The following is a 288,358-nucleotide window of genomic DNA, read 5'->3' as shown; positions in this document are numbered from 1 at the left end:
CTTGTAGCTTATTATTGGACCTCCCAGGTCCTTGCAGAGACTAGGAGACCGCAAATTAACAGGCGTGATTAATTAATCACATGCAAGCTGCTGGACTCAATCTGGGGGATCGGAGAGGATGACAATCCACGAGGTCAGAATTGAGCCTTAATGAGCCTTTCTGGTCTCAGACCCTGTGACTATTCAATTAGGCATGAGACCTTGTTGTGCGCCAAAAGGCCTTTTGCCACAGTCTCCAGTGCTGTAGCTTGGCGCGGCTCTGTGCAGCACCTCATGCCAAGCCACAGACCTTGCCCTGGAAGCCTGGGCCTTCATTAAACGCCGGGCAGTTGGGCTGCTCTGGATCTCAGCCCTGAAATGAGGGCAAGCAAGTGACAGCCCAGCACAACTGCAGCCGCTCTTCACTTCAGTCTCGCCTTTAAGGGCATTTTGGTTTGTCGTCTTAAATTACAATAAAATTGCAGTCAGCTGGGTAAACCCAAAGGTCTGTGTTGTTCTTCGCTGGCTTCCTCCATTCACAGTTTTCTCTCATTGATTCTCATACACACCTATTCAAAAAATGTTTAAACACTATAATGTTCAAGTGAAGGGGGGGAATTTTGCATTTTAACAAAAATAGCCATTTTTTTTATATCCCTTTGCTCATGAACCCGCCTCATTAATCTCCTTCAAAATGATCCCTTTTTAAGTGATTAATTTTCCATGAGAAGATGCTAACACCAGGACAGTGTAAAAATAAATATCAGAAAAGAGCAAGCAAAAGGGAACGTGTCACATACTGACTACAGGGAAACAGTGCAAAACATCTAATCACGGCTGTGCCAGGAAACTTGAACCTGTCCAAAAGGATCCAGTGCTCTCAATGTTTAATTGCTGTTGATGGCTGCTGGTCAGTCATGCATGACAATGTGTGTGTCACGCTGCTTCCTGCCTATGTTCATTCCTGTCAGCCTTCACTCCAGGTGATGAGTACTGCTTCTCTGACCAGGGGAGAGAGAGAGAGAGAGAGAGGAGGAAAAAAAAAAGGAGCCCTCACAGACACAAAGCAACATGTACCTAAATAACCCAAGCCACAGGAACAGAGCACCAAAAATGGACAGCAAAGGCCAGCTTTTATGAACCTCTCTACTCCTCTTCATTTATGCTAAAAAAAAAAAAAAAGCATAGCATCTGTGGCTGACAGTATTCCAACTGGCAAGACTCAAGTCTCCTGTTTGCTTGATTATATGTTTGAACACATGCTTGGGGCTGCACAGAGCAATCTGAATTGCAATCGGGTAGCAATGAACATTATCGTTTTTGGTGAACTGGAGCTTTAAAAATCTCCTCCTTGAGCTAATAAGAAAGAGATAGTGGGAAATGTAGGAGATACGACTTAAAAGGTCTAGAAATTGTGTAACAGCTTTCCACCATTTTCTTAAAGTGACTGTTTAATGGTTTATGTATCTGGGCCCAGATTCAGCAAAGCACTTAAGCATGCATTTAACTTTAAGTACGTGAATGATCTCATCCTTATTCAGCAAAACCCTTAAATAAGTGCTTAATTTTAAGCTCGTGCTTAGCTGCTTTGCTGTCGCAGGGCCTCATCACACACTTCTGCATCCTGTTATGTCTGTAGTATAATGAGAAGGAGTGCTCCTCTTTTACCTCCCTCATCACTGTCTTCTTTTCAAAACAAAGGACATTATTCCACCATTGTTTAAATTCATTCTGCTTTGGGCAAAACTGATGCCTGAGAGTCAATGTATTTCTTAAAAATCCAGGACTTGTGTGCTCATTCATGTTCCGCTTCTGATCCATCTGCAGTCGAAGTAAAGGGGAGTCTTGCCATTGTCTTCAGTGGGACCAAGGTCGGGCTCTTGGTTGATATTGTGCTTTGAATCTGTTGCAGTAATACATGAACTGAGTTGTGCAAGAACGGGAAAGCCAATGCAGTGGGGAGATTTTTCTGCAACAAAAGCACAGTGGCAAGGCTTTAGCTGTTTCAAAATTGATCTGACTTTAGCTGCAGTCAGGCTATTTTGAGGAAGGAACTAAAGCATCATTTCTGGACCACCACATTTTAAGTAATTAGGACATAGAATATGACATTAGTTTCGGTGATTTAATTCTTTTATGGCTGTTTTGTTATTCTGTCTATGTACTGCCTTCATTCATCTCTCCAGTAAGTTGAAAATGAAGGTAGAATACAAAGAAGGGAAAAGAGATTGTTTCACATGACATTTCTGGCTCATTTGAAGATGTTCCTATTGCAATTGTCACCCTTTCCCCTCTCCATATACAGACACATCCCAGTGAGAGTCAGGAAGGCAGTTCAATTTCATTGATGCGAAGGATGACAATGAGAATCGTATTTAAGCAATAATACACAGATACACATTGAGAAATGTTGTCTGGGGGCTCAGTCCACTTTATCTTTCCTGAATCAGCTTTTGCTAGCTTTAATACATGGAAGAACTTGACTTCCTCTTACATCACTGAGGAGAGTCTATGAGTTTTTAAATTACTATTACTACTACTACTACTACTACTACAGAGATGATATGTACTAAGACAGTAATAGGTGCACAAGGAAGAATAACTCTACCTGATTTATGTTATTTAACATATGTGCTCATTCTTTTTTACCACAGATTGAAAAGCAGTAGCTGTCCTGAGGTACATTCAAGTGTCACATTATCTATGTTCGAAAGTGCCGTGGAAGGAAAATAAAACTGTAAATAAATAGTTTTGCAAGAACAGAACTAATGAAGCCCTGTTTCCAACTGCTTTGTGTCTCATAATTAATTGTGAACTACAGTTGAAGCTTTTCCCATGGGTGGGGCACATATGGTCAACCTCTCACACTCTCTTGGAAATGTATAGATATATATACTGTGTGGATTCTTTATGGTTAATAATGCATGAACTCACTCTGCAGTCTTGTCATTAGGCAGGGTCCTTATCAGGTGTCTCTTCTTCACCATCCTCCTCCATCCATCTATCCATCCATCCTTCCACAAAAAGCAAAGGATATATTTTTTTTTTATCTTAAAGATTTCTGTTCTGTCAAATTTGTCTGAAATCATCAAATACATTAAAACCTGATAAGGTTAAAATACACACATGCATATATAAAAAAATGCAAATTGTGTGATTAAATAAACCTTACATGTTTACAGAAAGTGGCTCCAAACTGTATACAATACCTGTAGGCATGTCTTTTCATACCACTTAAAAGCAAAGGGAAAATACTATTATTTAATACCTTGCCCTTTTTAGGTATCTACTGATATAAAAAAGAAGTCACCAAAACTCATGAGAACTGCAATATGGATAAGCCAAATGTGCTCCCAAAGGGCTGACAAGCTCACTGACAGTGTGGGAACATATCATGGAAGTTTAGACTATGAAGTTCAGGTTTTGAATGCATTATGGATTCTGAAGAAAAGCTCAGATCACAGTGGTGTACATGCTGGTACTGAAGAACTTTGTTGTAGATGCGTCCTTTTCTTTCTCTTCCGCAGGGATATTAATGATTTAAAGCATTATAAGGCATTGTTCCTAGTTATGGTGATTTTTAGAAAACTGAGACTGTGAAAACAGGATTATCAAAGCATTTGAAACTTAGAACCAGTTCTGAAGTTCAGGCTATGTAATGACTGGGTGAAGAGAAGGATGCAGCAAATCGTCTGGAACTTGGCTCCAAATAAGATAGCCAAAAAAAGCTCATGAAAAATTAATAAGCAGCCTTTCTTTTAATTTTAAACACAACTAAAGCCTGACTGCTGGAATAAATACATTCAGTGTACAGACAGAATTTTCATAAATCAGCCATGCTCATCCATATCCTTTGTACTTTGTAACCATTAGCCATACACTGTATTGAACATAATGTTTCCTAAGATCCCCGGGTGGCTTCAGTATTAATCTGAATTCTCTGATTCTACTGTCAAGTTTAAATTACAGATCTGACCACAAACTCATTTGAAAACGTACTGCTCTATTCCATGCTTTGTCTTTCTTGATTTCATATTTTTACAAAAAATTTGCTGTTTGCTCTAGCAAAAGACTGACCTCTATGATGTGGCAACGTGCCAAATTTGTTTTAGGAAGTGTTAAAAAAAAAGGAAATATCTTCATCTAATCCATAAGTCTAAAGTAAATTGGATGTTTGATGTTATAGATTTATAACAATTACATCCCTCATTTATTTATTTATATATGTTTTATGTAAAGGATGAAAGCTTAATTCTCTTTAAATACCAGGGGGCAACTATAATCTGTCCAGAGGAAAGCATGGTACGGCCAGACAAAATGATAACTCTCTCACACTGCTCTGTCATTGCAACTAAGCCCTGACATGAAAGCCTTAAGGGGGTGGGAAAAAGGACTGCCCTCCAGTGTGCTGAAAGGAAACTTCAGCATCCTTCCTCATTCGTTTTTTGTATAAAAACTGACAGATGTGTCAAAGGTGTGATAGTTTTGTGAATAAGTAATAAGTCCTGACAAGTTGGACCTTCTCATTCCCTTCAGCCTAAGGTGAGGAAGGAGCCTGGGGTAATAGTGGGGGCAACTGAAAAGCCCTGGATGGGACTTGTGGGATGGCTTGCCTTGTTTGTCTGTGCTCCTGCTGGTACAAAATGGATTTGACGACAAATCTGATCAAGTTCATCCCTGGTGTAATTTCAGAGAGGTCAGTGATGTTATACCAGGGAAAGCATCGGTCCCTGGTGTTTATTTAGGGAAGATGACAGAGGCTTGGGAATAAGAGCAGTGCACTGAGCCATAAGCTTTCTTACTCTCAGCAGAGTGGTATGGATACTTTACAAGAAGGGCAGTGGTTATCAGAATAATGTATAAGTATTTTGTCAAAACCCCGTGTTTCAGCATGGCTCACAGAGACAGGAAGGTGCAATCAGTGCACTCAGCCACCGTGACCCTTAGATGCCTTGCACAACACTGCCAGATCCAGCCGAAATCTCTTTCCAAACAAAACCAGACCAAGATTCTTCTCTTTGCAAAGGGATATCAGGGTCATGTTAGAGGAGATTTACCTTCAAGTGGAAGAAAAAAAAAAGATTGTAATATCTTTTATTGTAGTATGTGTGAAGCAAAAGGTTTGCCTTTCTGCAGGGATAGCAAAGCTTAAATTTAAAATACATACATACATGCAAAGATCATCAGTGCAATAAGAAACATGCATGAGACATTTTGGAAAGCAGGAATTCTACACGGAAAGGAGCATATCCAAATGGGAACACAGAAATATTTTCACATTTGTACCAATAAATACTTGTGCCCTCAGTATATGATTTTCATAAAAAACTTTCACCAGAAGGAAATAAAACAATATGGAAATGACAACAGCTGAGATACTTAAGAACACGATTATCTCTCAAACTTGGAAAAAAAAACACGTTTGGGAAATTACGATGTTATTTAGTAGATTCACTTATCTTTATATTTTCCACTCAGATATGCAATAAATGAGGAAAATCTAGTGTAACATTCCAGATAATGGGAAAAAGAAAAAAAGAAGATCAGGTTAACGTGTTTTTATTACACCTACAACCTATGTAGGCCATATAGACAAAGTGTGAGAGAAAAGGATACGGCGTAAGCCATGTGCTGTGCAATGGCAGGTAAATGGCATTGACGTTGCAGGTGATGGACAGAAGGAAGACACAGAACCTCAGGGACAGAGGGAAACTGGGATATGTGGAAAGCAAAAACCACAGAAGCATGAGGAGGGACTGCAAGAATGGCATGGCAGTGAAGGACATCTGTGACAGAAGGCAGAAGAAGGTCAGAGGCAAGAGCCAGACATCAAAGGGAAAAACATTTTCCTGAATTCAGGACAGCTGGAAACGGGGCCTGGCGAGGGGGTGGGGATACAGAAGAGATGCGATGGGGAACAGAGATCTGAAATACCCTTCAATGAGGCCAGACGAGCGTTGGCACACAGGTTTGGGCTGGGGATAACTGTCTGTTCCGCATTTCCCAGAGTTGCTCTAACTACTGGACCTCTCCTTTCTTTATTTTTTAAATTGATTCAGTTCTGTCTTCCCTCGTTTTCTTCTCCTAAGGCCTGAAATGTGATGCCTGCTATGAACACTGTCTTTTTTTGACATTCTCACTCCCTGATAATGCTGCAAGCTAGCCTTGAATTTTAAAGAGTGGCATGCATGCACACACTCAAGCACTCCCACTCTGAGGCTGTCATTCTCATCAAACATCTGGAAGTCTGTTTGCCAGAGTGCTGCCGCCAAATGCTACTGCCTCATCCAGGCAGGATTTTGCTTCCCCTACAGGGTAAGCAAGAAGAGCTCAAGAGCAGATTTACAGCTGTTGATGTGGCAGAGCTGAAGTCTTGCACTGCAGCTCAGAGCTCCTTATTTATGGTTTTAGCCCTCAGAGGAGTTTGGTTAGAGAACAGATTGGATGTGGACATCCAAAGCCTTCTTGCAGCCTGAAGAATCCTTCCTTTTCCTTTTATTTCTAACATCTTTAATATCCAGCCCTTCATAACTCTGGCCAAACACAGATGGCGGCTGTAATTCCCTCAGAGTCTTGCTACCGAGACCTTGCTATGTGAAGTGCCACAAGATTTTATCTTTTCAGCCCAGGGGAAGATGAGATGGAGGATCAGACTTGAAGGCATCTAAGCACCTAAATCCTATCCCCTCTCTAGAGAACTCTGTGACCTGAAGGAAATCATGTGTACTTCAGGCAGGACACATGAAACACTCATAATAAATACTGTCTTGCCTTAGTTCAGGTCATAAGAAGAAGCGATTCCTCTATCTTGTTTCCCTGCCCTTCTTCCCCCCACCAAAAAATTCACTAGGGAAATGGAGGGCAGGGTGGTAAAGAGGAGGCATTAAGGTTCTGAGGTAAAAGAATGAGGAAAGATATGTGTGGAGAAGAGAGAGAAATGGATTTTATTCAGTTCCAAAAGATGTTTCTATTCAGTTCCGGATAGTGAGAGGAAAAGAGAGGAAGAGCAATGGGAAACGAACAGAACCAAGGCAAGATAATGACAAGCCACATGCAGAGGCAGAGAACAGTAAACAAAAAGAAAAAAGCCTTTCATGAACTCCCCACAACATCAGGGTCACCATCCAGGAATCCCAATTCAAAACCCAGTCACAGCTGTTACCTTCCTAGCCTAAATAACTTAATAGAAAATTTACATCCTGAATAAGACATTCAGCATACTAGTCTGCAAATGTATCTCAGAAATACCTGATTTCTAAAGGATTTTTCCCCAAGGGAGCAAAGCTTGCACACCAGGACACAGGTAAGCATTTGATAGCACAGCACGGAAGAAGGAACTGACTATTCAGTCCCTATTAGGACAGCTGGACGTCACATTAAGTGGGCCATTGAGAACAAAGGGTTGGAGCCAATGGAAAGGCAACTTCCAAACATTTCAATTTAAAGGTCTGTCAGCTATGGAAAATGGGACTTTGTTTTAGGTCAGGGCACTAGGGAAAGAGCACTTAGAAAGCATGACAGTCCATTCAGCAAGCATCCCTCAGCCACAGGCACAGATTCCTTCAATAAATGCTCAGTTACGCATGTGTGTAATCTTCATCCAACTTGTAGGAAAAACACTACTAAAAGGTGAGGAATTTTTTGGTCATGTATGAATGGAAAAGCTCCACACAGGCATCTTCTGGAAGGAAAAAAGGCTCAGAATAAGGAGGAGCTATTGGTAACTGCTGTGTTATATTATGGCTGATAGGTCAGCCTTTCTGAACACACTATTGAGAACTACAGTGCCTTCAGCCTTGATGACAGAAAAAATGAAACACAGTACATTAACAGTATTATGTCAATTGCTGAACAGCTAGAATAAAATGAAGGCATTTAGACTGTTTTTCTCCAAACTTTTATAAACTCCTTTAGTACTCCAGTTATGCTTTTCTCTCTAAGAAAGAGCATGAATAAAACCAGCCACACAAATGACCCTAAATAAATTGAAAAAGCACAGAATATGTCAATATCTTGCTTGAATTTGGACAGTCCCATGGTCTGCCTTAGGAATCAACACCTAAACAGAAGGAAGCTAAAGCTTTTATTTTTTGTATGGCCCAAGAAAAATGCAGCCCTGATTACTGTTCACTATGGTTCACTTGAATGGAGGCATCATTTCAAGGAAGGCTGAATAACTCATTGCAGGTGTAGAGAACCATTGGAACAGAGAAAGGGTACCCCTGTACTTTTGATATACTTCATGTATTTGAAAGGGTCAAAAGTAAAACTCAAGAAAAAGAGGTGAAAGGAAATGTTACATTTTGCTTTTTCACCCTTATCTATCACTGCTTATTTTGTGCCCTTACAAAGAGGAGGAGTGAGGTGGAAAAATAGTGAGCTAAGAGTAAATTGGCTGATTTAGCACTCGTTAAGTTTACATTTGTTGTCCTGCATCATCCTGCATTTTACATCTTGCTTTCTAATATCACACACATGCCACCACATATGTCCTGCCTCAGATTTCACATGTGTGTCTCTTTGTGTCTGGAGATACAGGGTAGCAGAGCCCAGGTGTCAAAATGCCATCTCCTTTTAAGCTCTAGAATGAATCACAGTGGATGCTTGATTACCCAAGAGCAGAGAGACTTATATGGGAATTAGTTGCCCTCAGCAGACGATCGGCTTATTCTACAAGTCTTATAATTTTATCTTGCTTGGGAAGAATGGGATTTAGGGGGAGTCTGAGTCATTCTAATAGAACACATAATCGTGCCTGTTTTATAATTGTGAGAATAGGCTTGTTATATTCATTAGCTATCTCAGTTGGCAGGAGCACTGTTTATAAAGAAGTTTGAAGACTACCTGAGGCAGCTTAGGCTTTTGAGCAGAAAAGAACAGCAGTTTTGAGGTACGAAAGAAGTAATGGTTTATTTCCCAGAATTCTTCCCATGTATCAAATGTATCCTATTGTAGCGTGTGAATGTAGCATGTATGCAATATAGCTCTCCTGGGAACAGAAGCAATGAAGACTTACCAGCACACTGGTTCAGAGGTACAGCAGCCAGGGATTTAAAGTTTGAAAGATGAAAGTTTGGTCAAGCATAATAAGTCAAATCTGCAAATATACAAAATAATCAACAGAAGTTTTAAGCAAAAATTATCATATACGACCCCAAATGAGTCTCTGCAGAGTAAATAAAACAGGGTGATGAGTGGCTTCATTCCCAAAATGAAATGGATATGCATTAACCCATCTTTTAGTCATTCCTTATAGGCAGATATCTAGTGGGTACAAAGACATGAGTGGTAGATTAGAAAGATCTTTATTTGCATCTTTCAGTGGTTCTTATTATAAACTATTCAATTGTTTCTCTGTTACCTGGAGAATATAAGTCTCATTCATTCCTTATGAAAAAGATTTCACACAGTGTACAGACAATGGTGATTTGGGTCTATTGCATCTTACACAGACAGCTATCTGCTGCCTTTTGTTTAGGGATCCTCCCATATAATCATAAAATGATTCATGTGCCAAAACTTAATCTGCATCATGACCAGGGTGCAGATTCACCGCTTGCAGGCTAGAATCCTCTGCCCCTCTTTTACGATATTTTTTCCTAGAATGACATTTTAAGAGGACTTTATTATTTGTTATCTCTACTTTTTTCCATTCTAGCCAGCCTCATTATTTTTATGTGTTTATGTGCTAAGGTGGTGACAGCTGATCTGTTTTTTATTGTATTTGCTTTTCTTCTGTTGCACACCCTTCACCTAATTTGACAGAAGTAAGACATCAAGGGAAAAAAAAAATCAAAACAGTAACAAAAAGGAGGAAAAGATTGAATGCAACAAAATTCTACTTTTAATCAGCTTTGTTCTAATTTCAGCTTGCCCAACAGTTTTTGATATGCAAAAGAAGTGTCCTTCACATTGATTTAATGAAAATGGTCATTTTGCTGAGGGTGTGTGTATGTATCATCCATTCAAGATTTGAATATGCCCAACTGAGTTTTTTTTGAGCTCAGTACGCCCTCTGGATTGTTTCCCACTGTTTTTAAAATTACAGTAACTAAATCTGCTATTTTTGCCAATTCAAATGTTATTATTTTTTTTTTTCTCATAGCCAAATCATTTGTTTCATCTTTAAGTTGCTTCTCTTAAGGGATTTCTCTGAAGTTATTTCTTTTTCTCTCTCTTCTCCCTGTACCCACACCTGTTCATCCAATATATCATACAAGCTGGTCTGCTTTGAACCTCCCTTTTGTCAGCCACAATACTATGAAAGGGAATGATTCGTAGGCTTGGAGCAGCAGAGAAAATACATGCCTGGGTCACTAGTAATTAAGGAATGTCAGTGGTCGAGAAGAAGAAAATTCAGCTCAAGCCAAACTGAAGCATTTAGATATGTTACTGCTGCATCCTTTTAGGCCTCTCTCAGCTTATAAATATTAATTTAAAGACTACCAACAAGGACAGTAAACGGATTTAGGCATAAAACTTCCTGTCAGCAGTGATTTGTGCCCAATAAAAGCAGAGCTGGATAGAGAAAGCCTGCTTCACTAACTTTATGGTAGACAGTGAAAGACTGCCATCAAAATAAAAAGGCTTTCACTATGTAGTCGGCTGTATTGCAACTGGTACCATACTGGTACTGCATTGTTTTCTTTCATAAGCACATTTGATTCACTAAGGGAAAGGCCTGGGGCAGGACCAACACTGGCAGTGGGCTCTGCACAGTCAGCATCATGGAAAGGGAACTTCACATCAGTGGCGCCTTGTACTGAACTTTGTGATGGAAAAAGTTGACAAAATGTTATCAGTTTCCCTCCTAATGTGCAACATGAGAGTAGAAAAGAAGTTAGTAGGCCCTGTACAGTCTATGAGAGCATGCCTTAAAGATGTGAATACATTAATTACCTTCTCCTGGTCTCCTTTCTGTAGCAGTGAGGGATACATTCACTCTAAACTATAATCTGTTTCATTCTTTGGTAAAAAATAGCATAGATTTTGTTTCTTTTCTCCATTTCTCTGAAAAGCCTAGTTTCTTTTTCTTTGTCTGGTAAGCGATGCTGTTGCTGACCAGCATGATCATGAAAAACTGAATACCAGATAAATACCAACTAAACATAAAATTTTAAATTAATTCAACTTAAGACTTTGTCCACACTTAAGTAATTGAGCTCAGATACAGCAGCAGTTCATGCTTTCCTTGGCATGAAATTAGCCCATTAGCCTTGGCCTCTGCAATACATACTTGGCTCATGCTCCAGCTCTGTAGCTAGATCTATGAGCAGACACACACTCACATCTGCTAGTTGTATATAATGTTTGGCCAATTTATTTACCCCAACACTCCATTTACTGCTAGAACTGCATTGGACGTTGTTACATGGTGGCAGCAGCCACATCCTCCTAGTTTGCCTTGTTCATCTCAGGTTTGCAGCTCTAATGTTTTAGGAAGACCAATTGAAGGATATCAACTTCTCCATGAATTTGTAAATGTCTAGTGGTCTCAGTAAGTCACGATGATTATTTCCTTGCCTGGAGACTGTGGGCAGAAGGCATACACAAAATGGCTGTCTCCATTTTGGAAAAAAATTCTTTCTGTGAATGGCCTTCGTACTACAGAAGCTGATATCTACGGCTCTTTGGTTGATCATCAAGGCTTGACCCAAGGAGGATCACTGGGGAGAATGCACTGCTTGTGAAAACCTTCCGAGTGGAGGGCACTGGGAGGAGGGAAAGGGAACACATATGTGGGGAAATACCCTTATGAAAAAATGCTGAAAGACAGAGCTACACTTTGTCGATGGAATTAACATAAAGCAGGGGCCCTTAGAGAGGATCATTCCGAAAAGAAATGAAAAATACATAAAACTTTGTTTAATTTATGGAATTTATAGGCTGCTGACCAGTAAGTATAAAGTTCTGTTCCCCTGGTCCTCACTATCACTCATGTATTACTTGTCAGTAAATGTGGTGCACTCAGAACATAACAGCTACGGTAATATTTCTGTTCCCACTGCAGCTTTACTACACCCATGAAACTCTGTAATCTTTAAATTCCCTCACTGTTAACATCTGCTGAAACATTATTGGTCCCAGCATAGCCAAGCTGCTCTGAAATTACATTTAGCAGAGTAGTTAATGCTAACAGTATAATTCTAGAAGCAACCATGTTTTAAAAAGGCTTTATAACTGGCGCAGTGGCTCTGCTTCCCTTTGCTTTCGCTCCTTCACCACTTCTCTGCTTTTTTGTCATTATCTCACCTGCAGGCCAGAATTCATGTTTAAACAGCATTTTGTTTTCTGTTTAGAATAAAACATTGTAATTTTTTTTTCTTGGCCTAGACTGCCAAAAAAACTTCTGAAAACCCTTCTTATTGTCCTAGGAAAAAATCTAGTTACATAAAATTTCAAAAGTCCAAGGGGTTGAAGTTGGAAATTGATAAAGCATTAATAAAATTAATATCTTTTATCACCTATATAGGATGCTTTTCATGACTTAACATATAAGCAAAATAAACTGGCTACCATTATTAATGACGATACCTCAATATATTCATTTGCAGCTCATAAACAGCTCATTTGTTCGGAGCTTTGCTTTCATAAGGGAATGCTGGACAGAGGGCCTTTAACTTAATCACTGAATGTTGTAAGCATGTAAATATTACTCCAAAAATTAAAATGCAAACATAGTAGAGTATCTGCAATTCTGCTATAGATTTTTTTTAAACGCTATATAAAGTAATATATTTTAAAATACATACGTATGGCTATATAATGCCATATAAAGCTTTATTCACATATACCTGGTAAAACAGCCACATTTCTTAGAAAAATAATTTACATGTGTTTTTCTAAAAAATTAAGCTGAAAAATTCCACTTTGATTCCAGTGAATGAAAAAACCCCACCATTCAGCAGTTAACCCTTCAGCTAGCATTCCTGCTAGCGCTCTTTCGAAAAGCAGCCTTGAAACACACATTCTAGAACTGAAAGATTACTATTGTTAAATGCTTGTGTCGCTATTAGATTCTGTAAGAGTTGCATATTTAGAATATTACCCTAAACCTAAAAACTATGCTAATTAAAAAACATGATCAAGAATTTCTGTTCACAAAATAATGAACAGTATCATTTGCAACTTTGAAGAATAATTACTGTATTATTCAGCATTGCACAACGATAGATAGACTGCTAAATCTGTTAAATTTAACAGGTTCCTGATTCATGAACAGCAGTAAATGACATCTGTGCCAGATGGCAGTCAGCATTTGCACATCGATACTCTGATTTTCTCTTCTCACATCCTGTCTAGTCTCCGTTATTATTTGCTGCTTATGTGGCGGTGTCCATCATGAGATCATTTAGTGTAGGTTAAAGCCATGCCAGTGAAGAAGTTTCCTAGGAACATCTTGCAAGTTTTTAATGCTGTTCTAGTAACAACAATGCTATATTCAAGACAGTTTATTAAATATTCCCCATTCTGGTTTTATACTTCCTCCCACACATCTCTTCTAGCGACACATTTTCAAGAGACAGAATTTTTGTTATTGTCTTCTTGTTTAAAACGTGATAGCATGTCTTTTCAGCAGATGAGTAAACTAGCGATTTCTTCACGACTATTAAAGCAAGTATATTGCAGTATGATGTAATTTGAAGCAATGTGAAATAGTTTCTTTTGAAATTTTGTGTCAAAGTGATGTCCAGGGCAATCTTGTTTGAGGTGTGGATCCCTTCCTTTCCAACTGTCATGCCCGTGTCTGAAGTAGCTGTTACTACTTCTTGCTAGAAGAGACTCCAAATGCTTTTGGAGTCAAATGACATCATATTCCCAGTAAAGAGGGAATTGCAGAGCCTTTGAAAGAAAAAATTAGGAGCTGTTTTATGCATTATTATCATTACACATCAATCTCAGAGCACATCATAGGGCAGTGTTTTAGAAACTTTATAATGTGGCTTTTTGGAATCAGAATTTGAAGGCATTTTTTACCCCTATCTTCCTCTGTCATTACAGAAGCTGACACAAACCTGGGTAGAAAAAGCCATTCCAATACAGCCATTTGGAAATTTCCACCTCATTCATCTGGAAACCTGTAAAAGCTGCAGAATTTTTGAAAACCAGTGCCGGCTAATTAACTTTTAACATTCTTGCTTTAATTAAAACAGAATCTGGGACCAAGCCATTTTGGCTGGAAAGTTGCTTTACGAAAACTAAAATTCAGATGACAACTATTTGTGTTTGGCCAATGCCAGCTTGGGTAGGAATCTGAATTCTGCTATTTCTGAAATGCACTCGCATAAAAAAGCATGATTTTGAACAATATCATATTTTAAATCTCACTCCTTTTGTCAAAAATACATTATTGGAATACTTGCCTCAGTCTCAAAACTAAGGTGCAACTAGGCTGGGACTTTTTTAGAGGAAGCCATACGGCTTGTAGCTCAAATACCAGCTGAACTGGTAGCATGGTATTCAATGAGGGTGGTGATATCTTCTGTATTATACTATATAATGGGTCTCTCTTTCCTGACGTGCTTAAAAAACCCCACAAAAGTAATTCTGAAACAGCTCTAGAGATAATTGGCATTTGCTGAGGGATATCATACCTGTGTATTTATCATAATACTAAAACCAGGACTTAGCTGTACAGAGCACTTTCATGCTGCTTGCTTGTTTTCAAAGTGCTGTACAAATATTTGTTAGTTTCATTACTTACTGATTATAATAATTATGACCTGATTTTAATGATCAATACATGCACAATATTCTTCTCATTTATGTGATGTATAACTCTGAACCTCTGAAGAGCCAACACTCCCATGAGCTGCCTTTCAGAAAGGGAACAGCAGCCGCCTTAGGTCCTAAAAGCCACTCAGCCTTTGGCCACCCTCCCCACCAGACAGACCACTTCAGATGTGTCATCTCTCTTGTTGCATTGCTCCAGCACAGCATGGCCTGCGTGGGGGACAGACAGCTCCCCAGCGCATAATTACGACTGTCTAAACTGCATAGTGCCCAAACTAAATTTAACTAGCTTATATATTGGAAGCAACGTAACAGTGCTAGTTATGGTAAAACCACGTTGTATCTACTTTTCAGGCCGTAAGGGCTGAATTAAGGTTGTATAAACTATAAATCACAGATACATCTTGCAGTCCTGACTATAAATAATAATAGCCCTCTTTTAAGTAATGCATGAGACTAAAATAACAATAGAATTAAAAAATATACAATAAATATACAATCCAATATGTAATAAATATATAATATATGAAACATATAAAATATAAAATAAAAGGTAAAAATCCAGGCCCTTACGAGCAGAGAAAGAAAGCATGCAGTGAGGAGCTGTACTTCTGCATGTTTGCCCCAAGCCTGACTGTCTCAGCCTCTTCCCCTATAGATCGTCCTTTTCCCTTTCCTGCCCGTCTCTTCTTTTCATTCCTTCTCTCAGTCCCATTCTCCTCACATAATCAGGTCCAGCATTATATCCTAGTCCTTCCTTCACACCTCTGAAGAGCCCTGAAGCAAATGTCTCATAAATTCAGAGATAATTCTTTGCTTCCTGATTAGATCTACTGGATTTCCTACTCTATGCTCTCACTTTTTGGATAACACTGTTGGACCTTTTACCTAAACTGTAGAGGAAGATGAGGCATTTAATGCTGAATTAGATTAAATTCTGGCAGCCACAGGCTTAAAAGTTAAACAATGCAGTGCCTAACTAGCACCGTCTCTAGTTCCTGGTCCAAACCGTATATTTTCCTCTAATTGGACTAAATTATTTAAAGTCATTTGGATATTATATGTATATATAATTTCAACCTCAAAGAATATAAGTGACACAGTTTGTTTCAGTACACGTGTAATTTTGAGGGATATCTTTACAGCTGGAAAATCTAATTACAAGGAAGGCTACAAGCTCATCCTCAAAGGCAACAGCCAACACCACTGCCATATCTACTGAGATAGCACTAACAATATCAGCCTTCGTAAGACCTATATCATCATCACTGGGTTTTGAATTTACAGGCTATGTTCACAAGTAGGGATATTAATAATAGCTTCCTTTCTTTGTATTTGCAGACATAGGAACTTAGCGTTGCATCCAGTCAAATCCCTCCACTCCCGCAAAACCCAAAACCAAGTGCTCCTTAATCCCTTCTTCCTCCTTTCAAAAAAGCTTCTTAAAAAACTCCCCACAGTTGAAATCAGCATAAGAAAGGAAGAACAGGAAAAAAAGTTGTCAAATCCAACCAGTTGTTATAATGCTGTAGATCATCATACTACGCCTGTCAGTCAGATCTTCCCACTCTGAGGCTGGTAAGGACCATAGCTCTCACATGAACATGGGAGCAAAAGGAGTCCCAGATCCACACCACGTCCCACCAGCGATTCAGCCACATATCCTTCTGGGTCTTCTGCCCGTGTGCTGACCAGCACTGAGGATTTACGGCTGATGAGCTGATGCTCTGAGGTGGTGATGCTGCAGGTACACCTGGTATTGTCCCGATGCTCCTCCTGCAGCACTGAGAATGAAAACTGCAGCTCAAGCAGCGTGGGTATTTACAAATTACAGCTCACTGTACTTATACACTTCAGAGGAGGAGTAATATGTAATAACAGTGTAACACTATTATTATGATAATGATGACTAATACACAGCCCTAAGCAATGCTAGTCTAAATGTTGAGCTCCACTGTAACTATTTCTGTCAGAAAAATAATTCAGAAAGAGGCAAAGAATTTCCTTAAACAGTTTTTAGAAAGAAACATGGAAAAACAATGCTTTGATACCTAATTACAATCTCTTCTGAACAATGTGTTGCAATGCTCCATTTCAAAATGACGGCTGGCTTCAGCTACATGCAATGGCATGAAGTAATAGATAGATAAATCAATAAAGACAAAATCCAAATGCAATTTTAAAATCGACCTTAGACTATTTTGTTTTGGGGCAGATGGTAAATTTTTTGAAGGGTGGCCTATGGCTTTCTTTCAAAGCACTATCATGAAGGAAATCTTCTCTAGCCTGGCTCAAGTACTTCCAAGGTCTCTATGCTGCTCCTGACTTGTATACAAGAGGGTGACATAGGAAGGCAAGGTTTGTTCCACAGCTTGCAGTATGTGCTCACTCAGGTTTTAGTATGAAATCATGAGTGATTGCTGTACTAGCATAATAAAAGTAACAATTTCTGTATTATTGGTATACAACAGTAATAAAATAACTGTACTGAATGGTAACATTATTTTACAGAGTTAATTAAATCTAGATTTAGCTGTGAAGCTGATGTACCCAGTGATAACATTTTATTAAGGGTATGAACAGGCTGACCACCTGTGATAGACCCAGATTTTCTTTCCCTAGTTTTAGCTTTCTACCTCAAAACTTGGCAAACTGCTTGGATTTCTAGTTTTTCTTCTTCAACAAAAGTCCAAAGCTGCTTAAAAGTCTTACTCACCTAGAAACCTAGAAATGTCTATTGAAATTAGCAACCAAGTTAAGCAGCCATATGTGAGGGGGTGATTTACATTTGTGGCACTTTAAGACTCCTTTACCCTTCCTGAGCAATGGAAAGGTAGGTCAGCAAAAATGAGAATCAGACCTTAGGACTATACTATTTATAAAACAACATAAAATCCAAAATGAATGTATTAAAATGGTAGAAAAAATGGTATTTATATCCATGTCCTGCTGTCTTCTTTTCTTATGTCACAAAAGCCCTTTCTTTTCTGAACAGGATAGATTTCACAGTACAGTAAAAATTGTGTTTTTGAAAAGAATTGTTTTATACAAAAGTTGAATTAAAATTTGTAGAGCCGTACTGTAATAGCATTAAGACACTCCTGGGCATGTTTTAATGGTCCATTAATACATGCCTCTGGTGGCTGAATGCATGAGGCTGCACAGATACAGCATGTATTAATGGACCTCTGAAACACGTCCTGTCATGTGTTACTATTATATTACCATGGTAGGCTACCTGGGAAGCCTCAGATTTAACTTCCAAAAAAACCAGAAGAATGTTTTAGATCTTTGGAAAATATCATGATTAATTGCCTGTCTGTCTGTGTCTGTTGTATTGTTCAGATATTCAATAAATGTCAAAACGGTATTAAAGCAAATAAACTCTGCAACACCCATAGAAAATGATTTGGTTTTTAATATTAAAATGCACCCTGGACCACATTAGGCCTCTCGCATACATGCAGAATGATGAATTCTTGCCTTAAAGAGCTTACAGGTAAATATGGTATGCCTTAAGAATGGTTATAAATGAATAAGTTCAGTAAGAGATGCCTACGTATTTCTGCTGTACTATTTTCCTTCTCCATTTTTATCTTTCTCTCTAACTTATTTTATCTAATGTAATGCTTTTTTATTCTTTCATGATAAGGATTTTGAAATATGAGTTGTCGTGAGCCTTGATTACCTTGAACAGAGTGCTATAGATCCTCTTTAGAAAGAACTTCAGGTATTTTTAACTCAGAAGGGCCTTTCAAGAAGTCTTATGTGTGGTAAGCCTCTTGAGAAAAATACTTGAGCATATGCTAAAATGTACTCCCACTCAACAAAGCATTAAAGTTTCTCCATAAGCTTCAATTCCACTGAGCTCCCGCAGAAGTTACACATTCCTAAAGATAAGCACGCCTGAGAGCTTCTTGCTGGAAGGAGACACGCTGATGATGCAGAGCCAGAGCTGTCTGTAAAGCTGCCTCTTACATGATGCCACATACTGCTACACGTTAAAGTGCTGGGAAAAACAATTTGGTCACAAGTAAGGAAGGAAGAGGTTTTTAAAATATAGTTTACTCACCTTAACAGAAGCAAAAGATAGGACTATTTCATATGCTTAAAAGTTATTTCCTCAGTTGTCAAAACAACAAGACATGCCAAACAAAAACATAACTGAGGAAAAAATGAACAATTACTGTACAGATTTATGTTCCTCCTCTCCTGCCTTTTGTGACTATGGTATTTTATTTCAGAGAGGCCTCTTAAATAAGACATATTAAACAACTGGATCAAATTAATTGCTTATTAAAAAATAAGTAAAATACACCTTGCAAGAGATACGAGTAACTACTTACCAGGCAGACTTCTTTTTTAGTCCTTTACTGCCAGGTTGTACAATTCCAGCGCCACAGAGAATTGCCACCAAGTGGAGGTCTTTACATTTCTTCTGGAGTTGTCCTACTCTAGTTCTGTGTTTGGCTGAAAAATACCTGAAAGTTTTAAATATTAAAGAAAATGAGACAAATCAAGACTGGGTAAGTTTGGGAAGTTTTGCTTCAGTCAAATTGAGCCCATCACAGAGATGCGGGGGAAATGCAAAGTTGTGTGATATACAGAAGGTCTAATACAGCCTCCTGGCAATGAATCGACTTCCTGATTAGTAAGCATTTTTTTTTCTTCCAGTTCAGCAAAGAAACGAGCTGTGGTGCTTTGCTACTAACTGTGCTCACACTATTTGATAGCTGTCTGCCTGCCACCTTTTCTGGTGTTTGAATCGCCCAACAGATGAGGAGGAGCCCAGTCTGCCTTCAGACACTCAGCAGGCTGGGCCATGAAACATGTCGTGTCAAACCTATACAGTAAACATGTCTCTTCTCAGTGCTATTTGGAAAATCACTATGTCTGTTGGGGTTTCAGAGGCTCTGAGAGAGATGATTTTCCAAGCACAATTAATAGCCTGCAAAATACACATTTCACCTAGACTCCAAATGTTAACGAAAATAAGATAGACAAAATTTCCAAGATCCATGTTCTGGCATTTATCACACAGTTAATTAGACATACTGAAATCCAGACAGAGTTTTAATTTTTCAAGCACTCTGATATGTCACAATCTGGACTTCATTTCCCTATTCGCCATGCCCGGGAGATGCAGGTCTGCATTCACAAGGACCATGGCAGAAAGCCTCTACCGTTCCCTGCCAGTGGTTTCATGGAAAGGCTCCAGCTCACGAGCAAATTCCTCAGCCCCATGAAACGGCCCTCATCTCTTTGTTGTGATCCCAATTTGTAAGCGGGCATACACCTGAGCATCCATTAGCTCAGGTGCAGGAGTGCTGGTAGCCTCTCTGATCTCCTCTGTGGTTGGGTGCATGCTAGGCATGATACAGCTCTTTCAGAACAGGTCCATTTATTTGTGCTGCTGATTCAGACAAATTTCCATTCCTCCTTCACTACAAATGCTCTTGATCTCTTCAGGTAAATTGCTCATTTCTGTATCAGAGGCCTTAACTCACTTTCTTCTGAAAAACCTCTCCCCTTTGTTTTTAGACTGCTTTTACTTGTTGGACAGTTTTGCTCTCCATTATTTTTTCTCTCTCTGCTTGTAATTTTTCTCTCTGGATGCACTTTCCTGTTTCTGAAATCAGTGCTGGCCCCTTACCAAAAATAGCAGATGTCAGGGTCTCGTGATTTGATTACCCGTTAAAATAAAAGTACAGTGATATTGAGTCTGGTGATGTGATAAGCTCTCTTGCTGTAAACAGGAAGCAAACATTAAGGAAACGCTACCTATAAATTAAGCTGTAAGCCAAGAATGAAAAAGAAATGTGTAGCTGGAATTTTTGCTGCAGCTATGAAACGGTGATATAGAATCATGATACAGATACCTCCAAAACAGCACTGATAAGAAAATGCAAAGGAACATAAGTAATTATAGAGATATCCCAAGACCAAAAGGAAGAAATACGGATAGAGAAAATTAAAATTGCCAAGAAAAACTTCCTGACATTGAGATGCACTAAGCTTTCAGCTCATCTCTCGGGGGAACAGAAAGGCCCATCACTTGAAATGTTTAACACTAGACTGGAGGAATCACTAGAAAAACATACTACAGGGAACAACTTGTTATTGGCAGAAAGATGGACTGAATTCTGTAAAAGGGATTTTCTATCTCTAATGTTTACTTTTTATGATAGTCATTTATGTTTTTCCTTCATTACAGGTAGAGAAAAATCTATAAAAGTTATTTGCTCTGGTACAGCATATTTAATTTCTATAGAGCAATGTATTTGGTGCATACTAGCAAGCTTTAACTCTAGTTGTTGCTTTTCTTGATGCATTTTTCCACATATATTATGAAGTTCTTTTTAGCAAAAAAGGTAAAATCTTCACAGCCCTAAATGAATATTCCCTTCTCTTCTCTGAAGCCTTCTTAGCACATGTGCAAAACACCAAGGAAAAACCTGTCTAAACACTCCTGATTTGGATTTAGTTTAGGGGAGGAAGAAAATTAAGTCAGAGGTTTAAATGGAGAACTGAAGCAGCAGGAGAAAAATGAAACTTTCAGAACACGAGAAAGGGAAGGAGGAAGCCATTTAGATTTGGGAAAGTGGGAATTGTACACATCCATGACAGGAGGCTTGTAGCTCTTTGAAAATCACCAAGAGCCAAGCAGGCTGGGAGGCATTGCTGGGCGGCATTGGGTAATGTGAATCTGCTTTGGCAATTCCAACTTTTAAAGGACATAATTTCCCCTATCCCTAAGTGATAAGCTGCATTCGGAATGTGAACATTATTGTTATTAGTACAGGAAAAATCAAAGGGGGAAAAAGTAAGGGTAAAACTATACCTGGTGATGGCTCCTTATCGCCCTGGCGTAGTGTAGCTGGTTGGGGTTAAAACGATGGGTGTTATCAAATGAAAAGAATCAAATAAAAATCCTTCTATTTTTGTATGTAAAAACGAGGTCCATTTGTTACACCCAAATACTTTTCCTCACAGCAGCAATGTCAAAATACCAACTTCAAATTTTAAATAACACAACGACACTCAATATGCTAAAGGTTATTTCTCCCCATCACCTCCTGCCCCCTCACTCTCCTCAACGCAGACCACCAGGAGCCGGGGCTGCCTTTAGTGCAGCAGCACTACCAGAGGGATGTGCAGAGGACAGAGGTGCTCCTGTGTTACTCCTCCGGGGACATTGAGACAACCCAGCCAAAAGGCATCTATTTTACTGTGGAGAGAAGTGGGATGAGGAATGGTTTCCAAAAGACATGGGCCTCTCGTTTTCGCTAAGCAGCCTGAGTCTCCCTGCCTGGCTGCTAAGCAAAGGGTATGATTAATGAAAAGATGTCAGAATGATAATCCTTACTATCAGGACAGAGTGGACAGGACTTTTTTTTTTCCTTGGCAAATTGGGGGGTGGTGGGAAGAGTGAGAAGAGAATAAGAAAGCAAAGAGGAAACAAGGAAAAGGGAGAGGTTTTGAAGACAGAAAACGGTAATTATACATATATATATATATATATATATAAAAAATACAACCTCCCCTCTGCCCACCCTCTTTAATGTTTCTCTGGTGGAGTAATAAGATACCTTCAGCGTTATAAATAGCAGCACAGATGTTGACAGAAAAATGCTCCCTTAATTACCATACAAACTGCTTTACTTGAGTGAACCGTTTAAAGCGGCCTCCAAAGGAAGTTCACTCAAGCAATTCCACAGATTACAGCTAATGAACAATATTTCCTCGCTCCTATTTAGTGCTCATTAAAATGTAAAAGCCTTTCATTTTCAACAGGCACACAATAAATAATTCCTCTCTCCCTCTCCCTGCTGCCTGGGAGCAGCCAGGATGGGAGCGGGGAGGGGAAGAGACTGGTGGGGGGTGAGGGGGGGCTGCAGGAGGCAAATAAGTGGGTTGGAAAGCAGCAGCCAATTCATTAAAATCCCTGGAAGCGGCAGGGGTAGCTGCTGCCGCTCGTTGTGAAAGGTGATGTCTGTGTTGGGAGCTCGGCAGGCAGGTTTGGAGCCGAGCAGCCAGCTCGTACCCGCACCGAATGTGCCATGGTGCTCCTGCAGGACAGCCCCAGCAGACCCTCCGTTGGGCTGAGAGGAGGCACAAATTACATGTACACTCCCATAAAAGCAACACGGATAACTAAGAGAGGACAAAAATGAAAATGCTGTGACCAAAACCCGCAGTCCAGCTCGGGCTGAGGTTTGTTTGGGCTGTGGTTTGTTTGGACCCTGTTTAAAATTTCACGCCGGCTTCAACCTCGCAACTACCCATTGCACACCATCCCTTTCGTGCTCGTTTGTAGTCCTGCCAAGTTGAACAGGATATTTGTAGTGTTGGAGGTTGGCTTCATTCCTTAGCTATTGGGATGAAGCGTTGTACAGGGCCAGCCACATGAACAGTACCTTGCTGAACAAACACAGTGCTGGGAGGCTGAAGACTAGAGATGTCTATATACTTACAGGTGACATGAGATGAAAGAGCCCACGACTATCTATTCCTTCATCCCCAACCTGTTCAGATTTTAGCATAATTTACAAAATAAAAATTTTACAAGTCAATCAAATCATGAATCCGAGCCTTACCAAGAAAAAAAATAATATCAAAGTCCACAAATCTTAAATTATTATTTTAAGCAGAATTCAACTATTAAGTGGATGGGTGGGAAAAGTAGAGGTATCAGCTGGATTCAAGTTAATCACTGCACCCGTCTGCTCACAGATATACCACACATAGAAGCAATCTCCATTGGTTTACATAGGAATTGTTCTTTCCAGGGAAAAGAAGCAAAACATCAGAAAAAAAAAGTTAGCAAGCCACTGAGATGGTATGCAGGTACCTGTTTGAGAACTGCAGGAAGGAAAGCCTATCTTCACCCTCTCTTAAGATGAATGGGTAAACCAGCCCGTTAATGAAACACAACACTGAGGTTAAGCTGGGGTACATGGCAGAACATAGCTGAAAGGATACAGAAACAGACTTTAACAGGCTGTAATTATAGATGGAAACATGACTCTTGCTTCCCTCACAAAAAAAAACCCCACAGTACCCTTCCCACTCTTTTGGTTCACTGCTGTGGTATTTTTAAATTTACTTTTTTTTTTTTTTTCCCACTCCATTCCTCCACACTTCTAAGCGGCAGAGGGGCTTCACAATCCCTTCCTGCAGCCCATCTTCTTCCTACCCCCACCGCTGGAGCCGTGGTCCCCTCTGCCCCCGCGAGCCAAGCCGCCCCCTCCGCAGCTCCGCGCGGGAAAGCGAACTAGCAGCAGAGGCAGTTGTTCTATCAAAGGCGATGTATTCCTGGGGGGGTTGTGTATCTCAACCTTGGCAGGGACTGCCCGAACAAAATCCCTGATATTAGCCTGCCTGAACAGAGGGAACAATCTGAGTAGGATAAAAACCATCAGAGCTTTCTCCTGTCTTTAATTTCAAGGCTTAAAAAATTGACAAGTGTATTTCCTGCGGTGATGCTGCTATACCCTTTACCTGAGCCATAAATAAGACTGTAGTGGTATTCAATCATCAGAAAAGAAAAAAGAAAGTGGAGAACTAAGATCTTATACTGACTTAAGCCTCAGACTTCGATAAACTTGTCAGGAATATCACTTTGTGGTGACTTTATCTTTGTTAAACTTGTGCATGGGGAAGAGGTATTCTCCCAGCTTGCAGGGGCCGCTGTGACCAGAGGAAACCCACTTGCTGCACTGCCACAACGCCAACCTTTTGCAGTAAAATGAAACCTTGGCCCATGGATGCAATGAAATTTCTACGTCAGGATAATAACTACAGTGATGTGTTTCCTTTGAGAAAAATATTGGCAATTAATGATTGCAAAAGGAGTGCAGAGGAACTATAAACCAGACCCCAGTCCTGCCCATGTCCCTCGAGGGCTTTCAGAAGAGGTGATGCCCTGCTCTTCCTGCAGTCCCACCGACCAAAACATGTCAGGGTTTGTGCAGTCATGAATGGTGTGACTTAATATCTTGCCCTCACATGCTTCCCGTAAGCAGGCAGCTCTAGTAAAGAAGTAAGTTTACTAGCAGTGCAATATTATTGATGCTTTCAACACTCTGCACTTGGATTTTAACTAAGGTCATTTGAAAACGGTCTTCAACACCCATCTCATTTGCTTTTTTATGCTTTACAATTTAGTGTTGTATTCACAGTGATTAATTAGTTTGTGGTGAAGGTTTATTAGGCAATCTTTCTGTCAATCAAAAATCACTGAGGTTTCTGAGCAAAGAACACCCAGAGATTTTATAAAGATAAGGGACTGATACTGTTACCTTTGTGTACGAAAAGTAGGAGCTTAGCCTCGACATGTGACCACGTACAAAAACATTGAAGCATGTTTTTTATTCATGTTCAACCACAAAAGCCGTTTGATTCCCTCAGATTTTATTTATACTTTTAAGAAGAATCTAAAAATCCCTTTACCTGCTATGTCTACAGCCCACAGTTAACGCCCGATGAACTTGTAGGGCTATTTTAAAAGACCAAGCACTAAGCTATGGTTGCAGACTTCAACAAAGGAAAAACTGCTGTAGCTTATAATTTGGGAAATTTGCTATGTAGTTCACTCATCTCAATATGACCCAAAGTGAGATAATATTTTATGAATTTAAAAGCAGCTTCACCTGGAAATTCTTTCAAGTGTTCATATTTGGGAACACAATTTTTACTTAAAAAACTCCCATAAACAATTATAAAAAGAAATTTCTGTTTTTATCCCTTTCTTTATGTGTGGAAAGACAACTAAGATTCCTTTTAGGGAGGGATGAAAGATTACATTAAATTAACTATTTCTAAAAATGTAGAATCAGCAGCATACTGTGTAAGAAACATAGACTATCATCCACCTGCCTTCTTTACGCATGCTTTTACTGACCTTTTATATTGCTCCCAGCATTGTGTGAAAATTTACTGCAATCTGTACTGCACTATTTTCTATTTACGAGCTTTCGTATTCATGGACGTACCTCAAAAAGAAAAAAAAAAACACAAACAAACAAACCAAAAAAGGCAGAAAATTGCAAGATTCTTTTTTTCCTTTTAGATAGGTCACTTAACTAGTCTACATGAACTTGGCGTGTTCCAGAAGATCTTGAACCTTGCTGTGAAAAAATATAGTGAAGGAAATGTCTTTCCTGACCAGAAAAGATATTATGTTGAAGACGTTGGGAAGAGGGCTTGAAGATATTAGCTGATTAAATTACACACTACATAAATGTATGTCATATTATGATTTTTACAGTATTAAGGTAACATGTAAAAAGATATAGATTAATGCTAGGAATTTGACTAGCTTAGCACTTTTCAGAGCCATTACTGTTTTAAATTACACCGGTGTTGGTCTAAAAATGTAAAACGGTGTATACCACTGCGAGAATAAGTAGTAAGTTAACTGGACTCCTTCTTCCATCACCTCCTCGAGAGAGCTGTGGGTTATTTCTACCACTCAGAGGTGATGAACAGCCAGCATCAAAATCAGATGACAAATTCAGATGAAATTATACAGATGTACCATTTTTTTTCCCCTAGCTAAATTCAGGAGTTCTTTTTGTGGGCTTTGGGATTATAGATCTGGAGCTGGAACAGGAGAAGATAAAGGGCACATGAGGCCGCAAATTGGATAACTTTGACATAAGGACAGATAATATAAAACTATAATCTGTTGAATATATAATCAGAGTATTTAAAAGCAGCTTTTCCAAATTAAAAAAGAAATAGGCAAGTATATGGCTGTGATAAAATAATTACAGCACATGTTCTACAGCTTTGATAAACGCCCCATCCCCACACGCACTCTTATATATAAATCCAATATAGACTGACTCCAACTGGTTAATGTGAATATAGACAGACGAGTTTTAGCTGAGAATTCACTCACAGACTGAGCTTGACTATGCAAATGAAATAGTTCTGCAGTGTATTATTTTAGTGGTACAAATCTAGTGGCTGTATGAAAATATGTTCAAAATCGTTCTGGAAGCCAGAACAATGTAATTTCAGTGTATCTTTATTAATCATAATTTTTGATTTTATTATTTCTGTTTTAGTTAGGCTGCATTTTACTGAATTGGCTTTTGAAAAAGCTTTCATGGTTTTATAGAAAGTGGTAAGGCTCCATTCAGAGGTTTCCTTTCATGCCTGAGACATGAAATCGGAGTAACCAACAATTTGCACGCATAATTTCAGCATACCAAATGAGGAAACAAAGAGAGGCCAAAACTGAATCTGCTGCCTTCTCGGCCTTATTGCAGGAGACCACTGCAAAAAAAAAAAAAAAAAAAAAAAAAAGCAAATTAGCTCTTTTCTTGAGATTCCCCTGGAAAGCTGTATGACCAGCATTTTGTCTATGGGTATGCAGGAGACTCTGGTACGCTTCGCAAGCCTGTGGTAGATGGATGATACTGATGGCAATCTAACTGGAACATCCTGCCTGAATATGAACAACAGATTTGTCAGTGTGTGACAGGCTGACAGCCCAGCTCCCAGCTGCTTGTCCACTGTTGTTAAATCAGTACCTTGTCTAAGTGTTCAGCAAAGAGGCAATCTGCTTCCTCCATTCGTACAGGCAGGTTGCCAGTTAAAAAACAAGTATTGGCTTTAGGCTGCAGTGCCATAATGCATTGAAAAGATGCAATCTAAACCTTTGTATACTCCTTAGGCAACAAAGAGCAGGACTTGGAAGTACAGGCTCAGACTCGAGACTATCCTTTTCAAAACAACAAGGATAACTCCACAGGGGAATCATGAAAGAAACGCATAAGGATTTGAAAGCTGTGGATGACTTAATAGAACTTATTTAAGGAGGAAAATATGGTTTCTTTTCATACCAGGGAAGCAAGTTTGTGTTACTGTACCCAAGAATGTGCCAGAATTTCCTTTATAACCTTATTTTTCAGCAGTTTATAATTCATCAACAGTAACAATTAGCTCTAGGCTGAAATTTCATATGCAAAGATGCAATCCAGAAGCACTTTAGGTGAAAAAAAAAAAAAAAGAAAAAAGAAAAAGATAAAACCAGGAATGCTAATGCACACAGCAACACTAAGTTGCAGAACACAAAGAAACAGCTTACTGGTTTCAGGAACTTTTTTTTTTCCTTTGACAAAAAGTCTTCAGCTGGTTTCAGTTCTTTAATTTGGTTGCTATTGGTTGACCATGTAAAAGAAAGGTTTAAAAACTGTGATGATAATTAAAGGAACTAAGAAAGACACAAATCCTAGCATTAATACTAACATTTTCAGCTTTTGGGTGTGGTGTGCACATGAGGCAGCCTCTGAGGTGATGCTCAGTTACCCGAGAACTGAGAAGGATTTACACCACCAACTGCAACATCCCTTTTGAAGCAGTTTTGGTCTGTCAAGTGTTTCACAAGGTCTAGTTAAGAGTCTCTAAATACAGATCTGTACATCTATGGGCTGAGAAAGAGCCATTATAGCCTATTGGATCAATAATCATCATAGTCTCATTCATGTCCCCCATATGAGCGAGGGTTCCCAACAATGTCATCAGGCACCCTTGTCCTAGGTCAACGTGCAGTCAAGGAGGTCTTACCAAGCCTCACATTTTGCTCCCATTTTTAGCTGGGAGCCTTGTCCAGCCCTTCCAACCACTGCTCCTCCCTCAGGCAGAAATTTCATTGATTGTTTCCTGCGCCACAGGGAGCCAGCTGCACCTTCCCACCACCACTACACCCTTTAGATGCTGCTTACCTTGGGTCCATAAATCATACTCAAGTCCTAAGTATGCAGCCGCATAAACATATAAGGTTCTTTATGCACCTGTATCTTCTTAAGCATCCTTTCTACACAGTCCTAGGTCAGGTAAGTATCCCTGTTCAGAACAATGTCTATAAGCACACATTTCATCTGAAGTCACTGAGATCTAAACACGCGCTTGTAACAGTCTTTCCCAGTAACAGCTCATCTCCATTTAAAAATTTATCTAAAAATAAGAATAAAAAGAATTGTATGCATGTACAAATTTACTTATATTCTTGAAAATTACCCATTCCAAAGTAATCATACAGACTTCTAAAATACATTAGTTAGCAATTTGTCTTGTTCGAAACCCACAACATGGCCTTTAGAAAATAAGGCAAACTGGAGGATAAAGACACATGTAAAAAAAAGCCACTGCAACAGAATAATTTGCTTGCAAAATAGTATTTTGCAACCTGTGTGGCCTACATGGAATACGTAATGGTTCAGAATAAAAGACGTAGTTGGCAGGTTTAAGTCTGAATTCTCCTCTTAGTAGGAAACCCATGTCTAATGAATGCTGAAAGAAACTTTAGGTCACATCACACCATCAAGTATGCTGATAGTTAATAAAACAACTACGTCTTATGAATAAAAGGAGAAAAAATTAAGCTAACATTCTATTATTGTGCCCTTCTCCAATTCCCTTGTAATTACCAAGTACCCAATCAGTTTGTATTATGACATTTCTCTGTTTTCTAGCAGATGTGTAACATTAAGATTAAAGGCAAGGTACTAAAATTGCAAGGTTTAAAGTGAGAGCACAATCAGTTTGTGGTTTCCAAGTGTACTGTAGCTGGAGTCATTTTTACTGTTTGCCACAATTTAGAAGGGAAAGGGGGAAAATATTTATGTAGGAAATGCCTGCTCTGCATCTCATGTCACTGTTGTTAGGATGTGTCATAAAATTCAAACATAATTCTGTGACCATTAGCTTCATAATAATATATTCAGAAATACAATGCTTCATCCTATGCCAGAAACTATTTTCTGCTTCAGTGTTTTACTATGGCTATACTTTTTAAAGGAGCCAACTATTTTAAACCAAAGCTGCTTTATTTTTTTTTTCCCCATGGAAAAGTAGGACATCAATGTACTCACTTGCTACCCAGTAGTATTTTCCTGTTTGTGAAAAAGGAGTTGTATTACAAAAATGAATCATCAAAGCACTGCTAAAAAGTTCAGTTACTTCACACAGTTCATGTTAGGACATTTATAAAATAATATACTTGTTTGTTTTACTAGCCTTTTCGATGATTATCTTTAATTAAATCTGTAATTTAATTCTCTCTTTTCCTCATTTTGTCCATGTTTGTAACCTGGCTAGTGGCAGTGAACATCTAAATTGCACCTTTATTTACAGCTACTTTCATGTTTGTTTCTCAAGGATAATGAAATGAAGTGCCTTCAGCAGCTCTGCTTGCACAAGAATTTTTAAAGCAGCTGTGTAAAAATTATAATTAATATGGAGGCATTATCTTACTTCTTTATCATGACGCTGATGCTAATGAAAAAGTTACTGAGATGTTATTTGCTTGGCCAAAAAATAATAATGGCAAAAGATTTTTGAGTGAATAGGAATCCGATACGTTTACACAAATCAGTGGAAAATTTCTCTGGAATCCAACGGGCTTTGGCTGTATTCTTAAGTAGCATGTCGTTAAAAACACACAAAAAACTTGCATCATTTTATGTAAATGTTTTTTTTAATTGCTAATCACACACTAAACTATTAATTTCAACAGCCTGAGACCTGGGGAATGGAAGGGAAATTCAATGGGTCAGATCCATATCTCCAGTAAACCTGTGGCTCTAACCCTGGCTTTTCCTCTCTCTTCACTACATACATAATCAGGAATAGCAATGTACACCCAGAGAAAACATTCTCCCCTTCCCTCTTTTTTTTTTTTTTAATTCAGAGGGAAGAGGGCTTTGTATGTGGATAGCTATTTTTGCCTTCATATTCCCCACTTCAAGATGATTTTCAGTCAGCATGATATTATGAATCCTATTTAACTATGCTTAAGATCTCTCATTTAGAGTTAAGTGGAAGAAGAAAAGGCAAAATTGTCTTTGCAGATGTTAAGAAGAAATTCATTGCAAGCAATCATCATTTAATATCCAGTGCTGACTTTTTGAGAAAGTGCTTTCTCTAAATAATAAATCAAATGAGTTGGCACTAACAATAATACCTTCGAATATGAATGAGGAAAACAAGAATATTAAAACAATAGAAACATTAACATACAAACTCCTGCTATTTACGGGGGGGAAATGGCAGAGAACAGTGTGAAAAATAGCTGTTCCTTTTATTCAGTTCTGTTGCGCTCTGTCACTGGCAGTGATGACTGCTGTTATGGAAAGAGAACCGGGTCCTTCCAGCTGCCAGGCACCCAGTCCCTTAAATCTCAGCCTGCAACATTTATTCTTTAAAAAGAGTCCGTGATGCAGCTGAGCCAGGCACCAGAGCAGGCTGTTTTCCCCATCCTGTCCCCATCAGCGAGTGCTCGCTCACGTGGCTGGGTGGGCTGACAGGAGGCCCCCACCAGAAGAACCCTCCTTTCCCTCTGCCCCGGGAGTCTCACCCTGAGCTCTGCCGGTGAGTCCCAGGAGGACATCCCTCCGGCTGCACGTCGGTGGAGATAAAAATCTGCAACCTGCCACAGATACGTGAGTGCATATGGACCCCAGGAGTGCTGTGTGTTATTTTGTCGCTAACGCACGTCAATGAGATCACCTGGCAAGTATTGAGACCTCTGAAGCTTTATCTTTGCCTTCTGTCGCTGAAGGGTATTAGATCTCATACTAAACAGTAGTTCCCTATTAACCCAAAGGTGCCACATAAGAAACGAGTCAGATGCAGGTTTAGCAAACTAATTCAGGTTATGGATGTGAAGTCCACACCCAGGGAGAAAAAACAGCTGTCTGTCTCTATTCAAAGCTGACTGGTACTTTTCAGGTGTTTGCATGTTGGTACAAGGTACATAAGATTTGGGAATAAGGCAGCACTTTGATCTAGGTGTGTTTTACTAGAACTGCTATTTCTTTGGTCTGTTTTGAATTTAAAATGTGTATTTTATATATTACATTCTGGAATAACCACGTAACTTGTGAAAATGGCTTTGCCTTAATAACTGTGCCATATTCACTAGCCGCATAAATAACATGTCATAGGAAACGATGACTGAATTGGCAGGTTGAAGACACAAATTCCAAACAAAATGATCAGCAACTTCTAGATTAGCCATCAGCTGTTTAACTGGTTGAACTATCTGTTATGATCAGTGTAGCCAACTACTTTGGACCACCATGCTCCTGTATGCCTTGATCTTCACAATAATAACTGTTATATCTTCTCCAAAGCATCTGGATGCTGATAAGTGCAAAGAAAAGTATTAAGGGGAGGATGATAATCACGACTGACCTAAACCCATTGACTGCTCTTGTGTTTGGGCTGGATTAATGTTACACCTTGAAACACCTACAGAAAATGAGACACAAAGGGATGCGAAGACAATTAACGCATAGGAATAATCTGGGTTTTCTCTGGGAGAAAGGTGTCACAGAGAGACTAAATGACTTCACTGAGGTCCCAGTGAAAGCCTGGTGTCACGTCTAACAACCTCCAAAACAGTCCCTTAAACACAATGCTACCCATGCAAAAACACGGTGGCTTTGAGAACAGGAATGCAAACCGTTATATGCCGTGAACTTGGCTACTCCTTGGGCATTAAGAAGCAAGAAACTATTCTGCAGCTAAGTGCCATTTACCTGTACATAACGACATATCCCTGATCTGCTCCAAGCACACTGCTGCAGAAAAAGGGCCGGAGGGCACACTGGCAGCCCCGTCCTGCTGCAGAGCCTGAGGAGCAGCAGTGTCAGCGCTTTCCAGCTCTGTGGACTGTGCCAGCCTTGTATTCCTTTCTGACTGCTCCAGACCTCTTTGTGCTGGAGCTGGCACAGGTGGGGAAGCTGACTACTACCTACTCTATTACTAACATGAAGATGGTACAGTTTTAATTCCTGTTGTTGAGCTCTGTTTTAGTGACCTTATACCATTCCCAGTACAAGAGCACTTTTTTTTTTAATCAACAAGTGATTTTAAGGACCCTTGAGATAACTGCACTTCAACTTAATTATATATGAAGTACATCTGCATCCTTGCTATGCTTTCAGCTTCATTGGAATTTGCTGTGGCTTTCTCCTTGCCTTCTTGGGGTATTGCCTACACAATCCCACCTATTATGGATATGTCTAAAATATAACAAATCAGGGCTTTTGAGTGAACTGCAGCATCCTACATTTGTTCAGCATCAGACAGTAAGGGAAGATGCTTTAGCAGCACATTCCTAAAGGCTGATGTTCCAGACCCCACAATCAAATGTGAGGCTGTATTTGGAAGCAATTGTACCAGGTGGCTGCATATTATGGAAGGTTCAGTGCCACTAAGAAATTCAGGATGATAATAACAATAATTAAAGAATTCTTCATAATTCCGCTCATGGCAAAACTATGGTCTTTTTAAAGGTGATGACCAAGTATTATTCAGATTTCCACAGCCACTTTGGATGCTTGTTTAAAGTCAGACTACAACTGCATGTAGCTACATCTAACACTTTGCTTAGTGTGTGTAAAGCAGCAGGAAATCTTCAGTCTGAATGGGAGGGGGGAAAAACAAGGCAGCGATTCACCAAAGCTGAAATCTTCGCTTTATTGTATACTATTCTTTGTCTGAGTGTGCATATATCATCATACTGAGTAACTGCTGAAGGCTGAAATGAAAGACTCTTCTAAATGGCATCCAAGTTAAAAACCTGCTTTTTCAGTATGCATGCACACAACAGAGAAAATATAGCAAGTCCATTTTTGGAACATCCCCATGATTTCAAAACAACTGGGACTACGATGGTTTTGTTGGGAGTGACATTAGAAAGCCTGCTAAGGAGGGACACAGCAGCCCTGCCACAACAAACAGTGAGAGGACGGGTCACTTCTCATAGGGCAGATGTTGCCATAGTCACAGATGTGGACACGAGCGAGTGCGCAGAGGTGAGGGTGGTGGTGGATGGATATGTCGTCACGTAGGCTGTGGACACTCTCTTCACCCTGGGAAACAGCAGGCACCAGCACTGTGACTTCCTATGTACCTATGAGGGCAAACACACTTTCTTGAAGACTTTGAATACTTGCACAGGGGATGGATTTCAGGCTTTGGGTAGTTCCTTCAGTGGCAGAGGAATGAGTATTACTAGTTTCTGCTGTGTCACAATCTTCAGAAGGGATTTAGAAGGTAAATTAACAAAAAATAGCACATACTAAATGCTCTGAAATTGAACTGAGCATTCAAAACTGCAAAATGCACTTACTGTATCGGAACGCCTTCAGCCAAGTGCAGCTATTTATCTTACCGATACGTCTCCAAAGATATGCAAAATGGCTACAAGAAGCATATTTGCCACTACTTTACCCTGAAGCATACGAAAAAAAACCTTTTAGGAGAAGAGTTAGTCAATGCTAAAGTGATAACAAAATTCAGTTAGGGGCAGAAAACTATGAAAGTGACTTCGTAACAATAACATGGAAAGGGTATTTTAGACTCTTTTCCAATACACCTGCTGTAAAACCACAGAAGAATGTAATTCAGATCATGTTATCCAGTTCCCTCTGAAATCTTGTACAACAGCTCTTCCACCCATCCCTTCACTTGAAGTCATCACACAACCCACTGGCCACCTCCATACAGGGATCCCTAACAAACTGGAAGTTCATCTTCAAATGTCCGAAGTAACAGCATCTATCGCTGCCGCCCAGCGATTAGCCTTTTTATATATTCCCTCTCCCACTACCGGAAAGTTTGACCCATAATAAAGTTGACTTCTGAAATCTTTCATTGGTAGCAGTCTTGTAAATAGTTATATATAGATCCAGGACTTGCCAAGAAGGAGGAGAAAATTAAATTACTACAAATACAGTGTAATATTGAGGAACAGAACGATACCAGTCATTTAAGTAATATTTACCTGTGATAACATCAGGCTTATTGTAGCCATAAACTGAACTGTAACAACTGATCCCAAACTGGAAACCTTTAAATGATTACATGGTGGACAAGTGCAGGCAGGTACAATTTAATCAGTTGACACCATATCCAATTGAGGGCTGGCTGCTCATATTGTTGGCACCTACTTACATTTATGATGTATTTGAATAGAAATAGCTGAAAAAAAATCAGGCTAGACTTTGTCACAGGTAAATGTTTAGTAGGGGCCTAATTATATTCCTTTGTGAGAGAATTTCCATTAACCATCTTCATTAACTCCCTGCTCCAGAACATAATGTCTAACATGAAGGCTGGACTAGCACCATGTGGCACCATACTTAGACACATCCAAAGCTCAAGCTTTCAAACCTTTCTTCCCTGTAGGTGGCCACTTCTGCAACCAAGCTCGTTTAACGCGGTTCAGGCAGCCTGCACCATGTCTAGCAGGGCTCTGTGAGTTTGGCTCCTTTAAGGACAGAGACGTCTGCTCATGGGGAGGGCGGCCTTAATGAAAACTTCCTGGGTGCTCCCTTCTCTGCCATCCCTACTCTTCTTGAAGCAATGGCAAACCCTCCATCAAGTTGAGAAGACAACATCTTGTGAAGATACTTCGGACACCAAGGGTTTATGAAGCAGACAGCTTTAAAATCCAGTTTCTTTTCACCTCTGTAACTATCAGGAATCAATTGCACAAGTTTCTGCTAATATACACGTGTATTTTCACACCACTCCTTTCCTCGTGCCTTCCCATTGAGGAAAACTGAGCTTCCCTGTTCTAGACAATGATTCAGCCATGAAAGCTACTGCCAAAATCGCAGCTACCTCGTGTTTTGTCAGAACTTGCTTCTTAAATTCATCATTTGCCCCGAAACCTTTAAAACAGGTGTAACAGTTGCAATTCAAAGTGTATGCACAATACTGACCAACTTTTGCTTTGTTGCACTAGATACCCAATAAGTAAAGCTTCTTCTATTTGTCATAAATGTATAGCTTGCAATAGGGTACAGCTGTGAGATCTCTTTCTCAGCAATATCGATGGGTTGATGTCTTTTTACAAATGAGTACTTCAGAAAAGACTTAGCTGAATAGTCCTAAATGATTATATTTAAAATATAGAAATTATTGAACTATGTTTATTTCATATATTTTTATGGAAAACCTGCTTATTTAAATACCCTGCACACATGGAATTTCCTGGTTATGAAAAAAGTGAAGAAAAATACTATTTGCTTTTAGGTAATCGGATTCTGTGGGATCTAATCCTATATCCTATTTATGGCTGTGCTAGCTATTCAAAATTAAAATGAACCTTTCATCCGTGTGTATCATAAATGGGCATTTATCAGGATTATATGATTTTGCAATCCATCTGAATATGTAACCAGAATTTGTTTTCTTTCCGTTTCACTATGTAATTACCATGCAACAATAACAAAAGTGACATGTTTGAAGAACAGATAAAATGCTGTAAATTGGCCAGTAATGGTGATATTTCCTCATCTTCTGAAAAACCCATTTATTCTCTCTCTCAACAAATCAAGGCATTGTCAGCCCATACTCATCTTGTGGCCAGAGAGGCCCTACCAATTTCTAGATGTAAGTGAATACTGGAATGCAGATGAGGGCTACTAACTAAGGCTTTCAACCCAGGCAGCTGGTCTTAGCTTGCCTCAATTTCTAAATCATCCATAATGGGGCCAAGACCTCCGAAGCACTAAAAAGAGCGAGCTGACATGCTGGACAAACTGTTAATTTTTTCCTGAAGAAGCTGCTATATTGCACATCTGTCACTGCTGTGCAGACAATTACTCACGGAGTTGAAAAAAAATCTGCTGCTTGTTTCTAGTGTAGTTGTTAACGGGCGTAATGGAGAAACAGAAGAGCGTGAGAGCTGTGACAGGAAGGCTTCTCAGCCTTCTGCCTTCTTTTGTAAAGTTGTGTTTAGAAATTAAAGCATTTGAAAGCATCCACACTCTGTGGTGTGCAGAGCCTGAACTGCTACAATTAAACCCATACCTTAAGTCACTTGATATTCTATAGCTATACTAGAGGTGCAAGTTGCAAAAATTTTTGTACTTCAGCAACTAACTGCCCTGAAAATCTGCCTCTCTAAATTGTTGCATTGCTTTGTAACACACACAGGTACGATTTTCAGACACAAGCATTGCAAGATGATAAACACAACATGCAAGACAGATAAGAATAAACCTGCAGAAAGTGTTATTTTTCATGTTACATTTCTTAAATATCTATTAAAATTAAGATGAAAAAAAGCTTAATTGTAAGACATCACAAATCTTAGCCTGAGAGGTGCTGAAACTATCATTAGTAATTGTTCTAAGTCAAGCAAGGAAAATGATTGCTATGGGTCCAAAGCTGGGGCAGCCAGCCTGCGCTCAGTCCTGGAGAGCACGGGGAGCTGAGTATGGGACCACTCAATGGATATGAAAACTACCCAGGTAGGGGCTCATAATAATATTCATCAAAGTTGGTAAAGGAATCCATAAAAATCACAACCTTCAACCACGATACCCACACTGGTTATTAAACATTTAGTGTAAATTTGTATAAAATACTGACCAAAGACAAGCTGACCTAAGGAACAGGTCTAATATTTTAATTATTAAATCAGCATACAGAACAAGGAAAACATCAGCAAGTGCTGTACAAAACATTCCTGACGGCAGGAAAACCTTGGCACAGTAACCTGCTGCTGGTCTACAAGCTTCTTCCCCCTGGTTTAAGAGGTTATGTGACTCATGTACCGACCAAAGCACACACCTGGTTCAAGGCCAAATTCTGCCAACCCCAAACTTTTGGAAGTCTTGAGTCAGAACTCCTCTTCCATCAATTAATTATTTCAATTTAAAATAATTAATTAAGAAAATAAAAAATTACCTTCATGGTTCCTTTTCCTTTCCTCTGGCATGGGAACAACGGACACAAATGGGTAAAGTTTTCCAGGTAAAACTTTGCAAGATAATAGACAGAAGCTGTGACCTTCAGCAAAACATACAGTATTATGGGAGACTCCCTGAAGACTACATAGGACATGATCACAAGGCCTCATCTGGCATCAAAACCAACAAAAAAGTTCAAATCCATTTCTAAGGAAGACAGGTTGATACCAGTTTGCAGACCACCACTTCAACGGTGAAAAAGCAGCGGCGGACAGTCCTGGAGGAAAGGTCCTTAGTGGGGGAGAATGGGCAGCTGAGAGCAGAATGACAACAAATACCCCACGTTCTTGAGAAAAACTGAAGAACCATCAAGGAACACTCTTCTGTGGCAGAGCAGGCGGTGACTGCGAACTGGAGGATTATTTATCCTGTCTGACAACTCAAAGGCAGAAGACTAGTCTAAAGTACAGATAAAATCAAAAGTGGCAAGAGTAGATCATACCCTTGGCAGCCAGTGGCACTGTCTTGCTGGAAAGAAACTGGGATCTACTTAAAATGTCACGTGTATAATGTAATGCATCTGTGCTTAGAAGCACACCAGCAGGACCCTCTGTGATTCACTTGCTAATTGATTATATATTATCATAAGCCTACTAAATAAAAGAGTACTTATTACCAGTTGACTCAAAAAAAAAAAAAAGAGAGATAGTACCTAACACTTTCAGAAAAACCTTTGATAATAACAAAATTTGTGACATTAAACTGACATCTTAAAATACAATAAAGATTATGAAGTTAGGTTAAAAATCAAAAGAGAGTAAGAGCATATTTCATTTACCAAAGTTAACAATGATGAGAAAGTGACAGCTTGCATCACTGCAGAACATATTTTAATATTTACTTGGACTGGTTGTAATAAATGAGTGAAAAATGCCGCAGAACAGAACAAAACTTCCACCTGCGCCTGCAGTGACTCCTGCCTGATCAGCAGGCGATGCCCATGGCATCAGGCTGGCTGCTTAAAAGGACACCGCCAATTTCATGCTTCCTCTGAAAACTCCTGTTTCAAGTAACATTCAAAGTGACGAAATCTGGAAATAAAAAACGTCCTGATTTCTGGGGGACTGTGACCCTACATCCCTCACCCTGACACACAAGGACTTTCAGTTTTCCATTTCGTTTCTGGGTGGTTTAATTGCATTCATCTACCATGAATATGACCTAAAAATACATTTTGTGAATTTTGTGTTCACTTGCTGTTAGCATCTTCTCTCGCGAAGGATCCAAACGATCTCAGCCCACCGGGGCCAGATTTGTAATACCTATAGTAACTGAACAGAAAAATGGCCGACTTGGAGCAGCCAGGATATTTTGGCCAAGATCCCACATAATTTCCCCTTCCACCTACGTTCATGACCCTTACTTTTTTCTCCTCTTCATCAGTATCTACCATGAGAAATAGCTGCTGAATGCGGCCCCACACGAACAAAAGGAGAACTCTCCTTCATTGTGCACTTCAGAAACTGTCTTTTATCCAGGGGAATTTCTTCAGACTATTTCTCTCTAAAGGTATTTTTCAGAAACAATTAGGATCACAAAGGTAGTATATAAAGTGTCACAGAATTTTTCTATGGCTTGAAAAATAATTATCAGCTTATTTGCATTGTTAAACGTTAATTAGCTATGAATGGTAATTTTTTTTAACACTGCAATACTTCAATTTCTCATTACAAAATAATTTCAGCTCTATTAATTAGTTCTAACAGTAACTCATAGTAATGGATGACACCTTAAGTGAGCCATTAAATGCACTTTACCACTGATTAGGAAGAAGACAACTAAAAAAACCTGGCTAGGTTTACATAAAGACAGAATATGAAACAATACATTGCAGATTTATTGACTTTCGTAGAAGCAACTCACCCCTTTTAAGTAATGTGGGCTTAGCAGAACCAAAGGGGCTTTGTCACACTCCTGTGAGGTATGTGGGGCGGCCATTTAACAAATGGCCTAACATTTAACTATTTTTTTCCTAATTTTATGTATTATACCATTCTCTGAAGAGTTCTGCATCTATATGCATGTACGTGTTTGTTTGTGTAGACACATACAGGCAAATAACTTCCATTTTCTCAACTCCACAGTAAAAGGCTGCATTTTTTTTCCATTTTTCCTTTTTGATTTGCCAGGTCCAAAGATACCACAGGGATGTGGTTCTGGCCAAAACAGCCACTATCCTGGACGGTGACAAAAATCACCACAGGATACTCCCCTCACTATGACATTGCAACCTTTTCGTCATGGTCCAGTACAATTAGTCTTGCAGCGGTTTATTTGGAACAATCCCCATCTCAAACCACTGCTGCCTAGAAATCTGTATCTGTAACCGACCCTGCATGCCAAATGTATGAACCTCACAGATGAACCAGATGCTCTGTTCCATAGTAAAATGGTAGCTCGTGCCAGGAACGAAAGCCCATGCTAGTGGCTATCAAAATCCATGATCAGCACATTTGACCCTTCCGGGAAGTCTGAGCCTGCACTTATGAGGATGCTATAGATAACATGTCTCAGAAACTGATGCTGGCCCTTCCCCATGCTCGCCTTTAAACCTGACATGATTAGCCCATCAAAGTCAACGTGCCACTGGTCTGCGGAGTGAGTGGTCACAGACCATGCTGCAAAACAGCAGCTGCTGGGGCTGTGGTGATCGAAAAGAACAAGCCAAACTTCTCATGACAAAGTCAACTGAGATTTTTAACTTGCAGTAACAGGTAACATGGTTACTACGGGGGACAGGGGAAGCTGCCTTAGATGCTGTCCTTCACAGGACATTTCAACAATTCCAAAATAAATTTTGGAGCAAGAATATGTTTTTCAAAACATATTTTGTTCAGCTGGTGCTCCAAGAACTTGCTGCATACCTAGCGTTTCTAGACCTGCCCATGTTGCAGCTCCCCAGCGGGAAGCTTGGGCAGTCCTGCCTCCCCAGCCTCCTGCCACAGGTCCTCTTGAACTGGAAGCATGGGAACTGCTGCCAGGGCAGCCTCCAGTCATTGAGCTATACCAGAACTACAAAAGCCACCAGGTGCTTTCAGGTTTTCCAGTTCTTTGCTCTGTGATGGGGAACATGCAAGTTTGGAGAGACTTTGTGAGACCTCCCTGTGTGGCCCAAAACCAGAAGGTTTCAGGGGCTGCAAATTGTCAAGGCTTCCAGGCTCTTTGATTTTCCAGGAGGGAGCCTGACTCTAGGCAGCTGGCCTATGGAGGGGATCTGGTAAAACCAGAGCTGCAGACTGTGGTAATCTGGTCTCTGAATAACCCATGGAATACACTTCATCTTGGCCACAGTTTATTAGAAAAGGTACAATTCCACAAAACATTAGATTTTGCTGAATATTCTCTGACACAAAAATTTTTACTTTTCAGATGAATATGGAGTCTAGATCGTGTATGAGAGTACCTTGATTCTAAGGAGTGGATTTTTTTTCCTCTGAAGACATGAATTTGGCACACTGTAGTGCAAATTCAGATTTTACTCTATTAAATCTAAGCCGGAGAGGGAGAGTCACAATCAGAGGCAGCCTACCCAGTGCGAAGTGCCTCTATTACCAGCTCTCCCAGAAGCCTTGAGTAGTGTTCATGGCCCTGGATGTTCAAAAGGGAACCCACCTATGGGAGGCATACTTCTCAATGTTAGCAATAAACAAGTGTAGCAGGCAAATATCAAGTGCTGAGACTACAATTGGCAGGTCTGAATCCCTACACCATTTCTCCATGAGCCTTCATCATAGAAAACCCTGTGCCTACTGGGAAAACTGCAGGTAGGTACAACACAGATGTTGAAAGGTGAGAGGATTCTCTAGATGGTAAATTCTTCTCCATTTCAACACATTCGGAAGTGGCAGCATTTCTGCCCAGACTTCTTGTTCTATTGAATTCCTGGCTAAGAGCTACTGTTTCGCAGCTGATGTATTGTTGTGGGTAATGGGTAGAAATTGGCTAAATTCAGTTAATAAGACCTGTAATTCACTAGCAATCATACACTCACGGAAAAAAGAAAGATGAAAAATAAATCAGCTTACACACTACAATGAGTATAAAGGTAACCTGGTAATTGTGTTACTTATTATTTCCACCACATTAAGAAAAACCTTAAAATTGTTATTGGTTCACTCTCAAAATCTCTTATTTCAGTAATAAGGCATACCATTGCATATAAAAAAGAAATCTGTAACAGATTATGAAAGTGTTCTCTCAGATAGTGGAACTACTTGAGTTTATCCAAATTAACATACTGAATATCACTGGTATTCATGTTCAGGAAATTTTTACATCTTGTATTAGCTATACTTACGTATGTATGGTTTATGTTGCAGATCGTATCTATTACTACCAGAAATGAGGGACAGCATTACATATACTGAGAGTCTGGCATTTAGAAAGTTTTAGATAATTACTCCACTTTCTTCACAAATGGCAGAACATCTAGATGCTTGAGGTAACCTGGAACATTTTGAAAAAAATGAGGCAACACGAGTGGAATTCAAACTTAACTCTTAAGACTTGAAACCGAAAGTACAGAATTGAAAATTTGCATACTTGTACATGCAACTGGAGAAATTCTTGTGCCCTCCACCGCAATATACTGTAAGAAAATAGCCAAGTTTGTGCAAGAGAAACCAATGGGAGTATGGTGAACAGCAGTGCAGGTCTTCAAAGAAATCAAGGAGCTCAATGCAGGAGCATTTTATGGGAGGAAAACCCAAAACCCATTAGTCCTGATTCTTCAAAGAATCTCCTAGGATAATATGTTAAAACCACAATATAGGCAACTTCCAGGGAAGTTAAATGAAAACTAATCACAGCTCATTAAAGCAGAAAACAAAACTAATGGAAATGAACAACCAGGGAACAAATCTGAGGTCCAGCACCAACAGTAAGAGATGCTTCAGAAGATGACAGAGGAAGCTTGAGAGCGGACAAGCGTAGAACAAGCTGATTAAGCTGACTCGCTGAGAAAGTTTGAAGGATTCAAAGAGGTAGATGCATGAGAAGTTTAACTTATGTCAGGTACTAAAACTGCCAGTATCCTTCAAAGTGGGTCAAAGTGTTGAGTTGGTTTTGCCAAACACTTCGACTCAGTATCTTCTGGCACTTAGTTTCCTGTTTTATGTGTTTCTTAATTGTTTGTAAGAGTAGTTTAAAAGAAAATCAAATTACATGTTTCCTGTGGTTCTTGTCTCATATGACAGCTTGCTTTTTGTACATTGGAGAAAATATTACTTGGGACATTTACATTTTCCTTCTGCATACTTCTAGTGCATGTTCTCCCTTGCTCATCTGCCCCCAAATTTAAGAGGGACTTCAGATTTCTCATTGTATCATAGCCTCAGAAGTGCTTTTGATCCCTTCCATTATCTACAATTCTTTTCTGTTATACCCTTTTTGAATTGAAAACATTTTATATTCCCCCCCCCCCACCCCCGCCCTTTTTCTTGTTACTTTGCTGGAATGAAAGACAACACATACAGAATCAAATACCCAGTACTAGACTGACTGCCCGACGGTGTCGACTGTGGCCCAGACAACCTGGCGTGAGCGGTTCCTTGTGTGTTCTTTGGAGCTGTGCAAAGTGGAGATTCCACCTTGAAACGGCACCCTGACTGCCTGTGCTGCTCGGATGTACTGCGTTTGGTATGGAAAGGATAGGTGGACTGACATTAACCACAAGCCAACCTGTACGTTACAGTAGCCAAACAGCAAAAGGGGCAGCTGACTCCAGGAGTTTGCGGGAACTCTGATGCCATGGAAAATTTAGGGCCTGTATCTTTTATGGGGAAGGAAGTTAAGGCCCCAATCTGCAAACACTTGCATGCATGCCTATTTTTAGACCCATGTAGTACTTCACATCTTCAAGTCAATGGAGATATTTATGTGCAGAACGCATTACATATCTTCCAGTCTTCATCAGCTTGGGGCCACCAGAAAGAGAGGGGCCAACACAACAGCCTGCCCAGGCTAAAGAAATGTCAAGTTTTCAGTGTCAAAATCTCTTAAAACAACTGATGAAGGCAAGAGTAGGCCATTCAGAAAACTGGCCTAGGGAGGTACAGAAAAACTTCACTGGACTAGCAGAAATGACAGAAAATCTTGAGTGGCATCACTTAGCACATACATGAGATTACACTTTAAGAGAGAAAACATTGGGTATAATCACTTAAAACATATACGATTACACTTTTTCAGAAAAATGGACAAATATTAAGGATGAAAGACAACACTAAGGATGAGGCACAACTGAGTATATCTATGATCAAATATTCTGAAAGATAATATCATTTTAATAAGCTTGCATATTTAATCAGTGTAAATATATTAAAATAAAACATACGTTCCTCAGAGACTAATGACTTATACTCACAGTTTCAGTAGTCAGACTCCCCAGTATTGAAATTCATCATAGCAATATGCCATGAGCAGTCAGGCCAAAATCATAGTTTTCTACAGATGGAATATCTCATATTAATTCAAACCACTTTTCACAGCTGTTAATAACCACCATTCTCATTGATACAGGAGATCAAGATTACAGAATCTCAGTGATTTTCAGCCTTTTACTTAAAGATTGAATATTGAAATACAAGCAATATACCATCATGGTCAAAATACCTCCAATATCTGTTTTGTTGAAGGACAGGAGAAGAGAATCATAGGAAGCCCAAACATTTCCACTAGAGTTACCTACCACCAGTCAGTCATGAAACTTTTGTTGCTTTTGTAAAGTTTTCCACAATAACTTAAAGCACACTTACATTAAGAAGTTTGTTGACAATTCTACTGGACAAACTCTCTTATATCAATCTATGCTGGTAAAGTTTTACATAGTTTTTAGCAAAAAACCTCACTTGAGAAGACCAGAACATCCATGCTGAAATTGCTACACCTCCTCCAAGACTTTTTCCGGTACAGAGAGGTCAATTAAAAAAAAAGAAAAAATCCCATTCTTAAATACTGTACCTGTAAAAAAACCCCACTTGATCACAATAAAACCTTTTCCAAGGAGAATTCAAAACAAAAACATAACAATCTTTAAAAATACTGCTTTCTCTTTTAACATTTTACATTCAGGTTACAGTTAGACTACAGGTCAATAAAGAAATAATTTGGACTGTTTTTTCAGACTGAACACACACACACACTGTCCCCTTAGGTATGGGACTCTATTGCGAGTAACTTGGTTATACAATTGCTGTGTGCTAACTGTGCTGCTGCTCCTGAAAACTCTGCTAGGGATGAAAGTCTAATTAAAAACCCTCTTGACTTTAGAGTAAGAGGGAAGGGATCTGCATTTCTGATACGCCTTCACTGAAACTGCCCGGGGAGAAGGAAAATAAAACAAAGGTTGTGTGAGTTCTCCTTGGAGGAACAGTTTTGGAGAACCGTTTGAAGAGAAAGCACAAGGTCCTGTCACAGTTATCAAAGTATCCACATACTTGAAGAGTGAAGAGAACTTGTATTTAAACGTCTTAGAAGAATACGATAACAAAAGTGCTGCAAACATCTTAAACGAGGCATTTATCTCACATCGTGGTGTAACCTTTTCAGCTGGATAATAATAACCTAGAAAAGTACTACTAATAAAAAGGTACAAATAAGGTAGTATATAACAGCTTTAGCATAATATGCATCTGCGTGGTACAAGATATTAGCAACCCTAATTATATTTTCAGAAAGAGCATGTTTTTGTATTCGTCTGTGCAATAACAACACTATTGAAAAGCGCACTCTAAAGAAAAGAACATAAAAAACCCATGAAGAATGGAGTCTATTTATTTTATTTCATCTTGCATTTGTGGTGTTAAAGCAAAGCGCTCTATACGTATTATTTAGCTATTTACTGCCATTCTACACCCGTTACTGACCTAATTGCAAAAAGACAAATGCAGGGACGAACTTGTTAAAATGAGCATATTGATATTCCTTCTCTGACTTCAACAAATATTCATTTAAAAATAAGATACTGCTCATGGGTTTCTTTTATTAACATTTAATGGCTCAATTCACAGAACTCTGAGACACCATGGAACATGTAGCAAAACGTAATGCTGATAATACTTAATATCTTTTCACTAAACATTCTGCAGAGGAAGAATATTATGGTAACAGCTGAGCTACTGACTAATCAAACATCTAAACGGAAAGAATCTGGCAAGTGATGAATGGTAACTTATAGATACAAGATGATTTCATATTTATTTATGTAGGCAAAAAAACCTTCAGTGTCACAGCCATTAAGAATTATTATCTGAAAATACCTGTCTATGTATTTTAAAATAATGTGAGCCAGCTTTATAACAGGTATCACAGTATGATTGCAAGTTAGGTATGGGAAAGACCCGAAGAAAAAAAAAAAATCCAAGTACTCTGACTTGTTTCAAAGCCTACTAACATTGCAATGGCTTAAAAAAAAAGAAAAAAAAAAAGTACAATGCATTTCTGTTTTGTTTCTTAACACTAGTTTTAACTGTGCAAAATCACACTACCGAAATATCTTTAAAACCACTCCTATGAGATGTGGAAAAACAAATAAAAAGATAGTCAGAGTCAGAATGGGAATTTTACTGAAACATAAAAATATCTCAAAATACTACATTAAAACATTTTAATAAATCAGTTTGTTCTATAGCTTCTAACAGATAAAGTTGCCTGTCAGCTGTGGCATCTATGAGAATACTTGCTGGAAAACAGACAAAGTGTATCTCTATACCAAAATATATCTGACTAGTCTTAATGTCTAATAATTTCTCACTAATACAACGATTTAAAAAAGAAGTTGTAAGATTTCCAATCAGAGTGAACAGTTCCTCCATTACGGTTGTTTACTAGGTTGGCTGCTTCACTATACCTGTATGAATGGATGAATAAAGAGTTGAATGGGCTAAAAAGGGTTTCTCTCAATATGTATCCATTATTTCCCTCTTATCTTTTTAAAACAGGGAATATTTTCAAGTACTTTTGGAGCTGCAGACTGATTTCTTGAGGAACTACTGCTACAGAAATACTTCAAGCAAGTGTCATATGTGCCATACTTAGAATTTCCAGCCCAAGATATGTAGGTGTGGTAACCAAAGCACAACAATGGAATTTTAACAGAGAATGAATATTCCTTTACAGTTTTGCAAACAGAGCTAAACCAACCAGAACTTATTAACTTCCACATGTTGAAAATTGTTTTAAGGAATTTTTGATTGTGGTGTACAATACAAAGAGGTCTTCAGAATTCACTTGCCCTCAGTAGCACATCGCATTGAAAGAACAGGAGCACGCTTACATAAATTCACTATTGTAAATAACACTTATACAAGTGGGCACCTCTACTAGCTGCAGAACTCCAGGCTCTCAGCCCTCTGCAATTATGTGGCCCTGAAATTCTTTGAGTATGGAATGTATTTAATTCAGTTTAGTTGTGCAAGAGATATTGAAGTGGCGAACTCACATTATGCTATGCCCCAAAACCTTCCAATAAAAAGTAGCTATGTGCTGATTATAAGTCCCAAGTCTGTTTAAAATTTCTTATCATTTCAGAAAGCAAAACCACACAATCATATCAAGTATTTAAACAGCAATAAATAGTTCTCCTGAAACTCAGAGAACATGTGCATTCAGCTATCATTAAAAACAATATCAGGTGCTAACCTCTTACTCTACACTATGTTTATGGTGAAACAATGTTCCCAAACCGACAGTATGCACAGTGGAAAGCACGAACATTTCTTTTAAGCAAATTCAATGCTATAATGCTGCTACTTCTTCTTTTCCTAGTATTATTTTTCTGGAAAAATGGGTGAAGTTGAGCGAAAAAGTAACAAAAACACTTCTTAAAATTTATCACTATATTTCACAGTCACGTGAAGGAAGCTGTGCTCTATTTTAAGGAAATATCTTTGCAAGCATCTGGAAGTAAGTATTTTTCTCTGCAGTTTGGGAGCAGAGGAAGGGAGAGATCCTCCTCTTGAAGAAAAAAAGACGGGAGAATCAAATCCTGTTCCCTCTGCAGTCAGGGTAAATATTGCCAGCTACTACAGGGGTGGGTGGGGAGAAGGGGGCAGGATTTTCTCCTTAGTTCATCTGAACAACAGTTTCCTTCAGCCCTATCATTTAATTTTAAAGTGGAATTTGTTTTATACTGCAGACCAATAAGTACCCTAGGAGCTTGATTGGTTGGTGCTTAATGAAATTGCTTCTGCTGACATTAGATACATTAGGATACTGATTAAAACACTTAATGATCCCTCTTGATTTTAAATTGCTAGCTTAGATTTTCGAGATGCCATCAAAGTATCTTTTTCCTTTATTTCCTCCACCCTAATCCTGCTTCTCCTTGCCCTTTTTCTGTTTGTGATCCTTAAAGGCTGTGGCTCATTGGCAGCAGCACTATCACAAACCAAATGATAACACAATGTTGAACACTGCGTTGTTTAAAACATGTCAAACCCCAGAATAGAAAACCAAAAGACAGTCATCTTTAAAATATAATCTCCTGGTTCAAAGCTCAAACTATTCTTAAATATGGAAATATTGAGGATATTAATATAAAGGGAAATCCAAAGTCAGAATAAATTTTAAATTTTTAAAATATTTGCTGAAAAAAGATAATCCTGTAGATGTAAAAACAAGTATAAAAGCTTTACTTTTGAGCTTGAATGTGGAAGACACTGATACATTGCCAGATAATGGTGTTGGAATGGCATTCCTATGACAACAAAGCCATTTTTCATGCTCTTATACAAAATTGCATACCATATCACCTTCCAGTGGGAAATGTGTATATCTTAAGGGCAAAATGACAGCTTATCCTCAAATATTGTTAAACACTAGAAATATCAGGTTTGGAAACTCTGCCTGAAAAGGGGGAAAACACAACAGCTGTAATAAGTTCCTTTTTCCTCAACAAATCTTATCAAGACTCTCGAGACGAAATTATACTTACAAAAAAAAATTTGCTTATATACTAAAACCTGCTGTGTCAGAAGCTTTTATGAAAAAAAGTGAATACATTGAATTTTATGTTTAATACAAACTTTAAGACCACAGAAAATAAAAAAGTAGAATTTTAGCACCATTATAAAGTTAGATCCAGGTGGCGGTTCTGTCACTGTGGCTGTACCTTGCAGCTGGTGTAGCCAATGTGAAGCACATTGGCTTCAGTGATCTTTGAGAGAAGAATAACTGCATTTGCCGATCACAACAAATAATATAAGTTTGCCATTTTTTTCTCTTTTTTTTTTTTTGTCTTTTTAAATTACTTTTTGAGCTTTATTTTTTTTGGGCAGCCAGAGTGCATTTCTGTCAGCTAAATCCAAGTCCTAGTCCTTTTGGTCTCTGGATGGCTCGTATTGGCTCTGCTATCCCTTTGCCGTCCGGTCCAAGGCCCGTGCCAGGAGTCCAGCCCATACTCTGAAGCATTCTGTTTCCAATGTTGTTTTCTGGGATTGGTTGCGTGTTTTCACCTACAAACCCTGAGATTAAAGAAACACACAGCATTAATCAGCACTGCCTGCCATGTGGAGAAGAGCAGGATAATCTCTCAAAGCTTTAAACCTTCTTATTCTCCTAATTCATCTAATAGGTTGCTAGAACAGGCTGTCTTTGCACATGTTGACCTCCTGACTGCATATGATTCTAAAGAATACAGTCTTATGCTTTACTTTATTTTTAATGTTTTTAAAGACTCACCCAGTTTTTAAGTATGACAAATATTGTCACAGATCTTTTCTATTCCAGTACAGTGGATTTTACACCAGTCTCAAAGAACACGCATCACCTGCACAAGTCTACCAGTACATCGGCAAGACTACCTGAATTTCTTGTCCTATACAGTTACTAAGCCGAGGCACATCATAGTGTCATGACCATCTTTCCATTCTTAGCAATATTTATCAATGCTGAAAATCTCTTTCAACAAAACACAATACATAATTTCTGATTAAGCAATAACAGCTGCTACGGAAACAGTACAGACAAGTGGTCTCCTATTCTGAAATTCAGCTCTGTCTTCACTCAGTTTCTCTTTTACTGAACATTGTAAGAGAGATTTGATACATCCAAGTTTACTTTTGGTATTTTCAATGCCATTAAGTGTTGTTCGCGCTTTTCTCTCCATACCATCGAGATCTCTGAGAAAAGCTGCACACATACAGATCATCAGGATTCCAAGTGCTAATAAAACAGATTTATTTTTTTAATAACAGATGAATGCATCATAAAAAAAAAAGAATGGCAAGTAACAAAGCTGTTTTTTTCCCCTCATCAACCAAACTCCTTAAGCTAGAGTTTGGAGATGGTTCATGGATAAGCCTTCCCATATATAACTGTCTTGCATGAGGGATACAAATGATATTTATTTCAAGAATCTGTAGTAAAACTTATCAAGTTACACCTTATGAATAATTTTAAAAAGTGCTGAAGTTTTTGAACTAACACAAGCAGTTGCATGTAGGCAGCTGGATTTTGTTTTCAGGTTTGCTCAACATCTCCCTCTCTCCTGCCAACAGCACAAAAACCCCCCATCACGCGCCCAGCTTCAAATACTGTCTGTTTAACTCTCTACCTATTTAGTCTGGCCTGCTACTTTTTGAAAAATACTGTAGAAGGAGACTATGTTTTTGTGTTGTTGGAGACTATAATGTCTTCAATCAAGAATTTACCACTGACAAGCAGCTGGCTCATCATTATATTAACTTACTAAACAAGAACACAATAAAAGTTGAACATGCACTCCTGAAAAACCTCATTTAACACACACACACACACACAAAAGGCAAAGACCCACAGTGTAAACCAAATACACAGACAGAAGTTCAAAATAAGAGGTGCACATTAAAAACCTCATGGCGATTGTGATGACAGATTTACAATACTCCAGCATTATCCACTATAGATCTGTTCCTATGCAGTAAAATGCTGGCTACATAAAAGGTAGACAGCTTCCTAGTATCTCAGTTCCTGAGTCAAAGAAAAAGGGAAACGCATTGAGAGAAGGCATCCTTTAATACTGGTTTGAAGCTATACTTAATGCTAGGCTTAAAATAAAGGCTTTTAAGTCAGCAGCCTCCAGTCCCCAAGAGGGTTCCTCTTGAACTGACCAGCACAAAATTCAATGTCCAAGACTTCCTTTCTTTTCAGGCCCCCACAGGCAGAGGCGATTTTCATACAGATGAGTCCCTGACACTGCCTGGCATACACAACATAGGCTTTGCAACCTTCTTAGTTATACTTTCTAGCTCAAAAAGAGGGAAAGAAAAAAGGCTACTGTGCAACAGAAGTTCCCATAAACCTCGCAGGTAAAATCCTGGAAGTGTGTTCTGGTCCACTTTTCACCGCAAGTGATGGTAAGAAATGGAAATTGTTCCACAGACATTCCTTGGAATGATGCAAGGGGGAAACTTAAAAGGGAAGGAAGATCCAACAGATCCACCAACTAGGAAAGAGCAAGGGTAGGAGTATATTTTATGACACCTAAGAATTGGAAATCACAGAATCAAAATATTAAAGCATGCATAATGCTGCTTAGCCAAAGACAGCAATGCTGATGGAATGGCATGCAAGGCACAGCCCGAGACAATGTAAACACATTTTTCTTAGTCTATTTGGGGGAAAAACCCACAGACCTTTTCCTGTAACAGATGTACCTTTCTGTATGAATTTCAATTCTCAACACAGCCAGAGCAACCTCACAAAGAAGATATATGGAAGAACAATCTGTACCCTGATGTGTTATTTAATAAACTGATGTTTCTATTTTTGATATTTTTTGAAGTAGCTCAATTTTTTTTTCTGTGACTGACAGGATAATTGGAATACTTTTTGTTTTTAAAGACATATAAGCACTTATAGAATGTATACTATTTTTCCCTCCACTGTACAATACTTTTCTATCGCCTTGTTAGAAGACTGAAACCTCCCCTGAAGATTTCTGTTTTATTCTTATATGTCACCAGATTGAAGAAAAAAAAAAAAGAAAAATAAAAAGAGCAGAAACCACCATAAACTTGGCTTCACAACCCACTTTTGGGCAAACAATCGAACAACATACACTTTCCAAAGGATAATGCGTTTGGAGGCTTTGTATCTCAGCAAGAATAAGACAAAACCAAAAATCCACCCAACCTGCCTATACTGACTAATTACTCCTTCTTTCAAATGAGGTGAATATGGATAGCTTTTAATTGTGAAAAATATTTAATATATGCAGGCCACTCTTTTGCAGTATAGTCAGTTTTTATGTAAATACTCCCTATATCTGTCTTTAATATTCCTGCAATTTTCACCCATCATTTTAAAAATTTATCTGTAATGCAACATATTTTACTTGAATCAGAAGAACATGGACAGGGGTATTGCCCTCCTCCTCCATTCCACGACCAATCAGCAATCAGGGGGGAAAGAAATTGCATTGCTGATTGACTGCATGACAGGAGAGAGCTCTTAAAAATCATGCTACACTGTGTGCTATTCCCCTGACCCCCATTCCTGTGCTTTGGGCTTTTATTTTCTAAATAAAAGCAGTAATTGTCCTTGCAATATTCATCTTCAAGTTCAGTTTTTAATTCATGCCTATGGCACTTCTTGGACTAGCCAGTAGGGTCTGTTAGAGAGAATGGTCCAAGCACATTGGCCTTGAAAAGGGCTGTGCTACTTCTGGGACGTGTTCAGTCTCGACCCACCCAGGAGCAAGAGCAAAAGCAACCCATTGCACCGTTCCACAAAAAATAACTATGCAAAAATCAGATTAAGAAAAAAAAAGCAGGGATACATTTTTCTAAGTTTATTGCAGTATGAGGCTTTGTAGAGTTCCAGGAGTTATGAGGAAGTCTCTATACTAATAATTTGTAGGAATCTCTTGTGCAGAGCCTTTTCTTTCTACAGACTGAAAATGTTTTTAGGAACTGTAACAACTGGGTTCCTGATCTATCCGATGAGTAGTGTGCATGTAAAAGTGGCTGCCATTACACAAGTGAGGAGCAAATGCTGAGGAATGGTAACTTGCTCGAAAAGACAGCACTGTAAAATACCCTCAGTTATGTTCCTTCTCTTTGTAATACTGCCATGTGAAATAAAAAAAGAGGCCAATCCTCAAACCTTTGTCTGTATGAACAGACACACTTCAAGGTCTACATGTATTATGCATATGACCTTACATACACAGAATATGGAATCTATGAGTAGAAAGAGGTAAAACTGGGAAGGGGAAAACAAAAAACATCACATTTGTTTAATTTTGGTGTGATATTTATGATGGCATTAAAGGCAGGTTTCAATGAAAAATAAAGGTACGTAATTTTTTCTTAACAGCTGTTGAGACAGGTATGTCCTGGTTAAACAGTACACTAGCATTCAGTGCCATACCCTTGATTTTACAGTGATTGCCATGAATTAATTTAATTCCATCTGTAAGCTAAAATCAGATCAGAGGTCTAATGCTGCTGCAGGCTCCACATCTGTTTAATAATTTTTGGATACAACAGCTTGCAAAAGTTCAGGTTTTAAATTTGCTTCATATTTAAGAAACAACATTACACCAGTGTACAACATCTTCAGCAGGAAACAAATGAGTCTATGCGGAGTTTTGACCTGACAGATCCATTTTATTTGCAAAATGTTTCTAAAAAACCTTAAAGCTCACCAATTAAGTTACCGTTTATTATAGAATAATAAAGGAACTGTGACCCCATACACCACTACTGTGGCAATATTTATTTGTATGGTCCAATTGCTGGATAAGGCTAACAAGAAGCATGTTTGGTTTATATTGGAGTGAATAAAATCAGAATACAGCTAGGTTCAATCTCTTAAATAACCCTTATTTAAGAAAATGTTGGGGAATTTTTTTCGTTTGTGTCTCCCCGCCCCAGCTGTAAGAAACAAATGAAGGCATATTGAAGTAATTTCATCTCTGGCCACTGACTATTTTTGATCTTAAGAAAACAGGTTTTTAAACAGTTCTGAGAAAATGACACTGTACATAAATATAATCTTGGCCTTTCATCTTTCTTTTATATGATTAAGACTTGTGAGCAGAACAGCAATGCCTTTGCAGAGCATACCACAACTATTATTTCCTCCTCTATCGCTCCCAGCAGCCTTAAATCCTTTAAATCCTTTCCTAGAAGGATCTCTTTTTGCTTGGGTAATTTCTGCAATACATGGCCTGCTAACCCTTACCCCCTACCCTGGATCTCACTTATGTCTATCACAGCAGAGTCAGTCTTTCTACCTCAAATCTTCCAAGGACCATTGTGGATGGTAATTCACTTGCGTAATTGGCTCAAGAGATGAAAATCTTGTATCTGCCTCTCTTAGCCACTAATCTATCCAGCTGACTGCAAGCCTAATTGGCAGCTTGTTTAGTAATTTGGCTCCTAAAGTGTTGTATTGATATTGGATAAACAGCCAAAGGAAGGAGAAACGATGCATGCTGCTTCACTTTAAAAGCTAGTGTGCTTTCCCCCTCGTTTTCTGAAAGCATTTAATATTCCATCTATTCTTTTTCTTTTCTGACTCCTCACTAGACAGATGAGCTCAGAACAGCAGGGACTGATCCTGATACACAAGACAATTTTACAAGGAATGTAGCTGGCATAATACATTGCTGTAGTGTATCTTTTTATGCCAGCTCTCTCTAAGTAGCAAAATGGGAATCAGACTGCCTAGATGTTTATATTCTTAAAACTGTTCTGGATAATTGCGCACTCAGCATCATGAGGGTAGCTGACAGCCATACTGTGATTTTTAAAATCAGTACCTGCATTGGTTTTCAAAACTCAGTATACTGTGGCTGTATAGCTAAAGAAAAACAGTGATGAAAATGCCATATCATTTAGCTAAATATTTAAGATCGCACTTTTATACCAGACTTTTATATATCCCTCACACCGAGCTGTCTAAGACTGTGTCTAAAGAATAACCTTAGAATGATTATAGTTCATGTGAGTCTGCTTGCACTGTATTTTATTCTAGCTAGCATAGAGACAAAAATAGCAGAGAGGACAGAGCCATAACTTCAGTAAGTGTTGGAAAGCTCCATATTTACCCAGCATCCACGGCAGAGTTTTGTTAATGTCTGCACTGCCATAGTTTCATTCCTACTGCCCCAATGCAAGGGGTATTCAAGGAATTGTCAAATAATCGTGGCATGGGTAAATGCATTCCTTCTTGCAGCATACACCCTAGATTTAAATCCATTTTCAACTCCCCCCGAATATATAAATATAAATCCTCACACTGATGAAAACTGAGACACTGAACTTCAGGTTCAACTGGTCATCCAGTATCATAGATCACTTGGAACTGGATTTGCAGGTCGTCTTCTCCTCCCATGCTTTATTGGACTACACCATGTGTAAAGTTGAACTTCTCACGCATTCAGTCTTTACTACTACTACTAAAATTGGCTGGGAAGAGTTGGAATTATTAGATTCCCATTTATCCCTCTGTAAGGGGAATCTCTTGAATACCCAAAACTGTCTTTTCACTTGGGTCCAAAGGGGGTCAGTTTTATGCCTTGTCTATTCTGACAGAAAGATGGTCACTAGATGGCATTTTGGAAGAACCGTTCTCACTAGGGACCATTCCAAAGTTCTGCTCAAACCCCTGAAAATTTGGCAAAATTGCTCCCTTCTGATAAGCATTCCTTGACTTTTACAAAAAAGACTTGTAACCTTACACTGAAACACAGAGGGAAAGAATTCAAATCACAGTAATACTCTCAAAACAGACAGCGTGGTTATTGTTAATTTCAGCAAAGACTGAGTATTAAACTGATACTAGGACTACGCACATTACATTGCCTACCTTGCCTCCACAGGTGCCTCTGAGCAATAGATATGAAGCCCTAGTGGAATACAGCCGGTCCAATGGGGATGTGGTGGAGAGGCAACCTATATCAGAGGTCCCACCACAGTCAGAAAAACCTGACAGGCGTATAGCTACCTCCTCCACAAGGAAGAAGAGAAGAGTTTTAGTGGTTGGAGACTCCTTCCTAAAGGGATCTGAAGGCCCAATATGCAGAGCTGACCCCCATCACAGGGAGGTCTGCAGCCTGCCTGGAGCCCGAATCAGGGATATCACCAGGAAACTCCCCAACCTGGTGAAGGCCACAGACTACTACCCCCTGCTGATCTTCCAGACAGGTGGGGAAGAAGCTGCATCCCGTAGTCTGAGGGGGATGAAGAAAGACTACAAGGCCCTAGGACGGTTGGTGAAAGAGTCTGGGGCACAAGTTGTTTTCTCCTCCCTCCTTCCATTTTCAGGTGATGACACGGGATGGAATGGTAGGATTCTCTCTATAAATGCCTGGCTACGAGACTGGTGCTACAGGCAGGGCTTTGGGTTCTTTGATAATGGCTGGTTTTATAAGACACCAGGCGTGACGGTAATACATGGGAAAGGTTTATGTCGTAGGGGCAAAAGGGTTCTGGGACAGGAATTAGCAGGGCTCATTCGGAGAGCTTTAAACTAGATTCGAAGGGGGATGGGGTAGTAGCTGGGCTTGCACCACTGGGGCAACGCTCTAGTGTTGAGGTAGACCAGGAGGCCTCCCATCCCCCTGGGGTGAAATCGGTGTGCTCAGCTCGCTCCCTGAAATGCCTGTACACCAATGCACGCAGCATGGGGAATAAGCAGGAGGAGTTAGAAATCCGTGTTCGGTCGGGGGGCTATGATCTAGTGGCAATCACAGAGACTTGGTGGGACGCCTCGCATGACTGGAATGTGGTCATGGATGGCTATGTCCTGTTCAGGAAAGACAGGCCACTAAGGAGAGGTGGTGGAGTTGCTCTTTATCTGAGTGAGCAGCTAGAATGTATTGAGTTCTGTCCAGAGGCAGATCAGGAGCGAGTTGAGAGTTTGTGGGTGCGAATTAAGGGGCAGGCTGGCAGGGGTGATACTGTTGTGGGTGTCTATTACAGGCCACCGGATCAGGATGAGGAGGGTGATGAGGCCTTCTACAGGCAGCTGAGAGCAGTCTCGCAATTACAGGGCCTGGTTGTTGTGGGGGATTTCAACTACCCTGATATTTGCTGGGAGGACTACTCAGCCAGCCATCCTCAGTCCAGGAGGTTCCTCCAGTGCGTTGATGATAACTTTCTGATGCAAATGGTGGATGAGCCAACTAGGAGAGGACCGCTGCTGGATCTTATCCTCACTAACAAAGAGGGTCTGGTTGAAGAGGTGAAGGTTGAGGGCAGCCTTGGTTGTAGCGACCATGAGATGGTAGAGTTCAGGATCTCATGTGGCAGGAACAGAATAGCTAGCAGAATCACAACCCTGGACTTCAGGAGGGCCAACTTTGGCCTTTTCAAGCAATTGCTAGGGGAAATCCCATGGGACAGGGTACTAGAAGGTAAGGGGGCCCAAGATAGTTGGTTAGCATTCAAGGACTGCTTCTTCCGAGCTCAAGATCAGAGCATCCCAACAGGTAGGAAGTCAAGGAAGGGTACCAGGAGACCTGCATGGTTAAACAGGGAACTGCTGGGCAAACTCAAGTGGAAGAAGAGGGTGTACAGATCAATGAAGGAGGGGCTGGCCACTTGGGAGGAATATAAGTCTGTTGTCAGAGGATGTAGGGAGGCAACTAGGAAAGCTAAGGCCTCCTTGGAATTAAACCTTGCAAGAGAGGTCAAGGACAACAGAAAGGGCTTCTTCAAATACATTGCAGGTAAAGCCAACACTAGAGGCAATGTAGGCCCACTGATGAATGAGGTGGGGGCCCTGGAGACAGAGGATAAAAAGAAGGCGGAGTTACTGAATGCCTTCTTTGCCTCTGTCTATACTGCTGGAGGCTGTCCTGAGGAGCCCCGGACCCCTGAGGCCCCAGAAGAAGTCAGGATAGAGGAGGAATCTGTCTTGGTAGATGAGGGCTGGGTCAGGGACCAATTAAGCAACCTGGACGTCCATAAATCCATGGGCCCTGATGGGATGCACCCGCGGGTGCTGAGGGAGCTGGCGGAAGTCATTGCTAGGCCACTCTCCATCATCTTTGCTAAGTCGTGGGCAACGGGAGAGGTGCCTGAGGACTGGAGGAAAGCGAATGTCACTCCAGTCTTCAAAAAGGGCAAGAAGGAGGACCTGGGGAACTATAGACAGGTCAGCCTCACCTCCATCCCCGGAAAGGTGATGGAACAACTTGTCCTTGGTGCTGTCTCTAGGCACATCAAGGATAGGGGGATCATTAGGGGCAGTCAACATGGCTTCACCAAGGGGAAGTCATGCTTAACCAACTTGATAGCCTTTTATGAGGACGTAACCCGGTGGATAGATGATGGTAAAGCTGTGGATGTGGTCTATCTCGATTTCAGTAAAGCGTTTGACACGGTCTCCCACAGCATCCTCGCAGCTAAACTGAGGAAGTGTAGTCTGGATGATCGGGTAGTGAGGTGAATTGTGAACTGGCTGAAGGAAAGAAGCCAGAGAGTGGTGGTCAATGGGACAGAGTCCAGTTGGAGGCCTGTGTCTAGCGGAGTCCCTCAAGGGTCGGTACTGGGACCAGTACTATTCAATATATTCATTAATGACTTGGATGAGGGAATAGAGTGCACTGTCAGCAAGTTCGCTGATGACACAAAACTGGGAGGAGTGGCTGACACACCGGAAGGCTGCGCAGCCATTCAGAGAGACCTGGACAGGCTGGAGAGTTGGGCGGGGAGAAATTTAATGAAATATAACAAGGGCAAGTGTAGAGTCCTGCATCTGGGCAAGAACAACCCCATGTACCAGTACAAGTTGGGGACAGACCTGTTGGAGAGCAGCGTAGGGGAAAGGGACCTGGGGGTCCTAGTGGACAGCAGGATGACCATGAGCCAGCAGTGTGCCCTTGTGGCCAAGAAGGCCAATGGCATCCTGGGGTGTATTAGAAGGGGTGTGGTTAGCAGGTCAAGAGAGGTTCTCCTCCCCCTCTACTCTGCCCTGGTGAGGCCGCATCTGGAATATTGTGTCCAGTTCTGGGCCCCTCAGTTCAAGAAGGACAGGGAACTGCTAGAGAGAGTCCAGCGCAGAGCCACGAAGATGATTAAGGGAGTGGAACATCTCCCTTATGAGGAGAGGCTGAGGGAGCTGGGTCTCTTTAGCTTAGAGAAGAGGAGACTGAGGGGTGACCTCATTAATGTTTATAAATATGTAAAGGGCAAGTGTCATGAGGATGGAGCCAGGCTCTTCTCAGTGACATCCCTTGACAGGACAAGGGGCAATGGGTGCAAGTTGGAACACAGGAGGTTCCACATAAATATGAGGAAAAACTTCTTTACGGTGAGGGTGACCGAACACGGGAACAGGCTGCCCAGACAGGTTGTGGAGTCTCCTTCTCTGGAGACATTCAAAACCCGCCTGGATGCGTTCCTGTGTGATATGGTCTAGGCAATGCTGCTCCGGCAGGGGGATTGGACTAGATGATCTTTCGAGGTCCCTTCCAATCCCTAACATTCTGTGATTCTGTGATACAGTAGCTTTATCTGACCCTAACCCAAGTTGGGATGGGTTGCCAGGATATCGGAGGTGAAGTTCCACGTCTATTGCCTATTCTGTGCCTATGGGGTTGGAGTATTATCTTCTGTCAAATTATTTTAATTTAAAAATGAAGATTAATTCATTAAAACTAGGCCAATACATCTGCATATTGTTTACTATAGGCTAAATAACCATTTGCCTGTTTATTTATGCAAGCAATGCTCACTGCAATCCCTCTATCAGTAATGAAGGCATCAGAACGTAAATCTGAGTTATTACATTGTCAGTGTCAACATATAGGTTGAAAGGTAAACTTCACTTACAATAAAAAAAAAATAATCAAGATTTCCTCTCATTATAGTGAAAATCAAAAGCAAAAATTTTCTTTATGAAATCCAGAGTATAACAGGTATCTACAATAGCTTTTATCAGAAACTTTTCCACTAATTGCAAAGATTTTATAGAAAGACAGAAAATAGAAATCCAAACTTGCCTGCACTGGAAACCTGATCAATGAATTTTATTTTCTCACATTACGAAAATATTTTCTGGTATCTTAAACAGTTATTTTTATTCCTCTGAAGTTGCAAAAACCTTCTGCATAGAGCTCTCAGGTTTATGCATAGGCCTCCTTCCTTATTCAAAAAGTAAATTACATGCTAACAAACCTAAAAGTGATTTTTGCTTAATCTATAGCAGGGCCTATTTGCAGCAGTGCTCCCTATTCCCTCAGGAGAAAGAAAAAACTGAGAGGTTGTCGCGGAGAGCTGGGGTAAGAAGTGATATTGACTGGGGAAAAAATACACATATTTCCTCTTTGTACATTGTAACTCCCAAACCCTCCCTGGTTAACAGAAGTCCTTTGGTACTACCAATCTAAAGCAGACCAACAGAAATATCAGGTACTGCTTTTACTGGCCGAATTCTAGGAAAACTGCACAACATACATCAGCCCGTCTGAAAAAGGTGATGGTTCTAACAAACTGTATCTAAAATAAGAGGCAGCTCCTCTCTGTGGGGAGTCATTTTATTATGGTACCTCATAGAAAACAAGCAGAACTTGCAGAGCACATAACAGACCTGGAGGATGAGTCTCCCTATTGATACCTCTCAGTTTCATGGAAAGCTGTTCCTCAAGCGTACAACTGTCTAATGAGACATACCTTTGGAACTTGAAGAAAAAGCCTGGTTTAGCCTTTTTTGAGCAGAAATTTTTTACATATTAAGGATGCTCTCATTGGTGACATTCTCTGTTAAGCTGGTTTATGATTCTTGAAAGTGAAGTCCAAAAATCCCATAAAATCATAGAATATCTCAAGTCGGAAGGGACCCATAAGGACCATCGAGCCCAACTCCCAATGTAGGTAATTTGAATGCTTTCCACAACTGGAAACAGCTAACTTAGAAAAGACTCCCATTGTAATTTGGGCAATTATTTTTGAACCTTCCACGTTTCAGAAGATTACAGCATGTAGAAAAGACAGGCACAGCTGTTTTCTGTCAACCTGAAGGTTTCATCTTGACTTTATATTGGCTCTGTGTACAGCCTGGAGAATATTGTCTTCTGTCTAGATCACAAGAAATCCATCAGCAAATTATCAGTATAAGCTTGGTTCTTGTTTCATTGTGGATCTTTTCTGCTGAAGTTTGTTACTGAACTCTCCTCATTACTCTGGTGTTTATATGTAAGGGGCTCCACCTGAACCAATGACCTCAAGCTCAGCGGGAGAAGTCTTTGGCTCTGAAGGGACAGCAGTTTCCAATACTGGATGGCACTCTGCAATGTTTTAATTTTTGAAATGATTTAGTGAGACAATATGGTACGAGAAAAAAAGAAACAGAAAGAAGTCTCTAAAATTTAATCTGCTGCAGAAACCAACCAAACAAAAAATAGTATCTATAGGCCAGACGATCAAGCAGATATGCTGTGCACGCCAGAAAGGACTTTGGTAGACTAAGGATAAGAAATGGCGCAATGCGATAAGGGAAAGCGTTCGCAACATATGCCAATGTTGTATTGCCCTGTGAAAAGGGATTTCTGTCTACAGCACTGTACATTCAGTAGATGGAAAAGCAGTGAACCAAGCTAAAAAGGGAGCAGGCATATAATAGTTTGCCTAGAGTTTTGGAAATTTACTGCCAGTTCATCCAAGTACACACAAGTCTACCCTTTCTCTGTAACTATCTCACTAAGTTGACCTTCACCACAAACTTAGCCTCAGCCACCTTTGTTATCACAGCGTAATCACAATCTTTTTCAAATCATCATTTCGGTACTGCAGATATTCAGGTCTGATTTTTAATCACTGACATATTAAGCATCAGCAAAATAGTTTGCTTAGCTGTTCCGTTGGCAATTTTTAAAAAGGAATGAAAACATGTACCCTTTTGATTACCTTGTTAAAGTGAGTCATGATGGCATTATAGCAGTGCTCAGTATTTCTGCCATAATTAAGAATCTGTCATATTTTTCATTAAAACACATTCTTTAAAATGAGACTTTTAACTTCGTCATTTCAATCAGCACCAGCCTGAAGTTTAGCATGCAACATGCCAACTAGATAAAGAAAATGACATCTGAAATTTGCTTTCACAAAATATAAGTATTAAAGTGCCTATAACATGGACAATAATTTATATATTTTATATGCACATTCTCTGCATTTTAACTACAAAATAGCTTTCTCTTTTTAAAATTAGTTTTTGCAGGTTTTTACCACTGCTCTAAACTGTAAACCATGCTATGTAAACATCAGAGCAAAAAGATTGTTTTCAAATAGAAATAAATGGTTATTTACAAGGCACACAAGTAAAACAACTTTTTTTGTTCTGAATCAAACTTTCTACATTCTGTAAATTAAGTTATTAACATCCTGCAGATGTAAAGCAGAATTTGATAATTTTTTTCAACATTTAAGATTTAGAGGTTTCTTATTGAAAAAAAAAATCTAAAAGATCTTGGGGCTTAAACAAGGGCTGATTGAGGAAAAAAGCTTGTACAGAAGAATCATCAATAGGAAAGGAGCTGGGGTAAATGCATATTCAGTGTATGAACATGGTGTCTAAAATTCTGTAGCATCTACTGGTTTGATATGAGACTTCAAATAGGTAATCTAAGACTGAAATTACTATAAACATTCCCAATGTATGTGTTTCAAGTAGTAAACAATACTTTGCAGAGAATGCCCTTTCTCTTGCATGCAAATTCTTTTTTCTTTTTTTTTTTTTTGTTTTGTTTTGTTATTATTTTCATCAATACTGGACCCAGTTTTGGTAGGGCTATTTCCATGATAATATATTAGTTTGTCTAAGGTTTTTATACAAACTTGAGGGCACTGTATTGCTGCAATGAAATATGTCAGGGTCTCATATGAAATAGCTCTACCACTCAGGTAGTCAGAGAGGGCATAAAGTCAATTAGAACGACCTGGTTCCAAATCTGATTAGAATAACTGAAATAATATTGTTTTCATGGAAGAAGCTGTTCAAAAAAGTAGATATTTATAAAGTACAATACCTTATTCTTAAAAGAAATCATAGGAAGTAAACAATTTTTATTAGTATCCTTTTTCTAGTTGATAAACTAATTATCTGTCTAGGTTGAGTAACACACAGATGGGGCTGTATCAAGCATCCACAAACCAGGGAATTTATCTTCATTAAAAAGGCAGAATAGGATACTCCTGTCTCAGTACTGTCAGCTCCTAACAATCCATACCTACATTATCTCCCATTTTCTTCATTGCTTTTCAACACAGCTTTTCTTCACCTTTACAAATGACATTTTTGAAACTATAAAATGCTCTGTGCTGCTCAAACTTTCTTGCTTCAATAGCTTCTCATTGCTGTGCAAGTAAATCTACATCCTTTGTTACTAATATACACAAACCTATTGGTATGTGACTTTGACTCCAGGCTGAGAACAGGCTATAAATTTAGAAATCAATATCTAACTCTATCAATATTCATTTTACTTTTTCAACACAAAATACAAAGGTGAAAGAGCAGTAAATAAGCTGGAGTACTGAAATAAATTGTGTGTTCTTGTCACAATTAATAAATGTTTAACCAATAACACTGCTTGCTACAGAAGTCTGTGGCTCTGTAAGATGTCTGAAAGCAGCAGGTGCTACCCTTGTGAGACTCAAAACCAGAGAACATGTTTCGATACTTCATCAGGATCACCAGTCATTCTCTTCAGTACTACTGAACCTAAACATATAAACGACCATTTTCAACACTGTGCAGAGTGCTACAAGAATTAATTTACAGAATTTTGAAAATACTTTTTTCAATAGATTGGCTCATATTAGGTGAAACTGCTAATTCGCAACACATATAGCTCAAGAAAATGTTTGCAGTTAATGACTCATTTACAGACAGCCTTTCAGGTTTCACTATGATGTTAAATATGGATAATTATTAGCAGAACGCTCCTTTTTATTTCCAACTTTTGTTCAGGTAAATATACAACTTCTGTCCTTTCCTTTCAAGAAAAAAAGTTTACAAATTTTTCTACATAAAACCTAGTCCTTCTGTTCCTATATCTTAGCTAACTAAAACTACAGAAAGGAGAATAAACAAAGAGTGATCTTTCATTTTAATCCAAATTTCCAAATGCACTTCCATTCTAAAAAGAAACTCTGCTTCTTTCATAAAATGATATGAAATACTAACAAAGACAAAGAAACAAGGTCTGTGATTGATAAACAATAGTTCAGCTGCGGGAAGGTTAGCCTTTGAGAAAACAGTAATTTATAAAATGTTATACATTATCTACACATACGTACAAGTTTACTCAAAGTTTATCAAAGTTTCTATTTGCTTAAAAATTTACAATGAAATGCAGAAAAAAAGATTTTATAAGACCACAGAAAAAAATTCTCAATCCTCCTGCCCAGAACAAAATTGAAAAGATTACCTTGAACTTGAAGAGAAAAATCGCACACATTAGTTAAAAGGTACCTCATGTGATACCTTTACCAACCATTATTCTCTCTCTCTTTCTCTCTCCATGTAAAGGAAAATTTTGTGGGTAAAACAATCTCTAAAACTGTGACTATATACATAACATTGAATGATCACATAATATATTTGCCTTAGTATCAAAATATTGGCTTTGCAAAGTTATGCAGAGGAGCCAGCTTGTAAAATAAAATACCGAATGCTGAAAGCCCAAGGTAAAATGAATAATAAAATGAATTTCATGATACTTCATACCCTCTCAGTACAAAATGACATCCTCTAGTACTTGAAAGTTGTGAAGTGAAAATCACCTTGTAGAAATAATTATATTATTCTCTCTTCAGCCATTAAGTATTTTTCTTTCTCACTTCCCATATGTTCAGAGTCTTAGAAGCTGACCCATACATTCTTTTTTTCCATACTGCTGCCACTAAGGTGCTTTAATAACATTTTTAATATTATTCTTGGTCTGTTTCTGCCACTGAGGTTTGAAACAAAGAAGTTTCAGGAGGGGGAATTCAGTTGGAATACAAATATTAGACTTCTCTAAAGACATCTATTTAGAATATATTTAAAGAACTGTAAGTGTTGCATATGTTGCTACAGTAATTGATATATGACTAGGATATGCAATCCAGATTTCGGTATTAGCAATATATAAAAAGCCTCATACAGGCACACATACACAGTCTAATCTTTCCAGTATGCACATATATAATTAATACAACAAACTGATGAGAGTCCTATAAATCACTGATAAGTATTGAAAAAGTCATTTCACAGCTGTGACATCAGCAAAATGCATCCAATGGTTGTGACCTCGCATCTGTAAAAATCTTTCAGAAATGTGCTTGCAACAGCTTCCTATTTAATCTCCAGCACTAATTTTAAAGCTGTGTTTCACAGCCTCATCTCCACATTTTCAATTGTTTGCCCAAGAATTCACATCCTATTTTTATTTTGCAGGATATTTATAGTATTCATATGCATTCCTCACAGAAAAAAGATACCTCATGCCTTCTACCCTGTAATGCTTGAACAGACACAAGCAGTAATCTTTACTGTCTATGATTCCCAGTATATGAAAAAGGATTTATTCTCTTTAAAGAAGTGTCGTGTCATAAAGGACTAGAAATTGGAAATGTTTGAGGGAGAATTAAGAGAGCCTATTTATTTCTTAATCTCTATTAATAAATAAGGATAGCACATATGTGAAGTTATATGGAAAGTTACTGAATTTATCAAGCATTTCCCCAGGTCACTGACCTACTGCTTTGTATTTAGAGATTTAACATCTCGTGTTTTGTGTTCTGTCCCAGGGAAATTGGTTACCTGTGGGTCCTGGCAGGGGAGCAGCTTTCCTTCTCCGTTTGATGTCTCCCATGCACAATGATCCTAAATGTACACTGGTTTGCCTGCAAGTAATTATAGGAGAAAACTATTAACAAAGGAAGAAAACCACCACATAAATACACAGCTTGTATAATCTGATCCTATATCAAAACATTCTCAACTAAGATGAAGCTGCACAGTCAAGCCACCAATCTTGTTTATATCGAAGCATAATTATGTTTGCTGACAAGCGCTCAGTATCTAAATGCAGCATCATAAATTGTTACTGGAATGAATAATATAAAGGGAATGCTTTTTAATTTTCAAAACTGGCAATCCTTCTAGCTCAACATAAAACAAAAACACTGCTGCTCCTGACAGGAAAATAGCTAAGATTAATTATCTAAAGAGATCACAATACTGTTGGTAGGTTATCAATTGGCTAGTAACACCTGACTGTTAGAACAACATTTATTACATGAAAAGTATTATCAATTTTTTTTTTTAAGGTAAGATGAAGAATGAGTGAGAAAACATGAAGCAGTAAACTCTTCAAAGGTACATGAAATAAACTTGTAGCACATCAATTTGCCCTCTTTGTAATTCACTGATAAGTTGTGAGAATGATGACACAGAAGCACAGTATCTGGTATACTCATTAAACAATTACAAGCTTACATTTGGAGACTGGAAAATTGGAGGATTGCAGAGGAAGGCAAACAAGCAAATCTCATTGCATTAAAGCCCGCTGTAAAAAGTCAGGTACCACAGAGAAGGGTAAATTTGGAATTTCCAAATATTGAATTTTGGAATGTAAATTTGGAATTTCCAAATATTGAATTTTGGAATATCATCTTCAAGGACAACTATAGTTATTATTTTTCTTAAAGCAACGTACAGTGACTGTAGAAAGAAATATAAGCAGCCAGCATTTTTTTGGAAAGAACTAGAACAGAAGGGGGAAAAATGCAGTAATTTCTAAACTCCACAATTTTAATATGTTTCCATAAATGTTACTGAGAACTGTGATTCTTATCACAGAAGTGTAGTGAATTTTGATAAAATTACAAGCTGAGAATTGCATCTGATAGTCTACTGTAGCATAGTAACACTGTGTCACTCACGGGATCTAGTTTCAGTGTGGATATATGACTTATCCTTTACTGCATTTATAAACTTTTCAAAGCTGTGCTGCTTCTGAATGAATAACAAATTGTCACATAACGTTGAGAGACCTCAGGTCTGCTCAATAACGTAAGGGTGACAACAATTCCTTGATGAAAAGATGACAATGTACAGTCCGCTACATACCTCTTTTAAAAAGACACAGTAAGTTAACAAGTACTTCAGTGTTTTTATTAAATAGCAAAATATTCCAAGAAATTTAAGTTTCACACAGAAGTGCACTCTAGCTTTACCTAGTGAACCCCTATTTCAACGCTTATTTAACTCTTTGTTTTAAAAAAGATGTTTTCCTTACAATTCTTCTAAGTTGAAATTGTGTCCTATTTTAACACCCTGAAGCTGAACACAGATGAACTAGTATATTAACACGGTGATAAATTCCAGTTCTAAATTTAGAAAGACACCAAGAAGTGTAATCCTTTCACAACTGATTGTACAATAAAGAAAATTAATATTTGAATACAATACGGGGAAATAATTATTAGAGAAAACACATTTAAGAGATGTATATAACATTGATATTAAACACGCAGAATAAGTTGTGTGGTAAATTATATGCTAAACAGCATGCAACTCTCCGTTTTCTCTTCCAAATGAAAGAGGGAGAAAGGCGCCGGGAATAGAAGTAGGATGAAAGACAAAAATTAATAAAGTCAGGCAATTGAACCTGAAGACGTGAGCCACAGCTCAGGTCTAGTAACAGCTAGCAGCGTTTGAGTTATTTTACCCAGAATTGATTATCTGTTACACTACATTGAGATATCTAGATTATTGATCTGTAAGATTATGGTAGGGGGGTCTCCCCACTTTTCCTCCAGGCACACCGAATGGAGTTGCAACGAATAACACTAAGTAAGGACTACTTTGTTATTGTTGTCACCCTTCATGTAGAACATAGCAGTTACTTTTTAATTTAAAATCAATGAACGTCTGAAAGGCAGCCTTGTTCCTTCAGCATAAATGAATCATTCGCCTTTGCCGAGCACAACAAACTGATCACCAGCCAAGGTGAGAGTGGGTATTTCTTTGTTGCCGTCAAAAATCCAGTACGCCACAAACAAATAACAATATGCTAGAGCACCAATTAAGCTTTGTCAAACCCAGTTTTATGGCCACTAACATCAAACATTAAGCTAACTCGCGACTGTAAAGCAGCATTTGCTTTTGCCAGGTCTTAACATTTGATATGCGCTGTCAATGCAGATCACAGCAAAACAAAAAGCTTTTTTTGCCTTTTTTTTTTTTTTTTTTTTTTTTAAGGGAAACAGACAAGAACGATGACTGCTCTGTAGCTGGCAGGTTAGACAAAATGAAGTAGTCTTCTGAAGCTGCACAGTACATTTTGAAATGCTTGTAATGGGAGTATTATAAAGTAGGGAGAACTCTGACCCTCAGTCAGGCTAAGTTCAGCATTATGTTTCTTAGCATTAAATCAGAAGAGCGTGGATTACAGAAGGGAAGAAAGCTATTTGCCTGACTTCTCTACTTACCCCTAGCTTGCTTCCAGCTATCATTTATAAATAGTGCTCTGGAGGGAAGCTAGGCATTTTAGTAGGGAAAAAATAAAACTTGTTAAGACCACCTTGCCTGAAAACTTGGCTTTTGACGTGCTGGTGACAGGGACTGGAGCAAGCAGTGTCAAATGGAATAATTTTTAAGGAAAGACAACAGGAACTTGTCGCCTCATTGTATGCATTTACAAACAGAGGCTTTTCAGAGTATTAGGCCTAGTTAAAGCTGCCCTCTGGATAAAAAGTGTTCCCAAGCAGCCTCAGACAAGCTTGGGAGACAAACAGATGTGACTATGGTCCCTGGCGTTTGGCAAGAACACTCACTGTCAATAAGAAAAATATGAGCATGGACAGGGCATCAGCTGCACCACGGCCGAGCAGGCCTGCAAGTGTCATTGCAGCGGCAAAGTTGGGGCAGAGGGAAAAAAAAAGGGCTGCAAAAGCCAGGCTAGTGTGAACTTACACTAGCATGCCAACAATTTTTGTTGTTGTTGTTGTTGTGTCATGCCTCAACATATTAAACAAAACCACTGGAAAAGTCACTGTCAATTTTTATTCATTTTTCATCTTGCGCACAGTGTTTAGATTCTCTCTACGTGGTAAATAAGAGCCTCAATGAAGACAGACTGCAAAAGGCAGCAACAACAAAAAAACTATTGAAATAATAAACACAATAAAAAGTAGTTTTGATACAGCAAATACTTGTAGAGAAGCAATGACATGTAAAGATATTCACAAGCATCTATGCATTCCTGTGACAAGTATTCACTCAGAAAGAAATTCTGTTATCTCCTTAAATAGCTGCAGTCTCCCTACCACTTCTTTCTTCAAGGTAATTGCCCTTATTCTGGTAATAAGCCTAGAATTGTCTCTTGCAACTCCCCATCATTTCTATCCATGCCAACACAACCTCTTTTTCTGCAAGTATCATAGCTCAATAAGCAAATATTTCTGATGAGTGCCTTTTCTGCAGTTGCACACGTTCACCTCTCCAAGACAGCTGTAATAGGCTATGTCAGATCTTCATCTACCCTGACCTTTACAGTCAATGGACCATTTGGTTACATTCCCCAAATAAATGTCTGTTCTGTGGGGGAACCTACAGCTGCACTGCTTCAATTGCAATCCACCTTCTGAGCAACCGAGCACACAAAGTGGTTCTTAATTCTTTCACTAGTAGTTATCACCTTTGCTGCTATCAGAGTTCTAAGTTCACCAGTCCAGTCACTGAGAAGCATAATACAATAAAAAAGGGTGTAGGACAGCAGATACTCCTGAACATGAGTTCTAGCTCTCTGGTTAATTACACTCTTCCGTAACCACTATCATCCCTTGTGTAAAAAAGCAAATCAAACCTCAAAAACGCCACCAAAATGCAAAACCAGCCCTCTCATCCAAATTAAAAACCCCTATTCAAATTCAGTAATTGTTCCACAGTCTCTTCAGAAAGATGCAAAGATGGTGTTATATAGCAGGTACCTTCATATGCATCAGTACAATGGCCTAAACTAGCGAGACTGTCACCTCACTTGGGTGAACTCTGGGTACTACTGTATTAAATACAGAATTTTTGCATGTTTTTTTCATATGTCTCATTGTAACAACATGTCTGTTGATTGCTTTACTTTGTCTGCTGTTGGCAGCTGTCACTTTCCTTGCAAGCTGCAATGCTTTATATGGTATCAGCACTGTTGCTTTTGTTGGTGCACTGTAATTGTGCCGATGGTTACAACATCATTGAAGGAAAACTTAATTTTGTCCCTTAGTATATTTAATTTCAAATCACTTAACAGAAGACACTACATTGCTAAGATTACTTGTAAGCAACAAAGGTGATGGTTTTATGTTCTGTGTGTGTCAAAAATGCATAAAAGTACTGATTACTAACAAAGGCAGATGTGGAAGAATGTGTATTTTTTGTTTAACAGTATTTATTAAATATCTGTACTCTAACTTGGGAAAATCCTACGCTGCATACTATTATGATGAAATAATGTTTTCAAGAAGCCTTATTTCTCTATCACAATTAGATGAATCAGTGATGATCAACACTTGCCTACCCATTATATTCCAATTAACATCTCTCTCACCTGAGGAACAAATCCACAATAAATAGAGACACACGTTCTGCCACAGTATCAATGCATTCCTGCAGATGGCTGTAGAACTCTGCAAGTTTATCGCCACTGAATGCTTCGGCAAATGGAAAGGCTCAATAAAAGTTTGTAAGTGAACTTCTTTCACAAGAGATTTTAATAAGGCAAGAGTTGACTGGTTTGCATTTTAGAAGGGACTTGAGAGAATTATTTTGAAGGGGAAATCTAATTGAAACTGTCAGTCCTCAGTCTTAAAATATAGATACAAAATAAATATGAATATGGATATGACCGAAGAGAGAATGCAGTGCGGACCACGACTCACTTTCAGCTTGAAATGATTGGACAATTTCATATAAACTGAAATTGAGTAGAGTGTGTGTGAAGCAATGTTCACAGCAGCAGCTAAAAATGAAAAAACAGAACCTCACAATTGTATAACAGAAGCCAATAAAATGATTAAAAAAACTGAATGTGTGGAACAGCTCTACTTTATAAAGTCAAAGAATAATCTGAGCAAACCTCCCATTATTCAAGTACCTTTTACATAAAAATATAGCAGAAATGGTTCTTATATCCTTACACAGAATGGCCTGTAGTACAGATTATCTCATTTCTTACATGGCTTAAAATACTGTATCTGGTGGCCAATGGAAGTGCATCCATTAGTACTGTTTAAATAAGAGAGCTTGGATGAACTTTAACTCTTACTGTGCCTTCCTAAACCTCCACAAGTTGCAGACAATGGCTTCAAGAGCATCCATGGGATATCCAGGAGATGAACAGTTTATGATCAGTTTAGAGGCAAATACCTTTAAAAAATGTTATATATGTATTTCTAAATGTCCAACCACACTATTAGCTAATTAGATAAGATGAACACAAAATTCTACACTTCTATTTGACTGAACTGGCAATATAATAATGAAGTACAATTCACATGCAGCATATATATTAATTTTTAATGCTTATGAAAATGAATACATATTTATTCTTGGTATCACTTTTCTCAGACAACATTCAGGTTAAATCAGTTCCACACTTGATTCCTCCACATCCTTTACAAACAGTAAAGCTTTTCTTCAGACATGTCTAAAGAATGATATCATCTATACAACACATTGCTTCATCTGCCTCCACAAGTGCGAAAACCATTACATTAACCACAAGTACTATGCACTTTATTTTCCTTTTATTAAATCTTAAACAGATGTGATAAAACCATACAACTCTATCAAACTCCTTTCATACTATGCCAATCTGTTCATAACATAACTTTAAACATAAGGGTGACATACCTGTATTATTGAAAGTCCTAGTGCAATCCTGTTATGAGAAGAATACAATCTTCCCCTGGCCTCATCAGATTATCTCATCACCTAATACTATATCCCAATATGTTCCTTTCTGTCATCTTTTTCAGCACTTCTAAGTGTCATTCAGACACAGTAGTAGTCCAAAATTTTCCTGAACTCTACAAATCTACACACTCAACTCCAAACTGGCATAATTTTAGCAAACACAATGGAAAACAAAACCTTTTATCACTACAGATGTTTTGACACCCAATCTCAAGTCACTTACGTACTTTATTTGTAAATTGAGTCTCTCAAAAAAAATTCTGTGGTAGAGGCCTACTGCCCCCAGAAAGGATAACACATTGTTTTTTCTTGTTTCTAATTAGTAATTTAAGCATATGTTCAGCATTTAACTCTAAACGTTTGCCTTTTCCCCAAGCTCTAAGACAGCTGTCCAAGATGTGAATGCCAGAAAACATTTAAATATCAACATCTGTTGAATTATGTTAATTTAGTGTAATATAATTGGGCATGAGGTGGAATTGATCAAAAGTATATGAATTACACAAAGGCAAATCCAAACCAATATCTTGGTGTACAAATAAGTCACCAAGGGACACTGAGGGAATAAAACCAAAAATCCACTGCTGTTAATAATTAAATAGCTAAAACCTACAGTTTTCTTTAACAAATGACATGATTTCACATGTTCAAGACAAAAAATTAATATTTATACTCATTCAGAATATAAATTTTATATTAATTCAGAATATTTCTAAATAGTTTTGACAGTAAGTTCCATCATTGTTTTGTGTCAAGCAATACCTGATAAAAATGAATAATGCTCATATTCGTGTAATGGTGAAACGTAGTTAGAAAATAGGTTGCAGTAATAGAATACCATCCTGTTACAGGACAATATTGTTTCACAAATTCTAAAGCAAATGTTCTTTGGTTTCTTCATCTTGCAACAACACTGTTGATATCCAATAGATATGGACCCTGATCCAGCTTTGAAATGATTTGGAAAATATCTTTGTGACTTGAGCAGTATCCAAGGGCTCCAACAGATACTTCAATGGAAGGATTCAATCATTTACTCAGGTACACTATTTCTTCCAGATATTTCTGGATACATATTTGTTTACCAAGTATGACATTCACCAAACAAATTCAGTGCAGAACAAATGTATTTTGTTGAAAAGACTTTAAAAAAAAAAAACCCACATCTTAAAGTTCTGGATTACACTCATATAGACTTAGGTTAAATTATTGCAAACATTAGCGTCGTATTCAAAATCCTTTACTTTTAAAACAGGTACGGAACAAGAAGCAGCACAAAAAAAAAAGATATCTAATACAGTAACTTAAAAATGGAGGAAGGAGGAAAATGTCTTATTAGGTTGGAAGCACTCAACACTCAACCTGTACACCAATTTCTTGCTTTACTTCTGTGCTGGGGAGGTGAGCAAGCATGGCCAACTCAAATGAATTTGGTCCACTATAAGAGGCCAATAATTCAATTAATGTAGGTAAACAGCCAGCACAATGTAATGATTTTTAATCAATCATTCAGACCTAGATCTAGTCCAGTGATCCAGAAGCTTTTTGTCGTATTACAACCATTGTGGTCAGTCCTTAACCTACTGCCTTCCAATCAGTTCCAAGAAAATAAGAGCTCTCCAGCTGGACCCCAACACCATTCTTCTTAGTTCCTTTCACTTCCCTATTTTTATTACTATACTTGAGATACAACTCTTCAAACAATCTTATTGTCTGGCCAAGATAGTACAGTTATAATTCAGTCAATAATCTGATAAACAAAGATATAATTGTATGCAAGCTGGGATAAGGGCAACAAAAAAAAAAAATCACTGAAGCTGAGACTGAACATTAAGCAAATTATGCTTCCTAACACTCTGCACCCATTCCCCTCAGTAACTGTCATGTAACTCCATTGAATACAAGGAGTGTGTGTATGTAGGAATGAATACGAAATTTGACTTTCTAAAAACAAAGGAGCGCAGGTAAGAGACATTGACTTTTTTTGGTCCTTTTTAGTTTCAAAATTCTTTAATAGCAAAAACTTCACTTATGTCCTTCTGCTCTATATTATTAACTAGCAATATCAACACTTCTAAAAATATATACATAAAATAACAGGAGAATGGGAAAACTAAATCAACAGTGTCCTTTGCTTCCTTTTGTCTAGGACACTTACTGAGTGTTAGTTTCCAGATACGCTGAAATGTATTGTTAGAATAAATGATCAGAATTTGAAAATATCAACACAGAAGATAAACATGAAAATTTTATGTAATTTGAAACAAACTACTCAAATTTTCTTCTAAACTCTTTCTCTCCTTACACAAAACCACAGTCTGAATAGAATTCAGTGTGTCTATGCCTCAGAATTTTAGTGAACGTGCACCAGTGGATGCTGCTTTATGTATATGAGATTCAGGGATCCCTTCAAGATTAGTAGAAACTCAATATAAAATTGCACAAACAGTTCAATTTACAATAAGAACAGAAAGAGGCAAACCCCATCCTTCCTTCATGCATGGCTATTCGTCCTTATGTTTGTGGCATGCAGCTTTCATGTGTCTGCGTGGTGAACCAGATAAAGATCCAAATTTCTTGTGGTGGGAGAGATGCTGGGACAAATGAGTGGTGGAAAAACAGACTGCAAAACAATCTCTTTTGATTGCCATGCTGCTTAACCTATGGTTAAGTTTGTGGAACTACAGTGCAAGTTACTGTGTATAGCTCCTGCTCAGACCTTAAACAGCAGGAAGGGTCTTCACACATCTCTGAAACCCAAATTAACTTTATCCTTATGCCATTAGCATTTTAAAAGGTAAGTTGAGACAAGCAAAGCTTGAGCTCTGGAGCACAAACTTGAGCAAAACAAAAGAGAGTATAATGCAGTTGAGTGTGAGAAACAAACATATCATGATTAAAATTCAGGTACTTGAAAGTGAGAAATTTGCTATCAATTAATTCAGGGGAAAATTCGATCCCGATGGTACATCAGGAGGATACAGAAGTACATAATTTCTAGATATTATCTGATTTTTTTATTATATGTACTTTTTAAAATCAGGACTAATTGACTTTCTCTTAGTTAACATACTCGTGCACCTGGAATTCAATTTTAAATGACAAATTTTCAGTATCATTTAGCAGCTTATTTATGCACAATATTACAAGTATATTAGATTTTAGTGCAATAACAATGAAATTCGGCTTATGGTTTTACTTAATTAGCGTTGCATTAAAGACGCAATGAAACTGCTCAGATCATATGGAAAAATGTCTTTTCAAAACACAGCATGGTCTCTTCAAAATTTCTGCTACTTTTGCAAATGTTCTCATTATGGAAGTTGAGTTAAAATATGATACTTCTAAGACTTAGTGACTAATATTCATTTAATCAATGGATACTTTAAATCTATCCATGAACCGATACTGAGGCGTGAAGACTTCCATAAAATTAAAGCATCACATACTGGCTACATTTTGAAATAACAATCAAACTGTCATCACCCATCCCCTCCCAAATTAAATTCTTTTTGTAATCTTAAAAATAAGGCCATATTATAGAAAATTCAGTCAGGAATTGCCCTCTGTCAAAATGGCACCATCTTTTATTCTTCCCAGAGAAGAAAAATACCAAACTGATGGAATAATGTTGTCCCTGAGGGTGACAGCAAGGGAGGAAAGCAATGTGTCCTCAAACATTCACATAATTTAATCTGGAACTGCAAATATTATTAAGCACCAATCATAACAGTATAGTTACTGCTTCACGGCACTCCAAAGAGGAGATAAAACTGCTTAGTTGTTGATTTCTAATGATGTAAACACATTTGGATTTTAATGTTATATCTGAATCTTCTGCATTATTAGCTCTGGGGTTAAAAGATATTAACTTACTACCTTTAATAATTTTACACTTGAATTAAAAGGTATGATTAAATATTACTTTCTTTTAAGTATTTTTGTTGGGAATATGTGTTCATGTGATGACAGAAGTGAATCACCTAGTAAAACAGATATGCATTCCTTAGCTTTACTGCAGTGTAAGTATGTGCACGTTTTCATGTATAATTTTCAAAAACTGGCTGAATTTACCTCCTCTGGTATTGTAATTTCATTTCGCAAAAGCCACATTAAACAATTACAGTTCTTGTAATTAACTAGTAGTCTAATGTACGTTTTTCTTATCCCAATCCATTAACAGCTGCTCAAAAAATGTAGTAATTAATGGTTTCATTTATTTTTGGCAAACCTGCAACTCGACAAATAGTTTTGTATCTGCTGCAAATTAGGACTCTTTCCCAAACAACAGATGACACGGTGGGAAAGAGGGAGCAGGCAGAATCCTTGCACGTCTTTGTCTCTTTTGAAGATCAAATAAAGAGCAGCTGTAATGCTATTTGTCACATCTGTGTAAAAAGTACCATGATCTGTATTATCAGATGAAAATGAACAAGTGCTCTGCAAATGTACAAACAGGGGTTTCCCTTCCAAACTGGGAAAGACAGAAAGTTGTATTTCTAACCAAAGCAACAATACATTTTTGAAAAGCTCTCATTAGGTTTGGTGTCATTTTTCTCTTAGGAGCTTTCTTTAAATACTAATTCACAGAGAATACTGTCATAAAAAGGGAAAATACTTGAGAGTCATCCTCTTGTATCAACACAAGGCACATATTTAAACTGGACTGAGAACAACTAGGGAAAGAGGGAAAGAGACAGTTGCAGAAAACATGGGAAAGTTATGACTAATATTCTGGGTTTTTATTGACACGTATCACCATTTAGTAGCATCTGACATATGCCCTTTACATAACCCTTCTCTTACTACTTCCAGAGTCTGCTTTCCTGAATGACTCCTCCACATGCGCAAAGACTGTATTTCAGTCTGTGTTGTTCACCACAGCAGGAGAAGACTTCAAAGACTTCTTGCCAGCTCAAAATAGAACAGCAACAGGTGATCACTGGACAACTGGTACACAGTCCTCCTGTCACATTATAGTAATGGCTGAATAGGTGGCTCCTGTTGATTTTTAAAGAACTATCAAGGTACTACCTCTACCTCAAGCTATGGTCTACTTTGCAGCCACAAGAAGTGGCTAACTAGTTTATACTAAGCTGCTGCTAGATTGACTAGATTGTTAGCACAGATCAGTTAGCTAATTGAAACCTAAGTTGTGTAATTCTGCTCCACCTTGAAATCACTTTTATGAGTATGACTTAGCCTTCTTTCAAGCCAGGACTGAACTGCATAAGAACTACAAATAGTTTTTTTTTCTTTTAAAGATCTCTGGGGGAGCATTTGAGTGTGGAAAGCCAACACAGAAATATCAAGGTACAACCAAAAAAAAAAAATTGGTAAGCGGTGAAAATTTGGTCACTATTTTCTTTTCAGTTTCTCATTTCATGCATGTGTCATAAATTCTACTTACAATACAGTAAGAAAAAATAAATATGTAGATAAAATCACTAATGATACTTAACAGGAACACACTGTAAAAGAAATATGACACAAGACCATTATATGTATAGTGAAGGACATAATTACACAAGTTTAACTTATTCAGTAGTCCGCTGTTTTCCCAAGCTGCAGTTCTGTTGTTCTAGATTACAATATACATTAACTAGTTATGGCATCAACTGTATGACCAAAGGCAAAATATTAAGTTGCTTAAGTATTCTGCTTATTCTGTCAAATGAAGATAAAAGTACTTCCTAACTTCATAAAGGTATTGTGAGGATAAATACATTAAATATTAAAAGACAGGCAGACAGTTGTGTGATAGAGGTCCCCCATACATTTAACAATACAATCACATGTTCAAAATCATGTTATAGCAGCTCAGCAAAATACTGTTCAATGCAGTCTCCACTGCTGACCAAATGAATCACTTAGCCCTGGGGAATCTTCTTCAGGTAGAACTCATTTTTATAAAATTTTACAAAGGTGACTTAAGAAAAAGTGTTTTACCTTATGATGGGAGCAGGCAAACAACGAGCCCAGGATCAGCTACGGCAGTTCAGCTGCCAAGCAGCAACTTGTTAACTCGCCATAACTCAATCATGTTCAATTGTTTGCCCACAGCCTCGGGCTACAGACAGACATTTGGTCTGCTAACAACTGCGCCAGATGAAGACATTACTATCCCAAGCTATTTGTTATCACACATCTGCTGGAGATTATCATCTCCACAGCTCTGCCGGAGGAAGAAATCATGTGAGCGCTCCCTAATATGGTTTGTACAAAACCAGCCAATTTAATTTAAATAGGTGAGTTGAGCTAACCAGGCTGGTTTTGCCCGAAGCATATTAAAAAATGCAAACAAAAAAACTTCTTCACTGGCAAAAGAGTAGAGAATGAAAACAAGCAGCTGGAAGAATTAACACCTTTAAGCAGTGTAGCTGGATTGGGGAGGGGACTGTTCCTGTCCTAATGCAGAGAGATAATGTAAACAGAGAACTTTTTCATGGCTATATAGGAGAAATAAATGAAACTTCTAAACCAGTATTATTTAGTACTGTTTATATAATTTAAATAATTAATGGGAAAACTACATATTTGTAGATTACAGCTGATCTGTAAAAGTAGCATTAATATATATTTTTAAATGTGTCAAATACAGAAGATCATGTGTTGAACTGTATCAGCATAATATAATCTATCCAGGTTCTAAGTTTTGTGGTGAAGGACTGTCCCCCTCCTTAACATTTGGTTCATCAGTAGCCATATCAACAGTTCTCAACAATCTGATTTTCTTGCCACTAATAGAAGTTCATGTTAGTTTATACAGGATTGGCTCATTATTATTAATTTTGACAGAAGAAACCTAACACAAGCAACCCAATACAGTAAAGCTCACCCAGAAAGTATCAGTATTATTTCACCACAAAGAAACAGCTGCAGACCACTGCTGTGCTTAAGAGCTCCACACCTTTCTGATGTATTTACACAGTAAATTATTCCACAAGTCACTGATCTAATGTCATATGGGTATTTACATATTGTCTACATGCTGAGACAAGAACTGTGTTCAGTCATCCAAAAGGGGTAAGAAAAGTCGAGGCAAGAATAGAAAAATGTGTGTATATACATATCTCATATACATATGAAAACCAGAAAAAAAGGTCTTCCAGAACAGCAAACAAAAAAGATACTCCCACAAGAAACACAGTTGTGTGAAAACTATACAAAGAAAGACCCAGAGAAATTCAGCCTTGCAATAAAAGCAGATTAAACCGTATTCTGGATAAGTACAGCAATTTCATAGAATGTCCAACACCTACCCACTGCTGCTGTTCTATCACGGCATTTAGCAACAAACAGTAAGACAATATAAGGTCACAGCCATTACTTTTTGTATGCCTCTCTTTAAGGGGGTTACTCATCTGAATTACCTTGATGTTGCATGTGTTAAACCATAATAGTTTAACACATGCAAGAACTAATTTAGAGTCAATTTTAGAAAGGTTCAGACTTTCAGGTGTGAGTAAACACTTGCAATTCAACAGAAGATTTAACTGCATATGCATGTAGTGCACCAAAATAAAGATTTACTACAATGTTACTTAATTCTGTAACTTAACCTTGTGACATTTGACTGGTAGCACTGTAGTTTAGTGGGTTTTAAGTATTTGGGCACATGCAAAAATCTAAATGAGATTTCCATTTTAAGATTTCATACACAGTAATGAAGATACACATTTGCAACTAAGGTGATGTTCACTGTTCTATTAACTCTGTGAACAATATTTGCTACTAAAACAGTGATTTCGATAGGTACCTTGTTAAGCAGAAACATTTTGCTTCTCTGTGTTATCTAGTGAAACTAAGATTAACCCTTCTGGTAGAAGAGATAACTTAAAAATAAGTCATAGCAAAATCAGCCTTCAATATTAACCAGAGATAAATCTGACATATGTCACTACGCACCATGTATTTCATTTGTAACCAACAGAAAAACAGAGAAATTGTCCTGAATTGAATGAGGATAGGCAGTATGAACATACAAGTAGATGAACTATGTATTTGTCATATGTTGTTCCTATATATCTGAAATTTAATCTCTGTTTTAGTTGTAAAAGTTTTTTATAAAAAGCAAAAATACTAGGTTACAGAACACTTAAACTACAGGAAGAAGGTAGTCACCAGACATGCTATTGGCCTGAGAGAAAAAAATGTTTGCACATTGTGCAAATTAAATTCTTATTTTCAGCAGCTAAACTGTAGCAAGAATGTTAAAATTTGTTCAATATATGTCTTGTAAATAAGATGTATATGACTCAATATTCTAAGGCAGCAGATGGCCTGTTAAAAATATCATTTTCATAGAAGTTTGAGAAGATGAATGACCAACAATTGTATAACCAATCTTTTAGAGCATGTAACCAGAACTTGTATACGATGCAACAGATTCATATTTAATATAAATTTTTTTGAAAGAAGCATTGGTCTCCCTTTCCAAGTAATGATTAAAGCAAATGTTTAACAACATTAAAAACTTATTTCAGGATGACCGCATATATATTAAAAGACAAGTGCCTGAAAGGCAACTGTCTCACTCAAAACCCACAGTATTACATAGTGATATAAATCTATTATAACTTTTTTCAAAAAGTAATTTGATAGCACATTGTCATCTTTACAGAATAACATAAAAATTGTGTAAGGTGTTATGCATAGCAAGGGAAACATTTCTGTAGTTTCTCATTTTAAAAAATACTAGAATTAAAATAATAATTCAGCAGAAGAGATTCAGCAGGTAACATGTACATAAAAAACCCTCCAGAACAGACTCTTAGACCAGTGCCCACCAGTTCAGTGTTGAATTTTTTGTGTTTTGAGGGGGAGGAAAGAAGCTGGAGGATAGAACTAGATTTGTTTTTAGTAAGTCTTCACAATGAAATGTTTATTGGGAAAATATAAGAACAATTTAAGTATCACAGTATTTGAGTTATCTTCTTGATTTCAAAAGCATGTATGCACATAATGGTAATTTTATACATTTTCAGCACTTAACTTATATGTCAGAAGCACAAACCTTACTTTGGCATCCATTTAATTCTCCTGTTTACTAAAGAGATTAAGTTTAGTAAGTGTATTTGGATATAGCCACCATTAAAGTCTAATACTGGTATTTTAGGCAAAGATTATGCCATATAAAATAAATTATTGAAAGTAAATCACAAAAAAACAGAAGACCTCTGAAAATACCCCAAAAGAACAGTGTCATTTCTTATATAAAAATTTGAGAGTTAAGAAATCAACAAATTCATAAACAGTATTAATGACAGCTGCGGCATTAACTTACCTGCTAGCTGTTTTTACAGAGCTGTTCTTCTTGTGTCCTCTCTCTGATCGGTTATCTCGCAAGAGTTGAAGCTATTAAAAAAAAAACGTTGAGAAATCTCACAAGCAATGCTTTTGTTTGCTTTTTAGAGATGTTACCCTGACAATGCCATTCCTTCCTGTCTTGAGCAATCTTTCAATAGTTTTCAACCAAGACTCTAAAAGAAATGGACATCCAAGAACTTTACAATAATAGTTGATATTTCAAGATATTCCAGCAATTTAAAAATTCCTAAATAATTGAAAATGTAAAAATTAAAGCATTCTCAAAGCATATTAGAAAGGCATGCAATTCAATTTCACAATTACCTGTAAAATTTTACAATTTTCACAATTTCAATTTAAATTTTCAAAATTGAATACTGAAAACTGTTCGAGACCACTTAAACTACAAAAAACTATTCACATTGGCACTTGTATGTAAGCAGTTATGAAACTGTTACAAACTCTTCTAAGCCTCAGGAGCTTTTGTAATTTGAAAGTTGCAGAATCAACAAAAACACAGTATTAAAGCTTCCCATAATAGTGGGGAAGTAGGAATAATGAAGGATTCATTTAATTGAAATAGTGACTCAGAATCTGGAACAAGCTCTGAATTACTCTAATTTTAGACAAATAAAGGAAGACAAGACTCAGAAGTCTATTTCCAGCATTATGATATTTGTCAGGATGAGTAAAGTGGCAGTAACAGTAAAAAATGACTATCGAAAAGTTACACTAAAGAAACTAAAACTAGACAGTATAAAAAATACAAATGCTACTTGAAACTAATCATATATTGAAGAAAGACTGTTTAGAAACAGACGACAGGTGAATGGATCTACTATTTACAGCAAACACATTTAAAAGTCCACTGGAAATGAGGAAATGATGAAATTTATGACTTGGCCAACCGCACCTTGATGTTGAACATGAGCATGGACTAAAAAAGAAATGACACCTTTCTATACAATTACATTTGATTAATTTTTCCCCAACTCTCTATAGCTTGCTTCTTGTATATGGAATGCTCCTTGTCATTTCAACTATCTAGTTCTCAGATGCAGTAAAATAGTACAGTCTGGTTTTAAAAGGCAATCTGAAGGATACATAAAGGTAAGGCACCTTATTCTGACATATTTCTGCAAAATATTTTTTTCATTTTCTGAACATCAACAAATTAGAGCACTTAAAATTTGTATTTAAGTGTAGTCACAATTTTTACCATCATGACGTTCATACAATTTCATGACCAAGCTAAGAACAGTCTCACTATTATTAATATTCTCTGGCTGAGAAGTAAATTGTAGTTATAGCATGTACAAATACAGATCACCTGCCAGACTTTAAATTTGGCTAGTTAATTACTTGTATTCTAACATAATAACTTCAGCTCCAGAAATTAATTAAAAGAGAAAGTAGTAAACCCATGCAACCAATAGTCATACACTACGGATCTTCACAAATTTAGTGAGAATTTTATAGGCTATCAAAATTGTCATAATTACATTGCACCATCATTCTAATTTCTTTTACTTGTCTAAAAAAAATATAACCCATTACGTGCCAGTAGCACCTATATTATTTGATGACATTAGCTTTACTTCACAATTCATTAGTCATCTGCAAGTTACAAATACAGTGAACTTCGGAGAAGCTCTGAAAACACAGCTTTTAGGAAATACGAAATAAACACGTAAAATTTAAAATTAATTCAAATCTACTATTATCTGAGAAAAATGAATTAATTTGTCATTATATACGAGCTAAGCAGACATTTCTCATGCTCTATGCTGAATGGATATTGCCAGTATGTATGATGTGGGTTAATGTATTTCTCAGCATGGAAATTTCCATACTGTTTTAAGCTTAGGATATTTTGAAGAAGTAAACAGTACTTCTTCAGTTAACTATTCTGTTATGTGAGACAATCAATAAAAAAATCCAATTAAAAAAAAAAATCACTCAAACTCATTCTAATCTAGCAAATTTGACTACTTATAGCATCAAAATTTCAGGAATAGGATAAAGATTAGCCCAAAAGAACTTTTAATCATGGTTAACTAAGACAAAAAGCATGCTCATATTTAAAATGCTCTCTTTTATGTGCTGCTTCTACTAGGAAATGTGCTTCAAAACAATGACAGTTAAACGCGAATCTCATAAAGCCACTTATTTAGATGTTAAGTGTCAGTCAGCTTACTGCAACATGTTAGAAGTTCACAATTTACAGCTAAAACTGTACTATTTTTTATGCACTCCATCAGTTTTGGGCAAGTAATATAACTTTGAGAGATTCGGCTTGCTCTGGAGTTCAAAAGAAGGGGGAGGGGACAGGAACGAGTATATACTGATTTCAACTATGACTTACTGGAGCTATGAGTGTTCATGATGAATCATCCTAAGATGAACCCTTCAAAGATTCTATAGATCTTATTTCCTTTTGAAGTTTCAAATCTATTTAAATTTGTAAATGATTAGCAAACTGGCACAGATCTAATGAAATTAACTGTGTAATATAAATTTTTACCAACTTAAAAAATGTACTATGGAATTTTAGTCTTAAATTCCAATGCATTGATGATATATTCAGCTACTTTTACTGAATAGTTGAAGTTAACTATACATTTATGAAATGAAACCAGACTTATTTTCACATTTTATAGTTCTTGGACAGTATGTTCTGTTTAGACCTTACTGCCATCCATAAAGAAAGGTATTCCTCCATGTCTGAAGAAATGCTAAAGTGCCATGTTGCTAATCAAATATTAAACACATCTTCACATTCCCTCAACCGCTACTCTAGGCTTGGACCTCCCTAGGCACTACATTGTAGGGGCTCAGCAGATAAACTAGGAGATATTTTCACCAGTATCTGCATCATGATGGAGATTTAACAGTTCCTTTTTCACTGCTGTGGTCGTTTTAACCAATGACATGCAGAAAAAAAGAATTGAAGATCCTGTAGAAGCCTGTCCGCTCTTGTCACTGTTCTGTATTTCTTGATTTTGTGAGTCAAATGTTTTGCTTTCCAGCATTTTGAGAAATGCAACATTTGAAGATACCATGATTAACAAAACCATTAAAAAAAAAATCCCAGACTTTTCATTTAACCTGTTAAAACTCAAAGATACTTAACTGAAATTAAGTGACTAATTAAAGATTTTTAATTAAGGGACCTTTTGAAATGCACTGCTGTTAATATGTTTCCTTACAAGAAAATATGAAATCACACCTGCTTATTTCTTAAAATATTAGCCCACTACCTCTGGAGTAGAGGCAGTTAAATTCCTTTATACATCTCAAGCAAACTGTTCTTGATCAAAGCAGTTCTTACCTGGCTATGTTCCTTCCTAGCCCCAGGGCTAAACCAGTGGCTGTGGGAGGAAAAGAAAAGACAGGTTTAACAATACAACTAACAAAGCACATGCTGTCATATGACCAGTCTGTGCGTGCTTTTGGGTATTTTATTGTCTGCCAGGAAAATACAGCCTTTGGCTATGCTTTATTTTAATGGGATATTTTTATTGAACTCTCTAAGTCTGTAACAGTTTTGAAAGAATGCACCACGGATTTCTGAGTAGCTACTGGCTTTATAGGTAATTATATTTTGTCAAACAAGCTAAAATACTATAGTATATTAAAATACTATCATTTATATAATGCATGTGCTATAAATAAAAGTAATTCCATATTTAGCACTGAAGTGTTACTTATTAATCATTATAGATGAAAAGATTTTTAGGTACTGAGAACTACCTGGTAGCTGTTAATGTATTATTTCACAAACTGAGGCCTGAGTTTGAATCTAAAGTGAAATTCAAAGTCCGTAAATTCAGTGGCTTCATATCTCCATACAATTGCACAATTTTGACTATTGGCAGCCTTATTTCATAGAGATGAAAACTGGGACTAAGACGTTGCCATGCAGGGACAAGAACTCACAACATGACTTTTCCCTCAATAGCAATAAAAGCATATTAATACTGGTTCACATACACACTGTGATCACAGAGAACTGAATTAACATCTCAATGTATCTGTAGTAATCATTATACAAACATAGGGCAAATCTTGATACTTGCAAAATAAAAAGGAGAAGGAAAAAACAGTCAAAACAATGAGGATCTGAAATTACATATAGTACCTACATATTACTCATGTAAGGAAGCAATAGGTTTTGGGCAAAGGATAAAATAATTCCATGCATTATAATATCGCACAAAAAGACCATCACATTATCTGCTATTATGCTTGTAAGTTCCTCTAGAAGTATAACCAAAGATTATAAGCTTAAGCCAGTCACGCTTTTTCTGAAGTAGTTGAATTCAATAAGGTTTACTCTCATTTTTTCCCCCAAAGCAGCCACATAATGACACTAAAATTTTTATTTTTATTAATATAGAAGAAGCAGATTCCATGGAATTGTCTGGTCTAAATTACTCTTATTTTAAGTACAAATCTGAAAGTATTGTGGCTTTTTGTCACTCACTTCTTGTGAGTTTGCTGATGAGCAGTCAACCCTCTCATTCTTGTACACAAGACCAGCTGTCAACAAAAACAGCATACCGCTAACTCCTTTTTCTATTTTTAAGGTGGTTAAGGAAAAGAAGTTGGAAAGGAAAAAAGAATGACAGCAATAAAGTTAAAAGTATACCTTGAGATAAAAATTAGTAGACATTTATATATTTTGGACATGAAACGTTCATCAACTTCACCAAATAGTTCAAAATCTGAGGAAAACGGGGAGATTTCATGCACACACAACTTTGATGTTGGCAGCGGATGAAAGAAAAACCATCACATTTGTGAGTGACCCAACAAATAAGGTCACAAACATCCAGAAGCTGATAAGAAATATAATGGGCTAGATCTAAATTCCACATAGGTAAGTGTCTTGTCTCTGACCAGTGTCAACATCAAACACTCAAGGAGGAGCAGCAAACTGGGATATCCTCCTCCACGTAAACTCTGATGGTTTCTGGCAAATCAGTGGATTACAGACTAAATTGTTAGTAAAATGTATTTGTATTGAAAAAAATATATCAAAGTAATTTGGATGCATCTCATATTTAGACAATAAAAACCCTTCATAAAGAATAAGGCCTCTTGTCATGAGAAAGTGATATTCACATCACACTGATTTTTATGATTTTGTCCATTCACTTAATCACAGTATTATTTATTTGTTTTATTAAAATAAACAGAAGTACAACCCATAAAATAGCAGTTGAATTCCTTTAGGAAAAAAATAACTTATGAAATCACAACCTCTTTAGTTAACACACACATCAGTAAGTTATGGGGTGGAAAAGAAGTGGATTAGTAGCATAAAACAGTTGGTACTGAGGATCTGATGTTTGTAGTATATGTGCTTTTGCAAGTTTTGTTTTAAACTGTGGATGCTACACCTAGCAGCAGTTAGAACATACAATGTATCCTCAAATATATTATTTCCTAATCATGTGTGTCTATGTTTTAGATTTCTCATTTGGAAAATAGAGGAAAATTTAATCTCCTTATTGTAACTATTCAAAAGAGATAACCAAGAAATAATGCCGCTAAATGCTGTCAGCTGAACAGAGTAAGTTTACAGTAATGGTACACTGGAGTAACTAAATGAACTGAATTACATTCCCTATTTACATGTGTCTAAACAATTAATTCAATGTCTTTTTGTGGAATTTATGATAACCTTCTTCCTTACATGATACATCATGTTTCAGACTCAAAGACATTATGCCTGTTTATTTTCATATACTCAAGCTTGGCATTTCTGAATTTCCCTTTAGAGAAAAACAAAGCAGGTCTTTTTAAACAATCCGTATTTGGCATCTAGCCTTAAAAAGTGTTGCATTTTAGGAAAGCATGTACTTAGCAAGTTAATAAAAACACATTTACAAAGCACTGAACGTCATGTTTCATTAAGAAACATAAAATGAATTACAAAGGATTATAAATATTATTATTAAATAAAGGTCATTATGTAACCAAGCTGAGGCCCTCTTATCATATGTTTGTACAGTTGTAAAACGTGGCTTTGGGACAGAGGTACTACTGTAAAGCAAACAATAATAAAAAGTTATAACTCCCATCACTGATACTCACTCATGGTGAAGAGAATCCTGGGATAAGTGAACCGTTTTCCTGCTACCACCTGGTCCTGGAGTTATCTAATGGAAAAAAGTAGGGAAAAAAAGTCTTTGAATAATGGTGAAGCATATGCACACAGGGATTTTTTGTTAAGAAAACATATCACAAATATTAAATACAAAATACAGACAGTATACTAGATTCAGTAAATGCAATTAGCAGTATCTGCAATTTTTAAGTTAAGTCTGAGTGCAGAAAGTGCTATACAAGATTTACCCAAATCCTTCGTGTGTAATTCTGATTGGATGTCAGAGTTGAGACATTTACAGATGTCAGGGGCCTAAGTTACTTTTGAAAAGTCCATGAAGCACTTTATCTCCGAAAAATGGAAGTTAGATGCTTTGAAAATCATGTTCAACATACTACCCTTATTTATGGATAATACGGCGATAAATTTATTAAAAAATGCTCCCAACCTTTGTATCCCAGCATAAAGCTTTTGAAATTCAAGTTGATGTGGGATAGAAAGCAAAGATAAAATAATTTTTACCACTCTGTACTGTGGTCCTTGTCCAGTGCTTTATATACACTGAAAACAAAAATACGTAATATGCTCAATTTAAGAATGGTCTTAAGAATGCATGATAGCACACGCAGACTTTTGCAGATGATGATATTCTGGTATTGCTCAAGAATGCATTCAAACAGCTTTATTTTTATTTTTAGAATCTCTTTAATTTGTCTACACATGTAGATAGGTAAAAGCAGAAGAATAAGAGACCACCTGATGAAACTCGTGCTTGAAGAACCAGAGCAGAAGCAAACCATTCCTGTCAGAAAGAATGCAGGAACAAATTTTCAGTTCCTTGGAGATAGTTTTATAGTCAGTAGATGACCAGAGGTGGGAATGAAGGCAGATGTTCTGCCAGTTTTTGAAGGAGACCACAAAAACTCAATGATAATACATTTATATGTCTCAGGCTTGCCAAAAGTACGTAAGTAGTAGATTCACAGGTAAAAGCAGTCTACTCTTTATTAAAAGAACAATGCGCCTAACTTTTAGAGAAAAATAGCCCTATTCATCTGGTGTCATGATGGAGAAAAGCCAGAGCACAGTCAGACCTCCAGGTCTGGAAAACTTTCAAAGAACACTCACTGAATAATTTGAAAGCTCCATGCAGTTAAAGTATTCGACCAAAATCTGTTTCTTTGACCTGAAGAATGATGTCACTCGGGGCTGAACTGAGAAACCCTAAAGTGTTGTCACTTTTCTGGCTGATGGTGATTCAAAAAAATTGGTAATACCTTACTGCAGAAAAATCTATGCAAACATACAAATCCCTAGTAGAGGAAACCATGGCAGCTACAGGGGAGAACAGCACCTACTGCTTTACCCGCTTTTGGAATTTATTGTTTTACTACACTTATTAAGGTCTTACATAGCCACATGATAATAATAAAACAGTGACCAAACGTTGGTTTTGCAATGTCATAGTTCACCTAATAATAAGAACAAGAAATGCCAATTCACAAAGACAGAACTAGGAATGTGAACATGTATTTTAATATGTAATTTCTAAATTTTAAGATTAATAACTAAACTGTTACTTTAACACTATAGGTAAACATGTAGCTCAGGCTCTTGAGAGTTACATCCTGCATCAATCTCAGAATGAGGTTTTCATGCTATTCCAGTGGGCATCCCTGGAATATAGTAATCCATTTTCTACACTGTGGCTATAAGAAAAGCCGACTGTGCCTATGTCATGCTTTGTTAGAGGTTCATGATCACATTATCTCATGGTGGACCTGACACTTTTATTCAGTTTACAGTATGTTCTGTGTACAGGCAACTTATTTCCTTTGCCAGGGCTGCTGACAACCTTTTCCACACTATATTAATCTTGTTTACAGACTTTATCTTGGTACAAATATCAGAAAACCGAACTTTTTATCTCAGGGAGAAAATAAACAACATGTTGACAGAAGCAAAAGCTATTTTCTGGACTAAAATTGGTTGTTTACCTGCAGCCATACTTATGGAAACAAGTTTAAGTTTCCAGCTTACTCAAAATACATAATCTGAAATTTAATAAGCAAGGAAATTTCAAGAAAAATCACCTGATAAATTGCCAGGTTTAAAATAATATATAAGCCACAGAAGTATGTTTTTCCACTAATTTATATGAGAATATGAACTTGCTTGGAATAAAGTTACAACTGAACACAAAGTACACTGCTCAGGTTTCTCTTGCATACCCCAGATAGCTTCAGTTACCAAGAAGCCACAGAATATTTATAAAACTAAACTCATAATGCATACATATAGGTCTTTGTATAGAATGAAATGCTGATTGTTGTAAGATTCACAATATGGTAATGCAAATGAATTCCTATTTGCAAAACTCATCTAGGGTGTAAAAAGCCAAAATAAAACCTATTGCCCATTTTCATCTGCTAACGCACTATTAGAAAAATCTACTCCAAAGATCTGCTGAATCTCCACAGAAGAGAGAGACGATTGCTCCAGAAAGTGGCAGCAGATTGCAGGACACTAAAATCAAAACAAATAGCCTCTCAACTGTTCATGCAAAAAAAAAAAATGCACAGTTATCTACTATTGTTTTAGGTAATGAAATCCCAGCGCACCAGAAGAAATCAGGGGGTAAAGTAAGTACTAGTTTTCCACTGAACAAACAGCACTGAAGGTTTGCACAACTAAGTTTTTGTTTTTGTTTTTTTTTTTTTTTCAACTGAATGTATGCTAGTGTGCATGTCTGAGTGCACACGTGTATCAGGGAATCGGAATTGCTGTGATGGGAGTGTTTAGAAGACTGACAGATAGGCCTGTTTTAAACTTTAAACCAAGTTCATTCACTAATAACACTCTTCTCGGTAATGGTCAATCCTTACACACTATTAAACATCCTCCTTATATACATAAGAGTGTTAGTTTTTAACACTTGTATGCTAAACTAGCTGTGAATATACAATATCATAGAGCTGATACTGTATAGTTAGCACTGATGGATAAGATCCTTGATGGTTCTTAGTCACATGGGTCAAGGTGACCAGGACTGAGCACCTGAGAAAAGATGTTAGAGTTGAAGTGGGCTCCTCTTCCTTCTCATCAAATTCTCCTTGCTTATGTCTGATGTCTTTATGTTACTGTTCCCTCTGAAAAATTGAGGGAGGGGATGCCTTCTCTTTTTTTTTTGTAACAAACACCTGAGCCATGGGCAAATTAACTGCAATCTGAAAAAAGCACATTTTGATAATAAGTGCTGCAGACTACTTTTGCCACATGCTTTACAGGAAAAAATGCAGCAGATTTTTTTCTAATATAAATATAGTAATATTTTTTTCAAAAATTTTGACAGATAAACTGTTGGGAAAAAGCGCCACGGCACGCTTTAAAGTTCATACACAACATGAACAGAATTCTGGCTTCAAAAGTTTCTTCCTATGAGACATTAAAATGCCTAGGAAATGCCCAATAACCTCTTTCAAGCTTTTTAGCAGTATATTTAATAGTCTGTTTCTAGAAGTCACACTACCCCATAACCGAACATAATCACACTCATACTAGAACTTAGGTAACTATAAATAAGATAAAAAGTGGCAGTATTCCTAACTCTCTCCTCTAATTAAGAATAGCAGCTCTACCTGAAGGGGGCCTACAGGGAAGCGGGAGAGGGGCTTTAAACAAGGGCAAGTAGTGACAGGACGAGGGGGAATGGTTCTAAACTGAAAGAGGGTAGATTTAGATTAGATATTAGGAAGAAATTCTTTACTGTGAGGGTGTTGAGACACTGGAACAGGTTGCCCAGAGAAGCTGTAGATGCCCCTCCCCTGGCAGTGTTTAAGGCCAGGTTGGATGAGGCTGTGAGCAACCTGGTCTAGAGGAAAGGTGCCCCTGCCCATGGCAGGGGGGTTGGAACTAGATGATCTTTAAGGTCCCTTCCAACCCAAACCATTCTATGATTCTATGTAGCAAATGACCAGAAATGATGTCCTAGAGGATAAGGAACAAAAAGTACAAAAGAAATATCATGGGTCTTCACACAGTCCAACTGTGTTGCAATCTGTACTGTGATTTAGTTGCATAAGGCAGCAAAATAAGTAGGAGTGTAAAGGGGAGCTAGGGAAACCTTTGAGCCTCCTTGCTTGTCATCCTCCTCCTGTGCAAAGTCTCTCCAGCAACACATTGCACAAGAGATACTGTAATCTACAGTTGATATAACTGTTTTAATATGAATCAAGTTTAAGGTCATCTTTGGAACTCCTAATTTCTTCTGGCTTCAAGTCCTTTTACCACTGTGTCCTGGTTTGGCTCAAACCAGGCCAAATAGTCTTAGAGAACCCAAGGTCACTGCTTACGAGTAAAGAGCCGAAGGGGGTTGTACCTGCAGGGAGTAGTGGACGGGGCAGGTGACCCAGGATTGACCAGCAAGGTATTCCATCCCATACATGTCATTCTCACTTTCCTGTTTATCATTAACCCACTGCCTCCTGGAGGTGGGGCCCAGGAGGGAGGGGCCCTCCTGTCTCCCACTGATTGGTACCAGCTTTGCCAAATCTCCAGTTAAAAGCCTGCAGGTGTGATGGCAGTGGAGCTTTTGCATTTTGCCCTCTGCCCGTGCTGGGTGGAGCTATTGCATTTTGCCCTCTGCCCGTGCTGGGTGGAGCTACTGCATTTTCCCTTCTGTCTGTGCTGGGGGGAGGTACTGCCTTTTCCCCTCTGCCTGTACTGGGGGGAGCAACTCTGCCTGAGGAGGATTTCCAAGCTCTGATCTTGGTTTTGTACATATTTGTATATATTTGGTTATTTCTATTATTATTGTTATTATATTTTTTCATTATTATAGTTTATTAAAACTGTTTTAACTTTTCAACCCATAAGTCTCTCTCCCTTTTCCCTTTCCCTTTCCCTTAGCGGGGGGGGAGAGGGTTAACAGAGAGCATCTGCCACTGGGTTAATAGCCAGCCCAGCTTTAAACCGTGACAGATTTATTGGTGCCCAACGTGGGGCTCGAGAGAAGCTCCAACAGGTTGCTCTGATAAGTTGAATCCTGGCTCTGGTGGGAGGAGACCCAGAGAGCTCAGCTGAGAGAATATCAGATTTCTTCCTTTGAGATTTAGGAGGGGTTGGAAAGTTAAAACAGATAGTGAAGATGGTGATGTCATTTTTGAATGCTGTGTTATCTCATCTTTTTATGGAGTTTCTTTCACAGTTGAGTATTGCAATGATGCCTTACCTGCCGTGGGCACTGTGTTATTGCTTGCTTATTATGAATGTTTACATGCAGTTTAGCAGTGGGCGCTGGTTGAAATGTATTGTTTTGGTATGGGGTTTGATACTGATTTATGCTGTGATAAACTGGGCAGTTAATATTCCGATCTCTTATCTCTATGACACAATGACGGGCAGCTTTAATCACGAATCAGTAGCAGCAACTTCATTTGCACGCTCCAGGCGTCCTTTAGCTGATTCTGTTAATGATTACACTTCCAGTTTTACTTCAGGAAATAGCACCTTCTCCTTTTCTGCCAAGCTGATTCCACTAGATTTTGCGAAATTAGGATGGTGCTGTCTAGGTGGCATGTTTTTATTTTTGTTTGTCCTGAATGTGTTTCTGATGTGGGATAAGATTAAATATCGGTGCAGGGACAGTTGTAGGTGTTATGCAGCCACCTCAGATCCTACAGTGTGTACTGCTGCTACAGCCACTAAAACCACTGAAACCTCAGCAGCCTGTACCACAGCTGCTACACCCCCCAAGATGGCCACTGCAGCTACTCAGACTCTCAGCACTCCCAAGACAGCCACTGCATCTACTCAGACTCCAGCATCTATCGAATCTGTACCAATTGCTCCTGTAACCAGGAAGAAATACCAAAAGAAATCAGCTCGTGAAGAGAAGGATGATGACTCGGAGCCTTCTAAGGCAGAGCCATCATATGACCCAGGTGAGGGCCCTTCTCAGGCAGAGTTAGGGCCTGACACAGATGGGGGTTTCCTCGATCATCCTTTTAAAGCAGACCCATCACAGAAGAAAGGTCCTTCTAAAGCAGAACTATCACAAGAGGAGGACTCGGATGTAGAGACAACCTACCACTCCTTATCCCTGAAGGACCTGAGAAATATAAGGAAAGACTTCAGCCGTTATGACGGTGAACCTATTATTACCTGGTTGCTCCGATGCTGGGATAATGGGGCAGACAGCATGCAATTAGATGGCAGAGAAGCCAGACAGTTGGGATCCCTGTCCAGAGATGGTGGTATTGATAAGGCGCTCGCAAGAAAGTCAAACACTGTCAGTCTCTGGAGGCGACTCTTGTCAGCTGTAAAGAGCAGGTATCCCTATAAAGATGATGTTATGAGTCACCTAAGCAAATGGACCACTATAGAAAAAGGTATTAACTACCTTAGAGAACTGGCTGTGCAAGAGATCATTTATAGACACCCACGGGAAGTTGTAGATCCTGTAGATCCTGATGAAGTGGAATGCAACCGATCCATGTTCCGGAAGGTTGTGAAGAATGCTCCACCGACATATACCCATACATTGTCAATATTAGTATGGGGAGAAGATGATATGGCACGATCTAGTGTGGGCGAAATGGCTAACTGTATGCGACAGTATGAAGATAGTATTTCTTCCCCACTGCAGGCACGCATCTCGGCTGTGGAAAAACTGACTAAGGACAACAAGGACTCATTTAAACAACTGTCAGACAAACTGTCCATGATCGAGAATAAACTTGACTCTCTACCTACACAGGCGCGCGTTGCAGCCGTTAGGAGAAAACGCTCTCCTACAGGACCAGCTCAAAGGAAACGGAACACTTCACGAGGTATCCTGTGGTTTGCCCTGTGTGGTTATGGGGAGGACATGAGCAGATGGCATGGACAACCTACCAGTACCCTACAGGCACGAGTACGTGAGTTGCAAGCTAAAAGAAATACCAGAGAGAATTTTTCTAGAAGGATGGCTGCTCCAGTTACCAGTGAGCAGGACCCCAGTCAGGGTAGATGGGCCTCAAATTCCTTTTTCCCAAGTGTGAATAGGAGAAATGAAGGTCCAGTCCCTGTGAGCAGCACGAATCCATTTCTTAATTAGGGGGGCCCTGCCTCCAGCCAGGTGGAGGAGAGGGACAACCGAGTTTATTGGACTGTGTGGATTCGATGGCCTGGTACATTAAAACCACAAAGGTATCGAGCCCTGGTAGACACTGGTGCACAGTGCACCCTAATGCCATCGGATCATAAAGGGACAGAATCTATCAGTATTTCAGGAGTAACAGGAGGATCTCAAGTGTTATCTGTATTGGAGGCCGAAGTGAGCCTAACTAAAAATGAATGGAAAAAGCACCCCATTGTGACTGGCCCAGAAGCTCCGTGCATCCTTGGCATAGACTACCTCAAGAGAGGGTATTTTAAGGACCCAAAAGGGTACAGATGGGCCTTTGGTATAGCAGCTGTAGAGACTGAGGACATTAAACAGCTGTCTACCTTGCCTGGCCTCTCAGAAGATCCTTCTGTTGTGGGGTTGCTGAAGGTTGAAGAACAACAGGTGCCAATTGCTACTGCCACGGTGCACCGATGACAATATCGCACCAATCGAGACTCCCTGATCCCCATTCATAAACTGATTAGACAATTAGAAAATCAAGGAGTGATTGGCAAGACTCGCTCACCCTTTAATAGCCCTTGGACCAGTCCGTACGGGACAAGATGTTAAAAATGTGCTCTACACTGCAGCTGGGGACAATGGTCCTACCTGGAGCCTCTGGCAGAAAGTACCAGGGGAGACTCGAGGTCGACCCCTAGGATTTTGGAGTCGAGGATACAAGGGTTCCGAGGCCAATTACACCCCAACTGAAAAAGAGATACTGGCAGCATATGAAGGAGTTAGAGCTGCTTCAGAGGTAATTGGTACTGAAGCACAACTTCTCCTAGCACCTCGATTACCAGTACTAGGCTGGATGTTCAAGGGTAAGGTTCCCACTACCCATCATGCATCACTACCCATGATGCGACGTGGAGTAAATGGATTGCATTAATTACGCAGAGGGCTCGAATAGGAAACCCTAATCGCCCAGGAATCTTAGAAGTGATCATGGACTGGCCAGAAGGCAAAGACTTCGGAATGCCACCAGAAAAGGAGGTGACACGTGCTGAAGAAGCCCCACCATATAATGAACTACCAGAGGATGAGAAGCAGTATGCCCTGTTCACCGATGGATCCTGCCGTCTTGTAGGAAAGCATCGGAAGTGGAAAGCTGCTGTATGGAGTCCTATACGACGAGTCACAGAAGCCACAGAAGGACAAGGTGAATCAAGTCAATTTGCAGAAGTAAAAGCCATCCAGCTGGCTTTAGACATTGCTAAACGAGAAAAGTGGCCAAGGCTGTATGTTTATACTGACTCATGGATGGTGGCAAATGCCTTGTGGGGGTGGTTAAAGCAGTGGAAGCGAAGCAACTGGCAGCGCAAAGGGAAACCTATTTGGGCTGCTGAATTGTGGCAAGATATTGCTGCTCGGCTCGAGAAACTAGTTGTGAAGGTACGTCATGTAGATGCCCACGTACCTAAAAGTCGGGCAACTGAGGAACATCGAAACAACCAACAAGCGGATCAAGCTGCTAAAGTGTTCCAAATAGATTTGGACTGGGAACATAAAGGTGAACTATTTTTAGCTCGGTGGGCTCATGACACTTCAGGTCATCAAGGGAGAGATGCAACATACAGATGGGCTCGTGACCGAGGGGTGGACTTAACCATGGACTCTATTGCACAGGTTATCCATGATTGTGAAACATGCGCCGCAATTAAGCAAGCCAAACGGTTAAAACCTTTGTGGTATGGGGGGCAGTGGTTGAAATATAAATATGGGGAGGCCTGGCAAATTGACTATATCACACTCCCTCAAACCCGCCAGGGTAAACGCTATGTGCTTACCATGGTGGAGGCGACCACCGGATGGTTGGAAACATACTCTGTGCCCCATGCCACTGCCCGGAACACTATTCTGGGCCTCGAAAAGCAAATCTTGTGGCGACACGGCACGCCAGAGAGAATTGAGTCGGACAATGGGACTCATTTCAAAAACAGTCTCATAGACAACTGGGCCAAAGAGCATGGCATTGAATGGGTATATCACATCCCCTATCATGCACCAGCCTCTGGGAAAATTGAACGGTATAATGGGCTGTTAAAAACTACCCTGAAAGCAATGGGGGGTGGAACCTTTAAAAACTGGGATAAACATCTGGCACAAGCTACCTGGTTAGTTAACACCAGGGAATCTATCAATCGAGCTGGCCCTGCTCAGTCAGACCTTCTACATACAGTAGAAGGAGATAAAGTCCCGGTGGTGCATGAAAGGAATCTATTGGGAAAAACTGTCTGGATTCTTCCTGTAACGGGCAAAGGTAAACCCATTCGTGGGATTGCTTTTGCTCAGGGACCTGGATGTACTTGGTGGGTGATGTTGCAAGATGGTGAAGTCCGATGTGTCCCTGAAGGTGATCTGATTCTGGGTGAGACTACTTAAGTCTGAACTGCATGTTGTTGCTGCATAAGTGTCTTTTAGGTTAAGACAGTGGTGATGAGACCGGAGCTAGCTTCATCAAGTGGCGTCCAGTAACCTCCTCGAGTCTGACATCTTTAACCTGCAACCCGTGGGCACGAACCATGACAAAAGAGAGACTGCTAGCCAGAAAGACTGCTGAGAGACTGCTAACCAGATGGAAACCCACAATCCTGAACCAAATGAACTTGATGGACTTTTTGCATAAAGATGAATCATAGACTAGTGATATGTATATATATATTTGAAAATGAAAAGGTAGTGGTGATCTGAGTATGACATGAATGGTATGGAATAAGGGGTGGAATGTCCTGGTTTGGCTCAAACCAGGCCAAATAGTCTTAGAGAACCCAAGGTCACTGCTTACGAGTAAAGAGCTGAAGGGGGTTGTACCTGCAGGGAGTAGTGGACGGGGCAGGTGACCCAGGATTGACCAGCAAGGTATTCCATCCCATACATGTCATTCTCACTTTCCTGTTTATCATTAACCCACTGCCTCCTGGAGGTGGGGCCCAGGAGGGAGGGGCCCTCCTGTCTCCCACTGATTGGTACCAGCTTTGCCAAATCTCCAGTTAAAAGCCTGCAGGTGTGATGGCAGTGGAGCTTTTGCATTTTGCCCTCTGCCCGTGCTGGGTGGAGCTATTGCATTTTGCCCTCTGCCCGTGCTGGGTGGAGCTACTGCATTTTCCCTTCTGTCTGTGCTGGGGGGAGGTACTGCCTTTTCCCCTCTGCCTGTACTGGGGGGAGCAACTCTGCCTGAGGAGGATTTCCAAGCTCTGATCTTGGTTTTGTACATATTTGTATATATTTGGTTATTTCTATTATTATTGTTATTATATTTTTTCATTATTATAGTTTATTAAAACTGTTTTAACTTTTCAACCCATAAGTCTCTCTCCCTTTTCCCTTTCCCTTTCCCTTAGCGGGGGGGGAGAGGGTTAACAGAGAGCATCTGCCACTGGGTTAATAGCCAGCCCAGCTTTAAACCGTGACACACTGCTTGAGTAAGATGACAAGGTGGTGGCTGCATACTGTTTACAGAGTCCCTGAAACACGGGTACTCCAACTCTGAGACAAAGTACTCCTCTCTTGCAAAGATTGCTTTGCCTGAGACATTATGACCTATACTGATGCACACAGTAAAATGGAAAAGTATTCAACACTACGGGGTTTTGCCTCAAAATACACAACATTGTATACCACTGCATGAGATACTACATATGTCAAACTTCAGAAGCGATACATGGAAAGACAGTGGGACTAAACAGAAAAAGGACAAGAAAGAGGATTTCACTCTGCAGAAATAATGTTGAGCACAGCAACTGTTATTTTTATATGCTAATAATATAGAATAAACTATTTCAGTTGGAAGGGACCTACAATGATCATCTAGTTCAACGGCCTGACCAATTCAGGGCTGATCAACAGTTAAAGCATATTATTAAAGGCATTGTCCAAACACCTCTTAAACACTGACAGGCTTGGGGCATTGACCACCTCTCTAGGAAGCCTGTTCCAGCGATTGACCACCCTCTTGGTAAAGAAATGCTTCCTAATGTCCAGTATAAATTTCCCCTGGTGCAGCTTTGAATCATTCCCATACATCCTATCACTGGATCCCTGGGAGAAGAGATTAGCCTCTCCCTCTCCACTTCCCATCCTCAGGAAGCTGTAGAGAGCAATGAGGTCACTCCTCAGCCTCCTTTTCTCCAAACTAGAGAAGCCCAAAGCCCTTAGCCACTCCACATGAGACATGCCTTCCAGCCCTGTCACCAGTTTTTTTGTCCTCCTCTGGACACATTCAAGGACCTTCACATCCTTCTTAAACTGTGGGGCCCAGAACTGCAGGTGAGGCCGCACCAATGCTGAATACAGCAGGATAATCACCTCTTTTGACTGGTCGGTCATACCACTGAGTGAGAGGGAGCAAAACATCTACAATACAGTCACAAGTTGCTTGAACAGTAGTGTTTACTCTATACGGATAGGGTAAGAAGTGTCCAAGATTGGAGTTCGTATAGAACATTATTTAAAGACAAAGAATCAGTTCAGTGGATCAATTTATGCATCTTTTAATAAAATATTATAGTGCTACTTCAATTTACATGTGCTGTAGTTTAAAAGATACTACCATGTGCCAACAAAAAATACAATAAGTTAACACAAAACAAAAATACCTTATGTCATTACTTAACAATTCTGTTTACTTCTCATTTGAAGTATATTTTAATGTTCAGTTACTGAACAGCCCATGGGAAATCATTAGTTATTTTTAAAGAAACCTATAATACAGAGCTCCCAAGTACAGATGTGTTCCATACACAGTATTTTCTTAACACTTAAAATAATATAAGCTACCTTAAAATGCATACTCAACCATACCTCTTCTCCCTTATTTTTTCCCATGCTATCACACAATCAAGTGAGCAAGTACCCTTCCTCTTTATAATTTATGTTTAGCTTAGGAAATACATTTTTGAAAAAATACAGGCTATCCATAATTGTACCTCAAATATGTTTTCCATTACTGAAAAAATAAATTTCTTAAAATGTAAGTAATTTTTAAATACTGAAAGTCATATTTTTGTATTTTAAATTGGATTTTATACACACCATAGCACGTACAATGAAAAGACACTACCAAGCTCGTTTTTCACGGGATATTATTTCCTTGCTATGATTTGGTGGACTTGGCAGTGTTAGGTTTACGGTTGGATTTGATGATCTTACAGGCCTTTTCCAATCTAAATGATTCTATGATGTGTTTAAAGAATCCACACAAATAATTAGGGAAGTATTTGACTTGAATGCTTAACTTAGCCATCACAGTATCACATTCATAGTATCCAAAACCAGTAAAATGTCAGCAAAATTTTGCCGAACATTAGTTATACAAACGAGCTAATCACTTTTCTAAATAAAATAGGTCCCTTTTTCCACTCTATAAATTAGCTACTATGATCAACTACAGATTAACATATGTAAAAATTAATTATATTAACTAAATCTTTTAAATTCCAGAAGAAAGGACACTTTTTCTGGGTTCACATATTTATAGTATCTTTCCCTAAAAACACTACTGATGAATACAACTTGAAAAAATTTAGTAGCAAATCCAATTTTCTCAGGCAGGAGTTCCTGCAAAACAAGTTGTTGTCCAAAAGAAAATGCAACTAAAATCCTGGACAACAGGATTTTGATGTGGAAATTACAGCATCACAATGGCACTTCCATAATTCACAGACCTGTAATTGTCAATTCATAGGAAATTAAATCAAACTGTATCAATGGAAGAAATAGACAAAAATCTTTTATCTGCATTTTATTGCGCTGATTAAGAGCAATTTCTTATTATTTTCAGCCTCAATTTATTATCACTCATTTTATACCCTTTCTTCACTAGAAGCATTGGAAAGCACCTACAATAAAACAAAGCTCTAGATTTAAAACACGTCTTTAAAAAAATAGATAGACATTTTTTGACTGGGAGCAACATAGAAAACTAAGAAAATAAAAACAGCTGTCACAGTATCATTACCGTAACTCTAGCTTGACATTACCATTCCCTCTACAAGCACACTCTTGATGAAGGGCCCAACTGACCAAACTGAGCATACATTACTGTAGAGATTACCTTTAAGTGATGTTCAAGCTCTACAGTCTTCATGAAGACATAGTTCACTGGCGGAATAGTTCTATGCCAGCTTCTTGCTACTCCAGTTATAATTCTTTAAAACTGACCTCTTACTAACAGTGTTGCAAAAAAATCAATGGATCATTACCATTCTGCTTGCAAAATATATGCAAGTGATAAGGAAGGAGAAAAAAATCAAGAAAAATAGGTCAAATGACATGGACTTTAATCCTAAAGCAAACACACATCTCCCTGTACATGTTTTATTGTTTTCTGTTAATAATAATAATAATAAAGAAGAAAGAAAAGAGCTACACACCCTAGATAAAATGAGAATCAGTAAGTTTCCTGGAGTTAGATATGTCCCAGCTCCCCAATCCCTCTAGTGATTTCACACACTGTTAAGAGTGTACTCTACATTTCTTTTCACACATCTGATCAAAATACCTCTATCTCTTCATACACTGTTTTCAACTGAATGATTAACAGATGGAAAAGAAAAACTATGGTATCAGAGAGTAAAAGAACAGTCCACTATTCAACATAGCTCCTTCAGAGAAAGATGGAAAATTTGAATCTTATGTATAAAAGCAAAACAGGGAATTTCTTTCTAAATCTTTGCTATTACACAGTGTTTCTCTACTGCTTTTAAGATAAAACCTGAATTTGAAATAAAATAATTATAAATTTAAAACAAAGAAGACTTCTGAAAAGAGACTGCCCTGGGTGTAAGGTTTTTTGTTTGTTTGTTTTAAATGGTAACATTAGCAGGAAATATCACAGACCATGTTTTATCCTAAATCTTTCTCAAAGGGACAAGCTTTTATATACTATAGAATTAGGCAACAGAATAAGCTGAATGATGCATTGTAATGATATACATTAGTGCATACACGCTGCCTTCAGGTATGTGATACAGTAACACTGGAGGAGCTATTAAAGCAGAGAAAAGAGGTACTAGTGTATAATGTAAAAAAATTACTTGGTCTATGGAGAAAGACCAGGTAAAGTGAAAAGTGCAAGTGTCCTATCTGCAAGGAAGTCAGTAGGAGAGTTTCTTTTGAGATTCCTAATATTTAATATGAAGTAGTACTATGTGGCACCATTGCTCCAACAGCAGCTCACAGCCTGCAAAAAATGGACTGATTTATAAGTCTCAAGAAGAAAAAATAAACCAGATTTTTTTTTTTTTTTTAAATTAAATCAACTCCTTGTTAAAAGGCTAATGTAAGATCCTCAGGACTGCATAAACACACCACACAGCACCACTATTTCAATTTGTTTTATTAGGAAAGGGATAATCTTCAGGGCAGCTGTCTGAATTGTACTAGATATGGCAACAAAACGATGGCCAAAATTTTGCTACTTCATTACTCTGTAAATAGCTAATATTAAATAAATTTTATTTAAATGAAATCAAATTTCCCTTAGTACAAAGAGCTACTAATTAAATGCTGCAGTAATATGCTGCATATAAAAAGATCTTTACTACAACATTTTAGCTCTCTGTTTAGATATAAGCCTTATTCTAGGGTAAAATCTTAGCTTCACTAAGTCAACAGGATTTTGACTTTAATAGTTCTGGGACCGTATCCTAATTAGTTAAGAATGATCTAAAATGCTGAAATAATGTTTTTACTTGTAAAATTATCATCAATATGTGAAGTTACCGACACGGTGATCTAGTCAGGAGGAAGGAGCAGAGCAGAGATTAGAATACTACTAGCCTTGACCTGGGAGATGCAAGTTCCATCCCTTGCTCTGCTGCAGGCTTGCTGTTTTGACCTCTGATAAGTTGTTTTCTGCAGCTCAGTTCCTCATTTGGGAAAAACAAGAAAAACACAAACAAGACCCTCCTTCCAACCCCCTCCCCCCCAAGTAATCTGCAATAGCTTTTCCTTACTTCATTAAAGTAATGCAATATAATGACAGTAAAGATTGTACCAACAAAGGATGCCATCAAAGCATTTGCTTTAAGACTGCTTGAAGTACACTATTGAAGGTGATTTTTATTCCTACTGCCACAGGACTTATTATAGGAAACAGGAAAATGTCAATATTAAATACATTTACATATATAAGCAGAACTACTCATACCAGAACTCTTGGCAGGTACAAGTCATACTGTGACAGTTCATGGCAGTGCAAGCTTACTCAGAGTGGATTAAAAAAACCCTGCACAAAACCCCCGTTTTCTAATCGCCACCCAGCTTCAGTAGCAAGCTATGAGTGGCCTCTACTGGCTGACCAAAGGCTACAGAAGTCACTAAGCTTTTGCTGTGAGTTACAACTGTGGCTATCAAGCACGTGAAGAAATGCTAATAGAAAGAATATGCTTGTCAGTGCTAAATAATTCACTTACGCTACTGCCAAAAATAAAAGGCAAACACAAGATGAGTGATAAAAGAGACAGTGGGAAAAAATACCTTTAACACCAGCACTCCTAAGACTTGTCAAAATATATACTGTAAATACATACATGCAAAAGTCCATTTTCCAAAAGCTGATAATGGAATTCAGCAGGATATACTGTGCTAGCTCTAAAGGTGGAAACAAACCTGAAACTCCAGTAGTTTATAATTTGTTTATATAAATTATATATTTTGTATGAAGACTGAATTACTTCAATTATGATATCAATGGTTTGATTTAGATGCACAATTAGAAAACCTGTTGTGTCATCTGAGAAGGTATGAAACCAGACACTACATAACTGTTCTTTTCATAAATGTGCAACAAACTTGGTCTTTTCCTTATTTATAAAATTAAAACCAGTAAAATACAAAATAATAAAAAAAATGAAAAAACTGAAGTATGAAAGTGCATCTATTGCCACAAAGATGATCTACAATTTCCTCAAAGCACATAAAAATTGTATTTTTATTAAGAAAAAAAGAGAAACATTAAACCATATGTTTTTTTTTTTAAACAACACAATAATTGTGGACAGCACAACTTGAAGAGAGGAGAGTAAAGCTGTTCAAAACATGGCGAAAAATGTTATTGTGCAATATCTGTATCCAAAAAAAAAGAGATTGATCAAAAAAGATAGCACTGCTAGCAAGGAAGTAATTTTTTTACTTCACCTTTCTTTTCTATAGGAATACATACCTGATTTGCCATTCTCCCACATTTTAATTGCACCCTATCAAGAAGGATTACTGTCAAACATAAGTGACTACCGATGCCAAAAGGTGATTGCCTTCATAAGCAGCTGTACAGTGCTCACAAACGACACTGTACTCTGTGATATTTCCAGCTCCCATTCTGAATTCTGCCCCATTTCAGAGTTCTACCTCATTTCAGAATTCAGTCCCATTATCTCCACTGCTCAAAATTGTTCACAGGGTTATCTAGCTGACATATAAGATAACCCTCCATCTCACTAGACACCACTGGGATATGACATGCTGACCCACAGTAAGCCCTGATTATTAGCTTGAAACATAGACCATATAAATGGAGCTTTGAGCCAAATAATTTGTTTTAAAGTCTCTTCATTTTACATATACATTGAAACTCATTTTAAACATGCTGACATCAGTTCCATTAATCTATATAGCCATGAACATATTTAGACATATTAATGTTAGATTTTGACTATTATCAGAATTCAGATGAAATCATACTATGACTAGAATGCAGTCTGCAAGTAATGCCTTTTTATTTTGAAAAGAGAAAGGCATTTTAGTTTAATAAATTATAACTAAATGAAAAACAAATGGCCACCCACTGCAATTAAACAGAATGCCCCATTGTCTGCATTGCAGTGAAGTCCACAGACTTATCTCACTGAAAAAAGGCTCATAGCAGACAGAAATACAGGGAGGTCCCATTCTTTCTGTCTCATCTTTTCCATACTACTACGCTTCCAGTGACTGGGAAAGTGGTTAGGATTAGCAACCTCCAACAGAGGTGGGCAGAACTCATCTGCTAGGATAACTCTCCTCTCCCTCTTAGCCGTAGAACGGCTTCCTATCTAGAACCTACGGTTCTGCACGGTCTTAAAGTCTTGAACCAGTCAAGTTTCATTTGCATGAAAACCTTGTTATACCTTTTGTTTTTAAAAGGGGCACCCAATGAGCTATATTACAGCTTAAACAACAAAAAAAAAGACAGTACCCTAAGCTATTTTCAGGAGAACGAGCCAACAGGAAGATTGGGTACAAGAGAATGCTGACAGAAGCATACCTAAGTATTTCCCACATGAAGAAAATAATTCAGGTATCAGAAAATTTTAGTATAAAAGGTTACACTTTGGTAAGATTTGAAATAAAATACCTTTCAAAGTTTATATGGTTTGATCAATAACAGACCTTATGAAATTTACACATTTGAACAGCTAAAATAAAAGCATGCCCTTTTGCCCTTTACGTTAGATAACTGTTGACTAACCAGTCTCACAAAACAATTTTTCTTCAAGTGAAATTCCCACCAGAAAGGCTCAAACCAGTGGTGAAACAGCAGGAAAAAGGCTTTAGGGGAGTTTCAGGTACAAACTTGGCCAGTTTCACCGTTTACAGTATTGTACGTAGATGACACTTTTAATTATTTTGAGCTTGCCTGTACATAAATGTTTTACCCTGCAAGCTTACATGACTGGTAGATTTTTAGAAATCCTTCTGTATTTGCCATCTGAACTTCTAATGTATTACTATAACCATTGTTTCAAACTGTAAATGTCAGGAGAAGTAAGCAGGAAGCTCAGAAATCAACTTTTCATTGGGCTCTTTTAAGGTCAAGCTAAATTCAGGCTTAAGATATCTTTTTTATTTTTCTCCCTAAGCAAAATGACCTAGAAATAAAATACCTTTTAAAATATATTACAATAAATATAATTTCTCTTCGCAACAGATTCTCAAGCTTTTCCATCATCTTGTCTTCAAATACCAAATGTAAATAATTCATGACTTCTATTATAGAAGAAATGGAAACAAGTAGGTTCTAATAGGGAAAAAAAAAATCAAAAGTGGGAATTCCACTCATACCTTTTAAAAGAGACTGTCGAGCTTCTTAGGCTTAATAACAGTCTCACATTGGGATATCAACACTTGGATAAGGTAGCATTGCATTTCAAAATTTTTAACATAATGTAGGATACCAAAGGTGTATCCTACCAAAAGCTCATGAATGGATTGTGCGAAGTCACTATTAACTTTGATTTGAAGACTAAACTGTATTAATCTTACTCTCAAATCCCTCCTGATGAGTAAGAGTTCTCCAAGGTTCTCTTTGTATGATATCAAGCCCTACATAATGGAAAACATCACAGTATGCTCTTAAGAGAGTTTATAGTTCCTTACAGCAATTTAAACTTGTAATGCATTAAAATGATAGCTATCCCAAAATGCTAATTCATAAAGGAAGATGAAGCCCGTGTTCTAGGAGCAGAAGGCTGCTTGTATCTACTATCTACTCCTCCAGCAACATGAAATATCATCGCTATGTTTTGTCCCATGTTTTTCATGGCACACAACATATATTTACCTGGTAGTTTTATGCTATTTTGTTAAAACAGTAGATGTTTCTGGAATTGTGCTGTCAAGTTAAACTTACTTTTACAAACAGTGTTTCTGTCAAAGTTGTTTAGCATGTGAAAAGCTTTTGCTCTTTTTAAATTTAAAACTATGTACAGGAAAGAGTTTAACCATTGGCTAGACAAGTCTGTGTGTGACTGAAGGTGGAGAAAGGTGCCCAGCTCAGCATCTGCCTCTGTTGCAAGACAGAAATCAGGGCACTGTTCTCATTCACAGGCTCTTCTGTTTGTGGGATTAACAGGGGTGAAAGATAATTCACTTTCCCCTAATGTCTCTGGTGGCATCAATTTTACCCTTCTGGCCAGACCCATGAGAATAGGTTTTGGTCCCTGTGCAACACATTATCAGAAATTTCAGAAGCCCAAGGCAGCTAAAACCATGTACAGGCAACTTTTGGCTGCCAAAAGCATATCCTCTACTTACCGAGCAACACTGCAGAAATAAGAACATGAGGAGTAACTGGTTTGTTGGGTCCTGACCACACAGAGGGTGAAGTAAAGAACATTTTTCTCTTTGTTGCAAGTGTTTAACATGTTGCAGAGCACAGAGAGCAACACTATTTTTCAGATATGAAGCTGTAAACACATTTTGCCAGGTCCTGCAGAAGACTGACTTTCCACCCACCTTAGAGTGGAGATCACATTATGGTCTGTGCCTATCAGCAACTCCTCACAAAATGCCAAGGGAATTCTAAGCTGCCCTTGGGTAATGAGAAAGTTATTTTCCCTGTTATTAAAGGAGGAAAAAAATTCAGGAGAAGCCGAAGAGAGTGCCTTGTCACAGAGAAGATCTTGAATCAAATAGCAACATTTTGCTATTATATTATATATATAATATATTATAACATTTATATGTTATTCCGGAAACACCTACAGTTAGCTTAGTCCCTAATAAAGGCAAATTGCCCTAAAAGCTTACAACTTGTATAAGAGCATGACATAACTCACCAAGACAATGTCCAAGACAAGGAGATGGAAAGAGGGGAGTACTGACATGGGAATACATTCCATCCAGCTATTTCTGAGTGACAGCCTTGGTGCTAAAATTTCTACATGTCCACAAGTTTTCAGAGACTATCTGTGGTACAGTCTGATGGTCGCCAAGATGCAAACTTCACCTTCAGTCAAGGGAAGTATTTTCACTACCAGTACAAAAAGTAAGCATTTTCCTATGGGATGCTGGAATACCTATTTGATTTTAGTTTGGGAACAAAAGAAGAGGAAAATGAGCCAGAATGAAAGCAGAAGGTACTGTGTGTAAACATTACCATAAAAAACCCCCAGAGTATTTGGAAAAGCACACCTTCACAGAAATCTACACTAAGATAAAAACTAAGAGGCTGCTGAAAGATAATAGTGACTATCCCTTTAAAAAATGGTGCTTGGGTAATTCTTTGAATCTCTGTGCTTTGTAAAAGGCTCAAAGATATTAGGTTAATATAACCTGACTCATCTTCTCTCCCATCCTCAAGATGGCTGAGTAAATACCACCAACACAAAGCCTTGCTGAACCCACTACTTGACATTCAAGTTGGTTGTAGTACAATCCTGGGCACAGTTTGTAAAGTGAGTTATTAAGTTTGCATTTCATTTGCTGCCAATGTGTATCTGTGATGTTTGCTTACTAAATGCAAGCTCCAGGATCAGGACCTTTTATTTAGCTACTGAAGCAAAACAATGCTGATGGGCTATTCAATTTCCTACCAAATATCTAAAGACTTTACACAGTACTGGAACGGAGGCTGAATTGAGGACACCCAGCACATTATTAGGCCTGGTTTGGTTTACAGGCAGATTTAACACCAGAAAGCATGGTGGGCTCCCAACCGTTGATGAGATGCTCAGATTTCTCCTAGAAAAAAGAAAATTACTGGTCAAGAGAAAGCTCATCTATTTAGTTACTCACTGAACACCAACAGGGTAAATACTGCATTCCACAAAGTTAACAGGAAACAGAGTTTAAGAAGAGTTGTAGCAAATAAACAGCTCAAGTCATGGGAAAACAAAATATAAACAGGCACATCTGTAACTTTGGCTGAATCTCTTAAGAAATTGCATTTGATGGCAGCATTCAAGAAATTGTACATATTGGCAGAAAGCGCTGTTGTACATATACCCCCAATAGTGTTAAATTGTGCAGGCAGCCAAGAAGAAAAATATATGGAAATAGCCACTTGAATTTGGCTTTACGACCCACAGATATTTAAGTAGCGCAAACGAAAATACATTTTGAGTTTTTTTTATTATTTCTAAAATCATAAATATATAGTGATAAATTAATTAGACGGAATGTTATTTGCAAGAGACAGATGTTCACTGAAAAGGTGCCATAAATGTCATGAAATAATTGGGAACATTTTCAAGTTCTTCCTGCATATAACCATGTGCTGAGGAAAATAATCAATTGAACAAAGCAAACTTATAGAAAATTCTGGAAAGTTACCAAAGCAGTTCATATTCAAAAGGAACAATTCAGCTTACTATTAAATCAGAGGTCATCTGTCCAATACTGGATCAAAATATGGTATCTACTGAGGGAATGCCTGTTCCTTGAGGTAGAGGGGAAAAAAATGCTACTAGTTACATGGTTCAAGATACCTTCCTGGAAAAGTAACCGATACAAAAATCTTTCAAAAAAAAAAAAAAATCTTTGCAACTCTGAAATTGAGTGATGCAGGCATACTTGCCCTACTCCAGTTTTGCCTAGCTCATCCTTAACCCCAACTAAACCAGGTTCAAACAATAAGAAGTGTCCTGAACCTTGAAAATTTCATATTTGCCTAACCTGATACACAAAGATGCTCTGTTTGTTGTTTTTTTTTTTTTTTTTCTTAAAAACATCATTAAAATATTTACCTCAACTCTTTCCATAGCTAAATAAGTTTAGCTGAATCTCCCAGGGTAAATTCCTGTTCCCATGAAACCTTTTCAGAAATATCTTTGACTTCGTCCACTACAGAAATTCATTTTTATTTCCTGCTTTTACTAGCAGACCTGAGAGATCACTTTGGAAGCTTCTGCTCTAACCAAAGAGCTACTTACTTCTATCATAAGATTTGGGGAAAGAACTATGGTTTTCATTCATTCAAAGTGAAAGCCTATCAGCTCCAGAAGTTTTCATATCAAACTACCTGAGGTAGATTTTGTGGCTAAAATTAACAAGAGTATATTTTCCATTTGTATTTTAGCTTAAAGTTTCTGCAGTTATTTCCTATAATTTTGTATGACCCACCATTATAGCACCATTTCACCCTGATGAACAATTCCTCTGTCCTATTGTGGGACTTTTCCACGCCCCTTGAATTCTTTGACTGGACTTCATTCACCTTTAGATAAGACCTTAGTTTGCCATGTGCAAAAACATTTCTAGTGCAAGGCAATATAAGCAAACACCACAATACAGTGCTCTGGATTGATTCAAGAATAAAGTAACATTGTATTTTGTTAAACCTAAATATTTGTGCCATTTCTGCCATTTAAAAATATTTAAGGAGAATACTATCTCCGAGGTTTAGAAGTCAAACAGTAAACATACGAACAGAGAATAGCAGGAGAAAAGTCCTTGATATCTGAAAACAGAGGTATGACACGCTTCCAGATCATCCTTAGGCAACTGGAATATGTTTTATTCATTGCATCACCAGGCTTCATGTTTTAAATTTTACAAGACCTAGGCAGGGGAAAAAGGGGTGGAAGGACCAAAGGATTCTGTCTTGAGTCTGTAGGTATATCTATATTAACCCAGTTTTTCAAAATATATTATGCTTGGAAATTACTACAGTTTAAATAAAGGAGCTACTTTTTAAATCCAAACATTTCAGTGTCTGTTCTTCTTCCACCTGATGTCAGAGTCAACCAATGAATGCCTTCATGCCAAAAGAACAGACACTACATCTTATCTGTATAAGTAATATTTTCTTCCCAACGAGCTTTAGGATTCTGATCTACACAGAACTAATGGGCCTTTTTTTGGCATCCTCACAATAGGCTATTTATGCTTTTCTTTTCTATTAAAATATATTTATTTTTTAAACCAGGTACAATAGTGTGAAACATCTATGGCAGGGTTTCAAAATTACTACTGATGAAACTAAGTAAAATATTACAAATATGGGATCTCAGTAAAGAGACTGGAGACGCAGGGTGGGTGTTAGTTCCCCCCCGTTTAATACAATTCTGGAAAAGCAGTTCCTAAAAGTTTAAGTTTTCACAGTCCCTCAGGAGTCCTCATTAAGTAAACAACTAACAACTTTTGAGCTGAAAATCTTACCCCAATACAATGTAACTCTTTCCTTCCAAGTCTGGAATACATTTCTTCACATAGCAAAAACATAAACCTGCAAACAATGTTGCAGATAACAAAATGTGTGGTAGACTAAAAAGACCTAGCAAAACCAAACAAAACCCCTACTAATTCCCCCAAAGCTGCAGCCATTCATTTTAGTGGAGCACTTAGGTTCTCACTAGATGTCTAAAAAGGGAACAAACACCAGAGACAAGACAACGTCCCGCACAATTGTTTTGAAAGTTTGCTGACTTCAGAACCTATAAAACTTTAGGCTGGTTAGGACAGGATGTTCCTACCACCCTTTGCATGCACTAAGACAGTCCTCATCTATTATTGAACCATGACTCTCATTCAGCTCACAGAAGTGAAGAGCTAGAGTTTAAGACATGAAGTTACAAAGATGCCACAGAGTAACAGAACCATAGGATGGGCAATCTTTAAGATATCTGAAAATGGAAAGCCCTAGGAACTCTAAACGGCAATGTAATTTTTACTTAATATACGATATACACATCTTAAAAGCTGGATTTTTCTTAATATACAAAAAAGCATTCCCACTAAGAGTATTTAATTTCTCAGCCATATGACTCAGACATAAATAAGAATGTCTCCATTGAACAGTAAGCTCCCAAACCAAAGTTTGTTAGGTGTCTTAAACATATCTGTATGTACTTCTTTACGGTGGAGCAAATATTAACTTTATTTTCTGAAACCTGCCCTTCCTGCTGGCTGTTTGGAGTGACTGTAGTCCAAAATGTTGCAACCCATGTGCCAAGACAAGCCACTTTTTGTACCAGAAACGGTATTTTATCTCTACTTTTCTCTTTAACTGAATCATTTGAGGATATAGTTGTGACATCAATGCATTCCCAATATACCAAGGTTTCAACCAAAGCGTTTTCTGATTAAATAATTCAGTATAATAGATATCTTCCCTAACAGGAAACTAAAAATCAAGTAAGTTGTTAAAAAATGTACTGTGTGCATCATCACTGTAGCTCTTCTGTGCTTATCAACCTAAGAGCAAGAATGCACGCATGTAAACAACAACCGTCTTGTTTTACCTACAGCCTCATGTATTGTGGCGCACTGTTTGTAGTTCTGCTATCACTACATGATGAACGGATAAGGTAATTAAATTCAGACAGAATACAAGTCCTTAAGTTTACACTAAATATAACATGTTTAATTCCAAACCAGAGTGGAAGTATCTTTAAATAGTAAACTATGTGTCTCATACATTTATACCTTAGCCTAAGGCCAGCAAACTGCCAATCCTGACATTTTAAAGTGTAAATTGCACTTATTTCACAAAACCCCCACCTTTAGAATTTCACAAAAAAGTGAATGCTACCACAAAGACTCTGTACAGATACATTACTTCCAGCTCTATTAGTTCTAATTTCTTTTACTTTTATTTACTTTTCTGAAGGGACTAGTCTTTCAGCTGGTATAAATATGCACATTAAATGAGCTACAGTTAATTAATTGATAAAGCTACCATCCTTGTACTAGCTGAGGAGCCAGTTCTAAAATGTACACTCATAAATATTTATGTTTCCAGGAGAGTAAACTTCAAATAGACTTGAAAAAGGAAATGTTAAGATCCAGAATACTGCATGGCTTCTTCCATATTGCTAGACTGTAACATTTGTATTTAACAGTTAATTACCTCATAGCGAGAAAAGGCTTATTGGCTTCCATTTTCAAAGTAGTTATATATATTTAAACTATCAATATCTTTTAGCTCTTCAGCAAGAACAGACTGCTAGATACTTGAAAAGGGCAGCTGCCACATTGTTCCCTGGGTGCAACACAATGGCAGGTCAAACTTTTGTTCCTCTTGTCCTACAAACAATTTTCAAGCCCACGCTCAATAAATAAATTTGGTCTCAGCACTCCCAATCAGGGCTGCACAATCCCCTCAGTAGCAGACCTATGATAAATGGACTTATTTTCCCAAATCAAACACTTGAATTTAAATTCAGATGAGTTAATGCAAAGGTCAACATTGTAATCAGTTCTTTTGATCTTTATAGAATTTCTAGAGTAATACATAATAAATCTGAAACAAGGCAATTTGCAGCTCTGTATGTGTGGCTGGTAATAAAAATCTTAACGATTAGAGCCTTTATGTACTTAGGGAACGTTTTATAGTAATAGCTATAGTGAGAGCCTCAGTGCATGGGGAATGATGGCAATAGATAACACTGAAAGACATGATTGCTTGATTCTTTATATAGTTTATACAGTATGTATAGATTATACATTATAAATTAAAGCACAGTGTTCCTGAAGAGGCTCCCAATGTTTTTCTAATATTCTATTTGGATTCTAATATTCTATTTGGATTCATATCCTCCACAAAATATGGCCTTGATAAAAACTTGTGAATTTAACAAAGATCTCATACATTGAGAATTTTATTGTTTCACATACTAGTATGTTACTTCAGCTAATGGTAAAGAAAAGAAGAAATGAAAATGTTTGTGCACAAAGTGTGTATATATGTCTTGGTGTCTTTTTTAATAAGGAAGATTCTTTTTTCTGAAAGCATGTATTTAGAAGTACAGTATGTCACATGTCTTATGAACAAAAAAATTATTAGACAAAAGGTATTCCAACTGAAAACTGGAACATACAATTCTAGAAGTAGACTAAAATGTCAAAAGTCATATGAGGAAATTCATAGGATCAAAAGGGTAAAAGCTGAATTTTTTTCAAAATAATCCCTTAATTTTAAAGTTTTCTTGATAATAATCAGAAAACTACCCAACCACTAAAACCTGTAAAAACATCTTCCTTTTTCAGTAGTCACAAAATGAGAGATTTAAGAACTGGTGTCAGAGAACACCTTCCATAAACACACAATCATGTAGTAGAGTGAATATAAGTTTAAGAACTGCAGGAAGAATACTTTTTGAGGAAAACTAAGACTAAGCAACTGTCGGTGATGACTGTACAGGAAGGACCAAGCGTTCATCCATGGAAATAGCGACTGAGGATCCCACTTGTCAGGGCAGATCAGTTGTCTGCATCTATTCGGTGAAGTTGAGAGATAAATAAAATTGATGATTTGTTTACTTTCCCTACTCGAAAGTCTCCTATTCTCACGGAACACATACACATCTCTTTGGCAAAAACAAAACTTCTTTATCTCACTCTAAATTCACTTAGGTGTTAATTATACAAACTAAGTAAACACATCATCACACAGAAGCATTACTGATATTGAATGGCATTCGTGAAAAATAAGTAAGACTTACTGCCTGGGTTTGATGAAAGACACCATCTCTTCCGTAATAAACAGAGTATGTGACAGTGATCCTCTTGGCATGCTTGGAAGAACGTCTTGAGTCTCATGAACCAAGAGAACGCAACTGTTTTGAGGTGAATACACTTGCTGCATTATACAGGGATTATGAAGTACACCTAAGCCTAAAGAATTCTCTAAAGAATCTGAGTTGAAACTGCATGATAGGTTTATTAAAAGTTATCGTTAGTCAAAAATTAATATAGCACCTGGTATATATATGTAATAGATTAAAATCACAGCTGATCATCTTCAGAAATAATTATACACAGGGAATCTTCTTCCAATAGACATATTCCTGGTGGCACTCCACAGGCGTCTGATAAAGACACTACACAGCAAAAAGCTAAGAATGCAAAACTAGAAAAAACCCAACCCAAACAGTAAGCCACAGCACCTAGCATGCAGGCAATGTCAAAGTTGCTATTGTGGCAAATATCAACAAATCAATTTTTACAGCTCTCAAGCTGTGCTTTTGAAAGAGGCTGCTGGTTTTTGGTGATTCTGAATTATTTTGTTAAACTCTCATCTCCCCTTCTCAGAAAATACTGGCTTATCAAAACTCAGTTCAAGGGGATGGACTGACATAGTGAGGGCTTTCTCCAGTCTTTCACTGCCATTTCTTCTAAAACGCAGAGGAAGCTGCTTGCTACGAAACAACCAATAATCTCCTGAAGAGGACACCTTCTGGGAACACGCTGATTGAACAGTCGTGATAGGACTTTGGTTTCTCATATCTTAATTCACTTATACACCATACTGCTGGCTCAGTGTGAAGAAGATAGAGGGAAAGCATGACATACAGAGCTTCAAAGACAGCAAGTTACTATAAAGAAAAGCACATGAATTATCATCTACGGTTATCAGAGTAATAAACTCAAGATTGCAAGAAAGTAGATTTAGATTAAAGAAGAGAAAAACAACTTTCCTAGGATAAGATCATGGACCACTGGAGCAAAATGCATAGGGAGGCCCCAAGGATGGAGATTCTCCAGCTTTATAGAAAAACACCCAAGAACTGACTTTGTGCTTCTGAAATAGAAGGGAAGTGACAATACAAGCTAGTTAACTATGACTGAAGACCACATCACCATATCAGAGGAACTGCTTTTGCTTTTGGTGTTAAGGCGACAGTTTGACTGCATTCATATTACGGGTACTTGAAGAAAGAAAAGGCAGCAAGATGAAATTGTAATCTTAGCACCCTGTACACAGAGTGACATGGCACAAAAAAAAAAAAATAAACCACACGAATTCCCCAAAAGCAAGGTGTGACTCTTAAAACCACCTTTTTAACTCAGATACAAACCAAATCTGGAAGGATCTTAAGAGAAAAGGATTATACTGCAAAGACATCCAGCTAAGAAAACAATCTTTGTAATCACATTCTAAATGGATATAAACAGGTAAAAATGATTTTGTCAAGGCTACACAAGAAACTAACTGAAAACTCAGAAAGATGGGAGCTTGAATAAAAGATTAAAACTGTGGAGAAAGAAGAAGAAAGGCTGTTTCTTAGCAAGACAGCCAAATAACATGATTTAGAAAGCAAGCTAAGTCAAAGCTGACACACACTATTCACTGATGTGACAAAGGCTAGGAGCATTCTCCACAGTGATTAAATAAGGGAGTGGTATATATATTAAAAAAAAAAAAAAAAAAATATCATGATAGCCCAGATGGGATACTGGAGTATCAGAAGTGTGAGGTGAAGGACTGTGTGAGGTGGGGATAAGACTAGTTATGGACAATTTCTTGTTATAAAAACTGGTTCTATTTGTGCTTTGCTATAATAATTAAAAAACTATACTGTATAATAAGTTCTTTCTACTACTCCATCTGCTGCTATATCCCTATCCTGTCTTCAGCTGTATCATCTTGAATATTTCTCTCGGACAACCATTTTGTTATTTCTCTTCAAACCAAGACCACCACAATAGTATACCATCATTTTTATGTTAAATATATTTATTTAAAACAAAACTATGTTTGTAGAATGCTAGCTAGAAACTTGTTTTCAGCTGGCAGATTAAAGCCCCCACCCAATAAGCAACTATAATTTAGTAATTAAACATTTTGGTAGTATAATTAGTGCAAATACATATAACTTGCTAAGTAAGAAATATAATAATTAAGATGTGCAATTATACAATTATCATGTGTAATTACATAGGCTTTCTAAAAACTTTGCTTGACATGATGAAAGACTGTGGGTTACATCCAAATAATCAGTTCATATCACAGATTTAAATGACGGAATGTTTTTCCTCCAGAATAAACTATCTGCAAATGCAAACAGTAGAAATGACAGAGCAGCTCTGTAATTAAGAATATCAGTAATGATATCAGAGTTAAGAGTCTAGGCTTTATAATGAAACTAGTCTAGATTTTCAAGATAGCTCCTGGTGCAGAGATGCTCATATAAAAGGTGCTTTTGCTCTACCATATTAAAGAAAACCTAAGCTTGAGTTGCAATACATCTGTACAAAATGGGCCAAACAAGGTACTACCACAACTGTTTCCATCTATTCTTTGGTTAGAATCATTTGCTTTTTAAATATAAGCACTACTGGAACAAAACAAACAAACAAAGCAGGACTACATCTATTTGAAGATTCTTAGATTGACATGATGGTTATCACATTTCAAAACCTTGAGCAATTTTTTTTATGGTATGAAGATCAACCAGGGAACAGTTGAAAAAAAAAATGGAAATAATTGTTGCAAGTAAAACTTTGAGAGTGTTTCAGGTACTGAATTAAAAGGTATCTTGTACTGCTGAGAACAGACTAAAAAGAGTCCTGCTAGGAACTGCTTCCATTGTAATTTTTGTTAAACAATAGGTTTCTATGAAAAAAATTATGAATTCATGTGGTTTTCTTGTCCTAATTCTTTACACACTAGAAGATCTGCTGTGTAGAAAACCCAGGGAACTGTAGTTGTAGAAGAAAGAAAAACATCATTACAGTACAACAGATGATAAACACATTAGTATAACAACTGGTATAGGGCAGATTGTGAGAACACTGACACTTTACACACAGGTTTTCAGAATCCATCACTGGAGTACCTCAATTCCACCATTTAAGAAGGAAATTTCATCATAAACTAAGTACATTCACTTATTCAATTAATAAACAGTACTATAGTTCAGATTTCTGATGCCAAATTAATTATAGAGCATTAGTGGAGTTCTTTCTCTTTGTGGGTTGGTTTTTTTTTTTTTTTTTTTTTTTTTTTTTTTTTTTTGTTTTTTTTTTGTTGGTTGTTTTTTTTAAAAAAAGAAAACCTAGACAGATAACCAAACGGAAGAAGGTGCAGGGTTATCAGAGCACTAGCTATAGGAAAGCTTGAAACTCCTTTAATCCAGACTCATTAATGCAGACTACTCTTCCTTCTCAAATTAGATACGAAGCGTGCTCAAAGTTTAGTTGGAAAAGAACTTGGAAATTTCTTCCTGTCACAAAGTGTCACACCTCCACGACCCTAAGCCAGCTCTTTTGCAGCTCCACAGTCACTCTTGAATTAGCGAGCAAAACACCAATATTTATGAAAAAATTTTTTTTTTTACTGAAGGATAAATTTAAGTATGTATACACAGTCCTGTGTGTAGATTCACATATTACAAGACAGTCATTGAAGAAATCCCAGAAATAATTCCAGGAGAAGGGAAATCTAGGAGTTCGACCAACAGCCTACGTTCTTGCTTGCTTTGCTTCTTGCCCACAAGTCTTACTTTCCATTCTGCTCAGTGACACATCATCAACAGCAAGAGAGTGCAGACAGCACTATAAACTGGTCATTACAGAGACTGTTGGGAGAGATGCAAGATATGAGTTAAAGAGCTTTGCTAGCAGAGATGGGCAATGAACCTAGTGCTTGCACTTACCCTGTTCAGTACTATGAATGCTAAGGAGTTACACAAAGACGAGATGATGCTTCTGCCACCACCACTGGCATTGTTTCCCAGGACACATATGCAGCTTTAGGTACTCTTCTCATGAGAATCATAGAATCACTTTGGTTGGAAAAGACCTTTAAGATCCTCAAGTCCAACTGTTAACCTAGCACTGCAAAACCATGTCCCTAAGCACCACATCTACATGTCTTTTAAATACTTCCAGCGATGGTGACTCAACCCCACTTCCCTGGGCAGCCTGTTCCAATGCTTGAGAACCCTTTTGGTGAAGAAATTTTTCCTGATATCCAACCTAAACTTCCCCTGGTGCAACTTGAGGCAGTTTCCTCTCATCCTATTGCTTGTTACTTGGGAGAAGAGACTGACACCAACCTTGCTACAGCCTCCTTTCAGGTAGCCATAGAGAGTGATAAGGTCTCCCCTGAGCCTCCTTTTCTCCAGACAAACCACCCCAGTTCCCTCAGCCACTTCTCAGAAGGCTTCTGCTCTAGACCCTTCAACCAGCTTCGTTGCCCTTCTTTGGACTCACTCCAGCACCTCAATGTCTTTCTTGTAGTAGGGGGCCCAAAACTGAACACAGTATTTGAGGTGTGGCCTAGAAGGCTCTGAAATCTAAATTTTGTGTCAGGAAAGGAACTTGCCTACAATTCTACCTCAAATGCCTAAGCTCTGCAAGGAAAACGGTGTTTCAGTCATATCTCTACATTTGCTAATTCTGTGCGTGATGTTTTAGGCCTGATGTTGAAATACCCAATGACCTACACATGCACTGAATATGACAGTAGGGGATAGAACTAATTATTTTTTAAAAATTATTACTTTTATTTTTCTCTAGCAACCAGAAGCCAACAAAATATTTATTGTAGTTTGTAGGTGCTTACACCTTTTGAGTCTTGCTATCCTCTTAGTACTAAACGAGTCAGTCATTAGTCAACCAAAAATAAAGTCGCCTTTTAGAGACATATTGCTGATAAAAAACCCATACTTCATCTTCTAAATAGTGCGATTAAGATTTAGTAGGCATAGAAAACAAAGACATCAAGATGAAAAAAAATAGGAAATGAAAAGAACTACCCTTCTTCAAATGTAACTTATTTTTAATATCTCTCATTGCTTCAATTTGGTCTGACACAGACTTTAAGAAACACAGGTATATGGAGAAAGATTTTTATAACAATTTTTTTTAAGGTGAATATATTTAACTATTAGCATTTATATCACTTCACAGTTCCCAGTTACTGTCAGAAAATTCTTAATATCACTTGCATACCATTTGCTACCTCAGTTCTTACAGGGAAGAAAAACAAAAGCACTTTAAAAGAAATTTCTTTCAATTTAGTTATATTCTGTGACTTGTCTCCAAATTCTTCCCATTCTATTTTACTATCCTTTGTTTTTCCCACACTAGTCCCTTGCTGTCTTCTTCCTCCTCCTTCAATTCATGCTTTCACATCAAAAAATCAACCCAATCCTACCAAAAAGCAATAGAAATAAAACATACCCATTACAAACAAAATATTGTTTCAGTCACAAGGTATCACTACTTGTGAGATAATCTCTTTGCTTCCTGCTTCTACTGTTCTAGATATTTAAAACCGTAAAGCTCCCTGGGTCTAGGATTACTTTTATGTTCTATTTTTGTATTGCCCAGCCCAATGGGAACCTGAAGCTTTGGGGTCTCATGATGCTCATGCTCATCAGTAATTAGTTTATTTGCTAAAAAACTCCAAATTTAATTGACAATTTGCAGATAGAATACACACAAGAAATATCTTGCTACTGTCAAAAAGAAAAAGCACAGAACAACCCTGACACCATGCTAGACACACTGATGAATTCAGTTTACACAAAACTAAATAGTACTCTAAAATACCTGCCTTGGGAGCTTGTGTATGGGGGTAGCATCCACATCCAACAGAGGATTTCAGCTGGACAATGATGAAAAGTCCATATGTTACAGTGCCACCATAAATTATGTTAGAACGTATGGTCAGGCCACAGAGGGGCTCCAAAAATAGGTTAGAAACAGCTCTCTGACTGAAAACAAATTGCTTAAATTCCAATATGAGAAAACAGTGTTCTTGACATATATTTTCATGTGGCTACTGCTGTTTTGAGCTAAGTCTGTAGAGATGGAATACAATATGCTGCTACTTTAAATTTGGAAGTTGTTATTCCATAAAGACACTAAAATGCAGAGAAATCTGCATGGGTCTGATGCCTCCAGGCTTTGAGATTTATTATGAAATAAAGAAAAAAAATGAATGATGATATGTCAGTTGGCCTGGACATCAGCTATTGAACCTGCATTATGGAAGGAAGGAAATCTCAAAAGACTTTTAATCATCAACTTTAAAATGTTTAAAATAACTATCATCACACAGCTGAGGTGTGTATAAATGTAACACTTTTGAAATATAAACAAAAGAAGATACAAGCTAGAATAATATTCTCCCATTGCAGTTAATACTCTTAAAATTAAAAGAACACCTGACTCTACATATCTATAATGCATCACTTCACAACTTTGAATCTTTTAAAGCCAGGATTAAGCTTTGTAAGAACCTACCCTGAATGCAAAATAAGACAGCTTTACAGAAGAAACTGCTGTTAAGCAGCTTGCAATCTATATACTATAAAATTCTAACCTCTAATAAAATCACCTTCATTTTAAAATGATGACATCTGATGGGATTTTTTCTTGCCACTAAGTATCTTAAAACACAAGTACAAAACAAATTTACAAAGTGCAATTATATTGACTTCATAAATTAATATTCAATAAACTCAATTGTCTTCTGTTGAAGAAGTGCTACACCTCTAAGGGGGGAAAATCAATCTGGGATTCACTGATTAACATGTTATGTTGATTAATCCTATGATCTCATGGAAAAGTCTGAAGATCAAACAAATATTAGATAAGCTGCCATGTTAAACTAAGCAGCATTCAGTTTTCACATTTTATTTCTGATGTACAACATTTTTTTGAATTATCCTTCATGCTTGTCTGATAAACACATTTGAAAGCTACACATGTGATGTAAACCCAGCAGAGCTGTACTTAGCACAGAAAAGTATCAAGTTAAGATACATAAGACAATCAGGATTTATAGTAATTATAAGAAACTTGCCAGGGGCTAAGCAACTCTGCTACTTCTGCAGTAGCACTTATGATGCTTTTGCATTTTTGCCAATTTCTGCATTCTATTTTGATATTTTCAGGTAGTCTAAATCATGCTACTGGGAAAACACAGACCAAAAACTCCATTGTGCTTGTATTTCTAAATGTTTTTGCATTACCATCTTAAAGTTTTCAGTAACTTGGCACTAACTGGTCTAACTTGACTTCCTGACTCAAAGAAATAAAAAGCTCTGTTAATGTAAAGATCACTTCTTAGGATCACCTTTGGCTAAGGTAAAACATAAGCTTGAAATAAATGAAAAATTTAGTTATTTTAATTGCCATTGCTGTACCAAGCAGCACAAAGCCATATTGTCCCACAGCATGAAGTGATCAGATATCTGCCCAAAATGATGGACAGCTCTGGCCCACTGAACAGGCAAAAAAAATCCCATTTACTCTCTGCCAGATGGGACCTACTGGACGCTTCAGCACAAACAACTCATCCTTCTTCAGACTTTCTTGTCCGACTCTTGAGCTAGCTCCAGCTGATAATGATGGATATCAAGGCTACAGTAAAGTGGGTGACAACAGCAGCCTTGTTATAACTGCCAGTCTTTCAGTCTTGTCATTATTACACATTGAAGATTTATTTGAGTTTATTGTTGTGCACTGGGTCTAGCCATTTACAATTCATCACCTACTACAGAAGGTTCAAGATAGTGGCCATAGCTGTAATTGCCACCTCCACCTGCTTCTGGAAATTATGAGGTCACCTGCTAGGGCAGCCCAACATCCACAGGGCTCCTCAGGTCTCCACGAGCACCTGCAGTGAATACTACTGATGTTACTCCCGATATGTTTGGAACCATTATCTTGGACAGTCTGAAATGCCAGATTTTGTTTGTAGTTATGGTATACACACAGATCATCCCTGAAGTTCTAATTCTTTAACAACACAACAAAAATTTACACCTGCTTCAGAATCCAGTGAATCAGTGTCATAAATTCTGTCTTTGTAAGCTAATATTCATTTTATGTATCTATAAAGAATTAATGTTACCTTAAGTACAACAGGAGTGTACTTTTCAGACAGGCTTTCTTAAGACTACCAAACAACATGAGGCACAATGTGCTAATGTTAAACAAATCAAAAATAAGTAGCTTAAGAAAATTTCATGCAAAGAATCATGTACTTTTACCATGGGTTTCTTACTGCATAAGTATTTTAAAAGTGGAAATTGTTTACTCACTGCTGAAGTTTTCCTCAGTATTGGTAAATAGTCAAGTATACAAATTCTGTCTTGAGAACACTGGTTCTTCATCAGCTCCTCCATTCCCACTACTTACTGAAATATTTTCTGGCTTTAATAGTCTCAATACTCACTTCTTTTTTCATTATTAGAACAATTACCGTTATCTAAAGTGAAAAATCTTGTGAAGCATGGATTTATCTTCTATTAGCAATCAAGGATATATTATTAAGAAAACCTGCTAATTTCTCTAATGTCCACAATATTCTACAATCCCTAAAACTCAATATATGGAAACGAAGAGTAATGCTTCTGCTGTTCATTACAGGCAGTCATTTAAGGCAGGAGGGAACAAGTCAAGGTTTGAGTCAAGTGGCTTGATGAAGGAAAAAAATTAAAATTCTGTTCAGGCTTAAGCTGGGCTGAAGGTCATCAGTAAAGAGGGTTAACTAGGACCTCACAGCAAGCAGTAAGTAAACACAGCAGAAATGCTTCTACCTAGAAGTCATTCAAAAGGTGCAGTTTTTGAAAAATAAAAATAAAATGTAAGTCTGATCTGGTTAATGGTTACATATGCTGCTTAAACCCAAGAAAAAAAGTTAAGTTTTCTGGTATTGTTAGATTAGCAATATTCTTTCAGTTCCTATGTTAGCAATATTGCATGAGGGAGAACTGTGTTATATTTATGAAGAATTCAATAAGTATAAACTTACTATACACTCTTAGATTTATGGAACTATCACATGAACATCAAGGTTATTAAAAAAATAGTTCAGGATTCAAGTCAGTCATTAAAAAGGTATTTTCCAACAAAGTCTCATACAGAAATGCAAACATACATCAAATGATTAAATTATTCAGAACTCAACATGACCCAGCATTATTAAAATATCACTGATGGATTTGCACATTTCACTTTCAAGTAACTCCTTTCATCCAGGAGAAGCTCTCTTCTCCCCCATCTTCCCCTGATGTCAGACAAACAAGAGACAGATTTGTCTTGGAGCAATTTCCTTTTTTAAGCAGCATCATTTAATTTCCAAATGCAGAACTATCTAATAAAGTAAAATGATTTAAGGTCTCAGTTATGAGGTTTCCAATAAAGAGTAGTATCTTTCCTACACTACAAGATACAAATAGTTTGGAAAAGCATGTCAGTATAAGAAAATACTGAAGCACTTTTCAGGCTTTTCATCTCAAAGCAGAGCTTTATTCTGTTATTGCCTAGTATAAAGTAAAACAGGAAACTCTTTATTTAGACAGTCTTGCATCATTATTTCACTTGTTTAAAAGCCACATCAGGGCTGAACTTTATCACGTCCAATTAAGTAAATCTACTTAAAAAATATAAAAATACATATTTAAGTTTAATAAAAGATCAGAGCATGAAAGCGTATATTTGCTTTGAATTCTGAATAAGTATAGCGGTTTAGCAAACAAGAGGGTCTTGTTATTAAACTTCAATCGGTTATAAGTTATGATGTTTTATTTTTGAAACATATTTAATGTAACACAACTGAGTATTTTTTCATTTCACAATTTAAAATATTTTCCTATTTAAAATTTATTATAAAATACCATTTAGACTACAATCAACCCCCTGGTAGGAGCCTGAGTACTCCGAAACACAAGACAATCATTATCAGGGTATCAAACTTTCCAGGTTCCACTTAAGTACAAGCTGTATCTGCAACAGGAAAGTGTAGTCAATATACTAAGACGATTTCAGACTAGATTCTTTGTCACATATATTGCATATACTTTATGAACAGTATTCCCAAAATAACACAAAATCTATGAAGAGTTGTGAAAATTGGTTTTATTCAGGATTAGTGCCAGATTTGGAAAGTTCTCTTTTCCCAAGCATGTTCTTAAGGTTCATCTGACATGTTGCTTCTGTAGCTCAGCACTTTTGGGCAGGGACATGGAAATCCAGGTTGCTCCTTTACATTACTGGAATACAAAATAAACTGTTCATATTTCAGTTTTTGTGAATGCAGCGAGAGTCAAAAAACTTAGAGACCTCGGAAAGAGACTGCACTGCATCTATGGGTAAAGTGGAGACCAAGCAGAGCAAGAAAAAGCGTCAGGCCAAATGGCATTAGCCTTTAGTTCTGCATTGACAAATTGAAGTGGCCTCTTGGTATTCATGAAGACAACAGGTAAAGAGAGGTAATGGTGCTTCTACTTGACACAGCATTCTTGGGCTTTGGGTATAAGGTAAAGTTTTAAATCTAGGTATTTGTTAAATCAGATATTTATTAATAAAAATTATTCAGCAGCATTTCCAATAAAGAAGAAATCCAACAGAAAAGTTAAAGAAAACTTAATATATTCGGGATTATGAAGTGCCCTTTCATTCATAATGATCAAGAGGCATGAAAAACTGACTAGTACGTGAGTCTGTGCTTTAAATAAAGGGAGGGAAAGTAAATGGATGTCAAGAATCTTAGAGGAAGACTTAATTGATGCTGAAAAATATAAATTAAATGGTGACAGAAATGCAATGCTACAAATTACTAAAATAGCTTTAAAAAGTTTTTTTTTAATGCCTTAATTTGACATGTGATAAAAATCATCACTTAAAAAAGATAACATTATTTGCAAATTGAGCAAGAGGACCTGATGATAGCCATATATAATCAGTTGTCACCTTGCAGCTCAATTAGCCCTCATGTAAAAATGAGGCATGTAAGGAGAAATGAGGTTTTGACATTATCTCTGCCAGCAAGATAATTACACAGCCTTCATTTAACAGTAGGGCAACACTACTGTAGCAACAAATTAACTCAGCTCCATTTGCAATTCATGGTGTGTTTTCTCATTTAATACCATTTGTCTTACCCCAAGTGAATGTTTCCATTAGTTTTCTCCAGCACAGCAAAATAGTCTTTGACTTCATACATTACATCACCAACTACTTTAGTTCAGTAACTTTCAGAAAGCTGTATAAATTTGATTAAATGATTCTTCCCCTCCCCCCAGTTTTAACAAAACCATTCTTTTTTTGATTTACAGCCAAATAATAATACAGCAGGTGGTTTTGGATTTAATATGCAAGGAACTGATTCCATTCTGCATTCATTTCATTCCTGTAGTTGACATCAAAAGCCCCAATTTCCTTCATTTTATGAAAAATATATAAATACACATGTATCTGTTGTAAGGCCAAATGAAACTTCACCAGTGCTGGAAACTAAAATGATACACATTGCTTAATGGAAGCATTATTAAGTAGAACAAGTTAGTGCATAAAACTGAAACCCAAAGACTTAAACCCAGATTGTCATGTCTGCCTTTTGTTAATGTTCAGAAAATGTTCACACACTTTTTTTTTAATGCATGCAACTTCTGAAATGATACTAAGCAAGAGACCGTGGGCCAGAACTAACTTTCCACAAACTTGGATGTATGCTAACCTACAATTAGTCTTACCTTAATGCTTGCCAGGTCTACAAATAGTTAATGTTTGAATAGAACTCTGAAGAGCTCCTTAGTGCACATACTAAACATTCACGTACAAAACCTAAGAATACCCTTCCTGGCAGTAATCATCTAGCTCTATATGTAGTTTTCGTAAGTTTGAAGAATAATCAAGAGTCACCTGCTGGTGGCTTCACTGCCAACTAAGCAGAAGGTAGCATAAGTGTCTGAAAATTACCATACTTTGTGGCCTAGGAAAGTGTTTACATAATATTACATTGTTTTGTAAACATTTTCATTTCTAGTCAGCTTTATAATGTACACAACTGCTAAACCTCTTTCTGAAAGCAACATCAATAGTTTAAAGTTTTTTCTAAATCTTTAAAAATACCTGTCTTCTAAAGCAAGGTCCAATCTGCATCGGAATTTCAATTACACTGGAACTAGAAAATGCATGAGGACTCTCTAGCCTATGTTACTCAGCAGGAAATGATGAAATTAATTACCAATTTCCAAAGTTGATTTCTCAGCATCTTCATTTTCTTCCTCATAACTACTCCTTCATTGTAATAAAAAGAAGCTTTTTCATTAGTTACACAAAACTCCAAGATGATTTATAACTTCTTAATCTTCCCAAGAATTCTTACAAAAAAAGCCTAAAAACTACTACAACTACTATTGTACTGACAAATACATAGAGGAGGTAAGCAGGGGATCGTCCATCACAGTGACAATCCATCACAAAAATAACCCACCCAGAACATGTAGGCCTGAAAAGTTAAAATGGTCACTGCAGCTAGTACAAATTGTGGCAGCTTAGAGCATCCAGGTTTCTCAAAAGTTTCGTCTACTTAGGAAATATAGGGCTATTCCCTTCTTCATCAATAAACATATTTTGAAAAGAATATATGCATTGGTTTTAGTCACATACTGTAAAAGATTAGCTGTTTTTTGCACTAGTCGTAGGCCTGTTATCATTCCCATCATATTGAAAACTTATCCAACAGATGCCCTCCTCCTACCCTCCAGTGGTTCTTTGTGCGCTCAAGATTAACATGCTAACACAATGTGTTTCTGTATTAACCAGCGCGAGATATTTGAAGGAGTCTTTGTTGCCATAAAAAAAGGAGAGTTGCATTAAAGGCATTCAAATTGCGTTCACTTGCAAGGAACGAGTAAAATACGATGCCAGCATTTTGTGTAAGGTATTCCATGCAAAAACTAATTAAAGGGTTTGAAAAACGGTATTGTAGATACTCCTTTGAAACTTTATTTCATTTAAAATTGGCTACCAATGATGTGCTGAATGTCACCCTTTTCCAGTAAGGATGAACAATCCCTCTGATAATAATCTAAACCACTTCAAAAAGCATAACCATTTTTTAAAGTATTTAACAAACACGAACTCTGTGCTTGCCAAAGGAAAGCAACAACTTTTTTTCCAAATTAATTAAATAGAATAATAGATAGAAATGATGCACAGATGATTTATCTAACTAAAGTTCACAAGATATATTTAGCCTATAGTAAAAGAAAGGGTGTCACTTTTTGTTACATGATTCCAAGGTGACTGTTTATATTTTGAACTGCTAGGCTAATTCTAGCCTGAGCACAAATCTGTCTTTTATTTCATAATTAATTCTCAGTGTCAAAACTGGTAGATGTCTTTTTTTGTATCAACCTACTCTGTCTGTTAATTAAACCACCATAAAAATCAGGCGTGCAAACAGAATAATGGTGTGACAGTACGAAAGCACAGAAAAAAATTTCTGAAGGAAATACACAATTCAGGCTCAAGCAAGCGAGTAAAGTGAGCTCCTAAACTCACTTGATAAAAGACTCAACTTCATGGACACTTAGGTTTCTTTTAATACAATAACTGAAAAAAAAAGGACATTCAAAATGAAACTGGTTTAGTCATGATGGTATCTTAATATGTCAAACAAATGGTATCATTTTACATATGCAAGGGTTGTATTCTATATCATTACTCAAAATACTTGTATATAGAATGTGGAACCTCTACCAACAGAGATGAGTTTGTTAGGGGTAGAATGGTGACAGGAGAAGGGAAAGGAAATTGCTGAAACATACAGCTAACATTAATGCTCTGGATCATTCTTTAAAAGTCCCTCTGTCTACACAAGTGCTTAAGTTAAGATTTGAGGCGCCAAAATTAAATTCTCAGGAGTCAGACCCTATGAAATAACTTTCCCAGAACCAGCTCCTTCACTGCTGTTAGTCATCATCTCCAATGCAATTAATAAAGCGTGGCTGTGACATCACACAAGAATCTGGACTTCAATATGACAGAGAGCTCTAAACACCCATTCTCCTTGAACTTTCTCCTACACAGAAATCCTTGGAGAAACTCTAAATCTTCCTATGCATTCAGCAGATTGGTCCTGGGCTCTGCCTGACTGAAATGGGAAGTAATTTCAATAACACACTCAGAATTCTCTCTAAACAGTGTTTCAGTTGATTTCTGTTGCAGCAGAATCAAATGGAGGGGGTCCTCCTTCAGCCACTGCTCAAACCATCTGCTGGGTTTACACCACACTAGGTCCACAATCTAGACAGCGTTTAGCTCTGCAACCTGAAAAACAGAGGTAGCTGAGGTTCTGCAGCACAAAACATTCGTGTTGATGGTTCCCAAATGTGCCTGTCTTTCATTAGCTTTCATCTAACCCAGATCCCAAATCTTTTCCTGAAACCTCACCCAGACATCACAGGGTCAGTTTAATACTAATATAGTTCTAAAATAACAAAACAAAACCCAAACCACCTGCTCCTTATTCCTATTCCCAAAACCTTTTAATAACCCTACAAAACTGTGACCTGCAGTGAAACTGATGTCCTAATCTTCCTCCTTGCCTGCTGGTTCTCATCTTAGGTAAAACAGGTTTCAGATTCAAAGATTACAGGTTTATTTGAATTCCACCACCAACATCACAAAACACAATTCAAGCCTTCCATAATTTTTCATGGCCCCCCCACATTTTCCCCTGTTTTCTTTCATGCCATCTCCTTCTCCCTTGTCACAGAGACCAGATTCTGCAATATTTTTTTTTAATGCTCCTAGCATTAGCAAGCAGTTCTTTGACTTCTTCCTGTCTCTTATGCGCAGAACATTTTTCACGAACTCATATGTATAGCTTTCATCCTTCCTCTAGTTAATTCTCTTTGGAAGACCCTCATCTGCCATGCTGCCCATGGGAAATCCAGATGATTTATACTGACAAGTTATTTAAAAAAAAGAAATCAGTTTATTCTTATTTACCAGCCAACAGTCAAATACTCTGCTATACTATTCCCCTCAATCTCCTTTGCATGTATGTTTTTATCTCCTTGTGGCAGGGACAGTGTTTTTTACATTTGGAAAGTACCTATTACTTCATAAGAATAACAGAAAACAAGTATAAGTGTGCGACAGTCAAGTCCACAAGGAACAAAAATCCCAAGTTGTAAACATGTTAGAAGTGACTGATGAACCCCTCCAATTAAAATAGTAAAAAATCTGCCAATGTTTTTGCTTGCTTTCTGTCAATAGTTATCTCTTCTAGATTAGGCTAGGTCTAGCCTTGCTCTGGAATTTTAATTTTTTTAAATTTTTTTAGCAGAACTCCTTAAGTTAACAGCATACTGCAACTGGAGAGAGGAAACTGTTATTAATCCATCCTTTCCTATGTTCCTCATATCGCTTGACACCTTCCACCAGCTATGACATTTATCTGATTTAGTGAGCTGATTCAACCCACTGAAATGCTGAGGGGTGGGATGATGCAAGCAAGTGGACAAACTCAAGTTGAGTAATTTCAGCAAAATACCTAACTATTCCGCTAGGTGGAAAGGAGCAGGATCAAACGAGAATGTGCATCCTCTTACCCTCTCCTCCTTTAAGGATTGCAAGCTGTTAAGCCAGTTCAGCTGTTCCAGTTAACTTCTCCTTAAGATACTGAATAAATTGTTAACCTTCAGGGTGCTGGTAGGGGAAGACCACAACAGAAGATTGTTTCAAGTTCTTTACTGAAACAAAGGCCATACTGCTGACTTAACCTATTCTACCTTGAACAAGAAAGATGGAAATAGAATCCAACAGCCAACAAGCCCAACCACAAGAAAATCTAATATGTATTAGGAAAAAAAACCAAGAAAACATTTCCCTAAAGAATGACATTAGTAAATAAATTCAGATGAAACATCACAGTGAATGTTTTTAATTTTTTTACACTTCTGATGTTAAGTCAAAAAGCCTTTTAACTAATTTTATAATTTGAAACAATATTTCATAATAACTTTTTAAAGGACCTCATGCCTATTAAAAATATTTCATAGAATACACTGCAGAAATATGTTCATTTTATAATAAAGATTAATCTTTAAAAATATCTATTCATTTCTTGACTTGCTTGTAACGAGAAAATATACATATATGTATTAAAAACTGTTTTGGTCACTTTCTTGGACCCCCAGTTACGTTCTCTTGTCCATCTATCTTGTCATCTTGTCCATCTTGTCTATACTGCTGGAGGCTGTCCTGAGGGGTCCCAGACCCCTGAGGCCCCAGAGGAAGTCAGGATAGAGGGGGAATCTGCCTTGGTTGATGAGGGCTGGGTCAGGGACCAATTAAGCAACCTGGACGTCCATAAATCCATGGGCCCTGATGGGACGCACCCACGGGTGCTGAGGGAGCTGGCGGAAGTCATTGCTAGGCCACTCTCCATCATCTTTGCTAAGTCGTGGGGAACAGGAGAGGTGCCTGAGGACTGGAGGAAAGCAAATGTCACTCCAGTCTTCAAAAAGGGCAAGAAAGAGGACCCGGGTAACTATGGACTGGTCAGCCTCACCTCCATCCCTGTAAAGGTAACGGAACAACTTGTTCTTGGTGCTGTCTCTAGGCACATCAAGGATAGGGGGATCATTGGCGGCACTCAACATGGCTTCACCAAGGGAAAGTCATGCTTAACCAACTTGATAGCCTTTTATGAGGACGTAACCCGGTGGATAGATGATGGTAAAGCTGTGGATGTGGTCTATCTCGATTTCAGTAAAGCGTTTGACACGGTCTCCCACAGCATCCTCGCAGCTAAACTGAGGAAGTGTGGTCTGGATGATCGGATAGTGAGGTGGATTGTGGACTGGCTGAAGGAAAGGAACCAGAGAGTGGTAGTCAATGGGACAGAGTCCAGTTGGAGGCCTGTATCTAGTGGAGTCCCTCAAGGGTCGGTACTGGGACCAGTAATATTCAATATATTCATTAATGACTTGGATGAGGGAATAGAGTGCACTGTCAGCAAGTTCGCTGATGACACAAAACTGGGAGGAGTGGCTGACGCACCGGAAGGCTGCGCAGCCATTCAGAGAGACCTGGACAGGCTGGAGAGTTGGGCGGGGAGAAATTTAATGAAATATAACAAGGGCAAGTGTAGAGTCCTGCATCTGGGCAAGAACAACCCCATGTACCAGTACAAGTTGGGGGCAGACCTGTTGGAGAGCAGCGTAGGGGAAAGGGACCTGGGAGTCCTAGTGGACAGCAGGATGACCATGAGCCAGCAATGTGCCCTTGTGGCCAAGAAGGCCAATGGCATCCTGGGGTGGATTAGAAGGGGTGTGGTTAGTAGGTCGAGAGAGGTTCTCCTCCCCCTCTACTCTGCCCTGGTGAGGCCGCATCTGGAATATTGTGTCCAGTTCTGGGCCCCTCAGTTCAAGAAGGACAGGGAACTGCTAGAGAGAGTCCAGCGCAGAGCCACGAAGATGATTAAGGGAGTGGAACATCTCCCTTATGAGGAGAGGCTGAGGGAGCTGGGTCTCTTTAGCTTGGAGAAGAGGAGACTGAGGGGTGACCTCATTAATGTTTATAAATATGTAAAGGGCAAGTGTCATGAGGATGGAGCCAGGCTCTTCTCAGTGACATCCCTTGACAGGACAAGGGCCAACAGGTGCAAGCTGGAACAGGAGGTTCCACATAAATATGAGGAAAAACTTCTTTACGGTGAGGGTGACCGAACACTGGAACAGGCTGCCCAGAGAGGTTGTGGAGTCTCCTTCTCTGGAGACATTCAAAACGCGCCTGGACGCGTTCCTGTGTGATATGATCTAGGTAATCCTGCTCTGGCAGGGGGATTGGACTAGATGATCTTTCGAGGTCCCTTCCAATCCCTAACATTCTGTGATTCTGTGATCTGACAGCTGGCTGGATAAAATTAGTTTAACAAGGGAGTTAAAAGTACATTAAAAAGAAAACAATTAGAGAGCTATGATGTGGTACTTCCCAATATAATAGGATCATAGGATGGGATCACTGGCTGGAATCAACTCGTAATTTAGGTGGTAAGAGACATCAGGAGATCTCTAGTCCAATGCCCTGCTCCTCAGATCTGAGGTTAAACTAGGTTACTCATGGCTTTATTCAGTTAGGTCTTGAAAACTGCCAAAGATGGAGACTGCACAGCCTTCTGAGCAACCTCTTCCACTGCTGAGCTGTCCTTATGGTGAAGTGAAATAAGACATTACTTCAAATCTTAATTCTCAGCTAGTGAGATAACCACAATGTATTTCAGTCTTCCAGACAAAACTCTTAATGAGAGGAAGAAAGATGAGACTGAAATGAGACTGATACGCTGATGGTGAAAGAAGCTAGCATAACATTTTTAATTAAAACTGTACCACAGCCACATCCAGATTTTTGTTCTTTGGAAAAGATTGCTTTGAGTTTCAGGTTAATAACAGAAGTAATTTCAAGGTACTTTTGTTTATCATTAGTTGCCATATTCATATCCCAGTCTGACTAATATTATTAATATAGAAAACAGTAACATTGAAGGATACATGCAAGTTTAAGAAAAATGAAATACTTCAACTAAAATTTTTCAAATTCTTCCTTAAAAAGGGGAACTGAGTTCCAAACCAGTAGATAATATACTCACTGTACACATAAAATGATGCATATAATAATACTCCATTATTATGCAGTGTTTGTGCACGTCTACACTAGAAAGGCAGCATGTTTCCTTGAGGCAGCAATGGTCTATTAAAGCTAAACTTACACTGGTTACAAGAATTACCCTGCTGGACTAATGAATATGATTATATCTTTCATTACGTAGACAAAAAAATTTTGAAGTTCCACTTGTTTAAGTATTAATTGTTCTTACACATGCAACATTACAAATTGAAAATATTTCAATGTAAGGATTTAGTATAACACAGCATTACCGTTCTTGCAAGTTTAGATATTAAGGCAATCCATGTTTCTAAACCTAACATCCTAAAGGGTTTCTTGCTTCAGTTACAGAACAGAGGAAAACTTAAAACGTGTAGGTAAGTGCAGATTAGTATTTTTTATGCTTTCTGGGCTTCTTTTTCTGGGAGCAGCAAATCAACATAATCAAGATTTAAATAAACAGCATGCATTTTTACTTACAGCAAAGCAGTTCCTGTTGTTTTTTAGACTAGAAGAATGGTTCCATAAGCACATTTCAGATATTGGGCCAGATTCTCTGAAAGCATAATAATTTTGGGACCTACCGGTACTTTAAAGTGGAAATCAAAGACCTGCATGGCTTGGCACCAAGAAATCTAATATTGAAGGTAAGTTTCCTGCTAAACAGAAAATGCTGTTTCGGGGGGTTTCTTCTCATCCCTGCCCCTTTCGGCTTTCTACCTATCGCTCATGTAGAAACATTAAGAGGACAAGCTAATACATTAGACAAAAAAGTGTTAATGGCTGACTTCACTATAATTGGTCAACAACTTCACGTAGTAAAGGTTTTGGACACAGGATAAAAAGAGGGAACTTTGATAAGGCAGTCAGCCAGGTTGTAGACTCTGGCTGGTTAACATTCCTTGCTGATTTAACAGTGGTAATTCCCAAGATAGGCATTGCTTCTGATGTAGGACTACCAAAGCACTTGAATTTAAATGTTTCCCTGTAAAATTTAAGCACTTGGTCAAGTGCATAAATCTCTATCAAGAGACTGCATGCACCCTTTCAATATTGAGTACTATTCAGTTAGCCAAAAGACTAAGTGAGATTAAGTCTCTGCCAAAATTGGTTCTTAACCACTCAATTAAATCTGACATGTTTTAAGAGACAAAAGGTGTTTAATCAGTTGTTACGGGTTTTTCTGACAGCTTGAGCATATGCAGTCTACTCTGCTCTTACTCAAGGCAATACCAAAAAATTCTGCAATGTTGTTTCAAGTCCATGAAAGGCAACAAGGCACACTTTCCATTTCCAGACTGGATACTCACTGGTGCCAAAAATAAATATGAAGCTTCAGGTAATAGAAAAGACAGTAAGTTGTATGGGGATGAGAAAGACTATCATTAGTCCATCAAACCTAGACAGGTTTCCAAACAACTTCATAGAGCCTAATTTCTCAATTTTAACTTATATAATCAAAAACTAAAGGTAAAATCCCACCAGTAAACAGTCTGTCCTAAATGACTCACTACTGCTAAGAGGGGCTGTCCTGCATCCCCCTGTCAGCTTCACATTCTTGTCAGAGTTGACATTTCTGACCTTTTCCAGATCACTTCCAGTTCACTGAAAAGATCAAAAAGCTAACCTCAAAAGAAAACTGTGTTTTTTTCCCCCCGTTTTGGTGAATTGAGGCAGCTCAGAAACGGGTCTTACAATTCAGAGCTGTGGCAAGATGTAGGGGAAGAGCCCCATGGCCTGGAGCAAGTGGGAGATGAGGTTAAGAGCTAGAGAAACAAGTAGGCAAGCCTTTCCCTTATGTTCAGCCACCCCAGAGACCTCATTTCAAATTTTCAGACGTTTTCCTTAAATATTAGAAATTCCAAATATCCATTTCAATTCCCATTAACTGAAAGACTGAAATAACTTTGAAAATCTCAAACAAGCAATATTTTGTTTCCTTCAGGCTCCCGACATAATTCAGATAATTCATCACACCTGGAAAGAGGCTTACTGTATTTGTGTGTGACCAACTACAATTCAGTAAACAATTCACATGCAGAACTGCCTCCCTTTGCATCAAATGAATTGTGTTATAATGGAATGAGTGTGATACTTGAAAGAATTGCTTACGATTGCACATACAAGAGAAAAAGATAGCTAAGTCTAAATTAAGATGTTGGCTATGAAGTTTCCAATAGGACCTTGACATGACTGTTGACCTACTCATGACATGATCACACCAGTAAGGATTTGGAATTCTATTAGTATTACCAGAGGAAAAAAGTCAAGGAGTCATCAGGAAAACAAATCTATATCTGCTACTCCATCAGCCAATTACTGTTGTTAAAGTGGAATTAGATGAGTATTGACAATGCGAAGGGGATAAGGATTAAGCAGATGACAGAGTATACAGCTAGCATTGCTGTTCTGTTTTTTTTCCTACAGAAAACCTGAAAAACAACTCAGATGGGAAAGGAATATACTATACAGAAATCGGTATTGTAACTCTGATCGTGTCCGGAAGTAGCAGTTATATACATTAGCTTTCCAGCCAGTCACAAAACCAGGCCAAAAACTAGATATGGTATTGAAGTGGAGTCCACTAATGCAAGAGTATGATGTGACATTAACTTGACAACTCACTTCAACCTCAATTATCTGAATACCATGAAGTAATGCAATTAAATTGTTAGAGGTATTTTTCTTAGTACTTGAGAACTATTTTAATGTAATAAATGAAACCATAAAAATTTCTCAGTTAAATGTAGCAGTATTCACGAAGTCAGTGGACTTGTGACATTTAAGAAGTTAACTTCATAGCCTATTTGTCAATCTTTTTAAATACTCCAGGTAATGTGAAAAAGGGCAGACCTGGAATTCTTACTGATTATTTAATTTGACTGATATAGCTATTAGGCTGCAACCTGGCTCTATCATCAGCTACAATCATCATTCATTTCTTTTTAAAGACAGATTCAGCATGTAAAGAGTATATTTCTACATGGAACAACAATATACAAAAACCTAGCAAACAATTTCCTTCAATGGTCTAGATTCACAGGCATGCAACTTCCTTAGTTGATAAGGGACATAAGTCAATCAGTGTAAATGAAGCTACTAATGAAGTTGTGATGAAGTAACATAAGTTTTAATTGTTTGTATTTCTTACTGAGTATATTAATACTACTGACAAATACGGCAAATCCCCGGACAGATTGTGTCAAATTATCTTTTGAATCGAAGACTTATCTCCTGAATGCCATTATTTTTTAAATAATGAAAAACATGTTTCCAGCAAAAGTATTGAATTCCTGCAGAATTACACAGTTAAACACGGGTTTTTCCTCCAAGATCAGCAGCACTGAACCATGAACTCTGTCTTTATGCAAATCAAAGGAAGAAACTCATCATATTCAACAAACTTAGTAGCATTGTATTATTCAGTCTGCTTATTTGGTCCAAATAAACACCAAGGATGGCAGGTGACATAATACAATGTAAGAGGAAATTAAAAGGAATGAAATCGGACTTTCTAGAAATTAAAATTCCAAGTGAGGGATAAAAAAGATAGTATGAAGATGCATGCACAATAATTATTTTTTTTAATACTTATTAGTGCTGATAGATGTAAATGTGCTTCATATACAGTCCAAATTCTAAGAATGACTATGCTATCTTTTCTGTTCCATGCTTCACTTGACTAAACCTAGCAGAGACTCAATTCTTATTCTCAGCTACCAGAAAGCACATGTCTGCTTCCTCCTTGACCCATCATTCTTGGAACTCAAGAGACCTGCCCTTCTTGAAAATTTGCCAAGAATTTTCTTGGCATTATCTTTTATCAGTACTTTAGGGAAATTCAACCTTAGACACTATTAAAACAGGAAAACAACATTTTTAGAATATTCTGACAAAAGTTAAAGTAAGAATTAGAGGACACTACAGCCATAGATCTAGCCACATTAAAAAAAAGAATCAGTATGGCTTCTATTGGTAAAAAAGCTTCAAGTATAATGAACTAAAATATAAATAACATTGTTTAAAATAATCAAGGATAACAGAGGCTACTAATTACTAAACATAACTGAACTGGCCAGAAAAATCAATAAAATCAGTGCTTCTGAAGTTTCTAATCTCTCTCTACCTGTTCATCATGCATTCTGGATAGAGACAAAGGAAACTGGAAACAAAACAAGAAACTCTACCTGGCTTCTTACAGCTTTACACCTGACATTTAACTAACTTGGAGGTCTAAGGAAGGTAGAAACACTGATCAAATATTGAAGCATTTATAAGGTTACTCCCACATGGGTTTCTCTCATGCTAATAACCGAGTTCATGCTGCAAGCCTTTCCTCAAGGGAGTTAATAAATTTAGGTTTGTCACCTCAGCCTGACTAGTTCTTTTCAAGAAACTTAAGGTATTTAATAATAATTTACATCTGAATGACTGTCAAATTTAAGTGGATTGTCAAATTAACTAGGAATTTCTGAAGATCATAGAATCATAGAATGGTTTGGGTTGGAAGCAACCTTAAAGATCATCTAGTTCCAACCCCCCTGCCACAGACAGGGACACCTTCCACTAGACCAGGTTGCTCAAAGCCTCATCCAACCTGGCCTTACACACTGCCAGGGAGGGGGCATCCACAACTTCTCTGGGCAACCTGTTCCAGTGTCTCACCACCCTCACAGTCAAGAATTTCTTCCTAATAGCTAATCTAAATCTACCTCCTTTCAGTTTAAAACCATTCACCCTCGTCCTATCACTACATGCCCTTGTAAAAAGTCCCTCTCCTGCTTTCCTATAGGCCCCCTTCAGGTACTGGAAGGCTGCTAGAAGGTCTCCCCAGAGCCTTCCCTTCTCCAGGCTGAACAGCCCCAACTCTCTCAGCCTGTCTTCATAGGAGAGGTGCTCCAGCCCTCTGATCATCTTTGTGGCCCTCCTCTCGATTCGCTCCAACAGCTCCATGCCCTTCTTATGTTGGGGGTTCCAGAGCTGGACGCAGTACTGCAGGTGAGGTCCCACAAGAGCGGAGTAGAGGGGCAGTATCACCTCCCTCGACCTGCTGGCCATGCTGCTTTTGATGCAGCCCAGGATGCAGTTGGCCTTCTGAGCTGCAAGCGCACACTGCCAGCTCACGTTGAGCTTCTCATCAACCATCACCCCCAAGTCCTTCTCCTCAGGGCTGCTCTCAATCCATTCTCCGCCCAGCCTGTATTTGTGCTTGGGATTGCCCCGACCCACATGCAGGACTTTGCACTTGGCCTTGCTGAACTTCAAGCGGTTCACACAGGCCCAGCACTCAAGCCTGTCAAGGTCCCTCTCGATGGCATCCCTTCACTCTGGTGTGTCAACTGCACCACGCAGCTTGGTGTCATTGGCAAACTTGTTGAGGGCGCACTCAATCCCACTGTCCATGTCACCCACAAAGATGTTAAACAGGACCGGTCCCAATATCGACCCCTGAGGAACGCCACTCATCACTGGTGTCCACTTGGACATTGAACCGTTGACCGTAACTCTTTGAGTGCGACCATCCAGCCAACTCTTTATCCACCGAGCGGTCCATCCATCAAGTCCATGTCTCTCCAGTTTAGAGACAAGGATGTCGTGCGGGACAGTGTCAAATGCTTTGCACAAGTCCAGGTAGATGACATCAGTTGCTCTTCCCCTATCCATCAGTGCTGTAACCCTGTCGTAGAAGGCCACCAAATTTGTCAGGCAGGATTTGCCCTTAGTTAAGCCATGTTGGCTGTCACCAATCACCTCCTTGATTTCTGTGTGCCTCAGTATAGTTTCCAGGAGGATCTGGTCCGTGATCTTGACAGGCACAGAGGTGAGACTGACTGGCCTGTAGTTCTCTGGGTCTTCCTTTTTCCCCTTCTTGAAGATGGGGGTTATGTTTCCCCTTTCCCAGTCAGTGGGAACTTCACCAGACTGTCATGACTTCTCAAAAATGACGGATAGTGGCTTAGCAGCTTCATCCAGCAGTTCCCTCAGGACCCGTGGATGCACCTCATCGGGTCCCATGAACTTGTGCACCTTCAGGTTCCTTAGATGGTCTCAAATCCGATCTTCTCCTACAGTGGGTGGTTCTTCATCCTCCCAGTCCCTGCCTCCTCCTTCTGCGACTTGGGTGGTGAGGCTAGAGCACTCGCCAGTGAAGACTGAGGCAAAAAAGTCATTGAGTACCTCAGCATTCTCCATATCCCGGATAACCAGGTCTCCCATTTCCTTCTGGAGGGGGCCCGCATTTTCCCTAGTCTTCCTTTTATCCATCTCCATTTTTATCTGTTTCCATTCCAAGATATTGGAATGAGGCAGGAAGAAAGAAAACCAATGATAGCTCACCTCACTTCCACAGAAAACCCAGTTAAAAAAGGAAAGAAAAAAACTGGCTTTCCACTAGAGAATGACAATGGATAACACACCCCTCTCCCTGACAAAACAGATTTATTATACTGGAAAAAATAGACGTACCAATATCATAGAATATACCTTCACAAAAGAGGTTACACAATTCTAGTTATGCATTTCAATTCATTATAATAAAAAAGTCTAAGATAAGATACCTAGAAGTTCAAATTAATGTGATTTGGAGAGACAAAGCTGTTGAATTGTTTTTTTTTTCTAAGTTATATTGTCTCCACAGATACGAAAAAGCTCTGGTATAAAGAATTTTTCTTGCCTGTTGTACAGAGCAAATACCACAGACCTCACAGCATGCTTAGATGTTCCACTGCTACAAGGCTCTGGCAATCACTATCAACTTATCCCTGAACACAGAAACTACATACCCAATTTCCAGAAATTTCTCTACAACTTTGCTGACAAATGCCACTCAAATGAAGATTTTCAATGGCCCATGCAAACGTTTCTACCATTTTTTCTTCCTTCTTTAATACACTGCTTCCATTAAAAGAAAGTAGCTACTATCATAATCTGTTTTGTCAACTTGCTGCAAGTATTCAGATTAAAAATTAGTATCATATTAAAGTAGATATTTGCTTTTAAAACTTAAGTAACATGCATGTTTAATACCAATAGATACACAATAGCCAGACGACTTTTAAAAATGAAAATAAAATGACTGCCAGTTTCTTTTTCAGCAGGAAAAAAACCCCCTACCTGTATCCATCACTACCAAAGAGAATCTCTTAGTGATTTTCCAGAGTTTAAGCAGCTGGAATGACAGTATTTAAAAAAAAAACCCACCACCACAGTTTTTAGGGAACTGGTCAGTCCCCAGGTGGATCTACCTGGCATTTAGAAAGATTTGTATGAATTTAGTAAGCGTGATCTAAGTCTACATTTACAGACAAAAAAAAAAGCTTCAAATCCACAATATTTTCTTGATCTGCACCTGACTGATGTTCCAGTAACAAATGTTATGCCCAGCTTTACATCTCAGCTGCTCTTCAGGTCAGCGATCAGCAGAATAGGCTGAGCAGATACAAATAGAGATGTGGACAAAAGTTTTAACAGAGTAAGCAAGAGGATGCCCCTGTAGTCCATCAACTACTATACACTTGTTCATTTGCTTTCTTAGTACAAATGAAGTAGTTTACCATTCAGGTACAAGAGAACAGAAGAGAGAGAGAAGCAGTAAGATTATTTGCATTGGTAACTCTTGTACACATATTCTAAAAATAAATGACTATTGCACAAGCAGCTGGATAATGACAAGAAGTGGACAAAAGAGATAATTATACTGTTATCTCAAAAAAAAGGGATAGAACTGCAACATTTTACTTAAGAGCACTTACAGTAAAAGCAGTCATTTTGAGAATTCATTACTATTATACTACCATTAAGCTTAAGAGCTCTGAAGCTCATTTTAAGATTTTTTAGGTATTAAAAAAATCTCTAACCCTAAGCAGGATTTTCATATTTAAGCACTTGTTAGGAGTCGAAAACTCAAAGAAAACTTAGGAAGCGTCACATTTGAATGACTGCAACTTTGTATGAAATCACAGTGCAACTGGCTGCATCTTTTCTCAGTCAGGGGACATTACAAATACCTGTAACAGTGATTGAGAATAAAGGGCAAAAGAGCAAGAACACACAAACAAGTAACATGCAGAAAGATAAACTTAAACCAATCTACTAAACGTAACCTGCCTTGCCAGATTTTTTTTAACTTATTGGAAAAGTTGCTCTACTTAATATTGACAGAGAGATGTGTAAATCAATACATTTGGAACAAGCGATATATTTTAATTTAAAAATGTTCAAACTGCAGCAGTAAATCTATGCACTTAGCACATACAAATCATCAGAGGGGTCTGCTTGTTGGGTACTTTTGACAAGATAAGACAAAATGGTATGCAAAGCTCAGATGCAAGTAATGCATAACAAAAAAACTTTTTGAAAAATATACTAGCCAAAAATAGGGACATGTTGAAATGAACTCAGTTACCATTGGCTTGAATTTACCTAACGAAGTCAAGGAAAGGACAGCATGGAAAAACCACTAAAACTCTCAGAGTTTGTCTGTTTTGCAATCTGCTCCACCTGCTTGCTACTGTCATAAAGTTCAGACGCAGGCAGCTTTCAGTAAAATGAATGTCAGAAGGAGAAGGGAAAAAAAAAAAAAGGAAGAGGAAAAAAGCAGCTCTAGAAGTCTCAAGTGTAAGAAAAGATGACTCATTTCTTTCTTACGGTATAATACTGCCCCCACACATTCTCCCCATGCTATTTCAAAACTACTTGCTACCTTTCCTAATTTCATAGTCTTAGATGTACTAAGTTTAATAAACTTTCAGTAAAAATACACAAATCTAAAATCCATTATCTCAATTTCACATTTTAACATGGACTAAAGTATGCCATGCAGAGGAAAAAACCAGCTTTTTAATTAAAAAAATATATACTATGGTAAAATTAGAGTCTCTTTTTAAGTTAGTAAAATATACTCCTAGCAAATTCGAAAATAAAAGCTTGGTAGGAAATCATTAACAAAAGGGGATGAGGGAGGAATCTATGTATTGAAAGAGTATTTATTTGAGAAGGAGCAGAAAAGCTGGGACAGTCTTAAAAGGATGTCAAGTTAATGTGTTAATTAATATATTCCCTAATAGTTACTTGTGATTCTCGTTTTGTTCTTTATCACTGAAGGGTAATTGCGATAAGTGGAGATAAATCATTCTTAAAAAAATAAAAAAAATCTGTAGAGATTATTTTGGCAATGAAATTATTAGTCTTAAATTTATAAAGTTATAATTGTTTATTTTAGAAACAATGATGTCACCTTCATTACATACCACTTGTATAGAATAAAATTTTTCTTGGCAGCACTACTGCTCTTCTTTCTATTTGCCCTATTTGCTACAGCCTAGCATATAATCAAAGTTTCTGCTGTTTCTGCAAATGAATTCAAGTTCGTAGTAATTTGAAATTGGACTACAACTTTGATCACAACAAATTAGTGCTAATAAGGCCAACTGTTCATTCACCATGATGCTATGCAAAATTTGTGATGAATGGTAAAAGACTGATTATTATTTTATTTGTAGGTACAGTAAGAGAACATTAGAACCAAGAGCCAGTACTAAATAATTCAAACTGTATTTCAGCAATTGGGATTTTATAAAGAGTGGGAAAACGTTTCTCTTTTCTCTTCCTCCCCATTTCCTGTAAACACTGACCAGTAAGTAAAATGTTCATTCCTAATAGCTAACCCCTATCCAAAGCTAAAATCTAAATACATAAACTCGTAAACAGCCCCTGGGAAATGGTTGTGTATAATAAAATAAAAAGATGTTTTAAGACTCACCTTTAAACTCCACTGGAATGTGCAAACCCCAAAATACACTATTATACTTATTCAAGTCATAGTATTTCAGATTGCTGCAACTGCTCAGCAAGCTGACCTGGTATCCTTTAACATGGCAGTGAGAAGTGTATTTAATATATCATGATTGCTCTTTAAAAAGGTTTCTCATGTGACACTTTAGGTTGAACAGAGGATTAAATAATTTAAAAAGAACATTTATCATATTCTTGCCACAAAAAGTGAAAAATGCAAAATATCAAAAGTATGTTGAAAGCAACTGCACCGTCTTCCTGATTATTTGGGTTCTATCTTCAAAACCAGCTTTCTCTCTCAGCCTACATCCTGTAACAAAGTTTTTGCTGTACTTTGTGTAGTGGAAAAGAATCTGACCTTTCCTGGTAAGCTGCCAAGGATTTTTATCAAAGTCTTAAGAATTTTCCACTTTGAATGGAAGAGGGTTGCTCGTTACAATTCTCCATCCCTTGCAAGCCATGTAAATTCCTTCTGCTAGGATGACCATCTTGAATCAGTCCCTGGAAGCCCAGAGCTCACAATGCTCCTAACCAGCTATGGTGGGGTGTTCAGCACTGACGCATTGCCAAGCAAGGTCTGTTGTTGATGTTCAGTCTCTGCTGTTGCCACTCTTTAATGGCAACGTGTAAGTAAGCATTAGGCTTACCGTGATAAATAGATTTTATTGAAATTGCTACCAAAACCAGTACAAACAATACTGGTAAGGAAGAAAATTATGATTGTAAAGAATACTGACAAAAAGACGCAAAGAGAAAATGCCATGAAAATGCCAAAGAAAAGGTACGAAGAGAAAATGCCGTGAAACATTTGTGGGAAATGAGAGTCCAGGAAACAATATAAATATCACAGCAGGTGTCCTTCCCTCTGTTTTCTCTTCCAGACCTGCCTCTGCAGTGATACTAAGTGGTAGTCCAACGCAGGACTGATGCAAGGAAGAAGGGCGGTTCTGGCTCATTTTTGTCTTAAGACAATTAAGCAAGACTTTTTTAGCCCATATTTGGACAACACAGAACTCTTTAACATTCTTACCAAATATATGAAACTTAATTGTCTGGGGCGATGTAATGTGTGCCTCCACGCAACAGGCTACATGGGAGGAAATGGAGCATGATGGAGGCTGCTGGCGGTGAGCTGGTACTTTATGCAGTGCCTCTCTGAACACTTGCCTCTGCTAACATGCATGTGTCCACTGAGTCCTAAGGAACACTACACAGATTTTCTGTAGTTTCTGGAATTCATACACCTAAACCAGGTAGAGAGAGGCCTAACTGGCCAAGTCTGACAATTCAGACAATGCCAGGGATGGGAAGAAAGCACAACATCTTGCTAGAAACACGGGAGATACTGACACCAAAGCACAAAGAATCAGGCTCCTAGAAATGAAAGCCTCAAGCACTAAGATTTGACAAGGCTGTTCCTCATTGTTTTACAAGATAAATATTTCATTATTTTAATTGTTTTTTAGTAACTCTAAATAATACTTATTTAATAAAATACTTAAGCACAGAGAAACACCTTGCATTTCTTTTTGTCAACACAGACTATCTTCTGAAGAACACATCAGCAAGAACAATCATTTCTTTTACCATACCCTCATTTTAAAATTCCTTTATTTAATAAATATGCATCTTTCTGCTACATGCTCTACATCAAAGATCTTCCCTTGCTCTTCTTAAAGCCCATGCACTATAAACCCTATTCTGCGTCACCGATTTTAAATTTCATCTATAAAAGTCATTTTACATATACTACAAATAACAATACATGTCCCAGTTTGAATATTAAAGCTGTAATTCAATTTCAAAGTTCTTCTGACAGTATTCCAGTACCACTTATTTTCAAGATGCTACTTGAGTCCTTTTCAGTAAATTCACAAACTACTACAAATCAACAGCTTAAAAGCAGATATATTACATCAAGAACTTCACTAGGGCTTATTGCTATCCATTCAAACAGTACTGAGAAGATTGGCCCTATAGTATAATAACAGAAATTAACAAAAATAAATAATTAAAATTAACAGAAACAGTTACATGATTGCATGCTTATAATCCATACCCTACACACATTCTTTACATTTTGCTATGTATTTTCTTCTTTCATTCCTATCAAATGGAAGGGAGGGAATTACCAGTTATTAGACAGAGAGATATGAAAACCCAAAGACACATAAATCCAGATTTACAGAGTCCAAACTCCACCCAAGTCTCTCTTCCTTAGATTTTATTAGCTTTAACTGCTCAAAGATACCTAACTAATAGGTAAGACTAGGCTTGGACTGGATGAAATGGATGAAATTTAGCCTCTATGAATCTGGATTACAGTCTCAAGAGAGACTTACTCTTTCCTCTGTAAAGCACGAGATTGTATCACCATAGTCACAGCTGGAAAATTATATAACATACAATCACATTTACTAAAACTATAGAGTTTTCTACACTGAAGAGAAATCACAGCTTTTGGAAAAGCTAACCAGTGTACTTGGAAATTTATGTACTGTCTCCTTGTTAGGAAGCAAACTGGTACCATAGAAGTAATTTGCATTGCTTTCTTAAAGTATGATTAGTATTAATAAGCTATGTACATTACATATAGGCCTTATCCATGCACACAAGAGGTCTTGTACCAATTATATACTCGGCTTTCAGTTCTAATTTTAACTTCTCCAAGACATTTTATTGAAGCAAATAGTTTGTGTAAGTAACTTTAGCAACAGACAAATAAAAAAAAACCCAACACTTTTGAACATAACTCTTTCCCCCCCTCTCCATTTTCTCAACTTTCTCTTTGTACTGTTGTAAGCATCTACACATACAAAACCAAACCAAGGCTATTTACCCTGTATTGGGCAGAGCTGGCAGGGTTTTGGCAGCTGGAGGGGGGACTGCAGGGGTGACCTGTGTAGGAGGAGGTCAGGGACTGCTCTGTGTCAGTCACAGTTGGTACCAATTGGCTTCGTGATAGACAAAACTGACCCACCGTGCACTAAAACGGAACCAGAGTCATCCCTGGTGTCTCTGCAAAAGAATATCTAGGAATGGGAGGTAAAAGACAGAAGGAGACACACACAGGAGGATACAGAAGGGAGATGCCAGAGGAGGATGAATGCTAAATGGAGGAGACGCAAGAGCTGGTACTGGGATAGGAGAGGTGCACGAACAGGCACCAGTGAGAAATAAGACAGGCAGCGCAGACAGTACAGCAGGAGAACTGCTGAAGCAAACGAGCCACCCAAGCAACGGCTGGAGACAAGACTGAGGAGAAGGTACAACACCAAAGGGATTGCAGCTGGTAGGGCAACTCATGCTACAGCAATTTGGTAAGAAACAAGCAGCAGCAAAAGAAAAGGAACCACAGCACGCTGACTCCCATCTCCTGCGTCTCCCATCAACGCAGTGAAGCGACTCAGTGTAATGTGCAGCGAGAGGACTGGAGACTAAAAAGTGGGGGCAAGAGGTGTCTGGAGGGAAGGCGAGGTGGGCTTTTCTAAGTGTTTGATTGTTTTTATTTTTCAACACCAGGATCAGTAATTAAAAGGTTGTTAAATGGCAATAAATTAAAATAATTTATATTCCCTGACTTGAAGCTGTGTTTTGGCCCACAACACACCCCGAAGCAGGAAAGTTGCCAGCCTTAAAAACAGATAGGTAAGTTTATCCTGGGACCATAGTACTTAGTAAATATACACATATACTTAATACTATATCCTTTATGCTAACCCAGAGCTTTATTCCTGTAAAGACAGTTTACTCTCATATTGTTTGTTCCATAAAAGTCATTGTTCTACTCGCGCTTTCACAAAATAATTTTTTAGCTTGGTTTTCTGACAGAAAGGAGACCTGCATAATCATCTGCAACTTTTAACCTCCTAGAACTCCCTCACTAGCTTTTAAGCCCATTAGCAAAATTCAGCTTGCTCTAAAAGGAAATATGTCTTAAAAATAAGTCTGCATTTGTGACACCTAATGGGCAGAGACACCCAAACCAGTGCTCTCACTCTAGGGAGACATCAGCACAAACTCAGACAGCTCACACGTGGAGCCTGGAACAATTCACATCATATACTGCCCCTTTTCAAATTGGCTGTTGGGAATCATGAGGATCATATGCACATGAAGGAAACTGTGGTATCATTTGGAACAGAGAAAAAAATGAAGGCAGGAAAAAGGGAAGGGGGAGCTAAGGTTACTGTGGCTAAAGGATTTTGTAAAGTGGAGACAGACAGAAATCCTTAAGAAACTAGAGTTCTTTGGGATGGTCAAGAAGAATTTTATTTGCTAACTGCATTTTATATATCATCAACATGCAAACAGGCATTTTGTTAAACCTTCAGCCTGTTGAAAATGGATGTTCAGAGTCTGCTATGTGAAATCTAACACAGTAAACATATGCACTTCAGTTTCTGAAAGTCCTTGAAACAGCATCCATTTTTCAAGCCCATGAAACCAAGTCAGTGCTTCCCAATGTAAACAAAAATCCATATGGAATTCAGAGACATCCTCAGCCAGGAGAGCACACCAATTGATTAATAACTGGTCAGAACATCACTTGGGAAGAGAAAGACACAGAAAGTTCATAAGCAAAGGACAGGTATTATTCAAAGTTCTTGGGTCAACTTGCTTCACTTGGAAGAGGCTAAAAAAATTAAACTAAAGCACAAGGCAAAACACTTGGACAATCTCAAAGGGGTTCTTCTTAATCTCCGCCTTCCACAACCTACCATCCTGCTGCATATGACAAAAACTCATGGTAATGCCCACCAAAAGAAAACTGCCTATTAACCTTATTTGTTTGGCAGCTTTCAAATCAGCCATTGCCACACAGTGCATGAGACCCTGCCAAACTGTCAGGAGATTCTTGACCAGGTGTAATCGGCACTGAGAGAATTAATGAGGATTCCACTTCTGGATTATCACTTTTGTGAGAGAAAGCTTAAAGTGCCTGGGATTTGCCAGCTTTCCCCAAATTGTTCTTCAGAGATAAGTTCTTAAGTGTATAGATGCTGCTGCTCAAACAACAATAAGCAATACTTTTTTGTCAGGCCACACAACATCTATATGATACCAAGCAACATTAGGCATACAGATCAAAAGGACTGATCTATACAAAGCAACCACGTAAACTTTAAGAATAATGAGGTACAAACGTAGACAAGAACCACCAGCTTCCTCAGAACGCTCAGAGTCAGAAGAAGTGTGCCAAGACAAGCACAAAAAGCTTTAAAAAGTCTGCTCAGAGAATTTGTGCCAGGCATTTTGCCAAAGGACAGATCATTAATGGTTTCAATGATCTCCCATTGGAGAGGGGGCTGCCAAGACAAATCCTCTTAGTTATACTAAAAAGGTTAAGCGAGGTCAAAAAGTCCCACCTCTCCCCAGCTGTGGGCACTTCACCAGTTTGATAATTTTGATAAAGAAACAAATGAATGCTTTAGGTGTTTACATTTAATTAGTCTGATGCCAGCAGAGTTCCTAATAACCAGTATTATACTTGGGTTTGTGTCTGCTTTGATTAGCTCTCTTAACAGCCCACCAGCTCTGTCACCCTACTGGAATAATCTATTTTGCGCAAGTCAAGGCCATTTGAGACCTCTGGGCTATGTGTACACTGACAGCACGGCTGGCCACTTTCAGCTCCTCCAGCAAGACAGTAAAATAAAGGGGACACCAGATGTACCTGAATCTCCAAGCAGTTTTCTGTCTCCCTTTACATTCAGGTAGACAAGAAAGCCTGTTTATTTTCTTCTGAAGGCGTAAGAAATAGTTGTGCTTGGTAACACACTTTGAAAGCCACAGACAGCATCATGGACAGTACCTCAAGGATATTATTTACCTTCCAAAGCAAAGTGTCTATATGTTCACCTGTTCTCTAAACACTTATATGCACAGGAGGCAAGAATTAATCTCCTTTCAAGAATAATACTTCTACAGTTGATCTTCATGGCAACAAAGGCATAACCAAAAATTGAATAGTATCATTATAACATTTAGTATCCTATCAAAATAGTTAGCCACAATGAGTAGTGAGAGCTATTAATTCAAACACGTTCTTCACAGTGCAATGTTCCCATTTCAATTATTTTGAGATTAAATCCAGAATTTTTGAACATAAAAAAACCCACAACAACATTAACTGAAAGGTCACCATTTTCTCTCAAAGAACCAGTAACAAACAGCACATCAATAGTCTGCAATGATCTTGGCTAATTTGGTAACATATTAGTGAAAGCTCTCTTTGAAATTAAAATATTTTCTACTCTCACCATCATTACATGGTAAACTGGCAGACTACAGATATAATGGATGCAATCTAACACAATATACTAGTTTCATATCTATTAACCTAGCATTAAAAGAACCTACTTTTAATAGGTTATTAAGGACCTACTTCTCCAAGGTCCCACAACCTCTCAATACATCACCACAACTAAAAGCAGGTAGTCATATTGAAGCTTTCTGTGTTCATAAGGGATTTCAGGTTTGCTGCACTCTAAGACTGCTCAACAGCTCTGATGATACCACCTGCAGCAGTAACTCCCCTGCAATAGCAAAGCATGTACAAATCTCTCTCCACAGAAAAAAAAAAAAAAAGCAAAATAATCCCCCTGACCAAAACTTTGAAAAAACACCCAAGCAGATTGCTTTTTAGAAAACACCTTTCACTACTCCGTAATATCTAAAAGAAAGAGAAGACTATAATGGAACATCTGGAAAACCACTGGAGTTTGTTACTAATGGGTTATATTGACTCTGTTTATGTTTTGTCATTTTGTGTTGCTTTACTGTACACATATCTGAACTTTTTTTTTTGTAGAAATCATGCTCACTATAGGACAGTCTTCTGATTTTGAAGAAAACACATTTGCACTGCAAAGATCTGAGAATTCTTTTCCATGCAACATACGCACTTTATGAAATAAAGAATCAGGGCAAACAGTAAAGCATGAGAGAGGACAGCATAATGAAGTACTGAGAAAATTATGTTTTGAAGTTAGAAAGATTTTACAGGAAGTTAAAATGACCAAGTTTGTCTAATATGGCAACTGTTCCTTCTCCGAGTTCATTTACAGACTTGCATCAGTTTACCCCATTAAATATTCATTATACCAATTATGCTTGCTGATGCTTTGCTAGCTTCTTTCCTCTTACGCACTTCTTCCAGGCATGGAAGAATGTGGCAAAAATAGAGTTACTCTTTCTACGGATCATGCATCCTGAGGCTGTTGGTTGCAAATGCTCCTTTCAAAAGTAATTTCTTTCTGGATCTTGCCATTTATTAGTACTAGTTAGGTGATCTCCACTGCCCCATGGCAGTGTTGAATACATATTTAAAGCAATTAAAACAGACAACATATTTATAACAATTTGCTAAAGGAAAAAACGAACATACACAATACCTCTGTTAGGTTCTTCCTCTAATTCAATGTAGCCTCATGTAGGCTGTAGCCTTACAGAGTACATACCTCAGAATAAGAGTCCTAAGGGGATTCTAGACAGATTTATGTAATTGCTGGAAACTCAGCTTTGTTGCAAGTGTTTTTGACTATTTTTGTAACACACACTCTTATAACTGGAAACAGAGTAGTGCTGGGTAGTGCTGATTTTGACATTTCAAAGAAGGAATTTTTACCCAACTTACTCTTGAAAAATTTTCTAAATATGTGTTATGACATATATACTCCTTAATAAATATGTGTTATGACATATATACTCCTTAATAAGTTGTCTGAGTATTAGATTCGTATTTGTACACAATTAGAGTAAGGCCTAACAAATGTGTAACAGAGTTGTACTTCCATACAAAAGTAAGAAATTAACTTTGAGACATGAACATATTGACACTATTTTTAGATGAGCAGGTAAGACCTGTAATTAAAGCCTGATCTTTGCCTAAGAAAACATCTGTTTTCTTCAGTGTAATCAGTAAAATTAATGAATTCCAATCCATCCACATAAATTATTTAACTCTGAAATCAATCACTTTAAAACACAAGATGCCTTCAGCTACACATATTTACCAATAAGTGATACTGTAGATGAAATTCAAATTATGAATGTAATTTTCTTCATAGTGATGTTTGAAACATTTTCTAACCCTCTCCCTCTATTCTGCCAACACTGACATTTATAATATAAACAAAACAGGTTTGTGCGTTAAGAAATTTGATGTGGCTACGTACTAGATTAAGCTTCTCATACATAACTCCTGTCAAAAAACTGACTGGAAGATCACATTGTTTAACTGGATCAGAACAGGAAATATGCTTATTGGTAGATTTTTTTAAAAACAAAGACTATCCCTCTCTGACACATTTTATTATATACAGAGCAGGAAACTGCTGAACAGTGAAGACAATTTCACAACGCAGATTAACAGATCAATCATTAGAGAAAGCGATGAAAAATGTCTTTTAAAATATTTTCTCCTTAAAAAAGTGTTACTTTTAAGAATGTGAAATGGCAGATGACCACATTTGAAGAGGTTAGCATTGGATAATTACATCACAGCAAATAATGGGAAACATACAGTACGCTTTAGCAATCTTCAGTACTAGCATTGTCTTGCTGCTATAAAGCAACAACAAACAGCGGCTTCTATCATATCCTGTATGGTCACAGCTGGATTCTAATTCAAAAGGGCAATTCTGATTGCCCATACTAAAAATCTTTGGCCAAAACCTACGTATCTGTTAATTTGCTATAATTGTTTCAATCTTCCTCTTTGAATCAGGGAGATGTGCAGGAGAAAACCAGCTAACAATCTCATAAGTACTTGTTTTATGAATCTGGCCCTCAGTCAAGAAGTTGCAGTGAAAAGTCTTTTAATCACCTTCTGATCAGAATTTACTGGATTGTATCTAAGTTCAAGGGTATTAAAATGTGCAAAGGAGACTATGAAAAAATGGCTAGGTTATAGATTTTAACTTCTTAACTAGAAAATTGACTCAAAATAGATTTTCTAATTTACAATGAATCAAAAGAAAAAACATTAGACCATAGCAAAAGTGGCACAAATGTATCAAAAAGCAAATGAATAAACATTTGAAAAGATTTATTATTAGAAATTGTAATAAATTTTGGAAAGATGAATCGATTTTAGTTAAAAGGTATAACTGACAATTTATTGGGCGGGAAGATGCATTATTTTCCAATTGTTATCCACCTACAGTAAAACTGATTTGTGTCCTATTGTATTTTATGGAAAAGGAGAGAGCAACTTTCAGTGATTTAGATTAAATGTATTAATCATAACCAGGCACTGTGAACTATATATCTACTATTAAAGAAGATTTTTGACATTTAATTCTGTAGCAATATTTTGGCTCTGTACCACTCTTCCTAAATCCAATTCCTGCTACAGTTGGCAGATTTCTCCCTTTTAATTTTATGGGGCTTAAAGTAGCATTTAACCACCCATGCGGTAAATAATGCAGGATTAGAAATATTTAGTGTTTTGTTTCCCTTTGAAGAGTACTAATCCATCAACCCCCAAATATTTCAAAAACATTTTCCACATTCTAGTAATATTTAATGTAAGATTCAGTAAAACATCTTATGTAAATAAAGTTGTTTTCCTGAAACAAAAATATCACATTAAACCCTAAAGAAAACATGCATATGTATCACTGATATAGGGGAATTAATTTTATAAAGTTATCTGTTTGTGTACAAAGAAAACTTCAATAAATCCTTCAGAGTTTTTAAATGCTATATATGATGCGACTATTCCACAGTTTATTCTCAATAATCTGACAAACTATAGTTAAGTGTTCTGTTCTCCTGAACAAGGCATAACAACATATTTTAAAATATTTATGCCCAACTTAACACTGAAATGCTAGCTTTTATTTACGCAAAACCCCTCCTTGTTTTTATGCAGTCATTTCCTCTCTTTTGCTTAAGTGCTGTATTTTACTGCATGGGGAAGCTGACTTATGGTAACTTCTAACAGGCAATATTCTTAAAGTTATTGTAGGCACAGCAAATTGTCTTAAATTGCCTTAGACCGACACCAACGATTAGATTCCAGATTTTTAAAAACCACGAACAAAAGAGAAAGCAGTATGGCAACAAACTCTCAATCGCCATATGCATGCTTTCTTTTCAAAGCATAACAGCATCACATAGAACAGGAAAAAGGCTTCTTTTTCTCCAGTTTGACTATATTCTATAGAGAATAAAAATGCAATCTGCCGTAAACGTACTGTCTTTATCTGTTTAGTTCTTTGTAGAATAAGTCTTTTAGAACTATGCAATCCAAAGGGAATGGGTCAGGGAGAAGGGGAAATGGGGCTCATTTTATCTAATGCTCTTTAAAGTGAATTTCACAAGTGTTTTAAAAAATATACATCTATAGCAGGATAGGTGCAATAGAGTTTGCCCATCAGCTAGCAGTAAGAAAATAACTGCCTAAATAAACAATTTTCAGTTCTCTGAACTAAGTTTCTTCCTTGACCTTTAAAACCATGATCTGCAGGAATGCTAAGTCAAGGCTTAGAAACAACAGAAAAAGAAAGTTATTCTCATACTTTTGAATGTTGATTTTAAAAATCACCTGTCAAATGAGGGAATACCTAAAGTTAATAGTGAGAAAAAGAAAAACAAACCGCAACAAAAATCAGATCATCAGAAGCAAAAAAGAGTTTGCTGAAACAAATTGCAAGGGGCTGAGTGGAACAGATTTTGAACAGTTATCAAAATTGTTGGACTGAAAGAGTTCACTTGATCAGTTCTAATGCTTCACTTGGAAAAGAAAGTGAAGAAGCAGCTGCTGTGTCCTAACTGTAGCAACAGTAATTGAAAGGCAAGGACCAACAGTCTTTTGAACCACTCCAGTTGGAAGTGCTGATGTTAACAAACCTTTTCTTTTTGTCCTCTTTATTCCGATATACTTTATATAACTCAGTAATTGGACAAATGGTTTAAGTACACACAAAACAGAAGGATCACTATGCTTTTGAAAAGGTCATACCAACATTATATGTAGGGTTTTCCACAACACTGAGAGACCACTAAACAGAGGAGCTTCAAATTTCCCTGTGACTCACCTCAACTCACAGCATTATTAATTTACTGATTACCTTCAGGAAATGACCTTTCCATTCCAGGATTGCTTATTTCCATTTATTTAAAGTTAGTATTGCAGTCTCTGATATTGGTTAAACATGTTTAACTTCTGCAACTCATTGAATTTGAAGATCTCTCAGAAACACACTGAACAAAGTTTACAGTTCTCTAAAGAAAAGTATCTCTTCTGCACTCAGTTATGTGCTTACTTGCTGTAAATACCATTTGATATCTATCAGAAGAGGCAGTCCCCGAGAACTTTTGAGCACTTTCTTCCCTCCTCAAAACTACGCTCTCAATATACACATTTGATTTTCTTATTTCAAGAAACAAAATGGTAGCAAACATGTAATTTTCCAGCTAAGTCACACATAGGTTAGGCTACAACCACCACGGTTCACTCCACCTCTTCATGGTTATTTTTAACAGGTTATAGAACATTGCCTTTACATCTGACTAACTAAAGTCACAGTAATCAAACAGAATGGCACAGGAGTACCTCTTCATTCCTGTATTACATCTCACATTGCAAAAGCAGCAGAATAATTTTCTTGGGCCATTCAGTTTCAATACAATGCATCATGTGCGTTTGCTACTTCATTTTCTGTGCTGTATTTTGAAGTTACTTGATATATACATCTCCATGACAAATTGCTGGAGAAGAGACTAAAGATCCTGTTTAACTCATTATTTTTACAGCTGCCTCGTACTCTGGGTACGAGCCATATGAACTCGGACTGTATATAGAAAAAAAACCCAACATTTTAAGTTGCAGTTTCTATTTTCGCTTTTGTTATAAATCAAACAACATTAAAACATCTTAATTCCCCATCTTTGCCTTACAGTAATGATTTGAAAGATAAACTGCTAAATGATACTGATCACTTTTTAGACACTATTTTTTTTTTTAATATGTATTACATAGAGCTAGAACAGAGCTAGCGAGCAAAACAAATGAGTGCATCTCAGTACAAATGGCGTATCTCGGAACAAATCTAGAAGGTAACTATTAATAGGCTTAATCTAGATGTCTATAGATAGGCAGAGTACTTCTATTAGATATCTAAAGTACCACTGTTTTCCTTATAGACAGCTACATATGAAATGCAACTGAAAAAACAGACAGACTGGTTTCAAGTTGTTCCATCTATCTGTGGCTCTCATTCTCCCACACCACCTATTCTATGCAAAAAGACAAAGTTTCCTATGGAGTAGAAAACCTACTCATGTGAATGAGTTATTATGGCTTGAATTAGCAAGAAACTTTCAACAGTTTAGGAGTTGTATCTGATCTTGAACTTGCTCTCAGTTAAATCACTGTCATGATTTACTTGCCATTTATGACGTTACTACAGCATGAGACGTTGCTCATCGCTTAAACCACGGTATCTGTGCATGTGTTCCTTGCCTATTACACATACAATTTTCTGTTTATTTCTCAGCATTAAATGATCAGCTCCCCCATCAAGCTCAATACAAGGAAATACGACTCCTAACTTAACTCTGGATACAAGATGCCGTTTTTTTACCATTAATTCTTCAAAACACTGCTATTGAGGCATTAAGAAGTTTCTAGAAGAGACAACTGAGTGAAATTTTTGCAGAAAAGATACTAAAATCAATTACATTTAAAGACAAATTCTTTCCATTAGAATTGCACTAAAATATAAAACATCAAAGAACCAATACTGACTTAGGAAGTCAAACCAAGCAAATTCCAAATGTCTGCAGAAGAAACATTTCATGCAGCCAGACACCAAAAAGAGGGATTTCTTTGTGATAAGCAGCAGAAAACAAGAGGAATAATTATGCTGCCTCATATTTTTAAGTCAGATGTTTTTAAAATTATTATTATCTGTAAGGAGTGCTGTAAAACTGTATTAAATGTGTTTTCAAGACAGATACTAACTGAAGAATAAAAGGGATATCATTATGCTATTTGTCCTGGTTTAAAAGTAAACTTAAGTGAAATTGTAGATGACACTATCATTTGAGCGATTGGGTTAAGGTGAATTACAAGGAATACTGCTCAGACTAATAGTTCATAGCACTTGTCACCATGAATAAACCACAAGACACATTTAAAAAATAAGCAGCACATTTGGCATTTCTGAGACCAATGCTGGAGGGCAACTATTTCACTGAAGTGGGATGCCGTTTTTGTCACTATACTTGAAGTGAGAGTCCAAGAAAAGAGACTAATTCACCACATTCACTTTAGCTAGACAGAAGTTAATCTTTGATATTTTAAAAGTATGCTCTGATCATCACAGCAGGTGAAATATACCAAGAAAAACCATTGTGAGCTCTACTCCAGAAACAGAATGTGTTCAGGAGTTATACCTACGAGATATCTTCATTTTGTTGATAAAGTACAATTGTTACCTTTACAAGCTATTAATTGCCTGATGCATTTAAACTGTTTTTTTTTCTTGATAGGCATACATTTTGTAAGAATGAAACTAGGACACAATTCAAGACTATACACTCTAATTTACAAGGTAAGTGATAAAGAAGAAAAAACACGTGCTCACCTTCACCAGTTAGTGCCTTTACAACTATTACAAACCAGCCGAGGATTTCTCTAGCTATTTTAATTATGGCAGAGTGCTTTTATACTTAGGTAACAGAACTAATAACAAAACTGAGCAACCTTAGAGTTGTTGAAATCTAAACTTTTGGTATTTGAGTTACCTGTGACTCCTTTTGGCTAATGAACTGCAGCTTCACATGAGACTTTATTAAACCATTCAGATCTCATAAACAATAGGTAGAATTCAAAATACTTTGTAACAATGACAACTATACTGACATAAGCAGTCAGTCTACCAATTTTAGTGCTCTGCCTTGAATGAACACAACATTTAACTGTGCCTTAAGTATGGGCACCACCACTGGTACTACCAGTGATGGGAACCACTTTGAGAAATACTGACCTACTATGAAACATGGTACAGGTATAACTATGACTATTTTAATGAGTAAGCATGCTAAGCTATTACTAAAGTCCCTAAGAAGCTTTTACTCTTCCATCAGGTGCTTACCATGGCAGGTGGAACAATTTATATTAAGCTTGCATAGTTATAAGTGAAAGCTTTAGAAAAAATGCACTTGAAAACTAATTTGTGGAAAAAAGAACCTCTTACTACGCAAAATACATAGCAGGTGTGAGAACAGTAAGCAGTTCCACCAAAAATATTAGATACATGAAGTTAAGAACATCACAGATAACATAATTCCCAATATTTACGTCCCATTTTTGAAACCTACATTGTTTATAATGGAGTTGTGAAATCTAACAGAAGCTTTTTTCCTAACTTTTGTTTTCTCATAAAATAAAGCCATTTCAACCTGACTAAGTTCTAAAGTCTAGAAGAGCAGCATTTGACTGATTCCTTGAGAAAATTGTAGCATTTTTGCCAACAGTGACTGAACACTGAAGAATCAAAGGTGGGGCCTAAACTGCCATCACAGCAGCACCTCCTCTGCTAACAACCTGAATTTTTCCATCTGAAAAACCATACCTGCAGGAAACACACAGGTGCAGGAAACCACCAACTCCTCAAGGAAGATTTTCCCTCTACTCTGTGTTGTAAAACTAAGGCACTGAGTTAACTAAAGCGAGGATTAAAGGAGCATGACTTATACACTACATTTTGCATAAGCAGATATAAGACAGTTAGAAACAAGAAAAAAATAAAAATATAAAAGGAAAAGCACAGTGAGAAATGCTTTAAATAGCTGAAAATATTTTTGATGACAGGAAATCTTAATAATCCCCCACTACAAAAACCAAAAGCCCCTACCCTCCTACCCACTTAAAGGAAAAATTAATTTGCAGCTTTAGAAGCACAAGGTTTCAAATTGCCATCCTCAGACACGGAGGCCTAATATTCCTGATCTTGAACGTGTGAAAGTCTGGAATCCAACAAGAGTTTAGTTTTGTTATCAGACATCATCTAATACCACTCACATTTCCACCGAGTTTGACATAGAGACTATCACTCCAAATGACAAAAGTCATTAACTGAATAAAGTAATTGAAACCTCACAGATAACTTATTTCATGCACCTCACTAAATCTGAATTATGTTTTATCTGACTGTATACCACACATCCAGCGTAAAAGAATTCTCCACAACACCAAATCAACTTTAACTTGAGCAGTAGTGTTTTTCCAGAAGTTGAAGAGCATCCATAAAGAAGCTTCTGACCAATACTGTAAAAACAACACCCAAGTTACTCTTTAAGGAAACATTCCTTACATCTGTAACAAGGTTTCTGACCTAATACCATTTCACTTAATTTCCAAAATATTTTGACAAAAAAAAAATTCCAGCAAACACCTGGCTGTTTCTTCTGTTAGAAAGAACTTAGAAGCAGAAATGTTTGATTTGATTTTACATTTTGAAAGCAGTTAACAAGGCGAGGAAGGTGCCAAGGAGCTGTGAACCAGGGGTGTCACCAACAGGTATTTCCCAGCTCAGTGAAAGAACAATGGTATATACCCGGCGGAAGAAGACCAAAATGGATGTGGGAACCCAGACAGAGCTCCCACGGAAGGAGGCGATGGTGCAGGTCGCAGGCTGCAGGGAATGCTAGAGCGTCTCCGTGGTGTCAGGGGGCTGTGTGCGCTGTGAGCAGGTAGATGATCTGCTCGGCCGAGCGGCACAGCTGCAAAGCCAGGTTGAAAGGCTTCAAGCCGAAGTAGAAAGGCTTAGGAGCATTCGGGAGGCTGAAATGGAGATAGACTGGTGGAGCCAGGCTTTGCCCTCCCTGCAACAAAAATGGGAGCACCTGCCAGAGAGCTCCCAGGATCGAGGGACAACTGTACTCTGCCCCTCTCAGGTGGAAAACAATAACCTAGAGGAGAGGAGTGAGTGGAGGCAAGTCTATGGCCGTGGCAAAAGGCGAGTGCCCTCCTTGCCTACCTCGCCTCCACAGGTGCCTCTGAGCAATAGATATGAAGCCCTAGTGGAATACAGCCGGTCCAATGGGGATGTGGTGGAGAGGCAACCGATATCAGAGGTCCCACCACAGTCAGAAAAACCTGACAGGTGTATAGCTACCTCCTCCACAAGGAAGAAGAGAAGAGTTTTAGTGGTTGGAGACTCCTTCCTAAAGGGATCTGAGGGCCCAATATGCAGAGCTGACCCCCATCACAGGGAGGTCTGCAGCCTGCCTGGAGCCCGAATCAGGGATATCACCAGGAAACTCCCCAACCTGGTGAAGGCCACAGACTACTACCCCCTACTGATCTTCCAGACAGGTGGGGAAGAAGCTGCATCCCGTAGTCTGAGGGGGATGAAGACAGACTACAAGGCCCTAGGACGGTTGGTGAAAGAGTCTGGGGCACAAGTTGTTTTCTCCTCCCTCCTTCCATTTTCTGGTGATGATGTGGGATGGAATAGTAGGATTCTCTCTATAAATGCCTGGCTACGAGACTGGTGCTACAGGCAGGGCTTTGGGTTCTTTGATAATGGCTGGTTTTATAAGACAACAGGCGTGACGGTAATACATGGGAAAGGTTTATGTCGTAGGGGCAAAAGGGGTTTGGGACAGGAATTAGCAGGGCTCATTCGGAGAGCTTTAAACTAGATTCGAAGGGGGATGGGGTAGTAGCTGGGCTTGCACCACTGGGGCAATGCTCTAGTGTTGAGGTAGACCAGGAGGCCTCCCATCCCCCTGCGGTGAAATCGGTGTGCTCAGCTCGCTCCCTGAAATGCCTGTACACCAATGCGCGCAGCATGGGGAATAAACAGGAGGAGTTGGAAATCCGTGTTCGGTCGGGAGGCTATGATTTAGTGGTAATCACAGAGACTTGGTGGGACGCCTCACATGACTGGAATGTGGTCATGGATGGCTATGTCCTGTTCAGGAAAGACAGGCCACTAAGGAGAGGTGGTGGAGTTGCTCTTTATGTGAGTGAGCAGCTAGAATGTATTGAATTCTGTCCAGGGGTGGATCAGGAGCGAGTTGAGAGTTTGTGGGTGCGAATTAAGGGGCAGGCTGGCAGGGGTGATACTGTTGTGGGTGTCTATTACAGGCCACCGGATCAGGATGAGGAGGGTGATGAGGCCTTCTACAGGCAGCTGAGAGCAGTCTCGCAATTACAGGGTCTGGTTGTTGTGGGGGATTTCAACTACCCTGATATTTGCTGGGAGGACTACTCAGCCAGCCATCCTCAGTCCAGGAGGTTCCTCCAGTGCACTGATGATAACTTTCTGATGCAAATGGTGGATGAGCCAACTAGGAGAGGAGCGCTGCTGGATCTTATCCTCACTAACAAGGAGGGTCTAGTTGAAGAGGTGAAGGTTGAGGGCAGCCTTGGTTGTAGCGACCATGAGATGGTAGAGTTCAGGATCTCATGTGGCAGGAACAGAATAGCTAGCAGAATCACAACCCTGGACTTCAGGAGGGCCAACTTTGGCCTTTCAAGCAATTGCTAGGGGAAATCCCATGGGACAGGGTACTAGAAGGTAAGGGGGCCCAAGATAGTTGGTTAGCATTCAAGGACTGCTTCTTCCGAGCTCAAGATCAGAGCATCCCAACAAGTAGGAAGTCAAGGAAGGGTACCAGGAGACCTGCATTGGTTAAACAGGGAACTGCTGGGCAAACTCAAGTGGAAGAAGAGGGTGTACAGATCATGGAAGGAGGGGCTGGCCACTTGGGAGGAATATAAGTCTGTTGTCAGAGGATGTAGGGAGGCAACTAGGAAAGCTAAGGCCTCCTTGGAATTAAACCTTGCAAGAGAGGTCAAGGACAACAGAAAGGGCTTCTTCAAATACATTGCAGGTAAAGCCAACACTAGAGGCAATGTAGGCCCACTGATGAATGAGGTGGGGGCCCTGGAGACAGAGGATAAAAAGAAGGCGGAGTTACTGAATGCCTTCTTTGCCTCTGTCTATACTGCTGGAGGCTGTCCTGAGGAGCCCCGGACACCTGAGGCCCCAGAAGAAGTCAGGATAGAGGAGGAATCTGTCTTGGTAGATGAGGGCTGGGTCAGGGACCAATTAAGCAATGTGGATGTCCATAAATCCATGGGCCCTGATGGGATGCACCCGCGGGTGCTGAGGGAGCTGGCGGAAGTCATTGATAGGCCACTCTCCATCATCTTTACTAAGTCGTGGGCAACGGGAGAGGTGCCTGAGGACTGGAGGAAAGCGAATGTCACTCCAGTCTTCAAAAAGGGCAAGAAGGAGGACCTGGGGAACTATAGACCGGTCAGCCTCACCTCCATCCCTGTAAAGGTGATGGAACAACTTGTCCTTGGTGCTGTCTCTAGGCACATCAAGGATAGGGGGATCATTAGGGTCCCTCAGCATGGCTTCACCAAGGGAAAGTCATGCTCAACCAACTTGATAGCCTTTTATGAGGACATAACCCAGTGGATAGATGATGGTAAAGCTGTGGATGTGGTCTATCTCGATTTCAGTAAAGCGTTTGACACGGTCTCCCACAGCATCCTCGCAGCTAAACTGAGGAAGTGTGGTCTGGATGATCAGGTAGTGAGGTGGATTGTGAACTGGCTGAAGGAAAGAAGCCAGAGAGTGGTGGTCAATGGGACAGAGTCCAGTTGGAGGCCTGTGTCTAGCGGAGTTCCGCAAGGGTCGGTACTGGGACCAGTAATATTCAATATATTCATTAATGACTTGGATGAGGGAATAGAGTGCACTGTCAGCAAGTTCGCTGATGACACAAATCTGGGAGGAGTGGCTGACACACCGGAAGGTTGCGCAGCCATTCAGAGAGACCTGGACAGGCTGGAGAGTTGGGCGGGGAGTAATTTAATGAAATATAACAAGGGCAAGTGTAGAGTCCTGCATCTGGGCAAGAACAACCCCATGTACCAGTACAAGTTGGGGGCTGACCTGTTGGAGACCAGCGTAGGGGAAAGGGACCTGGGGGTCCTAGTGGACAACAGGATGACCATGAGCCAGCAGTGTGCCCTTGTGGCCAAGAAGGCCAATGGCATCCTGGGCTGTATTAGAAGGGGTGTGGTTAGCAGGTCAAGAGAGGTTCTCCTCCCCCTCTACTCTGCCCTGGTGAGGCCGCATCTGGAATATTGTGTCCAGTTCTGGGCCCCTCAGTTCAAGAAGGACAGGGAACTGCTAGAGAGAGTCCAGCGCAGAGCCACGAAGATGATTAAGGGAGTAGAACATCTCCCTTATGAGGAGAGGCTGAGGGAGCTGGGTCTCTTTAGCTTGGAGAAGAGGAGACTGAGGGGTGACCTCATTAATGTTTATAAATATGTAAAGGGCAAGTGTCATGAGGATGGAGCCAGGCTCTTCTCAGTGACATCCCTTGACAGGACAAGGGGCAATGGGTGCAAGTTGGAACACAGGAGGTTCCACATAAATATGAGGAAAAACTTCTTTACGGTGAGGGTGACCGAACACGGGAACAGGCTGCCCAGACAGGTTGTGGAGTCTCCTTCTCTGGAGACATTCAAAACGCGCCTGGACGCGTTCCTGTGTGATATGATCTAGAGAATCCTGCTCCGGCAGGGGGGTTGGACTAGATGATCTTTCGAGGTCCCTTCCAATCCCTAACATTCTGTGATTCTGTGATTCTGTAACAAAAAGCGTAAGTGCTCAATACATCTTTTCTCCTCACATCTACAGAGTAGCAGTTATCTGACAGCAATTTTTTTGAGAAAAGCTCTTTTATCTTTGGACTTCTGAAAAAGAGTCACAGTACTTGACAGAAATACCCAGACACCTTCAGATAACAGGTCTTGGAAATGAAGCTTTCTTTCTTTATGTACTTTTTGAATAATTACAACTATGTATAGTCAATCCTAACAGCACAGCTGTGCAAAACAAAAAATCAATCTAGGTGTGCAAGTCTCAAAATAGGCTGTCTTTAATATTACGAAGTCAAACCGCATGACATAAAGGTGACGGATGGAAAAATTCGCAGAGCTGAGACAAAGCATCCTTTTTATTGGTCATGTTTTTTGCACTTTAGCCCAGTGAAATCACTTTCCAGCCCCGACAGGGAATCCAGGCAGGAGGAGACGACACGTAAGAATCCTCAAACAAAACCCCCCAGTGTCTCTCTCTGTCTCACACAAGGAACTGAATCTAGAACCACAGAAGGAACAGCTAAGACAGCAGCACTGATTTTTAAAACGTTCACTTATTTGTATGGAGGAGCAGTAAACAAAAGTGGCATTTTTCAGTCATTGATTACTAAGTTGGGCAAAACATTTTGAAAGAAATGAAAAAGTAGTCATGTTCTATTTTCACTAGCTGTAATTATTAACTCTTACTTTCATATTAGGGCTTTTGTGATGCCCCCAGGAATCCACCTGAGAAAAGCATTGTGCCTTAGTTATTGAAGGTAGAGTTGTACATCATAGAAATGAACCTTCACATTTCCAATGCATCTAAAATGTTAGACTTCTGATTTTATTCTGCTAAATATCAAAGTTTCACATGTGATTTCTTGGAAAGGACAGAGATATAGTACTAGATAAATGACATGCAAGTGCATAAACACATATAGAAAAAAGACTGGATGAAAACAGTATTGCTACTAAGAAATCAGTGTTTCATTCAAAGAACACTACTTCTAAATTGTAGAACTTTTGCCTAACAAAAGAATGTGGGGGTTGGGAATAGTTGATCAGGTCATATATAACTGCAGAATTCAACCAAGCACAGTAAGTTTTCATGCAATATAACTTATTAAAAGAGTACATTAAATACCGGTATGAAAGTACACCTTATCATGTTTCTGATTGTAATTACAGTTGCTACTAGCGACTTGACACAGGCAGGATCAAAAGTATAGTGTATTAGAAAATCCACGTTTTTCTATTTCTTTTCTAATAAAGCTCTGTTACAAATGATGCTGCCACAAAACAAAGCAATGAAGACATGAAAAGCCAGCATTATAACTGTATGCCAAAATATATGCCTGACAAACCATTTAATTACAGATGCCATAAAAAACATGCCTATCTTAAGTAACTGGACAATCCAAAGGATATAAGCCAGTTGTGATGAATTTTTTTTTCCCCTTTTCTTGCTCAGCTTTTTCAGATGTCATCTGCTGTATGACAACTCATTCAACTTGCACATTGGATTAAGAGAGGATTTTCATAGTATTTGCACACTAGGTTTTTACTTCTCTCTTGCTTGTCCAGTATTGCGTGATCATTAAAAAAGTGTTCTGACTCAAAGGCAGTACACTTGATGACAAAGACACATAAGTTTGTTCAAATTAAGCAACTCATCAATGAAATGCAGGAATAATATCTGAGTGCCAGCTGTGGCTACTTCAAATTAAAGTTCACTAACTGATCCATAAAGAGTGGCATTCTTCCTCCGATTCTCAGCTCCCGCTGCTCCTAGAAACCGTGGTGTGAAAGGGACGTAAGCTGGCAGTTTCCCTCGGTATACAGCAAGTAATTATCACACTCAGCCTGACGTTTCTCTTACAAGAAAATACCCAAACAGTTGGGCATTAAACACTTTTTGACAGAGGATGACGATATATCAAGGTATTATCATAGCTATTCATTCTGCCTTCCCTAAACCAGTAATCTCTTCAAGGCTTCACTAGCTGCTATAACTGTGAACCTTCAACTAAATTTTCCAAAAAAGCTGACTGTATGCAAAGGGCTAACTACACACTCACATTCCCTAGATACAAACTACAAATCGTTAGACTGAATACAAGACATAATGTGTGTCTTTTAGGTAGTGTACCTTAGTAGGAAACTCAATTTTTTACTTTGTCTCCCTTTAAAGTCTGTGTAAAAGCAGTGATACAGACATCAGACTCCTCACTGTTAAAAAAGAATGAAGTCACACCACAACTGTGTTCAATGAGTTGAGTCTGCAGTGTTCTCTCCTCAGGATATTAATCTTTCTAAGAGCATTCTTGGTCTTCTTCACTGTTAATATCTAATAGAAGTAATTACTTCTCGTTCTGTGTTATCAGATGTCACAGGTATTAAATGACTTTTTGTCATTGAAGTATCTAAAAAAAGATTTTTATTAAGAAGCAATCACTGACAAAAGGAAGCACATGAGCTCTAGCTTATATAGCTACATTTGCAAAGACAGATGCAGCAGATGTGCCCACAAACATAAATAGCCATTAAGGTGGTCAGAAAACTGCATGTGAAGAGCCAACTGCACATCCATTCTATATATGCACTCCTGCCTAAACATAGCGGCTTAGAAGGTACGTTCACATGTCAACTTTGTTTCACAACACTATGTAAATGATATATTCAGTTAACTGAATTATCAGTCTTAGTAGATCGGCTTGCATTTTTGTTTTAAAAGGAACGATGACACCATCTTTATATAGGAGATAACATGACTGGAAGACAAAATGGGCTCCTAAGGACAATCCAGAAATCGAAGCAGAAAATAAACATTAGGATTTTTTATTATATATAGGCATTCACAGTATATCTTCATCAACTTAAATTTAATCAGCTTTTTACAATTTAGAGGAAAAGGCAGTTTTTAGGGTAGTTAAGTCATGTATCATCAATACCATGAAGCTAACCTATCAGTTATAATAGCTCCTATAAAATACCGGAGTGAAATTGCAATAAGCCTAGAAAATGGGCTACAAATCCCAGATATGCTCAAGCAAGCACTGAACCAAAAATAAAAATAGGTAGATAGGAAACCAAGAACTAGATAGCATTCATCTAATTCATGACCACTAAGAGCAGAGATCACAGGCCAAGGTTTTAAAGCATCTTATTCAGCTCCAAATGGCAATTATTGGACAGGGACTTCAATTACAAAAACCTTACCTCTTCAAAACAAGTTAAATTTTTAACAGTTCCTTTCTATTATCTCCACATATAATAGCTCTTACATTTGTCAGAAGCACCCTATTTTGTTTAAGCAAATTAAAATTTGAAAACATTTAATGTTCTCAAATTATAAAGAACATCGATGTTGCAGTATTTCTCATGCTAGGATATGTTTATTACACACTGATAAAGTCTCCCACGTTCTCCTTCTCTTCCAAACACTATTCTGATAAGAAAGGAATAGACTGCACTACAATGAATATATTCTAACATTTTAAATTAAAATGTCATGTCTCCCTTCTCCTCATGCCCTCCTCCAAAGAACAAATTCTTAAAAATTCATCAGAATCTTCTTTTAGAAAAAAGCTATGGTAAAATCCAATTATTAGATTGTATAAAAATATAAGGACAGATTGATTTTCTTCCTTCACTTATAAACATTGCTCCTAGAGCTGAAGGCACCGAAAAACCCCAAACATCTCTCATATGTAGTCACAGCCTTAGAAAAGACTCAGTCCAAAGGAATGCATGACGTCTATGATAGGTGCATCGCTAACTTGCTTTACATTTTTCGTATATACACTTTCCCCTGACCACACAGAAGTCAACCAACCGAAAGAGAATAAGGACAGATTTTTCAAAGCAGACTTTTGGGAGGGGAAAAAAAAAAACCAACCCAACAAAAAAACAGAATTGCACTATAACCCACCCTAGAATGCTTTCAGTATCAGGAACACTTAAAATAACTTTGGTTTGATTTTCATTGTAACATTGTCCATATGTTTTCATATGGACATAAGATATATGAAAATGTTAAATAATGCCCCCCCAATCTTTTCCTTCTCTCAGTTCAAAATAAGTACTGAGAAACAGTATCAGACTGTTTCTGCCATTCAAGTACACGCAAATATTCCATTACAATAGACTTTCAGGGGGAACAGTCTATTAAAAAAGCAAACAGGCAATATCAGGCAGCAGAGCCACTGCAGTCTTACTGTTCCATTATCTATCTACAACACGAGGAAACAAGCATGAGAGGAATATACTTTTTTTTAAAAAAACCTCTAAGAACAGTGCACATTAGCTCACAATAATAAAAGCACCTACCAATGCATTCTGGTTTCCTGAAGCCTTTTTTATGTTTCTTGCTGGCATTCCATGAAGATGACTAAATCTACCCTGGAAACCTACAAAAAAGAAGTATGAATTGATTTAAGAATATTTCCTATACCACATAACCAATAAAATTCACCATTACATACTATTAATCTGAATTCAGTTAAACAAAAACATCTTAATGTTGTCAAACATTGTACTGGTTGGAAAAAAGAACACAGAATGGAAAAGGTGAAAGGCTAAGGTGTCATAAAAATGAACATTTTTTGTAGATACTGTTACTGCCATCCTGGTTCTATGCACAGTTGGCTGCATAAGCAAAGCATACTGAACTACATTAGGAGAGTGATTTTTGCATCACTTACAACTTCATTAGTACTAGAAAATGTTAAATCTGGTGACTATGGACAGACCAAGTCCTCAGAAACAATTCCAAGCATCTGGAAAATATGCCTCACAAAAGTATTCGATGTATTCAGTGTGCAGAGTAGTTTAAGTGTGATTTGACCACTGCTCACATAAAAGATCTGTATTTGAATGTGAAAGGAGATCCTTGTGGCAGAGGGAAGGTACAACAAAATTCTTTTGCAGCAAGCTGAGATCTGACAACTTCAATCTTTAGACAATGAGTGTGTTCTCAGCTGTAAATGCACTCAAACACTGGTACAACTTACCATTGGATACACTAGATCCACAGTTGCCTACTTAAAAAAAAAAAAAAAAAGGATATTTGCTAAGTTACAATCTCAATTCTTGCTCTAAAGGAACTCTTCCTTCTCTTCAGACAATATGGCCTGACCATAAAGCAAAGCAGATCACACTAGTCCTTCCAGTCTTTGAAGTAATGAACTTCTACAGAATTCTAAACATTATCACAGAAGCCAGGAACAAAATGAAATATAAGGAGTCACTTTAGAAAACACTTACTAAATCTCAACACAAACATCAGGACAACAAACAAAAGAGTAGGCTATCAAAATGAGCCAAGTTTTACACTTTCTGACTTTCTAATAACTGACTTTTAAAAAATTATTTCTCTCTAATGATATCTTAAAAATGAAATAGTTAAAGGAAACAAACTGGTAACTCCAAGATCTTGTAAATATTTGACATACAGACATTTTGCTACTGTACCCAAGCGATCCTACAGTTTGCATTTGCTTGATTCCTACTTACCTCTCCTCCCTGAACGGGACATAAGAGGGAAAGTACCGGTTAAGATACTTTCAAAGACTGGATCAGGCAATTCTCTCTCCAGCTCTGTAGCATCTTCTTGTTCCCACCATGGAATGACCCCCGTAATTCCACATGCTCCACCAGGTTCATTTTCATGAAACCAATCACTCTGCTCATCATCACCTGTGTGAGGGCAGTATCCCCAAAAGCCCCCCAAAAAAAGACAGGAGCAGAGAAGATAAAATCAGATGTTACCGTCAATAAACACTCTGACAGGACAATTATTTCTTTTGCTTTATAGCTATGTAACAATTACTTGTATATAGCAGTTCTATTTGGAAAATGTTTCTCAATAGCATGACAAGCATCATCATCAATAAAACCACATAAAATGTAATGTTTTAAAACCAATTTACAATAGTGAAAAACAATAATAAACTAGTTAATCCTTCGGCAATAACTGTGGGGAAATCCATTTAAGTTACTGCACTTTACATATTAACAAAAAACAAGCCTTAATCTCCTGCAGGGAATTAAAAGGTATAAAACTGTGAAACTAGTTCTTTGCAGCTGATAATGGTATATAATTAGCTTAATTTCATGATTTGTATGGCTAGTAAAAGGGAAAAACAATCATGAACAGATGTGACTAAATGAAGTTAATCTGATTAAGTTCATTTAGAAATAAGTTTTGAAAAAGTTGATTTTAAATGAAAACTGACAGTATCATGTGATTGAGAATTATACTGCATTATACCACAAAGCTGGTCATTTTTACTGACAACATTTAGATGTATTTAAATATCTGGATTTAAAGTCAAAAGTAAGACAAGACTGAAAATCTGATCTTAAACAGCTCATAAACACACTGGCAACTGAAAATAAATTGTTATGTTTGTTTTAAAACATGTTCTTTTACACGAATCAGGTAGTTTACAGAAGATCAGAAAATATCTTCATAAGACATGGCAACTTTCCTTTCTTACACCCAAAAGTTAGATTTCAAAGGAAATGCCATTTATTTTAATTCTACTTCAAAGTATCCAAACCATGCCTCACTATTTCTGCACATACATTATTTGGCATTTCAATTTTTAATTAGGCAGGACTAAGCACGACACAAATGCAAGATTTATTAGACACAATTTTCAAGAACAAAACACATTCGTGTAAAATTTCATTGCCACTAAACCCCACCATGGGAAAATGCAATAATGAAAACTAAGCCAAAATTTGAGGAAAAATAAAATTCAACACACTTGCTTCAAATAAACTGTTGCAAGGAAAAGAATACTTCAAGACCAAGCACAAGTGAAAATGGCTGTAAACATCCATCAGTACAAGTACTTCAAGAAAATACAGAATAATTAAGGCCCTTCACTGGTCATGTTTATTCTAATCCTCATTTATAGCTATGACATTTCACAATGGAGTTCACCATTAATTCTATCCTGTTTCATTACAGCCATGTATGGTTTCTTTGGAAGATGTCTAGGAGTACTGAACAGAGACAGCAGTAGTGGTGGAGGAAGAATCACATCTTTTCATTATACTTAACTGTGGTTCTGAGTTAAGTTTAAACTCCTTTGTTTAGATTTTCCAAACTTTTATGTAGATAACTTTGTCAATATTTTGTCACAAGATTAGAGCTCTAGATACCTTGACTAGTAAGAAACACTATCAGGAACTCGAAAGAAGTCTTGTTACACATAATTCATCTATGAAAGTAAGTAGCGAATTCTGAAATTGGGTTTCACAACAGGTATGTAATGCAGTCTTGAAAGAGTGAGCTAGAATTTAAGACTGGGTTGGTGGACTGCAGGATAAGGCTAATAGTGGCTAGGGAAGGAAATGAGTATCTTCACTATATGCCCAACAATGGTTCTGTGGGAAAAAATACAAAATTACTTTTCCTTTTTGTACAGTAGGCATATTAGTATGCTAAGCAACTATCCATTAAGACATCTTATCTGTTATGCTATTATACACTCTCTAAGCACTTATGTTGCTTACCGCCAAAGGCAGAATAAAGGACTTAGGATCTGAACCTCGTAGGTTTTTCCCACGTGACAGCAGGCTCCAGGTATACCTGTTTTTCAGCTTCCTCATCTGTGCACTTTAAACAGCTCTGAATCCTTTGACTATTTTCAATCACCTTGAGGCAAGCATAAACCTATTACTACTGTTCTTATTCAGATGAGAACACCCACAGGCATTTTGTTTACCAGTTGCTCTACCTTGAAGGGATGCCATTTTCAAAAGGAGTCAAGGAAGACCACTGCATTTAATCAATTCCTGACCTCATACATATAGGCAATATAACACAGAGGCCTCCTCACTCAAGTGCTTGGTAACCAAACACTTGGATTTTATGCTACTTAATTTGCAGCTCTCAAAAGGCAACACAGTATCCGTAGCAAACACAAACTTATGAGAATTAAAAAGTCAAAGCAATATTTTTGACTTCAAAATAGTTCAAAAGATTCACCACACTGTCCCTTCCTTTTAGGGCTCTATTCAGCACAAGACTACAGCGAATTATTGTATTCTTCCAAGCTACAGGAAAGGTAAAACCACCTCCAGATCTCCAGAAACTGATCTCCAAGCCCATGCATTCTCCTAGACACATGTCTAAAATACAAACTTGTTTGTGGGTAACATTAATGCTTCAGGGAATTATTTCAAAGCAATTTACTTTCAGTTATAACTGTACTGATCAGGACAAAAAAGATAAAACCAATTTAAGGCTCAGAAATGTCAACTTCAATTCCAAAATTTCAAGGCTACCTTGGCAAAAGGGATAGCAGCACACCATTCAGACACCATTCAATTTAAGCAGCTAGTTCTGATTCAAGCTTGAAAACTTCATGTGAAGGCCTCCTCCTACCCCTCCCATCCAATGTAACATCATACCCTGCTCTTGAGTAGGAGGACTGTACAGGTGTGCCGTTAATAAATTGGACCAAGGATATCACACAACTACATTAATCTCTACCAATGTGATCCACATGCAATATTTAGGATTTCAACTATTCAGGGTCATATAAAACAGCTTCATGTTATTTCTTTCTCACCTGCAAAGACTATAAACTAATTAGCCACAACAGTTCAAAACTGGTGTGATTACACTTAGCATTGCACATTCCATTTCTTTATATATGGAGAATGACACCCTGACACCTGCAGCACTGAGATGCTATACAAGGCCCAAATTAGTTTCTTGCTACAGAAGACAAAAGGATAGAATTCTCATATACTGAATCAGTAGTGGGTCATCTTCGTAAAGGACACAGTAATGAATATATGTTTAATCATAAAATAATGAACAGCTATCTTTAAAAGCTTACCCACATCCACAGTGGAACTCTGACATTCCCTGACCTTCTCCAATTTTAACTGTTTAACACTTATTAATATAATTTTCCTTCCTAGTTGCTTAGATCTTAAAGGACATTTCAAGTGCTGCATGTCATGATTTAAGAGGTCTTAAGTTAAACTTTAAATTTCCCCCAGTGTACTAGTAGGTGTAGATGGACTAGGAATGCAAGATATAACGTTTTATTTGCCATACCCACACTATAAAATTCATTAAAGTATATACTTGCAATTTGACTTTTTTTCCCCAAAACAGCAATAATATCAACTAGTGTTTGAATAATGCTGCAGTTTTGTTAACATTGTGTTGAAAGTTTAACTTGTAAAGTGCCTTTTAACCTACAAAGTGCCTTTGTAAAGCACACCTGTAAAGTGCCTTGAAACTGCAGGTTATCCTACTAGTGAGGCCTATAACAGAGTTGTATTATATGCTGCAATGTAAGATTAGACCTTTTGTTTCAAAACTCTTCTTGCAAAAGCTTTCTACACCAAGCATAACACTGCTTAGCATTAAAGGTTTTCATAATTGCAAAACAGCCATTTATGAAAATGCTATTAGGAACAAAGGAACGAGTAGGAAGAAAAAGGAAAGTCACAAGGATTTCTGATACATAAGTGTCAGCTACTGTTGAAAGTTCTTTCAATTACTTTGTTGGCCTGCTCTCCTATACTCAAGAGTCTGATATTTGCATAGGATTTTGTTTTTTTGCTAACTATATTAAATCTTACCCCAAAGTTGACCAATTTACAAACCTCTGAAAAAAATACAACCCATAAGAACTCACATGAGGTTTGTTAATAGTTCAGCAGCTATCTTCTTCACGGACCATACCTGCACTGAGCATTGCCATGATCTTTAAGCTTTTGCTGGCTAACTGTACAGCGTATGCAGTGTTTCACAGAAGAAAACACATTTGCTGCACTGGGATTGCAAAACATTGAGTACAGGTTACTTCTGCCAGAAGGTAATATGATAGTGGAATAGAGCACAGCAAGAGAGCTGCTTTTGCCCTCTCACACAACCTAACGTAAGTACCTGGATAACTTGGAAGAGGAGGACAAGCATGGCTAGCCTCATATGAGGACTTCATAGGAACAAAACAAATTAAACAAACAAAAAAGCCATGAGACTGAAACAGAGGCAGGCTGGCTGGAAAAGGGTATAAAGGTTTTTAAGAAATGTTAGATGGCACAACACATATTAGAAGCTGAACACAGGATTTTCAAGTATCAGCAATTTTCTTCTATCATACCAATTGATGGCAATTAAAATATATCTAGCAATTAACCCACTACTACCCCCAACTACAGCTACACCTGGTTTTCTTGAATCAAATTATAAAAGTCGAAACTATTCTGAGAGTCTGCGCACAGAAAAAAAAAACGGTTACTGTAGTGGAATTTATTTCCATTTGTTTTCTTAAACAATTTTGAAAGATATTAAAAATCGCAAGGTCAGGCACTCCAAAGTTCAGAACTAAATACTCAACTACTTAACTGACCAGCCAACTGCTTGAAAAAGTTGCTGCTTTGGATCACTGTCTTTTCTAGAATGTCTGTCCTATAGGATGAATATGTTTTGGGAATTAATTAGGGTTTTATAAAGAGTGTTTGTCTGCAATGAATGAGATGTTGTTCTTAATCTCAGAGACACAAAATGATCGAATGTTGCCCTGGAGAACAGGAGCCTCTTCTCCTCTGCTACCCAAACTTCTGAATGATGGCAGGCACACAATTTAAACCAAGTATTTCACCAGGCGGCATTACTCAATCTCTGGTTCTCCACTTCACTTGAAACCTGAAGTCAGAAGTGCAGAAAATTTGAACTACAAATGAGGTCAAGATGCTCATGTTCTGAACATATATCCTGGAGGAGGGACACTGGGAAGACAGGAATCAGTCTAGCTTTTAAAAACAGACAAAATAAGCCAATTCTTCCCTTAATACATTTTCACCCTGTCCTTTTCCAGCTTCATTTCTCTCACCTAGGCTTTTCCTTTGCTTTTATCAGATTTATTTTCTCCTTCTTTCATTCTTTTAATTTTTGTATGTGTCTTAGCTCAGCTATATATTAATTTATAGAGATAAAATAACCTCATCTTACTTCATAAGAGGAGTACAAAGATAAAAATTACTAGCATTGTCTTCAGAGGGGAATAAGTATTATTAGAAAATAAACAATTTTGATTTTGCAGTAGTATCTCCAATAGTACTTTCATGGAAAAGTCTTCACAAAACCAAAGCTATAAGCAGATCTAAGAACGTCTGTGATCCAGTGTGAAGCTAATGGTCTTCTGATCATACCGACGATCTCTCCCCTTTCATCCTCCCACAAAACAAAAAAAAGAAACAAAGAAAACAAAGAAAAACGGAAAGTAACTGAGACGTTTTCAACGTTACTCAAAGATTTAAATAATTTAGTTCAGGATTTAAGGACAAAAATATTGATACAAATCAGAAGGTGTCCACATTTAGCCTGCACCCGGGGCTAAACAATAAGCAGTTTTTCTATCACTCATTGTCCCTTCCCCGAATGAGGAAGGGAATTGGGAAAAGGAGGGAGACCTGTAGGTTGACGAGATTTAATTAAACGAAGAAATCAATATAAATGACAACACAAAACTGACAAAACTATACTTATCTACAGAGCACCGGCAAGTTGCTCCAGGAATCACAATGAGGAAGAGGGTGAAGGGAGGAGAGCCAAGGAGAGCAGGAAAAGCCCCACCTCTTCCCAGCAAGCCCTCTCTTTTATAGTGAGCTTGATGTCAATGATATAGAATACACCTGTGGGCCAGCCAGGGTCAGCTGCCCTGGATTTAACTGCTAAGAGCCTTGACAACCATGACTGGCCACAAACTGAAACCAAATCCCAATGAAACCAGGAGAGAAGGGTACTTCAAAAATGTACGTACTTATGAAATATGGTAGGTCATGTTACATACAAATGTAGAGAACAAAAGTTTTAAAAATTGCAAGTCAAAAGAGAAATTCATCTAGGGAAGTAAAAACAAATCTTTTTGATGTGTCTCATATTGAAATACTTTTCATCTGAAGTTAAAAGATCGAGCAAAACTCTAAAAGAGAGCCTAAATTCTTAAAAAAAAAAAAGCTATGTGTGAGCACAACTAAACCCAGTTACTCAGACTGGGAGGTACAGTTTATGTAGCACAAGTCACTGTTGAGCAAGGAAGGCAGCACCTCTAAGTCTGAAAAATCATCTCCCTATTGTACTGTTAAAATAGAAGACAAAAAAGAAGAGACTTAATTACACATTAGAGAAAGCAAAAGAAAACCCCCTAAAACAAACAATCCTTTAACCTAGATCACTACTGTGGAATGGGCCAGGATTGGTTTGCTCACACACATTCAAGTAGTCTGGGGCAAACTGCATAAGGAAATAATCTCCATTACCATTAACTTAGAATTGAAAACAGAAAAGCAAGTCTTAATCACCTGAGAGACTATTTTTGTCTCATTTTTGTATACTCTCAAAGATAGCAAGTTCCTAGTCCATGAGCTGGGCACTAAGATGCTAGCATAATACAGGTAAATAGGTTGCACTTAAAGATGGCAATAAAGACTAAAGCTGAAAAAAAAAAAAACCCCTTATACTTCCATCCTCAATAGTTTTATCACATAGAAACATGCGAGAACATTATGCACAATAAAGGAAAATTTTGAATCTTCACTGCATTTTAGATTAAAGAAAATATTTTGGAGGGAGACTTTAAATAGCATGCATCTTCTAATCTCAAACTTAGACTGTTGAAAAAGTCTAAGAATTTATAGTTTTCATTCAGTAGTTTGTTTGAAAAGTAGTTTCAAACAAACTACTGAATGAAAACTATAAAATCCTGCCACATCAATTTGGAAGAAAAGAAAAGAAAAGAAAAAAGCCACGTCAAAAACAGTTTGAGAAGCAGTACTATGATCACAGAGTCCTGTCTGAAAATTGGAGCAACTGAAGAATTAAAACTTAGTACACAGAACCTTTTGGAGATGCTCACGTTATAAATAAGTTTATTATATTACAGAGACTGCTTCTCAAGACAGCTTTTGACTAAGTCATGGATTTGGGACACCCTCTGGTAACATTTCAAAAAACATTTCAGAAAGCAAGCTATATTTCAACTCATTAAAATAGTAACAGCTACTGAAATACAGTAATTAACCTATGAAATATCTTGTGACGCTTACAGAATTTCAACTGATGTGGTTTGAGGGGTGGAGAAGGGAAAGATTATTTCAATACCTTGTCTTCCCTCATCATTGGTAAACAAACCAGCATCACTGCTGCTCAGACTGCTGGATTCACTGTAACAAGAGAAAGAAACAAACAGATCAAAAGAACAATTGATCTTTCAGTTGTACAATTTTAAGGAGACAAGGCTGTGCTCAAATTGAACTTAAGCCCAACAAAGATCAGAAAGAAAATAGGATGATTTTTTTTTTTTTAATCAAACTGGAAATATCCTAGTTCCATTAACTACAAAGCATATTATTTTGGCACATAAAACCACGGGAATCTAATGGTACCCTGACAGTAAGCCAGATGTGACTGCAACGAGGTGCTGACACAATTGATGCATTTTATTATCTGCTTCCATCAAATGCTCACTGCTCCCTTCTTATGCTGTACAATTCAGCTTGATCCTGGAACATCACTGCTCAATAAAACAGGAAAAGTCTCAATCAAAAGCAGCCTAAGCCTTCCTTCAGCACACGAAATTTAATGAGAGTGAAAATCAAATTACCTTTCTAAACATCATTTGCAAATATTCTGGAAAAGACACTGCTTAAGGTTTCACAACATACAACTTGGAGAGAAAGAAAAAAAGTTTATAACAAAGGTAGCCAATTAAATCAAAATAAAGGTCACCCCAAAGAAAATAAGTATGATCAATGATCATAACATCAACAAAAAAAGAGCAAGGTACAGTTTACTTTTCTGTGACTTCTATCATGGCCTTAAAATTAGAATGTGTGTATACAACATGCACACACTTCTCTCTAAATTCAAAGACATCAATAGGCAAAATATTTTGTTTTGCTGTACACACATTGTTATAAACAACACCTGTCTCTAAATAGTAACACAGGCTTGCCTTTTAATAACACAGATTACAGTTTGGTGAGTTTCACATGAAAGGATTTTTTGTAAACCATTTATTTCATTTTTTGAGAATAGAGTAGCTCTGCTAAGGAAGTAATATTCTCACCAACATTTAATCACATTTTACTTACAGCGGGATATAGAATAAATTGAAAAAAGTCAGTTCACCACACAAATTCAAGTACAAGTTATAAATACCCAACATTGCATACAAGCTATTTACAAGAATAAGATCTGTTTACCTTTCTACATTTATTCTTATTAAAACATACATGAAGCCCTATACCTGAATTCAACTGCTTTCAACTAGTTTTAGTTACTTTCTAATAATAAATTAGTTTTATTTTTGTTCCTAAATAACTGATACACTTAGGAAAACTATTTGCTCTTAAATGTTAACCTCTCACAAAAATAAGCCTTACATTTTAAAGCTTGTAATATGAATTAGTCTAATCTGTGTTTAATTATATGTTTGGTTTTTGTATCTTCCTTAGGGAGACATCCCAACAGGATTTGAAACAGAGTATGGTATCAGGAGCCACAAAGCAGTGATTTTTTTTTTTTTTTATTAAATATATATGTATGCAGCTCTGTGTTTGAAGATTAAGTTTTCTTAATCTTTGCTGCATCTTCTGCTTATCCATATTCTGACTGTATAAGCAACACTTACATCTTTTATACGTAATATAATTAGAACAGACTTAAGCGCTTGCACAATTGCTCTAAGCAGAAGAAAGATGACAGGCATGTAATGAGAATGGAACCAGCTTTCATGAGGGAGATCAAAATGTGAACCTCCTAATGTTGCAAATCCTAGTAACTTCTTTCTAGCAAGCATCCCATCCTCACATTAATTACAACATAGATGGCCTTACTGTCCTGACATTTCATCGTGCACAATTTTACATCATACATCTCTCAGAAAAAACATTCCCTTTTCATATATTCTTTCTGTCCATTTATTAATTGTACTTTTTAAAATGAAAGTTAGGAAATCCTTTCAACCATAGTCTTTCTGCCACTTTCCCCATCAAAATTCCCAATTTTGAGAATTGTCCCATCATTTTTTTTCTTTTTTTTTTTTTATAAGATATTTTAATTGTGCAATAATTCTTACTGAAGAACTAGCCACTTCATGAAAACATAACCACTTGAAATTTCCAAAATTACACACAATTTTTTTTTTTTTTTTTTTTGGGGGGGGGGTGGGGGGGGTTGTTTGTTTTTTTTTTAATCAAACCATAACACTGGCATATCCATGGCAGCCACTGTGTTCATTCTCAAGCCGCAGTCAAACAGGGCAGGGATTACAGTCGAGATAATTGCTACATGGCAGTCATTTCACTGAATAAATTCAAAAACCTCTGGAATTAATACATTAATATCTAAGTACATGAAAGCTGTTATGATGGAAGTTGTTTCCAGTTTTAATATAATTTTGCACTGTATATTGCTAATCCTTTTGCTTTGTAATGAGAATTCCTCTCCCAGCAAGACTTCCAGGAAAAAGAAAAAAGCCACAGATTCTTTTTAGTCCTATAAAATAGGGTACGCAAGCAAAAACTTGGAAGGAACAGCTCTGCTACCCAAAAAGCTTTCACAGCTTTATTTATACATTTGTGGAAACAAAGAAAAAATAATTTTTATTAGTCATCACTACAAGCAAACTCTCTCATACCTTGGTTTCATATGGACTTGAGACCTTTGTTTACTACCCAAGCCTGTCCCCAAGAACTGACAAGCCACTGTGCTCACACTGACTGGCAGGCTGGTGGGTGGGCATCTCCAAGTTGCACTGCTGCTCTCTTTCAAAGGGGGCAATTGAGATTTCTCCTCTGTTTAGTCACTTAAAATGCAAACAATTGCCAAAGCCTGCAGGAATTAACTATCATCCAGAACTCCATGCATTGCCAAATTTGTCTGAAAGTGGCCAAGGAGTTAGGCATTGAGGATATGGGAGAATGAGCAAAAGGACAGGCTCTGATCACGAAAATCTCATTTCCAGTGCTCAAAACCAACCTCACAGGAATTCATCTTTGGGATCATTTAGATGCTGACATTTTAAGAGCTTGAAGACTCCTCCTACTACTCCTGAACCCTGCACTTAAAAAAGGGTCATTGTTGTGTTTGGCGTTTGAACACACAGAGATAGAAGACTGCAAAAGAAGTGTCACTTAGCATTTTCAATGTGCACTTCAAATACATGTTATTTTAAAGTAATTTCATGTATTCACTGAAAAATTCTCCTCACCTGTTTTATATCCAAGCCATTTAACTCCCATTAAAAAATACTGGGTTTTTTTTTTGTTTTTAAAACCTGAACTTAAGAAATTAATTCTTTTTTGGAATAATTATTAAACTGTATGCACACAAATGTACAAAATTAGAGAAGCTTTGTATAATTTTTATTTTTCCTCTTTCAACAAGTGTTGCTGAAGCATGAGTCTTATCCAAGATGCTTTGTTAGCACTCTAACTTGTGCAATCTTACAAAACTCATGTTCCCTTTTAAAATTTCAGCTTTTACTTTTAGAACATACTCTTAGGAGCAGAGTTTACTAGTTGTTTCAAATTCTTCTGGCTAAATGATCTCAAACAATAGAGGCACTATTGCATTTAAGTGAAACTAGTTTAAAATGAGTTAAAATTATTCACATACAAAATATTCAGCTACAGTATGCAGCTGAGAGGCTTAGATATAGTGGATTTCTAATCACACCTTGGAACACAAATTTTATAATTCAGTGGTTTCCAAACCTTGAGGTACAGATGACCATTGCAAGAAATTCGGTAGAATGACAGACCATCACTCAACCATGTGCACGGGCAGAAAAAACTATGAAGATGAGAATGGTTTTCAAGGCCATTTATTGGGGCCAGAGACAAACATTTGAAGTACGATTTGAAAAATGACAGCATTCGGTGTAACAAAACATCAAGCATTTTGAAGTGGAAGATGAATTTTTAAATCAATAATGTTTCTTTTGTGAAAAAATAAAAATATATTCAAACTGACCTGGAAGTAGCACAGTTTTGGGCATCTACAAGAGGATTTCATACTGATCACTTCTCTCCACCCAAAAATTAGCTACAGAATTTTTGAGTTGGAGAACTGTTACCCTTGTAACACAACAGAAAATCTTTTATAATAAAAAAGTGACAAGAATATGGACATGTGACAAACTATGCAAGGTTTCCTAGCTCCAGGAAATTTTTAACCTTATTGTCTCTTAGGTACAAACTTGGGGGAAGAGAGATTCCCAGTATCAAGAGGGAAGTTTTCTAAATGCCTCCTGATACCACACACTCCTGTCTCGCATGTTAAAGTGAGATGTTAAAGTTACACTGGCTGCCCTGAAGGACTGCTTCTGCTCTAGTAATTAAGACCTTTGGAACAATCTTTAAGACTCTAGGATTCATTCAGCTCTTTCAGCTGCTTATTGTCTGCAGTTGAGGGACAAAATAGCATGTAATAAAAAGGACTTAGAGTAACTTTTCCAACAAAACCTGAGTTAGTCACTTACCAATGCTGCTGCTATTACAGTAACCAATCTGTCTGCTCTGGTCAAAAACCCTGGGCACTCTCTGCATCTCAATTCTACCTCTCCAGAAGGAAAAGGCTTAACAGTTTATAGACAAAATGCCTAAAAAAACCCAGGGACACTAGTGCTGTCAAGCAACTGACCAAAATTATGTGTTTTAATATGAGTCTTTCTTGTTGACAGTTCTGCATTCGGAACCAGACACATGGGATAAACATCATCAAGCTTACCAGGTAACATCCCTTGTGTATGGTGAAAAAATGACTTACACCTTACTGTGTTGTCAAAATAGTACTTTGGAAACAATTACCATTGTAGTATGACTGCTGTCTGGAATGGATTGATGAGGTGTACTGCTAAAGGGTCATCATTCCCCCATTTTTCTAATGGTAAGCTCAGGTGTTTCTGAACTGTAAATTGGTTTTTGCATTTCGTAAATGATGTATATCCTTGGCAACCTGCAGACTTTTTATGCCTGTGACACATAAGAACATACCGTCTAAATGGTGACTCTAAACACTGACAACTTTTCTGATGAATAGAGATAACAATCAAAGCACCAATGTCTAGAAATTAGAAAAAAATTAATTTTTGTCTGAGAACTGTCACCAGTTGAAATACCCAGAAAACAACATATTGGTCATTTGAATATTCTGTCATTCTTAATCTTGAAAGAATTAGATTGTATTATTTCAAGAAACTGTTTTCTTGGTTATTTCTCTGCTACATGACTCTCTATTTTATGCTGAATGCCTTAACATGAGCAACTCACATATATTAAAAATAGTAGACAAAAAAAAAAGAGTAACTTGTTAAAATAGATACTATGGATGCTAGCATTTTAACTCCGGAATTAAAGAAAAATCCAAAGATTCCCAATACAAGCAATAGTAATAAAAGCAAACAAATATTATCCAAAATTTCTGTAAAAAGGAAGAGAAAGAATAACCTGTCACTCATGTTCTCATCTGAGCCTTTTTGCTCCTCATACTCCATTTTGTCCTTATTTGCTTGGTTCACGTCTTCATTTTCTATAACTACTCCTTCATCCAAGACTTCCGGTCCGTGTCGAGTGGCAGCTACTTTTCTTTTTTTCACTTTGCTCTTGGAAAACTCTTGGTGTTGGTATGATTTATTGTCTTTGTCCATTTCTTGATCTCTGCTGTTATCCTGCTGTTGAGTTATTGTCAGTGCATTAGAGACTTCTGATGGCAGATCTATTGCCATCCGTTTTACCTTTCTTCTCCTGCGCAAAGTTCTGTTTCCCAAACTGTCAACAGCCAAATCTGGTTCATGCCACAAAGGTCTTTTGCCTCTAATGTTATTTAAGTTTGAGGAAGGCCTACGTTTAGCAACCAACAACTGGTCATCAGAGTCACTGTGGTCTTTCTTGTTAGCGTGATTCTCCCTGTAGTCTTTGTTTGATTCTTCTAAACTGGAATCAGAACCTTCACTTAAGCAGTGACCAGTCTCCCAAGGATGATGGGTGGTAAATGACCGTCTTTTTCGTCCCCTCCTTTTCCTTGCCTGGCGCTTTAGAAGACAAGACACACTTCGAGAATGATCTCCAGTATCAGCAAAACCTCCTCTGGCTTGTTCTGAACTTTCTTCCAGTGCTGAGACTAGATCATGAACCAGCTCCTCCATAGTCCTACTGAAATGCCTATATATTTCAAGAAAAAAAAAAAACAAAACACACAAGAGAACAACAAATTAATCTGATATGTTAAGCATAAACTCTGTAACAATCTTACCTGACAAGATCATTTTAGACACTTTAGGAAAGGTAGTCTTAATGTCCATCCTATAAAGATTATTGTATTTCTGCTGAGAGATAAAGCCCTGTCAACCAGTCCTATGTAATTGGCAACACAGCAGCACACATTCCTTTTGAAAGGTATCTTCCCAAATTTCTGTCTTGGAAAGAAGAGTGGGGTTTTTTTTTCCCCCACTTGTTTTTGAACTCACTATTATTGTTTGATTTTAATTCACCTTGTCACATTTCCCTAACTGCAGGCAGGGAGCACATTTTAAATTTATGAATGGAAAATGGAATACACAATATTCCTCCTTGATAGTATATTGGGAGTTCTGTTTAAGAGTTCTCATTATGATAAAATATTTGTAAGGATAATTATCTCTTGATGCTGCTTAAATGCCAAAATGAAGTTAAGACAGTAATTTTTTGCTAATATATGACTTTTTTTTCTACTAGCAACTAATTCTGTCTTTCCAAATGGCTGATACCTGTTTGAATTTTTAAAAACATTGATTCAGTGGAGTGATATTAAGTTGAGAGAATACCATGCTACAGGTTATTATAGAGTATTAAATGCAAAGTTTCCCACCACATGTATGCACTCACATCATACAATCACACACTTGTGTAAGGAAAAATATCCCTAAACACACACAGTGACTAATTAAGGTCTTACACTTTTAAATGTTTTGCTCCTTCCTCCTCAAACTTCACCAGCATTTAGCATGTCTTTAACTCAGTGTGCTTCAGTAAGTTCACCCATACATTACATGAACATAATTACGAAGAGAAGACATTAAACGATTGCTGCTGAACTCTAATCCTTCTCTGAAGGCTGTGAACCTTCTCTGTAGGCTGTGAACCTTCTCTGTAAACACAGCAATCAGATTCTTATATCACAGCATCAGAAGACCCCTTTAGTTGAGGTAAAGCAGAGAATAATGTTCATACTCTTTACTACATTACACCAACTGATTAATATGGAAGACATTCAGTAAATTATGTAGAGGATGTTTAAAAGCAAGACTCTTCACTTTGTTTCCTAATATAAATTGGAGGAATGAACAAATGGCTTTCTACCCATACCAGCAGAATTGTAGATGTAGAGAAAATCTGGATGCATAGCACAGAAGTTCCCTCTCTGACTTAGCACAAACTCCAGTGTTAAAGATACTTAATGGTGGTAGCTGAATGGACAGTCATGACCATAAAAGTACACAAATTTTAATATTAATAGGGGAACTGAAGAGCATGTTTAAGAAGAAATCCAAGTTGGTCATGAAATATCTTACCTAAAGAAATTATATATTCGCCTTTTAAACCATTTTCAGAAATACTTATTTTAAACATTTCAATTGCAAGATCACCAAAAGCACAGAGTGGTAGAAACACAAGCTCATTCTGGATTCCTGAAACTACTGTGCCACTTGCATTTATTCCTCATGCCTCTTTCTATCCTCCTGTAATTTCTACTCCTACTACTCCCTCTTAACCTAACATTTTCTTTGTCTTAGTGGAGCAGAATCATCTTATTATGTTGTAACAGGTGAGACAGCTTTGGAAGAATGCTACACTTCTTAATCCATTTGGCTCACAAGAATCAAAACCTCCATAATCACACGAAAATACTTCTCAGAAGCAAGAGAAGCAACACAGTAGGAAAAGCATTCCAAATGAACCAATGATTTTCTGAAAATTCAGAGAGAAAGAGAAAAGTGGAAGTCAATTAACCTAGAAATTACTTTTAGAGCCATGTGGCATCAAAATTATTTAAAACTAATTCTTACTTTGAGTTTTCAAAGTTTCAATTACTGTGCACGGTTTTTTTTTGAGGGCAGGGGGGGTGTTTTGGTTTTTGCTTGGTTTTTTTTTGCTTGTGTAGTAGAATTTCAACCATCAGTAGAGGCAAGTCCAGGTATATTTGTACAGGGTTTCTACGCACGATGCTTAAATAGATATATTAACCCATGTTTCTCAGCAGCTATAACTGCACAATGAGGAGGGCACTAGCCCCTTAAGCCTTACAGTTAAACACCCATGAAGAGAGCTATCCTTGCAGGTGCACACATCAGAAATGAGATGCCCTTGAGATTTAAGGGCCTTTCTAATACTTCTGAGCTAATATAACAGGAGCCATAAGACTTGAACAGATAAGCTCCAGTACATTTATTTGGGTCAATTTAAGACATCAATTCCCCCAGCTGCCTGCCCAGCCCTCCTGCCACAGGCTTTCACATCTATAGCAAACTGACAGAAGTGGAGGTGCACCAAAAATTGAACTAGTAGGCTTAAACCTACATTCAGCTCTCAAAACAAACAGGTTTCTGCTAACATGGCAGAATATGAACTAGCATGTATAACCTCTTGCAGCCCATACTGCTACTGCCCCTGCAGCACAAAGTAAAAGGGAAATGTGAGACAGGGACATTAGTGTCTTACATGAAAGTTTATGATTAATTCATTCAATTCAGTATCCCTAATCCATACTGATAACTATATCACTAAAATCAACATAGCTCCTAGAGTGGACATACCAATTTACTCCAGATAATGACATAAGCACGGTGGTAAAGTTGCGTTAGTTCTATGAAATACTTCAAGATCAAACACAATATATCCAGCTTGGATTTATATATCTGATCTAAACTTGCCTTGAATTCCCCCCAAAATACTGTCAATACAGATGGTGCCAGATCAAAAGATGAAACTCAAGAGGACTGAATACCCTTAAGTGTTTCTGAAGTAAAGAGATAATATGATTATTAAAAGGCCCTGAGCAGTAAGGCACTTACTTTCCATAAGACTACAACTTTGAATCTTATGCACTCCTGCAATTAATCTTTTCTATTGAATATCAGGTCTCTTCACTGCAATTCCTGAACAAAGATCTGTACAGGGCAGAGACTTTGTTTACCCTAAAAATTACAGCCATGGTCTCATGTATAACTGTATCGTAACTGCATTATCTCTTGGACAGATCAGACAAATTAATATCATAATTACTTCAACATGTTTCCTTAGGATGATTATGAGAGTTACTTGATCAATTTGGGACAGCAGAAGCTCTTTTGTAATAGATTCAAAACACAATACACATACTACTTCAGCTTTTTATTCACATTGTACTTTCAACACGTCAGTGGTCCACACTAAAACTCCTCCTGAAAACCCAAGAAATCTCTTTTGATTAATTTTATTGAAGCGCTCACTTCTCTTGCTGTAATTGAAGAAAAAAAATGGCAACAGCAACCAGATAGAACATTTAACCTGAAACTTGTCTCCAAAATTCCAGAGTGTTTTTCCATTACAGCATTATTAATAAGACAAATTAAGTTTTGCAACTTTCTCCATTGTTCACAACCAGCTGTCAAGCTTGTATTCCAAACCTATGAAGTAATTTTAATCATCGCTGCAGATGTTACTGTAACAAAAATATTTGCATTTGAAACAGTTTGAAAAATAACTACAAGATGTATTAAAGACATTACCAGTGAGTATGAACCGCATTCAGTAAGACAAGAAATTTCAAAGGGTGTAATAAGGAATGTAGAACAACATATTGAGGCACATAAAATATTCAGTTGAGCCATAGTTTAGCATGACTCACAGAAGGCTATAAAAATGCTGTTACAGCAACAGCCCACAGCTAGCAATAAACTGTAATGTCTTCACTAGAAGATTCGACTTTACTATAAGAAAATCTAGTTTGCCTACACTGACCTTTACATTTATCTGAAGCAATTTTAATGCAGTTCACCAAAGGCTGACCCATTTCCTCTCTAACCCTTACCAGAACAGGCCATAAAAGTACTGTGGCAGGAAACAGTGTAACTGCTTTCACCTACTCTAAAACAGTTCACACAGCTTGTGTTCAATATTAATAATTGTATTGAAACTCCTAATGGCAATAATAGGCACATGCTTTTTCAGTGAAGATCAAGTATCATTTTTTTTTTTTCACTTTCCATCTAAAGCATATAAGAATGTAGAGCTCTGCTCACAAAATATTTACCAAACACTTACACACTGACAGGAAAGCTAGTTTAATTCCACAACTCGCAAGAGAAGGCAATATCTTTTACTAAACTGACAGCTGCATTTACATTTACTTTCTAGTCCTATACCTTTTCCTGTTAAACAGATAAGGGGTTTCTTGCAGCTAAAGTTACACTGCATCTGTGTTTCATCAATTCTGAAAAAAGCCATGATTTTTGCTGCCTTCACAACCCACCTTGATCACAAGCTAAAAGCACCAAAAAAAAAAAAAATAAAATCAACTAGTTCCTTGAAGATCAGGATTATAAAACCTGAGTTTCTATAATCTTTTCCCATATGGATTCTCTGATGTCTCCTAACACGGCTGTACTCACAGCATACCTTTATCTTCAAACAGGTACTAATTTGAATCCCATTTCTCCACCTCAGAAATTATTTTCACGAATTCTTAGAAACATTAGTTTTGAGACCTCTGCTTTATTGACGAATGTGACCAAAATTTGGATTGAACAGGTGCAAGGATTTGGGAGGGAGCATCAGATGATAGATCTCACCATCTTGCCTGAAGAATTTACGGATTCAAAAAAGAGCGCTACCACGATTCTTGGGATACACAAAGGGAAAAGCAAAAACAGAGCAACACAACTTAGTTAAAAGTATTAAATAGCTAGCAAGAGACTATGGTAGATGAGGAAACAACTGATAACCCTATGTTACATAGAAACTTATGGTATACAGCAGAAACAGAAGTTGTGCCTAGATTATTTAAACTTGCCTGTCATCAAATAGCCATCACCAAGAAGACACAAAGCATCCAGTTCCACATCCAAACCTATTTATGCCCTTAGGCACTGTCCGCTGGACAACCAGGCACACAAAGCTACACAGTGACCAAAATATATTCTACCTTATGCCCCCCAGCAATGGTTGGTACAACAGCTAGCTGTCAAGCTATGGAGAAACCCCGTAATCTTCCACTTCTGAGGATCCTGCCCAGTGCTTCCCGTAAAGACTAAGAGTCAATGCACTGGCAACACATGCAGAGTAAATCTGACACGCAGACCAAAGAAACATAATACACATGTAATTTTCATACTATAAAATGTAAAAATGTGACAGTGTCACAACAGAAACTTAGAGAAATTAAATGGCAGAAAACATAATTATTTTGAATTTCATATAAGATAGTGTGAGCAGTTACAAGAATTGAGGACTCTTGAGACAACTCAGGATACTATGTTGGAGCACGTACCAAGCCAAAATCCCAGGCTATTTCTCATCTTCATCAGTTATGTGTGTATAGAAATCAGTTTCACAAAATAATAAAGAGTATAGGAGGAGTTTAAAAAAATTAAAGTTCATGAAAATCACTGTTCTACAATTAAGGAAATAATGGCTACACTTGCTGGAAATGTCTATGAACTCTTTTTTATATCAAATATACAGCTCCCATACATTTAAATGTGTACAATTACTAGCAACATTTTATTCCTCCAATCACATACTGCACATCAATTCTTGGTACCAACTCTGTATTTGAGAAACTACTTTAGATAACTTTTGGAATTTCCTTACACTTGTCCTGTACAATAAAGTTATTCGTATTTGAGGAATGATGGAATTTTATTAACTGATTATGCTGCTGATCCCCTTAAAAATTAGGGCCAGACAAACTTGGAATAAGTACATCTGACTTTTCTACAACTGCTGCTTATCTAAGAAGGCACAACAATAAATACTATCAAGTCTACTCATATTTAACAGTGAAAAAGTGTTCAGTACAGAGCAATAGTATACAGTTAGAAAGACGCTGACATGAACTGCATTTAATAAGGCTCTAACACAAATTAATTGGTCAGCCAGAAACGAGACTTGGAGCAATTTATCACGAGAGGTAACAATTCTTGCAATCCCATTGCTGCCATTTACTGATATGCTTGCCCTTCTCAGAAGTATGACTTCATTAATTGCCAAGTTGCAGAATCACGTGAACTGTCAAATGATGGTAATAGGCTATTGCACCAAAGTTGTTATCAAAAGAATCAGAGTGCCCAGTAAGCACCCAAAATGCAAACTATTCCTAAATTGTCACATATGTTCACAATATAAACATTTAGCTTCAGAGAAGCTTTACCACCCAAAGTAAACACTCTTACTCTGTGACTGTTGTGAATCTACTAACTTCTTTAGGGTCTTAATGTTTTCAGAAAGCATAAGTTCTTGATTTTCTACACCAAGTATAAGACAATGAAAAAAAAAATTCTGTATCTCACTCAAATGGGTTTCCTTTAACGGATAGCTTCTGAAATAACACGTATAAGGACAAGAAAAGAGAGTGGCTCTGAAGAGTAGTCAGATTTTTAACAGCTCTTCCTTCAGAACTGCTAAACTAGCAGTCCTATAGATAAGATTTCAATAATTCTCTCTGTACTGCATTCCTCTGGGAGTGTATTTGCACAACCAAAATCATTACTGTCTCATGACAATTACAGAAGAATACACCGAATTCCCATACCTTGTGTTGCTGAACGCGATTGTTAAAGCTTCTGGAACTAAATTACTTTATGTGGACTCAAAATAGTAAAATTTAAAGACAAATGACAGGTTAAGTCAAATTCCTACAGGAAAAAAAGTGGTGGTATCAGCTGAAGTGGAGGAGTAATGGAGTTTCCTATGGAAAAAAATGAAGTGCTAAGCCTTTCTCTTCCTCTTCTTCCCCATCCCCAGAAAAGAAACAAAGAAAAAAGTAAAAGAATCTGTTTCAGATCTGGGAACTCTACCAGCAGGTGTCTGTATACATAACACAGCCTCAAGGCCTCAAATTATCAACATTCAAGAAAAAAAACACAAACAAAACCCCATCTCCACTTCCATTAATAAAAGTGAAATGAACTAGAAGCTATACACATCAGCTGATACCTAACACAACACAAGATACCTAACATTTCCTGAAGGAAATTAAAGGCTTCCCAGCTGGTTGTTTGGGACATCCCACTCCCATCAAATCTCTCCACTACTACTCTCTAAACCTCCATGGCCTATTACAAAACTCACTTTTCCCTTTTTCTATTCTGTTACTCAGTTTTCCATCTTAACAGTTCTACAGTAAACACCATACAGCCTTTGGGGTCACTATGCTAGTATATGGAATTACATAAAACAGTACATCTGTGAACTCTATTGCAGCAGAACTACCCACACTTTCCTTGCTCTTGGCTACAACTGCACTAGTTGACTCTTGGTTTGTAACAAAATAGCTTCAGGGCTATTGAGAAACAACCATACCAACTGGTTGTTTCTGCAGCATACACTGTTAAGGGCTTAGGCCTTAGAGGGTCTCCCACAATTAGAAAAAAACAAACACACGCAAAAAATGGAATAAGCTTGTGACAACAGTTTTGATTTATCGTTAGCCTGCTGTCCTTTCTTAGCAACGAGGGAAAGTTTCTTTCTCCAGCCCACTGCTCGCTTATAAACGTGGCGAGCCGTTGTGACGCGCCAGTAGCACCTGCCAGGCCTCCAACTCCTCTTCCCCCGGAGGCCTTGCGCGTCTTTCCCTCCACGTACCCGGCAGCAGCAGGGGGGGCGCAGGCCGGGAAAGGCCTGGCAGCCCGCCGGGCAGCGGGGAGGGCCGCCCGGGGCGGGGACACCACTTGCCCCCAAGTTTCCAAGCCCCCCATACGGCGCGAAGATGGTCTCTCCGATCCCCTCCCCCAAATACCAGCACCAACCCCTGGCCCCGCCGAGCGGCCCCGGCGCCCCCACCGCGCCCCCCGGGCCCGTGCTTACCAGCTCTTTCTCGCCGCCTGAGCTCGGGTCGGGGTAGGCTCAGCGACCCGGAACATGAACCCGGCACCTCCCCCGGCCGCTCCCCGGGGAGGCTGGCGCCACTTCGCAGAGACTGGGCCGACGGGAGACGGAGCGGGGGCCGGGGGCTAGCGGGCGAGGACCATGAGGGGAAGACGCGGGCGGCCACCGCTGCTCCTCAGGCCCCCATGATGAGAGCCCGGAAGCAGCTGCGGCACCGGGAGGAAGCCGGGCGCGACCATCTCGCCCCTTCCCCTCCCTCTGCGGACCGCTGCCCAGGGGCGCCGCGTCCCCTCCAGCACGCCCCCACCTTGGCCCCGCTTCCGTTCTGGTCCACCTCCGCGGGGCTCCCGCTGCCGTCGGTGCCCTGCTGTTCCCTGTCGGCAGGACTGCTGTGGGGAGCGCCACCCCCGCGCCCGCGGGAGTGGTACGGTCCGGTTGCCATGGTGGCGGCGTCGGGAGGGCGGGAAGGAGGGAGGGAGCATGGCCGCCCTGGTCCAGCTTCAGGCGAGGCTATCGGAGCTGCGGGAGGAGTATTTCAGCAGGAACAGGTAACCGCGTCGTGCCGGTGGTGAGGCGGGACGCACCTCCTTATGCTGGGCTGGGGCTGGCGGGGCGGGCAGCCCCCGGTCTTCCCCAGCAACGAGATCGCGGCACTCCCGATGAAAGCGGTTTCGCTTTAGAACCCCTCCCGAGAGCCCCCACCCCCTTCCCTCCCAAATATTGCCGCAGCGATCTGAGGAGACCTGATGGCAGCTGCACAGTTTCTTTAAGCGGTCCATTTATGCACTCAAAATAGTTAGTGTCCCGCTCTTCCCCCGCCCCCTGCTAACTTTGAGGGAAAAGGAGCCTCTGGAAACTCCTGAGAGGAGCCGAGTCTCGCGAGCTCGGCCCCCTCCCGCCCCGGGAGCCGCCCCCGTCCCGCCCCAGGAGCCGGCCTCCCCTCTCCCGCCCCAGCCGCGCCCCGTCCTGCCCCGGGGCCCGGCCTCCCCCCTCCCTGCCCGCGCTCTGGCGGCGCCGCTCACCCCGGCTGTTTGCTCACACGGAGCCCCGGGGAGCGGCACGCCAGCCGTGAGCCCCTGCTCCCCGTGGCTCCAATGTGTAACTTTCACTGGACGTTTAGTTTATCCGTTGAAAGGCACCACTTTTTTTTTTTTTAGTTGACAGAGAACCCCCACAGCTTCTGAGCGAGTTGCTGTTTATTATCCACACTGTTTAAAACTGAGCTTCGTTTCTGAATTAGATTATGCGGCTTGAGTTTCTAGTACCTAGGACATGTTTTATCTTTTTTACTAAGTTAAGGAGATGTTTGTTCTGCTAAAGATCCAAAGTGTCCCACGTAGAGCAGGGCGGGCTGACGGATCAGATCACCTGTTACCCTTCTCTTGACCAAGTGGGGCAGTTTATGCTGCTGTTTTCTGACTGCTACAATGGTGGTGGCCAACTTGTACCAGATCAGATTTTAGGAAATAAAATGTTTCAAGACCTATTTTAATATTGCATAGATTTGTCCTATAAACCCTTTTATTCAACTGTATTGTTGCTGCTGCTGTACGCTAATACTCAGGGAAAAAAAAAGCATATTAAACATAGCTGTAGCGGGTTTTTTCTTTACTAATTAATGAATAATTTGTTTCAGAATCCAATTACAACATCATTTGCATGAATAACAAAGCTCGCAATCATTGCTAAAGGTTCAAGTCCTGCCTGCATATAAAGTATTGTGTTTTCCTTTTCTTTCCCTGAACTTTAGCTTGTACTCCTGTGGCTGTACGCACAGCAGTTCACGAAACGAGCATCAGTTACAGGAGTCTGCTTGTATTTCACATATTTCAGGTTAGAAAGAGCAGGCTGAGACAGACATGGAAATCCATTGGAGGGCAGCATGCTTGATGTTTGGGGATTTGTTTTTTGGCAGAGCTTTCCAAAAATGAATTGTTTCCCTTTTAAGAATAGGCTATAATCCATCAGCTTCTTGAAATTCAGATTTTCAGCTGAGAATTTAAATGAGAGGCTTCAAACAGTCCAGCTCAGCAACTGAAGAGCTGATCAGTAATCTTTGTTCTTTAGGGTGAAAGTCTTGGACTACTTCAACACAACTGTCAGTAAAATCCTGAAACAAATCAGTATATCTTGTTTAGAGATTTTCGTAGATCCTTATTTAACTTTCAAACTTAACAAACAAGTTTTGGTCATTAATGTTCATCAAATTTGCAGTGGTCTTTGGAGTATTTTTGAAGCATTTGTATTTTGAAGTGAGACAACAGCTTTAATTTCCCTTTCAAAACTATGCTTCGTCTACATAATGTAATAGATCTGTTAAAATTGCCAAATCTGGGATGCTGTGAGCACGAGTCAGTGTAATCTGTGCAGTCACTCATCATTCACAAATAGTTCAAGGTTATTCAGACAAAAATACATCATACTGTAAAAAAAGCAGTTTCTCAGTCTATGAAGTCAGTATTCTGCAGTGAAATACCAGATTCCCCAAAAGATCTGAGTTGATCTGAAGCATCAGAAGGTGCAGAAGAATATAGATTACCAAGTATTTACCTTTTTTTTGTATGAGTTACCCTGTTTGTAGATACCTCCAAGGGTAAGACCTGAAAGATTTAGTTCCATGTGTGTCAAACATTTTTAAGAGAAAAGAAAAATATTTATTTCTTCACCTATCTATCAAGACCTAAAAGCAGAATTCTGTAGAACAACTAGAACACACAGACCCTCCAGAGCAGCTTGACTTAAAGCAACCCTGTCAAAAACTAAGTACTCTTACTGGCACTTACTGCTGCAGGAGGAACATAGTGATTGAAGTGCCTTAAAGTAAATCCCCAAATTAAAAAACTGTCTTTGTCTTTCAAAATGCATTTGCTATTTTAGGACTCTACACCTATTCCATTAAAAATTAGGGCAAAAAACTGATGACTGTAATATCTTGCCTGTTGCTTGTGGTTAGACAGGTTTACCTGATCCTAATAATGTCTTCTGATCTTAATAATGTTGCTGTCATGCTTTATGCAGAACTCTGTTTATGTCAGAGGTATGAGGTCTCCTAAACTGACCATAAACCTGCACCTTGAGAAATGCCCTGTCAGCATAAGCATTGGAGTATACAGGACCTGTTAGTGCATTCTCTTATTTTAAGTGTTAAACAATTTTATCACTTATTCAAGAACCTACTTTTATTTGCTGTAACATCTATATGTCAGATGCTGACCTTGGGTACAACTTTTTAATGTTCAGTAAAGTCTTTGAGAAGTATCTGCGACTCTAAAAGCTTAATTCAAACAGTATGACAACTATGCAATCTGATCAGAAGGGCAGATACCATCTTGAGCAATTTATACCTCAAACCACTTCTGCTGGCAAGGCCAGTTGAAAGTGTTTGTGGAACTGTACTGTAAGAAAAACAAGTCTGGTTTTGGTCTGTCTCAATAAACTTTACAAGGACTTCTAAACTGACTTGGCCAGGCAAGACAGAATGACAACTAAAAAAGCTAACAGAGGAGAAGTCCAGAAGCAGACTGTTGCCATTGCCAAGTGGCTAGGACTGGTTTTGGAGCTGTCACCTCTGAGACAGCCAGTCCCACATGCCTTTCATTTACAGGCTGTAAGCGTGGCTGGCTGTCCAGGGCCAAATCACTCATACCCTTTGAATCAAAATCATTTACCTCTAGGTAACACTATTCTGGAGGTGTCTGCTTCATATGAAGTCTGGGAAGCTGCACAACAAAGGAACAAGGAAGCTCTCTAGCATAAATGCCCGCTTTGATATCGATTTATTTCGTGGTCTTAGGTAAAAAGGTCTGTTTTCCACAGTTTCCAGGTACTGGACAGGTCTGATGCATCACAGAATCACAGAATCAACCAGGTTGGAAGAGACCTCAGGGATCATCGAGTCCAACCGCTGCCCCTACACCACCCTGTCAACTAGACCATGGCACTAAGTGCCATGTCCAGTCTTTTCTTAAACACATCCAGAGATGGTGACTCCACCACCTCCCTGGGCAGAGTCAGATGATGATGAAAATTTGTACCCACTTAATGTGATTTGAAGGCACATGCTGCACCAGATGATATAAAAAGAATGGAGCTAATGCTTCTTGATGTCTGATAGTAAATCTGTGTTTCATATTTTAAGAAATCTAATAAGGATAATCCTAATTTGTCAGATAAAAATTAATCTTGTTGGTGTTTACCGAGGCAATTAATGTTGACACAACGCTTTGTTAGGAGAGCTAACTAATATCAACTAGTTAAGAAAACTAACTAATAGTAACTGAATTGTTCTTTTGTGGTGGGTGTAACAAATTAAAGTATTTGGTAAATATATTCCTGGTAAAAATGGAATAGCAAAAAATCCATGAAAATTAACATGTAATTTTAAGTTCAAAGACTTTATAGTTTTTGACATTTTGAAACAAACAAACAAAAAAGTAAATAAAAGCTTGAGGTGATCTCACAGCTGGGTTCTACCCCTCAGCATTGAAACTCAACGTAGTTATTTCTTCCTGAACTCTCTGAAAAGTCTCTTTCAGATCCGTATATTTCTTTAATCTCTTTTAGATTCATGGTTCTCCTTACATGACTTTTAGCTTTGTCACAAACACTATTCTCCTAATAGACAGAGTCACAGAAAGAAGGCAAGCAAGGACTCTCTCTTGAAATTATTTTTTTACTTTCTGATGAGGTCCTTTTACTTGTTCTTCTTTCCCACTTGTGCGCATGCCTTTTCCTTGTACTATGTCATTTGACATAAAGCTTTGACAGCTAATAGTTCTTGAAAATCTCCTTAAAGTCATCAGTTTTCCACCTACACCTATCTTGTGTCTTCAGATGCCTCACCAGTATCTCTTTCTAGAAAACATTTCTTCTCATGTAACTTAAAACCAAATTCTTCATCTTTTTCTGTATCCTCCCTTTTTCATTAGTTCCTCTAACATCTATATTAATCAATGCTGCAACCCTAGCATATTTTCTAATTATTTTGTTTCATTTTGTTCCCTTCTTGCCTGTCTGCAGCACATGCCAATATGCTGCCACTTTCATTTCCTACTTTAATCTTGAAAATCTGTGCCTTTGAATTCCCATTGTGAAAAGTCCTGTCAAGACTCAATAAGCTGCGGTGTTGACTACTATAATTCCATGTAAAAGATTCCCATGGCCATCCCTTTGGAATCTACCCAAATTACTAACTCCATTTGTTTCCAATTCCCGCCTTTCCTTTTAAGCAACACTAGATTTCGTATCCTGACATTTGAGGCCTTCTAAAGTTTGGAAGTTTCCACATCTAGTTTCTTTCCTATGCTTCCATTTTTCTAACTCGTAATATTTTTAACTCTACATTTGTAATGCTCAACTTTCCTTAAGTCACCCTCTTCTTTTCTATAATTTTCCTCTTTAAATTCTTTTTCTAAGAAACTAACTAAAATGGTAAGATCAACTCATATTCATTAAAAAAATCTACAGACGAGGAGTGTATCTGCCACCATTATTGATGCTATCACTGTTCAGGTGATAAACAAATAAAATCTTTTATATCAGTCATAAAACAATGTATTTTAACTAGATCTCACCCTTAATATATGCTTCTTATTAATTCAATTGATATTTATCATGGTAATATTGACCACAGTTAATTTATTTAATATTCATGTAGATATGCAATTTTGTACGTAGCTACAGGATTTTTGTTATAATTCAGACCTAATTATCATTAAAGCATTATCCATATATTTCACCTACAATGGAAGAAGTCCATGACATGCTGAGATGGATATTCAGTATTGTACGGGAATAAGAAGTACACTCTCCCAAACCTTACATCATCTAGAAGTTGCAATACTCTTTATCTTATCTTCATAATATGCAACTAATGTAGATTATATTGTTCTGCACTATTATTTAACTATGTAGAATTAAAAAGTGAAAAACCTGGTGGAAAAGATCACAAGCTGCAACAGCAAGACATACTTAGAAGAACTTTTCTGCTTTGTTTTTATTTATTTGGTTTTATTTTATACCAAATTACCATGCTGACAAGTATTACTGCTTTTTATATTTTCAGATCTGTAAATGAAGACAGAAACTTAAAGTACAAAGCTGCTGTCAAAATCCAGAGCTGGTTTCGAGGATGCAGAGTCCGAGCCTATCTCAGGTAGTATATTAAGCCTATTTCAATCTGTATTTCAATCTTGATTTTTTCCCCCAAATTTCTCATGGTATTACTTGATTTTAACAAAATGAACTAACCATTATTCTTCTTTTAAATAGAATTAAATATATGCTGTGCCACTGTAAGAAATAATAATTCTTGATTTTCAGAACTGCATACAATTAAAATGGCATGATGCTAAGAAGTAGCATGGAAATAATCCATCTTTAGAATAGGTACACGGCATTATTTAGGAAATCTTGGCATGACTGGAAAAAAAAAAGTTGTCCCTCAGATATGCTGTTTGCAGAGACTTCTTATCTTTGTTGCTGTGGATGTTGCAGAAAAACTGCCTAGTGAGTGTATGGTAACTAGACTTATTGTAGAAAATTAAGTTCTGCTGCTGAATCTTTCTTTACATAATTTTCTCCATTCATAAAACAGAGATCACGTACAATTACTTTGTTCTGTAAAATGCCGTATCGACATAATTTTTTTGGAAACAATATGGTTAGGCCCTCCTCCCAGGAAGCCTTCCTCCATTTTTTATGATCATAAGCCCAGTTGGTCAAACTCATATGCCTGAATTTCTGTATCTTCTTAAAAATTAAGGCTGTGAGGGAGAGGGTTTGTTACATCTTCTAGTTTGACCTCTTGCCTGTCGCAACTTATTATGTATCATCCAGACATGCTGTATCAAGCCTAAAGAATTATTAGGTTAAATAACATTAATCACTTAAGACCAATATTTCCCTCATAAAAAGATAGGCTACACCCATTATGTGCACTCGTTAAAAAAAGCATTGGTAATCCGTTTTCCATTGCTGGTTCAAGTATGTTGTCCCAGGATGCAGCCGTCACATGCAAGTGTTCAGAAGGCAAACAAACATGGTATTTCAGCCCTCCAACGAGTATCAGCTACGCCATCAATACCAAAAGCCCCTACAAAGACAGACGACTGGTTAATGCCCCTCTGTTACCAGCACATGGCTAACAACAGCATGCTGCTGAAGAAAGTGAAAACCCAAGCATCTTTGCCAATCTATTCTGTAGGAAAATGCTTTTCCAAATGTGCATTTGTAGTTAGTAATGAACAATGTAAGAAGAACAATGTAATTGTAACAAGCATGTAAGAACTAAATCAGCTAAGTGTGGAAGAGGATTTTCTCTGCAACTGTGTACAGAGTGATCCTGCTCAGTGACCTCTTTCCAAAGATGGATGTGGTGTCTGACTTAGGAGCACAGGCTCAATATAGCCAGTTGTCAGTGTTCTGAATTACCCTCTCATTTAGGTCCTTGAATTACCTGCTAGAAAAGACTGCCTCCACTGAGTGACTCTATCTGTACTGCAGGTTTCTAAATTTGATATCTATAGTTAGGTGGTATGAATGCTCCCCTATATAGCTCTTTCTAGGCAGTCCCAAAGCAATGATTGTATTATTTTCTGCAAAATTGTTGTGAGACATGAATTATGGAATTTTTAGTAGCATAATAAAGTATATATAATAAGGACAGAGTAAAGATTTACTTACAATTAAAATAGGTGTAATTTTATAAAAGCTAAAAAGTAGTCCAAATATTCCAGATATCCGTGAGTTTTGTCAGATATTTAAAATTGTAAAGCTGTGAAAATGTTGCATGTGACTGAAAAAATTCTGAACCAGTTAGATACATTGGTTAAAGCCATTCGTAAGAACAAAATAATCTACCATGCAAATTACATTTGTAAGGATATTTTATGAAACTTTTGTAATGATAACTGAAATAGTATATAGGTAAGTTTGCAGTAACCCATTTTTTTCCAAACGCAAACTCTCTGTGTATGTATAAATATATGTATATATTGGTTTATAAGTGTGTATGTGTGTGCAGTGGCCATCTGTTTGGGATAAGTATGGATATAATATACTGTACATTATTTTTAATATTAGGAAAAATAAAGTTATATTGTAAAGTCTCAAAATAAGCATTATTTTGTCAATATATTTCTTTTTAGATATCTGAACAAAATGGTGATTTTTATACAGAAGTGGTGGAGAGGTTATCGAAGCAGAAGATACTTCAAAAAAATAGTGGAGGTAGAAAACCAGTTTTAAAAATTTTGTTTGGTTATTTATAGAATACGTATGAAGTAATTCATTCACTCGTCTTGAAATTAAAAAGCTGAAACTTGATCCTTCATACACACAGAAACGTACTTAACTTTATTATCATGAAAAGCACCATTAATTTCAGTAAGCCTACTCGTAATGGTCAAGTTCAGTCTGTCTTTAAGTGTTTGCAGCTCTGTAATATTAGTCGTCAAACCTGCAATGAGATGTGTTCATGCAGAAGCCTGCCCACATGATGCTAATTGTAGGATTGGAGCTCTTCAGGATGCTTTTTTTCCTGGCAGAATTTTTAATTCTGAAAATAAAATAAGCCAATGTGTCTACAGATTGCTGCTCTATGTTGTAGTGGTTTACATTTCTTACTTAATGAACCTTGAAGTATTTGAGGTTTTGCCTTAAGGCACACAGCAGATCACAGTCAATCTAATTCCCTTGACGGACTTGAAGATAGCAAAAGTATATGATAGCACACAAGCTAAAACCTCTGTTAACAGGTTTATGAGATTAAGAAGAAACTAATTTGCCTTTAACCTTAGACAATTAACTTTTTTAATATGTAGTTTACTTCATTAATTTATCAATTTATGTTAATATTTTATAATAGTTTTAAAATTGTTAGTAATTTATTTTTGATTAATTTTTGTTAAATTGTTGTGTTTCAGTCAAAATAGACAAGTCAAGAAAAAGCCAAAAAATTGAGCCATAACAACTCATATATTACAAGCTAAAGTGCATACCTCCTGCGAAACTATGTTTTCAAGTAGCAGGACTTGTGTGCCGGAAAGCTTGTCTATTCTTCCCCCAAGTCTATCAGTAATCTGACTAAAGATTTCCTCTCTTCCATCTTACCTGGCTTAACTAATCAATTATGAGTCAACCTTTCAGGCTATGGTTTTCAGTCTACGTCCTAAAACGCTCTAATTTTTGAATACAGGACAGATAGCTGCATGGTTGGATTGGGTTCTGCGCTAAAAAAAGTGGGGCTTCAGCTGAATATTGTCCCTGAGTTTATGGAAAGTTTCTTAAATCTAGAAAAGCTTCTGTAGAAGAAGACAGACATGATAATGTATGTTAAAATTTGTTAATGAAAAGAAAGTATCTGGGCAGCCACTGGGAAAAGGGAAGGAAGAAACCAAATTCATGTGAAACATTGACACATACTGCCAGAAGATGTAGTGGAACTCCCTCTACTGCAGGTTTTTAAGAGGAGGTTAAGACAAATGCTTATCATGGATGGCTTAGATATGCTTCAGGCAGTTTTAGGTGAAGTCATCTCATTATGTTCTCTCAAGTTCTACATTCTTCCACAGTTAAAAAAATTGTAGAGTAGTGAATTTCACTTCAGAAACAAGGCGATTTATGTGTTTCTGTGTTTTTCAAGATGAGAATAAGAACCATGTCAGTTTTTGGCATCTGATGATTAGGTCTTTAAGAGGGCTTAAGCAGGATGAAGATCTTATGGTGGCCATTTTACATATTTTTCAATCACCCCCAAATTGTAAGGAGCTATCTCTTGGCCATCCCATGTTCAAATGCCAGTTTCTTTGTTGATAGTAATCACTTTCCTATTTTAAACAGAATGATGTCACTTCAGAGACTTATTTTTATATATAAAGGTTGTAAAAACAGTGGTGCCCAGATAAGAATTAAAATAAACACATCACCACTGTGCCTACTGCCCGTTGCACTGTTCTGAGTGGTGTCCTTAGGTGAGATGGCAAGATAATTGTTCCCAGGTAGCCAGCCTGCAACGGCATTTAGAATTGGTGCCCACTGACAGGATGAGAGGCAGTAGGCACAAACTGAAATACATCAAATTCTACTCAAAGGTAAGAAAGAACTTTTTTTACTGTGAGGGTGATCAAATACTGGAATGGGTTGCCCAGAGAGTGCGAGCTGTGCTTGTGGAATCCATCCTTGGAAATACTCAAAACCCAACTGAACGAGGTCCTGCACAACTTGCTCTAAATGACCCTGCTTTGAGCAATTTTTTGGAGCTCCAGAGGTCCCTGCCAACCTCAATTGTTCTATGCATCTATGAAATTGGAGTTCTTTTACCTCATCTAGTTGACAGGGTGGTGTCAGGGCAATGGTTGGACTCGATGATCCCAGAGTTCTCTTCCAACCTGGCTGATTCTGTGATTCTGTGATTCTGTGATCTCTTTATTACTTCTTTCTTCTTTTGCCCTCTCTTATTAAAAAATACCAACAGTTACATTTTAAGATAAAGAGCCTTTAAAATTAGCACACATTTCCTGTAATAACCAAGCCGAGATAACTCGCATCATAACCTCAGCTTTCCATTCTTGAAACATATTTCTGAAAAGAAAAATAATTTTTTAAAAATGCTTTAACCAATAAAGCCTGTTTTGTATGTTGTTCTTCAAATACACACAACTGACAAGCCCTTGCCATGTCTGAAGTCTGTAGAATAATGTAGGACAAAAAATCGTGCAAGCTCATACTTAATACACACATTCTAAATCAGACCATGAATTCATCCAGTTTCTGGATACCAGTACTTATCTAATATTACCCAGGGATCTAGAGAAACAGAATCTCATCAGCAAGCTTACAAATTCTACAGCAATCAGCATAGAAAACAATCTTTTTCCCTCAAATGCTTCATTTTGCGCTTTGCCGTCTCTGATTGGAGAGGACTAAATAGGACAGCCTGATTGGAAGCCAACCTGAAAGCCATGCAAATAGCAGATAAAAAGGCACCTTTTTCTCCCTTTAGACTGCTATATTCAGTATTGTATGTTTTGGGGTGGGCATAAATATAAAGTTCAAATTTCTTCCCTATATTCATTGTTATACTATCTTTACTCGATCAATGGCTGAATTTGGAATATTTTAAAATATTCAGCAATATAAGCTTAGCAGCTTAACACAACTTTTAAGTTAAAGGATCAGTTACTGTTTGCATTGAACTCTTACTAATTGTTTTAATGACTTCTGATTATGAAACACAATGATACATTTGACATGATAGTTCCTAGAATGGTTAGAAAGCGGCCCAGCGGAAAGAGACCTGGGGGTGCTGATTGACAGCCGGCTAAACATGAGCCAGCAGTGTGCCCAGGTGGCCAAGAAGGCCAATGGCATCCCGGCCTCTATTAGGAATAGTGTAGCCAGCCGGTCTAGGGAAGTGATCGTCCCTCTGTACTCGGCACTGGTGAGGCCGCACCTTGAATACTGTGTCCAGTTCTGGGCCCCGCACTTCAAGAAAGATGTTGAGGTGTTGGAGCGAGTCCAGAGGAGGGCGACCAAGCTGGTGAAGGGTTTGGAGGGTATGACCTATGAGGAATGGTTGAGGGAGCTGGGGTTGTTTAGCCTGGAGAAGAGGAGGCTCCGAGGTGACCTTATTGCAGTCTACAACTACCTGAAGGGAGGTTGTAGTGAAGTGGGAGTCGGCCTCTTCTCCCAGGCAACTAGTGATAGGACAAGAGGACAGAGCCTCAAGTTTCGCCAGGGGAGGTTCAGGTTGGACATTAGGAAGCATTTCTTTTCAGAAAGGGTCATTAGACATTGGAATGGGCTGCCCAGGGAGGTGGTGGCGTCACCATCTCTGGATGTGTTTGAGAAAAGACTGGACATGGCACTTAGTGCCATGGTCTAGTTGACATGGTGGTGTCAGGGCAATGGTTGGACTCGATGATCCCAGAGGTCTCTTCCAACCTGATTGATTCTGTGATTCTGAGATTCTGTAACTACAAAAAAAATTGGTCACTTTAAAAATTGTCCTCTGATAATGACTGGATTGGTATCTGCTGCCAGCAAACAAGGCAAAGCATATGCACAAAATACCCATGATTACTTGATAATAAATCATTTTAATGATTATATTCAAAATTGTGAAATGTGAGTGGTACTGGTGCGGAAAATAACGAAGGCTGAGGCTCATCAGATTGGCTGTCCATATGCGCATCACTACTCATATTTCATTCGTTACTCCTCTAGTGCCTTTTCTTTTGACTGTTAAAATAGATGAAGTTAAAAAAAACTGTTGATGGTGTTTATAAGACTAAAGTTATGTGCCTTTCTATATTCTAAATATAGGTGCTTTGGTATAAAGCTTTGTTTCCTAATATTAATCTCAAGCTAAAATTAAGAACTGCGCTCCTATAGTTTTCTTAATAACTTAGTTACATTGATTGTGCTGGATTCTGAAAGTCTTGCATGACCTGCAGGAAAGTACGAGTTTTAAAACCAGGCAAACACCAGAATATGAGTCAAACCGTACGTCACTGTTTCTTTTTGCAATATTTCTCAAAGTCAATAAATCACTTGTTAAAGCAAAAGGAATTGTAACATTTCATTGTTATATGAAGTCAGCACACATGATAGCCATATTTCCAGCTCACTTTGGAAGGAGAAGCAGTTGAAAAAAGTGAATATTTTATGTGATGTAGTTTGACACCACCCTAAATAGTTCAGCTTCAACTCAGTAACCAGTTTTAAATAGTCCCAGTCCGATAGGAATTAGGCAAATACCTGTTTGCTGTATTAAAAAAAAAATGTGCCTGTTCCCAACTTAGACCATGTGGTGGTTCCTTCTCTTAATCTGCTCTCAATCAAATTTCTGGTTCTCCTTTGAATTTGTCACTTTGTATTAACTGTTTAAAGAAAAAGAAAACACCAATCAGGATCAGATGACATTTGTAGGTGATTCCCAAACATGTTTTTAAACCGAAAAGGGGAAAGTAGTACAACAGTTTATACACAAAAGGCTTCAAATGTATTTTGAAATCATAAAGTTAACTAGTAGAGAGACCTGTGTATTAACATTAGAGACAGATACAAAAACTTCATGGTTCAGAAGTGGAGGTGGTACATGTGGGTGAGATGGCAAGATAATTCTTTGCAGAGAGTCAGCCTTGCAGTGTCACCTTGGAATTGGCACACAGTGAAAGAATGAGAGGCAATGCAATGGGCACAAGCTGAAATGCAGGTAGTTCCACTTAAGCACAAGAAAGGAGTCTTCCGGACAAGAAGGCCCCAGTTCAGGAAAGAATCTTTTGTTTGCTAGGAAAGCACATAAATATAGACTTAGATTGAAGCACTAGATTATGGTTATGCTTTTGTGAATAGGGATGAACACATTCTCCATCACTTGTAATAGCAGAACTAGTACATATTATTCTAATCAGGATTAGAAAACAGAGGGCAAATCCACATGCAAAAGAACCTAGACGGTTACACAGGCTTTGGCTTTTGGTGCAAGGATAAGGTTGTAAGACATTTATATGAGCAATTTTGCATTTGGCTGACTTGTGATTCAGAACAATGTTGAGTAAAAGCAGGAATGCATAATTTCCTTTTTATTGTGACTGACCTTCTTAAGTAGTGGTAGGGTAAGGCCTGGATTTCTCACACGTAAGTGAGGTATGCAAGTAAGGACCCTAGCTGCCACTGACTATCTCTGTAAAGAGTAGACAGAGATGCAATTGCAGAGCTCTTCAACACTTTGCCAAGCTCAGAGGGAAAGTGCTCCCACTGTCTTTCAGTACTGATGGTATAAAGAGCATAATAAAGTCAGGTCTCCAGTTTAGGTTCGTCAGTGAAATGGGGTAGATTCAGACCTAAGTGTTCACAGCCTTCAAATATGAGAAGAATAAACGAAAAATTGTGAGATGATTGTTTAGTTTAAGCATTGATGGACGGAATCTGATGATCATTTTTAAGATTAGGAATTTCCATTAAAAATGTACTTTATCTATTTGGTGATGCGGCTGCTTTTACATTCCCTTCCAAAGAAAGAAAAGATGAGCTGCAAAGCAAAATTGTATCAATTTAATCGAAGAGTTTAAGAATATATTTAGAGTTGGCAACCATTATTTCATTCGAATATTAGCTATCTACAGTTAGTATCACTCAGAAAACATTTATGGAGACAAAAGGAGAGATAGCATCCACTATTTATTCTCATTCATACCTTTGGGGCGGAGATTCCCTCAAATATCTGTATATGTGTGTGTATACATCTACACATATATATGAAACTTTTTTGAAATTTAGCAGTCCTGCATTTTTCTTTCATATAAGAAGTATCTTTTCTACTGTTTCCGTTATTAGTAGATTGGTATGATATTAAAGTGAGCATTTAAAATGCACCTTAATTAAACTGCAGGAATTATGCCTTGCTTAATGTAATGAAGAAAGAGAATTTAAAATGAAGTAGCATCATTGTGTTCATTTGTAAATAACATATTGCAGCCAACTGTTTCTTAATTGCCCAGACTGTTGATAAATAATCCAGTCCTGCTGCTCTCCACAGACAATTTGCTTTGGATCAGACTAGGCAATTCAAATAACACTAATTACAGTGAAACCCTTTTATAGTGAATTCCTGTTTGCCATGGGGGAGAAAATCACTATATCAGGGGAAAGCACTTTTGCCTTTGATTTGTGTCTAAAACATGAGAAACATAAAAGCTGCATGTTGTGCTAAATAAAGGACATACTCGTGCATTCAAAGTACTTATATTTTACTTTTTATGATACAATTGTGAATTATGTTCATTTTGCATTTGTAATTAGAGGGCGGAACAGATGTGAAAGCTTAGTTTAAAGTGATGTATCCATTAAAATAACCTATGCTGCCAAGTGATTGCTTAGTATAATAGGGGATTCGTTCACTATGAGAGGAATTCTACTTTATTGGAAGGAAACCAGGACTTCAGGAAACGTTTTCTGTATCAGGGGATTCACTGTAACATGGTATCATTGTATTTATGATTTTATGATGTCAAAATGAATATTAAATGAAACAAAATTCCCAAGGATTACTTGGGAGGCAGCTAAGTACATAACATTTAGTACAGATGGTTGGAAGGCACAATTTTGCTCCATCACTGCATCCATATCCTTGAATGATTTCGACTGAAGACAGCATTTCTTTGAATTTTTCATTAAACCAGACGTCTTGAAATATGAATTCCTTTTATGTTTCTGTGAGTTTTGGCTAAAAGAACCCCAGTGAATAAATCATACAATACTACGTGTCACCAGCGCTTGTGAATATTTCTGCTTTGTTATTCTACTCTCAGTAGAGCACCATTGATTATCAAACTCAGCGGAGAGCATTTTATGATCATATATCTCCATTAGCTCCTAGTTTGACTACCATAGATTTTTCTGGTTAAGTCTGCATTATGTATTAGGAAGCCTATCTCTTCAATACAAAGTTTGATTTTATTCTCTCTAAGCCTAGAACTCTTATTATGTATTATGTATAACGATTCTTTTCTTTTATATGTAAAAATAGGAGCACTGTCTTTGTGTAACTGAAATATATGCCATCTTTTTTTTTCTTTGATTCACAGACAGCATATTTTATTATGAAGATGAATTTCTACAATGAAATGGCTGTCAGGGTAAATATTTCTTCACTTGTTAAACAAATGAAAAGTCAATTGTGCTCCGAATTTGCTTTTAATAAAATGAGCAAACCAGAATAATATACACTTGATTGATATGCTGATAGCAACAGTGGGAAATAGTATGTAGTTAAAAATTAAAGTTACACTCAGTAGTCTGAGTAGTATTCGAAAACTGTAGCTGAATTTAAGGCATCTGCATGTGTCTTACCCTATTTAAATGTTCATTGTACCTTGCCATATACTATACTGATAAAAAACCCAAACATTCTATCTGTGAGTATTCTTGCAAATGGAGACATATGTTTACAGTTCTGACAAACTATAGGGCTTTTATGGTCATTGATGTGGCTGTGCTTGACATTTGATGTATTGAATCTCAGAAGAGTTACTCAGAAAGCACAGGACAATTTCATTGTCTAAACGCAGAGGTGGAACTACACTGAATTCCATATTGGTGATATTATGAGTGAATTTTGCTAGATGAAGAAGGGTATGAACAGTCCCTTGAACTTTAATAAATATACAGCAAATGAAGTTTGTTATGGGGAAAGCTGCAAAATATATTTAACTAGAAATTAGCATTTTCTTTCCTGAACTTTGGAACTTGTACTTAAACAAACGTGTAAAACAAACATGGGAAGGGGACATGAGATAATTCTTGAGATGAAATCTTTTATCTTTATTTATTTTGTGGAATAAACTGCTTTACTTTAAAGGCCTATATCTTTTACCTTTTGAGTTCTACCAAATGTAGGAATGTGGTGGGGATGGAGAGTAACCCAAGGAAACTCTGGTAAAAGTAGGAAGATTCTCAGAACTGATTTTAATTTTGTGGCTTTTCTGGTTCCAGAATAACTCAGACTCAAGAGATGTCTTCCATAAGGTTTTTGACTTAATGCTGGTTCTCTCAAAGGTGCAAAATAGAATGTTACATTGTTGCTTGTTAGAGAGCTGAAGGTGTTTAATAGCAATCTAATTCCTCAGAAAATGCATTTTTTTTTTTTTTTGGTTTTAGTTTATTCCTTAGTTAGCTGGTTTGAAAGTATTCCACAGTGGGTAAGTGCTGTATACTCATGCATCTGAAATCAGTGAGAAAACACAAGATGCAAGCCAGCTTTTAAAAGTTGGCTGTGTACTTTTAGAAGGCATTTGAAAACCAAATTTCAGATGTAATTATGTATTCCAGTCAAATGGAGTTTTGCATTTGGTCTTTCATTTTTAAAAGAATTGAATGTGTTCCCATTCATTTATAATGGAATATAATGTTGAATCATTAGGTGATATAAATCTACAAAGTACCATTTTTTCAGGTCATCGTCCTTTTCTTTAATGGAAATTTAAATCAGTAGAAAACAATAGAACAGATCTTTATTTAGTTCCAAATGTCAATATCCGATTCTCCTCTGTCTAAATCTTGTGCAGCCATATCTGCAGAGCAAATTTAAAATGCTACCATTTTGAAACACTGATTTTTTTTTTTTTTTTGCTGTTATCTGTTTTTTGAAGAACTAACCAAGGTCCAGGACTTTGAGAATAGAGAATAAGGCCTGTTGGGTTTCTGCACAGAAGATACATGGCCAGACTTTAGGTTTCCTAAGCCAACAGTGCCTCATATTCACACATTGTGAGCCTGATTCATGATTAATATACTCCAGTGTTCTGAAAATAGTAACTGTGTATGTTTGTATATTTAACCACTTAGTTTTGCCTCATAGTATTATTAAAATATTTATTTCGGTTTATAGTTACTGATTAGAAAAGCACTTTCAATTTTGGCAATTGAAGTATCATTGAGGTGTACACATGCTCATAGTTTTGAAGTCAGTTTACATCTGTCTCCCTGAATTGCATTTAGTTGTAACCAGAATTATCAGTTTCACCTTTTTAAGTTAAATCAGAGAACTTGTTTTAATCAATTTCAGTTTGAGTACTAGGTCAGAATATGATTCTTTCCCTTAAAAGGTTTAAGGTTGCTATAAATTTTTCAGCAACAAAAGTAATCCTATGGAAAAAAAAAATATTTCCGTGAGCAGATGGCTTTTGATATATCAAGGTTTTACCATTTGTTTTAGTGCTTAAAATAAACGTTATTTATAAGACCACTTACATTTTGATGTTACTTAATGAGGAATATGCATCATTGATTTGACTAGCTTAAGAGGTCATTTAGAACTTGCCCGTTAACAAGCTGTAATCTGCTGAGGCACACAATGACTTTGTTTAAAATTATCTGTTCAGTGCTGATCAATGACAATATTGTTTTGTACCAATCACTGTTGAAACTTGCTAATTACTTTGAAGGGCATACATACTTGTCTCTTTTTTTTCAAGAAATTTTTAAACATTCACCTTGGAATTAAAAAGAAATATAGTTGTAACACGTTATGCTTCCTTATAAAAGCAAACATCTAGAACTTTCACATTGAAAATGTGAGCATCATCAGAAGCTTTGTGTAAAATGTTCTTTTCCAAAAAGATTAGTGTTCAGTTTTGTGATCTCTGACATACAGAAATCTAGCATAAAATAATTTGAAACATAATGCAGTTTTTCTTACTCATGTTTCATTCAGTTGAAATCACTGAGGTCATTCTGAACAGAAAGTAGTGTAAATAAAGGTAAAATGCGGCATTTAATTGGTACACACCCCAATAGAGATAATTATAGCTTTATACAATTTGAATCTTTTGTCTTTCAGTTTGAGTTTTGATCCTTTAACCCAGAAATATCCAGTTTGCATTTATAACTGTGAGGTGAAGACTGTCAGAAACAGTTTCAAAGGGACCATAATCCTGCATTAATGAGCACACAGCTATATGGGAGCCAAGTTGCTCTTGTTGAGAAATTTCGAAGCCAAACAGAAAAACAAAGCTAAGATACTATTCACATGCAAAGGATTTTGCTTAATCCCAGAATCTCTGAAGGCATACTCATTCTTTGCTCTTTCTCTATCCCTTTTTAAAGCAATAAGATTCTGTATGAGAAAGTGGAGTTGCAAAGAGTATGAAATTTACTATTACCTAGTGCAAAGAAGTGTGTGTAGTGTTTAACCTTTCTTGTTCCCACGTTTCACAGCTGCTCACATAACTGTTTATTCGTACTATAACAATGTCTAGAGGTCCAAGACCCTTTTTAATTCAAAAAGAACTTCAAACAAACAACAACACATATGTAAAAGAAAATACCAACTTTAAAAAATTTGTTGTGAGTCTTATTTGAGAAGAGAGGAAAATACATCGTGATGCACAAAGGGGAAATAGGAAGAGTGTACTAACACTGAAAGTTAATATCCTCTTATTCTTGTTAGCTTTAGTGCATAATTTTATTTTCTTGGTGATATATCACTCAAAGACTTACTGAAGTATCACTTCCTGTGATACTTACAGTCTTGTTAAATCTCACGTGATGACATAATCACAATTGTACCACAAGCTGCCGTCGGTTGAGACTGGATGGCTAGTTCTTACTGTAAAGGAAGAACAGTGTTTTGGCATTTGTGATTGCAAAATGGTACCAAAGACAAAGTATGAAATATTCAGCCCTTCCTTAATTAGTCTGCTTATAGATGGCTCCGTGTGTTACTGTTTTCAGCTCAGGAATGGCAGGAGATGGAAAAACTGCAATAACTTTTGTCAGTTATCACAGTGGTACAGAGAGAAAAAAACCAACACAAACACATGGATTGCACTCCATTTACCGAAGTCATTGCCTTGTTCTGGAAAGAGAGTAAGTTCAAGGATGGAAGAATGTAAAAATAGAGGAACTAGACACTGAGAACAGAGGAAAAGATCATTAATCTATTTTTCATATGTGTTGACCTAGAATATACTGACCTCTTACGGAAAGAAAATGAAGGAGTGAGAGCACACCTCACACAGCACGACTGAATAGAGCAAGTTACATCTTCCACCTGTACATGTCATGGCACAGGGATAAATATGGGTCAAACCATAATAATAATTTTTTTACCTAATTAATACTTACTTTCCATTCCCACAAAACACTAGCCAGTAAACCTGTAATCATTTCAGAAACATCGTGATTAGAATTTTTACGTATCAGAAAGTTTAAGCTGTTCTGTTGAAATAAATTCTTGCGAAAAGTCAGGCTAGACTAACTCTTTTTTTTTTCCCTCTTTTTTTTTTTTTTTATTTTAATAACTGGTGCTTTTAAAAATGCACACAAATAGGAATCCTTTCTGGTAGAGGATGCTACCTAATTTCAATTCTTAATATAACTTTAGGACTAGCTACAGATAAAGATATTTTCTTTCATAGAATCATAGAATGGTTTCAGTTGGAAGGGACCTTAAAGATCATCTAGTTCCAAACCCCCTACCGCAGGCAGGGGCACCTTCCACTAGATCATGTTGCTCGAAGCCTCATCCAATCTGGCCTTAAACACTTGCCAGGGAGGGGGCATCCACAACTTCTCTGGGCAACCTGTTCCCGTGTTAAACTGTTTTTCCAATTTAAGATTTATCTGTTATGCAGGAGGAATAGTGTTTTGGTGAGAAGATTATAATTAATATACAGCAAATATAATTAATGTGCAATAAATAAATAGACATGCATCATCTTACACTGGAGAGGAAAGAACTGCAGTTTGTAAATGATGTTCCCAGAAAGCCTGATTCACTGAGTTACTGGGAAGGCTTCTATTAAGTTTAGATTATATCCAGGAGCACAAAGGTGAGACTGTAGCAGAAGATACTGGTGAGGTGGTGACTCAGTAGGGAATGCATGTCGTACCTGAGAAAAGACACCACTTCTGTTGTCTGTTTTTTACCGTTCTTACGTAAAGCAATGCCACTGGCAGTAGCAGACACTTCTTTTCATTGCCACAGCCCAATATAAACAGTGGTTTAAAAACTTGATTTTTTTAAATGCTGGCATTTAATAGTAAATTCATATCACCATTAACACAATATGTTACGTCCTACCCTCATTTTCCTCATTGAAACATATTGGTGCTTCTACTTGATATCACTTTTGAGGAACCATATTATTTGGGAAATAAAACAGATATTTGATATGCGTACAAAATTTTGATTTGAAATATACTAAGCAAATATTTTATTTCCTCTAGATTCAGAAAAGGTGGCGAGGCTATTATGTTCGGAAGAATATATCCATAATTATTATGCACTGAAGAAATACCTGGAAGCCATTTCTGTGAATAACGAGATTGTCAGGTAAAGACAAAAACACCATGGTAAATCATTCATTTCCTCTTCTTTTATTTGTAAAAGGTTTATGGCACTGATTAAACTATTTCTTTAAGTGTAGGATCCCCTTCATTGTCTTATATATGTACATGTATATCGGGTCATCATTCTCTTTATCCTAAACCTGTGCATGTTGTGCCGCATTCTGTTCTTATTTACATGTGTTATGAATTCAGAATAATTTATATGAATTAATAAGAAGTACGCTGGGTTTATACCAATTTAATAAAACTGAATTTGGCTTTTCACCTATGCTCAGAACTCATAGATTATTATGCCCTAAATATTGTTTTTGTTGAACTAGATTTTTTCCCAGTATACACAAGCTAAAAAAATTTTCTTTTCATAATTTGTTTTGAAAATTGATTATTGACAATGAATGAAAGTGCAGATTTGAGGTTCTAAGTTATACACATGAGCCATACTATAAATATTAATTGTGAAAGATACTGTGTGGACATGGGTGAAGCACACTTTTTTCATAGTTACAGAAGAGGTTAATTCACCTATTAGATTTCTGGCTAGAACTGTTGTTGCTATATGTTCCTACTCTATTTCTCCTATCTGTCCCTTGTTCCCTGTACTTAAGTTGAAAGGTCTCTAAAATAGAGGCAATTATTTCCCTCTGGCACATTTGATGTCCTGATCCATGACTTTTTCTTCAGATAACAGTGGAAACAGACAAAATACTGGGCGACCATGATCATTACTTTCTCATTGTAAGTGAAAGGGTGCTGGACAAAATCCATCCAGTTTTTGCTATTCAGAAAGCCTGAGACAAATCTGCTTTCTGAAGTGTAGAAATATAAGGGAGTCTAGTGAAAAAGTATTATTTCTGTAAGTCTCATCTAGATCACATGACAAAGACAATTCAGCCAGAAGACTGTTACAGAAAACAGCCTATGCAAGTTTTATATGAAGAAAAGAATTATCAAACTTTTTTTGGATGCTGCTTATTAATTTATATTATTTTTCCACAATTATAGCTGATGCTACATCCTCTTTGTCATAGCATTATATCTCATGCATTACATTGTTACATATACTGAAGCATACTGGTAACCGCCTACCTCTAATCTCTCATCACTATTAATTTAAATGTATTCTATGGAGAAAGTTAGATCACAACTCAGCAAAACCAGACTTAAAGAATCTATCATCTCTTCAACTGTACCTTCTTGTTCTGAAATCCTTGAAATATGTTCTCTTCTTCAAAAGACAGAATCCAAGGAAGACTAGACCAAATCGTGGAAAGTAAATGAAGCCATAAATTTTCTGGTCTAAATGAATATAACTGGATGACCTGCAGAGACACAACCTGCTTATCTATTCATAATAGTTCTATCACTCGCTCTCCATTCCCTGCCTAAACCTGGAACAAGGCTCATAACATGTCAGTTAGATTGACCTTGATGTGTGTGAACAAAACAAGATAGCAAGTGGTATTCCTGCTGTACTGAACACAGATTGATGGGAGCTTTGTATTTTATGTCCTCATACCCACAATAGATCTCTGCTGGGTACATCTAACTTTGGAGGACTACGAAAATATTTGTCTTGCAGTACTTTGACACGTTCATCAAATTCTCTAGTATTTGTTCCAGGTCAGTCAAACGATAAAGCCTATGCATTGGGTAGGTATTTAATCAAGGAAATACTTTTGTGCTGTTTTTCTTTAACAAGTAAGGTGAGCAATATGATTCAGGGTACATCAAAATGTGTCAAAGTTGGTATGTGTGAGCTCTTACCTGGCAACTGATACATTGATATTCTGCTAATTTGAGTTCTGTCTTCTGGAGCTCGCAGAAATATATGTATTTCAGGTTAAAAAATCCATCTTTCAGATTTAAAAAAAAAAAGAAAAATTAATTTTTGAGTGAATTTGATCAAATGGGTCATATAATTTCAGTTTAAAATACATAATTTCTCAAGTGCAATCAAGAACCACTGCAGTAATCTCTTTACTGGGGTACATTTGAAAACTAATGTGTATATTATCTTCAACATTCTTCTTGTGAAATCTAACAGATGTTTAGTGAAGATCAGGTGTAGGCTCTCAGCCAGATTTTTCCTGTCATTGGGTGAAGTTGCTGCCAACTACTTTTGGCCCCAAGGTGGCCTACTGTGTTTCTTACGAGGAATACTGAACAAGGTGGAGGAGAGATTCTCTGCATATTTTCATCAGCCATCACATCAAATGTGGAAGAGTATAACCTCATTGATCGTAAACATTTTTGTGTATATAAAATAATTGCAATTGTTCATTGTAAAAAACACCAGGCAACTGTCTGAAATTATAGGAGTGCATTTATGAACTGGCTGGGTGTTATTCCAGCATCAGCATTATGGAAATTTACATGTTGGTGGACAGAGCCACTAATACACTTGTGCACTTAGATTAGGCTGGCTTTGAGTGTTTCACATCTCTAGAAAACTACAAAACAACACAATGATACATGAAGTAATGCTTTTTTTTAAATCTGTCTTATACCTGTATTCATCAGAATATATGCATTAGTGGAGTGTCAGTGCTAGTACAAACCAAGTTTCTCCACAAATAACAATAGAACTACAGAAAACCAGACTGATTTTAAGAACTCCAGAGTGGTATAACCCCCTGCCCACCCCCTCCAAAAAAACCCCAAAACAACAAAATGCACACTAGAAGTTTATAATTTCAAAAGTTTGTTTAAACTGTATTCTTTCTGGATATATGACATAATTCTAAACTGAACTACAATATATGATTCTCAGTCTTATCTTCTAGAATAATGGTGACAGAATTTTTCTTTATCAACAACTACCTGAAATCACATTGCAAGTCCTTCTGAGATGTATTTTTACCTCTTGGTCTCCAGAACCAGGGGTTACACTTAATTTTCTTCTCTTTCATTAAGGAGGAGCCTGTATTGAATTACCACTCGTTTCTAAGAAAAACTTCAGAGGAAGTTACCATGAAACTTTGGACATTCTGTTAGTTTCTTATAAGAGTATCTTATGAGTCACTGAACAAAGTTTGTTTTCTTCTCTCTCCTCCTTCACCCTTTTTTTAAAAATACAAGACACTTCCCTTACTAAGGGGTTTTCTCAACCAGTAGCCACATCTTTACCATTCAGCTTTAATACAAGCCGTCCTTATTTAACAGCTGCCCTCATTTAGTAGCCAGACCTTTATCATTTGTCTGTACTGTGAAAACCCCAGGAGAAAGTAAACTTAATAGAAGCTGCCCCAGTTTAAAGCCATAGAGGGATGTAATTAAGTTTAACAGAAAATTGACCTAAATATAATTAAATAATAATAGGTCATATTATGTGTGAGTTCGCACTCACTTAACAGACTGCTTATCCTAACTTAAGGCACTGTTTTTTGTATGAACTGGAGTTAACTGTTGTCCTAAGCTTCCAGACTGGCTGAAGAGTGGGAGGGTTTTCTTCCAGCATTCCCCTTACTTCCCACTGCTACAAAACCAATAGGTATGATGGCTGCTGGTGTCCCAGTAGAGTCCCTACTAGTTAAGTTTGTGAAGTGATTCGAAGGAATCGCTTGACAGATGGCAAAAGAGTGAGTTTGAACCTAGAACTCTGTCTACATAAGGACATACTCAGATTTTTCTTGACATTTGTATAGTTTAGTTTAGCTTTAGTGTAATGGTGTAATGGGTTTATTAGTCCTGAATTCTGTTTTTCCTAAAAGATTTAGGAATTTCTAAACCCAACCAAGTAGGAACCATGTTCTTAAATATTTATTTTACAAATTTTGCTATTTAGATTTAAGTAATAAGTCTTCATCTATAGTGTCCATTTGAATTTAAATAAATACCAACGCATACTGTATTCTATCTGAATATGGATTAGTTGGGTAGTTGCATATATAAATGCATGCATTAAAATAAAATTCCATTACTCTCTCAGTTAGTGTATTTAATTTTAAGGGGAAAATACCTTGTTTGAAACATTCTTAAAGCTGCATTTAACACCTCTAAGAGCTGGCAAAATGGTTACAAGGGTGAAATATGCCAAAAGCAATTAGCATAGGCTATAACTCCATATGATGCAATTAGAATTTGTTTTATGTGGAACAGTTTCCAATCCATGATAAGCAAATGGACATCACTTCACATAAATTAGCATGCTGGTGCCATATATCAGAAGAATTTATGGATGATGTCAGTTGCCCAACTGTGTGATTAACTTGCAGTTCTTTGACTAAGGTTATCTACACACTGGCCTTTAAACTACTGTAAAGCAACTTTGGCTATATGTCAGGTGTGCAACTAGAGATAAGATTTTGGGATGTAGTGCTCCATTTACTGATGAATGGCAACCATTTAAATTTTTTCCTAGGCACAGAACTCACTAAGACAGCAGTATCAGAAAACTAACAAAGCAGTGGCAAGGTACTGACATTTGGGTTCTTGTGTAACCAAGGCAGGTAGCTTAGCTTTCCTGGCTATTGAATAAACACTGACTTAAAGGTAACAGACTAAGACCTGAGTCTAGCTTTAGCAAGCATCGTAGTGCATGTAAACACTGTTATGATTATAAATCATGAATTTCGCACACTTAAGAGGATTGACATCATATTCTCCTTTCCATCGTTGTTGGATTTAGTAGTGAAAAAGCCTTGCGAGTGGCCCTGAAGAGTGACTTTCTTCCAAGTCTGACTAGCTGTTCTATCAGTGGATTTAGTATCACAGTCATCATTAGAGCTTTTTGGTCTTCAAGCAATGTCAGGGAAATAGATAATGCAAAGTGCTAAAAATCACTTCCTTGGCAATATGTATATTCACAAATCCTTTGTGCAGTCTAATTTTTTGTAATCTTCATGAACAGTGAAGTACAGTACTGTACTTCAGTATTGCTGATCATCTAATCCACAATGTTTAGCTTTTGTGCAAATATGCCTGAGTGTGTAATGCTGAAAAAAGTAGGAGTATCTAGCTTATTCTTGATTACTAGAGCATTACTAAGGTCTACTTACTTTTAACATGACAAGCGCTTTACTTCTTAAAACTTTTGAGGTATTGCTATTTTCCATGAAGTGGGCTTGAAATAAATCATCTGTTGTCATAGTAATAGGAGGAGAACTTGCTCAGCCTCTATCTGTCTGTTACTTTCTGATAAAGATAAGTCCTGCTGGCCATTTTTGCAAGTGTCAAAGTGTTTTGAAGAATGTATATATTGTCTTATAATTCAATTAAAATGTTCCTCCTCATTGACTGCAGAAGTAATTGATTCTGTAGTCTACTTTCAATTAGTGCCAAAGCCTTTCAGACAGCTCCTTGGAATTCTTGCAACAATAAAAAACTCATTTTTGTAATACTGTCTTTCACTTGATGTTTAATTAAGTAATTTATCTTCAACCCATCTTCTATTCCTTGTCTTCAAAGATATCTAGAGGAAATACATTATGCTTTTTAACTTATTTACCTGTAATTAGAATTTTCTGAATGTAAGCTTACCCTGTCAGCTTTCTATGGCAGCCATAGAAATAGAGACAAATGCCAAATATGCTTTCTTTTATTTAAATATTAATTTTGACTGGTAGGGCACATAATTTGAGACATCTGTGCCTTTTCCAGAGGATTTTAGGTATAACTGCTAGGTCTTGTAGGAAACTTAGAACTGTAATCCACTGAGGATCCCAGAGTACTTCCATAGCTACAAACCTGATGTTTTTAGGATGAGTAAGATATAAAAAATGAGTTATTTGGTTCTTCTCTGTGATTGACCTAGTTTCCACTGAACAATGTTAAGATGCTCAGATTAACTTAAGCGGGAGTTAGACCAGAGAAAAGCTTTAAGATAATACATTTTAAAGAAACTCACATCTGGTTAAAATATTCTCTGCAGCCATGTATTTCATGATGGTTGTTCCTTCTTAAACATGTTGTCCATAAATCCAACTTTCGTCGCATATTCCGAGCATAAAATCTTCTTTGACAAGCCAGTCCATTTTTAGGTCTTCTTTTTGCCTGCCTTTATACAAATTAACACAATTTCATTTACATATTTTCTTTTATACAGCATATATGCTTATATAACTATAGACTTTTAATAATGCATTTTGCAAAACAAGACATATTAGATGGAATTTTTGTCTTTCTAGTTTGGTCATGAAATTGAAACGGACTGGCTAAAGCTATAGAGCAGGCAATACTCTGTTTTAACTCCATAGGAAAGCACTTTCTGAATGCAGTGAGGTTAGGGTAGGAACCATTATAACTACACAGTAAGCTGAATTTCCAGTGCAGGTTCAGCTAGATGTACCTCATGTGCCTTATTCTATTCCTGTCTCTCTTGAGCAAGTGGTGAAGGCAATCTTACCATGTGTTTAGCTGGTTCTGTGTAATATAGATCAAGTTTTTCAGATAAACCATGAATAACATAAGTAACGTAAGTAACAGGTTAGATTGCAGTCTTTTTAAAAATATGAAGGCTATATTTTCTCATGTATTTTTGTACAGCTCTAAGCACACCATTAGGAGTAACAGATTAAACATTAAGCTTTATTTCACTTGTATCCAAAGGAAAATTTTTAATCTGAGTGTGTAGTAAGAAATTTGAGATCCTTACATTCACTCGTTGGGCCAAATAGTCTGTGGTGTAGTTGATTACTTTTGATGAAGGTAGAATAAACCAGATATGACAACATAATATTTTAGAATAACAATAGTTTTATACCTGTGAGCTTTGAAAGCACTGTAGTGTCTGGATAGATCTTTTATTTTGAAATAGCTCTGTTAGAATTACTGAAAGCTCACAAAATGTTTTCTGTGGACAAAGACTGAATGATCTTAGCATTTTGTATTGTCTTATGTAGACAGATGTCACAGTCTTATATTTTGTCTGAAGTAGGATCTTCACTGTAAAATGAATAGAAAAGGGGAAGAGGCACAGTTTCATTAAGCTCTAACATATCATTGACTGTCAGGTAGGTCTTGTTATGCTGTCCATCCTCATTTAACTATCCCACAAGATCTCTTAATGAAGTTAAGCCCCAAGTTCACTCCAGTAATTCTGTGGCAAGAGTTTGTGCAATGTAACAATTCATCACTTGTCAGGAAGGCACTTTTAGTTTATACATTTAATAAGGGCATCCTCTAGCTTGGTTAATTAGAAGTGAACAGTTTGCATATTTACTAAATGCAGAGTGTCATTGCCACCACGGCCTATTGCCTACATGAATTATTTCTCTATCTGCAATAAACAGCTGGGTAATTATTACTGCCATAATCAGATAAATTCCCTCTGTAAGGCTTTTCTTACATGGCAATTCTTTGAACTCATCCAAAGCTGAACAAAATTTATGAACTCCAGCAGCTAGGCCACTTTTTCATATCGTAGTGTCCCTGTTCCCTATTTCAAGGACATGTAGAGTATCATAAATATTGTGTAAATTAGGAGGATAAATATGATTACCTAAAGATTACATATTAATAAACTTGATTTTCAAAATATAATTTTCAGGTTGTAACTGATTGAATTATAGCAGTTCTGGTTTTATCTAATTGTAGAGACATGACAGGCCATATATATACAGGCTATACTAGGTTATCAGGGAAGAGCTCTGCCACTTGAAGACTAAAGACTGATGAAAAAGTATATAAATATTTTTCATGTGCCTTTTGGAGAACTAGTCATTTCAGCTGTTTAGGTCATTAGAAGTATGACAAATTTTATGTGCCATTTACTCAACTCACTTAACGCAATTCTTTTGTCATTAAAACAAGGTGATGGTTCTTTTTGGTGTGCAATTTTCAGTTTAATAATGAAGCATAAAATTTAAATGCATGAATTTATGTGTTACATTGGAAAATTAGATGTTTCGTTTATTCATAAAAGCAATTTGTTATACAAATGAGTATGTAACTAAGCTTGCTCTGTGCTACCCAGATATTCCAGCTCATATGTGAGTGTATCTACGGATACATGAGTGAGTATGTATTTACACATGACTTAATTTACACATACAGCTTTTCCAGAATGGGCTGAATGTAGCTTATTTTCAAGTTCTCCAAAGAAACCAAAGAAAAATCAAAATACCTAAGTGTCATTTCTTTTAATTAATTCGTAACAGTCCATTTGATTTAACTCCAGAAGCTTTTTTTGTCATAAAGCAAGATACTGTGTGTGAGTGCAACTAGAAAATTGCCATTAACTGCTCACGTACTTCATAACTCTTTATTAAATAAGTAGTATACCTCACAATTTAACAAAATGCTCAGAGTAGAGTAGAATACTCTAGAACAGTAATAAAAAAAAAAAAAGTTGGGTTTTTTTTTGTTCTAGTGATGCTCAAAATAATGTTATTATGAATCAGATGGTCTAGTCTGATTTCAGATCTATCACCAGTATCATATCTTATCAATAACAAATTATAACAATATCTATAAAAAGCCCATTAAGCTTTGGCTGAACAATCTAATCTTGATTTAAGATTAGATCTTTCTATCAAAAGATAGAAAATAACCTTTTTTTTCTTCTCTAGAAGTTAATTACCTTTGGTGTTCAAAGTATGCCCCATATATCCCCATTGAAATAGTTTGATTTTATCTTTGAACCGTTGCTTCTTGTTATACCCTCCTCTACTAGACTGAAAGCTTCTTTACTATCCAGAAGCCATACATTAATCTAGCCATCTTCTAGTATTCTTTGTGCTAAACGTAAACAATGGAGGTAATGGCAAGATGTCGTCTGCGTAAAATAATTTTTGTGACCATTTTGGGTGGACTTTCAAACATCCCTTAAAATATTATCAGGCATCATAACTCAGCACAGTTATGCTGCATAAGAAATTTAAAAAAAACCCTTTTTTTCTTCTTATGTATTTTCAGCTTATGCATTGATTTATACACCTTTTCATCACAGTATCATAAAAGAGCTTCTTCTATGAATCCTACTCAGAGTACCCCTTTAAAAGCCATAGTTCCTCATACTGTCAGCATGATTTCTTTTTTAAGCTGTGCAAAATTTTTTCTTATTATTATCCCCCTTTCAAATTCTTCACCTTGTAGGGATAATTACATGAATCCTTTAAGTTCTTTATCCTTGATAGTGAAGCTAGATCCCAGTGTTTTACCTTGAACTTCATAGTTCCTACTGCCTTCAAACCGAGTCAACACGACAAAGTGTTTCAAGAAAGCAACATTTTCCACCTCTTTTATTGAAGTAGGCTATTTCTTTTCTTGTCCAATTAACTAGCTGATCTGCAAAATGTTTACAGCCTTATCTAACAATCTACTTTGTTCTTTCAGCTGCTTGACACCCAAATGATGCAGCACTCATTAGCCTACTTGTGCTTGGTGGGTGGGAGGCTTCACCACCATCTAGCATTGTGCTTAGCTACTCAAGAAGGGATCTAGTACTCAGATCAGAAAATTCTATGCTTAGGTATAGAGAACAGAATCTAAATATTGGATGTACTCTTCAGGCATGAATATATGCCTAAATCTATAATTAAATAGTTTTGTAGTCTGGTTTATATGGTAGAACCCAAATTTCCCAGAACAAACTTTAGTTCTGAGTATACTTTCTTGCATGCTATACAAAAAAATACCTTATTTTTTTAGATGTTGATTACTTCGAAGTTTTCAGGACAACAAGAGATAAAGTTTCCTACTACTTCTGAAAACTGGGATCTAGTTGATAACTTCAGTTTTGGTAATTAGCCACTTCTGTGTAATCCACATACTTACAAGTACCACTGCAGTATTTAAAAATGTGTCAGATTTCTGCCAAAATAATTACATTTGCTCTATAAAAAATATACTCATTTGCTGTTGTTTTTCATAATGTTTTATGATTCATTAAAATGACATCATAGATGCTGAAGTGGTAACACTGTTCTATGAGTACGGAATTTGAGAATACCATCAGGTACTGTGAAAATCACTACGAAGTTATGAGATTTGTCATTACTGCTTTGGTATATGTAATGGGTCGATACATAAAAGCTCTTCCTAGCCTTGCCATTATAAAACCTGTTTAATGTGAACAAAGTGTATCATTTTATTTGCAAACATATGCAGACTTCTACAGGAAAGTAAGTGAAAAATGTGAGTCAGGCAGTAGATCTTAGTCAAATTGTTTCATAATACCCTGAGAAGGAACAATCAACTGTAGCTGATGACCTTTAGAAGTTATAATGTCATGTTTGCTTTCTAAATCACATAATGTTGACTACTGTGAATGTTGCCAAGTACCATATATTAAAGTAAAAGGAATACAGATATATGTCTACATTGTCCTGCAACTGCAGCAGAAAGATAACAGTTAGCTTAAATGAGTGCATTCTAGTCCTGGGAACAGCTTAACTGTAGCAAAACATAGCAGTGTGCTTTCCTCTAGTTATTACTGCGCAGATGGTAACATATATAAGTCTTCTGGGATTGCAGTGCCAAAAGATAACAGATACTTTCACATGACATTCACTAGAAAAACTTTCAATGGTATTTGGCTGTGTTTAGACATCCTCTTTTAGTGTGTGTGCTGGAAAAATTAAGAACATGACTGCTGCCTTAGCATCTTAGCACTGACACTGTGTTAGAAAATGACCACTGCTGCTAAACTGCTGTCAGAATAATCTGTGTTAGTGGCTCTGTCATCCATTCAGGGCCAGATCAGCTTTGTTACCTCCCAGATACTCATTTCACTATTAAGCTAATCAGTCAGACTGATTTTCAATGAAGGTGTCAATAGCAAACAGAATGGAGTGGAAACATTTTTCCTGTTGTGGTTAGCTATATTAGCATAGACATGGGCATAAATAAAGTTGAACTAGTATACCTGGATCCAGTTCCTCAGCCAACAGAAGCTTCAGTGTGTAAGATACTCCTATGCCACATCCATAATGCGTGGGTTTTACAAGTTTAATTAAATCAACATAGTTTAAGCTAGCAAAACGTCATCATTTAAATCAGAACTTTTACAAAAATTATTTTTAACTTCATAGCATTTTGTGCTGCCAAAGAGTATGAGTTAAATTCAGTTTAAGGATTTATACACACAAGGGGAAAAACATTGGACCAATAAGTTTGCATGCTTCCAGAAAATGGAATAATTTGAAAAGATTATATATTACCAAAATAGATTTAAATAGGTGTGAGGAAAAAATCTCTATAAGTTTTTATTGAAACCTTAATTAGAAGATTCCTATATAATGGATTAGGGAAAATACTCCCTTTTCAGTTATAAACTGGCTCTGCAATCAGTATTTTGAAAAGCTGTTGCACTCTCTTGGTGTAACTGTGCAGCAGTGGAAATTGGAAGGATAAGAAGGATACATCAGTCTGTTCTTTCCTATCATCTAGTACGTGCTGTGTCCTGATCTGATCTGCACAAGGTATTCATTCAGTGGTATGCCCTTCACTGCTATGTTCATCACATTTCCTATGTAGTATATTGATCACATTGTGGACCTTGACAGTTGAACTGGTATGTCACTTAATCTCCATCGGCAGTATACACTATGTGATTAAGAAAATATGGTCAGAGTATGTTCTACTATGCCCAAATTATAATGGGATTTTAAGGTATTATGAATGTCTTTCTGGTAAAATTAATAATAATAGAAAACTGTAGGGTGTTTTTACATGCCTACACATCAACTTTATTTATTTTAATTTTTTTCATCCTAAGGAGTTGTATTAGTTTCCTTTCACAGCACAGGAATGACAGAGCAGTACCATTCCTCCAGATTTTGAAGAGAGTGTCATGATTAAGTTGTCGAATAGATTGATGTAAACATTCACATTTAAAATTAGTAAGAATTTTGGACACCCATTTGTGGTAGGTCTCCTAGGCAGTAAAATACCTCATACCACATAATAATTGGCTGCCCTCTTTTTACTGCAACTTGAGATCAAACATTTTGGTCAAGGGATTCTGTCAGGATACACACAGGAGTATTATCATGGTGGAGAGGAGTAAGGGAAGTTATAGAGCTGCTCTATTTCTGCTCAGCAAATCTGAACAGGGTCATTCAGAGAAAAACACAAAAAGGTTGAGGATGATCAAGCAGTCTGATGGTACATAGCTAACATAAGCATGTAGTATGTGTGTTCTGTTAAGAACTTTGCCTCTAAAGTACAGTGCTCTCTAAACTATTTTCACATCCTAGGCTAGTCTATACATATATTTCATTTTTTCCCAAATGTAATAGATTAAGTCAAATGATATTATCATGGCAGATCGTGTTCCATTCTCACCTACACCAACGTAATGTGAAATCAAGTGGCATGCAGTGATGTACCAAAAGTTTTGTCCCACTGATTTCATTTTCACTTCCATATTCTCTATTTGAGCAGGGAGGATGATATATAGTCAGGAAAGTAAAATTGATTTAGGTTATCTCCTTTTATGCTAAGGTTGTCTACTGCCTATGTTGCAGGAATTTTATGATTTGGGGTCTGAACTGTTTAAAATTACAATAACTTCATACTCTTCTGGGTACTCTAGGCACTATACTAATTATTGGTTTTCTCAGATGCCCTTTAGTTAATATTATAATTTTATGGTTATCTTGTCGAACACAGAATGCCAGTGAAAATGCAAACATAATGCAATAGTTTGATAAAGTTCAATAAATGTAGGTCAGTGTGAATTTGTAAAATGATTGCAGCTCTATGCAGAATTATGAAAATCTGTATATTGCTGAAATCATCACTTCAGGGACCTTTCCAAAAGTGCCAAGAACAATATTATATGTGTATTTTTTAACCTTTATTACAGACAGCAGGAGCACGTCAACAGAATTTGCATCTCATAGCTGGAACCAACACCACTGCCTACTGCATAATGAAGGATCAGAATAACAATAAGTTACCTTGTCATATGAAAATGTTTCATTTCAAACTATATAAAGCAAATAATTTTATCATTAACAAATCAATATAGCTACTTCACAGATTTGTTACACAAGATAATTTTTAATTGTGAGCTTTGAGCACATATGTTGATAATCCTATGCCTATTTTCAATTACATGAAACATTCCCTATCACAAGGAAAACATACTCTGTGTTACCTAATATATTCACTTTTTTAACAAAAAAATGCATCCTAAACTTGTGCTAATAAACTTTAATATTATTCTGATTTGTTGAACAATTTTCAGATCATGATAAGATCCTACATCTGTTAAAACTACACATATTTCCTCTACAAAGATATTCCATAAAAATCTGTGTGGGAGAAACTCTGATTGAACTAAGCTTATATGGGGAGCCAGGTTTGAAGGAAGATGCAGTAGATGCTGTTAATATACGGAGATAAGCTTTAAGATAATGAAAAGGTTATGTGCTAAAAAAAATTACCCACTTTTTCAGTTATAACTGTTTAATAAGCAGTACTATTCCAACTATGAAGCATGCAACAGACAGATCATTTATAAAAAGAGAACAAGATTATTAATTAATGTAAAACATGTTTTGCATTCACAGAACTCTGTTTCTCCCCCCAAAAAAATGATGGAGCTTTAAAAACGCAGGCCAAACAATTTGCTCATATTCAGTTCTTCTACTTCATACTGAACCATGAAAGGTTTATCCTGAAGCAAATATGGTCCAGAGTCCACAGAGTATGATGCATCATAGCTAGTATTCATAATCTCGTATAGTCCCAAGAAAGATTGCTTACTATTGCTCAATGAACCTAGGATATATATGAACAAAGAGAAGGCTGGCAGTAAGTTTAAGGGTTTAATCCAAAGATCATTTAATTTCAATGAAGTTTCAATTTGCTTTAATGGAATTTGGATTTACTTTCTCTGGGCAGGTATGCGTGTAGAAGGTCACGAGCATGAAACTTCTCAATAAACACATTTACGTGCAAGCTATCTGGAAGTCTAACTCTATTTGGAAGTCTAAGTTTATGTCTTCAGCATCACTTACGCTTCTACACATTTTTCTGTATGATAACAGTCAACCCCCTGCACAGTGCCTACCGTGTTAGTATTAATCTGCTAATGTGTGGAAATAGTATACTCATATCCAACTACTTTTAGATTATTTGCTTTTGTTGCTCCTATTCAATTTCTTGGAAGTATGGTAAAAGAGATGAAAGTTTCAGGTTCGCATAGCTTTAGAATAAATCTATATTTATACTAAAACACCTATGCTTTCCAGTCAAGCAATGTTTTGGACTACTACATACCCCTTATTTTGTACTGCCTCCAGGAGAGAATCATCTTGGGAGCTATTATCCCTGAGATAGAATTGTCTGCATGTTCTGTACAACTGTACAGAGCAGTATAATGCATGACAGCAATATTTTTAGCACAACTGACAAAATGTGTAGGCTGCAAAAGTATGTTGAAAATTATATGCAACTGCTTAAAAACCCTCAAACTTTTAAATGGATAATGTACAGCATTAATGAGGATGTGTGATAATCAGGAAGGATCATGATGATTTGGATGATAGTGCTTGTCTAAAAAAATAATGAATTGCATTGAACTTCAACAAGTATTTTAGACTTCAGTTAATTTAAGCAATAATGATTATTAATCATTCAATCAAAGTTATCTGATAAATTCAGATTAATGACAATGGGAAACAATTTTGCATCCCATTATCAATTACATCTGTAATACAAATTTATATTTTTATCATTATTTGAGGGATTTCATCACCAGTTGTTTCTAAATAACAAAGCTTCCATATCCACTCTTGGGAAGAAGTACATGAGTATATATGAACATGACCAAACTGTAGTTAATATGTTGATAGACATTTCATCAGTTATAGATAGCAGTACTAAAGCTGAATAGAGGACTCTGTAACCAAAAAGGAACAAGAAATAGTATTAAATGTGTAAAACATGGACCATACACTGATATTGAAGGTAAAGTGGCATAAAAGAAAAGAACAAAGTTGATACTATGTGTGTTTTCTATTTATTCATTTGTTTATGATTGATTGATATAGAACAAGGAGTTTCCAAATAAAAATGCTTATGTACACATGGCAGTGACTCTGAAATCTGCACCTTAAGGACAAAGAAAGGTCACCAGTCTCTCCAACTCCTACTTCTTTGTCAAAAATGGACACAGTTAATGAGGTTTGTTTGGTACAGCACAAATTCTCAGACACAGATAGAGATCCTTTCAATGGAAACAAATTTGTTTGGCTTTACCAGGTTACTTAGCGATTAATAATAGCCTGGAGATGCAGGTCAGAAAGGTCATCGTCCCTGCTTGCCAACACAATCTAAAATGTGCAGCTAGTCCAGTTCTGCAGGCTTTGAGGCCCCGAAATGCTATGCATAAAGTAAAACAGGCTATTTTCCAACTTCTTTTTTCATATTAATAAGCAATTTTCAAGAGAAGGGTGGCAAAATGGGGGCCATGCCACTCTAAGTAATTCATTTATTTTGCAATTTAATCTTATGTTGGAAAAAAATTACACTGCTGCAAAAGCATAGCATGGTGATTTTTAAACGTCAGTGTGCTTCATAAGTAACCTTGTATGAAATATTGTATTAGAGCCTTTAACAGTAAACTGCAACAAAAAAATATTTCCAGAGATTGAAAGAGACCTATAAATCTTTTCTGATCTTTAATTTGTTTCCTTTTCATTCTGTTTTTTTCTTTTACATTTGAAATAAAACATGTTTAATTACTTAATATTCTACTTATTTTAGTTGATAAAAACTTGAAAGATAGCATGAAACAAATAAAAATTCTACATTGCAACTTGTATTTAAGAATGTGATTTCATAGTGTTCGTATTTATAAAGCAATTATTGCTCTTTCACATATTTTGATGAAGTAATTTAACATTAGGATAATTAAAATATTAAGAATAAGTCTGAGTCACAATCTTAAAAACTCTTTCAGGAGCAATATGACTTTTCCATGGGATTATTCATATCAGCAAACTTATTCATGTGCATATTTTGACAGGATTTGACTCTTGTCCTAGAGTGTCTTATTTAGTACTCATTGAAACAACTGAGAGTATTAATGTGGACCTCTCTAAATAATCTATTTTGCTGGAATATTTGAATTATCCAGATACGTGAATAGTATTCTTTTATTTCCTTTTTATTTTATCATATACACACATGCTTAAAAAAATAGAGACTAGAATTTACTCAATTAATGTTTAAACAATCTAAATGCTTCACTGAATATGCTTGGTGTCTTTGGCATACAGGTTAATTTGAACTAGCCATTTCTTAATAACAAAAATAACAAATGTTAATCAATCTAACCTTTTTTAACTGGGTCAAAAAAATCTATACACATGCACCATGCACAATAGCACAGAATTTTGTTTCTTATAGAACATTAATTCACTCCATTGCTTGCATAATTTATGGCAAGCCTGGCTCTATGAAAAAAATCCACTGAGGAGAAAGTCTATGCCCGTTTTCTGTTAAAGTTTTCCTATAAAGATTCAATTAAAATCATGAGTTTTCTCCAATCTTTGAGAGCTGGTATTAGGTACAGTTCCTTATTTCTTTTATGATGAAAGAATTTTCTATGACCTATTGACACACAGACCCACCCATTTAGATGACACTATGTGTTTGCAAACCTCTGTCCTGCAGTGGCTCAAGAGGCAGTTACATTCCTGTTTCTTGTGATGGCCTGTACCATTGCTATCAGACCACAGGAGAAAAGTGACCTGTGCAAGAAACCTAATGCTATGGAAACTCCTCTTAAGGACATTGCACGCATAAACGGTTACATCCAATTCTTCTTTATGCCTACATTCTCAACCTTACAAAAGGCTCAAGGATCTAGGAGTGAATGTCAGCTCTTATCCTGTGTCTACTGTCCTCTCTTGTTCCATAAGGTCTCCCCTGTTTGCAGATCAGAAGGAGGTGTTGCAAGGCAGTAGCTGAAACATAAGTGAACAAGTTTTATTTCGAAACCATTTGAAGGAAAATCAGTAAATTATAGTAACTTCTGCTTAGAGAAATTAAAACTAAAATGTCTCTTAAAGACAAAAAAAAAGGACATCTATGAATGCTATTTCATCAAGCTATAAAAATATGTAGGTTGACATATTCTTCAAAAGAGTAAGCAATATGAAATAATATACTGTTCATAGTTTTTATCATTTTAATCCTATTCCTTCACAGTAGTATCCACATAGAATCCTGCTGCTGTGGAACTGAGTGAACTGTAATTTTGCATTCCAGTGGTGTCACTATACTGCTAATACATAATAGCAGAACACTGTGAAGCTATAAAAGGGTTAAAGTAAAATAAAACATTAGCACATCTTTTTAAGTTGTAATATAATTGGCAGACTTATTGTATTGCAGGAGTGAACTCCAAGAGTACGCAGAAATGAAGGAAAATGAAGAGAAAAGGAAAGACCTAGAAAAGAAAGAAAAGGAAAAGAAATACCAAGCCCGAAAGATGCATTACCTCCTTAGCACTGAGCAGGTTGGTATACCTGTCCCTGACAGCTCATGCAAACCACTTGGGCCCCCAGCCTGACAGAGATAAACTAGCAGGCTGAATGGGACATGACTTGTTGAAAAGATATCACAAAGACACTACTTCGAGTTCAATTTAGTGCTTTTCTATAAGCAAGAGCAGGTACCATGACTATACTGTGACAGCGGCTTCATAGAGGCAGCATCAGCACTGCTGGCAGAAAGAGTCCAAGTCAGCAGTTTGATCTGCCACTGTGATAACACAACATGAAGGGCATAACCTCGCTTTAAAAACTCATTTTGACTGGCTTATTGTTGTGTTGTTGCACTTGTCAAGAACTAACAAGTTATTAAGCTGAGAAGGGATTTCATTTTTTTTTCCTTTTTTTTTAATTGAGCTAATGCTTGGATTGGTGCTGTGTTCTGCTTTTTTTTTGGGACAGATTGTAAATGCAGGTTTTCAGCTAAAGCTTTTCCTAGAACTGCCTGAATCAGCTTATTTAGCATGATTGTTTTCACATAGAAATGCCTCATAAATTTTCACAGAATCACAGAATCACACAGAATCACAGAATGTTAGGGATTGGAAGGGACCTCGAAAGATCATCTAGTCCAATCCCCCTGCCGGGGCAGGATTGCCTAGACCATAACACACAGGAACACGTCCAGGCGGGTTTTGAATGTCTCCAGAGAAGGAGACTCCACAACCTCTCTGGGCAGCCTGTTCCAGTGTTCAGTCACCCTCACCGTAAAGAAGTTTTTCCTCATATTTAAGTGGAACCTCCTGTGTTCCAGCTTGCACCCATTGCCCCTTGTCCTGTCAAGGGATGTCACTGAGAAGAGCCTGGCTCCATCCTCATGACACTTGCCCTTTACATATTTATAAACATTAATGAGGTCACCCCTCAGTCTCCTCTTCTCCAAACTAAAGAGACCCAGCTCCCTCAGCCTCTCCTCATAAGGGAGATGTTCCACTCCCTTAATCATCTTCGTGGCTCTGCGCTGGACTCTCTCTAGCAGTTCCCTGTCCTTCTTGAACTGAGGGGCCCAGAACAGGACACAATACTCCAGATACGGCTTTTTTTTTTTAAATGTTTACTGATTAATTTGTTTTGTATTGATAAAAATGGTATATATTTTCCAAGCTTTGTTATATAAGCTGCTTTACAGACAGGTGAATATGGCAGTAGATATATCTTATCCAAAACTGATATGTTTGGTAAAGCTTGTGAGTTTGCCTTTTTTAGTCCCCTTTTGTGAACTTTTAAAAAAAAAAAAAGATTTTGTGTTCATAAATGTTTGGTGACTGGTTATTCTTCATATGAATAAGAAATTAATGTGCAATCAATGTATGCTAGTATGAACTAAGTGCTTGCTTTTCATAGGTTGTTAATGATAAATTGAATGTAAGAACTGTTAATCTTAAAGAACACAGGAAAAATACTGTGACACTTAGTGACAGAATATTTAATCTTTCCCTCTGGGAATTATTTGTAAGCTATCCAATAAATAGAAATATAGTTTAATTAACTGGATATCAGTTATGAAAACTCAATTTGTAAATCAAATAATTTAAGTAATTTTGTTTTTTTAAAAAAAGCATAGTAAAATATTAGAAAAAATAGCATAAAATTTTTCTGAATGGCTTTTAGACAGGGGAGCTGTTTAGTAACTGAAACTAGCTCACAATAATTGATTTGTCCAGGTGTAGATCTAGAATATTAAGAATAATCTGTACAATGTTTTTGTATTGTTTTAAACTGTAGAAAATTGGGAATTCTTGTTTTGAACAGAACAATTTATGTAAACAAATGCATAAACATTAATATGTTTACCTGGAGGACAAAAATTGTCTGGTTAGAGTCATTGAGTGACCTGTGGTCTAAAAAGATTTTAGTAAACTTAGTTCACTTCTGGTGATACTGGCTTAGCAGACTGTAACACATTTTTAAGCAGTGGCAAGTAGTGCCTTCTATCATCAGCCATCCACCTGGAGGACTGCCGGTAGAGAGCAGCAGTAACTATTACGTTCTGATGAATTTGGGTCTCTAATTTTACAGAATCAGAATTTAGCTAGCAGTGTTTTGCAGAACAAAAATATGCTTGGTTTTGCTTGCTGAGATGGTTTGTGAATGCTGGGACTCAGAGCTCATAGAATTTTTCCTTTATCACAGAACTGTGCTCCAAGAACCATCTTCCTTTTCAGGCAGTATTTTGAACCATGAATTAAAGTAAATCAATGCAACACCTACAGACAACCAAAAAACCAGCAAAAATATATCTAAAGTAAATTACTTATCGCAATCGAAGTCTATATTCCACAATTGCACATAGTTATGGAATTTGATATCTTGCTAAGATACAAGGCCAATTATTTCAGTGCAGAGTTTACTGGTTTGATGCTCTGTGTCTGACAGTTTACCCTCTATATGCCTGGACTTCTGACGTGACTACAGCTGAATCTTGCTGTCTTCAAAGGATAGTTAATTGGATTACTAAGCAAGGCCCATTCATAGACAGTAGAACCAGGCAGCAAAAATCAACACTTTTGAGTGAGTTAAGGAAAAAATATTACTTGTAAACAGGGCGCATAGCAAATGAAAAGAGGAAGTTGATGAACTGGACTTATTGTAGAGTTGTGTATTAACTAAAGCTCAATGAGTTGGAGAGATAATCTGCTAAAGTTTGCTGTGATCTCCTCCCTTTCATGCCATACATAACGAGGTGCAATGGTGGAGCTGAGCCACTTCATGCATTAAGGCTGCAGATGTTCAGGCAAGTTATATGGACAACATTCCAAATTCTGTATTTGCAGTAATTGTTTCAAATATATGGTGTAGTTTTGAATTTTTTGTTTTACTACGGGCAAAAATGATCAGAAAATGGTATTTACTTATTGACAGAAAGGAATTAAAGAGTTGTTGCTCCTCAGTTTTAGTAAACAAAGGCATGTCAAGTTCCATTTTCCCCTCCTTACAAGCCGAAGCCCAGAAATCCATCTCAGAAGTGTGTTACAGGTTAAACAGGGAGATGATCAAACATCATAGTATTGCATAATGTAGCAGATGATACAGTGATTCTTTCTGGTCTTAAAGTCTATGAATCCTTTATTGATTGCAGAATTTGCTCTTCTTATTCCACTGTTTATATATATAAGGTTGTGCCCCTTCCTAATTGCTGGCATTATTTTACATTTCAAAAAGTAAAACTTAAGAATGCTAGTGTCATGAATGTACAGTGGTGTCTAGTATTTATACAATAGCATGACATATAATGAAGTCAACATGGTTTGTCTTTTTCATGAATTAACTTGCTATTCAAGCATTTATTTCTTCCATAAACTGTTATCTTTATTAAAAAAAAAAAAGAGAATGAAATGGATATCAAACTCTGAATTAGTCTGCATTATTTGTTGTTACTGGTACCAGGTATATACACATAGTCTTATATAGACAGATGTGAGCTTGCTTAGATTACTTTCCAAACCGATCTGGACCTATAACATGGGGCTGAACCCAAACTAATTAGCCCTGTTGAGAGCCACGGTATATTAGCTCAAGAATTAATGCAGTTACACAGCTTCTGGTCAGGTCAAAATATGGAAAGAATAAGTGTGTGTGAATGCTTTAAACTCAGAAACAAGGAGTTTGGTCTGCCTACAAAATATTATATAGGCATATCTACATTTAAGTTGTTTTGTCTGCAGTTCCCCACCTTTTTGTGGGGGGGAGGCATGTGTATTGAATACCATTGCTATGAAATTGACATTCAGGGAAATCATTGGATGATAAAAACTGTATGGTATTGTACTATACTTTACAATTTTCCTATATTTTTTTCAAACAGTTGACTGGCTGTATTTTGCCATAGAAACTTACCCAAATATGACTATTTCCCATCACTACTTGTAGAAATGCATTGCATTTACTCAAACATTTTAATCCACATAAGAACTAAGCAGTTCGTTTGAATAAAAGAATGTTACTACTTTAGCAAAGAAGTTTAAAGAACAGAAAGTTAAACAAGTTAGGATGTTTGCATAATCGATAACTACTAACAGTAATAATGTTAATTTGCTGTTATTAATAATAATTTATATTAATAATATAACTATTGACTGTCTTTCTGTGAAAGTACAATGTTATGCTTCCTGCCAACTTCAAAACACAGTTTTTTGCTTTACTAAAACACAGCTACATATTTTTTTTCTGTAGTACCAGATATATGGTACTATGGTACTATATATCCACGATACACAATTATAACCCTATTTGTAGGCATAAGAGTGGGCTTGAAAAGAAGAAAGTAAATTTTTATTTGATTTAAATTAAGTTAGTTGCCAAATAATGTCTGGAGCTTCATGATTATGAAATATCGAGCTTTTAATCGACTTGCTATATATGCCAGTAGTATCAATAACTAGTCAAGTAACATCTTACATACATGAGCTGCTTTTGTTTGAAGCAAATTTCTCCTACATGATTCCCGTAATTATGAAAAAGCCCCCAACAGTCGAGTCCATGCCCTTCTTACCACATGACGAATTTTGTTCTCTGCTCCACCTCCTGTTTGCTTGTTGCAAGAGATTCCGGTGTAAAATACAGCAAGAAATAAAGCTGTGAGGTGGCAACTGTGGTGCTTCCAAACTAAATTCCACTTTAAAAATAAGACTCTCTGTATTTCAGATTTTAAAATTTATATATATAGATATAACAATGTTTTCCTTGTCTGTTTTTACCTTAACGGTTTGATAAATTCTGACTTCATGATGAACATGATAAAAATTGCAGTACATATTTAACAGGCCTTTGCCTTTGTTAAGAATATTTCTTGCCATTTCTTATTGGTAACACAATAGAAATAATAGTGCAGATGTATTTTTTCATTGTTTTTATCTGTTTTGTCATGAACTGCATAGTAAGTTCTTATTGAGACATGGAACTTACAATAAGTTTTTCTTACTAGTACATCATCACGGTATGCTATTTCCACTACAGTGGTGATGATCCTTTTTTCAGTTGTCATTAATAAGTAAACTACTTATTGTGTTTTTATATTATAAACATGTTTACCTATGTAGATTATCCTTCTATATCCCTGTAGTTCTCCTTTATGCATTAACAAAATTCACTATAATTGAATAGGTTCTTACTTCTGCTCTTTGTCATATTTGCAAGGCCAACATTCATAGAAAAGGGCCATCCTTCGCAAAGTGCTGACAAGCCGCCTTTAAAGTCAATGAAAGATAGAATCACTGAATACATTGATGGCACTTTGTAGAAGCGGATATGAAGGGCCCACATTTGTTGGAACATGTGGTTGCATGATTCCCGTCACTGGTATTTCCAACCTTCCAACAAATTTTGCAGTTGGTCTTTGTCTTACACTGATGATTAGAATTAGGTGTATAACAGACTAAATCCAAAGATCCAGTATCAAGCTAGAATGCAGACCTGTGTTGTTTAAGCATCTGCTGACAGAGCAAGCAGCAATGCTGAGGTTAGTCTGTGAGTGGGAGCAAGTGTGTCAGCTGCTGCTAGCACTACTGTTGCTACCCAGGTGGAGGACCTGCAAGTCCACAGGGTGGTGGGGGCAGAAGGCAGAGGTAAATGAAAGGAACCAGAGCAGAAGAAGTGGTGGAAGGAGCAGAGTGATGTGTGTCTTGTAAAGTCATTGAGATCAGGAAAAGAATCCTATGGAAAGAGTCTTCAGAGTGCTACAGCTGAAAAAGTCTTTTCCTGTTACAGTTTTTCCTGTCACTGAGAAAAGGATTGGAGAATCAACAAATCTTTTCCCTTTACTCTATAGTTTTTTTCCCATATAGCAAACAGTACTGGCTGAGGTAAAACAGAATTTTAATTCTCTTTTGTCCAACTTTCCTCTGTTTCTAAACAGATAAACCATATTTACCTTTTGTCAGAGAAAATGAATGTATGACTAGTCCAGAAAGCAAAAGTTCTTTGTGGTATAATGTGTACGAAAGCTTGAGAGCTTTGTCATGCAATTGCAAAACATATTTTGACATTATTGAGAATATGATGTTACATGAGTCACTTAAGCTTATCATTGCTCTAGCTGGTGGACTCAGTCCCAGCCTCATTTCTAAACCTGGACTTCCTGCTCTGTGATAAATCATGCTGAGATTAGATGAGCTAATGTCGGTCCTCTGTTCTGTGGGATCTTCTCTTCTATCTGAATGCTTTAACTGTTGAGACCCTGAGAAAAGTTAATAATGCAGTTGTGTGTGCATACTTACTCTTGATTTGTGTACAGAATCTTCTTTCTGTTGGGCCCTAATTAATTAGAAGATCCAATGTCAGACTGAAGGCTCACCTGACCCAGCGTCCTACCTTTGACAGTGACCAACAGTATGTGCCTAGGGAAGAGTGCTAAAATGGAGCAGTGGGGCAATGTAATGACATGCCAAGAATACTTTCCCAGTTTCCAGCCATTGGTAGTTGAAGGACTTGCAGATTTTTGTTGTAGTTTTCATTTTTGGATTATTAGGATGTTCACTTTTTGTCACTGTATTCCTCCAGTTCCTGCCTCTCTTAATACTCAGAGAAGGAATAACCTAAGCAGAGAGAGTGTGATAAGAGGTCTAGACCCACAATACTAACTAGCTCTCAAATTGTGCTTCCTTGGAAGACAAGACCATTCATTCTCCTTGCAGTATTGTTTTGCAGCATGCTCATTTCACAACATATACTGTCTCTGGTATTCCGTCACAGGAGAATATGCAACTGCAAAGTGCCTTATTCTTTCTCCACAATCTAGTGAGGTTCTGTGGATTGCCTCTTCCACTCCAAGAAACAGTACAGTCCATCACTTTCCAGCCCTCTTTACTAGGGTGACAATTTATCCTGATATCCTTTGGCAGTTTGTGAACAGATGCTGTTCATAAGCTCCTAGGTAATTTAGAGCTGCAAGAGAAGGACAAAGCCCACGTATAATAATAGGCCCTTTTTTTTTTTGTAAAAGTTACAAAATCTATGATATTTCTTTTAGTAACTGCCGGTAACAAGACATGAGTTATCTTTTTGAACTGCAGTAGTTCCTTCAGTTTTCAGTGCCTGCTCGAGGTGTCACCACCTCTCTGTTGAGTCAAGGCTAATGTGTTGAGACATGTGACTGGTATTTGCCCATATTTATTCCCATTGAACTAATGCATTGGAAAGGATTACTTGTAAGGATATAATAGCTGGTGCTATAAAATAAAGAAATATTTTTAATGGAACTAGTCTTGACTGAGATAACCCTTTTTCCAGGGTTATCTGGAGAGAAAACATGTGAGACAATAACTCTTTAATAGTTTAGCACTATAGAAAACAATTTCAAACAAAACCACTTAAGAATATTGTTCTGTGAGGAGGAATGAAATGTTAGCATCAAGTGAGTAACAGTGAAAAGTTCTAATTTCAGCAATGAAAACCGAGTTTTTCCATTCTTACTCTCTCTTCATAACACCCATACTCCAGAGCATTTCCACGTTAGGGTAATGGGAGTCATTTAGCAAACTTCTGTGGACTCTGGATTAGGGCTTTTGTGTTTGTGCTATAAAGATAGCAAAAACATGCCCCAAGGTTACTTTTCAGCTTTTGTTTTTCAGACCAGTTTCATTTTGATTTTCTGTAGTTATTGTAGAACTCAAACTTATATCACTTTTATCAATTGTATCAGTCATTGTATAATGATTGTCAGTTCATAGAGTAAAATAATTTAAATTCTAATTCTATTCAGTGCTAAGGTATTTTATGATTACAATTTTCCTGTCAACAGAGATGATAGCAATTAATAAACATTACACTGACTGTGTATGTCCCCTTTTTATGCTACTGGAAATCAGGAGTTAATCCTGTTGAAGTTACTGCACTTACATTAGGTATAAATATTCCAAGTGGGGAAGAAAAAAAAGTCACAAAATCCTTCCTGGAGCAGACTAATGAATATTCAGAAGACACAACTGATTAATATGCTTCTAACCTAATGTGCTGTCCTGTAAGAACTTGAAAAACAATTGGTCTAAAATGACACTGTTTGACACCCACTCTGCCTCTGGACACCTGGCAGTTTTATTCTTATAAAGGTGAGGACTCAGTGGATAAAGCTCTGGCCTTTGATCTTCAGATCCACAGTTTAAGAGACAAGGCTGCAAGTTTGGTCATTTGAGCTCAGTCCCGAGTGAACAGTCCACATCACAAAATGATTATACATAATTTGTTACTATTGGCAGTGTCTGTTCAGGAAAGGCCAAGGACTGAGCTAGCATGAAGAATGAATTAGCTCTCACCTTTTACATTTTATTTCCTCCCTCTTTACTGTTGTAATTTTATTATCCTGTCTCTAAAACATTCAGGGGATGAAATTATCATTCATTATAAGTACTAATACTTCCTGAAGACGAACTAAAATAGTTAATTCTTTTTTTAATGTAGGTGCCCCAACCACTGAACAGCCCCACCTATCCATGGGTGTTTAATATCCACTCATCACTTCTCTGCCAAGAAGTCAGATATTTCTGAGTACTTTCCAAAGCTTGTACCATAAAAAATCCCATTTAAATTAAAGAGGAGAGAATGAGCTTTCCTAGCTCTCAGGCAGGCTTGCAGCTACATTTAAATAGCATTAGTATATAAAGCACTTCATGCTACAGTGTTCTGTTTTATAAAATATTATTTCCAAAGGATTCTCAATTTACATGAAATCCTTCTTACAGTACTTGTGACAGATATGTTTGATCAGCAAGCTTTCTTTGTGTATTCACTTCCACACTGGAAGCCAAATGTATCAATCTATTCACAGGTATTCACTACAGGAAAATCATTCCCCTCTTGTGCCTCATGGGGCACTGTACACACAATCTCAGTTCACTTGAAAGGAATCTCAGTTAATGTTGCTTAATGTTTCTGTCAAAAAGAAGGACAAAGTAAGATAAACTGAAGGCAGCCAGTAACTGAGCTGTTTGTGATTCTGGAAGACATTGTACATGAACAAAGAAAAATGTTTATGTCTAGAAGGTTAGTTCCACTAGGTCTGAATTCCAAAAACGAGCTTAAAGTGATTTGCACACACAATCAAAAATCTTTAGTTCTCTTAGAATTTGAGTCCAGCTCTTGCCCTTTGGGATTGCTCATCCTGGGAACACTCAGGACTGTAATTCTGCTACTCGACACAGTATCACGGTGATGTAAAAAAGAAGGCAAGTACTGGAAGCCAACATATATCTCCAGAATCTACCTGATGCACACTCTGCCAAAACCGTTTAGTTAGAAAGTTTACAACTTCTGTAGATTTTCCAGTTTTGCTCATATCCTTTTCAATCAGCCTTTCTTTTTCTCTAAGAAAGGGTGGTTGTCTCCCTAAAGAGGGCAAGTACAATCAAAGCCAAAACTAAGATGTCAAGCCTGGTGATCTTCATGCCCAGAAAAGGGTAACTCTGTAGCTTAGGGAGCAATGGGAAGAGGATGGGGAAGTGCTATCTGCTGACACCATAACCTACCTCCTATAAGAAATAGATGGCTATGCACCATTTCAGATGTATTTCTCCCCAGTGCCACTGAAAAGTACTTCCTTCCCGTTCACTCTTCTCATAAGTCTCGTTCTAGTACCAGTGGTAAGTGAAAGTACTTCCAACAGACATCAATAATTCCTCCCTTTGCCCCACTTCCCAGAAAACAAGATATTCACATCCTATTTTTTAAAGATATTGAGGGAATGAACTTAAAATAGAACAAATTTAATAATTTTGAGTATGTTCTGCGACAGTATTGCAAACCTCTATTTTTCCTAAAGACTGCTTATTATAAAATCATTCCAGTTTGTTTGATAACTGGATAACTGTGCAAAGAAATGAGAAAAAGTTTAGACTGAAAAATCATCTGTCACTAGAAAGAGCTTAACACAATAGGATGAAAAGTTTGAGTGCTGTTTTGTGACTGATCCTATGCAAGCTCAGTTGTTTAAAGGCATATCCATGTAAGCATGGCAATATTTCTCAGAGCTTCTTCTAAATAGCTGGTTACTAGCCATGTCGCTCATACTAAGCATATGTTATTGTAGCATAGTGGCATCTCTGTATCTACCATGTATTACAGCATTTAGCATCTCTGCATGTAGCATTAGTCATTTAAAAATCCACTAGCTAGAAGGTAACTGTCTTTTTCAGCATCTGAATTGCATAATCTCTATTTGTGGATTTTTTCTAGACAACAAACTTCCTGCTCGACTCCCATGGGCAGGATTAATGGCAGAGTTTAAAGGACAAGCTGTGTGATCTATCAAAAGTGTACATGCTGAGATCTTAGAGAAACATGACCACGTTTTGTGTATTACTGTCAATTGGGGTGGCAAAAGGGTTGGATTGCTGCAGGGTCAGAAAACTGATAAGAGTGAGTAATATTTTGAATGTTGGCTTTGTGTGTGATGTGGTACACACATTTAAGAAAGACTTTATATTGCAAGGAAATTAAAATGTAGTGCAAATATCAACTAAATAGCTCACATGCAGAGCCACATTCACACACACTTGCACAGAGTGGAACTCCACTGACATTCCTGAAATTGTTACTGGGATAAATTTGGTTGATGTGTAGTACTCCGTCTCGTGTTTATACAAGTTTGATGTGATGTACGGTCTTGCTCAGGTAATTTTTGAGACTATTATATCAGAAGAAGTGCATGCTAAATAAGAGATAAGTGCATAAGAAGAGGGAGGTTAGGAATGGCATGGGAGAAGTCATGAAGATAAAATGCCGTACATTTCTCAACAGCAATCCTTCCTGTTGATTAAGAAGCAGCATTGATGGTATCCTTGCTTTAATGAGACTTCAAGATGAGTGATGTACACACCAATTCTTTTGTTTTTCAGCTCTTAGGCAAGTGAATAGTACAATGGTAAAGTTCTTTCATTAACTTTCACAGTTTATTCAATATCTAATGCTTTTGTTTAGTGTCTGACATATACTGTTAATTTGGGAATTGTGGCTTTCCAGCAATGGACATGATGAAAACTGTATATCTTCCCCAATCTGTTGCTTTCTTTATTTTACGTGGGTTTTTTGCTTCTAGTTTTTCTATTTCAAAAATCTCTTAATAAAATCTTAATGTTTTCTTTTTTTTTTATTACATCACTCTTTTCTACTCATTTCTGACTACCTTTACTAATCTGACTAAAATGGCTCTGTTCCTTCTTTATTCTTTCCTGTATACAATACTATGACAATTCATGAAACCTTCACCTCATTGTTTATTGGTCTCATTGAAGACTGCTTTGTTAAACATACTGCCACTTTTCGAGTTTTTAGTCACTGTCTAATCCTATGAGTTTACTACAGCAAATTGTTTAATAAATCTGTCAGAATATATGTCCATGAGGGAAGATTCACATGTAAGCACAATGCAACAGACATAAGAAGCAATGAAAAGAAATGAAATGTTACATGGTTTAGTTGCATATACGTATCTTTGGAGGAGTGAATGAATTCTCTATTTAGCAATTATTTTCTTAACAAAGGAAATTTCTGTATGATTTCCGTCTCTATCTATTAAGAAGAGGTTCTCCTGTCTTCTGATATATTGTAGATAACTTCTGGTGTTACAAATTCAAAGATACTAAATGGTATAATTACAAGGATTTTTCTCAATCTAGTGAGAAAAGGAGTGAATTTTGATTTTATTTTTTCTCCCAAAGCTAATCTTTTCCATTATGACAATGACAGTAGATGGAATTTTAATTTTAAAGATGTAATATCACACATATAAATAAGTGTTTTAAGGCTCTGAAAACTTCTCACAAGCATAAATAATTTTAGCCTGAAAATAACCCTGTGAAGTAAGGAAATACTGTCTGTGTGTTCACGTGCTGTTATTGAGACGTGGAAGAATAAAATCGCCTTCAGAGATTGTTCTTCAGACTAAGCTCTTTAATTCCCAGTTATACAGGGTGATTGTAGAAACAGGTGGGTTTTCAGAGATTCCTAGAATTTGTACATGATCCCATACTCACCCTAGCATTCTTGAAGAAAAAATGATAACAGTAATGGAATTTCCCATTCCTGTTTTAAATATAAATTTATTAAGTAAGTTAAAATGTATTTTTCTGCTTGTTTTGAATTCAGTTAGAAGTCAAATGAGAAGTCAGTAAGAGAACTTTGAATAGTCTGTCTCTGTTTTATGTCTTCATCGTAAGCGTATTGTTTCCCATGCCATCACTCACTCATTCAAGTTATTATCCCTGATGTAGTCAAGTCATCAAGAGCCTGCGTAAGAATTAGATTTGACAGAGTAAGCCTCAGTCAGAGAGAGAATCAATGAAAGGTGGATATATTTTTGGGATGCCTCTGCATTTACTGGGCTGTTGTGTTTTGGATATTGTGATACAATGATCCATGCATTAACCTAAGAGTTCGTTTCTCTCTTGTCTTGTTGCCTAAATACGCAAGCAGTTGGTACCTGTTTGGAGACTCAATTACAGTTTTGTTTCCTGCAATTGAACTTAGTGCCTGTGCAAGTTTAGAGGTTGATTTTATGGTCTGTGGCCCGGATACTGGACTTGAAGGTTTCCTTAACACCTCATTGTATAGTCCATAAAATTGCAGCCTGGTTTACTTATAAATGTGCATTTAAAACATGATTGCACTATTATTTTGATATCAGGGAAATATTTCACAGACGAAAAGGACTGAAACAAGCTTTACAATCTGAGAGCAGAATAACAATAATTAATGCTTCTATTACTCTGTTTAAACAGAATATATATTAAGCAGAAGACAGGTAATTAATTCCACTTGAAAGAATATACTCTACTCATCACTCATTTATGAATTTTTCAGTCTCTGCATAAAAGCAGTATCTCAAACAAAGCTAAAATATCTTAGGTGCAGTAACAGGCTAGGTCCTCCAATTCTTATTTAGATGAAATTCCTGAGAGTATATTCTTATAAGGATTACGGAATCAGGCCTAAGGAGTAACATTATCTCAGTGAGAACTGAACCTACATTTATAAAGCTGGGTGACATTTTTCCTATTGTCAGCCATGGTAAGGAAATTTTACCTCAAATTGGAATGTTAAACCACACTATGGCATTTTTCCAGTATCTGAATAAAGTTTACACTACATTTCTTAATTGTTAATATAAAAATGTGTTCATATTAGTTAAAAAAATCACAGATTATTCCTAGTAGAATACATTCTAATGTGGCTTAAATATTTTGGTGTTTCTCGATGGCTCTTTCCCCAATAAATTTAATATTAAAGATGTTATCCTTTTATTTTCACTACATATGGAATATTCCAATAGCCTATAATAAACCAGTTATTTAGAACTTCTAAATTCCTTTTCTTTTACAGACATGGTTGCAGCATCATTTAAACACATTTTTTGCTTGTGAATCATTAATGTTTTAAGGTATTTCTTTTACCTCCTAGAGGAACTATATCTGGGGATTAACAAGATTGTTCACTGGAATTCATGTGGAAGCATAACTGCAGTAGCTGAGAAATGATCATGTTTCCTTTCAGTTCTCAGCAAGAGTAATTGAATGTTGAATATCTTACTAAACTCTGGACTGTGACAGTGTGTTAACACTCCGACTATCTCCTAACAGCAGGGCAATTATTTGCTGAGTGGGATTTTTATAAATCCCCTGGCAGTAGTATGTCCTGATAATTATGATGAAGTGCACTGGTCAGTGTTGATTCAGCAATCCCATCTCTAGCAAATATTTCATTCACAGCTCTCCTTCATGCTTTTACTTTTATGTCTTTTAAAGATCTCTTACCTCTCCTCTCAGCTTGCTTAGTTTTTTTACAAATTACAATGGAGCAAAAAAGGATATTCAAGTTAAGTCCCTATTTTGTTGAAGTCTTTTCTTTCTTGTTTAACTCCACATTAAAAGACCAGAATAAGAAAGTAGGACTTTATTTATGTTCTTACTGTGACAATCACTTGCAAAGGCTACCTTCCTCGAAGCTATTGTTTTAAAGATTAAATGACTGTTAAATGAAACATTTATATTCATGATACGTGTTGATTATTTCAGCCTTTCAGAGTTGATATGGAAAAGTAATTAAAATAGAGCATACCTTTATTATTGTTTAGTTAAATTACAGTCAAAAATATTTTCAAGGTATAAGGATACACTTTCTATTGACTTTGTGCTTACATTTTATCTTCAGCTCAACTTCATTGATTTTTAATTTTGCATGTGTGTAATTATTTGCAGTGCAGTAGCTACACTGTATCTATTAGGGCATATTTTCTTTGGAATTTTATATGTAGATTTTAAAAGCTCAGTCAAGAAAGAAGAAAGAAGAATAAGAAATAATTCATTCATAAATAACAATTGCAGCGTCTAAAATTGTTCACGTTTCATTATACCACTTGGGATCAACGATTTTTTCTGAGGAACTATTCAGCATAATCAACACAGCCTTGTCTTTCCCTTTCTGCCTGCACCTTTTTCTTTCCTTTCTTCCTTCTTTCTTTCTGTTTCTTTTGCTGCTCTCTTCCTTCATAGTTTAGTTTTCAAGACAATCTCCTTAATAATTTCTTCACTGTATTCTGGGAAAAAACAGTTAAGTCTTTGTCTCCATATAGAAATGATAAACAGGAAAAGACAAAAATGGATATTCTACGACATAGACTAAATATAGGATTAGAGGTGGAAGCAATACAGAATATAAAAAAAACACAAAACAAAAAATCTTTTCTTTGTTAGTGTTAATTAAATTAATATTTGCTTTCTTACGATTTTTTTATTTACTTATATGCCACCATTAATTATAAAGATAAGAAAATGATTGGGAGGAAACTAAATTATAGAGTTTTAAAATGCAAAATGATTCAAAATATTAATGTAATGCTAAGGATGACTGGGTAACAAATGGTACATTTGCCAGTATGCTTGACCTGACACAATTAATATTCCAGGTCATGCTTGGGTTTCCATGATGGAAGATCTGAGGCAGAGAATTCTAGGGGAAAAATATATCTATTGTATAACTCATTTCTCTCTCTTTTTTTTTTTTATTTTCCCTGACAAGTCACAACCATAGTCTTAAAAAAAAAAAAATCTGTGCTTTCACACCTCATTTGCCATATTCACCACTGGGCCACCATTCACCAGAAGGGCCTGATGCAAGGAGGTCAGTAAGAAGCTATTAGCAGAGTCTCCTCCTGAGATTTCTTTGGTCTTATTGAGGTGAAAGTTAGCATGACAGTACTGCAAATAACTCAGTTGTAGGTTTTTTAACAGTTAGCACAGATTTCCCCATAGTGTTTGTCACTTTAGAAAATTGTTCCTGGAAATGAAGTCCCAGAAAGCTGGCTTTGACAGAGGCCCTTCTTGGTTGTGAAGAACATGGGTACAGAAAAATGTGTCATTCTCCCTGCAGACAAGAGGTACTTTTTGTAACCTATCATAATATTTTGGAGGGTAACATATTTTGTTGTGGACTAAAGGTGGGGAAAATATTGGAATCAGAGTATGAGGTAATATCTCAGGACAGATACTCTTCTACCGCTGAAAAAGCAGTATTAACTACAGTGGTTTTGTAGTTGAAAGAATATTGTATTAAAGTGGGGAAAAGAGGAAGTAATGCTTTTAACACATTGTATTGGTCTCAACAAGATATGCAAATGTATTAAGTACCAAAGGCTTTGTTCCTCCAGATTCTTAGATTTTTGCAGACTGCCAGCTCCCTGCAGAGGATAGAGTGAATAGGGCACAGCACGTGTGTAAGAAATTACAAAAATAAGACTGACTTGCAGAGATATTTAAAAATGAATGGAAGCAATTTTGCCAGAGATTGGTCTGAACTGGAAAGGAGAATCAAATTCATGCCCTTTTCTCTCCTACCAAACTTTGCCAATTTTAAATCTGGGCCTAAAACCTTACCACAAACCTTGGGGAATTTAGAGTAAATTAGTATTAGTTTTATATATCTAGATACTAACTCTTCTGATTGCTCTGCTATCTCTCTGTTTGAATACTTGAACATATATAATTAAAATGTAAAGTAATTAACAAAGATTGCTTGAAAAAATTGCTTGAAATTTAAAAATACACTTCATAATCAGTTTTGGCCCAGATCTTACAAAGACTTTCCACTGTAGAAGTAATAACTTTTAAAGTGTCCAACTGGCCTCACTAAAACTCCAAATCTGTTTTTGTAGTTTGTACACTATTAGTATGTTTAACCTGATAGTATGTAAAAAAAGAACCACAAAAGATGGCTCTTTCTTAAGACACTTTTTCAGCAATAATAATTCAAAAGGCACTGAATCAATGGATTCCCACACCTATTATGGCTAATTTTGGTGTCATTAAAAGTGGTAAAAGCCAATCCTATTTGTGCACCTTGACATATTCAGCAACATTTCACAGTGTTTGAACCCTTTATGAACCATAGTTTTTTCTACTGCCAAACATTTAAACAAAGAAATGTCAAGTAGAATAGATATAGTATCTCAACAGAAATTACAAAATGCAGTTTCAGAAAGCCATTATACTCATGTAGCCATTTATACTTGCTCTAAATATGACTAACAGAAGCAATGCCATTTCTTAGAGCCCAGACAGCACATCACTTTAAAGTTATTCTTGCCTGTAATTCTTCAGAGGAAAAATATTTAAATTATTTAAGATGATGTATTTTTCCACTTTGGGGAAACAAAAACCAAAAAACAAACCTGTGCTATGTAGATTAAAATAATCTAATTTTTTTTGGTTAAAATTTCCTACCCAATTTGCTCTTCAGCTTTTTTTCTTTAATTTTCTTTTTTAATTAAAAGACTTAAAAAGGGGTGTAAACTTTGGGCAGATGCAGCCCAGGGTTTGCTACTGATTATTAAATCCATGCCTGCCAACTTTAGCAAGCCGTTATTATGCCATAGTGGTTTATTCTAGATCATCCTGATTCTCAGTGATGCACATGGAGATGTTTTTCTTCTGGAAAACATTCACATTTTCAGAGATATTGTAGTTTTCTATAAAATATGTGTTTCACAGACATCACAGGCAATCAATTCTATTTTACTATCAATAGAGTGAAGGCAAGAATTCATTGATCAGAATGTAGGCAGATGTGATGGCCGTGGTAGGACTAATGGGTGAAGAGCCATAATGACCATGGCATAGAGTTGTTTTGTATATCTCCAATATGGAATCTGATTTGTGCAAAAGACCTTGACTGTGGCATTTTATATTTGAGACAACTTGTGTAACAAATGTATAGTGTGAATGCATTCAATAATTGTGGAATAAAGCCTGAGACAACATATGGAACTTGTGTCTATGTAGCACTTACAGGTCACCGAGTGTTTGCAAGCAAAAATGTACTGGGCTGATAAGAAAATTGCAGTAGGACAATGTATGAAATACTACAAAAATAATAACAGCATTAGGAGAATCTATAACTTTATGAGATGTTTATGTAAGAGCTAGACTTGTAGAACCAAACCTTTAAGATGCAGCTGGATTTTACAGATCATACAGATGGACCTGCAATTTCGCATTCACTCCAGTGTTTCTGCTTGCCTGCTATTTGAAGCATGGATCCCTGCCATTTTAACTTGGCATCCTGAAGAGCTGAAGGAAGAACCAGTGGTTGTGTGGCATACATATGTTTCTACCACTTATCTCTATTCATGTCCTCTTTCCTGTTACACATTTAGACTGATAGTGTAGTGGAATAGTTTATAGGGTTTGCACTAAGAGGAGAACGTATAACAGAGGGACAAAATAAAATGTCACTAGGGCCAGATCGCTTACAGAGTTGAAGAATATAGCCCATAAAATTTTGAATAGCCCAACAATATTTTGAATAAGCTACTATCTCTGAATATTTTTGTCCATTAAGCAATAAGTTTTATATGGGCAGTTTTGACTGTTTTGACACAAGACATTGGAACTTCCCAGTGGGATATGTTAATGAAAAATGCATTAAAGCTAATTGGGGAGTGTTCAATCCTCTCAGCCCCAAGAGATTAATACTTTATGAGAAGGCTGATGCTCTACTTAGTTTTCTCATGGGTCCTCAGTAGTGTTCCAAAGGAGAAATGCAAGATTTTAAACATTTACTCTTTTCCTTTCCCCGCATCACAAAACTGATTTCTTTTCCTACTATTTTTATTCAATATTTCTTAGCAATTAAAATAATCATAAAAGTGAAGGACAATATTTTTTAACTGAGCAAATCTACTTTAAAAGTCTTAAGAATACTCTGAGTATACAGTTGTAGAAAATATAATTATCCTTAAAGGTCTATTTTAAGCATATATCATCTGTTTTACAGGAGATTTAGTGGCTTTGTGCAGTATGATATAGGAATTCTCATGTTTAACAGTTCATAATAAATTCAGTAAACTCGCATATTTCTATTTGAGAATTGTTTATATACAACTGATAAAATCCCTACATTTATAGGAATGATTTGAGAACAGTCAGTCACATAATTTTGACTTGCCAGATATTCACAGATTGTTAGTGACATAGATTACTAGTTCAGAATTTGAAATGTATGCTTTATATTAGTAATTGTTATATTAGATCACACTAGTGAAGCAATTAATGATGTATCCTGAAAAAAATGAAATATCAAATTCAGTGAGGAATGAATCTTTCAGTTTAATTCACAATTCAGAAATTTTTATTCTAAATTTTTGTTTTTCACAAGTTTTATACTATTAAAACTAAATACATTTGAACAGTTAAAGGAATTTAATGTGAACATTTTGTTGGGAAAAAGCATTACTGGTTTTCGGTATTCCATAAATTTTCTTGTATTTCCCCTTAGCTAATCACTGAGTTTTACTTTTAAAAATGCTGCAGTTTGCCACTGTCTTAGTCCACATTGTGAGTCAGCTAGCACAGAGTTTAAAGGGACAAGAGTTATGTTCCCTTGCATAAGCATTTATTTTGCTCTCTAAGTATGTGTTTGGAAATAATAGGTAATATATTTTTGTTCCTATTGTGTATAGGAATTTATATTGGAATTTAAATTAAACTTTAAATTTCAAAACAACTATAACAGTTTACCTTTAAAACTAAATGCAAATTTGTATACTTTTAATTATTTTTTAAGGGAAAACAGGCATGTTTCTTTGGCTACTGCTGTGGAAGGTGGAAGATTGAATGTGGCTAAAAAAACACATGGGTTTGAGATAACAGGAAGCTCTTCCTTCCGTAAAATAAAAGTTACCCCCATTTGAAGGGCTGAAACCCAGATTATACATTACATAATCATTACTACATTACATTATACATTACTATTTAAACCTTTTATAACTGTAATGCAATGCCCAGCGATGAATTTAAACTGTAGATCTATCCCGTGATATATACTATCCCCTACTATATAGCTTTTTTAAATTGGTTTGATTTATAGAATAAAAGCAAGGATGAGTTTTAAGTTAGTTGAAGTCAAAGATAACTCCATTTTCTGCTCAGATTGCAGGCATATACAATTCGCCATTCAGAAAATCCCCAGATCCAATGGAACTGCTGCTACGGAAGTCAAAGCCATTGAGCCACAGACAGCAGCAAATGAAGAGTCCCTTCGCCTCCGAGCTCTATGACTGGCCAACGTGTAGAAGGCCTCCGTCTTTCTCCACAGAACAGGCTCTGCCACCTATTGGCAGACAGAAACCTCAGGTAACATTTTTCAGTGTCTCTGAGGCAGTTTTTCTTTGTATCTTTTATCACAGATTATCACAGAATATCTTCAGTTGGATCATTGAGTCCAAAAATCCCTTTTGTGGGTTTGGTTTTTATATATAGATCTAGTGCTTGCATTCAGGATATAAAGTATTTGAAACAGATTTGTCTTAAAAGAAGAAGAAACCTAGGTGCTATGTATAAGCAGGGAAATATGATTCTTTAGAATTTACTTTTGTTCTTCAGGGAAAAAAATGTCATTTCTGGTATTTCAAAGGGAAGACCTGACATAATTATCAATATTATGATTCATTAGAGGTAGAATTCTTAATTTCCAATTTTAAATCAATAAAAAAATAGGAGAAATTAAAGGTAATAGGACAAAATAACCAGTTGTGATAACCTTTTCCTCTTTTTGCATTTGATTTCCATATGAAGGCCAAGAGACATCCTCTCAGTATAGAATAGTTTCTGCTCTTTTGTGTCCACTAGCTGTTTGTCAGTTTTAATTACAAAAATTTCTATATTTTGTTCTGCATCCCAGCCAAGTTGCCCAGCTCCCATTCTTAATTGTTATGGTCTCAATTTTAATTTCAGTTGATGTCAACGTGTGTTGCAGATGATAGCTTTTTTTTCTCTTCTATAAGGTAATGGAGATATCTAAAATAATGCATCAGAGGTAATGATGTCCCACAAGATGGCAAAACAGCTTTTGCCACCTTATTATCAAAACCTGCTGGGAATATGCCCAATACACACAGCAGATAGCTAGACTTTTGAGACCTTTATGTTCCTCACTTGATGACAGTACAATGACGTGTAGCTTTTGCCAGTAAATGCCTGATACAGGTAATTTAGGGACAGAAGTATTCTGTCTTTCCCTCTATTCTGAAGAATTTTTCAGTTTACTCAATCAACTGAACCTTCTGCTTACCTCACACACACACTTTCAGTGCCGGTTTGACTTTGAATGACCACAGTGTCTCAGAACTTCTTACATTTTTTTTTTGTACTCTGTCCTATATTAAAATTTTCTCTTCTGTATTTTTCTCAGAAAGCCAATGTTTCTAAATGAGTCCTTCTCAGTAACTTGCACTGAAGCTATCATTTAGCTACAGAAGTTAAACAATAATAATGAGCAATAAGCAATGTATAATGTATCTATCTTTATTGGTATTTTACTCCTCTGAATCAATATGGTTATTTTCACTATATTATTACAGCCCTTAGTAGAGGTGATCTGAACAAGTCTTAAGTTTTAACTACTGCTGGGCTCAAACTATGGCTACGCATGTCATCTGCCACAATTTACCAGTGGTTGTTGATTGCATCCACATTGTTCTTCAATGGGGACAGCCGTGAGTGTGCTGGCTAACCCACACAGAAGGGGCTTTTCTCATCTTTATGTCATGACTCACTTATCCGTAGCAGGACGAGTCTGTATCGGTGGTGGGACATGAAGGCAAAGGCAACTGAGTTAGAGCATGAGAAGAAGATGCAGGCCTGCCAGAATACCTCTGGAGAGGTAGAGGTGATCCACAGTGCTTATAACAGTAGGGATCAACTTCAGGGCAATTCTCCACCTTTGTCCTTCCCTGCTTATGTTCTCCCAACCTTGACTGCTTGAGCTTCTTAAATTGAATGAACTTGTTGTTTCACATTAGAACCAAGACCAAGTGTGAGCCAACAAACAGTCTGGGTGATCAGGGAGTTTAGAGTTGAGATAAATATGACATTATAGCTTTACCTTCTGGGACCAAAGGGGCTTTGATGGCCCTTCAGTGGGATGTGGCTGAATGCACTGTTTCTCAGGAGAGAGGGGAAGATTTTGCCTAGTGGACATGGTATAGGAGTCATGCTTTTAAATAAAGAGGAAACTCAAAGGTTTTCCATTGTTAAGTTACTCTTGCAAAACCGCTTTACTGTATACAAAGTATCTTACAAGCTTCTGTTTGGATTTCTAATATTTTATAGACCTTTCTAAGTTCAGACACATGCACAGCAGTTGTGCACAGATAGCTTTTTAGAACAAACCAGAAGAGTTCTGTTTATTTTCTGCACCTCAAAGAGAGAATTTACTATATAATACTTTAATCCTTTCAGCACCCTGGGATGTACACTGTGGGGTAAATTTTCAAAGCACAGCGCGTGGATTTAGCTGCGCGACTCTTATTGATGTTAATGGGAGTCACACGGCTAAATCCCTGCACAACAGTCTGACAATTTAGGGTTGTATGTCTAAGAAAAGGACACTGGTTTGAGCTGATGAAACAGCTGGAAATGAAAACCCATCAGAACGCATCATCCTGAAAGTTGTCTGGTGTGCCAGTAAGGAATTTAATTACTAGATATACTTGTGTCCTAGTTCTCTGTGGTAACACTTTTTGGCACCAAGCTTCTTTTTCTAGTATCTATCAGACCCATTGTGAGTCACTTGTTACTTCACTGTTCTTCCTGGTATCTAAAATTTGTATTGCCCATAGGGCTGGATATTTTATATGAGAATGTCAATTATATATGTTTAAAAGAACAAAAATTAGCTATCTATGAATCAGCTTTCTCTTAGGGAAATGGGTGTTTAGCGTTTTATAGGTAAGCTCTGTGTGTGTAAAATAGTGTATTTAAAAGAAAAGTTTTAATGGTGCTTATACATCAGGTAGATCTATCATTTTTATTGCTGAGTTAACTAGAATTACAGTTTGATGGAAACACAGATAATGCTAAAATTAGTCACCTGTTCATTAAAAGACATTAATAACAGAAAGTGCGTTGCCATTTTTAGGGGATTTTTTTGCATGCTGTTAGTTCTCCTGGAATGGGGGCAGTGAAGAACATATGATTTCATGTAGATCATAATTTTTATCATGAGTTTTTGATTTTATGGTAAAGTAGTAAGAATGCCGATCTGCTAACCTTTATTTGGCAGACCAAACGGTAGCGAGAAGATTTATGCTACTCAGTACAAATTCCAAACATAGAACAGAGAATTGTGTGAATTGCTTTCAGGGTGAAAACTGTTCGTTAACTCCCTCCCTTCCTTTCCTAGCCTGACCTCCCCAGGAAGATTTCTGTTTTGAAGCAGGATGCCTGAAATGCTTGCAGGCACTGCCAATTTAAAAACATTTGTAAGCACCATGCTACCACAGATTCCACACATCTTAAAGTTAATCTTGAAAAATGGAAATAGGTAAATGGATTTTTTAGAGCTCTTGTCATCTTAGATATATTCCTTAGGTGCCTATTGCTAGGCAAGTTTCTTCAAATACATGCAGAAAACCTGCAGGGAATGTTTAGAATTATCTTAATAATCTAACATATATACTCCCCTTTCATTAGTGCTGACACAGCCTTCTTTGAGAGACCTTTGCTTAGTTACACTCTTCCCCCCTTCCTTCCATTAGTAGTTGGACTCTTAATTTCATTTAAACTATGGATTGAGGAAGAGTTAGAAGGTCTTAGAAATTAAAGATGGAAAAAAAAGCCTTGCTTGAATATCTGATTTGGCCCTTACCCTGATGGAATATGAGTCAATATTTTACAATGAAGAAGAAATACAATATTCTGAAAGACTATTTTCTAAAAGCAAACATATTTATCTTGATATTATTTGACAATAGTACATTTCTTTCTTCTTTGCTCCATTTATTCACTTCATGCAAGCATCTTGCAATACAGAGTATTGATTTTTTATTATAAATTTTAAACTTTTTTTGTAACTTGATCATCAGATAATATATATTACTAGAGCATTGCTTACTAGTTGTAATGGCCTGTTCTAGTATTGATTATTCTCTCACAGGCAATAACACTTTTCATTCTGTTTTTCAAGACTTATTGTGGTCATATTAAATGAACATATTATTTTATGCAGACTTAGAAAGTAGAAGCAAGAAAATGTCTGCAAGAAGTGTAAATATTATGCTCACTTGCTTACTAGGACCTTTAAAAAGATATCCAAATTATGGTGCTGTGCCTTTAAAAAGTAAAGTTCCAATAAAAATCCATTAACTACATTCAAATATAGCAATCCTCCTGTCCAGCTGTGAAAAGTACTGGATGATACTTATTTGCCATTTGTGTTATTTACGGTCCATGACTTTTATGGTAACTGGTTCCTATTATTGGTTTCTATTAATGTAAAACATAAGTGAACATAAATGAGGCGTGAATCATTTCTTTTTATTAGCCCCACAGTCTTCACTCAGTGCTTGCAGTAACTCCAGCTGTGACTTGTTAGTGATAACCTATTTAAAGAAGGATATCTTTAAGAATAAAGGCTGTGATTAGGATTCTTTGTCTGTTCATAGTTTCAGGACATTTCACTAGTTCATTGCAGGATCAACAATGATGAAAATAAAATAAAAATTAATTAGCAACACTTCTAAATCCAGAGTTGACACTAAACTGTCCTGAGTGTAATATGGCACTAATTATACTCTAGGAAAGTACTTACTGGTTAGTACTAAAAGCAAGACATAGGATATGTCACTTTGACAGTGCAGCAAAGGACTTCCTGCTGCTATTTATTTGTATTGTTAAATGGTAGGTGCTGTTATGACCAGTTATTAAACAATATACTCTGGAAAAAAGTATATGTGTATATAGAGAGAAACTTATGAAGGAATTATGAGCTTTCATTTTTTTTAAGGATAATGAAATTAATGTGGAGTTAGACTTTTCAAAAATGGACTATACACCTATATTATTGAAGTCATTAGTTTGAATTCTATTAGAAGAACTGTATCTTAAGTCATGTGTTAAGTTCCCTTCCAGGTAGCTTTAGAGTTAAATTGAAAAGAGCATGTTCTTTAACATTAAACATTATTTATGCTATGAAAAGGAAAAGACTTAAGCTTTATGCTTAAGCAGAATCTAGATGCAGTTGATACGTATGTATCAGCTTTTATTTCACCAATATTTTTTTCTAAGGAAAAACTAAGTTTTCCTAATCAGTTCTAACAATGTATTATTTTAAAATAATAAATATTTATTAGTAGTTAAATAAATCTGGAGTTCACATTTCTCATTCTCTCTTTGGAGCTTTAGAGCACGTTATGAACCTTTGTGTTATCTGTAGCTCTCTATCAAAATGAACTGCTTTAATTATTTTGGACGAAAAGTCTTGCTACACTTCCCAGACATTCTGTGTCCTCCTTCATCAATGATGTGTCTTGAATAAAAGAAGGAAAGAAAAGAACTGTAATCCCACAATAAAACACCTACATTATCCTATACCTTTCAGGGGCCTTTCCGCGATACTGCTGAAGTATTGCGGCAGCGCTACAAGCCTTTGGAACCAACCTTGCGAGTGGCAGCATCAATCAATTCACCACTAGAGAAGGCCAGAGAGGAAATGAGAACGGCGGAATGGAGAAACTGTATACATGACAATGAGTAAGTTCTTTGTTTTTTCTTATATTGTTATGAGAATGTTTTCTTTATTCTATTGCTTTCAGAAACCTTTCATGCCTGACAAAATGAAATGTCAAACCTGACAGCTTACTAGCAAACATTCTATGTACATACTTCTAAATTCTGTGTCCTTAGGTTATAAACTGTTCAGAGCAGAGACCCAATCTTGTAATTGTGTGACATGTGCCATCCGTACATATAAATCTTTAGAAAACTTGTAATAATAATAATATGTGATGCAACAGATGGGCTTAATGGGAAATAAGAAAACAAATGCAAATTCTGTTTTGCCCCATGCACCTTGCTAAGGAAAAACGTACTGTTTCAGTCTTCCCGTATTCAGGGAGCTTACAGACTATGGGAGGAAAAAATGGTGTTGCATGCCAATGAGACCTGCTTTCTCTCCCAGTAGACTACCAAAGCTCACTTGGAAGAGGAGGGAGCATGTGTAGCACATGTTAGAACATGATGCAAAAACTGTAATCACCCTTGAAGCAGTTTGGTTTCCTAAGCCATACCATCTGTAATAGTGTCAGACAGGCCAGTTCTTTTCCATACAATCCCAAATACAGACATAATCCATCCCAAAAGATTTAAGTCTTCTGTCCCAAAAGATTTAAGGCTACTGCCAAAAATTTCCAATTCTTTTCTTATGATGACAGAACTCTTTTGTCCAATCATAATAAAAGCCCATTAAGTCACCTGATCTGGCTTTGTAGTTAACTAGAAAAAAATGATGTTTTGTCAACTTTTCCCTTGAATTCACTGCTCTTGGCAATCCTTTCACACTTTAATACCAGAATTCAGGACAGAAAGGAATCGCTTTTCCTCATGAGCAGCCTGTGATCCGCTGATTCACTGGGACACAGTGCTTTGCTATCATTGATCTGTTTCAGGCTTTTCTATCAGCTCCATGTTGTCATGCGTCAGCTTCAGGACTGGGACTTCAGAATGCCAGAATCAATTGCATTTGCATGGTTTGGCTTTTATGTTTTTATTGTCGGATCATTTTCCTCATACTTTCCCCGATTTAATATTATCAATGACTTTAAATGGAAATTCTACTCAAAAACAGTTTTGAAAGAAAAAAGTCTCTTAGTTTGGCTACGGTTCCACTTTTAGGCAGTTATTTTTTGTATTTGGTGCCAAAAATGAGATAGAATAGTTTTTATTCATTTCATACCAAAAACCTAACTGAGTTAAGTTACAAGTAAAAATGTACTTGAGTTTGCCATTCCTCTCTGTATTCTTTCATTTATTGGGGTGAGGGAGAAACAGCTTGACTTTCACATTTCAGCTTAAGTCCTGGGATTTTTTTTATTATTTTTATTTCTATCTTCTGCCAGTAAAATTTAAAAAAAACCCACTAAGTAGTAATTAATGTTCTACCTCTCATTTAAAGTATTCTTTTCACTGAACAAGTTTTGACTGATGCATTCCCAGTGAGGATGGATGATGTCCTTCATTTATAGGCACAACTATATTGCCTGGTCTTTATCTGATGAGGTTTACCCCAGACATCACTGTGTCAACAGTTTCAGAAAGTCAGACCTTGTAATAAATATTTCACTGACTCTCTTTAGTGAGTGAATTGTGAAGCTTTGGTCTTGTACAGTTTAAATTTGGAGACTCCAACTTTGACAGATACTAATTGATCAGGGGTCTTTATTTACCTTATGGGTAAGGAAGCATTTAGCGCCATCCTTAATGCACAGAAGCAGTGTCCTAACGCCAATGATTCTCAGCTTCGTGCATGCTAAATGCATAGTGTATTATACATTTTCAGGCTGTGATCATTCCGTTTGTGCTTCATATTCAACCAGCCATGCAAGGGTCACATCTGTAACCTTGAAAAGGTGATGACAGAGTTGCAGGTCATCATCAGGACTAACGCTCACTAGTAATGCTGCAGCTGCTGTGTGGGATGCTGGTCTCCAGGGAGGAGTCAGCAAAGGGTTACTCAGATTCTACAGTAGTTTTTTCTCAGCAGTGTCTATTATGAATTGACAAATTTCTGTCTCTTTCTATGTAATTGTGTACTTTGGGACTGTATTTCTTCCCGGTAGTGCTTCCTATGCTGATTATTCTTCTATTTTAGAAAATAAGGAGAGAATGAACGGAGGAAGTGTGTGGCGTTTGTTGAGAAAGCTTGTGTTTGCATAAAATGCCAAACTGAATCCTTGATCTGTGTTTCCAGAGTGAGTATTTTGTGATATCTCTTAAGATAGAAAAATTGTCAGTGTATACCTGCAATTTCCAACAGCATTCAGAATTCCCACTCACCTCTGATTATCAAGGTTCTTTAAAGTGGTAATATGCTTTCTCTAAGTGTATCAAGCTCCAAGAAAGCTTTTGCTTCTGATAAAATGCAGAAATAATTGAAAAAGCTGTGTGAGAGTTTGAGGCAGGCAGAAGTAGTACAAATGAAAGCAAGAGACAATGGTGTGCTTACTTAAAGCAACTGCTGGAATTTCCTATTTTGTAATGAAAGAGCAACTGGGTAATCTAGCCTAATAAGAATGATTACTTTTTCCCGTGTAATTGAAGCTGTTACTGTTTTATTGTGCTATTTTTCATACAAATGAAGTGATTTCCCCCTCTGCTTAGATAGGAATGACAATTGGACTCCTTCGGGATGGCCACTTAACAAACTAGTGTCTAGTTTGAGACACCAACTGCTGCATCCAGCAGATTTAGATCACTAAGCGTGAAAAGTTCTTTACTCAGTTGCATGCAGCTGCATGCTGGCCTAATTTTCCAGAGAACAAAAATATAAATTATTTTCATTAACTTTGCTGAAATCTGTCTCACGTATTATGCCTCATGCTTCAAAGTGTAGCATTAAACATCTTTATAAAGTCAACATGCATCAGAATGAGTTGCAATGTGGTGACAGAAAAGGGATAAACCAGCAGTAGTGTGAGGGTGAGGTTTCCTGATTTATTGTAGTCTTCTGGTGTGACATCAGGCAAGTCATCTCAGCTTCTGGCTATGTCCATGCTCCGTGCTGTACTGGAGATAGCCAAGCTAGTCCTGAACACACTGGTTCGCCTTTGTGCAGCAGAGTGCAATGTTTGCACACCCTGCCTCTCACATGCTGTGCGAAGGTTGCAGTACCAAGCTCCTCATGGGCTTATTCTCAGCAAGATAATGCTTTCCTCTAGAACCAGCTTAGGTGCTTCTGTGCTGCACAGTGCTGTGCACGAAAGGTACAATTACAGGGAAGTTAGTGTTCTAAATAAGCTCTATACTTAGAGAGCATCAGTGTTATGAGCTGCCTGGTATTAATGGTAATAAAATTTAAAAAGCAAGTCACTTTGATAAGATTTAAGATTTTAAAAGATCTTTTAATTTCTACATTTGTAAGATCTTTTACAGTGTTTCTGACTTAACTGCAGTGAAAATGGCTACTGCATTTTATGTCATACAAATATAACACATCTGAAAACTTTTTTCAAATTATACTTAGTTTTTCATATGCTTTGCAACTTCAGCAATTTGCATATTTTCCAGTGTTATTGTATTATGATAAACAGGGATTATCATATATTTTCAGATAATGTTTTCTTAACAATTCAACTTCTATTTGTAACTTTTCCATTTATTTTAATTACTAGCACAGTGTGCAACATTTATTAATCAGCAGAGTCTTTTTAAGTTAAAATACTAAATTAGCTAACCCCATTAACACAGAATACTCCAAACAAGCAGTAATAGGAGAGGTAGTTACTGTGCAAATCGTATTATACATGCGGGTGCTCTAGGGCACAGTTAAGCATGATTACCCTCTTTTGATCCAGTATTCCTCTGCTTCTTCCAGCTAATTTCCACTGGAAATTTACAAAGTAGCGCCTTCATTTTTCCATCTTAATTTTTCTAATGAAGTTCTGGTACTTTATAACACTGGGGATGCAGATAATAAGTCTGTGTATAATTAAGAAGTTCCAGAATTTGCTGCAGAAGAGATCTCTTTTACTCCCTACAAGAACTAGACTATGCTTTTCTTTGCCAGTTTACATTATCGCAGACAGGGGTTAAACAAAAATGGCCAGAGGATTCTTTGATTTATGATGTTAGAATAAAAGTGATTGATAGTTTATTGAAAAAGTGTGTATTTAGTATATTACTGCAGACAATATTTGTAATGATGCACCCAAAATAAGATTCTTATGGCAAAACCATTGCACTAAAGATAGTCTGACTAGATATGTTAAGTAAAATACTCTGTATTTTTGTAAATAACACTTTGATTTTAACGTGCACTCATTATGAACTAAATAATGTCTGCCCTGATGCGATTGTTTTGGTAAGGAAAACCATTGTGCTTCTTCCTTTGTTCCCCAAAGGAAAAGATAGACACTGTTGGATTTGATGAAGAAATTACTTCAGGTGTAACTGAAATTTGAAAGCTTAAAATTAATCTCATGTTTTATTTAAAGAAAAAAAAAAATAAGATTCACAGCTTCATGATAGAGAAGCATAGTTTATTTGGAGCTAATTGTTCATGGTGTTCTTCAAAGTGAGATAAAATTGTTTTATTTGAATTAGATCAAGAAAACAAGGAATTGAATTGCTATTGTGTATAACGACTTTACATAAAAATTTAACAATGTTATCACACATGTAGAGTTAAGATTTTGGTAGTATTTTTACTACTAAATTACAAAAATGTACAGTACATACAAATATTATGGAAGTCTGAAAAAACATATAAGCAGAATATTCCTTCTACTTCGCTGGTTTTAGTATTTCTTATTGGGCCCTGGTAATGCAGTATGTATGGCAGTCTGGCAGTAGATCTACTGCAAGTTCTTTCTCAGAAGCCTGGGTAGTTTAAAACATTTCTGGTATCAGGATTACATGCTTGCACTGCTAGGCTGCTGGGATTTTGCCTCTTGAGCAGGTCCAGAGAACGTGCTGAAGTACCACTCTGTTTTTTTGCCGCCACTTAAATTCAAGAAGAAGTGAATGCCTCTGAACTGTGTCCTGTTGGTAGGCACCATATAGCATTGGGACGCTGCTGCCCAGCAGTAAATGATGGACCTGACAAATCCTCCTTCATGTTTGTGCTGCTGCTCTCTCTCTCTCACATTGCCATAGACACCAGAGCCCAGTACCTACTGCTGCTTCTATCGTCTCAGTCAATCCAATTGGAAAGCCTTCAGTGCCTAAAAGGCCTCTTCCATCTCTTGTCGCAATAGTGAGAGGTATTACAATAAAAGAGACAGAACGGAGGGGAGAGATGGTAGGTGAGGAGATGCAAAAAGAAAGATCATGAGGGGGTAAAAATGTGGGGAAAAGAAGGATTAGAAAGATGAAATTAATAGTAGCAGGGAGGTGCAGGATAGGAGAGTGAAGGGAGAGAGAAAGCAATTTTAGTTTTTGTTAACAACAAATATCTAGAGTATCTTTTGAAATTTAAATACACGCCACTAGCAGCTGTCAGGTCCAGGCTTGGCTACTAAGTAAAAGCTTCTAGCTCTTTTTACGCTAATTAGGTTCAACTTAGTGTGGTCCTGGCAACAGTGCAGCTGGCCTTCATTACCAGTGACACTGCCAGCTTTGGTCCTTGGTCCTCCCTCATGTTCTATATGTGTAATACTGCTATTTGTAGAACCTGAGATAGTTTCCCATTTCTGGTTCCAGCTCTTTCCTACTGTCTTGAATGTATTCTTTGGCATATCTCTTATTCAAGCTTTTGTGGTGGGTGAAATGAAATATTTTTTCATATTAAAATCTATTTCTTTAGGGAAAGTTCACCTCCCATTAAATCATCAGCTTTTGGAAAAGCTCAGCTTATACTGACTATGTTTTATGGCACGATATAACATCAATATGGAATTTAGTTCTTTGATCCTGCTACTTCTGTGTCTGTCGTATTTATTGAAAACCTTTAAAAATTTCTGAATTTACACTTTAAATCGCAAGGAACAGCTGAAATCCAGACGTAAGAATCCTGTGAGTGAGCTTTTTGGGGAAAAAACTATTGAGGTATAAAGCTGTGCAGTTGATAATGGCATCATACCATTGCCTGGATTTAATTTTCTTCTCCTTCCATCACTCTCTTCTGTCACATTCAGAGCACATACTGTCATTAATTTGGGGAAAAGCTGTGTCAGGTGTATGTATAGAGCTACAGAACACAATACCATTACTGAAGTGCTTTGCAGTGCTATTACTTCTTACTATTATTATTAGTTGTGGGGGTATAATGACTTTTGTATGACTCCCATTAATTTGGTTATCCTACTTAAGACAAAAAATTGTTTTAATGTTCTTTTTAATTACTTATTCACATAGAGTAATGAAAATTCTTACTTTAAACAGACATTGAACTTGCAAGCTTATGATAATTTCTTGTAGTTAGATCATTATCGCTATAAGGATCTGCCCACCTGGCTCTGACCACAGAACTATAGACAGAAGGAAAAAACGAAAGTTTCTACTTTAGACTACTTTATACCATTATAGCCTATTATATTTTTCATGTTCTTTCATTTCAATTTTAATTTTTTTTTTTATTGTTCAATGTTCTTCCTCAAAAATTCATAGTTGCTTTAATTTTTTTTTACTCAGCCATAGACATACATTCCAGGCTGTGTGGCACATACTCCAGTTAATGTTCTTAGAGGAGATATGCAGCAGGATGCAGAAGATCACATTTGTACTAAACTACACATAGAACATACTGTTAGCTGTGTCTTAAAATGTTACAATATATGGGTTTTTTTGTTTGGAATCATGGTAGAACATAGATTACTCTGAGTATTCGTTTGCCAAAAAGACAAAGATTAACTGATCCACAGTAAAATCAAATCCTCTCTGTAGGAAATTTTGTAGGGAAAATGATAATAACTTACTTTATCTTCTACTTTCCTCAAGAATTTTTTGACCATTTTGTGTATAAATTTTACAGACATAGTATTCATATTGAATTATGAATGCTATGGCTCAACTGAATTCTATGCATATATGGGCAAATCCCTAAACTGCTAGCCTTGTCTTCTCAGCTATCCAATCCCCTGAGAAAGCCAATTTTCTTTCATGTCTGAACAAAAGAAAAATGTACTATTAAAATGCAATTCAGAAGTGATAAAAACTGCAAGTGGAGCAGCCGGCTCACAGCACCTTCAATGTATTCTCTGGGACACTGGGGCCACATTAATTTTTGTGTGTGTGTGATGTCCATCCCATGTGCAAATTAGCATTACAAGTACCATAATCTGTCTTATGTGAGAGTGTCCTTTCCCATGAGTATACACATGCTACTATAGCTTTGTATAATTTAAAAGTCTGCTAACTCAGTGTTTTTCCTTCGCTAACTTTACATGACATTCATTTGTGGTACCTGATACAACGAATTGATATAGCTGGCAAGATTCTAAAATAGTTTCTTTTTATGAAGTGGAAAGAAAGAAATGTAATTTAAAGAACAAACACTCAAACAGTTGCTAATGGATCAGTTAGTCCAAATAAATAATTTTCTGAGTCTGTATCAGCTGAGAGACAAAGAAAGGTATTTTAATCCCCATCTTTATCAAAACCTTGTTTGACTGTCTAACTCTTATAGAGACTCTGGATTCTGAAAACCTTTCAACTAAGAAAAGGTTTTAATTAACTACACCTGTTGTTGTCATCGCAGTTAAATTGATGTTTTAAACTTCTGAATCATGTATTTCTAATTTTACTGTATAATATTTTTTTCCTGCACTTGTAGAATAAAGAATGCATATTGCTTTTTCAGAATACCAGCAATGATAAGCTTAATTCACAAGATTTTACTTTATATTAAAATGTACCTGTTTGCTCTCATAACTCTCTTGCAAACTGAAATAGATGGAACTAAGACATCTTTGTAGGGTCTCTTGCAGATCCTTTATACATAAGATGTCTTTCACATTCCTACATACAATTTGCTGTGGAACCTACCCAGAAAACGTGTAGCTGTCCATGAGAGTTAGGGACGTCTATCTGAAAATACCTTCCACACCCAAAGCGGGTAGCTGGAGCTTCACTGTTTTGTGGCACTACGTAAACAGGGAATCCACCATCAGTATGACCAAAGGTGAAAGAATCAGGCTCCAAAAGATTGCTAATTAGGACATAATTATAACTTGAGAGTAAAGTAAATTCAGAAGAAATAATTTCTTTGCTTTGTGTTCTGCCACTACGTGAAAGTCACCAGTACTATTTGTGTAAGTTTCTATTCTGCTAAATGAGAGCATGGTTTATTTAGTTTTGGTTAAGAGATATAAAAGGATGCATACCTAGTTTAAGATACAGGGAGGATTCTTTCTGGTGCAAACTTGCCTTGGTTTATGCTTATACTGCTTGAAATGTTTCCATCCTGATGGAGCGGTCAGGTTGAGGTTATGTGTTGGGAGCCTACATGACCTGTAAAGTGGATGTAAGTTTTCCAGAAATGAGCTCTGTACTTGTGCATGGTGTGTGCCTGCCACTGACAGCTGGCACAGACTGCACTGCCTGCTAAGACCTGAAATGTCAACATGCAGATCCCAGAAAACTGAACCCTGTTCATTTTCTCTTTACATCACACCGGTTGGTAGCGCAGATACAGCCAAAATAATAATCTAGTAATGCAAGTTATGTCTTCATACAGAAAGTCTTCATTTTATCCTGTTGAAACTATATCTCTTTGCTCCAAATTTAATTTAAAAGCAGCTATAGGAGAAATTGCAGTAATCTTCTCACAATACTGAGGGGGAACACAGGCACGCGTGTTCATGTCACCTCCTGTAGCGCTAGTATCTATGATATGGGGGATTGGACTAGATGATCTTTCGAGGTCCCTTCCAATCCCTAACATTCTGTGATTCTGTGATTCTGTGATTTACATCAATCCTGTGGCATCTAGAGTGGAGTATAACTGATTTTTAAATATTCTTGAATTTCAGGTTTCTGCCATTTTCTTCATATCATAAAAATAAGAAGTATGACCCATCAATTCATAGATCAGGCAAATATGGCCAAGAAGCTTACGGAATTAAACACTTCCGAGAAGTACAGCCTAAGAAGTGGGTAGCAGACAAGGTAAGTCACTGCAAAAATTAAAGAATGGTTTACTTTCTTAGATTGTTATTATATTAGAACTAAGTGAATTTGGGCCTGATCCAGAGATTATGGAATCCAATGAGAATCTTTCTAGCATGTTATAAAATCACAGTTAGAGCTAATATGATGAGATGTCAGGATTCCTTCACTCTCTTTCTGGTAAGTTCAAGTTGAGGAAATTCAACACCTCTCCAAGCTACAAGGAAAGGATTAAAAGACTGATTAAGTACAGCTTTGGTTTTATAAGTAAGTTTTGCAAAGCTTTGTTCTTTTTGTATTGCCTTTTCTGATTTAAGAGAGATTGCATATTTACTCTTGCATGTTAAGATAAACCTTCAGAAATTTATGGCAAAACCTGATTAAAATCAACAAAATATTTTACTGCTTACATTCTTTGGAAAATTCTAAAAATTAGTGAAGAGCTGTTTTTATTTTAAGATAGATAGTCTCATTAAACTGCCTGCTTTGTCAGAAGCATCTCATGTGTTTCTGGTTTTGTAGTGCTACAAGAGGTAATTTTCCTCAGAACGTGTTCTAACACGAGTTTTTGTAATGTCTGCGTTACTTCTATTTGTATTAGGTATTATAATCACTATTAAAATTTCCCAGTACGAGAAAGACAACACACTTGGTGGAGAGTGCAGCACAGAGCCACAAAGATAGTTAAGGCACTGGAACATCTTTTGTATGAGGAGAGTCTGAGAGAGCTGGAACTCTTCAGTCTGGAGAAGAGAAGGCTCAGGGGAGATCTTACCAATGTGTATAAACACCTGATAGGAGGGTATGAAGAAGAGGGAGCCAGACTCCTCTCAGACTCAGTAGTGTCCAGAGACAGGACAAGAGGCAATTGACACAAACTGGAATGCATTAAATTCTATCTGAATGTGAGAAAACCCTTTTTTTTTTTTTTTACTGTGAGGGTGACAGAGCGCTGGCACAGGTTGTCCAAAGAGGTTATGGAGTCTCTGTCCTTGAAGGTATTCAAAACCCAACTGGACACCATCCTGGGCAACCTGCTCTAGCTGAGTAGGGGGTTTGGACTAGATGATCTCAAGAGGTCTCTTCCAACCTAAACAATACTGGGATTTTGTAAGATATGATTGCTTATTTCCCTGAAAGTAACTTAACCTTTGTAAATATATAACAAGTTCCAAAGAATCTTAGTTTGAGAAGCAATATTTTTTAAAAGAATTCTTTCTCAAAACTTTAAGCTTTGAAAATGAGCTCGGAGTAAAATTTTGGTATTTTAACATATATTAATTAAATCTCATTGCAAATAAAGGCACAAAGATCAACATTCAAACAAAAAGATCTGAATTTGTCTTTCAAAATCAATGAGTGGAGGATATGACTGGCTGAAGTCCCACAGCCTAAGTATGATATATAAAAATGATCTAAAAGTCTTATTGGTGGTACTCGTCCTGTCCTGTAAAGACTATTCCTTTTCCAGTCCTTAGCAGTTCTTGATCAGGTTCAGATGATGATATCATACAATGTTAAGATATTTATATTGTATATCATATCACACATATAAATTGTGGGCTTAGCTGAAACAACTGAACTCACTTGTGATCTTGGATAGATTTAAACCTAAATCTCTGGAGGTGCATAGCTGTATACATTAACCCAACATGACATACAGCCTTCCAACCCCAATTCTAAATCAATATGAAGCTTCAATTAGGAGCCTCTTACCCTAACAGAGAGATAAGAGGAGAAAAGAGCTATTTATGACCTACCTGCTGCTTTAATGGGCCATAATTATCAGAAAAAAAAACCAAAAAAAAACCCCTCTACCTCCTCACTATATTTTAATAGAAAAGGTCCTATAGGCAGGTGTGAGGTCATACTTTTCATAACTGTTAAATTTGAAAGAAGTCTCTGAATACTTTCTTATTTCTGAACTGTATTAAAACTTTGTATATATCAGTGTTACGAATAAAATTATCCTGTTCTAATGAATCACCAGGCTAAAGGGCATGTATCAAAGTATTACCAAAAACAATCAGATTTTTGCTTAGCACTTTGCTAAACACAACCCTCCTTTGAGTTTCCCATGAGGTGATATTTTTGTGGGTGCAACTTCTGTTACAACCTGCATGGCTGATAACCCTGCCATGATGTATTTTCAGCTTCTGACAGCATTATGCTAGAGAAGTTTCACTTATCATTGCTGATAAGACAAACTACTGTGTGGGTTTTTCCAAGGAGTCAGTTCAGTGGTCAGCAGATCAGTGACCCTTCTGAGCTGCTGAGATATTATTTGATATTAGCAGGTATTAGCTGGCTCTTTTTTTAAACTACATATAAAAAAAAATTCCTTGTGTATTTTCATGAGCATATCCTAGTTGTATTTTCCTGAGATTTTCATGTGTTTATAAGTATGCATTTTAATTCAAGTCACAAAAACATTAGTATGTAAATTATGTAATTACTTTAGAAGCAAAATGAACAACAATCAAAAATATTGCCTTATTATATTTCTTCTAGAAAATGAAAGGATATTGGCATAGACTTCCTCTAAACAGAATAATTACCACAGATATGTCAGGAAAAGTTAATAGTTCTTCTTTTCATCTAGTTACAATCTGAAAATTTTTATCTCATTCTGTTTACATTTCGAAGAAGTTTCTGAGTTAAGGGGAAAACTGTTGCATTCTAATTCCTCATTAAAAATAAATAAGAAATGGAAATACTATATAGATTCAGTGAAACTGAATCTAGTTAGTTTACCCAGCTGTAAACCACTATAAAAATAAAAATACTTTCCTATTTTATGTTCAATATTGTATTGAACATAAATGTATTCCAATACCTTGGAATGACTTTGATAGAATTTATGTGAGAAGTATCAATATAAAAAATTTACCAGTCACTATGAATTTAATCTACAATGATAGGTTCCAATGTAGCTGGACAGTCAAGGGATCAAATACACTAACTATAATCTTTCAGTTGTCAAAACATTCACATATGTTCGTATTTACTGAGGCAGAAATGATAGCTTACAGCCTTTAATCGGTATTGAAATTAGTTTGCATATGCATTTTAGAAAACCGACTTTAATGACAGCATTTAATGTTTTCTTATTTGCAAAATTCAGGAAGTGACATTTTAAGTTGTTCCTTCCTGATACATTCTTTCCTCTGATGCCTTATTATAAGTGAATTACAGTACGACTGCATCACTGTTTCATTATTTGCACAGGCATTTTGGCCCTAAACAGAATTTTATTATCTACAAAGCATAAAAATACCTAGTACTGCAAAGAATTAATTTAGAGAACCTAAGCATATTGCACAGAACATAAAGTTGACCTTTACCGTCTACAGCTTTTGGAATGGAGTGGGATGTGGAACACATCATAGATTTAATGTGGCACAACGGTGTCTGCAGAAACTTGGGTGGGACTGTGACTGCCTGCCCATTGCACCCGATGATTGAATCTGCTGTCACCAGCATCCTGATAATAATGAACATTCAGCTTAACGACCGTGATTATGATTATCATAATTGATGTGCAAGAGCAGTGTGTGGGGATCATTACAGCTGAACTGTACAGCAGAGAAACATGCCTTAGTTACGGATAATTTTGCTTTTATGCATTGATTGGGATAAAATATGCCTTTCAAGTTCAACAGGCCAGCTTAATATAATTTTAGGAAGATTTCTACATGTATGAATTGATGATTATGAGCTTGCTGCAAAACAGTCATTCTAGCTGTTTGTTTTGAATTGTTTCATTCCATTAATAACAGGAAATAATTAAATAATTAGATGTTGTCAAGTGGAAATCACTTATATATTACTGCCAACATTAATCAAATATCAAGTTCAAATATTTCTGATTGTCATGGCCTTTCCTAGGCTAGGAAAAATAGCCCTTGTAATTCACCACCAACACAGTTCTGTTTCTGGTAGAGCAGTAAAAATTGGGCTGTAGTCAACACTACTGCCATTTTCATGCTGTATTGTGTAGCCATTAGAGCAGGCAGTAGTTGATCCTCACATAAAGTGTATCGCTTCCATCTTTGTCACCTGAGGCAGAGAATTACAGGCTCAAATTCAGCCAGTATAGATAAAGGTGCAATCAACAGCTTCAGTCAATTTTGTTGGACAGCGATTGCCTTCAACTGAGTTTATATGAAGTTGCAGAAGTATTTAATTAAATCATGACATATATAACAGATAAACACCAGTGTATGTATGTATTTTAAGCCAGAGTTTATATAAAGACTGTTACAACATAAGTATAATGCGAAGTATAGAGATTCATTGATACACACTAGGTGTAAATTTGGCTCTTTGTCCAAGAACTGGCAGAAATTTCCTACCTGGGATAACCGAGGTAACAGACAATGGAAAAATTCTTGATCTTTGACTTGGTTTCTACCATAAAGAAGATTGTAAGGATCAATTCTCTATGAATGTCTCAACTGCATAATTCCTCTCACATGACTTCACTAAGTTTGGACTTTCTATGGTGAAAAAAAGCAGCCCCTGTGTGTCCGAGGAATTCATCCTATTTTATATAGCTTGCGCCTCTGAAAGTTCAATAGCCTCTGTGGTTTTCATTGTTGCTCTCGTTACGGCCCAAGTGGAATCGCATTATCAGGTAGAGCCCTAAGTTCCAGATATGTGGGAAGGGGGCCACAAGGAGAACGTAATATGGCCTGAAAATCTCAGTGCCTTAGAAAGTGGGTGTAACTCTTCTACATGGCCATGACCAACCCATTTGCTTCCACATTCTTCTGAGACCGCTGTGTCCTGTGGTTCCACAGCAAATTTATCTCTGTATAGTATTACCGCAAAGGAAAAATAGGGCGGGAGGAGGGAAGTGATTTGTTCTGTTTGAAAATTAGTTTCATCCCTTGTAGGGGATGATATCAACAATATACTCACAACAATCATGTGTCTAGTGGATGATGTTATTATGTGACAGAATTATTTGATACACTATTCATGCTTTTCCATCCCTGACTATAGTGAAATTTATTTAAATTTCACCTTAGCTCCATTTTTCCTAACCTTGCAGCAATTGGACTTGAGATAGGTGTAATGTAGGTGTAAAATTTTCTCTCTTAGATTGTGTCTCCATGACAATTTTTAAAGGAATTTGCTTGTTTTCTTTTCATTTTAATTAGGAAAAAAAGATTACACAAGAATATTTTCTAATGCAGTGTGATATTTTCTAATACAGTGGCCAGCAAGACTAGGGAAGTGATCATCCCCCTATACTTGGCACTGGTGAGGCTGCACTTTGAATACTGTGTTCAGTTTTGAGGGCTCCATTACAAGACAGACATTGAGGTTCTGGAGCGAGTCCAAAGAAGGGCAACGAATCTGGTGAAGGGTCTAGACCACAAGTCTTATGAGGAGCAGCTGAGGGAACTGGGGTTGTTTAGTCTGGAGAAAGGAGACTCAGGGGAGACCTTAGCACTCTCTACAACTACCTGACAGGAGGCTGTAGCGAGGTGGGTGTCGGTCTCTTCTCCCAGGTAAAACGTGATAGGATGAGAGGAAATGGCCTCAAGTTGTGCCAGGGGAAGTTTAGTTTGGATATTAGGAAAAATTTCATCACTGAAAGGGTTGTCAAGCATTGGAACAGGCTGCCCAGGGAAGTGGTGGAGTCACCATCCCTGGAGGTATTTAAAAGATGGGTAGATGTGGTACTTAGGGACATGGCTTAGGGGTGGACTTGGCAGTGCTAGATAAACGGTTGGAACTGATGATCTTAAAGGTCTTTTCCAACCAAAATGATTCTATGATTCCATGATTCTATTCTACGTTGGCTAATATGCATCTGTACTATCAGCCTTATTACATGTTTGTCCACATTTAGCCCGCACTCGGGGCTAAACAATAAACAGTTTTTCTATCACCCAATGTCCCTTCCCCAAATGAGAAAGGGAATTGGGAAAAGGAGGGACACTTTTATGTAGAAATTAACCAGATTTAATGAAATGAAGAAATCAATATAAATGACAACGCAAAACAGACAAAACTATACTTATCCACAGAGCACCGGCAAGGTTGCTCCAGGAATCACAATGAGTAAGAGAGAAGAAGCAAGGAGAGCAAGAAAAGCCCCACCTCTTCTCAGCAAACCCTCTCTTTTATAGTGAGCTTGATGTCAATGATATAGAATACACCTGTGGACCAGCCAGGGTCAGCTCCCCCGGATTTAACTGCTGAGGGCCTTGATCACCATGGCTGGCCAAAACTGAAACCAAATCCCAATGAAACCAGGACAATGTTTTAAAACTTCTAAGGCCAAGTTTACTAGTGTGCTTTGTGACAGAATTTACTAATATACAATGAAAAGAGCTAGCACGTATTTTGAATATCATATTCTTAGTTCCCCAATCCAACTGCAATGTGTTTTCCTAGGCAATGCAGAGCTGACATAATGTGGCAGACAGAAGTGACTCTATTGTAGGGGAATTATTATATGATCTGTAAGAGTTTGCTTGTTACACTACCGGTTTCCTCATGAGCCATGTCAGGGATAATAAGGGTTGTTGCCAAAGTGTGTTGCACTCCAGCAATCCCCGGCCAATGACATGGCTCCTGTATGATTATTACTGCTGGCATGACTTGATGTATCCATTCAAATGTTCCAAATGGACCCTTAGTTTGAGTTATCAACTATCTGTTTCCAAGATAAGGCTGCTTTCTGTCACTTTTCTTCCTACCCTGAGTCCTGCACCAAACCAAATAATTTAAAACCAAGGATCTGGTCCTACAATTATACATCCTATGGTATTCATGAAAAGTCTGTTTTTTGTACTCTGTAGCATATATATATTCTGCTCTCAGAACAACCATTTTTAGTCAGAACACTGCTGTATCTTCATGTGAAAATCAACTCGAGTAATTCCCTGCCTCCGCACAGGGCAATTCCCACAGCAGCATTACTCTTCAGAGCTGTGAGCTCCTTGGAGCTCAGGCATTCAGCTACCTGGTTAGGTAGTACAAAAAAAAGAGCAGTGTTGCCCAATTTAATATTACAGACCAGCTTAATAAGCAAGTGGTCTCTGAAACTGGGTAACAAAAAATGGCTTAAAGTCACTTTTGCAACTTCTACTCCTGAATTTTTTGATTTTTTTTCAGTAAATGTCATAATGTACCCTTGAGAAGCAAATGTATTAAAAAAGGCAGGAGTATGTCATATCCAACAGTGGGAACACCAGACATTACCTCTCATTCACAGGACTAGAATGAAATATCTCTCGTTATAAGATGCACCCATTCAGTCTTCCAGAAAAGAAAATGACAATTGCAACTTTTGACAGTTGACATAATGATTTTTCCAGACTCCTTACTGAATAACCATGTCATATTTACAGAAATACATTTTGTTATGAAGATCACTTTCAGAGCTGCCATTGGAAAATTCCTGAGCTGTAGATTGTTTCCTTTGAGAAAATCCTTAAAGTCACCACAGCTGGGATGCCTTTGAAAAATGCTACTCTTGATATATGTAATGCAAATTATTATTAACTATCAGCGATCTTTTGAATTATTTTCTTAGGTGTAGAAGGAAAGTAAACACTGTGAAGCAAGTTAGAGTATACAAAATGTATCTCTGGCTAGTGCTTAACTAAATGCGGAAAAGAATCTGTGGATAACTGGAAGGCTGAAAAGAAAGGCTGGAAAAACTTTCTGGTGAAGGTTACTGATGAGTTACAGGGTCTGAGTTTCAGGGAATACTACAAAGTAGTGACCGAGAAGAATCAAACCATTCAGTTATTTGCATAAGAAAAGATACTGTCACCACTCTTCTAATCAATCCATTCTAGTTATTTGTAAGGGTATGTCAGCAACTAGTTGAATATTTTATAAAACCTGATTTTCAGTTCTGTAATTTCTCAACGGGAAAATGCAGTCCCTTGATGATGAGCCAGGGCTTTGAAGAATAAATTGATTTGAAAGAGAAAATTAGATGGTACTTATTATACTGTCTAACTAGCAATCCTGTGTCATTTGTCTGTTGGATGATAAATGTCTTGCTTTGCCTACCTTCCCCATTTAATAATCTAACTTGTATGTTAGTGGCATAAAAGAAAATCTTGCTTTTTAGTAAGAGCTAACTTTAACCAATATTTCTTTGAGGGAGATATATGTATGTTTTAACTTTCTACATAATTCCCATTGTACACATTGCCTAAATATTTTAAAGCCTCTTGTTTAATCAGAAACACTTTAGAAATAGAGTATCTTGACCAGTTCCTGCAGTGCATGCTTGGAGTACATTACAGTAACTTGTGGCAGAGCTTTTAATGCAAAAAAAAAATAATAAGTTGAGATGGAAATGATAGAGTTTGAAGTTACATATGATTTGTTTTGTTTATATTATTTTCAGATGTTCATTATTTGTGTATTATTTTGTTTGTTGGAATTGAAAATCCTCACACTAAACTGGGAAGTGCTTGGCCTTGGTTTTTGATGACATTTTTGGATGGGCTGTTCAGCATTCTTGGAATTAAGTAGATTTGTTTATATATCTGGCCCATAATGAATCTAATCAATATGTAGGTAAATTCTATTTGGAAAGAATGTTCTAGCAAAAATGGTCTTACTCATTTTCACAGAAAAATAGACACTTTTTAAAATTTCATCTTTAAATGCATGTTGACGGTGAGTTTGCAAATTGAAGTCTAAGATCAGAAGCACATACTCTGGTGACTTCTTGCAACAGATACGCTTAGGACTATAGAATGTCACATCTTAAAATGATGCCTGAATGACATTTTGTCACACTGACCCATTATGATTGAATAGTTTTATAACTTGTAGTGTTATTAATACCTATAGCTGTTCTGGATGGATTCTAAGAGATTATGCCTGGTATATGCCCAAGCTGAGAGAAGGACTGCAAGTTTTTGTTGTTTTAATGATCTCTCCAGAGAGCGAGAGTAGATTATTCTTAGAGCAGTAGGACTTCAGTGCAGTAAAATGGATTTTAGAGTAATCTACGTTCCTGGAATAAGAAAAATCACAGTAAAAGATAGCTTTGTGCACTTACGCTGGAGTGAATGAGAGGCTATAAGTAATACAGACCATTTGTTGTCTTAATGGTTTGACGTAAGCAGCTACTGCTTCTTTCTTTAAAAGTTATATCATGAATCAACTCTGAACATGTTTACTCCATTCTAAATAGTAATATTATATTCACTTTGGAATACACTTCAGTGTTTATTCGTTTAATGCAATGAAGAGCTGGTTTCAACATGCCCTTTATAAACTCAGGTTAAAAGGATGTTCCACCATGACAGAGATAAGAAACCATATTCTTTCTTCTCTTACAGTTTTTGTTGATCTCTGCATAAAATATGTAGTGAAACTGAAAGGCATATCCACATAAGGAGTTATTTATGAGTAGGTGTATTACCATGTATTAATATTCTAGAATGAGAGTTATGGAATTATTCAGGAGTAACCTTTGCACTTCAGATTCAGACTTCACTTCCATTTAAATAACCTTACAAGCTTAGATGAGTTAATGTACAGAGGTAATAGCACCTAAAGTAAAGGAGATAAGATATAAAGGATGTGATGCACACAGTATCTGTTTCACAACTGCATTGTTTTTGTTTTCCATAATGAGACTATTTGAGTAGGAATTTACATTTTGACCGTGATAGCAGGAACTAATAATATTCCCAGCCAGTAGCTTTGAGACATGTTAGGATCTCTCACCTGTAGTTGTATGAAGGAATGACAGCATAAGGGGTAAGCGCTTATCGTTAGCAACTGAATACCCTGGTCTTTTAAAGTATAACTTGTTAGGTACGAAAGTCTCAAACTTAAGGGAAAGAAAAAGAAAAGGAGAAACAAAAACATTGCATATTAACAGACTTTGTACACTGATGCAAAGCTGCTTGATTGAGCAGTGTATTGTCAACCATGTCTGTCTTCTAATGCCAAAAGTAATGCGCATAGACAGAGTGACAATCAGAGTACAGCCTCCCATCAGCTGTAATTAATCTTTTAGTTAACAGAGACTAGAAAAGCTTCTCATCAGCCTCTTCTGAAGTCTAAGGCACCCTGTTTTTTGATGTTTGCATTCCGAGTAAAATTGTCCCCACCAGTTCTAACAAATTGAAACACCAGGCTAATTATGGCAGCTAATGAAGTGTGTGGAATGGTCACAGCTTGTCGTGAAACTGTTCCTTCAGCTCAGATTAGAGTTTCATCAATCACTTTTTTAAACTGATCCAGAATTGCTTCTGCCCAGTGCTTGGCATTTTTAATGCTGTTTCTGTAATTGTTTTTTTCCCCAAAGCTTAGGCTATTTTTTGAAATATTACATTCTCAGGACAGGACTTACAAACTCCAGTTTATAAAAAAACATTTCATTATAACCTCTATCAGCTGATCAAGTCCTAGAAAGCTAATAAAAGAAGCAGAAATATAAAATTTGATATATTGCTTTTAATCCAGCTAAAGGTAGCAATAAAGCATATACACATATATGTATATGAATCATTATTACTGTGGGCTGGATGTATACTGCAATCTCATGAGACATGGTTTGTGGGCTGGATGGTTCAAATCCCACTGAAGGACCTAAATGAAATGAATGAGTTGGTCTTAGCTTATTTCCTAGTGGATTGTGGTCCTCCATATATCACTCAAAGAGTTTGGCATGATTTGTAGTTTTTGCAGATGCCCAAGCCTTTAGCAGGAGGAAGACCAAAATGTGTTGCTATTTAAAGAATTTCAACACTTCAGGTTGCATCCAAAGTCCTCAGAGAAGTATGGGAAAGTTTACAGTATAACTTATATTGCTACTACACTGTCAATGAATAAATTAGCATATAAAACATTGTAAAAATTCCTAGTTCCTGTTCATTTATAAGATATAATAGTACTCAGCTGTGCATTGAAAGTTCTGCATAGACATTAAAGACAGAGATGCTAAAGAAAGTCTAAGGCTAAATTCTTTCTTCAACATGGACAACGGAGTGTAGAATTTAGTTTGGAAGTTATCCAACTGAAAAAATGAAATAAACTTTTGCTCATGTACTACCATAGAATATGTCTGCACAAGTTGTTACATTTAGTATATATAACATGTATTCGTATCAGAACCAAGACAGCATGATTTTAGTTTTTGAATTGTTCAACAATCTATTTTTTTAAATTTGTGCTAATATGTGTAATCAATTTAATTTTTCTGAACACTGTTGAATCTGAAATGTGTGGCTATAAATATCAACTGTTCCTCTCCCTGAAGCTTCTTAATCAGCAGCAGTTTGACAGAACTAGCTTCATGTCAATGCCAAAACAAATCTGTGGCACCTGAGTGAATAATCAGTGTTGCTGATGCTATGCCTGAACTGTATCAAAGAACTGGTGGATTTACACAGGAGAAAAAGTGCCATTTAAAAATGAAGAAAAACATGACACATGAAGAAGATATATTATCATATATGAATAAATGCAGATAGAAATAATAGCAATAGGTTTTAGCCTAAGAGCTATTGTTCCATTTTTATTGATTAGTGAGAACATTTGTGAATACTGGGTAGGAGATGAGTGGTTTTTCTAGTGTTAGCTGATCTCCAGAGTAAGCTGCCTGGAAAATGAGAAACGCCTGTTCCTGTTTGATCATTTCAGTCTTCTGAAGGTAGCTTATATTTACAAAACAGGAAAGCTGTGTTTCTCTTTAGCTTTCATCACTGCTAGGGCACATTGCTGACTCATGTTTAGCTAGTTGCCCACCAGGACCCCCAGGTCCTCTTCTGCAGAACTGCTACCCAGACTGTCAGCCTCCAGCCTACTTTGTTCCTGGGGTAAGTCTGTGTCAGGTGCATTTGTCCATACTGTATTTCGTGAGGTTCTGTCAGGCCATTCCCCTAGCCTGTCTACATCACTCTGAGTGATAGCCCTCACGTGTATCGACGGCACTCTTTAGTTTAGTGTTGTCTATGAACTTGATGAGAGTGCATTCCTTCTCCACCTCCAGGTCACCAATGAAGATATTAAACAATATAGGTCCCAAGATAGCACCTGAGGAAATACATTTGTACCCAGGTTCCAGTTAGAGTACAAACCATTCATTGCTACCCTTTGAACCTGAAACTCCAGGCAGTTATTACCTCTATTAGTCTGCACATGTACACTATAATTTACCAACTTGGTTAAAAGGATCTTCTGGGAGACTGTGTGGAAAGCCTTGCTAAAGCTCAGTTAGACAGCACCCACTGTTCTCCTTTGATCTGCATATCTAATCATTTCATCACAGAAAGCAATCAGGTTTGAAACCATCATCCAGAGCAATGTCAAACCAGATGAAATGTAACTGGAGTACTGTTTTTGCTGCATATGTCAAATAAGTGCAATAATTTTTTTTTCATTGATTCTAAATGATTACAACTTTTTTTCAAACAGATACAACTTAACCTGATAAGATAAAAAATATTTTCACTTGAGGATTTCAACTCAAAATTTTTCCTCCTTAACTGCTACTGGCAAGATTTTGGCAAATTAGAGATAGTCGCAACTTGATCTTGGCAGGTTAAACATTTTCTGACTTTAATCCAGGAGGTTAAAAGTGGTTCTGAGTTTGTCTTGGCAGTCAACTCTTGGCACTGCCTTATTTTCAGATGGAAAGAGAATGCTGTGGTTGAACAGATTAGACAATGAAAGGGGCAGCTGATAAATGTCATAAGTCAAGATACTTATCCCTAAGTGTATTATTTTCTAATACAAGTCATGTTGCTCGCAGAATGTGCGTGATGGACAGGATAAGGAGTTAGTTTAAAAATACAAGCGCTGTGATAAAAATGTGTCCTTTACTTTTTCATCAGATGCTTTTAAGACTCTGTATTTTTCTGTACACAGGAATGTAGTGTTAGGCGTAGTTCCACCTCAGATTTAATAACTTCATAAATGGGTTATGTATTACTCGTCACTGTATTTTCACATTTGCGAATGTTATTTATACATCTTAAATAAATGATGAACAACTTAAGAGGAATATCTACTCCCCTCTTCAAAAATATTTTGTTAAAATACCCTGCAAGAAGTAGGCATTTGCATGACAATAGCAAATAAACACCTCTTGGGATTCTGAATACCTACTGAACAATTTCAACTGCACATTTGTTTTTTAGCCCAGATTCAGTAAAGTTCAAGGGTATCCAAGTATGAAATAGCTTGCAGAGAAATTCACATTGGTTTCTTAATTTAATTTACTTGTAAAAAAAGGCTACATTAGTTGAAAAAATAGAATGTTATCTTTGGCAATTTTGGTTCCAATATCGACATTCAGAACAGAATTTGGGTGCTGTTGTTTCATAACATTAACTAAAGTATGGTACACCATGCACTGTAACTTTCTGTGTGGCAAACTGTACTTTTAATATTGGTACTGGCTCTGAATATATCTAAAAGTACCTGAAAAGTGTCTACATAAAGGTGATTTATTCTTCTTCAGTAAATTAGCTTTATACACATAAATAAATTCATTATCTGAACAGTTATTTATAAAGGAGAACGTATTTCTTTTTAAAGCATTGCAAAGCTAGAGAGGAAGGACCAGACAGAGTCTGGCTTGCAGATCATCAGTAAATGGAATAAATGAACTTGAGGGTACAGCTGGGCATTCCACCTTTCCTTCGTCTTGGGCAACCACAGTAACTGCAGGGTACTAAGTAAATGTAACAAATGCAAATTTGGACCACAAGTCTTCATTGCTGGTTATATTACACATGACAAAAAAAGACAGGCTAGTCAGATCCCAGGTTAATTTTAGAGAGGCAATTGTTAAGAGAAAAAAAAATTCACTGAACCAAATCCTTCCCCTTTTTTTCTTTGTCTTTCCTTGCACAAAACTTCCATCAAAGCCAAGAAATAACTTGCCTTTGCTTGTGAGAAAGCACTGTAAGGGTTGACACATTTGTAATCCTTTATGAACACAGCTATTGTGAAATATCTTATTCGTTTAGAAATATTTGTGCTTTTCTTGTACAATAGCTCTAACTATTGCATTCTTAAAAGCATCATTATTTTCTGTCATGTCATAGCTTAATTTGTGCAGCTATGGAAGGGTACAGTGCGATATGCTTTCATTCTTTTGTCCAAACTGCTTCTAACCATGCAGGAGCAGAAATAGGCTCTCTTCAAATCTAGAACACATCTGCTCCTACCTTGCACAGATGAGGACAAGAAGTTATAGAGTTTGACTTGTGTTAGTCGGTTATCTCCAGCTATCTCCAAAGCACAAATTAGCACAGCTTAGTGGCTGAGATAAGACAGCAAACTTCACTGAGCACAGATTAGTAGCAGAACACTTCCTTTTCAGAATATTAGAGAAAGGGAAGAATAGAGTTATAATTTCCATGCTAGACTGTCACAGAGGAGCATACACTGCTGTGCTGCTTGTACTGGACACATCATGCAGGAAGTATCTAAACCTATGTGATTATCATCAGATCAGTGGTTTTTCAAATTCATGAACCATAATTAGACTTCTTTCATAATTTCTAGCAAGCACTGTTTGAGTTTGGTTTCCTCATTTATAATTCCAAAAGATGAAATGTGTAAGAGTCAGTGGTAGTTATAAATCTCCATGAAAATTTAAGTGTAATAATAATGAAATGTTTGTTACATAAATTAAATAGCAATTAAAGTTTTCTCCTTCAGTTTGGAAGATAGGATATTAAAATAGTGTTGTTAGATTTCCTACTGTGAACATAATTTCCTGATTTTTTTTAATAACACATTATCATGTCAATAAAAGACTAGAACTAACAAGTAAAAAAAAACTTGCCTGATATAAGCATAACACAGAAGGTTATAAAGTTGTCTTTGATGATGGCTATACAATATAATTTTATTTTAAGATCTAATAGCAAGTTGATTCAAAGTGTAAGACTTGCACTTATGAAGTCATTAAAGCAAGTAGAAAATTGCCCTCTACCATCGTCACCCAGTCTTTTTAAATCAAAGAGTTTTATTGTTGTTGATGGTGTTTGCATTTGCAGGAGGTAATTAGGGAATGAGTTAGACATCACACTCAGAGTCCTCAAGCTTGTCAAGAAGAACCGTAAACCTCACTTGGGAAAAAAAAAAAAAAGCAGAGGCAGTTTAGGAGGGAAATGCAGAGAACAGAGGGAAACAGGATCATAATATTTTAGGTCAGTTTGACCACTGCTGTGTTGATCCACAATATGGAGAAGCTCATAAAGTCTTAATGGAAGCACAGGTTTTTTCATTACACTTACCCAAAAGAACAATATTTAGAGGGTTTAGAATTGGTAGCAGTAGCGGAGAGTCAAAGGAGGAGATAGATGATGGCTCTTTGTTCTCCTCCTCTGCATTGCACTGGCAAGCTGAATAGGGAAAGGTGTAATTGTACCCCCTTCATCACAGCAGTGGTCACTTGTCCACTATAGCACAGGGAACTCCAATTAGGCATGCTTTTCCCTGGAAGTCAATACCTCTGCACTGACACAATGAGATCCAGTCCCTAAGGCATGATCCAGGCTTTTGTTGTTATCTCTTATTTGATGGGTCTAGTTGACCCAATTGGTTAACACATTAGCTTTTCAATTTTATAGCCTTAAGTCACAGAAGACCTATTCCTCGTTTTCGGATATTTCCCCACAGTGGAAAGCAAAATTGGCAGTCTGTGCCCACCAGCCACAAAAACAGAGTTACGCCAAACAACTGTGTCCTGAACTTTATGGCTAATTAGCTGTTGAAGCTACGCCCAAGAAATAGGTTCTGTTGCCCATGGGAAGAAGTGTGTAGCCATTATTAATGTCCCAGCTCATATCTCTCAAAAAGTCTTATGAGCAATGCTGCTTAAAGAGACTAAATGTACAATAGGGAATTAAAAATTATAGCACCCCTTTCACTGACTGAAATATTGTAAACTTGTTTCACTGGGGCCAGGATTGGTGTCAATGTACTTTGTGTGAAAAGTGCAATAGAAGCATTAGTATTTGACAGCCCTGGTTGAAATAAGTGAAATTAATGGAGCTCTTTTCATATACGACAAGGCCATGGCACCCCTTTCATGCTGCTTACAGACAGAGAAAAGTCAATACTTTTTTATTACTTGATGCTGACCTACATTCTGCACTACAAGTGCCAGGCCCACTAATTGGTTTCAGTTGTGAGAAAAGTTTGCCCCAAAGAAACACTGGAGCAGATAAATCAATCTTTTTTAGGGTAGCTTAGTGGGTTTTGAGCACTTGAAATGACATTTGTGTTGTATTGACAGAATAGGTTGTTACACTCATTTTGTCATGTCAGAAGGCCCTATACTAGTTGGAAGTATTGTTAACCAGTATTGATAAATTTGCTAAGAATACAAGTTAGCTGGATCAACATTTTACTTGTATAACAGCTTGCCGTTTCTTGTTTCCTTCCTTGTTAAAGACCTCCGTGGCTATTAATAGGTCAGGAGGCTTACTATGACAGCTCAATTTAAAACTCTAATTTTACTATTGCAAGCATTAGGATCATAGGGAATACTTAGATATGACCACTTAGTATTAAACAGAGTTGGTTGTGGACTATGGCTGTACAGTGGCACTAGGCAGTACTGCCTGGTTTTCAAATGAGGTGTGCACATCAGCTGCATCCCAGCCTTGTGGAGAAAGCAAGATTGCTCAGTGGGCTTACCCTATGCTAAGGACGTAACTACTGCATGAACATTTACGCAGAATTTCCCATTGCATCCTCTAAACTCTTGATGTGTACCTGTGGATGTTGATTTCAAGCTAAAGAAAACTGAGTTTTGTTCCCTGTTTTTACTATTCAATAGAATGAAGACAGAATTATGATTCTAGCAGCTGTGCCTACTTTTCAGTTATTCCTTCTGCCATTGATTCTTCTCAACAGATACAATTCCAGCTCTATAAAGAAGTTTTTCTGAGACCCAAACCTTTAATGGATTGGTTTACCTTTTGCATAGCACATGGTGTCATGGTTGACATCACACAATTATACAGTGTCTTCGGTATTGTTAGATTGGCTCAGAAGAGGACTTAGTGCTCTGAATCACCACTATAGGTAGAATACTTTTCATTAGAGAGGTTATAAAATTGATCTTTGAAACATCTTCGCATGCTACTTCTAACCTGTGAAGGAAATCTGCATTCATACAACCTAATGCGACTTTAATTTATGCAACCAAATCTCTATTTATGCAACAAAATGAAAATGTATCATTACAGAGAAAGACTATGCAAAGCTGTACACCAAGTATCATAAGTTTAATGTAGCATATTGTTCCAAGTTTATCATGTGCTTAACAGCTTCATAATTATTATGGACTTGATAGATTTGCTGTAGGAAATTACAGTGTGTATGCATAAGCTGAGAATAAATAGACGTAATGATACTTTCTGGCCTTAAAATCTGTGAGTAGATATGCTACTGCTGTTTGCCTGTTCTTGCTTTGATCTGAAGCAGCTGACTTTCTACTTCATTACATTTCCAAGAAGATACTTATTTGTAATTCCTATCTCATTCCAAAGTGCATTTTTATATTACAGGAAATCGTACAGTACTCTCAAAATTCTTTGGAAAGAAACACTTTTTAGTGTAAATTTATCACTAGAATATGAGGGAACGCATTTTCAAAGGCCTTCAAGCTGATACATAGGTCTACAGGGTCTTGCTGGTTTGCCGATGTTATTTGTACATGGTCTGTATGTATGTCTGCATACTCAGATGTAAAATCTCTTTTGAATTTGCTTTAATAATAGCATTCCAAAGATAAACTATGTGAGCATTTGGCAAGTCTAATCTATTACATCAGAGTGTGCTGATTGACACAAATCTTTGGTGGCTGTATGTCACCTTTTTTGACTCTGTTGTTTAGAACTGATGAGCACACGACAGTCAAGTAGTCAAATATATTGAAAGGGTCCATAGGTCTTGTTACACTCTGTCAGTTGAACTTGAGTCACTTACAATTTACTAGAGTGAAAAGAGTCAAAGCTTGACAAGTTTAAAAAGGAAGTGTTATATTAACTTCGTTTGGGAATTTAAAAATAGGTCTCGGTCCTGAAAATTACAGGTCTCTGATGCTGAGAATTATATGGCATGATTTAGGAATGCATTGTGGAAAAATTCCACAAAAGCTCAGCTCCATGCTCCTATGATCCTGAGACTGCAAAACTGTAGGGTCAATCTATCTCACCAATATGTGGGAATTCATATTTGTAAGCTAATTCATTCCAACTACCAACAACAAGGGACTGATGGTGAAAATAACTTTGAAGAAGCCTGTTTTTCTCCACTCACAACTCTTGCTCTTGCAGCTTCAAAAAGATTATCTACATACCTTCCTATCATCTTCTATGCTATGTAGCAATCAGCTTAAACTCAAGATGATCCTGGCAGTCTACCAGAATCAACCATCAGTGCATTGCCGTGTTTCACTGCATGATTTAAACCTACATTTCACCATCAAATTAGATAGACATGAGAACATGGCTTCCAATTTCTTTCCCTTTATGCTGCGACAATGATACAGTAGGATAAACTCTCTTTGTGCTGTGAGGTAGATCTTGAAAGGCTAAGTGATATTTTCAGGCCTTACTTTCTCACACTGTTGAAAACTGATTAAAATCTGTATTTTCAGATACAGAAATGTCTGGGGTACTTTTCCTAAGATATTTATATTTTATATGCATACTGTGCAACATTTGTCTAGTATACATTCTAAACTTCTTTAATTAGTCTAACTATAAAGCCAGCACTTCTATTTATCCATCAGACTGTGTGATGTTTCCTAAATGTGGTCAAACATAACTGCTGTCGTCATAATCGAGCCAGTTGTTTAAATGCTCAGTTGTGAGTATCTAGCGAAATAGCTTTTAATAACAAGATAAACAGTACAGCTGCCAACCCAAAGTAATCTTACACTGAGGGGGCGTGTGGCACAGAAAATTTCCTCTTTGTCATTTTGATTTGAGCTTGAAGCTGGACCTGGGCTTAGTTCCAGCTCAAAAAACTGTTCACTTCAAAGGCTCCTAAATCGTCCCAAGGAGCTAATTTTGGCAGCCAATTGTTTTTGTTTGGCCAGGCATCCTAATAGCAAAAGCCGTCTGCTCCAGCAAATGAAGACTTCTTCAATGCTCAGGCTTACCATTCCTGATTTTATCCTGATGTGGGGGCTGTACACCTCTTACTGGTTTCCCCGTCTCACCCCAAGTTCACTGCTTTTTTTCATTAAACTGTACCTAACTGTCCTGCATGTAAATTAAAAATATACATCCTACTTTCAAAATAAAGGATACTGTATTCTGCTCTGAATTACTGCTTAATCCTAAATTATAGGTGTATTATCTGTTTGCTTTCTTGGCAACTAGAGCTCGGTTTTTTTCCCATTCCCATGAACAGTATTAGCTGGGTGAATTTACTGAATTAAATATAACTAGCTTCACTGTAGAAGGAAACTATTTGCAGTTATGTGGAGTTATAATAATATTTATTATAATAATTATATGGACAACCTTTCCTGCAGTAAGAAGGTGCTTGTGATGCCTAACACACAACGAAAATTAAAATACTCTGCCATTCTTAAAGTATAATATGAAAATATGCAAATAGGCTGTCTCTGTTGAATAAGAAGTTGGGCAGTACAAGGCATAGGAAACATTAAAATTTAAATCTTGTGAACAGTTGAAAATGGGGCAGTACACTTTCACACCACACAGGGAGTATTTAATTTTGAGTGTATATGTCTATCTTGCTATTTTAAGATTCATGCACCAGAATGTTGGAAGAGTCATACCAAATAACTTTAAGTATGAGATGTAAGAAAAGATACGGTCACAGTCTGGCAATATGCAGTGCATATGAAACTCAGGTGGGCCGTGTCATGTTTGCATGAAGCTTACCAGAAGTCGTAGTTGCTCTGTCTGTTTATAGAGATTCAGATGAACTGTGGTCTGTGAAGTAGCTAAATCGAAATTATCCAGGGAACAGTAATTCTGCTTCATGTCATTTTTCAGGGGAGAAAAATAGGTTTTGTTCTATTTTTGAGAGAAAACCAAACATTTCAAATTGTGAAATGTGTTGAAAATGTAAAAATTTTAGCTTTCATTCACTTATGGCCTCAGACGTTTTATGAAGACATTGCATTTCCACACACTTTCACAGAGCATCATGCTGACAATAGAAAACAGTAGAAAGTGTTCAGATCAACTTCTTTCTTAAAAATTAAGCTGGAAAGCTGATAATTCATCTGTGGCATGTTACTTTCAGAAAGGGAAAACAATTTTAATGAAAACCAAATATTTTGTATTGCTGATACTCTTCACAGTATTTTAGGGTCTGTCACAGTTTAAGGCTGGGCTGGCTATTAAACTGGTGGCAGACACTCTCCATTAACCCTCCTTCTCCCCCCAGAAGGGGAAGGAAAAGAGAAAAGGGAGAGAGACTTACAGGTTGGAAAGTTAAAACAGTTTTAATAAACTGTAATAATGAAAAAGAGTATAATAATGGAAATAATTAAATGTATACAAATATATACAAAACCAAGATCCAGCTCCCTCAATGTCGGTCACGTCACCACTGGCGCTGCAGGGCAGGCTCTGGGAGGTCCCGTACTGGGTCCAGTGACAGACAGGAACTGGATTAAGGGATGCACGGATCAGGATCAGGGGCAGCAGAAAAACGGACAGAATCACCTCTTCGGATGCCAGCCGTAGCAGAAGAGAGTGAGACCCCCATGATCACCCTGCTTTATACTGAGAATGATGTGTATGGGATGGAATACCTTCATTGGTCAATTTTGGGTCACCTGTCCTGTCCGCTCCTCCCTGGAGGTGTGACCCTTCTACAGCTCTTCACTCGTAATCAGTGAGGAATTTAGCAGTGACCTTGGTTCTTCTAGGAATAAGTACAGCAAGAGCCTTTCTGCATAACATCCCTACCGGTACCTCAGTGATAACTATAAACTTTGAGTGTTATCAGTCCTAGAAGCAGACACTGTCTGCAAACCATGCAGTTAGTTTCAGAAAGTGCAGTTACTTAGAAGAGACTTAGCTGAAAGTAAAAATCACTGAAAAGAAAATTGGTACTATTTTAGTCCAAACTAGGACGGGGTCAAAGAAAATAATTTTATTAAGAACGCTTTAAAACCTTGATCTTAAACACCATGGACTTGCTAATCATTTTCAGGAGCGTTTATTAGTAAGTAGCTACATCTAAATACTGTTTAGAATTCTTAGCTTTTTTTTACTTTCTTGTTTGTTGGCTGTATTAACATTGTACTCTTAAGGCACAGGTCCACTTTTATTTCTCTTATTCAATTTAGATTTGTAAGCATTTGTGTTTTAAATAATTGAGCATAATAGCCAAGAACTTTTCCTGGAAAAGACATGTTCAGGAATCACCCTGCTTGTATCTTTTCTACCAGAACTCCTAATCAATTTGTTGCCACTGATACTTATTTAATACATATGCATTGTTTTTACCATTTCTCATGGAACCGGTTTAATATTCATGTTTTAGTGTTAAACAAGGTAGAAACGTTAAAATATTGCAAAGATATCTTGCTGTCTTTAACTTACCTTGTTGCCAGTGAGGACAATATAATTTTGTATACCACGTTTTTCAAAAGACTATAAAATTTAGGTTTTGGAGCAGGAAATTTTTGCAGTGCCTAGAGTCCCTTAGAGTTTGCAATACGTATTTTCTTACAATTAAATCATTCAATTCTTGTGCTCTTATTCAAAGTAATGTACATATAATATAATAATGTATGTTTCATATATTATTTTGCATAACTTACATTCTAACTCATATAATGAAATTTAAGTAGAAGACAATATTTAGAGCTCTAAAGTACCTTAAAAGAAAAAGGTAAAACCATGAAAGCCAAACTTAACACTTTTTTTGTCTCTCTTATTTCTTTAGGACTTTCAAACAGTGTTACCATCAATTGTTCTCTTCGAAAAGTTTGGAAAAACTTATTCCAGAGCTGGGCAAATAGTGTAAAGGTCCTGTAAACTACACCATGTAAGACACCTGATAAGTAATCAATAAATGTATTTCAGCAAATGCACAGCAGTATGTTGACTGAATGTCCCATAAAGTACTCTTTCTGTAAACTGATATATATAATGTGTGAAGTAGTGTTAATTGATTTTGCTTGATCTTTAGGCAATACAGCTTCCAACATTAATGAAAAAAAAAATTTTTCTGCTTTTGCCAAAAAAAAAGTATTATCTTAGGAAAATTATTTCTGAGAATGTTTTATTTCATTTAATGTAAATCCTTTAGGATACAAAACCAGAGTACTCAAGTAAAAGACTTGGAATCACATTGTATTTATTATAAATTTGTAAGTGAGGTTAACACTAAAAAAAGAAAAAAAGTTTAAAAGTTACATCTGTTGTTTTTTTCTCAGAACTATAAATATATCTGGTTCATCATTGCTGTTCATTTTCAACATTAGCGTATGTCGGGTTCCGGATTAAGGTCCGCCTCGAAAGCAAATCTAGAAATAAAATGCAGACAGCCTAAGTAGGCCCGCCTAATTAGTAAAAAGGAGTAAATCTAGAAATAAAATGCAGACAGCCCACGTGGGCCCGCCTAATTAGTAACTCCAGTGCAGCCCATGTGCGGCGTGCCTGGTTCAATGCAGACAGCCCGCGCGCAGGGCCTGCCAAATTATAAATAACTCCAGCACAGCCCACGTGCGGCGTGCCTGGTTCAATGCAGACAGCCCCCCCCGACGCAGGGCCTGCCAAATTATCAATCACCCGGTATGCTTAACCTGCCTGCAGGTAATGCACCCCCCAAAATCCTGACCCGAAATAAAATTGATTCGTGATCCTTGAGTTCAGAGAAAGCACAACCGAGGCACGGTATCAACAAACTTAACTCTGACTTTATTAAGTCCAACAATGAGGCAACTCAGTGAGCAAGGAAGAGAGAGAGAGAGAGAGAGAGAGAGGAGTAAAAGAGAGGAAAAGAGAACAGTTGAGAGGGAAAGAATAGTCACCACCCTGAGTTCCAGCAGCGTCCTGCAGGAATCCTTTGTTCCCTCTTGGAAAATGGCAGTGGGGTCCCGCGTGGTCGAGCGATCCAGCCTCTAAGAGTTTTTCGGCAGAGTCATGTGACTTGGAGCTGCCAGTAAACAGTTCGCACCAATCACAGGTCCGAGGGCGGGACATGTCCGGTTCCTGCGCCGTAGGATTGGCCCATTGCCAGGCTGTCACATCCCGGATGTGTCTCTCCGGAGGAGGTGGGGGGGGGAGACCTCCCTCAAGCTGGCGCCTACCTTATTGCTTCATACAACGTCGCCAAGGTCAGGTCGGCCAGGCTTCCACAAGATGGCGTCTGAGCACGTGGCATACGGTTTCTGAGACAATGCCGAAAGGAAGAAAAAAAAAAAAGGGGGGACACGGAAACAGATCCCCACACCACCCCGTGGCTCAGAAATCGTCGATGTATAGTCAGTGGTTCGATTCCAGGGGGTGTAGAAAGGTTTGATTCCAGGGGGTGTAGAAAGGTTCGATTCCAGGGGGTGTAGAAAGGTAAGGACAGAAAAAGATAACAGGTTAAAAGAAGGAAAAGGGAAGAGAAAAGCATACAAGGAAATAAAGATAAGTCCAATGACTTGTGATTGGTATCATTCTAATAAACAGAATGAGTCACCTCTTCTTCTTTACAGAAGTCTAACAACAACAATATCATCAATAACGACAAACAACATTTGATAAAGTTATAGTGCAACTATAACATGTCGTAAACAAAATGAGGAAAGAGTTATATAGTGTAACCACCTTTCCATTATCATCAATTTTCAAGAAACAATTAGAGTCATTTAATTTTGCACAAACTCCTTCTGCTAGCAGGTAATCGAGAACCAGCCAATGTCGATTGGCTCTCGAGCACCACTGATTGGTTCATTGGTGTTTCAGGTTGCGGGTCCATAATACTAAATAATTCGTTGGGGATCATATAATTTGATTCCCAATTCTTAGCTGTCAGTTTTCAGAAGTATGAAGAATTGTGGTCATATCATCCTAATATAACATACCCCAGTCCAATTTTTTGGTAGCATTTTGTATGCATGGTGCCCGCAAATCCAATAATGACCTTTCAGGGTTCGCATCCCATTTGCAAAGGACTTGGCCATGATCTGGCAGGGCAGTAGTCCTTTGACTCAGATGGTTCCCAGGCCAAAGGGGTTCCCTGTCACATCACAGTTAATGCAATTAATTTAATTCTGTTACCATTTGCATTACCATGCTCCTGCTCATTGTTTCCAAACACAATTTGCACCTAATATTTCCCCAAAGTGAGAGTAATCAGTGGGGGACCAGAAAATCTTCTCCCACCAGGGACTGATTGTACCACCCTCCCTTTTGGGTGTAACTAATACAATAGTGACCAGAAGCAGGGTGTTGCATAGGCCAAGATGAGGGTGATTCTTTTCACAATCCACTCGTGAGCAAGAGGAACGGAAATCCACAACCAACTTTTCAGACCAAATGGTCTACCACACACCCAGCAATTAATAAGATTAAAAGCCTGAGCGATCAATTTTCCCAAGAACAAGGACTCATTTTCCCACGTTAAACCTGAGAACAAGGAAGCAAGGTTCTCGCCGGGTAGGCTTTGAACAGTACAGACGAGACAACATACAACTACCCAAAACAATTTGTCAATGGTGATAAAGGCATATTGCAAAGATTATTAAAGCTGTACAGTTTACAACTATACACACAATCAAAACTTCCATTAAATGTTACTTTCTTCTTCTTCTTCTCTGAACTTCTATCTTCTGACCTGCAAAGGAACAGAAAAAGAAACTTCTCGGTCCTATTAGTGAAAGGACCGGGTGAGGTTTTGATTAACCATTGTCTGGTGGAATAGGCTGGGGTCTTGGGAGTGAGCAAAACCATTCTTTTAAGGCTTGGATTATGTTTTCCCCAGCGACAGGCCAGACTCGAGCTTGTGCCTTACAGTAAAGATCCTTGGCTCCCATATGTCCTCGTCTGATATGCAGCCACTCCAATAGTCTCTCCCAATTTTCTATTACTGGTTCATTTTGTAAGGGAGCTAGACGAGACAATTCGTCTGCTCCACCATTCCACCGATCAGCCAGACCATCACCGCCCTGATGAGAGGCCACCCAGGCTATGGCAAAATTCCCTCGTTTGGCAATTCTTAAAATGTCCTGCCACTTTTCCTTTTGCCATACCGGTATCTGGTTGACTTCCCACCCATTTCTCTCCCAGAAAGGAAGCCACTCGGTGCACTCCTTGGAGACAGTGAGACAGTCAGTGTAGATGTAAACAGGAGAAGAAGATTGAGCCTCATGTTGGAAAACACTCCAAACAGCAATTAATTCACCCACTTGTGCACTACCTTCACCTTCTGTTATGATTTTCTCATCAGTCTGGGCTTGTAAGGCAGCGGCTCGATACTTCCACACTTTTCCCTCACGTTTGGCTGAGGCATCAGTGAACCAGGTATTTGGTAATTGCTTGGAAAAAGGAGGCACTACTTGTATGACAGGAGGTGGGAGGTTATTCTCACGATCTGGAGAGAATTCCTCCTGTATAGCTAGTTTTTTAGGTGTGCCTTCTGATACATTAAAGATGCCACAATAATGTTCAATTTGTGCATACCATTTCTGCACGGATGCTCGTTGTGCCACCCCGTCAGGGGGAGGGGTCCCTGCTATTTCCTTAAAGGGGCCTCTGAGAATGATTTGTTGCTGATGAATGGTGTGCTCAGCCATTAGTAGTGCTAAGCTTACCACAAATAATCCTATTATCCACAACACTTTCCTTTGAGATGTACTATCTCTCTTTAAATTCACCAGGTTTGGGCGAGAGGGCCTTGCTAGAGCACATTTTGCCTCCATACGCCTCACATTTTTACGTTCTGATTTCACTGGACCATATTTCTGCCCATAGTTAATCAACTCTTGAGCTACTTCCCTCCACGTCCACACCTTTTGTCCTGGAATATAGCGATCCGGGGTTACAGCTCTGGTTAAAGCAGCTGTCACCCGTGCACTCTGAGGGGTATTTCTGATAGTGCCTTGCAATTGAATTCCTAAGGGTTTCAATGAATCAGGCAAACCTCTAACCAGGGGAGTCATCCTCTCAGGATCTACCGGTATCATCATTGGGGATTCCTGCCTAAACTTCAATTCCCAATCATACATCATCTGCAAACAAGCCGCCTTGTGCACATTCTCCACAAGCTGATCCACCGAGCCTGTAAGCGCAAGAGGATCTCCCCTCTCCAAGGGATTTAAACCTCCAGCCCAATAAGCTGCTCGCTGGGTGAGAGACCAAGGGGCTCTATTATCACCAGTAGTCAAAAACACTCCAGGTCCCCAATATCCCTCAGCTTCTCTTTCACTCAACAGAATCTGATCACCACCAGTTAACGACACTCTCCACACGTACTCTGTCTCAGACTCCTTTGGACTGCGTGAATATTCTTTTTTCAACTTAGCCAATTCAGTTGCTGTATACGGCACCTCCTTAGTAACCATCTTAGGGTTATTGTCCTCACTATCCTCATAAGCATATTCTACCTTGACCAGCGGTCGAAGGGGTTGCGTAGGACCCTGCGATAAATCATATCCTGTCCCCGCTTCCTCTGGTTCTCCACTGGGGTACAAACCATCCCCTTTGTGATAATCACCATAGGACGGGGCTGCATCAGCTGCCTGCTGACGACTCCGTTGCCCCCTGCAGTCACAAGCACGTAATTTCTCTACAAAAGCCTCCTGCAAACACCTTACATTCTCCTGTAGTACGGGGAAAACCGGGGGAGGCGCGCTCGCGGGTGCTGGGGGACGGTCCGGAATAAGCTTCACGATCTCAATGTGAGTATGGAAGCTTCTCGTTTATTAACAAAGAAAGCAGTAGTTATATAGGCTATGCATATGTTAATCGCGCGCCCCGATCGCACTTGTGATTGGTCCATAGCTTTACATATTCAGAGCCGTGACCGCCCCCTCCCCTCCCGGATGTAGTTTTGCTTCCCGCGAAGCAGGCACCACGAGGTTCTTTGTTCTGCTCCGTGCAAGGGGAGTGCAAGGTCGCTAGCTCTGGGCTTAACCCTTGCTCAAAGCCTGGGTTGCTCAGACTGCTCGGTGACTGACACAGGATCGTGCCCCTTCTCACTCAACCAAACCTCTACAATTCCCCCTTCTTGTTTGTGAGCAAGCCAGGCCTGATTCACAAGTTTCATTAACGCTTTCTGCAAACAAGAAAATAAACATGGTAACATTAACAATATAACTGCAATCACAAGAACTCCTGTAAGAACCATTTTTACCAGTTCCATCACCCATCCGATTTCTCGGGGAGGTGTGGTTTTACTGATCGGCTCGGCACCCAAAGTGGTCCCTGGTCAGTGGCCACGCACATATATCCCCGGCCACTAAGGATCACTGGCACCGGTCCTTTCCACTCCCCTGTAGCAGGTTCCCGATAAATCACCTGTAACTGAGGTATAATGGTGTTGTTATTAAATTTCAACTGCTGGTGATGTACAACAACCGGTGGTTCTTCTCGGTCCCCTGTTAAACACAGAAAATTCAAAGTAAACAACACTTTATGCAACCGCGATGTTGGAT

At 37.4% G+C, this 288,358-nt stretch overlaps 2 protein-coding genes across 4 annotated transcripts; one reads left to right on the top strand and one right to left on the bottom strand.

Annotated features, from left to right (window-relative positions):
• Nucleotides 1-48,505: 48,505 nt before the first annotated feature.
• Nucleotides 48,506-188,534, bottom strand: GPATCH2 (G-patch domain containing 2). Of its 3 annotated transcripts, XM_068409266.1 has the most exons (10): nucleotides 188,334-188,534; nucleotides 179,739-180,452; nucleotides 174,388-174,449; nucleotides 166,758-166,940; nucleotides 165,573-165,652; nucleotides 86,805-86,869; nucleotides 84,034-84,073; nucleotides 80,680-80,750; nucleotides 65,241-65,323; nucleotides 48,506-48,961 (listed from the first exon to the last, which is right to left on the bottom strand). In XM_068409266.1, exons 1-10 carry the CDS (start codon nucleotides 188,387-188,389, stop codon nucleotides 48,792-48,794), a joined length of 1,524 nt encoding a protein of 507 aa, XP_068265367.1. In that variant the 5' UTR covers nucleotides 188,390-188,534; the 3' UTR covers nucleotides 48,506-48,791. The 3 variants fall into 3 exon arrangements, with proteins under 3 accessions (XP_068265367.1, XP_068265382.1, XP_068265375.1); XM_068409281.1 differs by lacking the exons at nucleotides 48,506-48,961; nucleotides 65,241-65,323; nucleotides 80,680-80,750; nucleotides 84,034-84,073; nucleotides 86,805-86,869 and adding an exon at nucleotides 123,319-123,402; XM_068409274.1 differs by lacking the exons at nucleotides 48,506-48,961; nucleotides 65,241-65,323; nucleotides 80,680-80,750; nucleotides 84,034-84,073; nucleotides 86,805-86,869 and adding an exon at nucleotides 161,713-161,760.
• A 294-nt stretch (nucleotides 188,535-188,828) lies between these two features.
• Nucleotides 188,829-282,738, top strand: SPATA17 (spermatogenesis associated 17). The gene is given in 11 exon segments (XM_068414674.1): nucleotides 188,829-188,902; nucleotides 194,419-194,508; nucleotides 196,502-196,583; nucleotides 203,945-203,995; nucleotides 209,088-209,123; nucleotides 209,126-209,193; nucleotides 226,503-226,626; nucleotides 246,070-246,273; nucleotides 251,519-251,670; nucleotides 260,604-260,739; nucleotides 282,658-282,738. Coding segments are annotated over 11 exon segments (1,092 nt in total). The 5' UTR covers nucleotides 188,829-188,834.
• Nucleotides 282,739-288,358: the final 5,620 nt, after the last annotated feature.

This window comes from Nyctibius grandis, chromosome 1, assembly GCF_013368605.1.
Source record: "Nyctibius grandis isolate bNycGra1 chromosome 1, bNycGra1.pri, whole genome shotgun sequence".
NCBI classification, from domain to species: Eukaryota; Metazoa; Chordata; class Aves; order Nyctibiiformes; family Nyctibiidae; genus Nyctibius; species Nyctibius grandis.
Note: the sequence above shows the minus strand (reverse complement) of the source record. Positions and strands in the feature narration are given on the sequence as shown.

Coding starts and splice junctions, on each gene's coding strand:
- GPATCH2 (XM_068409266.1), bottom strand. CDS start 188,389: ATGTTCCGGGTCGCTGAGCCTACCCCGACCCGAGCTCAGGCGGCGAGA. Junction 174,450..179,738: donor GATGAGAACATGAGTGACAG/GTTATTCTTTCT, acceptor CTCTTGTTACAG/TGAATCCAGCAGTCTGAGCA. Junction 165,653..166,757: donor GTCCCGTTCAGGGAGGAGAG/GTAAGTAGGAAT, acceptor TCTTTTTTGTAG/GTTTCCAGGGTAGATTTAGT.